We start from the raw sequence: 253,468 nt of genomic DNA on the forward strand, positions 1-253,468 counted from the left end.
GAAATAAGGTAATTAAAGTATATATATATAAATATCTATAAAGCATAAGCCGTTTAAATACTCTATAGAGCATTATTAAACAATGCGTTGATACTTCGGAAATTTCATGGATTTAGGCTTAGTAGTAAAAAAGCCCTCGGCCCTGGAGAGACGCTCGGGGAAGACACTGCCGGCCTCCGCGATAAGCGCGCGTTTTCGCTACCCGGCTCGAAGGGGTTAAAAAATTGCTTATCTTCTTAAATAATTTTCGGAAGCGCTATTCAAATTATTCCAAAGTTTTAATTGATAAAATCCATCAATACAGTTTAAAATTAATAAAAAGAACACAATAAACTTTTTAATTGACAGTACTAAATTTACTTTTGAAAAGCACGTATTTAAACTATGAAATGATTGTTAATAAGAACACCTCGCACGTGTACCCATGGTGTAGTGGTTATCACATCCGCTTTACACGCGGAAGGTCCCAGGTTCGAAACCTGGTGTGTACAACGTCAACTTTTTATTTAAACTACTAAATTTATTTTTGAAAAGCAAGTATTTATACTATCAAATGAAAGTTAATAAGATCATCTTGTATGTGTGCACATGGTGCAGTGGTTATCACATCCGCCTAACACGCGGAAGGTCCCAGGTTCGAAACCTGGTGGGTACAACCCTAAGTTTTTAAATGACAGTGCTAATTTTTCTTTTGAAAAGCAAGTATTTATATTTTGAACTGAATGTGTATAATAGAGCATTAATTTAATTTTTAGAAAGCAAGTGTTTATATTTTTAACTGACTGGGGATACATCTAACACGTGCACTCATGATGTAGTGGTTATCACATCCGCTTAACACACGGAAAGTCTCATGTTCGGAATGTGGTGGGTGCAAATCTAATTTTTTTTAAATAATTTTTAGAGTGTTCCTCAGATTTTCGCGCACAAGCCGTTATCATTTAAACTCACCGTAGATATGAAGTTAATAAACTTATATAAAGAAATGACTTCGAAATTTGAAAATGCACTTACGTTTATATAAAATTTCAGATTTACCTCTTTTAATGCGAGTTTGAACTAATGAAATTAGTTTTATTGTTCTTTCCGTTAACCGTCGATATCCGGTTTCATCGATATTCTAGCTAGAATTTGTTATAAGATAGATCTGAGAAGTATATAATTTTTTAAGCTGCTTGCATATCGCCAGTCAACAGTAACTGAAGAAGCCTAAACGACAAGTGTGCTGTCAGTCATCAGTCACCGAAGCTATCCGAACTGTCAGCCATCGGTGACTGACTTCACACTTGACGTGTTAATATCGTAAATAATAAAGACTGGCCCAATTGCATATAAAAATACCAGATAAGCGTGTAGAAATTAATCGAGGTAATATTTTAAAATCGATAAGTTAGAGGATTTTAAGAAGCATTTAAGCAATTGTTGTGCCAAAACTCGCAAATGAATTTCGGAAAAAAATTCTATTAAACTACCACAACTTTTTTTTTTTTAAAAAAATTATCTCTTATCAAATAAATTTTTGTGAAGTTTTTAAATACTTACTTTAGGGACCAAGTTCTTAAACACTGAAAATAAATTAATTTGTTAAATTTTTCACATCCATGGGAAAATACCGCATTGAATAAAATATTAATAACTGAAAATTATTGTAATATACAGATACATATGATAATAATGTTCGTAATAATTAATGTTACATACAATCTGAAGTACCCGATGTTGCTTGTGGTTTACGCAGAGTGAAAAGGCTTCATTTATGGGGATGGGGAAAGTTTTTCGAGATTTCACGTAAACAGCAATGTTCTGGTTCAAGATGAATTCTATAAAATTTTACCAGGCTTCAACTGTATTGTTGTAGAACTAACTGCACGGCTCCCTGTAATGGTTTTAGTAAGAACTGATACTTGCTTTGTTATCGGTTATGTCGTTTTAGTCCAAAGGGGCAATTTGTTCCCCAGAAGGACTCTTAATTTTGTTTTGGGATTTTCGTTGGTTCATTGAAAATGTCGGTTCACTTTTCAAATTATTGCCACCAAATATTAGAGCCCTTAATTATATTTAAAGAACTTACATGATGAAGAATCTGCATGAATGTATATATGATTGCATTGTGCTAAGGCAACGGTAGTTAGAGCCATTAAATTTTGAATATCGTACGTTTCCACCTGAATATGGCATCTGAAAGCCCAAATTTGGAATCTGTTTTTTATCGATTTCATATTTTGTAACACTTTAACGAATTTTTGATTAACAAACTCAACGATTTCAAAGCGAGCAATGGCAGCACTGTATGGGGGGGGGAAATTTCCTGCGCACGAGACTGTGTAGTGGAAATTCTAAAGATATGCTCATTTTAAAATTATTTTGCGTTATTGTTGTTGAACTGAATTTTATGGTTTTAGTGAGAAGAATATGATATTTAATATATTAAGGTAATACAGAAATCGTTAAAAACGCCCCTTTGGCGTACAGAATTTTCCTTAATTTTGTATTTTTTTTTTTAATTTCTCCCTCCTCCGGAAATGAGCTTTCCGAAAATCTTCGTCCATGTCTACCACTTTCTTCTCCGTTTCTGAAAGATTCGTAAAAAAAGGGATTTTAGAGAAGCCCTTTAATCTTATACAAAAATCTTCTACAGTCTACACTGTTCTCATCAGGAAAAACATAAGAACATGGCGCCCTCTACCAGTGTTAGTAAGAACTAAAAAAGGGAACGCAAGTTTGATGTGACTGTTGAGGTTAGTGATGCGATTTCAAATTTGAAACTATGTAGAAAGCATTAATTTTTATATTCGTTAAAAAATTAAAAATTTTTCACTTAGCATTATGATTTTCACTGATAGCGAAAACTCAACAACGGCGACCTGAACCTACAATGAATGTCAAATTCTTTGAGTATTGACTCCGTAGGGTGATTTTCCGAAATCTTTTAATTTCTTAGAAATTTCTTCGAAATCTTATAAATCTTAATAACTTCCTTTGGTTATGAATGTGAACTTCGCAAAATTTCTTCAAGATCGTGATAAATCGTAATCTTTCTCTAAATTACGCGCACACAAACAAACAAACGGACACTCTTCTTTCTATATATAGAGGAAGATGATTTTAATGAAATCTGTTAGTGTAATTTTTTATATAGAAATTAATAACAATTTAAATGAACTTTTGCTTACTGCTTTTAAATTTCTTAATTTGTTAAATTATAACAGAATAAATTTGAATGAAAAAAATGAAATATCCCCACTTTGTTGAACGACAACTTACTGATGCTTGGAAGATAATATTTTAATTCGGATAGAGGCAACACATATTTCTCTTAAATCCCTGAATGTTTATTAAATTCGTTTAACGTTTTGGCGAGTGGTAACACACTTCTTTTAAATTGCCGAGTATTTTGATTAATTTTGTAACAGAAATATCTTGCACTTTGCAAAGTGGCAACGCAAAGCTTTTATATCCCTGAGTTTTCAACCAAAAGTTCGATAAATTAGCGTAAAATATATGTATGCTAGTAAATCCCGATTCTTCAATGAATCAAATAATACTTTAAATGAAAATCACCAGCAAACGTACCTGTGTCGTGTAAAACGTCCAATCCTTGTTTTCAGTCCCCTAATGATTTGTCTCGAATGCCTTTACTGATAACTGATACTAATGCTAACCCTAACTAATGCTTAACCTTTTCGCGACGGCGCACCTTTGTTTAAGATGCTCGTGCGGGACGAAAGAGAATCGAAGGTAGTCACCGTACAGGACGGAGGTTTTGCATCGCTAACCCTAATTTTAAAACAAAAATGAGAAAAACAAAAGTTTCGCTTCTAGCATCGTAATTTTTGGTATCATTTTAGATTATTACTTGAGCTCTTATATATGTTAAAATTAGCCCTTAAAACATTTTTTCTTTATTTTACACGAAAATAGACTTAACCCCTTCGCGCCGACTGTCACGTATACGTGCCAGCAACGAACGCACTTATCTACCGGCCGACACGCAGGCGTGCCAGAGAAAAGTTGCGTTTTCTACCGAATGTCACGTATTTGTGCCAGTACCTTGGAACGTTTTTCAAACTATAATTTATGCCACAAGATGGCACTGTATGTCCATATGGTTTCAGATACATGTACATTAGACATTCTACTCGAAATGAGAGAAGCATGACTCACGTACACGTGTTTTTTATTATATAAACAAACGGGGAACTAAATGTTTCCGAATGGCGTGATTTATGACGTCTCTTTAAATTGCACTTTATTCGCACGTGGTAGTTGTTTATTGTAAATAGAAGTTTTATATGCGCTAAAGCGTTGAGTATTTCGGTTTACAGTTCAGTTTTTAGAAAATAATTAGATCTTGTTAGACGTGAATTCTTTCTGTTTTTACCGTTTCAATGTCGAAGCGTCGAAAATGTTTAACAGAGCATGAAATAGCAGAAATGATGCAAAATATTTCAGATATTGATTCTGAAATTCTCATATTCTGATATTGATTCTGAAAGATTAACTGAAAGACATTTTCCAAAACTTTGTTCAGAAGAGACTGATAAGAAAATGAGACGACGGTGCTTCGTTTGTTCACATTCCCGGAAAAATCCTCCAAAACGGCAAATGAGTTATTACGAGTTCAAGGAATGTAACGTAGGACTGTGTGTAGATCCCTGTTTTAAAATTTTTCATACGAAAAGAGAATTTTAAGTAATATATTTAGTTTTCAGATATATAATGTTAAAAGTCATAAAATGGTGAGTAATTAAAATAAAATGTGTAAAATATGCATTTAAACAAGAAATAAGGTAATTAAAGTATATATATATAAATATCTATAAAGCATAAGCCGTTTAAATACTCTATAGAGCATTATTAAACAATGCGTTGATACTTCGGAAATTTCATGGATTTAGGCTTAGTAGTAAAAAAGCCCTCGGCCCTGGAGAGACGCTCGGGGAAGACACTGCCGGCCTCCGCGATAAGCGCGCGTTTTCGCTACCCGGCTCGAAGGGGTTAAAAAATTGCTTATCTTCTTAAATAATTTTCGGAAGCGCTATTCAAATTATTCCAAAGTTTTAATTGATAAAATCCATCAATACAGTTTAAAATTAATAAAAAGAACACAATAAACTTTTAATTGACAGTACTAAATTTACTTTTGAAAAGCACGTATTTAAACTATGAAATGATTGTTAATAAGAACATCTCGCACGTGTACCCATGGTGTAGTGGTTATCACATCCGCTTTACACGCGGAAGGTCCCAGGTTCGAAACCTGGTGGGTACAATCTCAACTTTTTATTTGACAATACTAAATTTATTTTTGAAAAGAAATATTTATACTATGAAATGATTGTTAATAAGAACATCTCGCATGTGTACCCATGGTGTAGTGGTTATCACATTCGCCTAACACGCGGAAGGTCCCAGGTTCGAAACCTGGTGGGTACAGCCCTAAGTATTTAAATGACAGTGCTAATTTTTCTTTTGAAAAACAAGTATTTATATTTTGAACTGATTGTGTATAATAGAGCATTAATTTAATTTTTAGAAAGCAAGTGTTTATATTTTTAACTGACTGGGATACATCTAACACGTGCACTCATGATGTAGTGGTTATCACATCCGCTTAACACACGGAAAGTCCCATATTCGGAATGTGGTGGGTGCAAATCTAATTTTTTTTAAATAATTTTTAGAGTGTTCCTCAGATTTTCGCGCACAAGCCGTTATCATTTAAACTCACCGTAGATATGAAGTTAATAAACTTATATAAAGAAATGACTTCGAAATTTGAAAATGCACTTACGTTTATATAAAATTTCAGATTTACCTCTTTTAATGCGAGTTTGAACTAATGAAATTAGTTTTATTGTCATTTCCGTTAACCGTCGATATCCGGTTTCATCGATATTCTAGCTAGAATTTATTATAAGATAGATCTGAGAAGTATATAATTTTTTAAGCTGCTTGCATATCGCCAGTCAACAGTAACTGAAGAAGCCTAAACGACAAGTGTGCTGTCAGTCATCAGTCACCGAAGCTATCCGAACTGTCAGCCATCGGTGACTGACTTCACACTTGACGTGTTAATATCGTAAATAATAAAGACTGGCCCAATTGCATATAAAAATACCAGATAAGCGTGTAGAAATTAATCGAGGTAATATTTTAAAATCGATAAGTTAGAGGATTTTAAGAAGCATTTAAGCAATTGTTGTGCCAAAACTCGCAAATGAATTTCGGAAAAAAATTCTATTAAACTACCACAACTTTTTTTTTTTTAAAAAATTATCTCTTATCAAATAAATTGTGTGAAGTTTTTAAAAACTTACTTTAGGGACCAAGTTCTTAAACACTGAAAATAAATTAATTTGTTAAATTTTTCACATCCATGGGAAAATACCGCATTGAATAAAATATTAATAACTGAAAATTCCTGTAATATACAGATACATATGATAATAATGTTCGTAATAATTAATGTTACATACAATCTGAAGTACCCGATGTTGCTTGTGGTTTACGCAGAGTGAAAAGGCTTCATTTATGGGGATGGGGAAAGTTTTTCGAGATTTCACGTAAACAGCAATGTTCTGGTTCAAGATGAATTCTATAAAATTTTACCAGGCTTCAACTGTATTGTTGTAGAACTAACTGCACGGCTCCCTGTAATGGTTTTAGTAAGAACTGATACTTGCTTTGTTATCGGTTATGTCGTTTTAGTCCAAAGGGGCAATTTGTTCCCCAGAAGGACTCTTAATTTTGTTTTGGGATTTTCGTTGGTTCATTGAAAATGTCGGTTCACTTTTCAAATTATTGCCACCAAATATTAGAGCCCTTAATTATATTTAAAGAACTTACATGATGAAGAATCTGCATGAATGTATATATGATTGCATTGTGCTAAGGCAACGGTAGTTAGAGCCATTAAATTTTGAATATCGTACGTTTCCACCTGAATATGGCATCTGAAAGCCCAAATTTGGAATCTGTTTTTTATCGATTTCATATTTTGTAACACTTTAACGAATTTTTGATTAACAAACTCAACGATTTCAAAGCGAGCAATGGCAGCACTGTATGGGGGGGGGGAAATTTCCTGCGCACGAGACTGTGTAGTGGAAATTCTAAAGATATGCTCATTTTAAAATTATTTTGCGTTATTGTTGTTGAACTGAATTTTATGGTTTTAGTGAGAAGAATATGATATTTAATATATTAAGGTAATACAGAAATCGTTAAAAACGCCCCTTTGGCGTACAGAATTTTCCTTAATTTTGTATTTTTTTTTTTAATTTCTCCCTCCTCCGGAAATGAGCTTTCCGAAAATCTTCGTCCATCTCTACCACTTTCTTCTCCGTTTCTGAAAGATTCGTAAAAAAAGGGATTTTAGAGAAGCCCTTTAATCTTCTACAAAAATCTTCTACAGTCTACACTGTTCTCATCAGGAAAAACATAAGAACATGGCGCCCTCTACCAGTGTTAGTAAGAACTAAAAAAGGGAACGCAAGTTTGATGTGACTGTTGAGGTTAGTGATGCGATTTCAAATTTGAAACTATGTAGAAAGCATTAATTTTTATATTCGTTAAAAAATTAAAAATTTTTCACTTAGCATTATGATTTTCACTGATAGCGAAAACTCAACAACGGCGACCTGAACCTACAATGAATGTCAAATTCTTTGAGTATTGACTCCGTAGGGTGATTTTCCGAAATCTTTTAATTTCTTAGAAATTTCTTCGAAATCTTATAAATCTTAATAACTTCCTTTGGTTATGAATGTGAACTTCGCAAAATTTCTTCAAGATCGTGATAAATCGTAATCTTTCTCTAAATTACGCGCACACAAACAAACAAACGGACACTCTTCTTTCTATATATAGAGGAAGATGATTTTAATGAAATCTGTTAGTGTAATTTTTTATATAGAAATTAATAACAATTTAAATGAACTTTTGCTTACTGCTTTTAAATTTCTTAATTTGTTAAATTATAACAGAATAAATTTGAATGAAAAAAATGAAATATCCCCACTTTGTTGAACGACAACTTACTGATGCTTGGAAGATAATATTTTAATTCGGATAGAGGCAACACATATTTCTCTTAAATCCCTGAATGTTTATTAAATTCGTTTAACGTTTTGGCGAGTGGTAACACACTTCTTTTAAATTGCCGAGTATTTTGATTAATTTTGTAACAGAAATATCTTGCACTTTGCAAAGTGGCAACGCAAAGCTTTTATATCCCTGAGTTTTCAACCAAAAGTTCGATAAATTAGCGTAAAATATATGTATGCTAGTAAATCCCGATTCTTCAATGAATCAAATAATACTTTAAATGAAAATCACCAGCAAACGTACCTGTGTCGTGTAAAACGTCCAATCCTTGTTTTCAGTCCCCTAATGATTTGTCTCGAATGCCTTTACTGATAACTGATACTAATGCTAACCCTAACTAATGCTTAACCTTTTCGCGACGGCGCACCTTTGTTTAAGATGCTCGTGCGGGACGAAAGAGAATCGAAGGTAGTCACCGTACAGGACGGAGGTTTTGCATCGCTAACCCTAATTTTAAAACAAAAATGAGAAAAACAAAAGTTTCGCTTCTAGCATCGTAATTTTTGGTATCATTTTAGATTATTACTTGAGCTCTTATATATGTTAAAATTAGCCCTTAAAACATTTTTTCTTTATTTTACACGAAAATAGACTTAACCCCTTCGCGCCGACTGTCACGTATACGTGCCAGCAACGAACGCACTTATCTACCGGCCGACACGCAGGCGTGCCAGAGAAAAGTTGCGTTTTCTACCGAATGTCACGTATTTGTGCCAGTACCTTGGAACGTTTTTCAAACTATAATTTATGCCACAAGATGGCACTGTATGTCCATATGGTTTCAGATACATGTACATTAGACATTCTACTCGAAATGAGAGAAGCATGACTCACGTACACGTGTTTTTTATTATATAAACAAACGGGGAACTAAATGTTTCCGAATGGCGTGATTTATGACGTCTCTTTAAATTGCACTTTATTCGCACGTGGTAGTTGTTTATTGTAAATAGAAGTTTTATATGCGCTAAAGCGTTGAGTATTTCGGTTTACAGTTCAGTTTTTAGAAAATAATTAGATCTTGTTAGACGTGAATTCTTTCTGTTTTTACCGTTTCAATGTCGAAGCGTCGAAAATGTTTAACAGAGCATGAAATAGCAGAAATGATGCAAAATATTTCAGATATTGATTCTGAAATTCTCATATTCTGATATTGATTCTGAAAGATTAACTGAAAGACATTTTCCAAAACTTTGTTCAGAAGAGACTGATAAGAAAATGAGACGACGGTGCTTCGTTTGTTCACATTCCCGGAAAAATCCTCCAAAACGGCAAATGAGTTATTACGAGTTCAAGGAATGTAACGTAGGACTGTGTGTAAATCCCTGTTTTAAAATTTTTCATACGAAAAGAGAATTTTAAGTAATATATTTAGTTTTCAGATATATAATGTTAAAAGTCATAAAATGGTGAGTAATTAAAATAAAATGTGTAAAATATGCATTTAAACAAGAAATAAGGTAATTAAAGTATATATATATAAATATCTATAAAGCATAAGCCATTTAAATACTCTATAGAGCATTATTAAACAATGCGTTGATACTTCGGAAATTTCATGGATTTAGGCTTAGTAGTAAAAAAGCCCTCGGCCCTGGAGAGACGCTCGGGGAAGACACTGCCGGCCTCCGCGATAAGCGCGCGTTTTCGCTACCCGGCTCGAAGGGGTTAAAAAATTGCTTATCTTCTTAAATAATTTTCGGAAGCGCTATTCAAATTATTCCAAAGTTTTAATTGATAAAATCCATCAATACAGTTTAAAATTAATAAAAAGAACACAATAAACTTTTTAATTGACAGTACTAAATTTACTTTTGAAAAGCACGTATTTAAACTATGAAATGATTGTTAATAAGAACACCTCGCACGTGTACCCATGGTGTAGTGGTTATCACATCCGCTTTACACGCGGAAGGTCCCAGGTTCGAAACCTGGTGGGTACAATCTCAACTTTTTATTTGACAATACTAAATTTATTTTTGAAAAGAAATATTTATACTATGAAATGTTTGTTAATAAGAACATCTCGCATGTGTACCCATGGCGTAGTGGTTATCACATTCGCCTAACACGCGGAAGGTCCCAGGTTCGAAACCTGGTGGGTACAGCCCTAAGTATTTAAATGACAGTGCTAATATTTCTTTTGAAAAACAAGTATTTATATTTTGAACTGATTGTGTATAATAGAGCATTAATTTAATTTTTAGAAAGCAAGTGTTTATATTTTTAACTGACTGGGGATACATCTAACACGTGCACTCATGATGTAGTGGTTATCACATCCGCTTAACACACGGAAAGTCTCATGTTCGGAATGTGGTGGGTGCAAATCTAATTTTTTTTAAATAATTTTTAGAGTGTTCCTCAGATTTTCGCGCACAAGCCGTTATCATTTAAACTCACCGTAGATATGAAGTTAATAAACTTATATAAAGAAATGACTTCGAAATTTGAAAATGCACTTACGTTTATATAAAATTTCAGATTTACCTCTTTTAATGCGAGTTTGAACTAATGAAATTAGTTTTATTGTTCTTTCCGTTAACCGTCGATATCCGGTTTCATCGATATTCTAGCTAGAATTTGTTATAAGATAGATCTGAGAAGTATATAATTTTTTAAGCTGCTTGCATATCGCCAGTCAACAGTAACTGAAGAAGCCTAAACGACAAGTGTGCTGTCAGTCATCAGTCACCGAAGCTATCCGAACTGTCAGCCATCGGTGACTGACTTCACACTTGACGTGTTAATATCGTAAATAATAAAGACTGGCCCAATTGCATATAAAAATACCAGATAAGCGTGTAGAAATTAATCGAGGTAATATTTTAAAATCGATAAGTTAGAGGATTTTAAGAAGCATTTAAGCAATTGTTGTGCCAAAACTCGCAAATGAATTTCGGAAAAAAATTCTATTAAACTACCACAACTTTTTTTTTTTTAAAAAAATTATCTCTTATCAAATAAATTTTTGTGAAGTTTTTAAATACTTACTTTAGGGACCAAGTTCTTAAACACTGAAAATAAATTAATTTGTTAAATTTTTCACATCCATGGGAAAATACCGCATTGAATAAAATATTAATAACTGAAAATTATTGTAATATACAGATACATATGATAATAATGTTCGTAATAATTAATGTTACATACAATCTGAAGTACCCGATGTTGCTTGTGGTTTACGCAGAGTGAAAAGGCTTCATTTATGGGGATGGGGAAAGTTTTTCGAGATTTCACGTAAACAGCAATGTTCTGGTTCAAGATGAATTCTATAAAATTTTACCAGGCTTCAACTGTATTGTTGTAGAACTAACTGCACGGCTCCCTGTAATGGTTTTAGTAAGAACTGATACTTGCTTTGTTATCGGTTATGTCGTTTTAGTCCAAAGGGGCAATTTGTTCCCCAGAAGGACTCTTAATTTTGTTTTGGGATTTTCGTTGGTTCATTGAAAATGTCGGTTCACTTTTCAAATTATTGCCACCAAATATTAGAGCCCTTAATTATATTTAAAGAACTTACATGATGAAGAATCTGCATGAATGTATATATGATTGCATTGTGCTAAGGCAACGGTAGTTAGAGCCATTAAATTTTGAATATCGTACGTTTCCACCTGAATATGGCATCTGAAAGCCCAAATTTGGAATCTGTTTTTTATCGATTTCATATTTTGTAACACTTTAACGAATTTTTGATTAACAAACTCAACGATTTCAAAGCGAGCAATGGCAGCACTGTATGGGGGGGGGGAAATTTCCTGCGCACGAGACTGTGTAGTGGAAATTCTAAAGATATGCTCATTTTAAAATTATTTTGCGTTATTGTTGTTGAACTGAATTTTATGGTTTTAGTGAGAAGAATATGATATTTAATATATTAAGGTAATACAGAAATCGTTAAAAACGCCCCTTTGGCGTACAGAATTTTCCTTAATTTTGTATTTTTTTTTTTAATTTCTCCCTCCTCCGGAAATGAGCTTTCCGAAAATCTTCGTCCATCTCTACCACTTTCTTCTCCGTTTCTGAAAGATTCGTAAAAATAGGGATTTTAGAGAAGCCCTTTAATCTTATACAAAAATCTTCTACAGTCTACACTGTTCTCATCAGGAAAAACATAAGAACATGGCGCCCTCTACCAGTGTTAGTAAGAACTAAAAAAGGGAACGCAAGTTTGATGTGACTGTTGAGGTTAGTGATGCGATTTCAAATTTGAAACTATGTAGAAAGCATTAATTTTTATATTCGTTAAAAAATTAAAAATTTTTCACTTAGCATTATGATTTTCACTGATAGCGAAAACTCAACAACGGCGACCTGAACCTACAATGAATGTCAAATTCTTTGAGTATTGACTCCGTAGGGTGATTTTCCGAAATCTTTTAATTTCTTAGAAATTTCTTCGAAATCTTATAAATCTTAATAACTTCCTTTGGTTATGAATGTGAACTTCGCAAAATTTCTTCAAGATCGTGATAAATCGTAATCTTTCTCTAAATTACGCGCACACAAACAAACAAACGGACACTCTTCTTTCTATATATAGAGGAAGATGATTTTAATGAAATCTGTTAGTGTAATTTTTTATATAGAAATTAATAACAATTTAAATGAACTTTTGCTTACTGCTTTTAAATTTCTTAATTTGTTAAATTATAACAGAATAAATTTGAATGAAAAAAATGAAATATCCCCACTTTGTTGAACGACAACTTACTGATGCTTGGAAGATAATATTTTAATTCGGATAGAGGCAACACATATTTCTCTTAAATCCCTGAATGTTTATTAAATTCGTTTAACGTTTTGGCGAGTGGTAACACACTTCTTTTAAATTGCCGAGTATTTTGATTAATTTTGTAACAGAAATATCTTGCACTTTGCAAAGTGGCAACGCAAAGCTTTTATATCCCTGAGTTTTCAACCAAAAGTTCGATAAATTAGCGTAAAATATATGTATGCTAGTAAATCCCGATTCTTCAATGAATCAAATAATACTTTAAATGAAAATCACCAGCAAACGTACCTGTGTCGTGTAAAACGTCCAATCCTTGTTTTCAGTCCCCTAATGATTTGTCTCGAATGCCTTTACTGATAACTGATACTAATGCTAACCCTAACTAATGCTTAACCTTTTCGCGACGGCGCACCTTTGTTTAAGATGCTCGTGCGGGACGAAAGAGAATCGAAGGTAGTCACCGTACAGGACGGAGGTTTTGCATCGCTAACCCTAATTTTAAAACAAAAATGAGAAAAACAAAAGTTTCGCTTCTAGCATCGTAATTTTTGGTATCATTTTAGATTATTACTTGAGCTCTTATATATGTTAAAATTAGCCCTTAAAACATTTTTTCTTTATTTTACACGAAAATAGACTTAACCCCTTCGCGCCGACTGTCACGTATACGTGCCAGCAACGAACGCACTTATCTACCGGCCGACACGCAGGCGTGCCAGAGAAAAGTTGCGTTTTCTACCGAATGTCACGTATTTGTGCCAGTACCTTGGAACGTTTTTCAAACTATAATTTATGCCACAAGATGGCACTGTATGTCCATATGGTTTCAGATACATGTACATTAGACATTCTACTCGAAATGAGAGAAGCATGACTCACGTACACGTGTTTTTTATTATATAAACAAACGGGGAACTAAATGTTTCCGAATGGCGTGATTTATGACGTCTCTTTAAATTGCACTTTATTCGCACGTGGTAGTTGTTTATTGTAAATAGAAGTTTTATATGCGCTAAAGCGTTGAGTATTTCGGTTTACAGTTCAGTTTTTAGAAAATAATTAGATCTTGTTAGACGTGAATTCTTTCTGTTTTTACCGTTTCAATGTCGAAGCGTCGAAAATGTTTAACAGAGCATGAAATAGCAGAAATGATGCAAAATATTTCAGATATTGATTCTGAAATTCTCATATTCTGATATTGATTCTGAAAGATTAACTGAAAGACATTTTCCAAAACTTTGTTCAGAAGAGACTGATAAGAAAATGAGACGACGGTGCTTCGTTTGTTCACATTCCCGGAAAAATCCTCCAAAACGGCAAATGAGTTATTACGAGTTCAAGGAATGTAACGTAGGACTGTGTGTAAATCCCTGTTTTAAAATTTTTCATACGAAAAGAGAATTTTAAGTAATATATTTAGTTTTCAGATATATAATGTTAAAAGTCATAAAATGGTGAGTAATTAAAATAAAATGTGTAAAATATGCATTTAAACAAGAAATAAGGTAATTAAAGTATATATATATAAATATCTATAAAGCATAAGCCATTTAAATACTCTATAGAGCATTATTAAACAATGCGTTGATACTTCGGAAATTTCATGGATTTAGGCTTAGTAGTAAAAAAGCCCTCGGCCCTGGAGAGACGCTCGGGGAAGACACTGCCGGCCTCCGCGATAAGCGCGCGTTTTCGCTACCCGGCTCGAAGGGGTTAAAAAATTGCTTATCTTCTTAAATAATTTTCGGAAGCGCTATTCAAATTATTCCAAAGTTTTAATTGATAAAATCCATCAATACAGTTTAAAATTAATAAAAAGAACACAATAAACTTTTTAATTGACAGTACTAAATTTACTTTTGAAAAGCACGTATTTAAACTATGAAATGATTGTTAATAAGAACACCTCGCACGTGTACCCATGGTGTAGTGGTTATCACATCCGCTTTACACGCGGAAGGTCCCAGGTTCGAAACCTGGTGGGTACAATCTCAACTTTTTATTTGACAATACTAAATTTATTTTTGAAAAGAAATATTTATACTATGAAATGTTTGTTAATAAGAACATCTCGCATGTGTACCCATGGTGTAGTGGTTATCACATTCGCCTAACACGCGGAAGGTCCCAGGTTCGAAACCTGGTGGGTACAGCCCTAAGTATTTAAATGACAGTGCTAATTTTTCTTTTGAAAAACAAGTATTTATATTTTGAACTGATTGTGTATAATAGAGCATTAATTTAATTTTTAGAAAGCAAGTGTTTATATTTTTAACTGACTGGGGATACATCTAACACGTGCACTCATGATGTAGTGGTTATCACATCCGCTTAACACACGGAAAGTCTCATGTTCGGAATGTGGTGGGTGCAAATCTAATTTTTTTTAAATAATTTTTAGAGTGTTCCTCAGATTTTCGCGCACAAGCCGTTATCATTTAAACTCACCGTAGATATGAAGTTAATAAACTTATATAAAGAAATGACTTCGAAATTTGAAAATGCACTTACGTTTATATAAAATTTCAGATTTACCTCTTTTAATGCGAGTTTGAACTAATGAAATTAGTTTTATTGTTCTTTCCGTTAACCGTCGATATCCGGTTTCATCGATATTCTAGCTAGAATTTGTTATAAGATAGATCTGAGAAGTATATAATTTTTTAAGCTGCTTGCATATCGCCAGTCAACAGTAACTGAAGAAGCCTAAACGACAAGTGTGCTGTCAGTCATCAGTCACCGAAGCTATCCGAACTGTCAGCCATCGGTGACTGACTTCACACTTGACGTGTTAATATCGTAAATAATAAAGACTGGCCCAATTGCATATAAAAATACCAGATAAGCGTGTAGAAATTAATCGAGGTAATATTTTAAAATCGATAAGTTAGAGGATTTTAAGAAGCATTTAAGCAATTTTTGTGCCAAAACTCGCAAATGAATTTCGGAAAAAAATTCTATTAAACTACCACAACTTTTTTTTTTTTTTTTTTAAATTATCTCTTATCAAATAAATTTTTGTGAAGTTTTTAAAAACTTACTTTAGGGACCAAGTTCTTAAACACTGAAAATAAATTAATTTGTTTAATTTTTCACATCCATGGGAAAATACCGCATTGAATAAAATATTAATAACTGAAAATTATTGTAATATACAGATACATATGATAATAATGTTCGTAATAATTAATGTTACATACAATCTGAAGTACCCGATGTTGCTTGTGGTTTACGCAGAGTGAAAAGGCTTCATTTATGGGGATGGGGAAAGTTTTTCGAGATTTCACGTAAACAGCAATGTTCTGGTTCAAGATGAATTCTATAAAATTTTACCAGGCTTCAACTGTATTGTTGTAGAACTAACTGCACGGCTCCCTGTAATGGTTTTAGTAAGAACTGATACTTGCTTTGTTATCGGTTATGTCGTTTTAGTCCAAAGGGGCAATTTGTTCCCCAGAAGGACTCTTAATTTTGTTTTGGGATTTTCGTTGGTTCATTGAAAATGTCGGTTCACTTTTCAAATTATTGCCACCAAATATTAGAGCCCTTAATTATATTTAAAGAACTTACATGATGAAGAATCTGCATGAATGTATATATGATTGCATTGTGCTAAGGCAACGGTAGTTAGAGCCATTAAATTTTGAATATCGTACGTTTCCACCTGAATATGGCATCTGAAAGCCCAAATTTGGAATCTGTTTTTTATCGATTTCATATTTTGTAACACTTTAACGAATTTTTGATTAACAAACTCAACGATTTCAAAGCGAGCAATGGCAGCACTGTATGGGGGGGGGGAAATTTCCTGCGCACGAGACTGTGTAGTGGAAATTCTAAAGATATGCTCATTTTAAAATTATTTTGCGTTATTGTTGTTGAACTGAATTTTATGGTTTTAGTGAGAAGAATATGATATTTAATATATTAAGGTAATACAGAAATCGTTAAAAACGCCCCTTTGGCGTACAGAATTTTCCTTAATTTTGTATTTTTTTTTTTAATTTCTCCCTCCTCCGGAAATGAGCTTTCCGAAAATCTTCGTCCATCTCTACCACTTTCTTCTCCGTTTCTGAAAGATTCGTAAAAAAAGGGATTTTAGAGAAGCCCTTTAATCTTCTACAAAAATCTTCTACAGTCTACACTGTTCTCATCAGGAAAAACATAAGAACATGGCGCCCTCTACCAGTGTTAGTAAGAACTAAAAAAGGGAACGCAAGTTTGATGTGACTGTTGAGGTTAGTGATGCGATTTCAAATTTGAAACTATGTAGAAAGCATTAATTTTTATATTCGTTAAAAAATTAAAAATTTTTCACTTAGCATTATGATTTTCACTGATAGCGAAAACTCAACAACGGCGACCTGAACCTACAATGAATGCCAAATTCTTTGAGTATTGACTCCGTAGGGTGATTTTCCGAAATCTTTGAATTTCTTAGAAATTTCTTCGAAATCTTATAAATCTTAATAACTTCGTTTGGTTATGAATGTGAACTTCGCAAAATTTCTTCAAGATCGTGATAAATCGTAATCTTTCTCTAAATTACGCGCACACAAACAAACAAACGGACACTCTTCTTTCTATATATAGAGGAAGATGATTTTAATGAAATCTGTTAGTGTAATTTTTTATATAGAAATTAATAACAATTTAAATGAACTTTTGCTTACTGCTTTTAAATTTCTTAATTTGTTAAATTATAACAGAATAAATTTGAATGAAAAAAATGAAATATCCCCACTTTGTTGAACGACAACTTACTGATGCATGGAAGATAATATTTTAATTCGGATAGAGGCAACACATATTTCTCTTAAATCCCTGAATGTTTATTAAATTCGTTTAACGTTTTGGCGAGTGGTAACACACTTCTTTTAAATTGCCGAGTATTTTGATTAATTTTGTAACAGAAATATCTTGCACTTTGCAAAGTGGCAACGCAAAGCTTTTATATCCCTGAGTTTTCAACCAAAAGTTCGATAAATTAGCGTAAAATATATGTATGCTAGTAAATCCCGATTCTTCAATGAATCAAATAATACTTTAAATGAAAATCACCAGCAAACGTACCTGTGTCGTGTAAAACGTCCAATCCTTGTTTTCAGTCCCCTAATGATTTGTCTCGAATGCCTTTACTGATAACTGATACTAATGCTAACCCTAACTAATGCTTAACCTTTTCGCGACGGCGCACCTTTGTTTAAGATGCTCGTGCGGGACGAAAGAGAATCGAAGGTAGTCACCGTACAGGACGGAGGTTTTGCATCGCTAACCCTAATTTTAAAACAAAAATGAGAAAAACAAAAGTTTCGCTTCTAGCATCGTAATTTTTGGTATCATTTTAGATTATTACTTGAGCTCTTATATATGTTAAAATTAGCCCTTAAAACATTTTTTCTTTATTTTACACGAAAATAGACTTAACCCCTTCGCGCCGACTGTCACGTATACGTGCCAGCAACGAACGCACTTATCTACCGGCCGACACGCAGGCGTGCCAGAGAAAAGTTGCGTTTTCTACCGAATGTCACGTATTTGTGCCAGTACCTTGGAACGTTTTTCAAACTATAATTTATGCCACAAGATGGCACTGTATGTCCATATGGTTTCAGATACATGTACATTAGACATTCTACTCGAAATGAGAGAAGCATGACTCACGTACACGTGTTTTTTATTATATAAACAAACGGGGAACTAAATGTTTCCGAATGGCGTGATTTATGACGTCTCTTTAAATTGCACTTTATTCGCACGTGGTAGTTGTTTATTGTAAATAGAAGTTTTATATGCGCTAAAGCGTTGAGTATTTCGGTTTACAGTTCAGTTTTTAGAAAATAATTAGATCTTGTTAGACGTGAATTCTTTCTGTTTTTACCGTTTCAATGTCGAAGCGTCGAAAATGTTTAACAGAGCATGAAATAGCAGAAATGATGCAAAATATTTCAGATATTGATTCTGAAATTCTCATATTCTGATATTGATTCTGAAAGATTAACTGAAAGACATTTTCCAAAACTTTGTTCAGAAGAGACTGATAAGAAAATGAGACGACGGTGCTTCGTTTGTTCACATTCCCGGAAAAATCCTCCAAAACGGCAAATGAGTTATTACGAGTTCAAGGAATGTAACGTAGGACTGTGTGTAGATCCCTGTTTTAAAATTTTTCATACGAAAAGAGAATTTTAAGTAATATATTTAGTTTTCAGATATATAATGTTAAAAGTCATAAAATGGTGAGTAATTAAAATAAAATGTGTAAAATATGCATTTAAACAAGAAATAAGGTAATTAAAGTATATATATATAAATATCTATAAAGCATAAGCCGTTTAAATACTCTATAGAGCATTATTAAACAATGCGTTGATACTTCGGAAATTTCATGGATTTAGGCTTAGTAGTAAAAAAGCCCTCGGCCCTGGAGAGACGCTCGGGGAAGACACTGCCGGCCTCCGCGATAAGCGCGCGTTTTCGCTACCCGGCTCGAAGGGGTTAAAAAATTGCTTATCTTCTTAAATAATTTTCGGAAGCGCTATTCAAATTATTCCAAAGTTTTAATTGATAAAATCCATCAATACAGTTTAAAATTAATAAAAAGAACACAATAAACTTTTTAATTGACAGTACTAAATTTACTTTTGAAAAGCACGTATTTAAACTATGAAATGATTGTTAATAAGAACATCTCGCACGTGTACCCATGGTGTAGTGGTTATCACATCCGCTTTACACGCGGAAGGTCCCAGGTTCGAAACCTGGTGGGTACAATATCAACTTTTTATTTGACAATACTAAATTTATTTTTGAAAAGAAATATTTATACTATGAAATGATTGTTAATAAGAACATCTCGCATGTGTACTCATGGTGTAGTGGTTATCACATTCGCCTAACACGCGGAAGGTCCCAGGTTCGAAACCTGGTGGGTACAGCCCTAAGTATTTAAATGACAGTGCTAATTTTTCTTTTGAAAAACAAGTATTTATATTTTGAACTGATTGTGTATAATAGAGAATTAATTTAATTTTTAGAAAGCAAGTGTTTATATTTTTAACTGACTGGGATACATCTAACACGTGCACTCATGATGTAGTGGTTATCACATCCGCTTAACACACGGAAAGTCCCATATTCGGAATGTGGTGGGTGCAAATCTAATTTTTTTTAAATAATTTTTAGAGTGTTCCTCAGATTTTCGCGCACAAGCCGTTATCATTTAAACTCACCGTAGATATGAAGTTAATAAACTTATATAAAGAAATGACTTCGAAATTTGAAAATGCACTTACGTTTATATAAAATTTCAGATTTACCTCTTTTAATGCGAGTTTGAACTAATGAAATTAGTTTTATTGTCATTTCCGTTAACCGTCGATATCCGGTTTCATCGATATTCTAGCTAGAATTTATTATAAGATAGATCTGAGAAGTATATAATTTTTTAAGCTGCTTGCATATCGCCAGTCAACAGTAACTGAAGAAGCCTAAACGACAAGTGTGCTGTCAGTCATCAGTCACCGAAGCTATCCGAACTGTCAGCCATCGGTGACTGACTTCACACTTGACGTGTTAATATCGTAAATAATAAAGACTGGCCCAATTGCATATAAAAATACCAGATAAGCGTGTAGAAATTAATCGAGGTAATATTTTAAAATCGATAAGTTAGAGGATTTTAAGAAGCATTTAAGCAATTGTTGTGCCAAAACTCGCAAATGAATTTCGGAAAAAAATTCTATTAAACTACCACAACTTTTTTTTTTTTAAAAAATTATCTCTTATCAAATAAATTGTGTGAAGTTTTTAAAAACTTACTTTAGGGACCAAGTTCTTAAACACTGAAAATAAATTAATTTGTTAAATTTTTCACATCCATGGGAAAATACCGCATTGAATAAAATATTAATAACTGAAAATTCCTGTAATATACAGATACATATGATAATAATGTTCGTAATAATTAATGTTACATACAATCTGAAGTACCCGATGTTGCTTGTGGTTTACGCAGAGTGAAAAGGCTTCATTTATGGGGATGGGGAAAGTTTTTCGAGATTTCACGTAAACAGCAATGTTCTGGTTCAAGATGAATTCTATAAAATTTTACCAGGCTTCAACTGTATTGTTGTAGAACTAACTGCACGGCTCCCTGTAATGGTTTTAGTAAGAACTGATACTTGCTTTGTTATCGGTTATGTCGTTTTAGTCCAAAGGGGCAATTTGTTCCCCAGAAGGACTCTTAATTTTGTTTTGGGATTTTCGTTGGTTCATTGAAAATGTCGGTTCACTTTTCAAATTATTGCCACCAAATATTAGAGCCCTTAATTATATTTAAAGAACTTACATGATGAAGAATCTGCATGAATGTATATATGATTGCATTGTGCTAAGGCAACGGTAGTTAGAGCCATTAAATTTTGAATATCGTACGTTTCCACCTGAATATGGCATCTGAAAGCCCAAATTTGGAATCTGTTTTTTATCGATTTCATATTTTGTAACACTTTAACGAATTTTTGATTAACAAACTCAACGATTTCAAAGCGAGCAATGGCAGCACTGTATGGGGGGGGGAAATTTCCTGCGCACGAGACTGTGTAGTGGAAATTCTAAAGATATGCTCATTTTAAAATTATTTTGCGTTATTGTTGTTGAACTGAATTTTATGGTTTTAGTGAGAAGAATATGATATTTAATATATTAAGGTAATACAGAAATCGTTAAAAACGCCCCTTTGGCGTACAGAATTTTCCTTAATTTTGTATTTTTTTTTTTAATTTCTCCCTCCTCCGGAAATGAGCTTTCCGAAAATCTTCGTCCATCTCTACCACTTTCTTCTCCGTTTCTGAAAGATTCGTAAAAAAAGGGATTTTAGAGAAGCCCTTTAATCTTCTACAAAAATCTTCTACAGTCTACACTGTTCTCATCAGGAAAAACATAAGAACATGGCGCCCTCTACCAGTGTTAGTAAGAACTAAAAAAGGGAACGCAAGTTTGATGTGACTGTTGAGATTAGTGATGCGATTTCAAATTTGAAACTATGTAGAAAGCATTAATTTTTATATTCGTTAAAAAATTAAAAATTTTTCACTTAGCATTATGATTTTCACTGATAGCGAAAACTCAACAACGGCGACCTGAACCTACAATGAATGTCAAATTCTTTGAGTATTGACTCCGTAGGGTGATTTTCCGAAATCTTTGAATTTCTTAGAAATTTCTTCGAAATCTTATAAATCTTAATAACTTCCTTTGGTTATGAATGTGAACTTCGCAAAATTTCTTCAAGATCGTGATAAATCGTAATCTTTCTATAAATTACGCGCACACAAACAAACAAACGGACACTCTTCTTTGTATATATAGAGGAAGATGATTTTAATGAAATCTGTTAGTGTAATTTTTTATATAGAAATTAATAACAATTTAAATGAACTTTTGCTTACTGCTTTTAAATTTCTTAATTTGTTAAATTATAACAGAATAAATTTGAATGAAAAAAATGAAATATCCCCACTTTGTTGAACGACAACTTACTGATGCTTGGAAGATAATATTTTAATTCGGATAGAGGCAACACATATTTCTCTTAAATCCCTGAATGTTTATTAAATTCGTTTAACGTTTTGGCGAGTGGTAACACACTTCTTTTAAATTGCCGAGTATTTTGATTAATTTTGTAACAGAAATATCTTGCACTTTGCAAAGTGGCAACGCAAAGCTTTTATATCCCTGAGTTTTCAACCAAAAGTTCGATAAATTAGCGTAAAATATATGTATGCTAGTAAATCCCGATTCTTCAATGAATCAAATAATACTTTAAATGAAAATCACCAGCAAACGTACCTGTGTCGTGTAAAACGTCCAATCCTTGTTTTCAGTCCCCTAATGATTTGTCTCGAATGCCTTTACTGATAACTGATACTAATGCTAACCCTAACTAATTGCTTAACCTTTTCGCGACGGCGCACCTTTCTTTAAGATGCTCGTGCGGGACGAAAGAGAATCGAAGGTAGTCACCGTACAGGACGGAGGTTTTGCATCGCTAAGCCTAATTTTAAAACAAAAATGAGAAAAACAAAAGTTTCGCTTCTAGCATCATAATTTTTGGTATCATTTTAGATTATTACTTGAGCTCTTATATATGTTAAAAGTAGCCCTTAAAACATTTTTTCTTTATTTTACACGAAAATAGACTTAACCCCTTCGCGCCGACTGTCACGTATACGTGCCAGCAACGAACGCACTTATCTACCGGCCGACACGCAGGCGTGCCAGAGAAAAGTTGCGTTTTCTACCGAATGTCACGTATTTGTGCCAGTACCTTGGAACGTTTTTCAAACTATAATTTATGCCACAAGATGGCACTGTATGTCCATATGGTTTCAGATACATGTACATTAGACATTCTACTCGAAATGAGAGAAGCATGACTCACGTACACGTGTTTTTTATTATATAAACAAACGGGGAACTAAATGTTTCCGAATGGCGTGATTTATGACGTCTCTTTAAATTGCACTTTATTCGCACGTGGTAGTTGTTTATTGTAAATAGAAGTTTTATATGCGCTAAAGCGTCGAGTATTTCGGTTTACAGTTCAGTTTTTAGAAAATAATTAGATCTTGTTAGACGTGAATTCTTTCTGTTTTTACCGTTTCAATGTCGAAGCGTCGAAAATGTTTAACAGAGCATGAAATAGCAGAAATGATGCAAAATATTTCAGATATTGATTCTGATATTCTGATATTGATTCTGAAAGATTAACTGAAAGACATTTTCCAAAACTTTGTTCAGAAGAGACTGATAAGAAAATGAGACGACGGTGCTTCGTTTGTTCACATTCCCGGAAAAATCCTCCAAAACGGCAAATGAGTTATTACGAGTTCAAGGAATGTAACGTAGGACTGTGTGTAGATCCCTGTTTTAAAATTTTTCATACGAAAAGAGAATTTTAAGTAATATATTTAGTTTTCAGATATATAATGTTAAAAGTCATAAAATGGTGAGTAATTAAAATAAAATGTGTAAAATATGCATTTAAACAAGAAATAAGGTAATTAAAGTATATATATATATAAATATCTATAAAGCATAAGCCGTTTAAATACTCTATAGAGCATTATTAAACAATGCGTTGATACTTCGGAAATTTCATGGATTTAGGCTTAGTAGTAAAAAAGCCCTCGGCCCTGGAGAGACGCTCGGGGAAGACACTGCCGGCCTCCGCGATAAGCGCGCGTTTTCGCTACCCGGCTCGAAGGGGTTAAAAAATTGCTTATCTTCTTAAATAATTTTCGGAAGCGCTATTCAAATTATTCCAAAGTTTTAATTGATAAAATCCATCAATACAGTTTAAAATTAATAAAAAGAACACAATAAACTTTTTAATTGACAGTACTAAATTTACTTTTGAAAAGCACGTATTTAAACTATGAAATGATTGTTAATAAGAACATCTCGCACGTGTACCCATGGTGTAGTGGTTATCACATCCGCTTTACACGCGGAAGGTCCCAGGTTCGAAACCTGGTGGGTACAATCTCAACTTTTTATTTGACAATACTAAATTTATTTTTGAAAAGAAATATTTATACTATGAAATGATTGTTAATAAGAACATCTCGCATGTGTACCCATGGTGTAGTGGTTATCACATTCGCCTAACACGCGGAAGGTCCCAGGTTCGAAACCTGGTGGGTACAGCCCTAAGTATTTAAATGACAGTGCTAATTTTTCTTTTGAAAAACAAGTATTTATATTTTGAACTGATTGTGTATAATAGAGCATTAATTTAATTTTTAGAAAGCAAGTGTTTATATTTTTAACTGACTGGGGATACATCTAACACGTGCACTCATGATGTAGTGGTTATCACATCCGCTTAACACACGGAAAGTCCCATGTTCGGAATGTGGTGGGTGCAAATCTAATTTTTTTTTAAATAATTTTTAGAGTGTTCCTCAGATTTTCGCGCACAAGCCGTTATCATTTAAACTCACCGTAGATATGAAGTTAATAAACTTATATAAAGAAATGACTTCGAAATTTGAAAATGCACTTACGTTTATATAAAATTTCAGATTTACCTCTTTTAATGCGAGTTTGAACTAATGAAATTAGTTTTATTGTTCTTTCCGTTAACCGTCGATATCCGGTTTCATCGATATTCTAGCTAGAATTTGTTATAAGATAGATCTGAGAAGTATATAATTTTTTAAGCTGCTTGCATATCGCCAGTCAACAGTAACTGAAGAAGCCTAAACGACAAGTGTGCTGTCAGTCATCAGTCACCGAAGCTATCCGAACTGTCAGCCATCGGTGACTGACTTCACACTTGACGTGTTAATATCGTAAATAATAAAGACTGGCCCAATTGCATATAAAAATACCAGATAAGCGTGTAGAAATTAATCGAGGTAATATTTTAAAATCGATAAGTTAGAGGATTTTAAGAAGCATTTAAGCAATTGTTGTGCCAAAACTCGCAAATGAATTTCGGAAAAAAATTCTATTAAACTACCACAACTTTTTTTTTAAAAAAAAATTATCTCTTATCAAATAAATTTTTGTGAAGTTTTTAAAAACTTACTTTAGGGACCAAGTTCTTAAACACTGAAAATAAATTAATTTGTTAAATTTTTCACATCCATGGGAAAATACCGCATTGAATAAAATATTAATAACTGAAAATTCCTGTAATATACAGATACATATGATAATAATGTTCGTAATAATTAATGTTACATACAATCTGAAGTACCCGATGTTGCTTGTGGTTTACGCAGAGTGAAAAGGCTTCATTTATGGGGATGGGGAAAGTTTTTCGAGATTTCACGTAAACAGCAATGTTCTGGTTCAAGATGAATTCTATAAAATTTTACCAGGCTTCAACTGTATTGTTGTAGAACTAACTGCACGGCTCCCTGTAATGGTTTTAGTAAGAACTGATACTTGCTTTGTTATCGGTTATGTCGTTTTAGTCCAAAGGGGCAATTTGTTCCCCAGAAGGACTCTTAATTTTGTTTTGGGATTTTCGTTGGTTCATTGAAAATGTCGGTTCACTTTTCAAATTATTGCCACCAAATATTAGAGCCCTTAATTATATTTAAAGAACTTACATGATGAAGAATCTGCATGAATGTATATATGATTGCATTGTGCTAAGGCAACGGTAGTTAGAGCCATTAAATTTTGAATATCGTACGTTTCCACCTGAATATGGCATCTGAAAGCCCAAATTTGGAATCTGTTTTTTATCGATTTCATATTTTGTAACACTTTAACGAATTTTTGATTAACAAACTCAACGATTTCAAAGCGAGCAATGGCAGCACTGTATGGGGGGGGGGAATTTCCTGCGCACGAGACTGTGTAGTGGAAATTCTAAAGATATGCTCATTTTAAAATTATTTTGCGTTATTGTTGTTGAACTGAATTTTATGGTTTTAGTGAGAAGAATATGATATTTAATATATTAAGGTAATACAGAAATCGTTAAAAACGCCCCTTTGGCGTACAGAATTTTCCTTAATTTTGTATTTTTTTTTTAATTTCTCCCTCCTCCGGAAATGAGCTTTCCGAAAATCTTCGTCCATGTCTACCACTTTCTTCTCCGTTTCTGAAAGATTCGTAAAAAAAGGGATTTTAGAGAAGCCCTTTAATCTTCTACAAAAATCTTCTACAGTCTACACTGTTCTCATCAGGAAAAACATAAGAACATGGCGCCCTCTACCAGTGTTAGTAAGAACTAAAAAAGGGAACGCAAGTTTGATGTGACTGTTGAGGTTAGTGATGCGATTTCAAATTTGAAACTATGTAGAAAGCATTAATTTTTATATTCGTTAAAAAATTAAAAATTTTTCACTTAGCATTATGATTTTCACTGATAGCGAAAACTCAACAACGGCGACCTGAACCTACAATGAATGTCAAATTCTTTGAGTATTGACTCCGTAGGGTGATTTTCCGAAATCTTTTAATTTCTTAGAAATTTCTTCGAAATCTTATAAATCTTAATAACTTCCTTTGGTTATGAATGTGAACTTCGCAAAATTTCTTCAAGATCGTGATAAATCGTAATCTTTCTCTAAATTACGCGCACACAAACAAACAAACGGACACTCTTCTTTCTATATATAGAGGAAGATGATTTTAATGAAATCTGTTAGTGTAATTTTTTATATAGAAATTAATAACAATTTAAATGAACTTTTGCTTACTGCTTTTAAATTTCTTAATTTGTTAAATTATAACAGAATAAATTTGAATGAAAAAAATGAAATATCCCCACTTTGTTGAACGACAACTTACTGATGCTTGGAAGATAATATTTTAATTCGGATAGAGGCAACACATATTTCTCTTAAATCCCTGAATGTTTATTAAATTCGTTTAACGTTTTGGCGAGTGGTAACACACTTCTTTTAAATTGCCGAGTATTTTGATTAATTTTGTAACAGAAATATCTTGCACTTTGCAAAGTGGCAACGCAAAGCTTTTATATCCCTGAGTTTTCAACCAAAAGTTCGATAAATTAGCGTAAAATATATGTATGCTAGTAAATCCCGATTCTTCAATGAATCAAATAATACTTTAAATGAAAATCACCAGCAAACGTACCTGTGTCGTGTAAAACGTCCAATCCTTGTTTTCAGTCCCCTAATGATTTGTCTCGAATGCCTTTACTGATAACTGATACTAATGCTAACCCTAACTAATGCTTAACCTTTTCGCGACGGCGCACCTTTGTTTAAGATGCTCGTGCGGGACGAAAGAGAATCGAAGGTAGTCACCGTACAGGACGGAGGTTTTGCATCGCTAACCCTAATTTTAAAACAAAAATGAGAAAAACAAAAGTTTCGCTTCTAGCATCGTAATTTTTGGTATCATTTTAGATTATTACTTGAGCTCTTATATATGTTAAAATTAGCCCTTAAAACATTTTTTCTTTATTTTACACGAAAATAGACTTAACCCCTTCGCGCCGACTGTCACGTATACGTGCCAGCAACGAACGCACTTATCTACCGGCCGACACGCAGGCGTGCCAGAGAAAAGTTGCGTTTTCTACCGAATGTCACGTATTTGTGCCAGTACCTTGGAACGTTTTTCAAACTATAATTTATGCCACAAGATGGCACTGTATGTCCATATGGTTTCAGATACATGTACATTAGACATTCTACTCGAAATGAGAGAAGCATGACTCACGTACACGTGTTTTTTATTATATAAACAAACGGGGAACTAAATGTTTCCGAATGGCGTGATTTATGACGTCTCTTTAAATTGCACTTTATTCGCACGTGGTAGTTGTTTATTGTAAATAGAAGTTTTATATGCGCTAAAGCGTTGAGTATTTCGGTTTACAGTTCAGTTTTTAGAAAATAATTAGATCTTGTTAGACGTGAATTCTTTCTGTTTTTACCGTTTCAATGTCGAAGCGTCGAAAATGTTTAACAGAGCATGAAATAGCAGAAATGATGCAAAATATTTCAGATATTGATTCTGAAATTCTCATATTCTGATATTGATTCTGAAAGATTAACTGAAAGACATTTTCCAAAACTTTGTTCAGAAGAGACTGATAAGAAAATGAGACGACGGTGCTTCGTTTGTTCACATTCCCGGAAAAATCCTCCAAAACGGCAAATGAGTTATTACGAGTTCAAGGAATGTAACGTAGGACTGTGTGTAGATCCCTGTTTTAAAATTTTTCATACGAAAAGAGAATTTTAAGTAATATATTTAGTTTTCAGATATATAATGTTAAAAGTCATAAAATGGTGAGTAATTAAAATAAAATGTGTAAAATATGCATTTAAACAAGAAATAAGGTAATTAAAGTATATATATATAAATATCTATAAAGCATAAGCCGTTTAAATACTCTATAGAGCATTATTAAACAATGCGTTGATACTTCGGAAATTTCATGGATTTAGGCTTAGTAGTAAAAAAGCCCTCGGCCCTGGAGAGACGCTCGGGGAAGACACTGCCGGCCTCCGCGATAAGCGCGCGTTTTCGCTACCCGGCTCGAAGGGGTTAAAAAATTGCTTATCTTCTAAAATAATTTTCGGAAGCGCTATTCAAATTATTCCAAAGTTTTAATTGATAAAATCCATCAATACACTTTAAAATTAATAAAAAGAACACAATAAACTTTTTAATTGACAGTACTAAATTTACTTTTGAAAAGCACGTATTTGTCCTATGAAATGATTGTTAATAAGAACGTCTCGCATGTGTACCCATGGTGTAGTGGTTATCACATCCGCCTAACACGCGGAAGGTCCCAGGTTCGAAACCTGGTGGGTACAATCTCAACTTTTTATTTGACAATACTAAATTTATTTTTGAAAAGAAATATTTATACTATGAAATGATTGTTAATAAGAACATCTCGCATGTGTACCCATGGTGTAGTGGTTATCACATTCGCCTAACACGCGGAAGGTCCCAGGTTCGAAACCTGGTGGGTACAGCCCTAAGTATTTAAATGACAGTGCTAATTTTTCTTTTGAAAAACAAGTATTTATATTTTGAACTGATTGTGTATAATAGAGCATTAATTTAATTTTTAGAAAGCAAGTGTTTATATTTTTAACTGACTGGGATACATCTAACACGTGCACTCATGATGTAGTGGTTATCACATCCGCTTAACACACGGAAAGTCCCATGTTCGGAATGTGGTGGGTGCAAATCTAATTTTTTTTAAATAATTTTTAGAGTGTTCCTCAGATTTTCGCGCACAAGCCGTTATCATTTAAACTCACCGTAGATATGAAGTTAATAAACTTATATAAAGAAATGACTTCGAAATTTGAAAATGCACTTACGTTTATATAAAATTTCAGATTTACCTCTTTTAATGCGAGTTTGAACTAATGAAATTAGTTTTATTGTCATTTCCGTTAACCGTCGATATCCGGTTTCATCGATATTCTAGCTAGAATTTATTATAAGATAGATCTGAGAAGTATATAATTTTTTAAGCTGCTTGCATATCGCCAGTCAACAGTAACTGAAGAAGCCTAAACGACAAGTGTGCTGTCAGTCATCAGTCACCGAAGCTATCCGAACTGTCAGCCATCGGTGACTGACTTCACACTTGACGTGTTAATATCGTAAATAATAAAGACTGGCCCAATTGCATATAAAAATACCAGATAAGCGTGTAGAAATTAATCGAGGTAATATTTTAAAATCGATAAGTTAGAGGATTTTAAGAAGCATTTAAGCAATTGTTGTGCCAAAACTCGCAAATGAATTTCGGAAAAAAATTCTATTAAACTACCACAACTTTTTTTTTTTTAAAAAATTATCTCTTATCAAATAAATTGTGTGAAGTTTTTAAAAACTTACTTTAGGGACCAAGTTCTTAAACACTGAAAATAAATTAATTTGTTAAATTTTTCAAATCCATGGGAAAATACCGCATTGAATAAAATATTAATAACTGAAAATTCCTGTAATATACAGATACATATGATAATAATGTTCGTAATAATTAATGTTACATACAATCTGAAGTACCCGATGTTGCTTGTGGTTTACGCAGAGTGAAAAGGCTTCATTTATGGGGATGGGGAAAGTTTTTCGAGATTTCACGTAAACAGCAATGTTCTGGTTCAAGATGAATTCTATAAAATTTTACCAGGCTTCAACTGTATTGTTGTAGAACTAACTGCACGGCTCCCTGTAATGGTTTTAGTAAGAACTGATACTTGCTTTGTTATCGGTTATGTCGTTTTAGTCCAAAGGGGCAATTTGTTCCCCAGAAGGACTCTTAATTTTGTTTTGGGATTTTCGTTGGTTCATTGAAAATGTCGGTTCACTTTTCAAATTATTGCCACCAAATATTAGAGCCCTTAATTATATTTAAAGAACTTACATGATGAAGAATCTGCATGAATGTATATATGATTGCATTGTGCTAAGGCAACGGTAGTTAGAGCCATTAAATTTTGAATATCGTACGTTTCCACCTGAATATGGCATCTGAAAGCCCAAATTTGGAATCTGTTTTTTATCGATTTCATATTTTGTAACACTTTAACGAATTTTTGATTAACAAACTCAACGATTTCAAAGCGAGCAATGGCAGCACTGTATGGGGGGGGGGAAATTTCCTGCGCACGAGACTGTGTAGTGGAAATTCTAAAGATATGCTCATTTTAAAATTATTTTGCGTTATTGTTGTTGAACTGAATTTTATGGTTTTAGTGAGAAGAATATGATATTTAATATATTAAGGTAATACAGAAATCGTTAAAAACGCCCCTTTGGCGTACAGAATTTTCCTTAATTTTGTATTTTTTTTTTTAATTTCTCCCTCCTCCGGAAATGAGCTTTCCGAAAATCTTCGTCCATCTCTACCACTTTCTTCTCCGTTTCTGAAAGATTCGTAAAAAAAGGGATTTTAAAGAAGCCCTTTAATCTTCTACAAAAATCTTCTACAGTCTACACTGTTCTCATCAGGAAAAACATAAGAACATGGCGCCCTCTACCAGTGTTAGTAAGAACTAAAAAAGGGAACGCAAGTTTGATGTGACTGTTGAGATTAGTGATGCGATTTCAAATTTGAAACTATGTAGAAAGCATTAATTTTTATATTCGTTAAAAAATTAAAAATTTTTCACTTAGCATTATGATTTTCACTGATAGCGAAAACTCAACAACGGCGACCTGAACCTACAATGAATGTCAAATTCTTTGAGTATTGACTCCGTAGGGTGATTTTCCGAAATCTTTGAATTTCTTAGAAATTTCTTCGAAATCTTATAAATCTTAATAACTTCCTTTGGTTATGAATGTGAACTTCGCAAAATTTCTTCAAGATCGTGATAAATCGTAATCTTTCTATAAATTACGCGCACACAAACAAACAAACGGACACTCTTCTTTGTATATATAGAGGAAGATGATTTTAATGAAATCTGTTAGTGTAATTTTTTATATAGAAATTAATAACAATTTAAATGAACTTTTGCTTACTGCTTTTAAATTTCTTAATTTGTTAAATTATAACAGAATAAATTTGAATGAAAAAAATGAAATATCCCCACTTTGTTGAACGACAACTTACTGATGCTTGGAAGATAATATTTTAATTCGGATAGAGGCAACACATATTTCTCTTAAATCCCTGAATGTTTATTAAATTCGTTTAACGTTTTGGCGAGTGGTAACACACTTCTTTTAAATTGCCGAGTATTTTGATTAATTTTGTAACAGAAATATCTTGCACTTTGCAAAGTGGCAACGCAAAGCTTTTATATCCCTGAGTTTTCAACCAAAAGTTCGATAAATTAGCGTAAAATATATGTATGCTAGTAAATCCCGATTCTTCAATGAATCAAATAATACTTTAAATGAAAATCACCAGCAAACGTACCTGTGTCGTGTAAAACGTCCAATCCTTGTTTTCAGTCCCCTAATGATTTGTCTCGAATGCCTTTACTGATAACTGATACTAATGCTAACCCTAACTAATTGCTTAACCTTTTCGCGACGGCGCACCTTTGTTTAAGATGCTCGTGCGGGACGAAAGAGAATCGAAGGTAGTCACCGTACAGGACGGAGGTTTTGCATCGCTAAGCCTAATTTTAAAACAAAAATGAGAAAAACAAAAGTTTCGCTTCTAGCATCATAATTTTTGGTATCATTTTAGATTATTACTTGAGCTCTTATATATGTTAAAAGTAGCCCTTAAAACATTTTTTCTTTATTTTACACGAAAATAGACTTAACCCCTTCGCGCCGACTGTCACGTATACGTGCCAGCAACGAACGCACTTATCTACCGGCCGACACGCAGGCGTGCCAGAGAAAAGTTGCGTTTTCTACCGAATGTCACGTATTTGTGCCAGTACCTTGGAACGTTTTTCAAACTATAATTTATGCCACAAGATGGCACTGTATGTCCATATGGTTTCAGATACATGTACATTAGACATTCTACTCGAAATGAGAGAAGCATGACTCACGTACACGTGTTTTTTATTATATAAACAAACGGGGAACTAAATGTTTCCGAATGGCGTGATTTATGACGTCTCTTTAAATTGCACTTTATTCGCACGTGGTAGTTGTTTATTGTAAATAGAAGTTTTATATGCGCTAAAGCGTCGAGTATTTCGGTTTACAGTTCAGTTTTTAGAAAATAATTAGATCTTGTTAGACGTGAATTCTTTCTGTTTTTACCGTTTCAATGTCGAAGCGTCGAAAATGTTTAACAGAGCATGAAATAGCAGAAATGATGCAAAATATTTCAGATATTGATTCTGATATTCTGATATTGATTCTGAAAGATTAACTGAAAGACATTTTCCAAAACTTTGTTCAGAAGAGACTGATAAGAAAATGAGACGACGGTGCTTCGTTTGTTCACATTCCCGGAAAAATTCTCCAAAACGGCAAATGAGTTATTACGAGTTCAAGGAATGTAACGTAGGACTGTGTGTAGATCCCTGTTTTAAAATTTTTCATACGAAAAGAGAATTTTAAGTAATATATTTAGTTTTCAGATATATAATGTTAAAAGTCATAAAATGGTGAGTAATTAAAATAAAATGTGTAAAATATGCATTTAAACAAGAAATAAGGTAATTAAAGTATATATATATAAATATCTATAAAGCATAAGCCGTTTAAATACTCTATAGAGCATTATTAAACAATGCGTTGATACTTCGGAAATTTCATGGATTTAGGCTTAGTAGTAAAAAAGCCCTCGGCCCTGGAGAGACGCTCGGGGAAGACACTGCCGGCCTCCGCGATAAGCGCGCGTTTTCGCTACCCGGCTCGAAGGGGTTAAAAAATTGCTTATCTTCTTAAATAATTTTCGGAAGCGCTATTCAAATTATTCCAAAGTTTTAATTGATAAAATCCATCAATACAGTTTAAAATTAATAAAAAGAACACAATAAACTTTTTAATTGACAGTACTAAATTTACTTTTGAAAAGCACGTATTTAAACTATGAAATGATTGTTAATAAGAACATCTCGCACGTGTACCCATGGTGTAGTGGTTATCACATCCGCTTTACACGCGGAAGGTCCCAGGTTCGAAACCTGGTGGGTACAATCTCAACTTTTTATTTGACAATACTAAATTTATTTTTGAAAAGAAATATTTATACTATGAAATGATTGTTAATAAGAACATCTCGCATGTGTACCCATGGTGTAGTGGTTATCACATTCGCCTAACACGCGGAAGGTCCCAGGTTCGAAACCTGGTGGGTACAGCCCTAAGTATTTAAATGACAGTGCTAATTTTTCTTTTGAAAAACAAGTATTTATATTTTGAACTGATTGTGTATAATAGAGCATTAATTTAATTTTTAGAAAGCAAGTGTTTATATTTTTAACTGACTGGGGATACATCTAACACGTGCACTCATGATGTAGTGGTTATCACATCCGCTTAACACACGGAAAGTCCCATGTTCGGAATGTGGTGGGTGCAAATCTAATTTTTTTTTAAATAATTTTTAGAGTGTTCCTCAGATTTTCGCGCACAAGCCGTTATCATTTAAACTCACCGTAGATATGAAGTTAATAAACTTATATAAAGAAATGACTTCGAAATTTGAAAATGCACTTACGTTTATATAAAATTTCAGATTTACCTCTTTTAATGCGAGTTTGAACTAATGAAATTAGTTTTATTGTTCTTTCCGTTAACCGTCGATATCCGGTTTCATCGATATTCTAGCTAGAATTTGTTATAAGATAGATCTGAGAAGTATATAATTTTTTAAGCTGCTTGCATATCGCCAGTCAACAGTAACTGAAGAAGCCTAAACGACAAGTGTGCTGTCAGTCATCAGTCACCGAAGCTATCCGAACTGTCAGCCATCGGTGACTGACTTCACACTTGACGTGTTAATATCGTAAATAATAAAGACTGGCCCAATTGCATATAAAAATACCAGATAAGCGTGTAGAAATTAATCGAGGTAATATTTTAAAATCGATAAGTTAGAGGATTTTAAGAAGCATTTAAGCAATTGTTGTGCCAAAACTCGCAAATGAATTTCGGAAAAAAATTCTATTAAACTACCACAACTTTTTTTTTTAAAAAAAATTATCTCTTATCAAATAAATTTTTGTGAAGTTTTTAAAAACTTACTTTAGGGACCAAGTTCTTAAACACTGAAAATAAATTAATTTGTTAAATTTTTCACATCCATGGGAAAATACCGCATTGAATAAAATATTAATAACTGAAAATTCCTGTAATATACAGATACATATGATAATAATGTTCGTAATAATTAATGTTACATACAATCTGAAGTACCCGATGTTGCTTGTGGTTTACGCAGAGTGAAAAGGCTTCATTTATGGGGATGGGGAAAGTTTTTCGAGATTTCACGTAAACAGCAATGTTCTGGTTCAAGATGAATTCTATAAAATTTTACCAGGCTTCAACTGTATTGTTGTAGAACTAACTGCACGGCTCCCTGTAATGGTTTTAGTAAGAACTGATACTTGCTTTGTTATCGGTTATGTCGTTTTAGTCCAAAGGGGCAATTTGTTCCCCAGAAGGACTCTTAATTTTGTTTTGGGATTTTCGTTGGTTCATTAAAAATGTCGGTTCACTTTTCAAATTATTGCCACCAAATATTAGAGCCCTTAATTATATTTAAAGAACTTACATGATGAAGAATCTGCATGAATGTATATATGATTGCATTGTGCTAAGGCAACGGTAGTTAGAGCCATTAAATTTTGAATATCGTACGTTTCCACCTGAATATGGCATCTGAAAGCCCAAATTTGGAATCTGTTTTTTATCGATTTCATATTTTGTAACACTTTAACGAATTTTTGATTAACAAACTCAACGATTTCAAAGCGAGCAATGGCAGCACTGTATGGGGGGGGGGAATATCATGCGCACGAGACTGTGTAGTGGAAATTCTAAAGATATGCTCATTTTAAAATTATTTTGCGTTATTGTTGTTGAACTGAATTTTATGGTTTTAGTGAGAAGAATATGATATTTAATATATTAAGGTAATACAGAAATCGTTAAACACGCCCCTTTGCCGTACAGAATTTTCCTTAATTCTGTATTTTTTTTTTTAATTTCTCCCTCCTCCGGAAATGAGCTTTCCGAAAATCTTCGTCCATCTCTACCACTTTCTTCTCCGTTTCTGAAAGATTCGTAAAAAAAGGGATTTTAGAGAAGCCCTTTAATCTTCTACAAAAATCTTCTACAGTCTACACTGTTCTCATCAGGAAAAACATAAGAACATGGCGCCCTCTACCAGTGTTAGTAAGAACTAAAAAAGGGAACGCAAGTTTGATGTGACTGTTGAGATTAGTGATGCGATTTCAAATTTGAAACTATGTAGAAAGCATTAATTTTTATATTCGTTAAAAAATTAAAAATTTTTCACTTAGCATTATGATTTTCACTGATAGCGAAAACTCAACAACGGCGACCTGAACCTACAATGAATGTCAAATTCTTTGAGTATTGACTCCGTAGGGTGATTTTCCGAAATCTTTGAATTTCTTAGAAATTTCTTCGAAATCTTATAAATCTTAATAACTTCCTTTGGTTATGAATGTGAACTTCGCAAAATTTCTTCAAGATCGTGATAAATCGTAATCTTTCTATAAATTACGCGCACACAAACAAACAAACGGACACTCTTCTTTGTATATATAGAGGAAGATGATTTTAATGAAATCTGTTAGTGTAATTTTTTATATAGAAATTAATAACAATTTAAATGAACTTTTGCTTACTGCTTTTAAATTTCTTAATTTGTTAAATTATAACAGAATAAATTTGAATGAAAAAAATGAAATATCCCCACTTTGTTGAACGACAACTTACTGATGCTTGGAAGATAATATTTTAATTCGGATAGAGGCAACACATATTTCTCTTAAATCCCTGAATGTTTATTAAATTCGTTTAACGTTTTGGCGAGTGGTAACACACTTCTTTTAAATTGCCGAGTATTTTGATTAATTTTGTAACAGAAATATCTTGCACTTTGCAAAGTGGCAACGCAAAGCTTTTATATCCCTGAGTTTTCAACCAAAAGTTCGATAAATTAGCGTAAAATATATGTATGCTAGTAAATCCCGATTCTTCAATGAATCAAATAATACTTTAAATGAAAATCACCAGCAAACGTACCTGTGTCGTGTAAAACGTCCAATCCTTGTTTTCAGTCCCCTAATGATTTGTCTCGAATGCCTTTACTGATAACTGATACTAATGCTAACCCTAACTAATGCTTAACCTTTTCGCGACGGCGCACCTTTGTTTAAGATGCTCGTGCGGGACGAAAGAGAATCGAAGGTAGTCACCGTACAGGACGGAGGTTTTGCATCGCTAAGCCTAATTTTAAAACAAAAATGAGAAAAACAAAAGTTTCGCTTCTAGCATCATAATTTTTGGTATCATTTTAGATTATTACTTGAGCTCTTATATATGTTAAAAGTAGCCCTTAAAACATTTTTTCTTTATTTTACACGAAAATAGACTTAACCCCTTCGCGCCGACTGTCACGTATACGTGCCAGCAACGAACGCACTTATCTACCGGCCGACACGCAGGCGTGCCAGAGAAAAGTTGCGTTTTCTACCGAATGTCACGTATTTGTGCCAGTACCTTGGAACGTTTTTCAAACTATAATTTATGCCACAAGATGGCACTGTATGTCCATATGGTTTCAGATACATGTACATTAGACATTCTACTCGAAATGAGAGAAGCATGACTCACGTACACGTGTTTTTTATTATATAAACAAACGGGGAACTAAATGTTTCCGAATGGCGTGATTTATGACGTCTCTTTAAATTGCACTTTATTCGCACGTGGTAGTTGTTTATTGTAAATAGAAGTTTTATATGCGCTAAAGCGTCGAGTATTTCGGTTTACAGTTCAGTTTTTAGAAAATAATTAGATCTTGTAAGACGTGAATTCTTTCTGTTTTTACCGTTTCAATGTCGAAGCGTCGAAAATGTTTAACAGAGCATGAAATAGCAGAAATGATGCAAAATATTTCAGATATTGATTCTGATATTCTGATATTGATTCTGAAAGATTAACTGAAAGATATTTTCCAAAACTTTGTTCAGAAGAGACTGATAAGAAAATGAGACGACGGTGCTTCGTTTGTTCACATTCCCGGAAAAATCCTCCAAAACGGCAAATGAGTTATTACGAGTTCAAGGAATGTAACGTAGGACTGTGTGTAGATCCCTGTTTTAAAATTTTTCATACGAAAAGAGAATTTTAAGTAATATATTTAGTTTTCAGATATATAATGTTAAAAGTCATAAAATGGTGAGTAATTAAAATAAAATGTGTAAAATATGCATTTAAAAAAGAAATAAGGTAATTAAAGTATATATATATAAATATCTATAAAACATAAGCCGTTTAAATACTCTATAGAGCATTATTAAACAATGCGTTGATACTTCGGAAATTTCATGGATTTAGGCTTAGTAGTAAAAAAGCCCTCGGCCTTGGAAATACGCTCGGGGAAGACACTGCCGGCCTCCGCGATAAGCGCGCGTTTTCGCTACCCGGCTCGAAGGGGTTAAAAAATTGCTTATCCTCTAAAATAATTTTCGGAAGCGCTATTCAAATTATTCCAAAATTTTAATTGATAAAATCCATCAATACAGTTTAAAATTAATAAAAAGAACACAATAAACTTTTTAATTGACAGTACTAAATTTACTTTTGAAAAGCACGTATTTGTACTATGAAATGATTGTTAATAAGAACATTTCGCATGTGTACCCATGGTGTAGTGGTTATCACATCCGCCTAACACGCGGAAGGTCCCAGGTTCGAAACCTGGTGGGTACAACGTCAACTTTTTATTTAAACTACTAAATTTATTTTTGAAAAGCAAGTATTTATACTATCAAATGAAAGTTAATAAGATCATCTTATATGTGTGCACATGGTGTAGTGGTTATCACATCCGCCTAACACGCGGAAGGTCCCAGGTTCGAAACCTGGTGGGTACAGCCCTAAGTATTTAAATGACAGTGCTAATTTTTCTTTTGAAAAACAAGTATTTATATTTTGAACTGATTGTGTATAATAGAGCATTAATTTAATTTTTAGAAAGCAAGTGTTTATATTTTTAACTGACTGGGGATACATCTAACACGTGCACTCATGATGTAGTGGTTATCACATCCGCTTAACACACGGAAAGTCCCATGTTCGGAATGTGGTGGGTGCAACTCTAATTTTTTTTAATAATTTTTAGAGTGTTCCTCAGATTTTCGCGCACAAGCCGTTATCATTTAAACTCACCGTAGATATGAAGTTAATAAACTTATATAAAGAAATGATTTCGAAATTTGAAAATGCACTTACGTTTATATAAAATTTCAGATTTACCTCTTTTAAGCTCGAAATTAGTTTTATTGTCCTTTCCGTTAACCGTCGATATCCGGTTTCATCGATATTCTAGCTAGAATTTGTTATAAGATAGATCTGAGTAGTATATAATTTTTTAAGCTGCTTGCATATCGCCAGTCAACAGTAACTGAAGAAGCCTAAACGACAAGTGTGCTGTCAGTCATCAGTCACCGAAGCTATCCGAACTGTCAGCCATCGGTGACTGACTTCACACTTGACGTGTTAATATCGTAAATAATAAAGACTGGCCCAATTGCATATAAAAATACCAGATAAGCGTGTAGAAATTAATCGAGGTAATATTTTAAAACCGATAAGTTAGAGGATTTTAAGAAGCATTTAAGCAATTGTTGTGCCAAAACTCGCAAATGAATTTCGGAAAAAAATTCTATTAAACTACCACAACTTTTTTTTTTTAAAAAAATTATCTCTTATCAAATAAATTTTTGTGAAGTTTTTAAAAACTTACTTTAGGGACCAAGTTCTTAAACACTGAAAATAAATTAATTTGTTTAATTTTTCACATCCATGGGAAAATACCGCATTGAATAAAATATTAATAACTGAAAATTCCTGTAATATACAGATACATATGATAATAATGTTCGTAATAATTAATGTTACATACAATCTGAAGTACCCGACGTTGCTTTTGGTTTACGCAGAGTGAAAAGGCTTCATTTATGGGAATGGGGAAAGTTTTTCGAGTTTCACGTAAACAGCAATGTTCTGGTTCAAGATAAATTCTATAAAATTTTACCAGGCTTCAACTGTATTGTTGTAGAACTAACTGCACGCCTCCCTGTAATGGTTTTAGTAAGAACTGATACTTGCTTTGTTATCGGTTATGTCGTTTTAGTCCAAAGGGGCAATTTGTTCCCCAGAAGGACTCTTAATTTTGTTTTGGGATTTTCGTTGGTTCATTGAAAATGTCGGTTCACTTTTCAAATTATTGCCACCAAATATTAGAGCCCTTAATTATATTTAAAGAACTTACATGATGAAGAATCTGCATGAATGTATATATGATTGCATTGTGCTAAGGCAACGGTAGTTAGAGCCATTAAATTTTGAATATCGTACGTTTCCACCTGAATATGGCATCTGAAAGCCCAAATTTGGAATCTGTTTTTTATCGATTTCATATTTTGTAACACTTTAACGAATTTTTGATTAACAAACTCAACGATTTCAAAGCGAGCAATGGCAGCACTGTATGGGGGGGGGGAAATTTCCTGCACACGAGGCTGTGTAGTGGAAATTCTAAAGATATGCTCATTTTAAAATTATTTTGCGTTATTGTGGTTGAACTGAATTTTATGGTTTTAGTGAGAAGAATATGATATTTAATATATTAAGGTAATACAGAAATCGTTAAAAACGCCCCTTTGGCGTACAGAATTTTCCTTAATTCTGTATTTTTTTTTTTTAATTTCTCCCTCCTCCGGAAATGAGCTTTCCGAAAATCTTCGTCCATCTCTACCACTTTCTTCTCCGTTTCTGAAAGATTCGTAAAAAAAGGGATTTTAGAGAAGCCCTTTAATCTTCTACAAAAATCTTCTACAGTCTACACTGTTCTCATCAGGAAAAACATAAGAACATGGCGCCCTCTACCAGTGTTAGTAAGAACTAAAAAAGGGAACGCAAGTTTGATGTGATTGTTGAGATTAGTGATGCGATTTCAAATTTGAAACTATGTAGAAAGCATTAATTTTTATCTTCGTTAAAAAATTAAAAATTTTTCACTTAGCATTATGATTTTCACTGATAGCGAAAACTCAACAACGGCGACCTGAACCTACAATGAATGTCAAATTCTTTGAGTATTGACTCCGTAGGGTGATTTTCCGAAATCTTTTAATTTCTTAGAAATTTCTTCGAAATCTTATAAATCTTAATAACTTCCTTTGGTTATGAATGTGAACTTCGCAAAATTTCTTCAAGATCGTGATAAATCGTAATCTTTCTATAAATTACGCGCACACAAACAAACAAACGGACACTCTTCTTTGTATATATAGAGGAAGATGATTTTAATGAAATCTGTTAGTGTAATTTTTTATATAGAAATTAATAACAATTTAAATGAACATTTGCTTAATGCTTTTAAATTTCTTAATTTGTTAAATTATAACAGAATAAATTTGAATGAAAAAAATGAAATATCCCCACTTTGTTGAACGACAACTTACTGATGCTTGGAAGATAATATTTTAATTCGGATAGAGGCAACACATATTTCTCTTAAATCCCTGAATGTTTATTAAATTCGTTTAACGTTTTGGCGAGTGGTAACACACTTCTTTTAAATTGCCGAGTATTTTGATTAATTTTGTAACAGAAATATCTTGCACTTTGCAAAGTGGCAACGCAAAGCTTTTATATCCCTGAGTTTTCAACCAAAAGTTCGATAAATTAGCGTAAAATATATGTATGCTAGTAAATCCCGATTCTTCAATGAATCAAATAATACTTTAAATGAAAATCACCAGCAAACGTACCTGTGTCGTGTAAAACGTCCAATCCTTGTTTTCAGTCCCCTAATGATTTGTCTCGAATGCCTTTACTGATAACTGATACTAATGCTAACCCTAACTAATGCTTAACCTTTTCGCGACGGCGCACCTTTGTTTAAGATGCTCGTGCGGGACGAAAGAGAATCGAAGGTAGTCACCGTACAGGACGGAGGTTTTGCATCGCTAACCCTAATTTTAAAACAAAAATGAGAAAAACAAAAGTTTCGCTTCTAGCATCGTAATTTTTGGTATCATTTTAGATTATTACTTGAGCTCTTATATATGTTAAAATTAGCCCTTAAAACATTTTTTCTTTATTTTACACGAAAATAGACTTAACCCCTTCGCGCCGACTGTCACGTATACGTGCCAGCAACGAACGCACTTATCTACCGGCCGACACGCAGGCGTGCCAGAGAAAAGTTGCGTTTTCTACCGAATGTCACGTATTTGTGCCAGTACCTTGGAACGTTTTTCAAACTATAATTTATGCCACAAGATGGCACTGTATGTCCATATGGTTTCAGATACATGTACATTAGACATTCTACTCGAAATGAGAGAAGCATGACTCACGTACACGTGTTTTTTATTATATAAACAAACGGGGAACTAAATGTTTCCGAATGGCGTGATTTATGACGTCTCTTTAAATTGCACTTTATTCGCACGTGGTAGTTGTTTATTGTAAGTAGAAGTTTTATATGCGCTAAAGCGTCGAGTATTTCGGTTTACAGTTCAGTTTTTAGAAAATAATTAGATCTTGTTAGACGTGAATTCTTTCTGTTTTTACCGTTTCAATGTCGAAGCGTCGAAAATGTTTAACAGAGCATGAAATAGCAGAAATGATGCAAAATATTTCAGATATTGATTCTGAAATTCTGATATTCTGATATTGATTCTGAAAAATTAACTGAAAGACATTTTCCAAAACTTTGTTCAGAAGGGACTGATAAGAAAATGAGACGACGGTGCTTCGTTTGTTCACATTCCCGGAAAAATCCTCCAAAACGGCAAATGAGTTATTACGAGTTCAAGGAATGTAACGTAGGACTGTGTGTAGATCCCTGTTTTAAAATTTTTCATACGAAATGAGAATTTTAAGTAATATATTTAGTTTTCAGATATATAATGTTAAAAGTCATAAAATGGTGAGTAATTAAAATAAAATGTGTAAAATAAGCATTTAAACAAGAAATAAGGTAATTAAAGTATATATATATAAATATCTATAAAGCATAAGCCGTTTAAATACTCTATAGAGCATTATTAAACAATGCGTTGATACTTCGGAAATTTCATGGATTTAGGCTTAGTAGTAAAAAAGCCCTCGGCCTTGGAAATACGCTCGGGGAAGACACTGCCGGCCTCCGCGATAAGCGCGCGTTTTCGCTACCCGGCTCGAAGGGGTTAAAAAATTGCTTATCCTCTAAAATAATTTTCGGAAGCGCTATTCAAATTATTCCAAAATTTTAATTGATAAAATCCATCAATACAGTTTAAAATTAATAAAAAGAACACAATAAACTTTTTAATTGACAGTACTAAATTTACTTTTGAAAAGCACGTATTTGTACTATGAAATGATTGTTAATAAGAACATTTCGCATGTGTACCCATGGTGTAGTGGTTATCACATCCGCCTAACACGCGGAAGGTCCCAGGTTCGAAACCTGGTGGGTACAACGTCAACTTTTTATTTAAACTACTAAATTTATTTTTGAAAAGCAAGTATTTATACTATCAAATGAAAGTTAATAAGATCATCTTATATGTGTGCACATGGTGTAGTGGTTATCACATCCGCCTAACACGCGGAAGGTCCCAGGTTCGAAACCTGGTGGGTACAACCCTAAGTTTTTAAATGACAGTGCTAATTTTTCTTTTGAAAAGCAAGTATTTATATTTTGAACTGAATGTGTATAATAGAGTATTAATTTAATTTTTAGAAAGCAAGTGTTTATATTTTTAACTGACTGGGGATACATCTAACACGTGCACTCATGATGTAGTGGTTATCACATCCGCTTAACACACGGAAAGTCCCATGTTCGGAATGTGGTGGGTGCAACTCTAATTTTTTTTAATAATTTTTAGAGTGTTCCTCAGATTTTCGCGCACAAGCCGTTATCATTTAAACTCACCGTAGATATGAAGTTAATAAACTTATATAAAGAAATGACTTCGAAATTTGAAAATGCACTTACGTTTATATAAAATTTCAGATTTACCTCTTTTAATGCGAGTTTGAACTAATGAAATTAGTTTTATTGTCCTTTCCGTTAACCGTCGATATCCGGTTTCATCGATATTCTAGCTAGAATTTGTTATAAGATAGATCTGAGAAGTATATAATTTTTAAAGCTGCTTGCATATCGCCAGTCAACAGTAACTGAAGAAGCCTAAACGACAAGTGTGCTGTCAGTCATCAGTCACCGAAGCTATCCGAACTGTCAGCCATCGGTGACTGACTTCACACTTGACGTGTTAATATCGTAAATAATAAAGACTGGCCCAATTGCATATAAAAATACCAGATAAGCGTGTAGAAATTAATCGAGGTAATATTTTAAAATCGATAAGTTAGAGGATTTTAAGTAGCAATTTTTGTGCCAAAACTCGCAAATGAATTTCGGAAAAAAATTCTATTAAACTACCACAACTTTTTTTTTTTTTAAAAAAAATTATCTCTTATCAAATAAATTTTTGTGAAGTTTTTAAAAACTTACTTTAGGGACCAAGTTCTTAAACACTGAAAATAAATTAATTTGTTTAATTTTTCACATCCATGGGAAAATACCGCATTGAATAAAATATTAATAACTGAAAATTCCTGTAATATACAGATACATATGATAATAATGTTCGTAATAATTAATGTTACATACAATCTGAAGTACCCGACGTTGCTTGTGGTTTACGCAGAGTGAAAAGGCTTCATTTATGGGGATGGGGAAAGTTTTTCGAGATTTCACGTAAACAGCAATGTTCTGGTTCAAGATGAATTCTATAAAATTTTACCAGGCTTCAACTGTATTGTTATAGAACTAACTGCACGGCTCCCTGTAATGGTTTTAGTAAGAACTGATACTTGCTTTGTTATCGGTTATGTCGTTTTAGTCCAAAGGGGCAATTTGTTCCCCAGAAGGACTCTTAATTTTGTTTTGGGATTTTCGTTGGTTCATTGAAAATGTCGGTTCACTTTTCAAATTATTGCCACCAAATATTAGAGCCCTTAATTATATTTAAAGAACTTACATGATGAAGAATCTGCATGAATGTATATATGATTGCATTGTGCTAAGGCAACGGTAGTTAGAGCCATTAAATTTTGAATATCGTACGTTTCCACCTGAATATGGCATCTGAAAGCCCAAATTTGGAATCTGTTTTTTATCGATTTCCTATTTTGTAACACTTTAACGAATTTTTGATTAACAAACTCAACGATTTCAAAGCGAGCAATGGCAGCACTGTATGGGGGGGGGAATTTCCTGCGCACGAGACTGTGTAGTGGAAATTCTAAAGATATGCTCATTTTAAAATTATTTTGCGTTATTGTGGTTGAACTGAATTTTATGGTTTTAGTGAGAAGAATATGATATTTAATATATTAAGGTAATACAGAAATTGTTAAAAACGCCCCTTTGGCGTACAGAATTTTCCTTAATTCTGTATTTTTTTTTTAAATTTCTCCCTCCTCCGGAAATAAGCTTTCCGAAAATCTTCGTCCATCTCTACCACTTTCTTCTCCGTTTCTGAAAGATTCGTAAGAAAAGGCATTTTAGAGAAGCCCTTTAATTTTCTACAAAAATCTTCTACAGTCTACACTGTTCTTATCAGGAAAATCATAAGAACATGGCGCCCTCTACCAGTGTTAGTAAGAACTAAAAAAGGGAACGCAAGTTTGATGTGACTGTTGAGATTAGTGATGCGATTTCAAATTTGAAACTATGTAGAAAGTATTAATTTTTATATTCGTTAAAAAATTAAAAATTTTTCACTTAGCATTATGATTTTCACTGATAGCGAAAACTCAACAACGGCGACCTGAACCTACAATGAATGTCAAATTCTTTGAGTATTGACTCCGTAGGGTGATTTTCCGAAATCTTTTAATTTCTTAGAAATTTCTTCGAAATCTTATAAATCTTAATAACTTCCTTTGGTTATGAATGTGAACTTCGCAAAATTTCTTCAAGATCGTGATAAATCGTAATCTTTCTATAAATTACGCGCACACAAACAAACAAACGGACACTCTTCTTTGTATATATAGAGAAAGATGATTTTAATGAAATCTGTTAGTGTAATTTTTTATATAGAAATTAATAACAATTTAAATGAACTTTTGCTTACTGCTTTTAAATTTCTTAATTTGTTAAATTATAACAGAATAAATTTGAATGAAAAAAATGAAATATCCCCACTTTGTTGAACGACAACTTACTGATGCATGGAAGATAATATTTTAATTCGGATAGAGGCAACACATATTTCTCTTAAATCCCTGAATGTTTATTAAATTCGTTTAACGTTTTGGCGAGTGGTAACACACTTCTTTTAAATTGCCGAGTATTTTGATTAATTTTGTAACAGAAATATCTTGCACTTTGCAAAGTGGCAACGCAAAGCTTTTATATCCCTGAGTTTTCAACCAAAAGTTCGATAAATTAGCGTAAAATATATGTATGCTAGTAAATCCCGATTCTTCAATGAATCAAATAATACTTTAAATGAAAATCACCAGCAAACGTACCTGTGTCGTGTAAAACGTCCAATCCTTGTTTTCAGTCCCCTAATGATTTGTCTCGAATGCCTTTACTGATAACTGATACTAATGCTAACCCTACCTAATGCTTAACCTTTTCGCGACAGCGCAACTTTGTTTAAGATGCTCGTGCGGGACGAAAGAGAATCGAAGGTAGTCACCGTACAGGACGGAGGTTTTGCATCGCTAAGCCTAATTTTAAAACAAAAATGAGAAAAACAAAAGTTTCGCTTCTAGCATCGTAATTTTTGGTATCATTTTAGATTATTACTTGAGCTCTTATATATGTTAAAATTAGCCCTTAAAACATTTTTTCTTTATTTTACACGAAAATAGACTTAACCCCTTCGCGCCGACTGTCACGTATACGTGCCAGCAACGAACGCACTTATCTACCGGCCGACACGCAGGCGTGCCAGAGAAAAGTTGCGTTTTCTACCGAATGTCACGTATTTGTGCCAGTACCTTGGAACGTTTTTCAAACTATAATTTATGCCACAAGATGGCACTGTATGTCCATATGGTTTCAGATACATGTACATTAGACATTCTACTCGAAATGAGAGAAGCATGACTCACGTACACGTGTTTTTTATTATATAAACAAATGGGGAACTAAATGTTTCCGAATGGCGTGATTTATGACGTCTCTTTAAATTGCACTTTATTCGCACGTGGTAGTTGTTTATTGTAAGTAGAAGTTTTATATGCGGTAAAGCGTCGAGTATTTCGGTTTACAGTTCAGTTTTTAGAAAATAATTAGATCTTGTTAGACGTGAATTCTTTCTGTTTTTACCGTTTCAATGTCGAAGCGTCGAAAATGTTTAACAGAGCATGAAATAGCAGAAATGATGCAAAATATTTCAGATATTGATTCTGAAATTTTGATATTCTGATATTGATTCTGAAAAATTAACTGAAAGACATTTTCCAAAACTTTGTTCAGGAGAGACTGATAAGAAAATGAGACGACGGTGCTTCGTTTGTTCACATTCCCGGAAAAATCCTCCAAAACGGCAAATGAGTTATTACGAGTTCAAGGAATGTAACGTAGGACTGTGTGTAGATCCCTGTTTTAAAATTTTTCATACGAAAAGAGAATTTTAAGTAATATATTTAGTTTTCAGATATATAATGTTAAAAGTCATAAAATGGTGAGTAATTAAAATAAAATGTGTAAAATATGCATTTAAACAAGAAATAAGGTAATTAAAGTATATATATATAAATATCTATAAAGCATAAGCCGTTTAAATACTCTATAGAGCATTATTAAACAATGCGTTGATACTTCGGAAATTTCATGGATTTAGGCTTAGTAATAAAAAAGCCCTCGGCCTTGGAGAGACGCTCGGGGAAGACACTGCCGGCCTCCGCGATAAGCGCGCGTTTTCGCTACCCGGCTCGAAGGGGTTAAAAATTGCTTATCTTCTAAAATAATTTTCGGAAGCGCTATTCAAATTATTCCAAAGTTTTAATTGATAAAATCCATCAATACACTTTAAAATTAATAAAAAGAACACAATAAACTTTTTAATTGACAGTACTAAATTTACTTTTGAAAAGCACGTATTTAAACTATGAAATGATTGTTAATAAGAACATCTCGCATGTGTACCCATGGTGTAGTGGTTATCACATCCGCCTAACACGCGGAAGGTCCCAGGTTCGAAACCTGGTGGGTACAATCTCAACTTTTCATTTGACAATACTAAATTTATTTTTGAAAAGAAATATTTATACTATGACATGATTGTTAATAAGAACATCTCGCATGTGTACCCATGGTGTAGTGGTTATCACATCCGCCTAACACGCGGAAGGTCCCAGGTTCGAAACCTGGTGTGTACAACGTCAACTTTTTATTTAAACTACTAAATTTATTTTTGAAAAGCAAGTATTTATACTATCAAATGAAAGTTAATAAGATCATCTTGTATGTGTGCACATGGTGCAGTGGTTATCACATCCGCCTAACACGCGGAAGGTCCCAGGTTCGAAACCTGGTGGGTACAACCCTGAGTTTTTAAATGACAGTGCTAATTTTTCTTTTGAAAAGCAAGTATTTATATTTTGAACTGATTGTGTATAATAGAGCATTAATTTAATTTTTAGAAAGCAAGTGTTTATATTTTTAACTGACTGGGGATACATCTAACACGTGCACTCATGATGTAGTGGTTATCACATCCGCTTAACACACGGAAAGTCCCATGTTCGGAATGTGGTGGGTGCAACTCTAATTTTTTTTAATAATTTTTAGAGTGTTCCTCAGATTTTCGCGCACAAGCCGTTATCATTTAAACTCACCGTAGATATGAAGTTAATAAACTTATATAAAGAAATGACTTCGAAATTTGAAAATGCACTTACGTTTATATAAAATTTCAGATTTACCTCTTTTAATGCGAGTTTGAACTAATGAAATTAGTTTTATTGTCCTTTCCGTTAACCGTCGATATCCGGTTTCATCGATATTCTAGCTAGAATTTGTTATAAGATAGATCTGAGAAGTATATAATTTTTTAAGCTGCTTGCATATCGCCAGTCAACAGTAACTGAAGAAGCCTAAACGACAAGTGTGCTGTCAGTCATCAGTCACCGAAGCTATCCGAACTGTCAGCCATCGGTGACAGACTTCACACTTGACGTGTTAATATCGTAAATAATAAAGACTGGCCCAATTGCATATAAAAATACCAGATAAGCGTGTAGAAATTAATCGAGGTAATATTTTAAAATCGATAAGTTAGAGGATTTTAAGTAGCAATTTTTGTGCCAAAACTCGCAAATGAATTTCGGAAAAAAATTCTATTAAACTACCACAACTTTTTTTTTTTTTAAAAAAAATTATCTCTTATCAAATAAATTTTTGTGAAGTTTTTAAAAACTTACTTTAGGGACCAAGTTCTTAAACACTGAAAATAAATTAATTTGTTTAATTTTTCACATCCATGGGAAAATACCGCATTGAATAAAATATTAATAACTGAAAATTCCTGTAATATACAGATACATATGATAATAATGTTCGTAATAATTAATGTTACATACAATCTGAAGTACCCGACGTTGCTTGTGGTTTACGCAGAGTGAAAAGGCTTCATTTATGGGGATGGGGAAAGTTTTTCGAGATTTCACGTAAACAGCAATGTTCTGGTTCAAGATGAATTCTATAAAATTTTACCAGGCTTCAACTGTATTGTTATAGAACTAACTGCACGGCTCCCTGTAATGGTTTTAGTAAGAACTGATACTTGCTTTGTTATCGGTTATGTCGTTTTAGTCCAAAGGGGCAATTTGTTCCCCAGAAGGACTCTTAATTTTGTTTTGGGATTTTCGTTGGTTCATTGAAAATGTCGGTTCACTTTTCAAATTATTGCCACCAAATATTAGAGCCCTTAATTATATTTAAAGAACTTACATGATGAAGAATCTGCATGAATGTATATATGATTGCATTGTGCTAAGGCAACGGTAGTTAGAGCCATTAAATTTTGAATATCGTACGTTTCCACCTGAATATGGCATCTGAAAGCCCAAATTTGGAATCTGTTTTTTATCGATTTCCTATTTTGTAACACTTTAACGAATTTTTGATTAACAAACTCAACGATTTCAAAGCGAGCAATGGCAGCACTGTATGGGGGGGGGAATTTCCTGCGCACGAGACTGTGTAGTGGAAATTCTAAAGATATGCTCATTTTAAAATTATTTTGCGTTATTGTGGTTGAACTGAATTTTATGGTTTTAGTGAGAAGAATATGATATTTAATATATTAAGGTAATACAGAAATTGTTAAAAACGCCCCTTTGGCGTACAGAATTTTCCTTAATTCTGTATTTTTTTTTTAAATTTCTCCCTCCTCCGGAAATAAGCTTTCCGAAAATCTTCGTCCATCTCTACCACTTTCTTCTCCGTTTCTGAAAGATTCGTAAGAAAAGGCATTTTAGAGAAGCCCTTTAATTTTCTACAAAAATCTTCTACAGTCTACACTGTTCTTATCAGGAAAATCATAAGAACATGGCGCCCTCTACCAGTGTTAGTAAGAACTAAAAAAGGGAACGCAAGTTTGATGTGACTGTTGAGATTAGTGATGCGATTTCAAATTTGAAACTATGTAGAAAGTATTAATTTTTATATTCGTTAAAAAATTAAAAATTTTTCACTTAGCATTATGATTTTCACTGATAGCGAAAACTCAACAACGGCGACCTGAACCTACAATGAATGTCAAATTCTTTGAGTATTGACTCCGTAGGGTGATTTTCCGAAATCTTTTAATTTCTTAGAAATTTCTTCGAAATCTTATAAATCTTAATAACTTCCTTTGGTTATGAATGTGAACTTCGCAAAATTTCTTCAAGATCGTGATAAATCGTAATCTTTCTATAAATTACGCGCACACAAACAAACAAACGGACACTCTTCTTTGTATATATAGAGAAAGATGATTTTAATGAAATCTGTTAGTGTAATTTTTTATATAGAAATTAATAACAATTTAAATGAACTTTTGCTTACTGCTTTTAAATTTCTTAATTTGTTAAATTATAACAGAATAAATTTGAATGAAAAAAATGAAATATCCCCACTTTGTTGAACGACAACTTACTGATGCATGGAAGATAATATTTTAATTCGGATAGAGGCAACACATATTTCTCTTAAATCCCTGAATGTTTATTAAATTCGTTTAACGTTTTGGCGAGTGGTAACACACTTCTTTTAAATTGCCGAGTATTTTGATTAATTTTGTAACAGAAATATCTTGCACTTTGCAAAGTGGCAACGCAAAGCTTTTATATCCCTGAGTTTTCAACCAAAAGTTCGATAAATTAGCGTAAAATATATGTATGCTAGTAAATCCCGATTCTTCAATGAATCAAATAATACTTTAAATGAAAATCACCAGCAAACGTACCTGTGTCGTGTAAAACGTCCAATCCTTGTTTTCAGTCCCCTAATGATTTGTCTCGAATGCCTTTACTGATAACTGATACTAATGCTAACCCTACCTAATGCTTAACCTTTTCGCGACAGCGCAACTTTGTTTAAGATGCTCGTGCGGGACGAAAGAGAATCGAAGGTAGTCACCGTACAGGACGGAGGTTTTGCATCGCTAAGCCTAATTTTAAAACAAAAATGAGAAAAACAAAAGTTTCGCTTCTAGCATCGTAATTTTTGGTATCATTTTAGATTATTACTTGAGCTCTTATATATGTTAAAATTAGCCCTTAAAACATTTTTTCTTTATTTTACACGAAAATAGACTTAACCCCTTCGCGCCGACTGTCACGTATACGTGCCAGCAACGAACGCACTTATCTACCGGCCGACACGCAGGCGTGCCAGAGAAAAGTTGCGTTTTCTACCGAATGTCACGTATTTGTGCCAGTACCTTGGAACGTTTTTCAAACTATAATTTATGCCACAAGATGGCACTGTATGTCCATATGGTTTCAGATACATGTACATTAGACATTCTACTCGAAATGAGAGAAGCATGACTCACGTACACGTGTTTTTTATTATATAAACAAATGGGGAACTAAATGTTTCCGAATGGCGTGATTTATGACGTCTCTTTAAATTGCACTTTATTCGCACGTGGTAGTTGTTTATTGTAAGTAGAAGTTTTATATGCGGTAAAGCGTCGAGTATTTCGGTTTACAGTTCAGTTTTTAGAAAATAATTAGATCTTGTTAGACGTGAATTCTTTCTGTTTTTACCGTTTCAATGTCGAAGCGTCGAAAATGTTTAACAGAGCATGAAATAGCAGAAATGATGCAAAATATTTCAGATATTGATTCTGAAATTTTGATATTCTGATATTGATTCTGAAAAATTAACTGAAAGACATTTTCCAAAACTTTGTTCAGGAGAGACTGATAAGAAAATGAGACGACGGTGCTTCGTTTGTTCACATTCCCGGAAAAATCCTCCAAAACGGCAAATGAGTTATTACGAGTTCAAGGAATGTAACGTAGGACTGTGTGTAGATCCCTGTTTTAAAATTTTTCATACGAAAAGAGAATTTTAAGTAATATATTTAGTTTTCAGATATATAATGTTAAAAGTCATAAAATGGTGAGTAATTAAAATAAAATGTGTAAAATATGCATTTAAACAAGAAATAAGGTAATTAAAGTATATATATATAAATATCTATAAAGCATAAGCCGTTTAAATACTCTATAGAGCATTATTAAACAATGCGTTGATACTTCGGAAATTTCATGGATTTAGGCTTAGTAATAAAAAAGCCCTCGGCCTTGGAGAGACGCTCGGGGAAGACACTGCCGGCCTCCGCGATAAGCGCGCGTTTTCGCTACCCGGCTCGAAGGGGTTAAAAATTGCTTATCTTCTAAAATAATTTTCGGAAGCGCTATTCAAATTATTCCAAAGTTTTAATTGATAAAATCCATCAATACACTTTAAAATTAATAAAAAGAACACAATAAACTTTTTAATTGACAGTACTAAATTTACTTTTGAAAAGCACGTATTTAAACTATGAAATGATTGTTAATAAGAACATCTCGCATGTGTACCCATGGTGTAGTGGTTATCACATCCGCCTAACACGCGGAAGGTCCCAGGTTCGAAACCTGGTGGGTACAATCTCAACTTTTCATTTGACAATACTAAATTTATTTTTGAAAAGAAATATTTATACTATGACATGATTGTTAATAAGAACATCTCGCATGTGTACCCATGGTGTAGTGGTTATCACATCCGCCTAACACGCGGAAGGTCCCAGGTTCGAAACCTGGTGTGTACAACGTCAACTTTTTATTTAAACTACTAAATTTATTTTTGAAAAGCAAGTATTTATACTATCAAATGAAAGTTAATAAGATCATCTTGTATGTGTGCACATGGTGCAGTGGTTATCACATCCGCCTAACACGCGGAAGGTCCCAGGTTCGAAACCTGGTGGGTACAACCCTGAGTTTTTAAATGACAGTGCTAATTTTTCTTTTGAAAAGCAAGTATTTATATTTTGAACTGATTGTGTATAATAGAGCATTAATTTAATTTTTAGAAAGCAAGTGTTTATATTTTTAACTGACTGGGGATACATCTAACACGTGCACTCATGATGTAGTGGTTATCACATCCGCTTAACACACGGAAAGTCCCATGTTCGGAATGTGGTGGGTGCAACTCTAATTTTTTTTAATAATTTTTAGAGTGTTCCTCAGATTTTCGCGCACAAGCCGTTATCATTTAAACTCACCGTAGATATGAAGTTAATAAACTTATATAAAGAAATGACTTCGAAATTTGAAAATGCACTTACGTTTATATAAAATTTCAGATTTACCTCTTTTAATGCGAGTTTGAACTAATGAAATTAGTTTTATTGTCCTTTCCGTTAACCGTCGATATCCGGTTTCATCGATATTCTAGCTAGAATTTGTTATAAGATAGATCTGAGAAGTATATAATTTTTTAAGCTGCTTGCATATCGCCAGTCAACAGTAACTGAAGAAGCCTAAACGACAAGTGTGCTGTCAGTCATCAGTCACCGAAGCTATCCGAACTGTCAGCCATCGGTGACAGACTTCACACTTGACGTGTTAATATCGTAAATAATAAAGACTGGCCCAATTGCATATAAAAATACCAGATAAGCGTGTAGAAATTAATCGAGGTAATATTTTAAAATCGATAAGTTAGAGGATTTTAAGAAGCATTTAAGCAATTTTTGTGCCAAAACTCGCAAATGAATTTCGGAAAAAAATTCTATTAAACTACCACAACTTTTTTTTTTTTTTTAAATTATCTCTTATCAAATAAATTTTTGTGAAGTTTTTAAAAACTTACTTTAGGGACCAAGTTCTTAAACACTGAAAATAAATTAATTTGTTTAATTTTTCACATCCATGGGAAAATACCGCATTGAATAAAATATTAATAACTGAAAATTCCTGTAATATACAGATACATATGATAATAATGTTCGTAATAATTAATGTTACATACAATCTGAAGTACCCGATGTTGCTTGTGGTTTACGCAGAGTGAAAAGGCTTCATTTATGGGGATGGGGAAAGTTTTTCGAGATTTCACGTAAACAGCAATGTTCTGGTTCAAGATGAATTCTATAAAATTTTACCAGGCTTCAACTGTATTGTTGTAGAACTAACTGCACGGCTCCCTGTAATGGTTTTAGTAAGAATTGATACTTGCTTTGTTATCGGTTATGTCGTTTTAGTCCAAAGGGGCAATTTGTTCCCCAGAAGGACTCTTAATTTTGTTTTGGGATTTTCGTTGGTTCATTGAAAATGTCGGTTCACTTTTCAAATTATTGCCACCAAATATTAGAGCCCTTAATTATATTTAAAGAACCTACATGATGAAGAATCTGCATGAATGTATATATGATTGCATTGTGCTAAGGCAACGGTAGTTAGAGCCATTAAATTTTGAATATCGTACGTTTCCACCTGAATATGGCATCTGAAAGCCCAAATTTGGAATCTGATTTTTATCGATTTCATATTTTGTAACACTTTAACGAATTTTTGATTAACAAACTCAACGATTTCAAAGCGAGCAATGGCAGCACTCTATTTGGGGGTTGCAAATTTCCTGCGCACGAGACTGTGTAGTGGAAATTCTAAAGATATGCTCATTTTAAAATTATTTTGCGTTATTGTTGTTGAACTGAATTTTATGGTTTTAGTGAGAAGAATATGATATTTAATATATTAAGGTAATACAGAAATCGTTAAAAACGCCCCTTTGGCGTACAGAATTTTCCTTAATTCTGTATTTTTTTTTTTTAATTTCTCCCTCCTCCGGAAATGAGCTTTCCGAAAATCTTCGTCCATCTCTACCACTTTCTTCTCCGTTTCTGAAAGATTCGTAAAAAAAGGGATTTTAGAGAAGCCCTTTAATCTTCTACAAAAATCTTCTACAGTCTACACTGTTCTCATCAGGAAAAACATAAGAACATGGCGCCCTCTACCAGTGTTAGTAAGAACTAAAAAAGGGAACGCAAGTTTGATGTGACTGTTGAGATTAGTGATGCGATTTCAAATTTGAAACTATGTAGAAAGCATTAATTTTTATATTCGTTAAAAAATTATAAATTTTTCACTTAGCATTATGATTTTCACTGATAGCGAAAACTCAACAACGGCGACCTGAACCTACAATGAATGTCAAATTCTTTGAGTATTGACTCCGTAGGGTGATTTTCCGAAATCTTTTAATTTCTTACAAATTTCTTCGAAATCTTATAAATCTTAATAACTTGCTTTGGTTATGAATGTGAACTTCGCAAAATTTCTTCAAGATCGTGATAAATCGTAATCTTTCTATAAATTACGCGCACACAAACAAACAAACGGACACTCTTCTTTGTATATATAGAGAAAGATGATTTTAATGAAATCTGTTAGTGTAATTTTTTATATAGAAATTAATAACAATTTAAATGAACTTTTGCTTACTGCTTTTAAATTTCTTAATTTGTTAAATTATAACAGAATAAATTTGAATGAAAAAAATGAAATATCCCCACTTTGTTGAACGACAACTTACTGATGCATGGAAGATAATATTTTAATTCGGATAGAGGCAACACATATTTCTCTTAAATCCCTGAATGTTTATTAAATTCGTTTAACGTTTTGGCGAGTGGTAACACACTTCTTTTAAATTGCCGAGTATTTTGATTAATTTTGTAACAGAAATATCTTGCACTTTGCAAAGTGGCAACGCAAAGCTTTTATATCCCTGAGTTTTCAACCAAAAGTTCGATAAATTAGCGTAAAATATATGTATGCTAGTAAATCCCGATTCTTCAATGAATCAAATAATACTTTAAATGAAAATCACCAGCAAACGTACCTGTGTCGTGTAAAACGTCCAATCCTTGTTTTCAGTCCCCTAATGATTTGTCTCGAATGCCTTTACTGATAACTGATACTAATGCTAACCCTACCTAATGCTTAACCTTTTCGCGACAGCGCACCTTTGTTTAAGATGCTCGTGCGGGACGAAAGAGAATCGAAGGTAGTCACCGTACAGGACGGAGGTTTTGCATCGCTAAGCCTAATTTTAAAACAAAAATGAGAAAAACAAAAGTTTCGCTTCTAGCATCGTAATTTTTGGTATCATTTTAGATTATTACTTGAGCTCTTATATATGTTAAAATTAGCCCTTAAAACATTTTTTCTTTATTTTACACGAAAATAGACTTAACCCCTTCGCGCCGACTGTCACGTATACGTGCCAGCAACGAACGCACTTATCTACCGGCCGACACGCAGGCGTGCCAGAGAAAAGTTGCGTTTTCTACCGAATGTCACGTATTTGTGCCAGTACCTTGGAACGTTTTTCAAACTATAATTTATGCCACAAGATGGCACTGTATGTCCATATGGTTTCAGATACATGTACATTAGACATTCTACTCGAAATGAGAGAAGCATGACTCACGTACACGTGTTTTTTATTATATAAACAAATGGGGAACTAAATGTTTCCGAATGGCGTGATTTATGACGTCTCTTTAAATTGCACTTTATTCGCACGTGGTAGTTGTTTATTGTAAGTAGAAGTTTTATATGCGGTAAAGCGTCGAGTATTTCGGTTTACAGTTCAGTTTTTAGAAAATAATTAGATCTTGTTAGACGTGAATTCTTTCTGTTTTTACCGTTTCAATGTCGAAGCGTCGAAAATGTTTAACAGAGCATGAAATAGCAGAAATGATGCAAAATATTTCAGATATTGATTCTGAAATTTTGATATTCTGATATTGGTTCGGAAAAATTAACTGAAAGACATTTTCCAAAACTTTGTTCAGGAGAGACTGATAAGAAAATGAGACGACGGTGCTTCGTTTGTTCACATTCCCGGAAAAATCCTCCAAAACGGCAAATGAGTTATTACGAGTTCAAGGAATGTAACGTAGGACTGTGTGTAGATCCCTGTTTTAAAATTTTTCATACGAAAAGAGAATTTTAAGTAATATATTTAGTTTTCAGATATATAATGTTAAAAGTCATAAAATGGTGAGTAATTAAAATAAAATGTGTAAAATATGCATTTAAACAAGAAATAAGGTAATTAAATTATATATATATAAATATCTATAAAGCATAAGCCGTTTAAATACTCTATAGAGCATTATTAAACAATGCGTTGATACTTCGGAAATTTCATGGATTTAGGCTTAGTAATAAAAAAGCCCTCGGCCTTGGAGAGACGCTCGGGGAAGACACTGCCGGCCTCCGCGAAAAGCGCGCATTTTCGCTACCCGGCTCGAAGGGGTTAAAAATTGCTTATCTTCTAAAATAATTTTCGGAAGCGCTATTCAAATTATTCCAAAGTTTTAATTGATAAAATCCATCAATACACTTTAAAATTAATAAAAAGAACACAATAAACTTTTTAATTGACAGTACTAAATTTACTTTTGAAAAGCACGTATTTAAACTATGAAATGATTGTTAATAAGAACATCTCGCATGTGTACCCATGGTGTAGTGGTTATCACATCCGCCTAACACGCGGAAGGTCCCAGGTTCGAAACCTGGTGGGTACAATCTCAACTTTTCATTTGACAATACTATATTTATTTTTGAAAAGAAATATTTATACTATGACATGATTGTTAATAAGAACGTCTCGCATGTGTACCCATGGTGTAGTGGTTATCACATCCGCCTAACACGCGGAAGGTCCCAGGTTCGAAACCTGGTGTGTACAACGTCAACTTTTTATTTAAACTACTAAATTTATTTTTGAAAAGCAAGTATTTATACTATCAAATGAAAGTTAATAAGATCATCTTGTATGTGTGCACATGGTGCAGTGGTTATCACAACCGCCTAACACGCGGAAGGTCCCAGGTTCGAAACCTGGTGGGTACAACCCTAAGTTTTTAAATGACAGTGCTAATTTTTCTTTTGAAAAGCAAGTATTTATATTTTGAACTGATTGTGTATAATAGAGCATTAATTTAATTTTTAGAAAGCAAGTGTTTATATTTTTAACTGACTGGGGATACATCTAACACGTGCACTCATGATGTAGTGGTTATCACATCCGCTTAACACACGGAAAGTCCCATGTTCGGAATGTGGTGGGTGCAACTCTAATTTTTTTTAATAATTTTTAGAGTGTTCCTCAGATTTTCGCGCACAAGCCGTTATCATTTAAACTCACCGTAGATATGAAGTTAATAAACTTATATAAAGAAATGACTTCGAAATTTGAAAATGCACTTACGTTTATATAAAATTTCAGATTTACCTCTTTTAATGCGAGTTTGAACTAATGAAATTAGTTTTATTGTCCTTTCCGTTAACCGTCGATATCCGGTTTCATCGATATTCTAGCTAGAATTTGTTATAAGATAGATCTGAGAAGTATATAATTTTTTAAGCTGCTTGCATATCGCCAGTCAACAGTAACTGAAGAAGCCTAAACGACAAGTGTGCTGTCAGTCATCAGTCACCGAAGCTATCCGAACTGTCAGCCATCGGTGACTGACTTCACACTTGACGTGTTAATATCGTAAATAATAAAGACTGGCCCAATTGCATATAAAAATACCAGATAAGCGTGTAGAAATTAATCGAGGTAATATTTTAAAATCGATAAGTTAGAGGATTTTAAGAAGCATTTAAGCAATTTTTGTGCCAAAACTCGCAAATGAATTTCGGAAAAAAATTCTATTAAACTACGACAACTTTTTTTTTTTTTTTTTAAATTATCTCTTATCAAATAAATTTTTGTGAAGTTTTTAAAAACTTACTTTAGGGACCAAGTTCTTAAACACTGAAAATAAATTAATTTGTTTAATTTTTCACATCCATGGGAAAATACCGCATTGAATAAAATATTAATAACTGAAAATTCCTGTAATATACAGATACATATGATAATAATGTTCGTAATAATTAATGTTACATACAATCTGAAGTACCCGACGTTGCTTGTGGTTTACGCAGAGTGAAAAGGCTTCATTTATGGGAATGGGGAAAGTTTTTCGAGATTTCACGTAAACAGCAATGTTCTGGTTCAAGATGAATTCTATAAAATTTTACCAGGCTTCAACTGTATTGTTGTAGAACTAACTGCACGGCTCCCTGTAATGGTTTTAGTAAGAACTGATACTTGCTTTGTTATCGGTTATGTCGTTTTAGTCCAAAGGGGCAATTTGTTCCCCAGAAGGACTCTTAATTTTGTTTTGGGATTTTCGTTGGTTCATTGAAAATGTCGGTTCACTTTTCAAATTATTGCCACCAAATATTAGAGCCCTTAATTATATTTAAAGAACCTACATGATGAAGAATCTGCATGAATGTATATATGATTGCATTGTGCTAAGGCAACGGTAGTTAGAGCCATTAAATTTTGAATATCGTACGTTTCCACCTGAATATGGCATCTGAAAGCCCAAATTTGGAATCTGTTTTTTATCGATTTCATATTTTGTAACACTTTAACGAATTTTTGATTAACAAACTCAACGATTTCAAAGCGAGCAATGGCAGCACTGTATGGGGGGGGGAAATTTCCTGCGCACGAGACTGTGTAGTGGAAATTCTAAAGATATGCTCATTTTAAAATTATTTTGCGTTATTGTTGTTGAACTGAATTTTATGGTTTTAGTGAGAAGAATATGATATTTAATATATTAAGGTAATACAGAAATCGTTAAAAACGCCCCTTTGGCGTACAGAATTTTCCTTAATTCTGTATTTTTTTTTTTTAATTTCTCCCTCCTCCGGAAATGAGCTTTCCGAAAATCTTCGTCCATCTCTACCACTTTCTTCTCCGTTTCTGAAAGATTCGTAAAAAAAGGGATTTTAGAGAAGCCCTTTAATCTTCTACAAAAATCTTCTACAGTCTACACTGTTCTCATCAGGAAAAACATAAGAACATGGCGCCCTCTACCAGTGTTAGTAAGAACTAAAAAAGGGAACGCAAGTTTGATGTGACTGTTGAGATTAGTGATGCGATTTCAAATTTGAAACTATGTAGAAAGCATTAATTTTTATATTCGTTAAAAAATTATAAATTTTTCACTTAGCATTATGATTTTCACTGATAGCGAAAACTCAACAACGGCGACCTGAACCTACAATGAATGTCAAATTCTTTGAGTATTGACTCCGTAGGGTGATTTTCCGAAATCTTTTAATTTCTTACAAATTTCTTCGAAATCTTATAAATCTTAATAACTTCCTTTGGTTATGAATGTGAACTTCGCAAAATTTCTTCAAGATCGTGATAAATCGTAATCTTTCTATAAATTACGCGCACACAAACAAACAAACGGACACTCTTCTTTGTATATATAGAGAAAGATGATTTTAATGAAATCTGTTAGTGTAATTTTTTATATAGAAATTAATAACAATTTAAATGAACTTTTGCTTACTGCTTTTAAATTTCTTAATTTGTTAAATTATAACAGAATAAATTTGAATGAAAAAAATGAAATATCCCCACTTTGTTGAACGACAACTTACTGATGCATGGAAGATAATATTTTAATTCGGATAGAGGCAACACATATTTCTCTTAAATCCCTGAATGTTTATTAAATTCGTTTAACGTTTTGGCGAGTGGTAACACACTTCTTTTAAATTGCCGAGTATTTTGATTAATTTTGTAACAGAAATATCTTGCACTTTGCAAAGTGGCAACGCAAAGCTTTTATATCCCTGAGTTTTCAACCAAAAGTTCGATAAATTAGCGTAAAATATATGTATGCTAGTAAATCCCGATTTTTCAATGAATCAAATAATACTTTAAATGAAAATCACCAGTAAACGTACCTGTGTCGTGTAAAACGTCCAATCCTTGTTTTCAGTCCCCTAATGATTTGTCTCGAATGCCTTTACTGATAACTGATACTAATGCTAACCCTACCTAATGCTTAACCTTTTCGCGACAGCGCACCTTTGTTTAAGATGCTCGTGCGGGACGAAAGAGAATCGAAGGTAGTCACCGTACAGGACGGAGGTTTTGCATCGCTAAGCCTAATTTTAAAACAAAAATGAGAAAAACAAAAGTTTCGCTTCTAGCATCGTATTTTTTGGTATCATTTTAGATTATTACTTGAGCTCTTATATATGTTAAAATTAGCCCTTAAAACATTTTTTCTTTATTTTACACGAAAATAGACTTAACCCCTTCGCGCCGACTGTCACGTATACGTGCCAGCAACGAACGCACTTATCTACCGGCCGACACGCAGGCGTGCCAGAGAAAAGTTGCGTTTTCTACCGAATGTCACGTATTTGTGCCAGTACCTTGGAACGTTTTTCAAACTATAATTTATGCCACAAGATGGCACTGTATGTCCATATGGTTTCAGATACATGTACATTAGACATTCTACTCGAAATGAGAGAAGCATGACTCACGTACACGTGTTTTTTATTATATAAACAAACGGGGAACTAAATGTTTCCGAATGGCGTGATTTATGACGTCTCTTTAAATTGCACTTTATTCGCACGTGGTAGTTGTTTATTGTAAGTAGAAGTTTTATATGCGGTAAAGCGTCGAGTATTTCGGTTTACAGTTCAGTTTTTAGAAAATAATTAGATCTTGTTAGACGTGAATTCTTTCTGTTTTTACCGTTTCAATGTCGAAGCGTCGAAAATGTTTAACAGAGCATGAAATAGCAGAAATGATGCAAAATATTTCAGATATTGATTCTGAAATTCTGATATTCTGATATTGATTCTGAAAGATTAACTGAAAGACATTTTCCAAAACTTTGTTCAGAAGAGACTGATAAGAAAATGAGACGACGGTGCTTCGTTTGTTCACATTCCCGGAAAAATCCTCCAAAACAGCAAATGAGTTATTACGAGTTCAATGAATGTAACGTAGGACTGTGAGTAGATCCCTGTTTTAAAATTTTTCATACGAAATGAGAATTTTAAGTAATATATTTAGTTTTCAGATATATAATGTTAAAAGTCATAAAATGGTGAGTAATTAAAATAAAATGTGTAAAATATGCATTTAAACAAGAAATAAGGTAATTAAAGTATATATATATAAATTTCTATAAAGCATAAGCCGTTTAAATACTCTATAGAGCATTATTAAACAATGCGTTGATACTTCGGAAATTTCATGGATTTAGGCTTAGTAGTAAAAAAGCCCTCGGCCCTGGAGAGACGCTCGGGGAAGACACTGCCGGCCTCCGCGATAAGCGCGCGTTTTCGCTACCCGGCTCGAAGGGGTTAAAAAATTGCTTATCTTCTAAAATAATTTTCGGAAGCGCTATTCAAATTATTCCAAAGTTTTAATTGATAAAATCCATCAATACACTTTAAAATTAATAAAAAGAACACAATAAACCTTTTAATTGACAGTACTAAATTTACTTTTGAAAAGCACGTATTTGTACTATGAAATGATTGTTAATAAGAACATTTCGCATGTGTACCCATGGTGTAGTGGTTATCACATCCGCCTAACACGCGGAAGGTCCCAGGTTCGAAACCTGGTGGGTACAACGTCAACTTTTTATTTAAACTACTAAATTTATTTTTGAAAAGCAAGTATTTATACTATCAAATGAAAGTTAATAAGATCATCTTGTATGTGTGCACATGGTGTAGTGGTTATTACATCCGCCTAACACGCGGAAGGTCCCAGGTTCGAAACCTGGTGGGTACAACCCTAAGTTTTTAAATGACAGTGCTAATTTTTCTTTTGAAAAGCAAGTATTTATATTTTGAACTGAATGTGTATAATAGAGCATTAATTTAATTTTTAGAAAGCAAGTGTTTATATTTTTAACTGACTGGGGATACATCTAACACGTGCACTCATGATGTAGTGGTTATCACATCCGCTTAACACACGGAAAGTCCCATGTTCGGAATGTGGTGGGTGCAACTCTAATTTTTTTTAATAATTTTTAGAGTGTTCCTCAGATTTTCGCGCACAAGCCGTTATCATTTAAACTCACCGTAGATATGAAGTTAATAAACTTATATAAAGAAATGACTTCGAAATTTGAAAATGCACTTACGTTTATATAAAATTTCAGATTTACCTCTTTTAATGCGAGTTTGAACTAATGAAATTAGTATTATTGTCCTTTCCGTTAACCGTCGATATCCGGTTTCATCGATATTCTAGCTAGAATTTGTTATAAGATAGATCTGAGAAGTATATAATTTTTTAAGCTGCTTGCATATCGCCAGTCAACAGTAACTGAAGAAGCCTAAACGACAAGTGTGCTGTCAGTCATCAGTCACCGAAGCTATCCGAACTGTCAGCCATCGGTGACTGACTTCACACTTGACGTGTTAATATCGTAAATAATAAAGACTGGCCCAATTGCATATAAAAATACCAGATAAGCGTGTAGAAATTAATCGAGGTAATATTTTAAAATCGATAAGTTAGAGGATTTTAAGAAGCATTTAAGCAATTTTTGTGCCAAAACTCGCAAATGAATTTCGGAAAAAAATTCTATTAAACTACGACAACTTTTTTTTTTTTTTTTAAATTATCTCTTATCAAATAAATTTTTGTGAAGTTTTTAAAAACTTACTTTAGGGACCAAGTTCTTAAACACTGAAAATAAATTAATTTGTTTAATTTTTCACATCCATGGGAAAATACCGCATTGAATAAAATATTAATAACTGAAAATTCCTGTAATATACAGATACATATGATAATAATGTTCGTAATAATTAATGTTACATACAATCTGAAGTACCCGACGTTGCTTGTGGTTTACGCAGAGTGAAAAGGCTTCATTTATGGGAATGGGGAAAGTTTTTCGAGATTTCACGTAAACAGCAATGTTCTGGTTCAAGATGAATTCTATAAAATTTTACCAGGCTTCAACTGTATTGTTGTAGAACTAACTGCACGGCTCCCTGTAATGGTTTTAGTAAGAACTGATACTTGCTTTGTTATCGGTTATGTCGTTTTAGTCCAAAGGGGCAATTTGTTCCCCAGAAGGACTCTTAATTTTGTTTTGGGATTTTCGTTGGTTCATTGAAAATGTCGGTTCACTTTTCAAATTATTGCCACCAAATATTAGAGCCCTTAATTATATTTAAAGAACCTACATGATGAAGAATCTGCATGAATGTATATATGATTGCATTGTGCTAAGGCAACGGTAGTTAGAGCCATTAAATTTTGAATATCGTACGTTTCCACCTGAATATGGCATCTGAAAGCCCAAATTTGGAATCTGTTTTTTATCGATTTCATATTTTGTAACACTTTAACGAATTTTTGATTAACAAACTCAACGATTTCAAAGCGAGCAATGGCAGCACTGTATGGGGGGGGGAAATTTCCTGCGCACGAGACTGTGTAGTGGAAATTCTAAAGATATGCTCATTTTAAAATTATTTTGCGTTATTGTTGTTGAACTGAATTTTATGGTTTTAGTGAGAAGAATATGATATTTAATATATTAAGGTAATACAGAAATCGTTAAAAACGCCCCTTTGGCGTACAGAATTTTCCTTAATTCTGTATTTTTTTTTTTAATTTCTCCCTCCTCCGGAAATGAGCTTTCCGAAAATCTTCGTCCATCTCTACCACTTTCTTCTCCGTTTCTGAAAGATTCGTAAAAAAAGGGATTTTAGAGAAGCCCTTTAATCTTCTACAAAAATCTTCTACAGTCTACACTGTTCTCATCAGGAAAAACATAAGAACATGGCGCCCTCTACCAGTGTTAGTAAGAACTAAAAAAGGGAACGCAAGTTTGATGTGACTGTTGAGATTAGTGATGCGATTTCAAATTTGAAACTATGTAGAAAGCATTAATTTTTATATTCGTTAAAAAATTATAAATTTTTCACTTAGCATTATGATTTTCACTGATAGCGAAAACTCAACAACGGCGACCTGAACCTACAATGAATGTCAAATTCTTTGAGTATTGACTCCGTAGGGTGATTTTCCGAAATCTTTTAATTTCTTACAAATTTCTTCGAAATCTTATAAATCTTAATAACTTCCTTTGGTTATGAATGTGAACTTCGCAAAATTTCTTCAAGATCGTGATAAATCGTAATCTTTCTATAAATTACGCGCACACAAACAAACAAACGGACACTCTTCTTTGTATATATAGAGAAAGATGATTTTAATGAAATCTGTTAGTGTAATTTTTTATATAGAAATTAATAACAATTTAAATGAACTTTTGCTTACTGCTTTTAAATTTCTTAATTTGTTAAATTATAACAGAATAAATTTGAATGAAAAAAATGAAATATCCCCACTTTGTTGAACGACAACTTACTGATGCATGGAAGATAATATTTTAATTCGGATAGAGGCAACACATATTTCTCTTAAATCCCTGAATGTTTATTAAATTCGTTTAACGTTTTGGCGAGTGGTAACACACTTCTTTTAAATTGCCGAGTATTTTGATTAATTTTGTAACAGAAATATCTTGCACTTTGCAAAGTGGCAACGCAAAGCTTTTATATCCCTGAGTTTTCAACCAAAAGTTCGATAAATTAGCGTAAAATATATGTATGCTAGTAAATCCCGATTTTTCAATGAATCAAATAATACTTTAAATGAAAATCACCAGTAAACGTACCTGTGTCGTGTAAAACGTCCAATCCTTGTTTTCAGTCCCCTAATGATTTGTCTCGAATGCCTTTACTGATAACTGATACTAATGCTAACCCTACCTAATGCTTAACCTTTTCGCGACAGCGCACCTTTGTTTAAGATGCTCGTGCGGGACGAAAGAGAATCGAAGGTAGTCACCGTACAGGACGGAGGTTTTGCATCGCTAAGCCTAATTTTAAAACAAAAATGAGAAAAACAAAAGTTTCGCTTCTAGCATCGTATTTTTTGGTATCATTTTAGATTATTACTTGAGCTCTTATATATGTTAAAATTAGCCCTTAAAACATTTTTTCTTTATTTTACACGAAAATAGACTTAACCCCTTCGCGCCGACTGTCACGTATACGTGCCAGCAACGAACGCACTTATCTACCGGCCGACACGCAGGCGTGCCAGAGAAAAGTTGCGTTTTCTACCGAATGTCACGTATTTGTGCCAGTACCTTGGAACGTTTTTCAAACTATAATTTATGCCACAAGATGGCACTGTATGTCCATATGGTTTCAGATACATGTACATTAGACATTCTACTCGAAATGAGAGAAGCATGACTCACGTACACGTGTTTTTTATTATATAAACAAACGGGGAACTAAATGTTTCCGAATGGCGTGATTTATGACGTCTCTTTAAATTGCACTTTATTCGCACGTGGTAGTTGTTTATTGTAAGTAGAAGTTTTATATGCGGTAAAGCGTCGAGTATTTCGGTTTACAGTTCAGTTTTTAGAAAATAATTAGATCTTGTTAGACGTGAATTCTTTCTGTTTTTACCGTTTCAATGTCGAAGCGTCGAAAATGTTTAACAGAGCATGAAATAGCAGAAATGATGCAAAATATTTCAGATATTGATTCTGAAGTTCTGATATTCTGATATTGATTCTGAAAGATTAACTGAAAGACATTTTCCAAAACTTTGTTCAGAAGAGACTGATAAGAAAATGAGACGACGGTGCTTCGTTTGTTCACATTCCCGGAAAAATCCTCCAAAACAGCAAATGAGTTATTACGAGTTCAATGAATGTAACGTAGGACTGTGAGTAGATCCCTGTTTTAAAATTTTTCATACGAAATGAGAATTTTAAGTAATATATTTAGTTTTCAGATATATAATGTTAAAAGTCATAAAATGGTGAGTAATTAAAATAAAATGTGTAAAATATGCATTTAAACAAGAAATAAGGTAATTAAAGTATATATATATAAATTTCTATAAAGCATAAGCCGTTTAAATACTCTATAGAGCATTATTAAACAATGCGTTGATACTTCGGAAATTTCATGGATTTAGGCTTAGTAGTAAAAAAGCCCTCGGCCCTGGAGAGACGCTCGGGGAAGACACTGCCGGCCTCCGCGATAAGCGCGCGTTTTCGCTACCCGGCTCGAAGGGGTTAAAAAATTGCTTATCTTCTAAAATAATTTTCGGAAGCGCTATTCAAATTATTCCAAAGTTTTAATTGATAAAATCCATCAATACACTTTAAAATTAATAAAAAGAACACAATAAACCTTTTAATTGACAGTACTAAATTTACTTTTGAAAAGCACGTATTTGTACTATGAAATGATTGTTAATAAGAACATTTCGCATGTGTACCCATGGTGTAGTGGTTATCACATCCGCCTAACACGCGGAAGGTCCCAGGTTCGAAACCTGGTGGGTACAACGTCAACTTTTTATTTAAACTACTAAATTTATTTTTGAAAAGCAAGTATTTATACTATCAAATGAAAGTTAATAAGATCATCTTGTATGTGTGCACATGGTGTAGTGGTTATCACATCCGCCTAACACGCGGAAGGTCCCAGGTTCGAAACCTGGTGGGTACAACCCTAAGTTTTTAAATGACAGTGCTAATTTTTCTTTTGAAAAGCAAGTATTTATATTTTGAACTGAATGTGTATAATAGAGCATTAATTTAATTTTTAGAAAGCAAGTGTTTATATTTTTAACTGACTGGGGATACATCTAACACGTGCACTCATGATGTAGTGGTTATCACATCCGCTTAACACACGGAAAGTCCCATGTTCGGAATGTGGTGGGTGCAACTCTAATTTTTTTTAATAATTTTTAGAGTGTTCCTCAGATTTTCGCGCACAAGCCGTTATCATTTAAACTCACCGTAGATATGAAGTTAATAAACTTATATAAAGAAATGACTTCGAAATTTGAAAATGCACTTACGTTTATATAAAATTTCAGATTTACCTCTTTTAAGCTCGAAATTAGTTTTATTGTCCTTTCCGTTAACCGTCGAAATCCGGTTTCATCGATATTCTAGCTATAATTTGTTATAAGATAGATCTGAGAAGTATATAATTTTTTAAGCTGCTTGCATATCGCCAGTCAACAGTAACTGAAGAAGCCTAAACGACAAGTGTGCTGTCAGTCATCAGTCACCGAAGCTATCCGAACTGTCAGCCATCGGTGACTGACTTCACACTTGACGTGTTAATATCGTAAATAATAAAGACTGGCCCAATTGCATATAAAAATACCAGATAAGCGTGTAGAAATTAATCGAGGTAATATTTTAAAATCGATAAGTTAGAGGATTTTAAGAAGCATTTAAGCAATTTTTGTGCCAAAACTCGCAAATGAATTTCGGAAAAAAATTCTATTAAACTACCACAACTTTTTTTTTTAAAAAAATTATCTCTTATCAAATAAATTTTTGTGAAGTTTTTAAAAACTTACTTTAGGGACCAAGTTCTTAAACACTGAAAATAAATTAATTTGTTTAATTTTTCACATCCATGGGAAAATACCGCATTGAATAAAATATTAATAACTGAAAATTCCTGTAATATACAGATACATATGATAATAATGTTCGTAATAATTAATGTTACATACAATCTGAAGTACCCGACGTTGCTTGTGGTTTACGCAGAGTGAAAAGGCTTCATTTATGGGAATGGGGAAAGTTTTTCGAGATTTCACGTAAACAGCAATGTTCTGGTTCAAGATGAATTCTATAAAATTTTACCAGGCTTCAACTGTATTGTTGTAGAACTAACTGCACGGCTCCCTGTAATGGTTTTAGTAAGAACTGATACTTGCTTTGTTATCGGTTATGTCGTTTTAGTCCAAAGGGGCAATTTGTTCCCCAGAAGGACTCTTAATTTTGTTTTGGGATTTTCGTTGGTTCATTGAAAATGTCGGTTCACTTTTCAAATTATTGCCACCAAATATTAGAGCCCTTAATTATATTTAAAGAACCTACATGATGAAGAATCTGCATGAATGTATATATGATTGCATTGTGCTAAGGCAACGGTAGTTAGAGCCATTAAATTTTGAATATCGTACGTTTCCACCTGAATATGGCATCTGAAAGCCCAAATTTGGAATCTGTTTTTTATCGATTTCATATTTTGTAACACTTTAACGAATTTTTGATTAACAAACTCAACGATTTCAAAGCGAGCAATGGCAGCACTGTATGGGGGGGGGGAAATTTCCTGCGCACGAGACTGTGTAGTGGAAATTCTAAAGATATGCTCATTTTAAAATTATTTTGCGTTATTGTTGTTGAACTGAATTTTATGGTTTTAGTGAGAAGAATATGATATTTAATATATTAAGGTAATACAGAAATCGTTAAAAACGCCCCTTTGGCGTACAGAATTTTCCTTAATTCTGTATTTTTTTTTTTAATTTCTCCCTCCTCCGGAAATGAGCTTTCCGAAAATCTTCGTCCATCTCTACCACTTTCTTCTCCGTTTCTGAAAGATTCGTAAAAAAAGGGATTTTAGAGAAGCCCTTTAATCTTCTACAAAAATCTTCTACAGTCTACACTGTTCTCATCAGGAAAAACATAAGAACATGGCGCCCTCTACCAGTGTTAGTAAGAACTAAAAAAGGGAACGCAAGTTTGATGTGACTGTTGAGATTAGTGATGCGATTTCAAATTTGAAACTATGTAGAAAGCATTAATTTTTATATTCGTTAAAAAATTATAAATTTTTCACTTAGCATTATGATTTTCACTGATAGCGAAAACTCAACAACGGCGACCTGAACCTACAATGAATGTCAAATTCTTTGAGTATTGACTCCGTAGGGTGATTTTCCGAAATCTTTTAATTTCTTACAAATTTCTTCGAAATCTTATAAATCTTAATAACTTGCTTTGGTTATGAATGTGAACTTCGCAAAATTTCTTCAAGATCGTGATAAATCGTAATCTTTCTATAAATTACGCGCACACAAACAAACAAACGGACACTCTTCTTTGTATATATAGAGAAAGATGATTTTAATGAAATCTGTTAGTGTAATTTTTTATATAGAAATTAATAACAATTTAAATGAACTTTTGCTTACTGCTTTTAAATTTCTTAATTTGTTAAATTATAACAGAATAAATTTGAATGAAAAAAATGAAATATCCCCACTTTGTTGAACGACAACTTACTGATGCATGGAAGATAATATTTTAATTCGGATAGAGGCAACACATATTTCTCTTAAATCCCTGAATGTTTATTAAATTCGTTTAACGTTTTGGCGAGTGGTAACACACTTCTTTTAAATTGCCGAGTATTTTGATTAATTTTGTAACAGAAATATCTTGCACTTTGCAAAGTGGCAACGCAAAGCTTTTATATCCCTGAGTTTTCAACCAAAAGTTCGATAAATTAGCGTAAAATATATGTATGCTAGTAAATCCCGATTTTTCAATGAATCAAATAATACTTTAAATGAAAATCACCAGTAAACGTACCTGTGTCGTGTAAAACGTCCAATCCTTGTTTTCAGTCCCCTAATGATTTGTCTCGAATGCCTTTACTGATAACTGATACTAATGCTAACCCTACCTAATGCTTAACCTTTTCGCGACAGCGCACCTTTGTTTAAGATGCTCGTGCGGGACGAAAGAGAATCGAAGGTAGTCACCGTACAGGACGGAGGTTTTGCATCGCTAAGCCTAATTTTAAAACAAAAATGAGAAAAACAAAAGTTTCGCTTCTAGCATCGTATTTTTTGGTATCATTTTAGATTATTACTTGAGCTCTTATATATGTTAAAATTAGCCCTTAAAACATTTTTTCTTTATTTTACACGAAAATAGACTTAACCCCTTCGCGCCGACTGTCACGTATACGTGCCAGCAACGAACGCACTTATCTACCGGCCGACACGCAGGCGTGCCAGAGAAAAGTTGCGTTTTCTACCGAATGTCACGTATTTGTGCCAGTACCTTGGAACGTTTTTCAAACTATAATTTATGCCACAAGATGGCACTGTATGTCCATATGGTTTCAGATACATGTACATTAGACATTCTACTCGAAATGAGAGAAGCATGACTCACGTACACGTGTTTTTTATTATATAAACAAACGGGGAACTAAATGTTTCCGAATGGCGTGATTTATGACGTCTCTTTAAATTGCACTTTATTCGCACGTGGTAGTTGTTTATTGTAAGTAGAAGTTTTATATGCGGTAAAGCGTCGAGTATTTCGGTTTACAGTTCAGTTTTTAGAAAATAATTAGATCTTGTTAGACGTGAATTCTTTCTGTTTTTACCGTTTCAATGTCGAAGCGTCGAAAATGTTTAACAGAGCATGAAATAGCAGAAATGATGCAAAATATTTCAGATATTGATTCTGAAATTCTGATATTCTGATATTGATTCTGAAAGATTAACTGAAAGACATTTTCCAAAACTTTGTTCAGAAGAGACTGATAAGAAAATGAGACGACGGTGCTTCGTTTGTTCACATTCCCGGAAAAATCCTCCAAAACAGCAAATGAGTTATTACGAGTTCAATGAATGTAACGTAGGACTGTGAGTAGATCCCTGTTTTAAAATTTTTCATACGAAATGAGAATTTTAAGTAATATATTTAGTTTTCAGATATATAATGTTAAAAGTCATAAAATGGTGAGTAATTAAAATAAAATGTGTAAAATATGCATTTAAACAAGAAATAAGGTAATTAAAGTATATATATATAAATTTCTATAAAGCATAAGCCGTTTAAATACTCTATAGAGCATTATTAAACAATGCGTTGATACTTCGGAAATTTCATGGATTTAGGCTTAGTAGTAAAAAAGCCCTCGGCCCTGGAGAGACGCTCGGGGAAGACACTGCCGGCCTCCGCGATAAGCGCGCGTTTTCGCTACCCGGCTCGAAGGGGTTAAAAAATTGCTTATCTTCTAAAATAATTTTCGGAAGCGCTATTCAAATTATTCCAAAGTTTTAATTGATAAAATCCATCAATACACTTTAAAATTAATAAAAAGAACACAATAAACCTTTTAATTGACAGTACTAAATTTACTTTTGAAAAGCACGTATTTGTACTATGAAATGATTGTTAATAAGAACATTTCGCATGTGTACCCATGGTGTAGTGGTTATCACATCCGCCTAACACGCGGAAGGTCCCAGGTTCGAAACCTGGTGGGTACAACGTCAACTTTTTATTTAAACTACTAAATTTATTTTTGAAAAGCAAGTATTTATACTATCAAATGAAAGTTAATAAGATCATCTTGTATGTGTGCACATGGTGTAGTGGTTATCACATCCGCCTAACACGCGGAAGGTCCCAGGTTCGAAACCTGGTGGGTACAACCCTAAGTTTTTAAATGACAGTGCTAATTTTTCTTTTGAAAAGCAAGTATTTATATTTTGAACTGAATGTGTATAATAGAGCATTAATTTAATTTTTAGAAAGCAAGTGTTTATATTTTTAACTGACTGGGGATACATCTAACACGTGCACTCATGATGTAGTGGTTATCACATCCGCTTAACACACGGAAAGTCCCATGTTCGGAATGTGGTGGGTGCAACTCTAATTTTTTTTAATAATTTTTAGAGTGTTCCTCAGATTTTCGCGCACAAGCCGTTATCATTTAAACTCACCGTAGATATGAAGTTAATAAACTTATATAAAGAAATGACTTCGAAATTTGAAAATGCACTTACGTTTATATAAAATTTCAGATTTACCTCTTTTAAGCTCGAAATTAGTTTTATTGTCCTTTCCGTTAACCGTCGAAATCCGGTTTCATCGATATTCTAGCTATAATTTGTTATAAGATAGATCTGAGAAGTATATAATTTTTTAAGCTGCTTGCATATCGCCAGTCAACAGTAACTGAAGAAGCCTAAACGACAAGTGTGCTGTCAGTCATCAGTCACCGAAGCTATCCGAACTGTCAGCCATCGGTGACTGACTTCACACTTGACGTGTTAATATCGTAAATAATAAAGACTGGCCCAATTGCATATAAAAATACCAGATAAGCGTGTAGAAATTAATCGAGGTAATATTTTAAAATCGATAAGTTAGAGGATTTTAAGAAGCATTTAAGCAATTTTTGTGCCAAAACTCGCAAATGAATTTCGGAAAAAAATTCTATTAAACTACCACAACTTTTTTTTTTAAAAAAATTATCTCTTATCAAATAAATTTTTGTGAAGTTTTTAAAAACTTACTTTAGGGACCAAGTTCTTAAACACTGAAAATAAATTAATTTGTTTAATTTTTCACATCCATGGGAAAATACCGCATTGAATAAAATATTAATAACTGAAAATTCCTGTAATATACAGATACATATGATAATAATGTTCGTAATAATTAATGTTACATACAATCTGAAGTACCCGACGTTGCTTGTGGTTTACGCAGAGTGAAAAGGCTTCATTTATGGGAATGGGGAAAGTTTTTCGAGATTTCACGTAAACAGCAATGTTCTGGTTCAAGATGAATTCTATAAAATTTTACCAGGCTTCAACTGTATTGTTGTAGAACTAACTGCACGGCTCCCTGTAATGGTTTTAGTAAGAACTGATACTTGCTTTGTTATCGGTTATGTCGTTTTAGTCCAAAGGGGCAATTTGTTCCCCAGAAGGACTCTTAATTTTGTTTTGGGATTTTCGTTGGTTCATTGAAAATGTCGGTTCACTTTTCAAATTATTGCCACCAAATATTAGAGCCCTTAATTATATTTAAAGAACCTACATGATGAAGAATCTGCATGAATGTATATATGATTGCATTGTGCTAAGGCAACGGTAGTTAGAGCCATTAAATTTTGAATATCGTACGTTTCCACCTGAATATGGCATCTGAAAGCCCAAATTTGGAATCTGTTTTTTATCGATTTCATATTTTGTAACACTTTAACGAATTTTTGATTAACAAACTCAACGATTTCAAAGCGAGCAATGGCAGCACTGTATGGGGGGGGGGGGAAATTTCCTGCGCACGAGACTGTGTAGTGGAAATTCTAAAGATATGCTCATTTTAAAATTATTTTGCGTTATTGTTGTTGAACTGAATTTTATGGTTTTAGTGAGAAGAATATGATATTTAATATATTAAGGTAATACAGAAATCGTTAAAAACGCCCCTTTGGCGTACAGAATTTTCCTTAATTCTGTATTTTTTTTTTTAATTTCTCCCTCCTCCGGAAATGAGCTTTCCGAAAATCTTCGTCCATCTCTACCACTTTCTTCTCCGTTTCTGAAAGATTCGTAAAAAAAGGGATTTTAGAGAAGCCCTTTAATCTTCTACAAAAATCTTCTACAGTCTACACTGTTCTCATCAGGAAAAACATAAGAACATGGCGCCCTCTACCAGTGTTAGTAAGAACTAAAAAAGGGAACGCAAGTTTGATGTGACTGTTGAGATTAGTGATGCGATTTCAAATTTGAAACTATGTAGAAAGCATTAATTTTTATATTCGTTAAAAAATTATAAATTTTTCACTTAGCATTATGATTTTCACTGATAGCGAAAACTCAACAACGGCGACCTGAACCTACAATGAATGTCAAATTCTTTGAGTATTGACTCCGTAGGGTGATTTTCCGAAATCTTTTAATTTCTTACAAATTTCTTCGAAATCTTATAAATCTTAATAACTTGCTTTGGTTATGAATGTGAACTTCGCAAAATTTCTTCAAGATCGTGATAAATCGTAATCTTTCTATAAATTACGCGCACACAAACAAACAAACGGACACTCTTCTTTGTATATATAGAGAAAGATGATTTTAATGAAATCTGTTAGTGTAATTTTTTATATAGAAATTAATAACAATTTAAATGAACTTTTGCTTACTGCTTTTAAATTTCTTAATTTGTTAAATTATAACAGAATAAATTTGAATGAAAAAAATGAAATATCCCCACTTTGTTGAACGACAACTTACTGATGCATGGAAGATAATATTTTAATTCGGATAGAGGCAACACATATTTCTCTTAAATCCCTGAATGTTTATTAAATTCGTTTAACGTTTTGGCGAGTGGTAACACACTTCTTTTAAATTGCCGAGTATTTTGATTAATTTTGTAACAGAAATATCTTGCACTTTGCAAAGTGGCAACGCAAAGCTTTTATATCCCTGAGTTTTCAACCAAAAGTTCGATAAATTAGCGTAAAATATATGTATGCTAGTAAATCCCGATTTTTCAATGAATCAAATAATACTTTAAATGAAAATCACCAGTAAACGTACCTGTGTCGTGTAAAACGTCCAATCCTTGTTTTCAGTCCCCTAATGATTTGTCTCGAATGCCTTTACTGATAACTGATACTAATGCTAACCCTACCTAATGCTTAACCTTTTCGCGACAGCGCACCTTTGTTTAAGATGCTCGTGCGGGACGAAAGAGAATCGAAGGTAGTCACCGTACAGGACGGAGGTTTTGCATCGCTAAGCCTAATTTTAAAACAAAAATGAGAAAAACAAAAGTTTCGCTTCTAGCATCGTATTTTTTGGTATCATTTTAGATTATTACTTGAGCTCTTATATATGTTAAAATTAGCCCTTAAAACATTTTTTCTTTATTTTACACGAAAATAGACTTAACCCCTTCGCGCCGACTGTCACGTATACGTGCCAGCAACGAACGCACTTATCTACCGGCCGACACGCAGGCGTGCCAGAGAAAAGTTGCGTTTTCTACCGAATGTCACGTATTTGTGCCAGTACCTTGGAACGTTTTTCAAACTATAATTTATGCCACAAGATGGCACTGTATGTCCATATGGTTTCAGATACATGTACATTAGACATTCTACTCGAAATGAGAGAAGCATGACTCACGTACACGTGTTTTTTATTATATAAACAAACGGGGAACTAAATGTTTCCGAATGGCGTGATTTATGACGTCTCTTTAAATTGCACTTTATTCGCACGTGGTAGTTGTTTATTGTAAGTAGAAGTTTTATATGCGGTAAAGCGTCGAGTATTTCGGTTTACAGTTCAGTTTTTAGAAAATAATTAGATCTTGTTAGACGTGAATTCTTTCTGTTTTTACCGTTTCAATGTCGAAGCGTCGAAAATGTTTAACAGAGCATGAAATAGCAGAAATGATGCAAAATATTTCAGATATTGATTCTGAAATTCTGATATTCTGATATTGATTCTGAAAGATTAACTGAAAGACATTTTCCAAAACTTTGTTCAGAAGAGACTGATAAGAAAATGAGACGACGGTGCTTCGTTTGTTCACATTCCCGGAAAAATCCTCCAAAACAGCAAATGAGTTATTACGAGTTCAATGAATGTAACGTAGGACTGTGTGTAGATCCCTGTTTTAAAATTTTTCATACGAAATGAGAATTTTAAGTAATATATTTAGTTTTCAGATATATAATGTTAAAAGTCATAAAATGGTGAGTAATTAAAATAAAATGTGTAAAATATGCATTTAAACAAGAAATAAGGTAATTAAAGTATATATATATAAATTTCTATAAAGCATAAGCCGTTTAAATACTCTATAGAGCATTATTAAACAATGCGTTGATACTTCGGAAATTTCATGGATTTAGGCTTAGTAGTAAAAAAGCCCTCGGCCCTGGAGAGACGCTCGGGGAAGACACTGCCGGCCTCCGCGATAAGCGCGCGTTTTCGCTACCCGGCTCGAAGGGGTTAAAAAATTGCTTATCTTCTAAAATAATTTTCGGAAGCGCTATTCAAATTATTCCAAAGTTTTAATTGATAAAATCCATCAATACAGTTTAAAATTAATAAAAAGAACACAATAAACTTTTTAATTGACAGTACTAAATTTACTTTTGAAAAGCACGTATTTAAACTATGAAATGATTGTTAATAAGAACATCTCGCACGTGTACCCATGGTGTAGTGGTTATCACATCCGCTTTACACGCGGAAGGTCCCAGGTTCGAAACCTGGTGGGTACAATCTCAACTTTTTATTTGACAATACTAAATTTATTTTTGAAAAGAAATATTTATACTATGAAATGATTGTTAATAAGAACATCTCGCATGTGTACACATGGTGTAGTGGTTATCACATTCGCCTAACACGCGGAAGGTCCCAGGTTCGAAACCTGGTGGGTACAGCCCTAAGTATTTAAATGACAGTGCTAATTTTTCTTTTGAAAAACAAGTATTTATATTTTGAACTGATTGTGTATAATAGAGCATTAATTTAATTTTTAGAAAGCAAGTGTTTATATTTTTAACTGACTGGGGATACATCTAACACGTGCACTCATGATGTAGTGGTTATCACATCCGCTTAACACACGGAAAGTCCCATGTTCGGAATGTGGTGGGTGCAACTCTAATTTTTTTTAATAATTTTTAGAGTGTTCCTCAGATTTTCGCGCACAAGCCGTTATCATTTAAACTCACCGTAGATATGAAGTTAATAAACTTATATAAAGAAATGACTTCGAAATTTGAAAATGCACTTACGTTTATATAAAATTTCAGATTTACCTCTTTTAAGCTCGAAATTAGTTTTATTGTCCTTTCCGTTAACCGTCGAAATCCGGTTTCATCGATATTCTAGCTATAATTTGTTATAAGATAGATCTGAGAAGTATATAATTTTTTAAGCTGCTTGCATATCGCCAGTCAACAGTAACTGAAGAAGCCTAAACGACAAGTGTGCTGTCAGTCATCAGTCACCGAAGCTATCCGAACTGTCAGCCATCGGTGACTGACTTCACACTTGACGTGTTAATATCGTAAATAATAAAGACTGGCCCAATTGCATATAAAAATACCAGATAAGCGTGTAGAAATTAATCGAGGTAATATTTTAAAATCGATAAGTTAGAGGATTTTAAGAAGCATTTAAGCAATTTTTGTGCCAAAACTCGCAAATGAATTTCGGAAAAAAATTCTATTAAACTACCACAACTTTTTTTTTTAAAAAAATTATCTCTTATCAAATAAATTTTTGTGAAGTTTTTAAAAACTTACTTTAGGGACCAAGTTCTTAAACACTGAAAATAAATTAATTTGTTTAATTTTTCACATCCATGGGAAAATACCGCATTGAATAAAATATTAATAACTGAAAATTCCTGTAATATACAGATACATATGATAATAATGTTCGTAATAATTAATGTTACATACAATCTGAAGTACCCGACGTTGCTTGTGGTTTACGCAGAGTGAAAAGGCTTCATTTATGGGAATGGGGAAAGTTTTTCGAGATTTCACGTAAACAGCAATGTTCTGGTTCAAGATGAATTCTATAAAATTTTACCAGGCTTCAACTGTATTGTTGTAGAACTAACTGCACGGCTCCCTGTAATGGTTTTACTAAGAACTGATACTTGCTTTGTTATCGGTTATGTCGTTTTAGTCCAAAGGGGCAATTTGTTCCCCAGAAGGACTCTTAATTTTGTTTTGGGATTTTCGTTGGTTCATTGAAAATGTCGGTTCACTTTTCAAATTATTGCCACCAAATATTAGAGCCCTTAATTATATTTAAAGAACCTACATGATGAAGAATCTGCATGAATGTATATATGATTGCATTGTGCTAAGGCAACGGTAGTTAGAGCCATTAAATTTTGAATATCGTACGTTTCCACCTGAATATGGCATCTGAAAGCCCAAATTTGGAATCTGTTTTTTATCGATTTCATATTTTGTAACACTTTAACGAATTTTTGATTAACAAACTCAACGATTTCAAAGCGAGCAATGGCAGCACTGTATGGGAGGGGGAAATTTCCTGCGCACGAGACTGTGTAGTGGAAATTCTAAAGATATGCTCATTTTAAAATTATTTTGCGTTATTGTTGTTGAACTGAATTTTATGGTTTTAGTGAGAAGAATATGATATTTAATATATTAAGGTAATACAGAAATCGTTAAAAACGCCCCTTTGGCGTACAGAATTTTCCTTAATTCTGTATTTTTTTTTTTAATTTCTCCCTCCTCCGGAAATGAGCTTTCCGAAAATCTTCGTCCATCTCTACCACTTTCTTCTCCGTTTCTGAAAGATTCGTAAAAAAAGGGATTTTAGAGAAGCCCTTTAATCTTCTACAAAAATCTTCTACAGTCTACACTGTTCTCATCAGGAAAAACATAAGAACATGGCGCCCTCTACCAGTGTTAGTAAGAACTAAAAAAGGGAACGCAAGTTTGATGTGACTGTTGAGATTAGTGATGCGATTTCAAATTTGAAACTATGTAGAAAGCATTAATTTTTATATTCGTTAAAAAATTATAAATTTTTCACTTAGCATTATGATTTTCACTGATAGCGAAAACTCAACAACGGCGACCTGAACCTACAATGAATGTCAAATTCTTTGAGTATTGACTCCGTAGGGTGATTTTCCGAAATCTTTTAATTTCTTACAAATTTCTTCGAAATCTTATAAATCTTAATAACTTGCTTTGGTTATGAATGTGAACTTCGCAAAATTTCTTCAAGATCGTGATAAATCGTAATCTTTCTATAAATTACGCGCACACAAACAAACAAACGGACACTCTTCTTTGTATATATAGAGAAAGATGATTTTAATGAAATCTGTTAGTGTAATTTTTTATATAGAAATTAATAACAATTTAAATGAACTTTTGCTTACTGCTTTTAAATTTCTTAATTTGTTAAATTATAACAGAATAAATTTGAATGAAAAAAATGAAATATCCCCACTTTGTTGAACGACAACTTACTGATGCATGGAAGATAATATTTTAATTCGGATAGAGGCAACACATATTTCTCTTAAATCCCTGAATGTTTATTAAATTCGTTTAACGTTTTGGCGAGTGGTAACACACTTCTTTTAAATTGCCGAGTATTTTGATTAATTTTGTAACAGAAATATCTTGCACTTTGCAAAGTGGCAACGCAAAGCTTTTATATCCCTGAGTTTTCAACCAAAAGTTCGATAAATTAGCGTAAAATATATGTATGCTAGTAAATCCCGATTTTTCAATGAATCAAATAATACTTTAAATGAAAATCACCAGTAAACGTACCTGTGTCGTGTAAAACGTCCAATCCTTGTTTTCAGTCCCCTAATGATTTGTCTCGAATGCCTTTACTGATAACTGATACTAATGCTAACCCTACCTAATGCTTAACCTTTTCGCGACAGCGCACCTTTGTTTAAGATGCTCGTGCGGGACGAAAGAGAATCGAAGGTAGTCACCGTACAGGACGGAGGTTTTGCATCGCTAAGCCTAATTTTAAAACAAAAATGAGAAAAACAAAAGTTTCGCTTCTAGCATCGTATTTTTTGGTATCATTTTAGATTATTACTTGAGCTCTTATATATGTTAAAATTAGCCCTTAAAACATTTTTTCTTTATTTTACACGAAAATAGACTTAACCCCTTCGCGCCGACTGTCACGTATACGTGCCAGCAACGAACGCACTTATCTACCGGCCGACACGCAGGCGTGCCAGAGAAAAGTTGCGTTTTCTACCGAATGTCACGTATTTGTGCCAGTACCTTGGAACGTTTTTCAAACTATAATTTATGCCACAAGATGGCACTGTATGTCCATATGGTTTCAGATACATGTACATTAGACATTCTACTCGAAATGAGAGAAGCATGACTCACGTACACGTGTTTTTTATTATATAAACAAACGGGGAACTAAATGTTTCCGAATGGCGTGATTTATGACGTCTCTTTAAATTGCACTTTATTCGCACGTGGTAGTTGTTTATTGTAAGTAGAAGTTTTATATGCGTTAAAGCGTCGAGTATTTCGGTTTACAGTTCAGTTTTTAGAAAATAATTAGATCTTGTTAGACGTGAATTTTTTCTGTTTTTACCGTTTCAATGTCGAAGCGTCGAAAATGTTTAACAGAGCATGAAATAGCAGAAATGATGCAAAATATTTCAGATATTGATTCTGAAATTCTGATATTCTGATATTGATTCTGAAAGATTAACTGAAAGACATTTTCCAAAACTTTGTTCAGAAGAGACTGATAAGAAAATGAGACGACGGTGCTTCGTTTGTTCACATTCCCGGAAAAATCCTCCAAAACAGCAAATGAGTTATTACGAGTTCAATGAATGTAACGTAGGACTGTGTGTAGATCCCTGTTTTAAAATTTTTCATACGAAATGAGAATTTTAAGTAATATATTTAGTTTTCAGATATATAATGTTAAAAGTCATAAAATGGTGAGTAATTAAAATAAAATGTGTAAAATATGCATTTAAACAAGAAATAAGGTAATTAAAGTATATATATATAAATTTCTATAAAGCATAAGCCGTTTAAATACTCTATAGAGCATTATTAAACAATGCGTTGATACTTCGGAAATTTCATGGATTTAGGCTTAGTAGTAAAAAAGCCCTCGGCCCTGGAGAGACGCTCGGGGAAGACACTGCCGGCCTCCGCGATAAGCGCGCGTTTTCGCTACCCGGCTCGAAGGGGTTAAAAAATTGCTTATCTTCTAAAATAATTTTCGGAAGCGCTATTCAAATTATTCCAAAGTTTTAATTGATAAAATCCATCAATACACTTTAAAATTAATAAAAAGAACACAATAAACTTTTTAATTGACAGTACTAAATTTACTTTTGAAAAGCACGTATTTGTACTATGAAATGATTGTTAATAAGAACATTTCGCATGTGTACCCATGGTGTAGTGGTTATCACATCCGCCTAACACGCGGAAGGTCCCAGGTTCGAAACCTGGTGGGTACAACGTCAACTTTTTATTTAAACTACTAAATTTATTTTTGAAAAGCAAGTATTTATACTATCAAATGAAAGTTAATAAGATCATCTTGTATGTGTGCATATGGTGTAGTGGTTATCACATCCGCCTAACACGCGGAAGGTCCCAGGTTCGAAACCTGGTGGGTACAACCCTAAGTTTTTAAATGACAGTGCTAATTTTTCTTTTGAAAAGCAAGTATTTATATTTTGAACTGAATGTGTATAATAGAGCATTAATTTAATTTTTAGAAAGCAACTGTTTATATTTTTAACTGACTGGGGATACATCTAACACGTGCACTCATGATGTAGTGGTTATCACATCCGCTTAACACACGGAAAGTCCCATGTTCGGAATGTGGTGGGTGCAACTCTAATTTTTTTTAATAATTTTTAGAGTGTTCCTCAGATTTTCGCGCACAAGCCGTTATCATTTAAACTCACCGTAGATATGAAGTTAATAAACTTATATAAAGAAATGACTTCGAAATTTGAAAATGCACTTACGTTTATATAAAATTTCAGATTTACCTCTTTTAAGCTCGAAATTAGTTTTATTGTCCTTTCCGTTAACCGTCGAAATCCGGTTTCATCGATATTCTAGCTATAATTTGTTATAAGATAGATCTGAGAAGTATATAATTTTTTAAGCTGCTTGCATATCGCCAGTCAACAGTAACTGAAGAAGCCTAAACGACAAGTGTGCTGTCAGTCATCAGTCACCGAAGCTATCCGAACTGTCAGCCATCGGTGACTGACTTCACACTTGACGTGTTAATATCGTAAATAATAAAGACTGGCCCAATTGCATATAAAAATACCAGATAAGCGTGTAGAAATTAATCGAGGTAATATTTTAAAATCGATAAGTTAGAGGATTTTAAGAAGCATTTAAGCAATTTTTGTGCCAAAACTCGCAAATGAATTTCGGAAAAAAATTCTATTAAACTACCACAACTTTTTTTTTTAAAAAAATTATCTCTTATCAAATAAATTTTTGTGAAGTTTTTAAAAACTTACTTTAGGGACCAAGTTCTTAAACACTGAAAATAAATTAATTTGTTTAATTTTTCACATCCATGGGAAAATACCGCATTGAATAAAATATTAATAACTGAAAATTCCTGTAATATACAGATACATATGATAATAATGTTCGTAATAATTAATGTTACATACAATCTGAAGTACCCGACGTTGCTTGTGGTTTACGCAGAGTGAAAAGGCTTCATTTATGGGAATGGGGAAAGTTTTTCGAGATTTCACGTAAACAGCAATGTTCTGGTTCAAGATGAATTCTATAAAATTTTACCAGGCTTCAACTGTATTGTTGTAGAACTAACTGCACGGCTCCCTGTAATGGTTTTAGTAAGAACTGATACTTGCTTTGTTATCGGTTATGTCGTTTTAGTCCAAAGGGGCAATTTGTTCCCCAGAAGGACTCTTAATTTTGTTTTGGGATTTTCGTTGGTTCATTGAAAATGTCGGTTCACTTTTCAAATTATTGCCACCAAATATTAGAGCCCTTAATTATATTTAAAGAACCTACATGATGAAGAATCTGCATGAATGTATATATGATTGCATTGTGCTAAGGCAACGGTAGTTAGAGCCATTAAATTTTGAATATCGTACGTTTCCACCTGAATATGGCATCTGAAAGCCCAAATTTGGAATCTGTTTTTTATCGATTTCATATTTTGTAACACTTTAACGAATTTTTGATTAACAAACTCAACGATTTCAAAGCGAGCAATGGCAGCACTGTATGGGGGGGGGGAAATTTCCTGCGCACGAGACTGTGTAGTGGAAATTCTAAAGATATGCTCATTTTAAAATTATTTTGCGTTATTGTTGTTGAACTGAATTTTATGGTTTTAGTGAGAAGAATATGATATTTAATATATTAAGGTAATACAGAAATCGTTAAAAACGCCCCTTTGGCGTACAGAATTTTCCTTAATTCTGTATTTTTTTTTTTAATTTCTCCCTCCTCCGGAAATGAGCTTTCCGAAAATCTTCGTCCATCTCTACCACTTTCTTCTCCGTTTCTGAAAGATTCGTAAAAAAAGGGATTTTAGAGAAGCCCTTTAATCTTCTACAAAAATCTTCTACAGTCTACACTGTTCTCATCAGGAAAAACATAAGAACATGGCGCCCTCTACCAGTGTTAGTAAGAACTAAAAAAGGGAACGCAAGTTTGATGTGACTGTTGAGATTAGTGATGCGATTTCAAATTTGAAACTATGTAGAAAGCATTAATTTTTATATTCGTTAAAAAATTATAAATTTTTCACTTAGCATTATGATTTTCACTGATAGCGAAAACTCAACAACGGCGACCTGAACCTACAATGAATGTCAAATTCTTTGAGTATTGACTCCGTAGGGTGATTTTCCGAAATCTTTTAATTTCTTACAAATTTCTTCGAAATCTTATAAATCTTAATAACTTGCTTTGGTTATGAATGTGAACTTCGCAAAATTTCTTCAAGATCGTGATAAATCGTAATCTTTCTATAAATTACGCACACACAAACAAACAAACGGACACTCTTCTTTGTATATATAGAGAAAGATGATTTTAATGAAATCTGTTAGTGTAATTTTTTATATAGAAATTAATAACAATTTAAATGAACTTTTGCTTACTGCTTTTAAATTTCTTAATTTGTTAAATTATAACAGAATAAATTTGAATGAAAAAAATGAAATATCCCCACTTTGTTGAACGACAACTTACTGATGCATGGAAGATAATATTTTAATTCGGATAGAGGCAACACATATTTCTCTTAAATCCCTGAATGTTTATTAAATTCGTTTAACGTTTTGGCGAGTGGTAACACACTTCTTTTAAATTGCCGAGTATTTTGATTAATTTTGTAACAGAAATATCTTGCACTTTGCAAAGTGGCAACGCAAAGCTTTTATATCCCTGAGTTTTCAACCAAAAGTTCGATAAATTAGCGTAAAATATATGTATGCTAGTAAATCCCGATTTTTCAATGAATCAAATAATACTTTAAATGAAAATCACCAGTAAACGTACCTGTGTCGTGTAAAACGTCCAATCCTTGTTTTCAGTCCCCTAATGATTTGTCTCGAATGCCTTTACTGATAACTGATACTAATGCTAACCCTACCTAATGCTTAACCTTTTCGCGACAGCGCACCTTTGTTTAAGATGCTCGTGCGGGACGAAAGAGAATCGAAGGTAGTCACCGTACAGGACGGAGGTTTTGCATCGCTAAGCCTAATTTTAAAACAAAAATGAGAAAAACAAAAGTTTCGCTTCTAGCATCGTATTTTTTGGTATCATTTTAGATTATTACTTGAGCTCTTATATATGTTAAAATTAGCCCTTAAAACATTTTTTCTTTATTTTACACGAAAATAGACTTAACCCCTTCGCGCCGACTGTCACGTATACGTGCCAGCAACGAACGCACTTATCTACCGGCCGACACGCAGGCGTGCCAGAGAAAAGTTGCGTTTTCTACCGAATGTCACGTATTTGTGCCAGTACCTTGGAACGTTTTTCAAACTATAATTTATGCCACAAGATGGCACTGTATGTCCATATGGTTTCAGATACATGTACATTAGACATTCTACTCGAAATGAGAGAAGCATGACTCACGTACACGTGTTTTTTATTATATAAACAAACGGGGAACTAAATGTTTCCGAATGGCGTGATTTATGACGTCTCTTTAAATTGCACTTTATTCGCACGTGGTAGTTGTTTATTGTAAGTAGAAGTTTTATATGCGGTAAAGCGTCGAGTATTTCGGTTTACAGTTCAGTTTTTAGAAAATAATTAGATCTTGTTAGACGTGAATTCTTTCTGTTTTTACCGTTTCAATGTCGAAGCGTCGAAAATGTTTAACAGAGCATGAAATAGCAGAAATGATGCAAAATATTTCAGATATTGATTCTGAAATTCTGATATTCTGATATTGATTCTGAAAGATTAACTGAAAGACATTTTCCAAAACTTTGTTCAGAAGAGACTGATAAGAAAATGAGACGACGGTGCTTCGTTTGTTCACATTCCCGGAAAAATCCTCCAAAACAGCAAATGAGTTATTACGAGTTCAATGAATGTAACGTAGGACTGTGTGTAGATCCCTGTTTTAAAATTTTTCATACGAAATGAGAATTTTAAGTAATATATTTAGTTTTCAGATATATAATGTTAAAAGTCATAAAATGGTGAGTAATTAAAATAAAATGTGTAAAATATGCATTTAAACAAGAAATAAGGTAATTAAAGTATATATATATAAATTTCTATAAAGCATAAGCCGTTTAAATACTCTATAGAGCATTATTAAACAATGCGTTGATACTTCGGAAATTTCATGGATTTAGGCTTAGTAGTAAAAAAGCCCTCGGCCCTGGAGAGACGCTCGGGGAAGACACTGCCGGCCTCCGCGATAAGCGCGCGTTTTCGCTACCCGGCTCGAAGGGGTTAAAAAATTGCTTATCTTCTAAAATAATTTTCGGAAGCGCTATTCAAATTATTCCAAAGTTTTAATTGATAAAATCCATCAATACACTTTAAAATTAATAAAAAGAACACAATAAACCTTTTAATTGACAGTACTAAATTTACTTTTGAAAAGCACGTATTTGTACTATGAAATGATTGTTAATAAGAACATTTCGCATGTGTACCCATGGTGTAGTGGTTATCACATCCGCCTAACACGCGGAAGGTCCCAGGTTCGAAACCTGGTGGGTACAACGTCAACTTTTTATTTAAACTACTAAATTTATTTTTGAAAAGCAAGTATTTATACTATCAAATGAAAGTTAATAAGATCATCTTGTATGTGTGCACATGGTGTAGTGGTTATCACATCCGCCTAACACGCGGAAGGTCCCAGGTTCGAAACCTGGTGGGTACAACCCTAAGTTTTTAAATGACAGTGCTAATTTTTCTTTTGAAAAGCAAGTATTTATATTTTGAACTGAATGTGTATAATAGAGCATTAATTTAATTTTTAGAAAGCAAGTGTTTATATTTTTAACTGACTGGGGATACATCTAACACGTGCACTCATGATGTAGTGGTTATCACATCCGCTTAACACACGGAAAGTCCCATGTTCGGAATGTGGTGGGTGCAACTCTAATTTTTTTTAATAATTTTTAGAGTGTTCCTCAGATTTTCGCGCACAAGCCGTTATCATTTAAACTCACCGTAGATATGAAGTTAATAAACTTATATAAAGAAATGACTTCGAAATTTGAAAATGCACTTACGTTTATATAAAATTTCAGATTTACCTCTTTTAAGCTCGAAATTAGTTTTATTGTCCTTTCCGTTAACCGTCGAAATCCGGTTTCATCGATATTCTAGCTATAATTTGTTATAAGATAGATCTGAGAAGTATATAATTTTTTAAGCTGCTTGCATATCGCCAGTCAACAGTAACTGAAGAAGCCTAAACGACAAGTGTGCTGTCAGTCATCAGTCACCGAAGCTATCCGAACTGTCAGCCATCGGTGACTGACTTCACACTTGACGTGTTAATATCGTAAATAATAAAGACTGGCCCAATTGCATATAAAAATACCAGATAAGCGTGTAGAAATTAATCGAGGTAATATTTTAAAATCGATAAGTTAGAGGATTTTAAGAAGCATTTAAGCAATTTTTGTGCCAAAACTCGCAAATGAATTTCGGAAAAAAATTCTATTAAACTACCACAACTTTTTTTTTTAAAAAAATTATCTCTTATCAAATAAATTTTTGTGAAGTTTTTAAAAACTTACTTTAGGGACCAAGTTCTTAAACACTGAAAATAAATTAATTTGTTTAATTTTTCACATCCATGGGAAAATACCGCATTGAATAAAATATTAATAACTGAAAATTCCTGTAATATACAGATACATATGATAATAATGTTCGTAATAATTAATGTTACATACAATCTGAAGTACCCGACGTTGCTTGTGGTTTACGCAGAGTGAAAAGGCTTCATTTATGGGAATGGGGAAAGTTTTTCGAGATTTCACGTAAACAGCAATGTTCTGGTTCAAGATGAATTCTATAAAATTTTACCAGGCTTCAACTGTATTGTTGTAGAACTAACTGCACGGCTCCCTGTAATGGTTTTAGTAAGAACTGATACTTGCTTTGTTATCGGTTATGTCGTTTTAGTCCAAAGGGGCAATTTGTTCCCCAGAAGGACTCTTAATTTTGTTTTGGGATTTTCGTTGGTTCATTGAAAATGTCGGTTCACTTTTCAAATTATTGCCACCAAATATTAGAGCCCTTAATTATATTTAAAGAACCTACATGATGAAGAATCTGCATGAATGTATATATGATTGCATTGTGCTAAGGCAACGGTAGTTAGAGCCATTAAATTTTGAATATCGTACGTTTCCACCTGAATATGGCATCTGAAAGCCCAAATTTGGAATCTGTTTTTTATCGATTTCATATTTTGTAACACTTTAACGAATTTTTGATTAACAAACTCAACGATTTCAAAGCGAGCAATGGCAGCACTGTATGGGGGGGGGGGAAATTTCCTGCGCACGAGACTGTGTAGTGGAAATTCTAAAGATATGCTCATTTTAAAATTATTTTGCGTTATTGTTGTTGAACTGAATTTTATGGTTTTAGTGAGAAGAATATGATATTTAATATATTAAGGTAATACAGAAATCGTTAAAAACGCCCCTTTGGCGTACAGAATTTTCCTTAATTCTGTATTTTTTTTTTTAATTTCTCCCTCCTCCGGAAATGAGCTTTCCGAAAATCTTCGTCCATCTCTACCACTTTCTTCTCCGTTTCTGAAAGATTCGTAAAAAAAGGGATTTTAGAGAAGCCCTTTAATCTTCTACAAAAATCTTCTACAGTCTACACTGTTCTCATCAGGAAAAACATAAGAACATGGCGCCCTCTACCAGTGTTAGTAAGAACTAAAAAAGGGAACGCAAGTTTGATGTGACTGTTGAGATTAGTGATGCGATTTCAAATTTGAAACTATGTAGAAAGCATTAATTTTTATATTCGTTAAAAAATTATAAATTTTTCACTTAGCATTATGATTTTCACTGATAGCGAAAACTCAACAACGGCGACCTGAACCTACAATGAATGTCAAATTCTTTGAGTATTGACTCCGTAGGGTGATTTTCCGAAATCTTTTAATTTCTTACAAATTTCTTCGAAATCTTATAAATCTTAATAACTTGCTTTGGTTATGAATGTGAACTTCGCAAAATTTCTTCAAGATCGTGATAAATCGTAATCTTTCTATAAATTACGCGCACACAAACAAACAAACGGACACTCTTCTTTGTATATATAGAGAAAGATGATTTTAATGAAATCTGTTAGTGTAATTTTTTATATAGAAATTAATAACAATTTAAATGAACTTTTGCTTACTGCTTTTAAATTTCTTAATTTGTTAAATTATAACAGAATAAATTTGAATGAAAAAAATGAAATATCCCCACTTTGTTGAACGACAACTTACTGATGCATGGAAGATAATATTTTAATTCGGATAGAGGCAACACATATTTCTCTTAAATCCCTGAATGTTTATTAAATTCGTTTAACGTTTTGGCGAGTGGTAACACACTTCTTTTAAATTGCCGAGTATTTTGATTAATTTTGTAACAGAAATATCTTGCACTTTGCAAAGTGGCAACGCAAAGCTTTTATATCCCTGAGTTTTCAACCAAAAGTTCGATAAATTAGCGTAAAATATATGTATGCTAGTAAATCCCGATTTTTCAATGAATCAAATAATACTTTAAATGAAAATCACCAGTAAACGTACCTGTGTCGTGTAAAACGTCCAATCCTTGTTTTCAGTCCCCTAATGATTTGTCTCGAATGCCTTTACTGATAACTGATACTAATGCTAACCCTACCTAATGCTTAACCTTTTCGCGACAGCGCACCTTTGTTTAAGATGCTCGTGCGGGACGAAAGAGAATCGAAGGTAGTCACCGTACAGGACGGAGGTTTTGCATCGCTAAGCCTAATTTTAAAACAAAAATGAGAAAAACAAAAGTTTCGCTTCTAGCATCGTATTTTTTGGTATCATTTTAGATTATTACTTGAGCTCTTATATATGTTAAAATTAGCCCTTAAAACATTTTTTCTTTATTTTACACGAAAATAGACTTAACCCCTTCGCGCCGACTGTCACGTATACGTGCCAGCAACGAACGCACTTATCTACCGGCCGACACGCAGGCGTGCCAGAGAAAAGTTGCGTTTTCTACCGAATGTCACGTATTTGTGCCAGTACCTTGGAACGTTTTTCAAACTATAATTTATGCCACAAGATGGCACTGTATGTCCATATGGTTTCAGATACATGTACATAAGACATTCTACTCGAAATGAGAGAAGCATGACTCACGTACACGTGTTTTTTATTATATAAACAAACGGGGAACTAAATGTTTCCGAATGGCGTGATTTATGACGTCTCTTTAAATTGCACTTTATTCGCACGTGGTAGTTGTTTATTGTAAGTAGAAGTTTTATATGCGGTAAAGCGTCGAGTATTTCGGTTTACAGTTCAGTTTTTAGAAAATAATTAGATCTTGTTAGACGTGAATTCTTTCTGTTTTTACCGTTTCAATGTCGAAGCGTCGAAAATGTTTAACAGAGCATGAAATAGCAGAAATGATGCAAAATATTTCAGATATTGATTCTGAAATTCTGATATTCTGATATTGATTCTGAAAGATTAACTGAAAGACATTTTCCAAAACTTTGTTCAGAAGAGACTGATAAGAAAATGAGACGACGGTGCTTCGTTTGTTCACATTCCCGGAAAAATCCTCCAAAACAGCAAATGAGTTATTACGAGTTCAATGAATGTAACGTAGGACTGTGTGTAGATCCCTGTTTTAAAATTTTTCATACGAAATGAGAATTTTAAGTAATATATTTAGTTTTCAGATATATAATGTTAAAAGTCATAAAATGGTGAGTAATTAAAATAAAATGTGTAAAATATGCATTTAAACAAGAAATAAGGTAATTAAAGTATATATATATAAATTTCTATAAAGCATAAGCCGTTTAAATACTCTATAGAGCATTATTAAACAATGCGTTGATACTTCGGAAATTTCATGGATTTAGGCTTAGTAGTAAAAAAGCCCTCGGCCCTGGAGAGACGCTCGGGGAAGACACTGCCGGCCTCCGCGATAAGCGCGCGTTTTCGCTACCCGGCTCGAAGGGGTTAAAAAATTGCTTATCTTCTAAAATAATTTTCGGAAGCGCTATTCAAATTATTCCAAAGTTTTAATTGATAAAATCCATCAATACACTTTAAAATTAATAAAAAGAACACAATAAACTTTTTAATTGACAGTACTAAATTTACTTTTGAAAAGCACGTATTTGTACTATGAAATGATTGTTAATAAGAACATTTCGCATGTGTACCCATGGTGTAGTGGTTATCACATCCGCCTAACACGCGGAAGGTCCCAGGTTCGAAACCTGGTGGGTACAACGTCAACTTTTTATTTAAACTACTAAATTTATTTTTGAAAAGCAAGTATTTATACTATCAAATGAAAGTTAATAAGATCATCTTGTATGTGTGCACATGGTGTAGTGGTTATCACATCCGCCTAACACGCGGAAGGTCCCAGGTTCGAAACCTGGTGGGTACAACCCTAAGTTTTTAAATGACAGTGCTAATTTTTCTTTTGAAAAGCAAGTATTTATATTTTGAACTGAATGTGTATAATAGAGCATTAATTTAATTTTTAGAAAGCAAGTGTTTATATTTTTAACTGACTGGGGATACATCTAACACGTGCACTCATGATGTAGTGGTTATCACATCCGCTTAACACACGGAAAGTCCCATGTTCGGAATGTGGTGGGTGCAACTCTAATTTTTTTTAATAATTTTTAGAGTGTTCCTCAGATTTTCGCGCACAAGCCGTTATCATTTAAACTCACCGTAGATATGAAGTTAATAAACTTATATAAAGAAATGACTTCGAAATTTGAAAATGCACTTACGTTTATATAAAATTTCAGATTTACCTCTTTTAAGCTCGAAATTAGTTTTATTGTCCTTTCCGTTAACCGTCGAAATCCGGTTTCATCGATATTCTAGCTATAATTTGTTATAAGATAGATCTGAGAAGTATATAATTTTTTAAGCTGCTTGCATATCGCCAGTCAACAGTAACTGAAGAAGCCTAAACGACAAGTGTGCTGTCAGTCATCAGTCACCGAAGCTATCCGAACTGTCAGCGATCGGTGACTGACTTCACACTTGACGTGTTAATATCGTAAATAATAAAGACTGGCCCAATTGCATATAAAAATACCAGATAAGCGTATAGAAATTAATCGAGGTAATATTTTAAAATCGATAAATTAGAGGATTTTAAGAAGCATTTAAGCAATTTTTGTGCCAAAACTCGCAAATGAATTTCGGAAAAAAATTCTATTAAACTACCACAACTTTTTTTTTTTTTTTTTAAAAAATTATCTCTTATCAAATAAATTTTTGTGAAGTTTTTAAAAACTTACTTTAGGGACCAAGTTCTTAAACACTGAAAATAAATTAATTTGTTTAATTTTTCACATCCATGGGAAAATACCGCATTGAATAAAATATTAATAACTGAAAATTCCTGTAATATACAGATACATATGATAATAATGTTCGTAATAATTAATGTTACATACAATCTGAAGTACCCGACGTTGCTTGTGGTTTACGCAGAGTGAAAAGGCTTCATTTATGGGGATGGGGAAAGTTTTTCGAGATTTCACGTAAACAGCAATGTTCTGGTTCAAGATGAATTCTATAAAATTTTACCAGGCTTCAACTGTATTGTTGTAGAACTAACTGCACGGCTCCCTGTAATGGTTTTAGTAAGAACTGATACTTGCTTTGTTATCGGTTATGTCGTTTTAGTCCAAAGGGGCAATTTGTTCCCCAGAAGGACTCTTAATTTTGTTTTGGGATTTTCGTTGGTTCATTGAAAATGTCGGTTCACTTTTCAAATTATTGCCACCAAATATTAGAGCCCTTAATTATATTTAAAGAACTTACATGATGAAGAATCTGCATGAATGTATATATGATTGCATTGTGCTAAGGCAACGGTAGTTAGAGCCATTAAATTTTGAATATCGTACGTTTCCACCTGAATATGGCATCTGAAAGCCCAAATTTGGAATCTGTTTTTTATCGATTTCATATTTTGTAACACTTTAACGAGTTTTTGATTAACAAACTCAACGATTTCAAAGCGAGCAATGGCAGCACTGTATGGGGGGGGGGGAATATCATGCGCACGAGACTGTGTAGTGGAAATTCTAAAGATATGCTCATTTTAAAATTATTTTGCGTTATTGTTGTTGAACTGAATTTTATGGTTTTAGTGAGAAGAATATGATATTTAATATATTAAGGTAATACAGAAATCGTTAAAAACGCCCCTTTGGCGTACAGAATTTTCCTTAATTTTGTATTTTTTTTTTTTTTAATTTCTCCCCCCTCCGCAAATGAGCTTTCCGAAAATCTTCGTCCATCTCTACCACTTTCTTCTCCGTTTCTGAAAGATTCGTAAAAAAAGAGATTTTAGAGAAGCCCTTTAATCTTCTACAAAAATCTTCTACAGTCTACACTGTTCTCATCAGGAAAAACATAAGAACATGGCGCCCTCTACCAGTGTTAGTAAGAACTAAAAAAGGGAACGCAAGTTTGATGTGACTGTTGAGATTAGTGATGCGATTTCAAATTTGAAACTATGTAGAAAGCATTAATTTTTATATTCGTTAAAAAATTAAAAATTTTTCACTTAGCATTATGATTTTCACTGATAGCGAAAACTCAACAACGGCGACCTGAACCTACAATGAATGTCAAATTCTTTGAGTATTGACTCCGTAGGGTGATTTTCCGAAATCTTTTAATTTCTTACAAATTTCTTCGAAATCTTATAAATCTTAATAACTTCCTTTGGTTATGAATGTGAACTTCGCAAAATTTCTTCAAGATCGTGATAAATCGTAATCTTTCTATAAATTACGCGCACACAAACAAACAAACGGACACTCTTCTTTGTATATATAGAGAAAAATGATTTTAATGAAATCTGTTAGTGTAATTTTTTATATAGAAATTAATAACAATTTAAATGAACTTTTGCTTACTGCTTTTAAATTTCTTAATTTGTTAAATTATAACAGAATAAATTTGAATGAAAAAAATGAAATATCCCCACTTTGTTGAACGACAACTTACTGATGCATGGAAGATAATATTTTAATTCGGATAGAGGCAACACATATTTCTCTTAAATCCCTGAATGTTTATTAAATTCGTTTAACGTTTTGGCGAGTGGTAACACACTTCTTTTAAATTGCCGAGTATTTTGATTAATTTTGTAACAGAAATATCTTGCACTTTGCAAAGTGGCAACGCAAAGCTTTTATATCCCTGAGTTTTCAACCAAAAGTTCGATAAATTAGCGTAAAATATATGTATGCTAGTAAATCCCGATTTTTCAATGAATCAAATAATACTTTAAATGAAAATCACCAGTAAACGTACCTGTGTCGTGTAAAACGTCCAATCCTTGTTTTCAGTCCCCTAATGATTTGTCTCGAATGCCTTTACTGATAACTGATACTAATGCTAACCCTACCTAATGCTTAACCTTTTCGCGACAGCGCACCTTTGTTTAAGATGCTCGTGCGGGACGAAAGAGAATCGAAGGTAGTCACCGTACAGGACGGATTTTTTGCATCGCTAAGCCTAATTTTAAAACAAAAATGAGAAAAACAAAAGTTTCGCTTCTAGCATCGTATTTTTTGGTATCATTTTAGATTATTACTTGAGCTCTTATATATGTTAAAATTAGCCCTTAAAACATTTTTTCTTTATTTTACACGAAAATAGACTTAACCCCTTCGCGCCGACTGTCACGTATACGTGCCAGCAACGAACGCACTTATCTACCGGCCGACACGCAGGCGTGCCAGAGAAAAGTTGCGTTTTCTACCGAATGTCACGTATTTGTGCCAGTACCTTGGAACGTTTTTCAAACTATAATTTATGCCACAAGATGGCACTGTATGTCCATATGGTTTCAGATACATGTACATTAGACATTCTACTCGAAATGAGAGAAGCATGACTCACGTACACGTGTTTTTTATTATATAAACAAATGGGGAACTAAATGTTTCCGAATGGCGTGATTTATGACGTCTCTTTAAATTGCACTTTATTCGCACGTGGTAGTTGTTTATTGTAAGTAGAAGTTTTATATGCGGTAAAGTGTCGAGTATTTCGGTTTACAGTTCAGTTTTTAGAAAATAATTAGATCTTGTTAGACGTGAATTCTTTCTGTTTTTACCGTTTCAATGTCGAAGCGTCGAAAATGTTTAACAGAGCATGAAATAGCAGAAATGATGCAAAATATTTCAGATATTGATTCTGAAATTTTGATATTCTGATATTGATTCTGAAAAATTAACTGAAAGACATTTTCCAAAACTTTGTTCAGGAGAGACTGATAAGAAAATGAGACGACGGTGCTTCGTTTGTTCACATTCCCGGAAAAATCCTCCAAAACGGCAAATGAATTATTACGAGTTCAAGGAATGTAACGTAGGACTGTGTGTAGATCCCTGTTTTAAAATTTTTCATACGAAAAGAGAATTTTAAGTAATATATTTAGTTTTCAGATATATAATGTTAAAAGTCATAAAATGGTGAGTAATTAAAATAAAATGTGTAAAATATGCATTTAAACAAGAAATAAGGTAATTAAAGTATATATATATAAATATCTATAAAGCATAAGCCGTTTAAATACTCTATAGAGCATTATTAAACAATGCGTTGATACTTCGGAAATTTCATGGATTTAGGCTTAGTAATAAAAAAGCCCTCGGCCTTGGAGAGACGCTCGGGGAAGACACTGCCGGCCTCCGCGATAAGCGCGCGTTTTCGCTACCCGGCTCGAAGGGGTTAAAAATTGCTTATCTTCTAAAATAATTTTCGGAAGCGCTATTCAAATTATTCCAAAGTTTTAATTGATAAAATCCATCAATACACTTTAAAATTAATAAAAAGAACACAATAAACTTTTTAATTGACAGTACTAAATTTACTTTTGAAAAGCATGTATTTGTACTATGAAATGATTGTTAATAAGAACATTTCGCATGTGTACCCATGGTGTAGTGGTTATCACATCCGCCTAACACGCGGAAGGTCCCAAGGTCCCAGGTTCGAAACCTGGTGGGTACAATCTCAACTTTTTATTTGACAATACTAAATTTATTTTTGAAAAGAAATATTTATACTTTGAAATGATTGTTAATAAGAACATCTCGCATGTGTACCCATGGTGTAGTGGTTATCACATCCGCCTAACACGCGGAAGGTCCCAGGTTCGAAACCTGGTGTGTACAACGTCAACTTTTTATTTAAACTACTAAATTTATTTTTGAAAAGCAAGTATTTATACTATCAAATGAAAGTTAATAAGATCATCTTGTATGTGTGCACATGATGCAGTGGTTATCACATCCGCCTAACACGCGGAGGGTCCCAGGTTCGAAACCTGGTGGGTACAACCCTAAGTTTTTAAATGACAGTGCTAATTTTTCTTTTGAAAAGCAAGTATTTATATTTTGAACTGATTGTGTATAATAGAGCATTAATTTAATTTTTAGAAAGCAAGTGTTTATATTTTTAACTGACTGGGGATACATCTAACACGTGCACTCATGATGTAGTGGTTATCACATCCGCTTAACACACGGAAAGTCTCATGTTCGGAATGTGGTGGGTGCAACTCTAATTTTTTTTAATAATTTTTAGAGTGTTCCTCAGATTTTCGCGCACAAGCCGTTATCATTTAAACTCACCGTAGATATGAAGTTAATAAACTTATATAAAGAAATGACTTCGAAATTTGAAAATGCACTTACGTTTATATAAAATTTCAGATTTACCTCTTTTAAGCTCGAAATTAGTTTTATTGTCCTTTCCGTTAACCGTCGAAATCCGGTTTCATCGATATTCTAGCTATAATTTGTTATAAGATAGATCTGAGAAGTATATAATTTTTTAAGCTGCTTGCATATCGCCAGTCAACAGTAACTGAAGAAGCCTAAACGACAAGTGTGCTGTCAGTCATCAGTCACCGAAGCTATCCGAACTGTCAGCGATCGGTGACTGACTTCACACTTGACGTGTTAATATCGTAAATAATAAAGACTGGCCCAATTGCATATAAAAATACCAGATAAGCGTATAGAAATTAATCGAGGTAATATTTTAAAATCGATAAATTAGAGGATTTTAAGAAGCATTTAAGCAATTTTTGTGCCAAAACTCGCAAATGAATTTCGGAAAAAAATTCTATTAAACTACCACAACTTTTTTTTTTTTTTTTAAAAAATTATCTCTTATCAAATAAATTTTTGTGAAGTTTTTAAAAACTTACTTTAGGGACCAAGTTCTTAAACACTGAAAATAAATTAATTTGTTTAATTTTTCACATCCATGGGAAAATACCGCATTGAATAAAATATTAATAACTGAAAATTCCTGTAATATACAGATACATATGATAATAATGTTCGTAATAATTAATGTTACATACAATCTGAAGTACCCGACGTTGCTTGTGGTTTACGCAGAGTGAAAAGGCTTCATTTATGGGGATGGGGAAAGTTTTTCGAGATTTCACGTAAACAGCAATGTTCTGGTTCAAGATGAATTCTATAAAATTTTACCAGGCTTCAACTGTATTGTTGTAGAACTAACTGCACGGCTCCCTGTAATGGTTTTAGTAAGAACTGATACTTGCTTTGTTATCGGTTATGTCGTTTTAGTCCAAAGGGGCAATTTGTTCCCCAGAAGGACTCTTAATTTTGTTTTGGGATTTTCGTTGGTTCATTGAAAATGTCGGTTCACTTTTCAAATTATTGCCACCAAATATTAGAGCCCTTAATTATATTTAAAGAACTTACATGATGAAGAATCTGCATGAATGTATATATGATTGCATTGTGCTAAGGCAACGGTAGTTAGAGCCATTAAATTTTGAATATCGTACGTTTCCACCTGAATATGGCATCTGAAAGCCCAAATTTGGAATCTGTTTTTTATCGATTTCATATTTTGTAACACTTTAACGAGTTTTTGATTAACAAACTCAACGATTTCAAAGCGAGCAATGGCAGCACTGTATGGGGGGGGGAATATCATGCGCACGAGACTGTGTAGTGGAAATTCTAAAGATATGCTCATTTTAAAATTATTTTGCGTTATTGTTGTTGAACTGAATTTTATGGTTTTAGTGAGAAGAATATGATATTTAATATATTAAGGTAATACAGAAATCGTTAAAAACGCCCCTTTGGCGTACAGAATTTTCCTTAATTTTGTATTTTTTTTTTTTTTAATTTCTCCCCCCTCCGCAAATGAGCTTTCCGAAAATCTTCGTCCATCTCTACCACTTTCTTCTCCGTTTCTGAAAGATTCGTAAAAAAAGAGATTTTAGAGAAGCCCTTTAATCTTCTACAAAAATCTTCTACAGTCTACACTGTTCTCATCAGGAAAAACATAAGAACATGGCGCCCTCTACCAGTGTTAGTAAGAACTAAAAAAGGGAACGCAAGTTTGATGTGACTGTTGAGATTAGTGATGCGATTTCAAATTTGAAACTATGTAGAAAGCATTAATTTTTATATTCGTTAAAAAATTAAAAATTTTTCACTTAGCATTATGATTTTCACTGATAGCGAAAACTCAACAACGGCGACCTGAACCTACAATGAATGTCAAATTCTTTGAGTATTGACTCCGTAGGGTGATTTTCCGAAATCTTTTAATTTCTTACAAATTTCTTCGAAATCTTATAAATCTTAATAACTTCCTTTGGTTATGAATGTGAACTTCGCAAAATTTCTTCAAGATCGTGATAAATCGTAATCTTTCTATAAATTACGCGCACACAAACAAACAAACGGACACTCTTCTTTGTATATATAGAGAAAAATGATTTTAATGAAATCTGTTAGTGTAATTTTTTATATAGAAATTAATAACAATTTAAATGAACTTTTGCTTACTGCTTTTAAATTTCTTAATTTGTTAAATTATAACAGAATAAATTTGAATGAAAAAAATGAAATATCCCCACTTTGTTGAACGACAACTTACTGATGCATGGAAGATAATATTTTAATTCGGATAGAGGCAACACATATTTCTCTTAAATCCCTGAATGTTTATTAAATTCGTTTAACGTTTTGGCGAGTGGTAACACACTTCTTTTAAATTGCCGAGTATTTTGATTAATTTTGTAACAGAAATATCTTGCACTTTGCAAAGTGGCAACGCAAAGCTTTTATATCCCTGAGTTTTCAACCAAAAGTTCGATAAATTAGCGTAAAATATATGTATGCTAGTAAATCCCGATTTTTCAATGAATCAAATAATACTTTAAATGAAAATCACCAGTAAACGTACCTGTGTCGTGTAAAACGTCCAATCCTTGTTTTCAGTCCCCTAATGATTTGTCTCGAATGCCTTTACTGATAACTGATACTAATGCTAACCCTACCTAATGCTTAACCTTTTCGCGACAGCGCACCTTTGTTTAAGATGCTCGTGCGGGACGAAAGAGAATCGAAGGTAGTCACCGTACAGGACGGATTTTTTGCATCGCTAAGCCTAATTTTAAAACAAAAATGAGAAAAACAAAAGTTTCGCTTCTAGCATCGTAATTTTTGGTATCATTTTAGATTATTACTTGAGCTCTTATATATGTTAAAATTAGCCCTTAAAACATTTTTTCTTTATTTTACACGAAAATAGACTTAACCCCTTCGCGCCGACTGTCACGTATACGTGCCAGCAACGAACGCACTTATCTACCGGCCGACACGCAGGCGTGCCAGAGAAAAGTTGCGTTTTCTACCGAATGTCACGTATTTGTGCCAGTACCTTGGAACGTTTTTCAAACTATAATTTATGCCACAAGATGGCACTGTATGTCCATATGGTTTCAGATACATGTACATTAGACATTCTACTCGAAATGAGAGAAGCATGACTCACGTACACGTGTTTTTTATTATATAAACAAATGGGGAACTAAATGTTTCCGAATGGCGTGATTTATGACGTCTCTTTAAATTGCACTTTATTCGCACGTGGTAGTTGTTTATTGTAAGTAGAAGTTTTATATGCGGTAAAGCGTCGAGTATTTCGGTTTACAGTTCAGTTTTTAGAAAATAATTAGATCTTGTTAGACGTGAATTCTTTCTGTTTTTACCGTTTCAATGTCGAAGCGTCGAAAATGTTTAACAGAGCATGAAATAGCAGAAATGATGCAAAATATTTCAGATATTGATTCTGAAATTTTGATATTCTGATATTGATTCTGAAAAATTAACTGAAAGACATTTTCCAAAACTTTGTTCAGGAGAGACTGATAAGAAAATGAGACGACGGTGCTTCGTTTGTTCACATTCCCGGAAAAATCCTCCAAAACGGCAAATGAATTATTACGAGTTCAAGGAATGTAACGTAGGACTGTGTGTAGATCCCTGTTTTAAAATTTTTCATACGAAAAGAGAATTTTAAGTAATATATTTAGTTTTCAGATATATAATGTTAAAAGTCATAAAATGGTGAGTAATTAAAATAAAATGTGTAAAATATGCATTTAAACAAGAAATAAGGTAATTAAAGTATATATATATAAATATCTATAAAGCATAAGCCGTTTAAATACTCTATAGAGCATTATTAAACAATGCGTTGATACTTCGGAAATTTCATGGATTTAGGCTTAGTAATAAAAAAGCCCTCGGCCTTGGAGAGACGCTCGGGGAAGACACTGCCGGCCTCCGCGATAAGCGCGCGTTTTCGCTACCCGGCTCGAAGGGGTTAAAAATTGCTTATCTTCTAAAATAATTTTCGGAAGCGCTATTCAAATTATTCCAAAGTTTTAATTGATAAAATCCATCAATACACTTTAAAATTAATAAAAAGAACACAATAAACTTTTTAATTGACAGTACTAAATTTACTTTTGAAAAGCATGTATTTGTACTATGAAATGATTGTTAATAAGAACATTTCGCATGTGTACCCATGGTGTAGTGGTTATCACATCCGCCTAACACGCGGAAGGTCCCAAGGTCCCAGGTTCGAAACCTGGTGGGTACAATCTCAACTTTTTATTTGACAATACTAAATTTATTTTTGAAAAGAAATATTTATACTTTGAAATGATTGTTAATAAGAACATCTCGCATGTGTACCCATGGTGTAGTGGTTATCACATCCGCCTAACACGCGGAAGGTCCCAGGTTCGAAACCTGGTGTGTACAACGTCAACTTTTTATTTAAACTACTAAATTTATTTTTGAAAAGCAAGTATTTATACTATCAAATGAAAGTTAATAAGATCATCTTGTATGTGTGCACATGATGCAGTGGTTATCACATCCGCCTAACACGCGGAGGGTCCCAGGTTCGAAACCTGGTGGGTACAACCCTAAGTTTTTAAATGACAGTGCTAATTTTTCTTTTGAAAAGCAAGTATTTATATTTTGAACTGATTGTGTATAATAGAGCATTAATTTAATTTTTAGAAAGCAAGTGTTTATATTTTTAACTGACTGGGGATACATCTAACACGTGCACTCATGATGTAGTGGTTATCACATCCGCTTAACACACGGAAAGTCTCATGTTCGGAATGTGGTGGGTGCAACTCTAATTTTTTTTAATAATTTTTAGAGTGTTCCTCAGATTTTCGCGCACAAGCCGTTATCATTTAAACTCACCGTAGATATGAAGTTAATAAAGTTATATAAAGAAATGACTTCGAAATTTGAAAATGCACTTACGTTTATATAAAATTTCAGATTTACCTCTTTTAATGCGAGTTTGAACTAATGAAATTAGTTTTATTGTCCTTTCCGTTAACCGTCGATATCCGGTTTCATCGATATTCTAGCTAGAATTTGTTATAAGATAGATCTGAGAAGTATATAATTTTTTAAGCTGCTTGCATATCGCCAGTCAACAGTAACTGAAGAAGCCTAAACGACAAGTGTGCTGTCAGTCATCAGTCACCGAAGCTATCCGAACTGTCAGTCATCGGTGACTGACTTCACACTTGACGTGTTAATATCGTAAATAATAAAGACTGGCCCAATTGCATATAAAAATACCAGATAAGCGTGTAGAAATTAATCGAGGTAATATTTTAAAATCGATAAGTTAGAGGATTTTAAGAAGCATTTAAGCAATTTTTGTGCCAAAACTCGCAAATGAATTTCGGAAAAAAATTCTATTAAACTACCACAACTTTTTTTTTTTTTTAAAAATTATCTCTTATCAAATAAATTTTTGTGAAGTTTTTAAAAACTTACTTTAGGGACCAAGTTCTTAAACACTGAAAATAAATTAATTTGTTTAATTTTTCACATCCATGGGAAAATACCGCATTGAATAAAATATTAATAACTGAAAATTCCTGTAATTTACAGATACATATGATAATAATGTTCGTAATAATTAATGTTACATACAATCTGAAGTACCCGACGTTGCTTGTGGTTTACGCAGAGTGAAAAGGCTTCATTTATGGGAATGGGGAAAGTTTTTCGAGATTTCACGTAAACAGCAATGTTCTGGTTCAAGATGAATTCTATAAAATTTTACCAGGCTTCAACTGTATTGTTGTAGAACTAACTGCACGGCTCCCTGTAATGGTTTTAGTAAGAACTGATACTTGCTTTGTTATCGGTTATGTCGTTTTAGTCCAAAGGGGCAATTTGTTCCCCAGAAGGACTCTTAATTTTGTTTTGGGATTTTCGTTGGTTCATTGAAAATGTCGGTTCACTTTTCAAATTATTGCCACCAAATATTAGAGCCCTTAATTATATTTAAAGAACCTACATGATGAAGAATCTGCATGAATGTATATATGATTGCATTGTGCTAAGGCAACGGTAGTTAGAGCCATTAAATTTTGAATATCGTACGTTTCCACCTGAATATGGCATCTGAAAGCCCAAATTTGGAATCTGTTTTTTATCGATTTCATATTTTGTAACACTTTAACGAATTTTTGATTAACAAACTCAACGATTTCAAAGCGAGCAATGGCAGCACTGTATGGGGGGGGGGAATTTCCTGCGCACGAGACTGTGTAGTGGAAATTCTAAAGATATGCTCATTTTAAATTTATTTTGCGTTATTGTTGTTCAACTGAATTTTATGGTTTTAGTGAGAAGAATATGATATTTAATATATTAAGGTAATACAGAAATCGTTAAAAACGCCCCTTTGGCGTACAGAATTTTCCTTAATTTTATATATTTTTTTTTAATTTCTCCCCCCTCCGGAAATGAGCTTTCCGAAAATCTTCGTCCATCTCTACCACTTTCTTCTCCGTTTCTGAAAGATTCGTAAAAAAAGGGATTTTAGAGAAGCCCTTTAATCTTCTACAAAAATCTTCTACAGTCTACACAGTTCTCATCAGGAAAAACATAAGCACATGGCGCCATCTACCAGTGTTAGTAAGAACTAAAAAAGGGAACGCAAGTTTGATGTGACTGTTGAGATTAGTGATGCGATTTCAAATTTGAAACTATGTAGAAAGCATTAATTTTTATATTCGTTAAAAAATTATAATTTTTTCACTTAGCATTATGATTTTCACTGATAGCGAAAACTCAACAACGGTGATCTGAACCTACAATGAATGTCAAATTCTTTGAGTATTGACTCCGTAGGGTGATTTTCCGAAATCTTTTAATTTCTTAGAAATTTCTTCGAAATCTTATAAATCTTAATAACTTCCTTTGGTGATGAATGTGAACTTCGCAAAATTTCTTCAAGATCGTGATAAATCGTAATCTTTCTATAAATTACGCGCACACAAACAAACAAACGGACACTCTTCTTTGTATATATAGAGAAAGATGATTTTAATGAAATCTGTTAGTGTAATTTTTTATATAGAAATTAATAACAATTTAAATGAACTTTTGCTTACTGCTTTTAAATTTCTTAATTTGTTAAATTATAACAGAATAAATTTGAATGAAAAAAATGAAATATCCCCACTTTGTTGAACGACAACTTACTGATGCTGGAAGATAATATTTTAATTCGGATAGAGGCAACACATATTTCTCTTAAATCCCTGAATTTTTATTAAATTCGTTTAACGTTTTGGCGAGTGGTAACACACTTCTTTTAAATTGCCGAGTATTTTGATTAATTTTGTAACAGAAATATCTTGCACTTTGCAAAGTGGCAACGCAAAGCTTTTATATCCCTGAGTTTTCAACCAAAAGTTCGATAAATTAGCGTAAAATATATGTATGCTAGTAAATCCCGATTCTTCAATGTATCAAATAATACTTTAAATGAAAATCACTAGCAAACGTACCTGTGTCGTGTAAAACGTCCAATCCTTGTTTTCAGTCCCCTAATGATTTGTCTCGAATGCCTTTACTGATAACTGATACTAATGCTAACCCTAACTAATGCTTAACCTTTTCGCGACGGCGCACCTTTGTTTAAGATGCTCGTGCGGGACGAAAGAGAATCGAAGGTAGTCACCGTACAGGACGGAGGTTTTGCATCGCTAACCCTAATTTTAAAACAAAAATGAGAAAAACAAAAGTTTCGCTTCTAGCATCGTAATTTTTGGTATCATTTTAGATTATTACTTGAGCTCTTATATATGTTAAAATTAGCCCTTAAAACATTTTTTCTTTATTTTACACGAAAATAGACTTAACCCCTTCGCGCCGACTGTCACGTATACGTGCCAGCAACGAACGCACTTATCTACCGGCCGACACGCAGGCGTGCCAGAGAAAAGTTGCGTTTTCTACCGAATGTCACGTATTTGTGCCAGTACCTTGGAACGTTTTTCAAACTATAATTTATGCCACAAGATGGCACTGTATGTCCATATGGTTTCAGATACATGTACATTAGACATTCTACTCGAAATGAGAGAAGCATGACTCACGTACACGTGTTTTTTATTATATAAACAAACGGGGAACTAAATGTTTCCGAATGGCGTGATTTATGACGTCTCTTTAAATTGCACTTTATTCGCACGTGGTAGTTGTTTATTGTAAGTAGAAGTTTTATATGCGCTAAAGCGTCGAGTATTTCGGTTTACAGTTCAGTTTTTAGAAAATAATTAGATCTTGTTAGACGTGAATTCTTTCTGTTTTTACCGTTTCAATGTCGAAGCGTCGAAAATGTTTAACAGAGCATGAAATAGCAGAAATGATGCAAAATATTTCAGATATTGATTCTGAAATTCTGATATTCTGATATTGATTCTGAAAAACTAACTGAAAGGCATTTTCCAAAACTTTGTTCAGAAGAGACTGATAAGAAAATGAGACGACGGTGCTTCGTTTGTTCACATTCCCGGAAAAATCCTCCAAAACGGAAATGAGTTATTACGAGTTCAAGGAATGTAACGTAGGACTGTGTGTAGATCCCTGTTTTAAAATTTTTCATACGAAAAGAGAATTTTAAGTAATATATTTAGTTTTCAGATATATAATGTTAAAAGTCATAAAATGGTGAGTAATTAAAATAAAATGTGTAAAATATGCATTTAAACAAGAAATAAGGTAATTAAAGTATATATATATAAATTTCTATAAAGCATAAGCCGTTTAAGTACTCTATAGAGCATTATTAAACAATGCGTTGATACTTCGGAAATTTCATGGATTTAGGCTTAGTAGTAAAAAAGCCCTCGGCCTTGGAGAGACGCTCGGGGAAGACACTGCCGGCCTCCGCGATAAGCGCGCGTTTTCGCTACCCGGCTCGAAGGGGTTAAAAAATTGCTTATCTTCTAAAATAATTTTCGGAAGCGCTATTCAAATTATTCCAAAGTTTTAATAGATAAAATCCATCAATACACTTTAAAATTAATAAAAAGAACACAATAAACTTTTTAATTGACAGTACTAAATTTACTTTTGAAAAGCATGTATTTCTACTATGAAATAATTGTTAATAAGAACATTTCGCATGTGTACCCATGGTGTAGTGGTTATCACATCCGCCTAACACGCGGAAGGTCCCAGGTTCGAAACCTGGTGGGTACAATCTCAACTTTTTATTTGACAATACTAAATTTATTTTTGAAAAGAAATATTTATACTATGAAATGATTGTTAATAAGAACATCTCGCATGTGTACCCATGGTGTAGTGGTTATCACATCCGCCTAACACACGGAAGGTCCCAGGTTCGAAACCTGGTGTGTACAACGTCAACTTTTTATTTAAACTACTAAATTTATTTTTGAAAAGCAAGTATTTATACTATCAAATGAAAGTTAATAAGATCATCTTGTATGTGTGCACATGATGCAGTGGTTATCACATCCGCCTAACACGCGGAGGGTCCCAGGTTCGAAACCTGGTGGGTACAACCCTAAGTTTTTAAATGACAGTGCTAATTTTTCTTTTGAAAAGCAAGTATTTATATTTTGAACTGATTGTGTATAATAGAGCATTAATTTAATTTTTAGAAAGCAAGTGTTTATATTTTTAACTGACTGGGGATACATCTAACACGTGCACTCATGATGTAGTGGTTATCACATCCGCTTAACACACGGAAAGTCCCATGTTCGGAATGTGGTGGGTGCAACTCTAATTTTTTTTAATAATTTTTAGAGTGTTCCTCAGATTTTCGCGCACAAGCCGTTATCATTTAAACTCACCGTAGATATGAAGTTAATAAACTTATATAAAGAAATGACTTCGAAATTTGAAAATGCACTTACGTTTATATAAAATTTCAGATTTACCTCTTTTAATGCGAGTTTGAACTAATGAAATTAGTTTTATTGTCCTTTCCGTTAACCGTCGATATCCGGTTTCATCGATATTCTAGCTAGAATTTGTTATAAGATAGATCTGAGAAGTATATAATTTTTTAAGCTGCTTGCATATCGCCAGTCAACAGTAACTGAAGAAGCCTAAACGACAAGTGTGCTGTCAGTCATCAGTCACCGAAGCTATCCGAACTGTCAGCCATCGGTGACTGACTTCACACTTGACGTGTTAATATCGTAAATAATAAAGACTGGCCCAATTGCATATAAAAATACCAGATAAGCGTGTAGAAATTAATCGAGGTAATATTTTAAAATCGATAAGTTAGAGGATTTTAAGAAGCATTTAAGCAATTTTTGTGCCAAAACTCGCAAATGAATTTCGGAAAAAAATTCTATTAAACTACCACAACTTTTTTTTTTAAAAAAATTATCTCTTATCAAATAAATTTTTGTGAAGTTTTTAAAAACTTACTTTAGGGACCAAGTTCTTAAACACTGAAAATAAATTAATTTGTTTAATTTTTCACATCCATGGGAAAATACCGCATTGAATAAAATATTAATAACTGAAAATTCCTGTAATATACAGATACATATGATAATAATGTTCGTAATAATTAATGTTACATACAATCTGAAGTACCCGACGTTGCTTGTGGTTTACGCAGAGTGAAAAGGCTTCATTTATGGGAATGGGGAAAGTTTTTCGAGATTTCACGTAAACAGCAATGTTCTGGTTCAAGATGAATTCTATAAAATTTTACCAGGCTTCAACTGTATTGTTGTAGAACTAACTGCACGGCTCCCTGTAATGGTTTTAGTAAGAACTGATACTTGCTTTGTTATCGGTTATGTCGTTTTAGTCCAAAGGGGCAATTTGTTCCCCAGAAGGACTCTTAATTTTGTTTTGGGATTTTCGTTGGTTCATTGAAAATGTCGGTTCACTTTTCAAATTATTGCCACCAAATATTAGAGCCCTTAATTATATTTAAAGAAATTACATGATGAAGAATCTGCATGAATGTATATATGATTGCATTGTGCTAAGGCAACGGTAGTTAGAGCCATTAAATTTTGAATAACGTACGTTTCCACCTGAATATGGCATCTGAAAGCCCAAATTTGGAATCTGTTTTTTATCGATTTCATATTTTGTAACACTTTAACAATTTTTTGATTAACAAACTCAACGATTTCAGAGCGAGCAATGGCAGCACTGTATGGGGGGGGGAATTTCCTGCGCACGAGACTGTGTAGTGGAAATTCTAAAGATGTGCTCATTTTAAAATTATTTTGCGTTATTGTTGTTGAACTGAATTTTATGGTTTTAGTGAGAAGAATATGATATTTAATATATTAAGGTAATACAGAAATCGTTAAAAACGCCCCTTTGGAGTACAGAATTTTCCTTAATTTTGTATTTTTTTTTTTTTAATTTCTCCCCCCTCCGGAAATGAGCTTTCCGAAAATCTTCGTCCATCTCTACCACTTTCTCCTCCGTTTCTGAAAGATTCGTAAAAAAAGGGATTTTAGAGAAGCCCTTTAATCTTCTACAAAAATCTTCTACAGTCTACACAGTTCTCATCAGGAAAAACATAAGAACATGGCGCCCTCTACCGGTGTTAGTAAGAACTAAAAAAGGGAACGCAAGTTTGATGTGACTGTTGAGATTAGTGATGCGATTTCAAATTTGAAACTATGTAGAAAGCATTAATTTTTATATTCGTTAAAAAATTATAAATTTTTCACTTAGCATTATGATTTTCACTGATAGCGAAAACTCAACAACGGCGACCTGAACCTACAATGAATGTCAAATTCTTTGAGTATTGACTCCGTAGGGTGATTTTCCGAAATCTTTTAATTTCTTAGAAATTTCTTCGAAATCTTATAAATCTTAATAACTTCCTTTGGTTATGAATGTGAACTTCGCAAAATTTCTTCAAGATCGTGATAAATCGTAATCTTTCTATAAATTACGCGCACACAAACAAACAAACGGACACTCTTCTTTGTATATATAGAGAAAGATGATTTTAATGGAATCTGTTAGTGTAATTTTTTATATAGAAATTAATAACAATTTAAATGAACTTTTGCTTACTGCTTTTAAATTTCTTAATTTGTTAAATTATAACAGAATAAATTTGAATGAAAAAAATGAAATATCCCCACTTTGTTGAACGACAACTTACTGATGCTTGGAAGATAATATTTTAATTCGGATAGAGGCAACACATATTTCTCTTAAATCCCTGAATGTTTATTAAATTCGTTTAACGTTTTGGCGAGTGGTAACACACTTCTTTTAAATTGCCGAGTATTTTGATTAATTTTGTAACAGAAATATCTTGCACTTTGCAAAGTGGCAACGCAAAGCTTTTATATCCCTGAGTTTTCAACCAAAAGTTCGATAAATTAGCGTAAAATATATGTATGCTAGTAAATCCCGATTCTTCAATGAATCAAATAATACTTTAAATGAAAATCACCAGCAAACGTACCTGTGTCGTGTAAAACGTCCAATCCTTGTTTTCAGTCCCCTAATGATTTGTCTCGAATGCCTTTACTGATAACTGATACTAATGCTAACCCTAACTAAAGCTTAACCTTTTCGCGACGGCGCACCTTTGTTTAAGATGCTCGTGCGGGACGAAGGAGAATCGAAGGTAGTCACCGTACAGGACGGAGGTTTTGCATCGCTAAGGCTAATTTTAAAACAAAAATGAGAAAAACAAAAGTTTTGCTTCTAGCATCGTAATTTTTGGTATCATTTTAGATTATTACTTGAGCTCTTATATATGTTAAAATTAGCCCTTAAAATATTTTTTCTTTATTTTACACGAAAATAGACTTAACCCCTTCGCGCCGACTGTCACGTATACGTGCCAGCAACGAACGCACTTATCTACCGGCCGACACGCAGGCGTGCCAGAGAAAAGTTGCGTTTTCTACCGAATGTCACGTATTTGTGCCAGTACCTTGGAACGTTTTTCAAACTATAATTTATGCCACAAGATGGCACTGTATGTCCATATGGTTTCAGATACATGTACATTAGACATTCTACTCGAAATGAGAGAAGCATGACTCACGTACACGTGTTTTTTATTATATAAACAAACGGGGAACTAAATGTTTCCGAATGGCGTGATTTATGACGTCTCTTTAAATTGCACTTTATTCGCACGTGGTAGTTGTTTATTGTAAATAGAAGTTTTATATGCGCTAAAGCGTTGAGTATTTCGGTTTACAGTTCAGTTTTTAGAAAATAATTAGATCTTGTTAGACGTGAATTCTTTCTGTTTTTACCGTTTCAATGTCGAAGCGTCGAAAATGTTTAACAGAGCATGAAATAGCAGAAATGATGCAAAATATTTCAGATATTGATTCTGAAATTCTCATATTCTGATATTGATTCTGAAAGATTAACTGAAAGACATTTTCCAAAACTTTGTTCAGAAGAGACTGATAAGAAAATGAGACGACGGTGCTTCGTTTGTTCACATTCCCGGAAAAATCGTCCAAAACGGCAAATGAGTTATTACGAGTTCAAGGAATGTAACGTAGGACTGTGTGTAGATCCCTGTTTTAAAATTTTTCATACGAAATGAGAATTTTAAGTAATATATTTAGTTTTCAGATATATAATGTTAAAAGTCATAAAATGGTGAGTAATTAAAATAAAATGTGTAAAATATGCATTTAAACAAGAAATAAGGTAATTAAAGTATATATATATATAAATATCTATAAAGCATAAGCCGTTTAAATACTCTATAGAGCATTGTTAAACAATGCGTTGATACTTCGGAAATTTCATGGATTTAGGCTTAGTAGTAAAAAAGCCCTCGGCCTTGGAGAGATGCTCGGGGAAGACACTGCCGGCCTCCGCGATAAGCGCGCGTTTTCGCTACCCGGCTCGAAGGGGTTAAAAAATTGCTTATCTTCTAAAATAATTTTCGGAAGCGGTATTCAAATTATTCCAAAGTTTTAATTGATAAAATCCATCAATACAGTTTAAATTTAATAAAAAGAACACAATAAACTTTTTAATTGACAGTATTAAATTTACTTTTGAAAAGCACGTATTTGTACTATGAAATGATTGTTAATAAGAACATTTTGTTTGTGTACCCATGGTGTAGTGGTTATCACATCCGCCTAACACGCGGAAAGTCCCAGGTTCGAAACCTGGTGGGTACAATCTCAACTTTTTATTTGACAATACTAAATTTATTTTTGAAAAGAAATATTTATACTATGAAATGATTGTTAATAAGAACATCTCGCATGTGTACCCATGGTGTAGTGGTTATCACATCCGCCTAACACGCGGAAGGTCCCAGGTTCGAAACCTGGTGGGTACAACGTCAACTTTTTATTTAAACTACTAAAGTTATTTTTGAAAAGCAAGTATTTACACTATCAAATGAAAGTTAATAAGATCATCTTGTATGTGTGCACATGGTGTAGTGGTTATCATATCCGCATAACACGCGGAAGGTCCCAGGTTCGAAACCTGGTGGGTACAACTTTAAGTTTTTAAATGACAGTGCTAATTTTTCTTTTGAAAAGCAAGTATTTATATTTTGAACTGATTGTGTATAATAGAGCATTAATTTAATTTTTAGAAAGCAAGTGTTTATATTTTTAACTGACTGGGGATACATCTAACACGTGCACTCATGATGTAGTGGTTATCACATCCGCTTAACACACGGAAAGTCCCATGTTCGGAATGTGGTGGGTGCAAATCTAATTTTTTTTAATAATTTTTAGAGTGTTCCTCAGATTTTCGCGCACAAGCCGTTATCATTTAAACTCACCGTAGATATGAAGTTAATAAACTTATATAAAGAAATGATTTCGAAATTTGAAAATGCACTTACGTTTATATAAAATTTCAGATTTACCTCTTTTAAGCTCGAAATTAGTTTTATTGTCCTTTCCGTTAACCGTCGATATCCGGTTTCATCGATATTCTAGCTAGAATTTGTTATAAGATAGATCTGAGAAGTATATAATTTTTTAAGCTGCTTGCATATCGCCAGTCAACAGTAACTGAAGAAGCCTAAACGACAAGTGTGCTGTCAGTCATCAGTCACCGAAGCTATCCGATCTGTCAGCCATCGGTGACTGACTTCACACTTGACGTGTTAATATCGTAAATAATAAAGACTGGCCCAATTGCATATAAAAATACCAGATAAGCGTGTAGAAATTAATCGAGGTAATATTTTAAAATCGATAAGTTAGAGGATTTTAAGAAGCATTTAAGCAATTTTTGTGCCAAAACTCGCAAATGAATTTCGGAAAAAAATTCTATTAAACTACGACAACTTTTTTTTTTTTTTTTTTTTTAAATTATCTCTTATCAAATAAATTTTTGTGAAGTTTTTAAAAACTTACTTTAGGGACCAAGTTCTTAAACACTGAAAATAAATTAATTTGTTTAATTTTTCACATCCATGGGAAAATACCGCATTGAATAAAATATTAATAACTGAAAATTCCTGTAATATACAGATACATATGATAATAATGTTCGTAATAATTAATGTTACATACAATCTGAAGTACCCGACGTTGCTTGTGGTTTACGCAGAGTGAAAAGGCTTCATTTATGGGAATGGGGAAAGTTTTTCGAGATTTCACGTAAACAGCAATGTTCTGGTTCAAGATGAATTCTATAAAATTTTACCAGGCTTCAACTGTATTGTTGTAGAACTAACTGCACGGCTCCCTGTAATGGTTTTAGTAAGAACTGATACTTGCTTTGTTATCGGTTATGTCGTTTTAGTCCAAAGGGGCAATTTGTTCCCCAGAAGGACTCTTAATTTTGTTTTGGGATTTTCGTTGGTTCATTGAAAATGTCGGTTCACTTTTCAAATTATTGCCACCAAATATTAGAGCCCTTAATTATATTTAAAGAAATTACATGATGAAGAATCTGCATGAATGTATATATGATTGCATTGTGCTAAGGCAACGGTAGTTAGAGCCATTAAATTTTGAATAACGTACGTTTCCACCTGAATATGGCATCTGAAAGCCCAAATTTGGAATCTGTTTTTTATCGATTTCATATTTTGTAACACTTTAACAAATTTTTGATTAACAAACTCAACGATTTCAGAGCGAGCAATGGCAGCACTGTATGGGGGGGGGGGAATTTCCTGCGCACGAGACTGTGTAGTGGAAATTCTAAAGATATGCTCATTTTAAAATTATTTTGCGTTATTGTTGTTGAACTGAATTTTATGGTTTTAGTGAGAAGAATATGATATTTAATATATTAAGGTAATACAGAAATCGTTAAAAACGCCAGTTTGGAGTACAGAATTTTCCTTAATTTTGTATTTTTTTTTTTTTAATTTCTCCCCCCTCCGGAAATGAGCTTTCCGAAAATCTTCGTCCATCTCTACCACTTTCTCCTCCGTTTCTGAAAGATTCGTAAAAAAAGGTATTTTAGAGAAGCCCTTTAATCTTCTACAAAAATCTTCTACAGTCTACACAGTTCTCATCAGGAAAAACATAAGAACATGGCGCCCTCTACCGGTGTTAGTAAGAACTAAAAAAGGGAACGCAAGTTTGATGTGACTGTTGAGATTAGTGATGCGATTTCAAATTTGAAACTATGTAGAAAGCATTAATTTTTATATTCGTTAAAAAATTATAAATTTTTCACTTAGCATTATGATTTTCACTGATAGCGAAAACTCAACAACGGCGACCTGAACCTACAATGAATGTCAAATTCTTTGAGTATTGACTCCGTAGGGTGATTTTCCGAAATCTTTGAATTTCTTAGAAATTTCTTCGAAATCTTATAAATCTTAATAACTTCCTTTGGTTATGAATGTGAACTTCGCAAAATTTCTTCAAGATCGTGATAAATCGTAATCTTTCTATAAATTACGCGCACACAAACAAACAAACGGACACTCTTCTTTGTATATATAGAGAAAGATGATTTTAATGGAATCTGTTAGTGTAATTTTTTATATAGAAATTAATAACAATTTAAATGAACTTTTGCTTACTGCTTTTAAATTTCTTAATTTGTTAAATTATAACAGAATAAATTTGAATGAAAAAAATGAAATATCCCCACTTTGTTGAACGACAACTTACTGATGCTTGGAAGATAATATTTTAATTCGGATAGAGGCAACACATATTTCTCTTAAATCCCTGAATGTTTATTAAATTCGTTTAACGTTTTGGCGAGTGGTAACACACTTCTTTTAAATTGCCGAGTATTTTGATTAATTTTGTAACAGAAATATCTTGCACTTTGCAAAGTGGCAACGCAAAGCTTTTATATCCCTGAGTTTTCAACCAAAAGTTCGATAAATTAGCGTAAAATATATGTATGCTAGTAAATCCCGATTCTTCAATGAATCAAATAATACTTTAAATGAAAATCACCAGCAAACGTACCTGTGTCGTGTAAAACGTCCAATCCTTGTTTTCAGTCCCCTAATGATTTGTCTCGAATGCCTTTACTGATAACTGATACTAATGCTAACCCTAACTAAAGCTTAACCTTTTCGCGACGGCGCACCTTTGTTTAAGATGCTCGTGCGGGACGAAAGAGAATCGAAGGTAGTCACCGTACAGGACGGAGGTTTTGCATCGCTAAGGCTAATTTTAAAACAAAAATGAGAAAAACAAAAGTTTTGCTTCTAGCATCGTAATTTTTGGTATCATTTTAGATTATTACTTGAGCTCTTATATATGTTAAAATTAGCCCTTAAAACATTTTTTCTTTATTTTACACGAAAATAGACTTAACCCCTTCGCGCCGACTGTCACGTATACGTGCCAGCAACGAACGCACTTATCTACCGGCCGACACGCAGGCGTGCCAGAGAAAAGTTGCGTTTTCTACCGAATGTCACGTATTTGTGCCAGTACCTTGGAACGTTTTTCAAACTATAATTTATGCCACAAGATGGCACTGTATGTCCATATGGTTTCAGATACATGTACATTAGACATTCTACTCGAAATGAGAGAAGCATGACTCACGTACACGTGTTTTTTATTATATAAACAAACGGGGAACTAAATGTTTCCGAATGGCGTGATTTATGACGTCTCTTTAAATTGCACTTTATTCGCACGTGGTAGTTGTTTAATGTAAGTAGAAGTTTTATATGCGCTAAAGCGTCGAGTATTTCGGTTTACAGTTCAGTTTTTAGAAAATAATTAGATCTTGTTAGACGTGAATTCTTTCTGTTTTTACCGTTTCAATGTCGAAGCGTCGAAAATGTTTAACAGAGCATGAAATAGCAGAAATGATGCAAAATATTTCAGATATTGATTCTGAAATTCTGATATTCTGATATTGATTCTGAAAGATTAACTGAAAGACATTTTCCAAAACTTTGTTCAGAAGAGACTGATAAGAAAATGAGACGACGGTGCTTCGTTTGTTCACATTCCCGGAAAAATCGTCCAAAACGGCAAATGAGTTATTACGAGTTCAAGGAATGTAACGTAGGACTGTGTGTAGATCCCTGTTTTAAAATTTTTCATACGAAATGAGAATTTTAAGTAATATATTTAGTTTTCAGATATATAATGTTAAAAGTCATAAAATGGTGAGTAATTAAAATAAAATGTGTAAAATATGCATTTAAACAAGAAATAAGGTAATTAAAGTATATATATATATAAACATCTATAAAGCATAAGCCGTTTAAATACTCTATAGAGCATTGTTAAACAATGCGTTGATACTTCGGAAATTTCATGGATTTAGGCTTAGTAGTAAAAAAGCCCTCGGCCTTGGAGAGATGCTCGGGGAAGACACTGCCGGCCTCCGCGATAAGCGCGCGTTTTCGCTACCCGGCTCGAAGGGGTTAAAAAATTGCTTATCTTCTAAAATAATTTTCGGAAGCGGTATTCAAATTATTCCAAAGTTTTAATTGATAAAATCCATCAATACAGTTTAAATTTAATAAAAAGAACACAATAAACTTTTTAATTGACAGTATTAAATTTACTTTTGAAAAGCACGTATTTGTACTATGAAATGATTGTTAATAAGAACATTTTGTTTGTGTACCCATGGTGTAGTGGTTATCACATCCGCCTAACACGCGGAAAGTCCCAGGTTCGAAACCTGGTGGGTACAATCTCAACTTTTTATTTGACAATACTAAATTTATTTTTGAAAAGAAATATTTATACTATGAAATGATTGTTAATAAGAACATCTCGCATGTGTACCCATGGTGTAGTGGTTATCACATCCGCCTAACACGCGGAAGGTCCCAGGTTCGAAACCTGGTGGGTACAACGTCAACTTTTTATTTAAACTACTAAAGTTATTTTTGAAAAGCAAGTATTTATACTATCAAATGAAAGTTAATAAGATCATCTTGTATGTGTGCACATGGTGTAGTGGTTATCATATCCGCATAACACGCGGAAGGTCCCAGGTTCGAAACCTGGTGGGTACAACTTTAAGTTTTTAAATGACAGTGCTAATTTTTCTTTTGAAAAGCAAGTATTTATATTTTGAACTGATTGTGTATAATAGAGCATTAATTTAATTTTTAGAAAGCAAGTGTTTATATTTTTAACTGACTGGGGATACATCTAACACGTGCACTCATGATGTAGTGGTTATCACATCCGCTTAACACACGGAAAGTCCCATGTTCGGAATGTGGTGGGTGCAAATCTAATTTTTTTTAATAATTTTTAGAGTGTTCCTCAGATTTTCGCGCACAAGCCGTTATCATTTAAACTCACCGTAGATATGAAGTTAATAAACTTATATAAAGAAATGATTTCGAAATTTGAAAATGCACTTACGTTTATATAAAATTTCAGATTTACCTCTTTTAAGCTCGAAATTAGTTTTATTGTCCTTTCCGTTAACCGTCGATATCCGGTTTCATCGATATTCTAGCTAGAATTTGTTATAAGATAGATCTGAGAAGTATATAATTTTTTAAGCTGCTTGCATATCGCCAGTCAACAGTAACTGAAGAAGCCTAAACGACAAGTGTGCTGTCAGTCATCAGTCACCGAAGCTATCCGATCTGTCAGCCATCGGTGACTGACTTCACACTTGACGTGTTAATATCGTAAATAATAAAGACTGGCCCAATTGCATATAAAAATACCAGATAAGCGTGTAGAAATTAATCGACGTAATATTTTAAAATCGATAAGTTAGAGGATTTTAAGAAGCATTTAAGCAATTTTTGTGCCAAAACTCGCAAATGAATTTCGGAAAAAAATTGTATTAAACTACCACAAGTTTTTTTTTTTTTTTTTTTAAAAAATTATCTCTTATCAAATAAATTTTTGTAAAGTTTTTAAAAACTTACTTTAGGGACCAAGTTCTTAAACACTGAAAATAAATTAATTTGTTTAATTTTTCACATCCATGGGAAAATACCGCATTGAATAAAATATTAATAACTGAAAATTCCTGTAATATACAGATACACATGATAATAATGTACGTAATAATTAATGTTACATACAATCTGAAGTACCCGACGTTGCTTGTGGTTTACGCAGAGTGAAAAGGCTTCATTTATGGGAATGGGGAAAGTTTTTCGAGATTTCACGTAAACAGCAATGTTCTGGTTCAAGATGAATTCTATAAAATTTTACCAGGCTTCAACTGTATTGTTGTAGAACTAACTGCACGGCTCCCTGTAATGGTTTTAGTAAGAACTGATACTTGCTTTGTTATCGGTTATGTCGTTTTAGTCCAAAGGGGCAATTTGTTCCCCAGAAGGACTCTTAATTTTGTTTTGGGATTTTCGTTGGTTCATTGAAAATGTCGGTTCACTTTTCAAATTATTGCCACCAAATATTAGAGCCCTTAATTATATTTAAAGAAATTACATGATGAAGAATCTGCATGAATGTATATATGATTGCATTGTGCTAAGGCAACGGTAGTTAGAGCCATTAAATTTTCAATAACGTACGTTTCCACCTGAATATGGCATCTGAAAGCCCAAATTTGGAATCTGTTTTTTATCGATTTCATATTTTGTAACACTTTAACAAATTTTTGATTAACAAACTCAACGATTTCAGAGCGAGCAATGGCAGCACTGTATGGGGGGGGGGAATTTCCTGCGCACGAGACTGTGTAGTGGAAATTCTAAAGATATGCTCATTTTAAAATTATTTTGCGTTATTGTTGTTGAACTGAATTTTATGGTTTTAGTGAGAAGAATATGATATTTAATATATTAAGGTAATACAGAAATCGTTAAAAACGCCCCTTTGGCGTACAGAATTTTCCTTAATTTTGTATTTTTTTTTTTTTAATTTCTCCCCCCTCCGGAAATGAGCTTTCCGAAAATCTTCGTCCATCTCTACCACTTTCTCCTCCGTTTCTGAAAGATTCGTAAAAAAAGGGATTTTAGAGAAGCCCTTTAATCTTCTACAAAAATCTTCTACAGTCTACACAGTTCTCATCAGGAAAAACATAAGAACATGGCGCCCTCTACCGGTGTTAGTAAGAACTAAAAAAGGGAACGCAAGTTTGATGTGACTGTTGAGATTAGTGATGCGATTTCAAATTTGAAACTATGTAGAAAGCATTAATTTTTATATTCGTTAAAAAATTATAAATTTTTCACTTAGCATTATGATTTTCACTGATAGCGAAAACTCAACAACGGCGACCTGAACCTACAATGAATGTCAAATTCTTTGAGTAGTGACTCCGTAGGGTGATTTTCCGAAATCTTTTAATTTCTTAGAAATTTCTTCGAAACCTTATAAATCTTAATAACTTCCTTTGGTTATGAATGTGAACTTCGCAAAATTTCTTCAAGATCGTGATAAATCGTAATCTTTCTATAAATTACGCGCACACAAACAAACAAACGGACACTCTTCTTTGTATATATAGAGAAAGATGATTTTAATGGAATCTGTTAGTGTAATTTTTTATATAGAAATTAATAACAATTTAAATGAACTTTTGCTTACTGCTTTTAAATTTCTTAATTTGTTAAATTATAACAGAATAAATTTGAATGAAAAAAATGAAATATCCCCACTTTGTTGAACGACAACTTACTGATGCTTGGAAGATAATATTTTAATTCGGATAGAGGCAACACATATTTCTCTTAAATCCCTGAATGTTTATTAAATTCGTTTAACGTTTTGGCGAGTGGTAACACACTTCTTTTAAATTGCCGAGTATTTTGATTAATTTTGTAACAGAAATATCTTGCACTTTGCAAAGTGGCAACGCAAAGCTTTTATATCCCTGAGTTTTCAACCAAAAGTTCGATAAATTAGCGTAAAATATATGTATGCTAGTAAATCCCGATTCTTCAATGAATCAAATAATACTTTAAATGAAAATCACCAGCAAACGTACCTGTGTCGTGTAAAACGTCCAATCCTTGTTTTCAGTCCCCTAATGATTTGTCTCGAATGCCTTTACTGATAACTGATACTAATGCTAACCCTAACTAAAGCTTAACCTTTTCGCGACGGCGCACCTTTGTTTAAGATGCTCGTGCGGGACGAAAGAGAATCGAAGGTAGTCACCGTACAGGACGGAGGTTTTGCATCGCTAAGGCTAATTTTAAAACAAAAATGAGAAAAACAAAAGTTTTGCTTCTAGCATCGTAATTTTTGGTATCATTTTAGATTATTACTTGAGCTCTTATATATGTTAAAATTAGCCCTTAAAACATTTTTTCTTTATTTTACACGAAAATAGACTTAACCCCTTCGCGCCGACTGTCACGTATACGTGCCAGCAACGAACGCACTTATCTACCGGCCGACACGCAGGCGTGCCAGAGAAAAGTTGCGTTTTCTACCGAATGTCACGTATTTGTGCCAGTACCTTGGAACGTTTTTCAAACTATAATTTATGCCACAAGATGGCACTGTATGTCCATATGGTTTCAGATACATGTACATTAGACATTCTACTCGAAATGAGAGAAGCATGACTCACGTACACGTGTTTTTTATTATATAAACAAACGGGGAACTAAATGTTTCCGAATGGCGTGATTTATGACGTCTCTTTAAATTGCACTTTATTCGCACGTGGTAGTTGTTTAATGTAAGTAGAAGTTTTATATGCGCTAAAGCGTCGAGTATTTCGGTTTACAGTTCAGTTTTTAGAAAATAATTAGATCTTGTTAGACGTGAATTCTTTCTGTTTTTACCGTTTCAATGTCGAAGCGTCGAAAATGTTTAACAGAGCATGAAATAGCAGAAATGATGCAAAATATTTCAGATATTGATTCTGAAATTCTGATATTCTGATATTGATTCTGAAAGATTAACTGAAAGACATTTTCCAAAACTTTGTTCAGAAGAGACTGATAAGAAAATGAGACGACGGTGCTTCGTTTGTTCACATTCCCGGAAAAATCGTCCAAAACGGCAAATGAGTTATTACGAGTTCAAGGAATGTAACGTAGGACTGTGTGTAGATCCCTGTTTTAAAATTTTTCATACGAAATGAGAATTTTAAGTAATATATTTAGTTTTCAGATATATAATGTTAAAAGTCATAAAATGGTGAGTAATTAAAATAAAATGTGTAAAATATGCATTTAAACAAGAAATAAGGTAATTAAAGTATATATATATATAAACATCTATAAAGCATAAGCCGTTTAAATACTCTATAGAGCATTGTTAAACAATGCGTTGATACTTCGGAAATTTCATGGATTTAGGCTTAGTAGTAAAAAAGCCCTCGGCCTTGGAGAGATGCTCGGGGAAGACACTGCCGGCCTCCGCGATAAGCGCGCGTTTTCGCTACCCGGCTCGAAGGGGTTAAAAAATTGCTTATCTTCTAAAATAATTTTCGGAAGCGGTATTCAAATTATTCCAAAGTTTTAATTGATAAAATCCATCAATACAGTTTAAATTTAATAAAAAGAACACAATAAACTTTTTAATTGACAGTATTAAATTTACTTTTGAAAAGCACGTATTTGTACTATGAAATGATTGTTAATAAGAACATTTTGTTTGTGTACCCATGGTGTAGTGGTTATCACATCCGCCTAACACGCGGAAAGTCCCAGGTTCGAAACCTGGTGGGTACAATCTCAACTTTTTATTTGACAATACTAAATTTATTTTTGGAAAGAAATATTTATACTATGAAATGATTGTTAATAAGAACATCTCGCATGTGTACCCATGGTGTAGTGGTTATCACATCCGCCTAACACGCGGAAGGTCCCAGGTTCGAAACCTGGTGGGTACAACGTCAACTTTTTATTTAAACTACTAAAGTTATTTTTGAAAAGCAAGTATTTATACTATCAAATGAAAGTTAATAAGATCATCTTGTATGTGTGCACATGGTGTAGTGGTTATCATATCCGCATAACACGCGGAAGGTCCCAGGTTCGAAACCTGGTGGGTACAACTTTAAGTTTTTAAATGACAGTGCTAATTTTTCTTTTGAAAAGCAAGTATTTATATTTTGAACTGATTGTGTATAATAGAGCATTAATTTAATTTTTAGAAAGCAAGTGTTTATATTTTTAACTGACTGGGGATACATCTAACACGTGCACTCATGATGTAGTGGTTATCACATCCGCTTAACACACGGAAAGTCCCATGTTCGGAATGTGGTGGGTGCAAATCTAATTTTTTTTAATAATTTTTAGAGTGTTCCTCAGATTTTCGCGCACAAGCCGTTATCATTTAAACTCACCGTAGATATGAAGTTAATAAACTTATATAAAGAAATGATTTCGAAATTTGAAAATGCACTTACGTTTATATAAAATTTCAGATTTACCTCTTTTAAGCTCGAAATTAGTTTTATTGTCCTTTCCGTTAACCGTCGATATCCGGTTTCATCGATATTCTAGCTAGAATTTGTTATAAGATAGATCTGAGAAGTATATAATTTTTTAAGCTGCTTGCATATCGCCAGTCAACAGTAACTGAAGAAGCCTAAACGACAAGTGTGCTGTCAGTCATCAGTCACCGAAGCTATCCGATCTGTCAGCCATCGGTGACTGACTTCACACTTGACGTGTTAATATCGTAAATAATAAAGACTGGCCCAATTGCATATAAAAATACCAGATAAGCGTGTAGAAATTAATCGACGTAATATTTTAAAATCGATAAGTTAGAGGATTTTAAGAAGCATTTAAGCAATTTTTGTGCCAAAACTCGCAAATGAATTTCGGAAAAAAATTGTATTAAACTACCACAAGTTTTTTTTTTTTTTTTTTTTAAAAAATTATCTCTTATCAAATAAATTTTTGTAAAGTTTTTAAAAACTTACTTTAGGGACCAAGTTCTTAAACACTGAAAATAAATTAATTTGTTTAATTTTTCACATCCATGGGAAAATACCGCATTGAATAAAATATTAATAACTGAAAATTCCTGTAATATACAGATACACATGATAATAATGTACGTAATAATTAATGTTACATACAATCTGAAGTACCCGACGTTGCTTGTGGTTTACGCAGAGTGAAAAGGCTTCATTTATGGGAATGGGGAAAGTTTTTCGAGATTTCACGTAAACAGCAATGTTCTGGTTCAAGATGAATTCTATAAAATTTTACCAGGCTTCAACTGTATTGTTGTAGAACTAACTGCACGGCTCCCTGTAATGGTTTTAGTAAGAACTGATACTTGCTTTGTTATCGGTTATGTCGTTTTAGTCCAAAGGGGCAATTTGTTCCCCAGAAGGACTCTTAATTTTGTTTTGGGATTTTCGTTGGTTCATTGAAAATGTCGGTTCACTTTTCAAATTATTGCCACCAAATATTAGAGCCCTTAATTATATTTAAAGAAATTACATGATGAAGAATCTGCATGAATGTATATATGATTGCATTGTGCTAAGGCAACGGTAGTTAGAGCCATTAAATTTTCAATAACGTACGTTTCCACCTGAATATGGCATCTGAAAGCCCAAATTTGGAATCTGTTTTTTATCGATTTCATATTTTGTAACACTTTAACAAATTTTTGATTAACAAACTCAACGATTTCAGAGCGAGCAATGGCAGCACTGTATGGGGGGGGGGGGAATTTCCTGCGCACGAGACTGTGTAGTGGAAATTCTAAAGATATGCTCATTTTAAAATTATTTTGCGTTATTGTTGTTGAACTGAATTTTATGGTTTTAGTGAGAAGAATATGATATTTAATATATTAAGGTAATACAGAAATCGTTAAAAACGCCCCTTTGGCGTACAGAATTTTCCTTAATTTTGTATTTTTTTTTTTTTAATTTCTCCCCCCTCCGGAAATGAGCTTTCCGAAAATCTTCGTCCATCTCTACCACTTTCTCCTCCGTTTCTGAAAGATTCGTAAAAAAAGGGATTTTAGAGAAGCCCTTTAATCTTCTACAAAAATCTTCTACAGTCTACACAGTTCTCATCAGGAAAAACATAAGAACATGGCGCCCTCTACCGGTGTTAGTAAGAACTAAAAAAGGGAACGCAAGTTTGATGTGACTGTTGAGATTAGTGATGCGATTTCAAATTTGAAACTATGTAGAAAGCATTAATTTTTATATTCGTTAAAAAATTATAAATTTTTCACTTAGCATTATGATTTTCACTGATAGCGAAAACTCAACAACGGCGACCTGAACCTACAATGAATGTCAAATTCTTTGAGTAGTGACTCCGTAGGGTGATTTTCCGAAATCTTTTAATTTCTTAGAAATTTCTTCGAAACCTTATAAATCTTAATAACTTCCTTTGGTTATGAATGTGAACTTCGCAAAATTTCTTCAAGATCGTGATAAATCGTAATCTTTCTATAAATTACGCGCACACAAACAAACAAACGGACACTCTTCTTTGTATATATAGAGAAAGATGATTTTAATGGAATCTGTTAGTGTAATTTTTTATATAGAAATTAATAACAATTTAAATGAACTTTTGCTTACTGCTTTTAAATTTCTTAATTTGTTAAATTATAACAGAATAAATTTGAATGAAAAAAATGAAATATCCCCACTTTGTTGAACGACAACTTACTGATGCTTGGAAGATAATATTTTAATTCGGATAGAGGCAACACATATTTCTCTTAAATCCCTGAATGTTTATTAAATTCGTTTAACGTTTTGGCGAGTGGTAACACACTTCTTTTAAATTGCCGAGTATTTTGATTAATTTTGTAACAGAAATATCTTGCACTTTGCAAAGTGGCAACGCAAAGCTTTTATATCCCTGAGTTTTCAACCAAAAGTTCGATAAATTAGCGTAAAATATATGTATGCTAGTAAATCCCGATTCTTCAATGAATCAAATAATACTTTAAATGAAAATCACCAGCAAACGTACCTGTGTCGTGTAAAACGTCCAATCCTTGTTTTCAGTCCCCTAATGATTTGTCTCGAATGCCTTTACTGATAACTGATACTAATGCTAACCCTAACTAAAGCTTAACCTTTTCGCGACGGCGCACCTTTGTTTAAGATGCTCGTGCGGGACGAAAGAGAATCGAAGGTAGTCACCGTACAGGACGGAGGTTTTGCATCGCTAAGGCTAATTTTAAAACAAAAATGAGAAAAACAAAAGTTTTGCTTCTAGCATCGTAATTTTTGGTATCATTTTAGATTATTACTTGAGCTCTTATATATGTTAAAATTAGCCCTTAAAACATTTTTTCTTTATTTTACACGAAAATAGACTTAACCCCTTCGCGCCGACTGTCACGTATACGTGCCAGCAACGAACGCACTTATCTACCGGCCGACACGCAGGCGTGCCAGAGAAAAGTTGCGTTTTCTACCGAATGTCACGTATTTGTGCCAGTACCTTGGAACGTTTTTCAAACTATAATTTATGCCACAAGATGGCACTGTATGTCCATATGGTTTCAGATACATGTACATTAGACATTCTACTCGAAATGAGAGAAGCATGACTCACGTACACGTGTTTTTTATTATATAAACAAACGGGGAACTAAATGTTTCCGAATGGCGTGATTTATGACGTCTCTTTAAATTGCACTTTATTCGCACGTGGTAGTTGTTTATTGTAAGTAGAAGTTTTATATGCGCTAAAGCGTCGAGTATTTCGGTTTACAGTTCAGTTTTTAGAAAATAATTAGATCTTGTTAGACGTGAATTATTTCTGTTTTTACCGTTTCAATGTCGAAGCCTCGAAAATGTTTAACAGAGCATGAAATAGCAGAAATGATGCAAAATATTTCAGATATTGATTCTGAAATTCTGATATTCTGATATTCATTCTGAAAGATTAACTGAAAGACATTTTCCAAAACTTTGTTCAGAAGAGACTGATAAGAAAATGAGACGACGGTGCTTCGTTTGTTCACATTCCCGGAAAAATCCTCCAAAACGGCAAATGAGTTATTACGAGTTCAAGGAATGTAACGTAGGACTGTGTGTAGATCCCTGTTTTAAAATTTTTCATACGAAATGAGAATTTTAAGTAATATATTTAGTTTTCAGATATATAATGTTAAAAGTCATAAAATGGTGAGTAATTAAAATAAAATGTGTAAAATATGCATTTAAACAAGAAATAAGGTAATTAAAGTATATATATATAAATTTCTATAAAGCATAAGCCGTTTAAATACTCTATAGAGCATTATTAAACAATGCGTTGATACTTCGGAAATTTCATGGATTTAGGCTTAGTAGTAAAAAAGCCCTCGGCCTTGGAGAGATGCTCGGGGAAGACACTGCCGGCCTCCGCGATAAGCGCGCGTTTTCGCTACCCGGCTCGAAGGGGTTAAAAAATTGCTTATCTTCTAAAATAATTTTCGGAAGCGCTATTCAAATTATTCTAAAGTTTTAATTGATAAAATCCATCAATACACTTTAAATTTAATAAAAAGAACACAATAAACTTTTTAATTGACAGTATTAAATTTACTTTTGAAAAGCACGTATTTGTACTATGAAATGATTGTTAATAAGAACATTTTGTTTGTGTACCCATGGTGTAGTGGTTATCACATCCGCCTAACACGCGGAAAGTCCCAGGTTCGAAACCTGGTGGGTACAATCTCAACTTTTTATTTGACAATACTAAATTTATTTTTGAAAAGAAATATTTATACTATGAAATGATTGTTAATAAGAACATCTCGCATGTGTACCCATGGTGTAGTGGTTATCACATCCGCCTAACACGCGGAAGGTCCCAGGTTCGAAACCTGGTGGGTACAACGTCAACTTTTTATTTAAACTACTAAATTTATTTTTGAAAAGCAAGTATTTATACTATCAAATGAAAGTTAATAAGATCATCTTGTATGTGTGCACATGGTGTAGTGGTTATCATATCCGCCTAACACGCGGAAGGTCCCAGGTTCGAAACCTGGTGGGTACAGCCCTAAGTTTCTAAATGACAGTGCTAATTTTTCTTTTGAAAAACAAGTATTTATATTTTGAACTGATTGTGTATAATAGAGCATTAATTTAATTTTTAGAAAGCAAGTGTTTATATTTTTAACTGACTGGGGATACATCTAACACGTGCACTCATGATGTAGTGGTTATCACATCCGCTTAACACACGGAAAGTCCCATGTTCGGAATGTGGTGGATGCAAATCTAATTTTTTTTAATAATTTTTAGAGTGTTCCTCAGATTTTCGCGCACAAGCCGTTATCATTTAAACTCACCGTAGATATGAAGTTAATAAACTTATATAAAGAAATGACTTCGAAATTTGAAAATGCACTTACGTTTATATAAAATTTCAGATTTACCTCTTTTAATGCGAGTTTGAACTAATGAAATTAGTTTTATTGTCCTTTCCGTTAACCGTCGATATCCGGTTTCATCGATATTCTAGCTAGAATTTGTTATAAGATAGATCTGAGAAGTATATAATTTTTTAAGCTGCTTGCATATCGCCAGTCAACAGTAACTGAAGAAGCCTAAACGACAAGTGTGCTGTCAGTCATCAGTCACCGAAGCTATCCGATCTGTCAGCCATCGGTGACTGACTTCACACTTGACGTGTTAATATCGTAAATAATAAAGACTGGCCCAATTGCATATAAAAATACCAGATAAGCGTGTAGAAATTAATCGAGGTAATATTTTAAAATCGATAAGTTAGAAGATTTTAAGAAGCATTTAAGCAATTTTTGTGCCAAAACTCGCAAATGAATTCCGGAAAAAAATTGTATTAAACTACCACAAGTTTTTTTTTTTTTTTTAAAAAAAAATTATCTCTTATCAAATAAATTTTTGTAAAGTTTTTAAAAACTTACTTTAGGGACCAAGTTCTTAAACACTGAAAATAAATTAATTTGTTTAATTTTTCACATCCATGGGAAAATACCGCATTGAATAAAATATTAATAACTGAAAATTCCTGTAATATACAGATACACATGATAATAATGTTCGTAATAATTAATGTTACATACAATCTGAAGTACCCGACGTTGCTTGTGGTTTACGCAGAGTGAAAAGGCTTCATTTATGGGAATGGGGAAAGTTTTTCGAGATTTCACGTAAACAGCAATGTTCTGGTTCAAGATGAATTCTATAAAATTTTACCAGGCTTCAACTGTATTGTTGTAGAACTAACTGCACGGCTCCCTGTAATGGTTTTAGTAAGAACTGATACTTGCTTTGTTATCGGTTATGTCGTTTTAGTCCAAAGGGGCAATTTGTTCCCCAGAAGGACTCTTAATTTTGTTTTGGGATTTTCGTTGGTTCATTGAAAATGTCGGTTCACTTTTCAAATTATTGCCACCAAATATTAGAGCCCTTAATTATATTTAAAGAAATTACATGATGAAGAATCTGCATGAATGTATATATGATTGCATTGTGCTAAGGCAACGGTAGTTAGAGCCATTAAATTTTGAATAACGTACGTTTCCACCTGAATATGGCATCTGAAAGCCCAAATTTGGAATCTGTTTTTTATCGATTTCATATTTTGTAACACTTTAACAAATTTTTGATTAACAAACTCAACGATTTCAGAGCGAGCAATGGCAGCACTGTATGGGGGGGGGGAAATTTCCTGCGCACGAGACTGTGTAGTGGAAATTCTAAAGATATGCTCATTTTAAAATTATTTTGCGTTATTGTTGTTGAACTGAATTTTATGGTTTTAGTGAGAAGAATATGATATTTAATATATTAAGGTAATACAGAAATCGTTAAAAACGCCCCTTTGGCGTACAGAATTTTCCTTAATTCTGTATTTTTTTTTTTTAATTTCTCCCTCCTCCGGAAATGAGCTTTCCGAAAATCTTCGTCCTTCTCTACCACTTTCTTCTCCGTTTCTGAAAGATTCGTAAAAAAAGGGATTTTAGAGAAGCCCTTTAATCTTCTACAAAAATCTTCTACAGTCTACACTGTTCTCATCAGGAAAAACATAAGAACATGGCGCCATCTACCAGTGTTAGTAAGAACTAAAAAAGGGAACGCAAGTTTGATGTGACTGTTGAGATTAGTGATGCGATTTCAAATTTGAAACTATGTAGAAAGCATTAATTTTTATATTCGTTAAAAAATTATAAATTTTTCACTTAGCATTATGATTTTCACTGATAGCGAAAACTCAACAACGGCGACCTGAACCTACAATGAATGTCAAATTCTTTGAGTAGTGACTCCGTAGGGTGATTTTCCGAAATCTTTTAATTTCTTAGAAATTTCTTCGAAATCTTATAAATCTTAATAACTTCCTTTGGTTATGAATGTGAACTTCGCAAAATTTCTTCAAGATCGTGATAAATCGTAATCTTTCTATAAATTACGCGCACACAAACAAACAAACGGACACTCTTCTTTGTATATATAGAGAAAGATGATTTTAATGAAATCTGTTAGTGTAATTTTTTATATAGAAATTAATAACAATTTAAATGAACTTTTGCTTACTGCTTTTAAATTTCTTAATTTGTTAAATTATAACAGAATAAATTTGAATGAAAAAAATGAAATATCCCCACTTCGTTGAACGACAACTTACTGATGCTTGGAAGATAATATTTTAATTCGGATAGAGGCAACACATATTTCTCTTAAATCCCTGAATGTTTATTAAATTCGTTTAACGTTTTGGCGAGTGGTAACACACTTCTTTTAAATTGCCGAGTATTTTGATTAATTTTGTAACAGAAATATCTTGCACTTTGCAAAGTGGCAACGCAAAGCTTTTATATCCCTGAGTTTTCAACCAAAAGTTCGATAAATTAGCGTAAAATATATGTATGCTAGTAAATCCCGATTCTTCAATGAATCAAATAATACTTTAAATGAAAATCACCAGCAAACGTACCTGTGTCGTGTAAAACGTCCAATCCTTGTTTTCAGTCCCCTAATGATTTGTCTCGAGTGCCTTTACTGATAACTGATACTAATGCTAACCCTAACTAATGCTTAACCTTTTCGCGACGGTGCACCTTTGTTTAAGATGCTCGTGCGGGACGAAAGAGAATCGAAGGTAGTCATCGTACAGGACGGAGGTTTTGCATCGCTAAGCCTAATTTTAAAACAAAAATGAGAAAAACAAAAGTTTCGCTTCTAGCATCGTAATTTTTGGTATCATTTTAGATTATTACTTGAGCTCTTATATATGTTAAAATTAGCCCTTAAAACATTTTTTCTTTATTTTACACGAAAATAGACTTAACCCCTTCGCGCCGACTGTCACGTATACGTGCCAGCAACGAACGCACTTATCTACCGGCCGACACGCAGGCGTGCCAGAGAAAAGTTGCGTTTTCTACCGAATGTCACGTATTTGTGCCAGTACCTTGGAACGTTTTTCAAACTATAATTTATGCCACAAGATGGCACTGTATGTCCATATGGTTTCAGATACATGTACATTAGACATTCTACTCGAAATGAGAGAAGCATGACTCACGTACACGTGTTTTTTATTATATAAACAAACGGGGAACTAAATGTTTCCGAATGGCGTGATTTATGACGTCTCTTTAAATTGCACTTTATTCGCACGTGGTAGTTGTTTATTGTAAGTAGAAGTTTTATATGCGCTAAAGCGTCGAGTATTTCGGTTTACAGTTCAGTTTTTAGAAAATAATTAGATCTTGTTAGACGTGAATTCTTTCTGTTTTTACCGTTTCAATGTCGAAGCGTCGAAAATGTTTAACAGAGCATGAAATAGCAGAAATGATGCAAAATATTTCAGATATTGATTCTGAAATTCTGATATTCTGATATTGATTCTGAAAAACTAACTGAAAGACATTTTCCAAAACTTTGTTCAGAAGAGACTGATAAGAAAATGAGACGACGGTGCTTCGTTTGTTCACATTCCCGGAAAAATCCTCCAAAACGGCAAATGAGTTATTACGAGTTCAAGGAATGTAACGTAGGACTGTGTGTAGATCCCTGTTTTAAAATTTTTCATACGAAATGAGAATTTTAAGTAATATATTTAGTTTTCAGATATATAATGTTAAAAGTCATAAAATGGTGAGTAATTAAAATAAAATGTGTAAAATATGCATTTAAACAAGAAATAAGGTAATTAAAGTATATATATATAAATTTCTATAAAGCATAAGCCGTTTAAATACTCTATAGAGCATTATTAAACAATGCGTTGATACTTCGGAAATTTCATGGATTTAGGCTTAGTAGTAAAAAAGCCCTCGGCCTTGGAGAGACGCTCGGGGAAGACACTGCCGGCCTCCGCGAGAAGCGCGCGTTTTCGCTACCCGGCTCGAAGGGGTTAAAAAATTGCTTATCTTCTAAAATAATTTTCGGAAGCGCTATTCAAATTATTCCAAAGTTTTAATTGATAAAATCCATCAATACACTTTAAAATTAATAAAAAGAACACAATAAACTTTTTAATTGACAGTACTAAATTTACTTTTGAAAAGCACGTATTTGTACTATGAAATGATTGTTAATAAGAACATTTCGCATGTGTACCCATGGTGTAGTGGTTATCACATCCGCCTAACACGCGGAAGGTCCCAAGGTCCCAGGTTCGAAACCTGGTGTGTACAACGTCAACTTTTTATTTAAACTACTAAATTTATTTTTGAAAAGCAAGTATTTATACTATCAAATGAAAGTTAATAAGATCATCTTGTATGTGTGCACATGGTGCAGTGGTTATCACATCCGCCTAACACGCGGAAGGTCCCAGGTTCGAAACCTGGTGGGTACAACCCTAAGTTTTTAAATGACAGTGCTAATTTTTCTTTTGAAAAGCAAGTATTTATATTTTGAACTGAATGTGTATAATAGAGCATTAATTTAATTTTTAGAAAGCAAGTGTTTATATTTTTAACTGACTGGGGATATATCTAACACGTGCACTCATGATGTAGTGGTTATCACATCCGCTTAACACACGGAAAGTCCCATGTTCGGAATGTGGTGGGTGCAACTCTAATTTTTTTTAATAATTTTTAGAGTGTTCCTCAGATTTTCGCGCACAAGCCGTTATCATTTAAACTTACCGTAGATATGAAGTTAATAAACTTATATAAAGAAATGACTTCGAAATTTGAAAATGCACTTACGTTTATATAAAATTTCAGATTTACCTCTTTTAATGCGAGTTTGAACTAATGAAATTAGTTTTATTGTCCTTTCCGTTAACCGTCGATATCCGGTTTCATCCATATTCTAGCTAGAATTTGTTATAAGATAGATCTGAGAAGTATATAATTTTTTAAGCTGCTTGCATATCGCCAGTCAACAGTAACTGAAGAAGACTAAACGACAAGTGTGCTGTCAGTCATCAGTCACCGAAGCTATCCGAACTGTCAGCCATCGGTGACTGACTTCACACTTGACGTGTTAATATCGTAAATAATAAAGAGTGGCCCAATTGCATATAAAAATACCAGATAAGCGTGTAGAAATTAATCGAGGTAATATTTTAAAATCGATAAGTTAGAGGATTTTAAGAAGCATTTAAGCAATTTTTGTGCCAAAACTCGCAAATGAATTTCGGAAAAAAATTGTATTAAACTACAAGAAGTTTTTTTTTTTTTTTTTTTTTTAAAAATTATCTCTTATCAAATAAATTTTTGTGAAGTTTTTAAAAACTTACTTTAGGGACCAAGTTCTTAAACACTGAAAATAAATTAATTTGTTTAATTTTTCACATCCATGGGAAAATACCGCATTGAATAAAATATTAATAACTGAAAATTCCTGTAATATACAGATACACATGATAATAATGTTCGTAATAATTAATGTTACATACAATCTGAAGTACCCGACGTTGCTTGTGGTTTACGCAGAGTGAAAAGGCTTCATTTATGGGAATGGGGAAAGTTTTTCGAGATTTCACGTAAACAGCAATGTTCTGGTTCAAGATGAATTCTATAAAATTTTACCAGGCTTCAACTGTATTGTTGTAGAACTAACTGCACGGCTCCCTGTAATGGTTTTAGTAAGAACTGATACTTGCTTTGTTATCGGTTATGTCGTTTTAGTCCAAAGGGGCAATTTGTTCCCCAGAAGGACTCTTAATTTTGTTTTGGGATTTTCGTTGGTTCATTGAAAATGTCGGTTCACTTTTCAAATTATTGCCACCAAATATTAGAGCCCTTAATTATATTTAAAGAAATTACATGATGAAGAATCTGCATGAATGTATATATGATTGCATTGTGCTAAGGCAACGGTAGTTAGAGCCATTAAATTTTGAATAACGTACGTTTCCACCTGAATATGGCATCTGAAAGCCCAAATTTGGAATCTGTTTTTTATCGATTTCATATTTTGTAACACTTTAACAAATTTTTGATTAACAAAATCAACGATTTCAGAGCGAGCAATGGCAGCACTGTATGGGGGGGGGGAATTTCCTGCGCACGAGACTGTGTAGTGGAAATTCTAAAGATATGCTCATTTTAAAATTATTTTGCGTTATTGTTGTTGAACTGAATTTTATGGTTTTAGTGAGAAGAATATGATATTTAATATATTAAGATAATACAGAAATCGTTAAAAACGCCCCTTTGGCGTACAGAATTTTCCTTAATTTTGTATTTTTTTTTTTTTTTAATTTCTCCCCCCTCCGGAAATGAGCTTTCCGAAAATCTTCGTCCATCTCTACCACTTTCTCCTCCGTTTCTGAAAGATTCGTAAAAAAAGGGATTTTAGAGAAGCCCTTTAATCTTCTACAAAAATCTTCTACAGTCTACACAGTTCTCATCAGGAAAAACATAAGAACATGGCGCCCTCTACCGGTGTTAGTAAGAACTAAAAAAGGGAACGCAAGTTTGATGTGACTGTTGAGATTAGTGATGCGATTTCAAATTTGAAACTATGTAGAAAGCATTAATTTTTATATTCGTTAAAAAATTATAAATTTTTCACTTAGCATTATGATTTTCACTGATAGCGAAAACTCAACAACGGCGACCTGAACCTACAATGAATGTCAAATTCTTTGAGTATTGACTCCGTAGGGTGATTTTCCGAAATCTTTTAATTTCTTACAAATTTCTTCGAAACCTTATAAATCTTAATAACTTCCTTTGGTTATGAATGTGAACTTCGCAAAATTTCTTCAAGATCGTGATAAATCGTAATCTTTCTATAAATTACGCGCACACAAACAAACAAACGGACACTCTTCTTTGTATATATAGAGAAAGATGATTTTAATGGAATCTGTTAGTGTAATTTTTTATATAGAAATTAATAACAATTTAAATGAACTTTTGCTTACTGCTTTTAAATTTCTTAATTTGTTAAATTATAACAGAATAAATTTGAATGAAAAAAATGAAATATCCCCACTTTGTTGAACGACAACTTACTGATGCTTGGAAGATAATATTTTAATTCGGATAGAGGCAACACATATTTCTCTTAAATCCCTGAATGTTTATTAAATTCGTTTAACGTTTTGGCGAGTGGTAACACACTTCTTTTAAATTGCCGAGTATTTTGATTAATTTTGTAACAGAAATATCTTGCACTTTGCAAAGTGGCAACGCAAAGCTTTTATATCCCTGAGTTTTCAACCAAAAGTTCGATAAATTAGCGTAAAATATATGTATGCTAGTAAATCCCGATTCTTCAATGAATCAAATAATACTTTAAATGAAAATCACCAGCAAACGTACCTGTGTCGTGTAAAACGTCCAATCCTTGTTTTCAGTCCCCTAATGATTTGTCTCGAATGCCTTTACTGATAACTGATACTAATGCTAACCCTAACTAAAGCTTAACCTTTTCGCGACGGCGCACCTTTGTTTAAGATGCTCGTGCGGGACGAAAGAGAATCGAAGGTAGTCACCGTACAGGACGGAGGTTTTGCATCGCTAAGGCTAATTTTAAAACAAAAATGAGAAAAACAAAAGTTTTGCTTCTAGCATCGTAATTTTTGGTATCATTTTAGATTATTACTTGAGCTCTTATATATGTTAAAATTAGCCCTTAAAATATTTTTTCTTTATTTTACACGAAAATAGACTTAACCCCTTCGCGCCGACTGTCACGTATACGTGCCAGCAACGAACGCACTTATCTACCGGCCGACACGCAGGCGTGCCAGAGAAAAGTTGCGTTTTCTACCGAATGTCACGTATTTGTGCCAGTACCTTGGAACGTTTTTCAAACTATAATTTATGCCACAAGATGGCACTGTATGTCCATATGGTTTCAGATACATGTACATTAGACATTCTACTCGAAATGAGAGAAGCATGACTCACGTACACGTGTTTTTTATTATATAAACAAACGGGGAACTAAATGTTTCCGAATGGCGTGATTTATGACGTCTCTTTAAATTGCACTTTATTCGCACGTGGTAGTTGTTTATTGTAAGTAGAAGTTTTATATGCGCTAAAGCGTCGAGTATTTCGGTTTACAGTTCAGTTTTTAGAAAATAATTAGATCTTGTTAGACGTGAATTCTTTCTGTTTTTACCGTTTCAATGTCGAAGCGTCGAAAATGTTTAACAGAGCATGAAATAGCAGAAATGATGCAAAATATTTCAGATATTGATTCTGAAATTCTGATATTCTGATATTGATTCTGAAAAACTAACTGAAAGACATTTTCCAAAACTTTGTTCAGAAGAGACTGATAAGAAAATGAGACGACGGTGCTTCGTTTGTTCACATTCCCGGAAAAATCCTCCAAAACGGCAAATGAGTTATTACGAGTTCAAGGAATGTAACGTAGGACTGTGTGTAGATCCCTGTTTTAAAATTTTTCATACGAAATGAGAATTTTAAGTAATATATTTAGTTTTCAGATATATAATGTTAAAAGTCATAAAATGGTGAGTAATTAAAATAAAATGTGTAAAATATGCATTTAAACAAGAAATAAGGTAATTAAAGTATATATATATAAATTTCTATAAAGCATAAGCCGTTTAAATACTCTATAGAGCATTATTAAACAATGCGTTGATACTTCGGAAATTTCATGGATTTAGGCTTAGTAGTAAAAAAGCCCTCGGCCTTGGAGAGACGCTCGGGGAAGACACTGCCGGCCTCCGCGATAAGCGCGCGTTTTCGCTACCCGGCTCGAAGGGGTTAAAAAATTGCTTATCTTCTAAAATAATTTTCGGAAGCGCTATTCAAATTATTCCAAAGTTTTAATTGATAAAATCCATCAATACACTTTAAAATTAATAAAAAGAACACAATAAACTTTTTAATTGACAATACTAAATTTACTTTTGAAAAGCACGTATTTGTACTATGAAATGATTGTTAATAAGAACATTTCGCATGTGTACCCATGGTGTAGTGGTTATCACATCCGCCTAACACGCGGAAAGTCCCAGGTTCGAAACCTGGTGGGTACAATCTCAACTTTTTATTTGACAATACTAAATTTATTTTTGAAAAGAAATATTTATACTATGAAATGATTGTTAATAAGAACATCTCGCATGTGTACCCATGGTGTAGTGGTTATCACATCCGCCTAACACGCGGAAGGTCCCAGGTTCGAAACCTGGTGTGTACAACGTCAACTTTTTATTTAAACTACTAAATTTATTTTTGAAAAGCAAGTATTTATACTATCAAATGAAAGTTAATAAGACCATCTTGTATGTGTGCACATGGTGCAGTGGTTATCACATCCGCCTAACACGCGGAAGGTCCCAGGTTCGAAACCTGGTGGGTACAACCCTAAGTTTTTAAATGACAGTGCTAATTTTTCTTTTGAAAAGCAAGTATTTATATTTTGAACTGAATGTGTATAATAGAGCATTAATTTAATTTTTAGAAAGCAAGTGTTTATATTTTTAACTGACTGGGGATACATCTAACACGTGCACTCATGATGTAGTGGTTATCACATCCGCTTAACACACGGAAAGTCCCATGTTCGGAATGTGGTGGGTGCAAATCTAATTTTTTTTAATAATTTTTAGAGTGTTCCTCAGATTTTCGCGCAAAAGCCGTTATCATTTAAACTCACCGTAGATATGAAGTTAATAAACTTATATAAAGAAATGACTTCGAAATTTGAAAATGCACTTACGTTTATATAAAATTTCAGATTTACCTCTTTTAATGCGAGTTTGAACTAATGAAATTAGTTTTATTGTCCTTTCCGTTAACCGTCGATATCCGGTTTCATCGATATTCTAGCTAGAATTTGTTATAAGATAGATCTGAGAAGTATATAATTTTTTAAGCTGCTTGCATATCGCCAGTCAACAGTAACTGAAGAAGCCTAAACGACAAGTGTGCTGTCAGTCATCAGTCACCGAAGCTATCCGATCTGTCAGCCATCGGTGACTGACTTCACACTTGACGTGTTAATATCGTAAATAATAAAGACTGGCCCAATTGCATATAAAAATACCAGATAAGCGTGTAGAAATTAATCGACGTAATATTTTAAAATCGATAAGTTAGAGGATTTTAAGAAGCATTTAAGCAATTTTTGTGCCAAAACTCGCAAATGAATTTCGGAAAAAAATTGTATTAAACTACCACAAGTTTTTTTTTTTTTTTTAAAAATTATCTCTTATCAAATAAATTTTTGTAAAGTTTTTAAAAACTTACTTTAGGGACCAAGTTCTTAAACACTGAAAATAAATTAATTTGTTTAATTTTTCACATCCATGGGAAAATACCGCATTGAATAAAATATTAATAACTGAAAATTCCTGTAATATACAGATACACATGATAATAATGTTCGTAATAATTAATGTTACATACAATCTGAAGTACCCGACGTTGCTTGTGGTTTACGCAGAGTGAAAAGGCTTCATTTATGGGAATGGGGAAAGTTTTTCGAGATTTCACGTAAACAGCAATGTTCTGGTTCAAGATGAATTCTATAAAATTTTACCAGGCTTCAACTGTATTGTTGTAGAACTAACTGCACGGCTCCCTGTAATGGTTTTAGTAAGAACTGATACTTGCTTTGTTATCGGTTATGTCGTTTTAGTCCAAAGGGGCAATTTGTTCCCCAGAAGGACTCTTAATTTTGTTTTGGGATTTTCGTTGGTTCATTGAAAATGTCGGTTCACTTTTCAAATTATTGCCACCAAATATTAGAGCCCTTAATTATATTTAAAGAAATTACATGATGAAGAATCTGCATGAATGTATATATGATTGCATTGTGCTAAGGCAACGGTAGTTAGAGCCATTAAATTTTGAATAACGTACGTTTCCACCTGAATATGGCATCTGAAAGCCCAAATTTGGAATCTGTTTTTTATCGATTTCATATTTTGTAACACTTTAACAAATTTTTGATTAACAAACTCAACGATTTCAGAGCGAGCAATGGCAGCACTGTATGGGGGGGGGGAATTTCCTGCGCACGAGACTGTGTAGTGGAAATTCTAAAGATATGCTCATTTTAAAATTATTTTGCGTTATTGTTGTTGAACTGAATTTTATGGTTTTAGTGAGAAGAATATGATATTTAATATATTAAGGTAATACAGAAATCGTTAAAAACGCCCCTTTGGCGTACAGAATTTTCCTTAATTTTGTATTTTTTTTTTTTTAATTTCTCCCCCCTCCGGAAATGAGCTTTCCGAAAATCTTCGTCCATCTCTACCACTTTCTCCTCCGTTTCTGAAAGATTCGTAAAAAAAGGGATTTTAGAGAAGCCCTTTAATCTTCTACAAAAATCTTCTACAGTCTACACAGTTCTCATCAGGAAAAACATAAGAACATGGCGCCCTCTACCGGTGTTAGTAAGAACTAAAAAAGGGAACGCAAGTTTGATGTGACTGTTGAGATTAGTGATGCGATTTCAAATTTGAAACTATGTAGAAAGCATTAATTTTTATATTCGTTAAAAAATTATAAATTTTTCACTTAGCATTATGATTTTCACTGATAGCGAAAACTCAACAACGGCGACCTGAACCTACAATGAATGTCAAATTCTTTGAGTATTGACTCCGTAGGGTGATTTTCCGAAATCTTTTAATTTCTTAGAAATTTCTTCGAAACCTTATAAATCTTAATAACTTCCTTTGATTATGAATGTGAACTTCGCAAAATTTCTTCAAGATCGTGATAAATCGTAATCTTTCTATAAATTACGCGCACACAAACAAACAAACGGACACTCTTCTTTGTATATATAGAGAAACATGATTTTAATGGAATCTGTTAGTGTAATTTTTTATATAGAAATTAATAACAATTTAAATGAACTTTTGCTTACTGCTTTTAAATTTCTTAATTTGTTAAATTATAACAGAATAAATTTGAATGAAAAAAATGAAATATCCCCACTTTGTTGAACGACAACTTACTGATGCTTGGAAGATAATATTTTAATTCGGATAGAGGCAACACATATTTCTCTTAAATCCCTGAATGTTTATTAAATTCGTTTAACGTTTTGGCGAGTGGTAACACACTTCTTTTAAATTGCCGAGTATTTTGATTAATTTTGTAACAGAAATATCTTGCACTTTGCAAAGTGGCAACGCAAAGCTTTTATATCCCTGAGTTTTCAACCAAAAGTTCGATAAATTAGCGTAAAATATATGTATGCTAGTAAATCCCGATTCTTCAATGAATCAAATAATACTTTAAATGAAAATCACCAGCAAACGTACCTGTGTCGTGTAAAACGTCCAATCCTTGTTTTCAGTCCCCTAATGATTTGTCTCGAATGCCTTTACTGATAACTGATACTAATGCTAACCCTAACTAAAGCTTAACCTTTTCGCGACGGCGCACCTTTGTTTAAGATGCTCGTGCGGGACGAAAGAGAATCGAAGGTAGTCACCGTACAGGACGGAGGTTTTGCATCGCTAAGGCTAATTTTAAAACAAAAATGAGAAAAACAAAAGTTTTGCTTCTAGCATCGTAATTTTTGGTATCATTTTAGATTATTACTTGAGCTCTTATATATGTTAAAATTAGCCCTTAAAACATTTTTTCTTTATTTTACACGAAAATAGACTTAACCCCTTCGCGCCGACTGTCACGTATACGTGCCAGCAACGAACGCACTTATCTACCGGCCGACACGCAGGCGTGCCAGAGAAAAGTTGCGTTTTCTACCGAATGTCACGTATTTGTGCCAGTACCTTGGAACGTTTTTCAAACTATAATTTATGCCACAAGATGGCACTGTATGTCCATATGGTTTCAGATACATGTACATTAGACATTCTACTCGAAATGAGAGAAGCATGACTCACGTACACGTGTTTTTTATTATATAAACAAACGGGGAACTAAATGTTTCCGAATGGCGTGATTTATGACGTCTCTTTAAATTGCACTTTATTCGCACGTGGTAGTTGTTTATTGTAAGTAGAAGTTTTATATGCGCTAAAGCGTCGAGTATTTCGGTTTACAGTTCAGTTTTTAGAAAATAATTAGATCTTGTTAGACGTGAATTCTTTCTGTTTTTACCGTTTCAATGTCGAAGCGTCGAAAATGTTTAACAGAGCATGAAATAGCAGAAATGATGCAAAATATTTCAGATATTGATTCTGAAATTCTGATATTCTGATATTGATTCTGAAAAACTAACTGAAAGACATTTTCCAAAACTTTGTTCAGAAGAGACTGATAAGAAAATGAGACGACGGTGCTTCGTTTGTTCACATTCCCGGAAAAATCCTCCAAAACGGCAAATGAGTTATTACGAGTTCAAGGAATGTAACGTAGGACTGTGTGTAGATCCCTGTTTTAAAATTTTTCATACGAAATGAGAATTTTAAGTAATATATTTAGTTTTCAGATATATAATGTTAAAAGTCATAAAATGGTGAGTAATTAAAATAAAATGTGTAAAATATGTATTTAAACAAGAAATAAGGTAATTAAAGTATATATATATAAATTTCTATAAAGCATAAGCCGTTTAAATACTCTATAGAGCATTATTAAACAATGCGTTGATACTTCGGAAATTTCATGGATTTAGGCTTAGTAGTAAAAAAGCCCTCGGCCTTGGAGAGACGCTCGGGGAAGACACTGCCGGCCTCCGCGATAAGCGCGCGTTTTCGCTACCCGGCTCGAAGGGTTTAAAAAATTGCTTATCTTCTAAAATAATTTTCGGAAGCGCTATTCAAATTATTCCAAAGTTTTAATTGATAAAATCCATCAATACACTTTAAAATTAATAAAAAGAACACAATAAACTTTTTAATTGACAGTACTAAATTTACTTTTGAAAAGCACGTATTTGTACTATGAAATGATTGTTAATAAGAACATTTCGCATGTGTACCCATGGTGTAGTGGTTATCACATCCGCCTAACACGCGGAAGGTCCCAAGGTCCCAGGTTCGAAACCTGGTGGGTACAATCTCAACTTTTTATTTGACAATACTAAATTTATTTTGAAAAGAAATATTTATACTATGAAATGATTGTTAATAAGAACATCTCGCATGTGTACCCATGGTGTAGTGGTTATCACATCCGCCTAACACGCGGAAGGTCCCAGGTTCGAAACCTGGTGGGTACAACGTCAACTTTTTATTTAAACTACTAAATTTATTTTTGAAAAGCAAGTATTTATACTATCAAATGAAAGTTAATAAGATCATCTTGTATATATGCACATGGTGTAGTGGTTATCATATCCGCCTAACACGCGGAAGGTCCCAGGTTCGAAACCTGGTGGGTACAGCCCTAAGTTTCTAAATGACAGTGCTAATTTTTCTTTTGAAAAACAAGTATTTATATTTTGAACTGATTGTGTATAATAGAGCATTAATTTAGTTTTTAGAAAGCAAGTGTTTATATTTTTAACTGACTGGGGATACATCTAACACGTGCACTCATGATGTAGTGGTTATCACATCCGCTTAACACACGGAAAGTCCCATGTTCGGAATGTGGTGGGTGCAAATCTAATTTTTTTTAATAATTTTTAGAGTGTTCCTCAGATTTTCGCGCACAAGCCGTTATCATTTAAACTCACCGTAGATATGAAGTTAATAAACTTATATAAAGAAATGACTTCGAAATTTGAAAATGCACTTACGTTTATATAAAATTTCAGATTTACCTCTTTTAATGCGAGTTTGAACTAATGAAATTAGTTTTATTGTCCTTTCCGTTAACCGTCGATATCCGGTTTCATCGATATTCTAGCTAGAATTTGTTATAAGATAGATCTGAGAAGTATATAATTTTTTAAGCTGCTTGCATATCGCCAGTCAACAGTAACTGAAGAAGCCTAAACGACAAGTGTGCTGTCAGTCATCAGTCACCGAAGCTATCCGATCTGTCAGCCATCGGTGACTGACTTCACACTTGACGTGTTAATATCGTAAATAATAAAGACTGGCCCAATTGCATATAAAAATACCAGATAAGCGTGTAGAAATTAATCGAGGTAATATTTTAAAATCGATAAGTTACAAGATTTTAAGAAGCATTTAAGCAATTTTTGTGCCAAAACTCGCAAATGAATTCCGGAAAAAAATTGTATTAAACTACCACAAGTTTTTTTTTTTTTTTTTAAAAAAAATTATCTCTTATCAAATAAATTTTTGTAAAGTTTTTAAAAACTTACTTTAGGGACCAAGTTCTTAAACACTGAAAATAAATTAATTTGTTTAATTTTTCACATCCATGGGAAAATACCGCATTGAATAAAATATTAATAACTGAAAATTCCTGTAATATACAGATACACATGATAATAATGTTCGTAATAATTAATGTTACATACAATCTGAAGTACCCGACGTTGCTTGTGGTTTACGCAGAGTGAAAAGGCTTCATTTATGGGAATGGGGAAAGTTTTTCGAGATTTCACGTAAACAGCAATGTTCTGGTTCAAGATGAATTCTATAAAATTTTACCAGGCTTCAACTGTATTGTTGTAGAACTAACTGCACGGCTCCCTGTAATGGTTTTAGTAAGAACTGATACTTGCTTTGTTATCGGTTATGTCGTTTTAGTCCAAAGGGGCAATTTGTTCCCCAGAAGGACTCTTAATTTTGTTTTGGGATTTTCGTTGGTTCATTGAAAATGTCGGTTCACTTTTCAAATTATTGCCACCAAATATTAGAGCCCTTAATTATATTTAAAGAAATTACATGATGAAGAATCTGCATGAATGTATATATGATTGCATTGTGCTAAGGCAACGGTAGTTAGAGCCATTAAATTTTGAATAACGTACGTTTCCACCTGAATATGGCATCTGAAAGCCCAAATTTGGAATCTGTTTTTTATCGATTTCATATTTTGTAACACTTTAACAAATTTTTGATTAACAAACTCAACGATTTCAGAGCGAGCAATGGCAGCACTGTATGGGGGGGGGAAATTTCCTGCGCACGAGACTGTGTAGTGGAAATTCTAAAGATATGCTCATTTTAAAATTATTTTGCGTTATTGTTGTTGAACTGAATTTTATGGTTTTAGTGAGAAGAATATGATATTTAATATATTAAGGTAATACAGAAATCGTTAAAAACGCCCCTTTGGAGTACAGAATTTTCCTTAATTTTGTATTTTTTTTTTTTTAATTTCTCCCCCCTCCGGAAATGAGCTTTCCGAAAATCTTCGTCCATCTCTACCACTTTCTCCTCCGTTTCTGAAAGATTCGTAAAAAAAGGGATTTTAGAGAAGCCCTTTAATCTTCTACAAAAATCTTCTACAGTCTACACAGTTCTCATCAGGAAAAACATAAGAACATGGCGCCCTCTACCGGTGTTAGTAAGAACTAAAAAAGGGAACGCAAGTTTGATGTGACTGTTGAGATTAGTGATGCGATTTCAAATTTGAAACTATGTAGAAAGCATTAATTTTTATATTCGTTAAAAAATTATAAATTTTTCACTTAGCATTATGATTTTCACTGATAGCGAAAACTCAACAACGGCGACCTGAACCTACAATGAATGTCAAATTCTTTGAGTAGTGACTCCGTAGGGTGATTTTCCGAAATCTTTTAATTTCTTAGAAATTTCTTCGAAATCTTATAAATCTTAATAACTTCCTTTGGTTATGAATGTGAACTTCGCAAAATTTCTTCAAGATCGTGATAAATCGTAATCTTTCTATAAATTACGCGCACACAAACAAACAAACGGACACTCTTCTTTGTATATATAGAGAAAGATGATTTTAATGAAATCTGTTAGTGTAATTTTTTATATAGAAATTAATAACAATTTAAATGAACTTTTGCTTACTGCTTTTAAATTTCTTAATTTGTTAAATTATAACAGAATAAATTTGAATGAAAAAAATGAAATATCCCCACTTCGTTGAACGACAACTTACTGATGCTTGGAAGATAATATTTTAATTCGGATAGAGGCAACACATATTTCTCTTAAATCCCTGAATGTTTATTAAATTCGTTTAACGTTTTGGCGAGTGGTAACACACTTCTTTTAAATTGCCGAGTATTTTGATTAATTTTGTAACAGAAATATCTTGCACTTTGCAAAGTGGCAACGCAAAGCTTTTATATCCCTGAGTTTTCAACCAAAAGTTCGATAAATTAGCGTAAAATATATGTATGCTAGTAAATCCCGATTCTTCAATGAATCAAATAATACTTTAAATGAAAATCACCAGCAAACGTACCTGTGTCGTGTAAAACGTCCAATCCTTGTTTTCAGTCCCCTAATGATTTGTCTCGAGTGCCTTTACTGATAACTGATACTAATGCTAACCCTAACTAATGCTTAACCTTTTCGCGACGGTGCACCTTTGTTTAAGATGCTCGTGCGGGACGAAAGAGAATCGAAGGTAGTCATCGTACAGGACGGAGGTTTTGCATCGCTAAGCCTAATTTTAAAACAAAAATGAGAAAAACAAAAGTTTCGCTTCTAGCATCGTAATTTTTGGTATCATTTTAGATTATTACTTGAGCTCTTATATATGTTAAAATTAGCCCTTAAAACATTTTTTCTTTATTTTACACGAAAATAGACTTAACCCCTTCGCGCCGACTGTCACGTATACGTGCCAGCAACGAACGCACTTATCTACCGGCCGACACGCAGGCGTGCCAGAGAAAAGTTGCGTTTTCTACCGAATGTCACGTATTTGTGCCAGTACCTTGGAACGTTTTTCAAACTATAATTTATGCCACAAGATGGCACTGTATGTCCATATGGTTTCAGATACATGTACATTAGACATTCTACTCGAAATGAGAGAAGCATGACTCACGTACACGTGTTTTTTATTATATAAACAAACGGGGAACTAAATGTTTCCGAATGGCGTGATTTATGACGTCTCTTTAAATTGCACTTTATTCGCACGTGGTAGTTGTTTATTGTAAGTAGAAGTTTTATATGCGCTAAAGCGTCGAGTATTTCGGTTTACAGTTCAGTTTTTAGAAAATAATTAGATCTTGTTAGACGTGAATTCTTTCTGTTTTTACCGTTTCAATGTCGAAGCGTCGAAAATGTTTAACAGAGCATGAAATAGCAGAAATGATGCAAAATATTTCAGATATTGATTCTGAAATTCTGATATTCTGATATTGATTCTGAAAAACTAACTGAAAGACATTTTCCAAAACTTTGTTCAGAAGAGACTGATAAGAAAATGAGACGACGGTGCTTCGTTTGTTCACATTCCCGGAAAAATCCTCCAAAACGGCAAATGAGTTATTACGAGTTCAAGGAATGTAACGTAGGACTGTGTGTAGATCCCTGTTTTAAAATTTTTCATACGAAATGAGAATTTTAAGTAATATATTTAGTTTTCAGATATATAATGTTAAAAGTCATAAAATGGTGAGTAATTAAAATAAAATGTGTAAAATATGCATTTAAACAAGAAATAAGGTAATTAAAGTATATATATATAAATTTCTATAAAGCATAAGCCGTTTAAATACTCTATAGAGCATTATTAAACAATGCGTTGATACTTCGGAAATTTCATGGATTTAGGCTTAGTAGTAAAAAAGCCCTCGGCCTTGGAGAGACGCTCGGGGAAGACACTGCCGGCCTCCGCGATAAGCGCGCGTTTTCGCTACCCGGCTCGAAGGGTTTAAAAAATTGCTTATCTTCTAAAATAATTTTCGGAAGCGCTATTCAAATTATTCCAAAGTTTTAATTGATAAAATCCATCAATACACTTTAAAATTAATAAAAAGAACACAATAAACTTTTTAATTGACAGTACTAAATTTACTTTTGAAAAGCACGTATTTGTACTATGAAATGATTGTTAATAAGAACATTTCGCATGTGTACCCATGGTGTAGTGGTTATCACATCCGCCTAACACGCGGAAGGTCCCAAGGTCCCAGGTTCGAAACCTGGTGGGTACAATCTCAACTTTTTATTTGACAATACTAAATTTATTTTTGAAAAGAAATATTTATACTATGAAATGATTGTTAATAAGAACATCTCGCATGTGTACCCATGGTGTAGTGGTTATCACATCCGCCTAACACGCGGAAGGTCCCAGGTTCGAAACCTGGTGTGTACAACGTCAACTTTTTATTTAAACTACTAAATTTATTTTTGAAAAGCAAGTATTTATACTATCAAATGAAAGTTAATAAGATCATCTTGTATGTGTGCACATGGTGCAGTGGTTATCACATCCGCCTAACACGCGGAAGGTCCCAGGTTCGAAACCTGGTGGGTACAACCCTAAGTTTTTAAATGACAGTGCTAATTTTTCTTTTGAAAAGCAAGTATTTATATTTTGAACTGAATGTGTATAATAGAGCATTAATTTAATTTTTAGAAAGCAAGTGTTTATATTTTTAACTGACTGGGGATATATCTAACACGTGCACTCATGATGTAGTGGTTATCACATCCGCTTAACACACGGAAAGTCCCATGTTCGGAATGTGGTGGGTGCAACTCTAATTTTTTTTAATAATTTTTAGAGTGTTCCTCAGATTTTCGCGCACAAGCCGTTATCATTTAAACTTACCGTAGATATGAAGTTAATAAACTTATATAAAGAAATGACTTCGAAATTTGAAAATGCACTTACGTTTATATAAAATTTCAGATTTACCTCTTTTAATGCGAGTTTGAACTAATGAAATTAGTTTTATTGTCCTTTCCGTTAACCGTCGATATCCGGTTTCATCCATATTCTAGCTAGAATTTGTTATAAGATAGATCTGAGAAGTATATAATTTTTTAAGCTGCTTGCATATCGCCAGTCAACAGTAACTGAAGAAGACTAAACGACAAGTGTGCTGTCAGTCATCAGTCACCGAAGCTATCCGAACTGTCAGCCATCGGTGACTGACTTCACACTTGACGTGTTAATATCGTAAATAATAAAGAGTGGCCCAATTGCATATAAAAATACCAGATAAGCGTGTAGAAATTAATCGAGGTAATATTTTAAAATCGATAAGTTAGAGGATTTTAAGAAGCATTTAAGCAATTTTTGTGCCAAAACTCGCAAATGAATTTCGGAAAAAAATTGTATTAAACTACAAGAAGTTTTTTTTTTTTTTTTTTTTAAAAAATTATCTCTTATCAAATAAATTTTTGTGAAGTTTTTAAAAACTTACTTTAGGGACCAAGTTCTTAAACACTGAAAATAAATTAATTTGTTTAATTTTTCACATCCATGGGAAAATACCGCATTGAATAAAATATTAATAACTGAAAATTCCTGTAATATACAGATACACATGATAATAATGTTCGTAATAATTAATGTTACATACAATCTGAAGTACCCGACGTTGCTTGTGGTTTACGCAGAGTGAAAAGGCTTCATTTATGGGAATGGGGAAAGTTTTTCGAGATTTCACGTAAACAGCAATGTTCTGGTTCAAGATGAATTCTATAAAATTTTACCAGGCTTCAACTGTATTGTTGTAGAACTAACTGCACGGCTCCCTGTAATGGTTTTAGTAAGAACTGATACTTGCTTTGTTATCGGTTATGTCGTTTTAGTCCAAAGGGGCAATTTGTTCCCCAGAAGGACTCTTAATTTTGTTTTGGGATTTTCGTTGGTTCATTGAAAATGTCGGTTCACTTTTCAAATTATTGCCACCAAATATTAGAGCCCTTAATTATATTTAAAGAAATTACATGATGAAGAATCTGCATGAATGTATATATGATTGCATTGTGCTAAGGCAACGGTAGTTAGAGCCATTAAATTTTGAATAACGTACGTTTCCACCTGAATATGGCATCTGAAAGCCCAAATTTGGAATCTGTTTTTTATCGATTTCATATTTTGTAACACTTTAACAAATTTTTGATTAACAAAATCAACGATTTCAGAGCGAGCAATGGCAGCACTGTATGGGGGGGGGGAATTTCCTGCGCACGAGACTGTGTAGTGGAAATTCTAAAGATATGCTCATTTTAAAATTATTTTGCGTTATTGTTGTTGAACTGAATTTTATGGTTTTAGTGAGAAGAATATGATATTTAATATATTAAGATAATACAGAAATCGTTAAAAACGCCCCTTTGGCGTACAGAATTTTCCTTAATTTTGTATTTTTTTTTTTTTTTTTAATTTCTCCCCCCTCCGGAAATGAGCTTTCCGAAAATCTTCGTCCATCTCTACCACTTTCTCCTCCGTTTCTGAAAGATTCGTAAAAAAAGGGATTTTAGAGAAGCCCTTTAATCTTCTACAAAAATCTTCTACAGTCTACACAGTTCTCATCAGGAAAAACATAAGAACATGGCGCCCTCTACCGGTGTTAGTAAGAACTAAAAAAGGGAACGCAAGTTTGATGTGACTGTTGAGATTAGTGATGCGATTTCAAATTTGAAACTATGTAGAAAGCATTAATTTTTATATTCGTTAAAAAATTATAAATTTTTCACTTAGCATTATGATTTTCACTGATAGCGAAAACTCAACAACGGCGACCTGAACCTACAATGAATGTCAAATTCTTTGAGTATTGACTCCGTAGGGTGATTTTCCGAAATCTTTTAATTTCTTAGAAATTTTTTCGAAACCTTATAAATCTTAATAACTTCCTTTGGTTATGAATGTGAACTTCGCAAAATTTCTTCAAGATCGTGATAAATCGTAATCTTTCTATAAATTACGCGCACACAAACAAACAAACGGACACTCTTCTTTGTATATATAGAGAAAGATGATTTTAATGGAATCTGTTAGTGTAATTTTTTATATAGAAATTAATAACAATTTAAATGAACTTTTGCTTACTGCTTTTAAATTTCTTAATTTGTTAAATTATAACAGAATAAATTTGAATGAAAAAAATGAAATATCCCCACTTTGTTGAACGACAACTTACTGATGCTTGGAAGATAATATTTTAATTCGGATAGAGGCAACACATATTTCTCTTAAATCCCTGAATGTTTATTAAATTCGTTTAACGTTTTGGCGAGTGGTAACACACTTCTTTTAAATTGCCGAGTATTTTGATTAATTTTGTAACAGAAATATCTTGCACTTTGCAAAGTGGCAACGCAAAGCTTTTATATCCCTGAGTTTTCAACCAAAAGTTCGATAAATTAGCGTAAAATATATGTATGCTAGTAAATCCCGATTCTTCAATGAATCAAATAATACTTTAAATGAAAATCACCAGCAAACGTACCTGTGTCGTGTAAAACGTCCAATCCTTGTTTTCAGTCCCCTAATGATTTGTCTCGAATGCCTTTACTGATAACTGATACTAATGCTAACCCTAACTAAAGCTTAACCTTTTCGCGACGGCGCACCTTTGTTTAAGATGCTCGTGCGGGACGAAAGAGAATCGAAGGTAGTCACCGTACAGGACGGAGGTTTTGCATCGCTAAGGCTAATTTTAAAACAAAAATGAGAAAAACAAAAGTTTTGCTTCTAGCATCGTAATTTTTGGTATCATTTTAGATTATTACTTGAGCTCTTATATATGTTAAAATTAGCCCTTAAAATATTTTTTCTTTATTTTACACGAAAATAGACTTAACCCCTTCGCGCCGACTGTCACGTATACGTGCCAGCAACGAACGCACTTATCTACCGGCCGACACGCAGGCGTGCCAGAGAAAAGTTGCGTTTTCTACCGAATGTCACGTATTTGTGCCAGTACCTTGGAACGTTTTTCAAACTATAATTTATGCCACAAGATGGCACTGTATGTCCATATGGTTTCAGATACATGTACATTAGACATTCTACTCGAAATGAGAGAAGCATGACTCACGTACACGTGTTTTTTATTATATAAACAAACGGGGAACTAAATGTTTCCGAATGGCGTGATTTATGACGTCTCTTTAAATTGCACTTTATTCGCACGTGGTAGTTGTTTATTGTAAGTAGAAGTTTTATATGCGCTAAAGCGTCGAGTATTTCGGTTTACAGTTCAGTTTTTAGAAAATAATTAGATCTTGTTAGACGTGAATTCTTTCTGTTTTTACCGTTTCAATGTCGAAGCGTCGAAAATGTTTAACAGAGCATGAAATAGCAGAAATGATGCAAAATATTTCAGATATTGATTCTGAAATTCTGATATTCTGATATTGATTCTGAAAAACTAACTGAAAGACATTTTCCAAAACTTTGTTCAGAAGAGACTGATAAGAAAATGAGACGACGGTGCTTCGTTTGTTCACATTCCCGGAAAAATCCTCCAAAACGGCAAATGAGTTATTACGAGTTCAAGGAATGTAACGTAGGACTGTGTGTAGATCCCTGTTTTAAAATTTTTCATACGAAATGAGAATTTTAAGTAATATATTTAGTTTTCAGATATATAATGTTAAAAGTCATAAAATGGTGAGTAATTAAAATAAAATGTGTAAAATATGCATTTAAACAAGAAATAAGGTAATTAAAGTATATATATATAAATTTCTATAAAGCATAAGCCGTTTAAATACTCTATAGAGCATTATTAAACAATGCGTTGATACTTCGGAAATTTCATGGATTTAGGCTTAGTAGTAAAAAAGCCCTCGGCCTTGGAGAGACGCTCGGGGAAGACACTGCCGGCCTCCGCGATAAGCGCGCGTTTTCGCTACCCGGCTCGAAGGGGTTAAAAAATTGCTTATCTTCTAAAATAATTTTCGGAAGCGCTATTCAAATTATTCCAAAGTTTTAATTGATAAAATCCATCAATACACTTTAAAATTAATAAAAAGAACACAATAAACTTTTTAATTGACAATACTAAATTTACTTTTGAAAAGCACGTATTTGTACTATGAAATGATTGTTAATAAGAACATTTCGCATGTGTACACATGGTGTAGTGGTTATCACATCCGCCTAACACGCGGAAGGTCCCAAGGTCCCAGGTTCGAAACCTGGTGGGTACAATCTCAACTTTTTATTTGACAATACTAAATTTATTTTTGAAAAGAAATATTTATACTATGAAATGATTGTTAATAAGAACATCTCGCATGTGTACCCATGGTGTAGTGGTTATCACATCCGCCTAACACGCGGAAGGTCCCAGGTTCGAAACCTGGTGTGTACAACGTCAACTTTTTATTTAAACTACTAAATTTATTTTTGAAAAGCAAGTATTTATACTATCAAATGAAAGTTAATAAGATCATCTTGTATGTGTGCACATGGTGCAGTGGTTATCACATCCGCCTAACACGCGGAAGGTCCCAGGTTCGAAACCTGGTGGGTACAACCCTAAGTTTTTAAATGACAGTGCTAATTTTTCTTTTGAAAAGCAAGTATTTATATTTTGAACTGAATGTGTATAATAGAGCATTAATTTAATTTTTAGAAAGCAAGTGTTTATATTTTTAACTGACTGGGGATACATCTAACACGTGCACTCATGATGTAGTGGTTATCACATCCGCTTAACACACGGAAAGTCCCATGTTCGGAATGTGGTGGGTGCAAATCTAATTTTTTTTAATAATTTTTAGAGTGTTCCTCAGATTTTCGCGCAAAAGCCGTTATCATTTAAACTCACCGTAGATATGAAGTTAATAAACTTATATAAAGAAATGACTTCGAAATTTGAAAATGCACTTACGTTTATATAAAATTTCAGATTTACCTCTTTTAATGCGAGTTTGAACTAATGAAATTAGTTTTATTGTCCTTTCCGTTAACCGTCGATATCCGGTTTCATCGATATTCTAGCTAGAATTTGTTATAAGATAGATCTGAGAAGTATATAATTTTTTAAGCTGCTTGCATATCGCCAGTCAACAGTAACTGAAGAAGCCTAAACGACAAGTGTGCTGTCAGTCATCAGTCACCGAAGCTATCCGATCTGTCAGCCATCGGTGACTGACTTCACACTTGACGTGTTAATATCGTAAATAATAAAGACTGGCCCAATTGCATATAAAAATACCAGATAAGCGTGTAGAAATTAATCGACGTAATATTTTAAAATCGATAAGTTAGAGGATTTTAAGAAGCATTTAAGCAATTTTTGTGCCAAAACTCGCAAATGAATTTCGGAAAAAAATTGTATTAAACTACCACAAGTTTTTTTTTTTTTTTTAAAATTATCTCTTATCAAATAAATTTTTGTAAAGTTTTTAAAAACTTACTTTAGGGACCAAGTTCTTAAACACTGAAAATAAATTAATTTGTTTAATTTTTCACATCCATGGGAAAATACCGCATTGAATAAAATATTAATAACTGAAAATTCCTGTAATATACAGATACACATGATAATAATGTTCGTAATAATTAATGTTACATACAATCTGAAGTACCCGACGTTGCTTGTGGTTTACGCAGAGTGAAAAGGCTTCATTTATGGGAATGGGGAAAGTTTTTCGAGATTTCACGTAAACAGCAATGTTCTGGTTCAAGATGAATTCTATAAAATTTTACCAGGCTTCAACTGTATTGTTGTAGAACTAACTGCACGGCTCCCTGTAATGGTTTTAGTAAGAACTGATACTTGCTTTGTTATCGGTTATGTCGTTTTAGTCCAAAGGGGCAATTTGTTCCCCAGAAGGACTCTTAATTTTGTTTTGGGATTTTCGTTGGTTCATTGAAAATGTCGGTTCACTTTTCAAATTATTGCCACCAAATATTAGAGCCCTTAATTATATTTAAAGAAATTACATGATGAAGAATCTGCATGAATGTATATATGATTGCATTGTGCTAAGGCAACGGTAGTTAGAGCCATTAAATTTTGAATAACGTACGTTTCCACCTGAATATGGCATCTGAAAGCCCAAATTTGGAATCTGTTTTTTATCGATTTCATATTTTGTAACACTTTAACAAATTTTTGATTAACAAACTCAACGATTTCAGAGCGAGCAATGGCAGCACTGTATGGGGGGGGGGGAATTTCCTGCGCACGAGACTGTGTAGTGGAAATTCTAAAGATATGCTCATTTTAAAATTATTTTGCGTTATTGTTGTTGAACTGAATTTTATGGTTTTAGTGAGAAGAATATGATATTTAATATATTAAGGTAATACAGAAATCGTTAAAAACGCCCCTTTGGCGTACAGAATTTTCCTTAATTTTGTATTTTTTTTTTTTTAATTTCTCCCCCCTCCGGAAATGAGCTTTCCGAAAATCTTCGTCCATCTCTACCACTTTCTCCTCCGTTTCTGAAAGATTCGTAAAAAAAGGGATTTTAGAGAAGCCCTTTAATCTTCTACAAAAATCTTCTACAGTCTACACAGTTCTCATCAGGAAAAACATAAGAACATGGCGCCCTCTACCGGTGTTAGTAAGAACTAAAAAAGGGAACGCAAGTTTGATGTGACTGTTGAGATTAGTGATGCGATTTCAAATTTGAAACTATGTAGAAAGCATTAATTTTTATATTCGTTAAAAAATTATAAATTTTTCACTTAGCATTATGATTTTCACTGATAGCGAAAACTCAACAACGGCGACCTGAACCTACAATGAATGTCAAATTCTTTGAGTATTGACTCCGTAGGGTGATTTTCCGAAATCTTTTAATTTCTTAGAAATTTCTTCGAAACCTTATAAATCTTAATAACTTCCTTTGATTATGAATGTGAACTTCGCAAAATTTCTTCAAGATCGTGATAAATCGTAATCTTTCTATAAATTACGCGCACACAAACAAACAAACGGACACTCTTCTTTGTATATATAGAGAAACATGATTTTAATGGAATCTGTTAGTGTAATTTTTTATATAGAAATTAATAACAATTTAAATGAACTTTTGCTTACTGCTTTTAAATTTCTTAATTTGTTAAATTATAACAGAATAAATTTGAATGAAAAAAATGAAATATCCCCACTTTGTTGAACGACAACTTACTGATGCTTGGAAGATAATATTTTAATTCGGATAGAGGCAACACATATTTCTCTTAAATCCCTGAATGTTTATTAAATTCGTTTAACGTTTTGGCGAGTGGTAACACACTTCTTTTAAATTGCCGAGTATTTTGATTAATTTTGTAACAGAAATATCTTGCACTTTGCAAAGTGGCAACGCAAAGCTTTTATATCCCTGAGTTTTCAACCAAAAGTTCGATAAATTAGCGTAAAATATATGTATGCTAGTAAATCCCGATTCTTCAATGAATCAAATAATACTTTAAATGAAAATCACCAGCAAACGTACCTGTGTCGTGTAAAACGTCCAATCCTTGTTTTCAGTCCCCTAATGATTTGTCTCGAATGCCTTTACTGATAACTGATACTAATGCTAACCCTAACTAAAGCTTAACCTTTTCGCGACGGCGCACCTTTGTTTAAGATGCTCGTGCGGGACGAAAGAGAATCGAAGGTAGTCACCGTACAGGACGGAGGTTTTGCATCGCTAAGGCTAATTTTAAAACAAAAATGAGAAAAACAAAAGTTTTGCTTCTAGCATCGTAATTTTTGGTATCATTTTAGATTATTACTTGAGCTCTTATATATGTTAAAATTAGCCCTTAAAACATTTTTTCTTTATTTTACACGAAAATAGACTTAACCCCTTCGCGCCGACTGTCACGTATACGTGCCAGCAACGAACGCACTTATCTACCGGCCGACACGCAGGCGTGCCAGAGAAAAGTTGCGTTTTCTACCGAATGTCACGTATTTGTGCCAGTACCTTGGAACGTTTTTCAAACTATAATTTATGCCACAAGATGGCACTGTATGTCCATATGGTTTCAGATACATGTACATTAGACATTCTACTCGAAATGAGAGAAGCATGACTCACGTACACGTGTTTTTTATTATATAAACAAACGGGGAACTAAATGTTTCCGAATGGCGTGATTTATGACGTCTCTTTAAATTGCACTTTATTCGCACGTGGTAGTTGTTTATTGTAAGTAGAAGTTTTATATGCGCTAAAGCGTCGAGTATTTCGGTTTACAGTTCAGTTTTTAGAAAATAATTAGATCTTGTTAGACGTGAATTCTTTCTGTTTTTACCGTTTCAATGTCGAAGCGTCGAAAATGTTTAACAGAGCATGAAATAGCAGAAATGATGCAAAATATTTCAGATATTGATTCTGAAATTCTGATATTCTGATATTGATTCTGAAAAACTAACTGAAAGACATTTTCCAAAACTTTGTTCAGAAGAGACTGATAAGAAAATGAGACGACGGTGCTTCGTTTGTTCACATTCCCGGAAAAATCCTCCAAAACGGCAAATGAGTTATTACGAGTTCAAGGAATGTAACGTAGGACTGTGTGTAGATCCCTGTTTTAAAATTTTTCATACGAAATGAGAATTTTAAGTAATATATTTAGTTTTCAGATATATAATGTTAAAAGTCATAAAATGGTGAGTAATTAAAATAAAATGTGTAAAATATGCATTTAAACAAGAAATAAGGTAATTAAAGTATATATATATAAATTTCTATAAAGCATAAGCCGTTTAAATACTCTATAGAGCATTATTAAACAATGCGTTGATACTTCGGAAATTTCATGGATTTAGGCTTAGTAGTAAAAAAGCCCTCGGCCTTGGAGAGACGCTCGGGGAAGACACTGCCGGCCTCCGCGATAAGCGCGCGTTTTCGCTACCCGGCTCGAAGGGTTTAAAAAATTGCTTATCTTCTAAAATAATTTTCGGAAGCGCTATTCAAATTATTCCAAAGTTTTAATTGATAAAATCCATCAATACACTTTAAAATTAATAAAAAGAACACAATAAACTTTTTAATTGACAGTACTAAATTTACTTTTGAAAAGCACGTATTTGTACTATGAAATGATTGTTAATAAGAACATTTCGCATGTGTACCCATGGTGTAGTGGTTATCACATCCGCCTAACACGCGGAAGGTCCCAAGGTCCCAGGTTCGAAACCTGGTGGGTACAATCTCAACTTTTTATTTGACAATACTAAATTTATTTTTGAAAAGAAATATTTATACTGTGAAATGATTGTTAATAACAACATCTCGCATGTGTACCCATGGTGTAGTGGTTATCACATCCGCCTAACACGCGGAAGGTCCCAGGTTCGAAACCTGGTGGGTACAACGTCAACTTTTTATTTAAACTACTAAATTTATTTTTGAAAAGCAAGTATTTATACTATCAAATGAAAGTTAATAAGATCATCTTGTATGTGTGCACATGGTGTAGTGGTTATCATATCCGCCTAACACGCGGAAGGTCCCAGGTTCGAAACCTGGTGGGTACAGCCCTAAGTTTCTAAATGACAGTGCTAATTTTTCTTTTGAAAAACAAGTATTTATATTTTGAACTGATTGTGTATAATAGAGCATTAATTTAATTTTTAGAAAGCAAGTGTTTATATTTTTAACTGACTGGGGATACATCTAACACGTGCACTCATGATGTAGTGGTTATCACATCCGCTTAACACACGGAAAGTCCCATGTTCGGAATGTGGTGGGTGCAAATCTAATTTTTTTTAATAATTTTTAGAGTGTTCCTCAGATTTTCGCGCACAAGCCGTTATCATTTAAACTCACCGTAGATATGAAGTTAATAAACTTATATAAAGAAATGACTTCGAAATTTGAAAATGCACTTACGTTTATATAAAATTTCAGATTTACCTCTTTTAATGCGAGTTTGAACTAATGAAATTAGTTTTATTGTCCTTTCCGTTAACCGTCGATATCCGGTTTCATCGATATTCTAGCTAGAATTTGTTATAAGATAGATCTGAGAAGTATATAATTTTTTAAGCTGCTTGCATATCGCCAGTCAACAGTAACTGAAGAAGCCTAAACGACAAGTGTGCTGTCAGTCATCAGTCACCGAAGCTATCCGATCTGTCAGCCATCGGTGACTGACTTCACACTTGACGTGTTAATATCGTAAATAATAAAGACTGGCCCAATTGCATATAAAAATACCAGATAAGCGTGTAGAAATTAATCGACGTAATATTTTAAAATCGATAAGTTAGAAGATTTTAAGAAGCATTTAAGCAATTTTTGTGCCAAAACTCGCAAATGAATTTCGGAAAAAAATTGTATTAAACTACCACAAGTTTTTTTTTTTTTTTTTTTTTTAAATTATCTCTTATCAAATAAATTTTTGTAAAGTTTTTAAAAACTTACTTTAGGGACCAAGTTCTTAAACACTGAAAATAAATTAATTTGTTTAATTTTTCACATCCATGGGAAAATACCGCATTGAATAAAATATTAATAACTGAAAATTCCTGTAATATACAGATACACATGATAATAATGTTCGTAATAATTAATGTTACATACAATCTGAAGTACCCGACGTTGCTTGTGGTTTACGCAGAGTGAAAAGGCTTCATTTATGGGAATGGGGAAAGTTTTTCGAGATTTCACGTAAACAGCAATGTTCTGGTTCAAGATGAATTCTATAAAATTTTACCAGGCTTCAACTGTATTGTTGTAGAACTAACTGCACGGCTCCCTGTAATGGTTTTAGTAAGAACTGATACTTGCTTTGTTATCGGTTATGTCGTTTTAGTCCAAAGGGGCAATTTGTTCCCCAGAAGGACTCTTAATTTTGTTTTGGGATTTTCGTTGGTTCATTGAAAATGTCGGTTCACTTTTCAAATTATTGCCACCAAATATTAGAGCCCTTAATTATATTTAAAGAAATTACATGATGAAGAATCTGCATGAATGTATATATGATTGCATTGTGCTAAGGCAACGGTAGTTAGAGCCATTAAATTTTGAATAACGTACGTTTCCACCTGAATATGGCATCTGAAAGCCCAAATTTGGAATCTGTTTTTTATCGATTTCATATTTTGTAACACTTTAACAAATTTTTGATTAACAAACTCAACGATTTCAGAGCGAGCAATGGCAGCACTGTATGGGGGGGGGATTTCCTGCGCACGAGACTGTGTAGTGGAAATTCTAAAGATATGCTCATTTTAAAATTATTTTGCGTTATTGTTGTTGAACTGAATTTTATGGTTTTAGTGAGAAGAATATGATATTTAATATATTAAGGTAATACAGAAATCGTTAAAAACGCCCCTTTGGCGTACAGAATTTTCCTTAATTTTGTATTTTTTTTTTTTTAATTTCTCCCCCCTCCGGAAATGAGCTTTCCGAAAATCTTCGTCCATCTCTACCACTTTCTCCTCCGTTTCTGAAAGATTCGTAAAAAAAGGGATTTTAGAGAAGCCCTTTAATCTTCTACAAAAATCTTCTACAGTCTACACAGTTCTCATCAGGAAAAACATAAGAACATGGCGCCCTCTACCGGTGTTAGTAAGAACTAAAAAAGGGAACGCAAGTTTGATGTGACTGTTGAGATTAGTGATGCGATTTCAAATTTGAAACTATGTAGAAAGCATTAATTTTTATATTCGTTAAAAAATTATAAATTTTTCACTTAGCATTATGATTTTCACTGATAGCGAAAACTCAACAACGGCGACCTGAACCTACAATGAATGTCAAATTCTTTGAGTATTGACTCCGTAGGGTGATTTTCCGAAATCTTTTAATTTCTTAGAAATTTCTTCGAAACCTTATAAATCTTAATAACTTCCTTTGATTATGAATGTGAACTTCGCAAAATTTCTTCAAGATCGTGATAAATCGTAATCTTTCTATAAATTACGCGCACACAAACAAACAAACGGACACTCTTCTTTGTATATATAGAGAAACATGATTTTAATGGAATCTGTTAATGTAATTTTTTATATAGAAATTAATAACAATTTAAATGAACTTTTGCTTACTGCTTTTAAATTTCTTAATTTGTTAAATTATAACAGAATAAATTTGAATGAAAAAAATGAAATATCCCCACTTTGTTGAACGACAACTTACTGATGCTTGGAAGATAATATTTTAATTCGGATAGAGGCAACACATATTTCTCTTAAATCCCTGAATGTTTATTAAATTCGTTTAACGTTTTGGCGAGTGGTAACACACTTCTTTTAAATTGCCGAGTATTTTGATTAATTTTGTAACAGAAATATCTTGCACTTTGCAAAGTGGCAACGCAAAGCTTTTATATCCCTGAGTTTTCAACCAAAAGTTCGATAAATTAGCGTAAAATATATGTATGCTAGTAAATCCCGATTCTTCAATGAATCAAATAATACTTTAAATGAAAATCACCAGCAAACGTACCTGTGTCGTGTAAAACGTCCAATCCTTGTTTTCAGTCCCCTAATGATTTGTCTCGAATGCCTTTACTGATAACTGATACTAATGCTAACCCTAACTAAAGCTTAACCTTTTCGCGACGGCGCACCTTTGTTTAAGATGCTCGTGCGGGACGAAAGAGAATCGAAGGTAGTCACCGTACAGGACGGAGGTTTTGCATCGCTAAGGCTAATTTTAAAACAAAAATGAGAAAAACAAAAGTTTTGCTTCTAGCATCGTAATTTTTGGTATCATTTTAGATTATTACTTGAGCTCTTATATATGTTAAAATTAGCCCTTAAAACATTTTTTCTTTATTTTACACGAAAATAGACTTAACCCCTTCGCGCCGACTGTCACGTATACGTGCCAGCAACGAACGCATTTATCTACCGGCCGACACGCAGGCGTGCCAGAGAAAAGTTGCGTTTTCTACCGAATGTCACGTATTTGTGCCAGTACCTTGGAACGTTTTTCAAACTATAATTTATGCCACAAGATGGCACTGTATGTCCATATGGTTTCAGATACATGTACATTAGACATTCTACTCGAAATGAGAGAAGCATGACTCACGTACACGTGTTTTTTATTATATAAACAAACGGGGAACTAAATGTTTCCGAATGGCGTGATTTATGACGTCTCTTTAAATTGCACTTTATTCGCACGTGGTAGTTGTTTATTGTAAGTAGAAGTTTTATATGCGCTAAAGCGTCGAGTATTTCGGTTTACAGTTCAGTTTTTAGAAAATAATTAGATCTTGTTAGACGTGAATTCTTTCTGTTTTTACCGTTTCAATGTCGAAGCGTCGAAAATGTTTAACAGAGCATGAAATAGCAGAAATGATGCAAAATATTTCAGATATTGATTCTGAAATTCTGATATTCTGATATTGATTCTGAAAAACTAACTGAAAGACATTTTCCAAAACTTTGTTCAGAAGAGACTGATAAGAAAATGAGACGACGGTGCTTCGTTTGTTCACATTCCCGGAAAAATCCTCCAAAACGGCAAATGAGTTATTACGAGTTCAAGGAATGTAACGTAGGACTGTGTGTAGATCCCTGTTTTAAAATTTTTCATACGAAATGAGAATTTTAAGTAATATATTTAGTTTTCAGATATATAATGTTAAAAGTCATAAAATGGTGAGTAATTAAAATAAAATGTGTAAAATATGCATTTAAACAAGAAATAAGGTAATTAAAGTATATATATATAAATTTCTATAAAGCATAAGCCGTTTAAATACTCTATAGAGCATTATTAAACAATGCGTTGATACTTCGGAAATTTCATGGATTTAGGCTTAGTAGTAAAAAAGCCCTCGGCCTTGGAGAGACGCTCGGGGAAGACACTGCCGGCCTCCGCGATAAGCGCGCGTTTTCGCTACCCGGCTCGAAGGGTTTAAAAAATTGCTTATCTTCTAAAATAATTTTCGGAAGCGCTATTCAAATTATTCCAAAGTTTTAATTGATAAAATCCATCAATACACTTTAAAATTAATAAAAAGAACACAATAAACTTTTTAATTGACAGTACTAAATTTACTTTTGAAAAGCACGTATTTGTACTATGAAATGATTGTTAATAAGAACATTTCGCATGTGTACCCATGGTGTAGTGGTTATCACATCCGCCTAACACGCGGAAGGTCCCAAGGTCCCAGGTTCGAAACCTGGTGGGTACAATCTCAACTTTTTATTTGACAATACTAAATTTATTTTTGAAAAGAAATATTTATACTATGAAATGATTGTTAATAACAACATCTCGCATGTGTACCCATGGTGTAGTGGTTATCACATCCGCCTAACACGCGGAAGGTCCCAGGTTCGAAACCTGGTGTGTACAACGTCAACTTTTTATTTAAACTACTAAATTTATTTTTGAAAAGCAAGTATTTATACTATCAAATGAAAGTTAATAAGATCATCTTGTATGTGTGCACATGGTGTAGTGGTTATCATATCCGCCTAACACGCGGAAGGTCCCAGGTTCGAAACCTGGTGGGTACAGCCCTAAGTTTCTAAATGACAGTGCTAGTTTTTCTTTTGAAAAACAAGTATTTATATTTTGAACTGATTGTGTATAATAGAGCATTAATTTAATTTTTAGAAAGCAAGTGTTTATATTTTTAACTGACTGGGGATACATCTAACACGTGCACTCATGATGTAGTGGTTATCACATCCGCTTAACACACGGAAAGTCCCATGTTCGGAATGTGGTGGGTGCAAATCTAATTTTTTTTAATAATTTTTAGAGTGTTCCTCAGATTTTCGCGCACAAGCCGTTATCATTTAAACTCACCGTAGATATGAAGTTAATAAACTTATATAAAGAAATGACTTCGAAATTTGAAAATGCACTTACGTTTATATAAAATTTCAGATTTACCTCTTTTAATGCGAGTTTGAACTAATGAAATTAGTTTTATTGTCCTTTCCGTTAACCGTCGATATCCGGTTTCATCGATATTCTAGCTAGAATTTGTTATAAGATAGATCTGAGAAGTATATAATTTTTTAAGCTGCTTGCATATCGCCAGTCAACAGTAACTGAAGAAGCCTAAACGACAAGTGTGCTGTCAGTCATCAGTCACCGAAGCTATCCGATCTGTCAGCCATCGGTGACTGACTTCACACTTGACGTGTTAATATCGTAAATAATAAAGACTGGCCCAATTGCATATAAAAATACCAGATAAGCGTGTAGAAATTAATCGACGTAATATTTTAAAATCGATAAGTTAGAAGATTTTAAGAAGCATTTAAGCAATTTTTGTGCCAAAACTCGCAAATGAATTTCGGAAAAAAATTGTATTAAACTACCACAAGTTTTTTTTTTTTTTTTTTTTTTTTTAAATTATCTCTTATCAAATAAATTTTTGTAAAGTTTTTAAAAACTTACTTTAGGGACCAAGTTCTTAAACACTGAAAATAAATTAATTTGTTTAATTTTTCACATCCATGGGAAAATACCGCATTGAATAAAATATTAATAACTGAAAATTCCTGTAATATACAGATACACATGATAATAATGTTCGTAATAATTAATGTTACATACAATCTGAAGTACCCGACGTTGCTTGTGGTTTACGCAGAGTGAAAAGGCTTCATTTATGGGAATGGGGAAAGTTTTTCGAGATTTCACGTAAACAGCAATGTTCTGGTTCAAGATGAATTCTATAAAATTTTACCAGGCTTCAACTGTATTGTTGTAGAACTAACTGCACGGCTCCCTGTAATGGTTTTAGTAAGAACTGATACTTGCTTTGTTATCGGTTATGTCGTTTTAGTCCAAAGGGGCAATTTGTTCCCCAGAAGGACTCTTAATTTTGTTTTGGGATTTTCGTTGGTTCATTGAAAATGTCGGTTCACTTTTCAAATTATTGCCACCAAATATTAGAGCCCTTAATTATATTTAAAGAAATTACATGATGAAGAATCTGCATGAATGTATATATGATTGCATTGTGCTAAGGCAACGGTAGTTAGAGCCATTAAATTTTGAATAACGTACGTTTCCACCTGAATATGGCATCTGAAAGCCCAAATTTGGAATCTGTTTTTTATCGATTTCATATTTTGTAACACTTTAACAAATTTTTGATTAACAAACTCAACGATTTCAGAGCGAGCAATGGCAGCACTGTATGGGGGGGGAATTTCCTGCGCACGAGACTGTGTAGTGGAAATTCTAAAGATATGCTCATTTTAAAATTATTTTGCGTTATTGTTGTTGAACTGAATTTTATGGTTTTAGTGAGAAGAATATGATATTTAATATATTAAGGTAATACAGAAATCGTTAAAAACGCCCCTTTGGCGTACAGAATTTTCCTTAATTCTGTATTTTTTTTTTTTAATTTCTCCCTCCTCCGGAAATGAGCTTTCCGAAAATCTTCGTCCTTCTCTACCACTTTCTTCTCCGTTTCTGAAAGATTCGTAAAAAAAGGGATTTTAGAGAAGCCCTTTAATCTTCTACAAAAATCTTCTACAGTCTACACTGTTCTCATCAGGAAAAACATAAGAACATGGCGCCATCTACCAGTGTTAGTAAGAACTAAAAAAGGGAACGCAAGTTTGATGTGACTGTTGAGATTAGTGATGCGATTTCAAATTTGAAACTATGTAGAAAGCATTAATTTTTATATTCGTTAAAAAATTATAAATTTTTCACTTAGCATTATGATTTTCACTGATAGCGAAAACTCAACAACGGCGACCTGAACCTACAATGAATGTCAAATTCTTTGAGTAGTGACTCCGTAGGGTGATTTTCCGAAATCTTTTAATTTCTTAGAAATTTCTTCGAAATCTTATAAATCTTAATAACTTCCTTTGGTTATGAATGTGAACTTCGCAAAATTTCTTCAAGATCGTGATAAATCGTAATCTTTCTATAAATTACGCGCACACAAACAAACAAACGGACACTCTTCTTTGTATATATAGAGAAAGATGATTTTAATGAAATCTGTTAGTGTAATTTTTTATATAGAAATTAATAACAATTTAAATGAACTTTTGCTTACTGCTTTTAAATTTCTTAATTTGTTAAATTATAACAGAATAAATTTGAATGAAAAAAATGAAATATCCCCACTTCGTTGAACGACAACTTACTGATGCTTGGAAGATAATATTTTAATTCGGATAGAGGCAACACATATTTCTCTTAAATCCCTGAATGTTTATTAAATTCGTTTAACGTTTTGGCGAGTGGTAACACACTTCTTTTAAATTGCCGAGTATTTTGATTAATTTTGTAACAGAAATATCTTGCACTTTGCAAAGTGGCAACGCAAAGCTTTTATATCCCTGAGTTTTCAACCAAAAGTTCGATAAATTAGCGTAAAATATATGTATGCTAGTAAATCCCGATTCTTCAATGAATCAAATAATACTTTAAATGAAAATCACCAGCAAACGTACCTGTGTCGTGTAAAACGTCCAATCCTTGTTTTCAGTCCCCTAATGATTTGTCTCGAGTGCCTTTACTGATAACTGATACTAATGCTAACCCTAACTAATGCTTAACCTTTTCGCGACGGTGCACCTTTGTTTAAGATGCTCGTGCGGGACGAAAGAAAATATCGAAGGTAGTCATCGTACAGGACGGAGGTTTTGCATCGCTAAGCCTAATTTTAAAACAAAAATGAGAAAAACAAAAGTTTCGCTTCTAGCATCGTAATTTTTGGTATCATTTTAGATTATTACTTGAGCTCTTATATATGTTAAAATTAGCCCTTAAAACATTTTTTCTTTATTTTACACGAAAATAGACTTAACCCCTTCGCGCCGACTGTCACGTATACGTGCCAGCAACGAACGCACTTATCTACCGGCCGACACGCAGGCGTGCCAGAGAAAAGTTGCGTTTTCTACCGAATGTCACGTATTTGTGCCAGTACCTTGGAACGTTTTTCAAACTATAATTTATGCCACAAGATGGCACTGTATGTCCATATGGTTTCAGATACATGTACATTAGACATTCTACTCGAAATGAGAGAAGCATGACTCACGTACACGTGTTTTTTATTATATAAACAAACGGGGAACTAAATGTTTCCGAATGGCGTGATTTATGACGTCTCTTTAAATTGCACTTTATTCGCACGTGGTAGTTGTTTATTGTAAGTAGAAGTTTTATATGCGCTAAAGCGTCGAGTATTTCGGTTTACAGTTCAGTTTTTAGAAAATAATTAGATCTTGTTAGACGTGAATTCTTTCTGTTTTTATCGTTTCAATGTCGAAGCGTCGAAAATGTTTAACAGAGCATGAAATAGCAGAAATGATGCAAAATATTTCAGATATTGATTCTGAAATTCTGATATTCTGATATTGATTCTGAAAAACTAACTGAAAGACATTTTCCAAAACTTTGTTCAGAAGAGACTGATAAGAAAATGAGACGACGGTGCTTCGTTTGTTCACATTCCCGGAAAAATCCTCCAAAACGGCAAATGAGTTATTACGAGTTCAAGGAATGTAACGTAGGACTGTGTGTAGATCCCTGTTTTAAAATTTTTCATACGAAATGAGAATTTTAAGTAATATATTTAGTTTTCAGATATATAATGTTAAAAGTCATAAAATGGTGAGTAATTAAAATAAAATGTGTAAAATATGCATTTAAACAAGAAATAAGGTAATTAAAGTATATATATATAAATTTCTATAAAGCATAAGCCGTTTAAATACTCTATAGAGCATTATTAAACAATGCGTTGATACTTCGGAAATTTCATGGATTTAGGCTTAGTAGTAAAAAAGCCCTCGGCCTTGGAGAGACGCTCGGGGAAGACACTGCCGGCCTCCGCCATAAGCGCGCGTTTTCGCTACCCGGCTCGAAGGGGTTAAAAAATGGCTTATCTTCTAAAATAATTTTCGGAAGCGCTATTCAAATTATTCCAAAGTTTTAATTGATAAAATCCATCAATACACTTTAAAATTAATAAAAAGAACACAATAAACTTTTTAATTGACAGTACTAAATTTACTTTTGAAAAGCACGTATTTGTACTATGAAATGATTGTTAATAAGAACATCTCGCACGTGTACCCATGGTGTAGTGGTTATCACATCCGCCTAACACGCGGAAGGTCCCAGGTTCGAAACCTGGTGTGTACAACGTCAACTTTTTATTTAAACTACTAAATTTATTTTTGAAAAGCAAGTATTTATACTATCAAATGAAAGTTAATAAGATCATCTTGTATGTGTGCACGTAGTGCAGTGGTTATCACATCCGCCTAACACGCGGAAGGTCCCAGGTTCAAAACCTGGTGGGTACAACCCTAAGTTTTTAAATGACAGTGCTAATTTTTCTTTTGAAAAGCAAGTATTTATATTTTGAACTGAATGTGTATAATAGAGCATTAATTGAATTTTTAGAAAGCAAGTGTTTATATTTTTAACTGACTGGGGATACATCTAACACGTGCACTCATGATGTAGTGGTTATCACATCCGCTTAACACACGGAAAGTCCCATGTTCGGAATGTGGTGGGTGCAAATCTAATTTTTTTTAATAATTTTTAGAGTGTTCCTCAGATTTTCGCGCAAAAGCCGTTATCATTTAAACTCACCGTAGATATGAAGTTAATAAACTTATATAAAGAAATGACTTCGAAATTTGAAAATGCACTTACGTTTATATAAAATTTCAGATTTACCTCTTTTAATGCGAGTTTGAACTAATGAAATTAGTTTTATTGTCCTTTCCGTTAACCGTCGATATCCGGTTTCATCGATATTCTAGCTAGAATTTGTTATAAGATAGATCTGAGAAGTATATAATTTTTTAAGCTGCTTGCATATCGCCAGTCAACAGTAACTGAAGAAGCCTAAACGACAAGTGTGCTGTCAGTCATCAGTCACCGAAGCTATCCGATCTGTCAGCCATCGGTGACTGACTTCACACTTGACGTGTTAATATCGTAAATAATAAAGACTGGCCCAATTGCATATAAAAATACCAGATAAGCGTGTAGAAATTAATCGACGTAATATTTTAAAATCGATAAGTTAGAAGATTTTAAGAAGCATTTAAGCAATTTTTGTGCCAAAACTCGCAAATGAATTTCGGAAAAAAATTGTATTAAACTACCACAAGTTTTTTTTTTTTTTTTTTTTTTTTAAATTATCTCTTATCAAATAAATTTTTGTAAAGTTTTTAAAAACTTACTTTAGGGACCAAGTTCTTAAACACTGAAAATAAATTAATTTGTTTAATTTTTCACATCCATGGGAAAATACCGCATTGAATAAAATATTAATAACTGAAAATTCCTGTAATATACAGATACACATGATAATAATGTTCGTAATAATTAATGTTACATACAATCTGAAGTACCCGACGTTGCTTGTGGTTTACGCAGAGTGAAAAGGCTTCATTTATGGGAATGGGGAAAGTTTTTCGAGATTTCACGTAAACAGCAATGTTCTGGTTCAAGATGAATTCTATAAAATTTTACCAGGCTTCAACTGTATTGTTGTAGAACTAACTGCACGGCTCCCTGTAATGGTTTTAGTAAGAACTGATACTTGCTTTGTTATCGGTTATGTCGTTTTAGTCCAAAGGGGCAATTTTTTCCCCAGAAGGACTCTTAATTTTGTTTTGGGATTTTCGTTGGTTCATTGAAAATGTCGGTTCACTTTTCAAATTATTGCCACCAAATATTAGAGCCATTAATTATATTTAAAGAAATTACATGATGAAGAATCTGCATGAATGTATATATGATTGCATTGTGCTAAGGCAACGGTAGTTAGAGCCATTAAATTTTGAATAACGTACGTTTCCACCTGAATATGGCATCTGAAAGCCCAAATTTGGAATCTGTTTTTTATCGATTTCATATTTTGTAACACTTTAACAAATTTTTGATTAACAAACTCAACGATTTCAGAGCGAGCAATGGCAGCACTGTATGGGGGGGGAATTTCCTGCGCACGAGACTGTGTAGTGGAAATTCTAAAGATATGCTCATTTTAAAATTATTTTGCGTTATTGTTGTTGAACTGAATTTTATGGTTTTAGTGAGAAGAATATGATATTTAATATATTAAGGTAATACAGAAATCGTTAAAAACGCCCCTTTGGCGTACAGAATTTTCCTTAATTCTGTATTTTTTTTTTTTTAATTTCTCCCTCCTCCGGAAATGAGCTTTCCGAAAATCTTCGTCCTTCTCTACCACTTTCTTCTCCGTTTCTGAAAGATTCGTAAAAAAAGGGATTTTAGAGAAGCCCTTTAATCTTCTACAAAAATCTTCTACAGTCTACACTGTTCTCATCAGGAAAAACATAAGAACATGGCGCCATCTACCAGTGTTAGTAAGAACTAAAAAAGGGAACGCAAGTTTGATGTGACTGTTGAGATTAGTGATGCGATTTCAAATTTGAAACTATGTAGAAAGCATTAATTTTTATATTCGTTAAAAAATTATAAATTTTTCACTTAGCATTATGATTTTCACTGATAGCGAAAACTCAACAACGGCGACCTGAACCTACAATGAATGTCAAATTCTTTGAGTAGTGACTCCGTAGGGTGATTTTCCGAAATCTTTTAATTTCTTAGAAATTTCTTCGAAATCTTATAAATCTTAATAACTTCCTTTGGTTATGAATGTGAACTTCGCAAAATTTCTTCAAGATCGTGATAAATCGTAATCTTTCTATAAATTACGCGCACACAAACAAACAAACGGACACTCTTCTTTGTATATATAGAGAAAGATGATTTTAATGAAATCTGTTAGTGTAATTTTTTATATAGAAATTAATAACAATTTAAATGAACTTTTGCTTACTGCTTTTAAATTTCTTAATTTGTTAAATTATAACAGAATAAATTTGAATGAAAAAAATGAAATATCCCCACTTCGTTGAACGACAACTTACTGATGCTTGGAAGATAATATTTTAATTCGGATAGAGGCAACACATATTTCTCTTAAATCCCTGAATGTTTATTAAATTCGTTTAACGTTTTGGCGAGTGGTAACACACTTCTTTTAAATTGCCGAGTATTTTGATTAATTTTGTAACAGAAATATCTTGCACTTTGCAAAGTGGCAACGCAAAGCTTTTATATCCCTGAGTTTTCAACCAAAAGTTCGATAAATTAGCGTAAAATATATGTATGCTAGTAAATCCCGATTCTTCAATGAATCAAATAATACTTTAAATGAAAATCACCAGCAAACGTACCTGTGTCGTGTAAAACGTCCAATCCTTGTTTTCAGTCCCCTAATGATTTGTCTCGAGTGCCTTTACTGATAACTGATACTAATGCTAACCCTAACTAATGCTTAACCTTTTCGCGACGGTGCACCTTTGTTTAAGATGCTCGTGCGGGACGAAAGAGAATCGAAGGTAGTCATCGTACAGGACGGAGGTTTTGCATCGCTAAGCCTAATTTTAAAACAAAAATGAGAAAAACAAAAGTTTCGCTTCTAGCATCGTAATTTTTGGTATCATTTTAGATTATTACTTGAGCTCTTATATATGTTAAAATTAGCCCTTAAAACATTTTTTCTTTATTTTACACGAAAATAGACTTAACCCCTTCGCGCCGACTGTCACGTATACGTGCCAGCAACGAACGCACTTATCTACCGGCCGACACGCAGGCGTGCCAGAGAAAAGTTGCGTTTTCTACCGAATGTCACGTATTTGTGCCAGTACCTTGGAACGTTTTTCAAACTATAATTTATGCCACAAGATGGCACTGTATGTCCATATGGTTTCAGATACATGTACATTAGACATTCTACTCGAAATGAGAGAAGCATGACTCACGTACACGTGTTTTTTATTATATAAACAAACGGGGAACTAAATGTTTCCGAATGGCGTGATTTATGACGTCTCTTTAAATTGCACTTTATTCGCACGTGGTAGTTGTTTATTGTAAGTAGAAGTTTTATATGCGCTAAAGCGTCGAGTATTTCGGTTTACAGTTCAGTTTTTAGAAAATAATTAGATCTTGTTAGACGTGAATTCTTTCTGTTTTTATCGTTTCAATGTCGAAGCGTCGAAAATGTTTAACAGAGCATGAAATAGCAGAAATGATGCAAAATATTTCAGATATTGATTCTGAAATTCTGATATTCTGATATTGATTCTGAAAAACTAACTGAAAGACATTTTCCAAAACTTTGTTCAGAAGAGACTGATAAGAAAATGAGACGACGGTGCTTCGTTTGTTCACATTCCCGGAAAAATCCTCCAAAACGGCAAATGAGTTATTACGAGTTCAAGGAATGTAACGTAGGACTGTGTGTAGATTCCTGTTTTAAAATTTTTCATACGAAATGAGAATTTTAAGTAATATATTTAGTTTTCAGATATATAATGTTAAAAGTCATAAAATGGTGAGTAATTAAAATAAAATGTGTAAAATATGCATTTAAACAAGAAATAAGGTAATTAAAGTATATATATATAAATTTCTATAAAGCATAAGCCGTTTAAATACTCTATAGAGCATTATTAAACAATGCGTTGATACTTCGGAAATTTCATGGATTTAGGCTTAGTAGTAAAAAAGCCCTCGGCCTTGGAGAGACGCTCGGGGAAGACACTGCCGGCCTCCGCGATAAGCGCGCGTTTTCGCTACCCGGCTCGAAGGGGTTAAAAAATTGCTTATCTTCTAAAATAATTTTCGGAAGCGCTATTCAAATTATTCCAAAGTTTTAATTGATAAAATCCATCAATACACTTTAAAATTAATAAAAAGAACACAATAAACTTTTTAATTGACAGTACTAAATTTACTTTTGAAAAGCACGTATTTGTACTATGAAATGATTGTTAATAAGAACATCTCGCACGTGTACCCATGGTGTAGTGGTTATCACATCCGCCTAACACGCGGAAGGTCCCAGGTTCGAAACCTGGTGTGTACAACGTCAACTTTTTATTTAAACTACTATATTTATTTTTGAAAAGCAAGTATTTATACTATCAAATGAAAGTTAATAAGATCATCTTGTATGTGTGCACGTGGTGCAGTGGTTATCACATCCGCCTAACACGCGGAAGGTCCCAGGTTCAAAACCTGGTGGGTACAACCCTAAGTTTTTAAATGACAGTGCTAATTTTTCTTTTGAAAAGCAAGTATTTATATTTTGAACTGAATGTGTATAATAGAGCATTAATTGAATTTTTAGAAAGCAAGTGTTTATATTTTTAACTGACTGGGGATACATCTAACACGTGCACTCATGATGTAGTGGTTATCACATCCGCTTAACACACGGAAAGTCCCATGTTCGGAATGTGGTGGGTGCAAATCTAATTTTTTTTAATAATTTTTAGAGTGTTCCTCAGATTTTCGCGCAAAAGCCGTTATCATTTAAACTCACCGTAGATATGAAGTTAATAAACTTATATAAAGAAATGACTTCGAAATTTGAAAATGCACTTACGTTTATATAAAATTTCAGATTTACCTCTTTTAATGCGAGTTTGAACTAATGAAATTAGTTTTATTGTCCTTTCCGTTAACCGTCGATATCCGGTTTCATCGATATTCTAGCTAGAATTTGTTATAAGATAGATCTGAGAAGTATATAATTTTTTAAGCTGCTTGCATATCGCCAGTCAACAGTAACTGAAGAAGCCTAAACGACAAGTGTGCTGTCAGTCATCAGTCACCGAAGCTATCCGATCTGTCAGCCATCGGTGACTGACTTCACACTTGACCTGTTAATATCGTAAATAATAAAGACTGGCCCAATTGCATATAAAAATACCAGATAAGCGTGTAGAAATTAATCGACGTAATATTTTAAAATCGATAAGTTAGAAGATTTTAAGAAGCATTTAAGCAATTTTTGTGCCAAAACTCGCAAATGAATTTCGGAAAAAAATTCTATTAAACTACCACAAGTTTTTTTTTTTTTTTTTTTAAATTATCTCTTATCAAATAAATTTTTGTAAAGTTTTTAAAAACTTACTTTAGGGACCAAGTTCTTAAACACTGAAAATAAATTAATTTGTTTAATTTTTCACATCCATGGGAAAATACCGCATTGAATAAAATATTAATAACTGAAAATTCCTGTAATATACAGATACACATGATAATAATGTTCGTAATAATTAATGTTACATACAATCTGAAGTACCCGACGTTGCTTGTGGTTTACGCAGAGTGAAAAGGCTTCATTTATGGGAATGGGGAAAGTTTTTCGAGATTTCACGTAAACAGCAATGTTCTGGTTCAAGATGAATTCTATAAAATTTTACCAGGCTTCAACTGTATTGTTGTAGAACTAACTGCACGGCTCCCTGTAATGGTTTTAGTAAGAACTGATACTTGCTTTGTTATCGGTTATGTCGTTTTAGTCCAAAGGGGCAATTTGTTCCCCAGAAGGACTCTTAATTTTGTTTTGGGATTTTCGTTGGTTCATTGAAAATGTCGGTTCACTTTTCAAATTATTGCCACCAAATATTAGAGCCCTTAATTATATTTAAAGAAATTACATGATGAAGAATCTGCATGAATGTATATATGATTGCATTGTGCTAAGGCAACGGTAGTTAGAGCCATTAAATTTTGAATAACGTACGTTTCCACCTGAATATGGCATCTGAAAGCCCAAATTTGGAATCTGTTTTTTATCGATTTCATATTTTGTAACACTTTAACAAATTTTTGATTAACAAACTCAACGATTTCAGAGCGAGCAATGGCAGCACTGTATGGGGGGGGGAATTTCCTGCGCACGAGACTGTGTAGTGGAAATTCTAAAGATATGCTCATTTTAAAATTATTTTGCGTTATTGTTGTTGAACTGAATTTTATGGTCTTAGTGAGAAGAATATGATATTTAATATATTAAGGTAATACAGAAATCGTTAAAAACGCCCCTTTGGCGTACAGAATTTTCCTTAATTCTGTATTTTTTTTTTTTAATTTCTCCCTCCTCCGGAAATGAGCTTTCCGAAAATCTTCGTCCTTCTCTACCACTTTCTTCTCCGTTTCTGAAAGATTCGTAAAAAAAGGGATTTTAGAGAAGCCCTTTAATCTTCTACAAAAATCTTCTACAGTCTACACTGTTCTCATCAGGAAAAACATAAGAACATGGCGCCATCTACCAGTGTTAGTAAGAACTAAAAAAGGGAACGCAAGTTTGATGTGACTGTTGAGATTAGTGATGCGATTTCAAATTTGAAACTATGTAGAAAGCATTAATTTTTATATTCGTTAAAAAATTATAAATTTTTCACTTAGCATTATGATTTTCACTGATAGCGAAAACTCAACAACGGCGACCTGAACCTACAATGAATGTCAAATTCTTTGAGTAGTGACTCCGTAGGGTGATTTTCCGAAATCTTTTAATTTCTTAGAAATTTCTTCGAAATCTTATAAATCTTAATAACTTCCTTTGGTTATGAATGTGAACTTCGCAAAATTTCTTCAAGATCGTGATAAATCGTAATCTTTCTATAAATTACGCGCACACAAACAAACAAACGGACACTCTTCTTTGTATATATAGAGAAAGATGATTTTAATGAAATCTGTTAGTGTAATTTTTTATATAGAAATTAATAACAATTTAAATGAACTTTTGCTTACTGCTTTTAAATTTCTTAATTTGTTAAATTATAACAGAATAAATTTGAATGAAAAAAATGAAATATCCCCACTTCGTTGAACGACAACTTACTGATGCTTGGAAGATAATATTTTAATTCGGATAGAGGCAACACATATTTCTCTTAAATCCCTGAATGTTTATTAAATTCGTTTAACGTTTTGGCGAGTGGTAACACACTTCTTTTAAATTGCCGAGTATTTTGATTAATTTTGTAACAGAAATATCTTGCACTTTGCAAAGTGGCAACGCAAAGCTTTTATATCCCTGAGTTTTCAACCAAAAGTTCGATAAATTAGCGTAAAATATATGTATGCTAGTAAATCCCGATTCTTCAATGAATCAAATAATACTTTAAATGAAAATCACCAGCAAACGTACCTGTGTCGTGTAAAACGTCCAATCCTTGTTTTCAGTCCCCTAATGATTTGTCTCGAATGCCTTTACTGATAACTGATACTAATGCTAACCCTAACTAATGCTTAACCTTTTCGCGACGGTGCACCTTTGTTTAAGATGCTCGTGCGGGACGAAAGAGAATCGAAGGTAGTCACCGTACAGGACGGAGGTTTTGCATCGCTAAGCCTAATTTTAAAACAAAAATGAGAAAAACAAAAGTTTCGCTTCTAGCATCGTAATTTTTGGTATCATTTTAGATTATTACTTGAGCTCTTATATATGTTAAAATTAGCCCTTAAAACATTTTTCTTTATTTTACACGAAAATAGACTTAACCCCTTCGCGCCGACTGTCACGTATACGTGCCAGCAACGAACGCACTTATCTACCGGCCGACACGCAGGCGTGCCAGAGAAAAGTTGCGTTTTCTACCGAATGTCACGTATTTGTGCCAGTACCTTGGAACGTTTTTCAAACTATAATTTATGCCACAAGATGGCACTGTATGTCCATATGGTTTCAGATACATGTACATTAGACATTCTACTCGAAATGAGAGAAGCATGACTCACGTACACGTGTTTTTTATTATATAAACAAACGGGGAACTAAATGTTTCCGAATGGCGTGATTTATGACGTCTCTTTAAATTGCACTTTATTCGCACGTGGTAGTTGTTTATTGTAAGTAGAAGTTTTATATGCGCTAAAGCGTCGAGTATTTCGGTTTACAGTTCAGTTTTTAGAAAATAATTAGATCTTGTTAGACGTGAATTCTTTCTGTTTTTACCGTTTCAATGTCGAAGCGTCGAAAATGTTTAACAGAGCATGAAATAGCAGAAATGATGCAAAATATTTCAGATATTGATTCTGAAATTCTGATATTCTGATATTGATTCTGAAAAACTAACTGAAAGACATTTTCCAAAACTTTGTTCAGAAGAGACTGATAAGAAAATGAGACGACGGTGCTTCGTTTGTTCACATTCCCGGAAAAATCCTCCAAAACGGCAAATGAGTTATTACGAGTTCAAGGAATGTAACGTAGGACTGTGTGTAGATCCCTGTTTTAAAATTTTTCATACGAAATGAGAATTTTAAGTAATATATTTAGTTTTCAGATATATAATGTTAAAAGTCATAAAATGGTGAGTAATTAAAATAAAATGTGTAAAATATGCATTTAAACAAGAAATAAGGTAATTAAAGTATATATATATAAATTTCTATAAAGCATAAGCCGTTTAAATACTCTATAGAGCATTATTAAACAATGCGTTGATACTTCGGAAATTTCATGGATTTAGCCTTAGTAGTAAAAAAGCCCTCGGCCTTGGAGAGACGCTCGGGGAAGACACTGCCGGCCTCCGCGATAAGCGCGCGTTTTCGCTACCCGGCTCGAAGGGGTTAAAAAATTGCTTATCTTCTAAAATAATTTTCGGAAGCGCTATTCAAATTATTCCAAAGTTTTAATTGATAAAATCCATCAATACACTTTAAAATTAATAAAAAGAACACAATAAACTTTTTAATTGACAGTACTAAATTTACTTTTGAAAAGCACGTATTTGTACTATGAAATGATTGTTAATAAGAACATCTCGCACGTGTACCCATGGTGTAGTGGTTATCACATCCGCCTAACACGCGGAAGGTCCCAGGTTCGAAACCTGGTGTGTACAACGTCAACTTTTTATTTAAACTACTAAATTTATTTTTGAAAAGCAAGTATTTATACTATCAAATGAAAGTTAATAAGATCATCTTGTATGTGTGCACGTGGTGCAGTGGTTATCACATCCGCCTAACACGCGGAAGGTCCCAGGTTCGAAACCTGGTGGGTACAACCCTAAGTTTTTAAATGACAGTGCTAATTTTTCTTTTGAAAAGCAAGTATTTATATTTTGAACTGAATGTGTATAATAGAGCATTAATTGAATTTTTAGAAAGCAAGTGTTTATATTTTTAACTGACTGGGGATACATCTAACACGTGCACTCATGATGTAGTGGTTATCACATCCGCTTAACACACGGAAAGTCCCATGTTCGGAATGTGGTGGGTGCAACTCTAATTTTTTTTAATAATTTTTAGAGTGTTCCTCAGATTTTCGCGCACAAGCCGTTATCATTTAAACTCACCGTAGATATGAAGTTAATAAACTTATATAAAGAAATGACTTCGAAATTTGAAAATGCACTTACGTTTATATAAAATTTCAGATTTACCTCTTTTAATGCGAGTTTGAACTAATGAAATTAGTTTTATTGTCCTTTCCGTTAACCGTCGATATCCGGTTTCATCGATATTCTAGCTAGAATTTGTTATAAGATAGATCTGAGAAGTATATAATTTTTTAAGCTGCTTGCATATCGCCAGTCAACAGTAACTGAAGAAGACTAAACGACAAGTGTGCTGTCAGTCATCAGTCACCGAAGCTATCCGAACTGTCAGCCATCGGTGACTGACTTCACACTTGACGTGTTAATATCGTAAATAATAAAGAGTGGCCCAATTGCATATAAAAATACCAGATAAGCGTGTAGAAATTAATCGAGGTAATATTTTAAAATCGATAAGTTAGAGGATTTTAAGAAGCATTTAAGCAATTTTTGTGCCAAAACTCGCAAATGAATTTCGGAAAAAAATTCTATTAAACTACCACAACTTTTTTTTTTTAAAAAAAAATTATCTCTTATCAAATAAATTTTTGTGAAGTTTTTAAAAACTTACTTTAGGGACCAAGTTCTTAAACACTGAAAATAAATTAATTTGTTTAATTTTTCACATCCATGGGAAAATACCGCATTGAATAAAATATTAATAACTGAAAATTCCTGTAATATACAGATACACATGATAATAATGTTCGTAATAATTAATGTTACATACAATCTGAAGTACCCGACGTTGCTTGTGGTTTACGCAGAGTGAAAAGGCTTCATTTATGGGAATGGGGAAAGTTTTTCGAGATTTCACGTAAACAGCAATGTTCTGTTTCAAGATGAATTCTATAAAATTTTACCAGGCTTCAACTGTATTGTTGTAGAACTAACTGCACGGCTCCCTGTAATGGTTTTAGTAAGAACTGATACTTGCTTTGTTATCGGTTATGTCGTTTTAGTCCAAAGGGGCAATTTGTTCCCCAGAAGGACTCTTAATTTTGTTTTGGGATTTTCGTTGGTTCATTGAAAATGTCGGTTCACTTTTCAAATTATTGCCACCAAATATTAGAGCCCTTAATTATATTTAAAGAAATTACATGATGAAGAATCTGCATGAATGTATATATGATTGCATTGTGCTAAGGCAACGGTAGTTAGAGCCATTAAATTTTGAATAACGTACGTTTCCACCTGAATATGGCATCTGAAAGCCCAAATTTGGAATCTGTTTTTTATCGATTTCATATTTTGTAACACTTTAACAAATTTTTGATTAACAAACTCAACGATTTCAGAGCGAGCAATGGCAGCACTGTATGGGGGGGGGTGAATTTCCTGCGCACGAGACTGTGTAGTGGAAATTCTAAAGATATGCTCATTTTAAAATTATTTTGCGTTATTGTTGTTGAACTGAATTTTATGGTTTTAGTGAGAAGAATATGATATTTAATATATTAAGGTAATACAGAAATCGTTAAAAACGCCCCTTTGGCGTACAGAATTTTCCTTAATTCTGTATTTTTTTTTTTTTTAATTTCTCCCTCCTCCGGAAATGAGCTTTCCGAAAATCTTCGTCCTTCTCTACCACTTTCTTCTCCGTTTCTGAAAGATTCGTAAAAAAAGGGATTTTAGAGAAGCCCTTTAATCTTCTACAAAAATCTTCTACAGTCTACACTGTTCTCATCAGGAAAAACATAAGAACATGGCGCCATCTACCAGTGTTAGTAAGAACTAAAAAAGGGAACGCAAGTTTGATGTGACTGTTGAGATTAGTGATGCGATTTCAAATTTGAAACTATGTAGAAAGCATTAATTTTTATATTCGTTAAAAAATTATAAATTTTTCACTTAGCATTATGATTTTCACTGATAGCGAAAACTCAACAACGGCGACCTGAACCTACAATGAATGTCAAATTCTATGAGTAGTGACTCCGTAGGGTGATTTTCCGAAATCTTTTAATTTCTTAGAAATTTCTTCGAAATCTTATAAATCTTAATAACTTCCTTTGGTTATGAATGTGAACTTCGCAAAATTTCTTCAAGATCGTGATAAATCGTAATCTTTCTATAAATTACGCGCACACAAACAAACAAACGGACACTCTTCTTTGTATATATAGAGAAAGATGATTTTAATGAAATCTGTTAGTGTAATTTTTTATATAGAAATTAATAACAATTTAAATGAACTTTTGCTTACTGCTTTTAAATTTCTTAATTTGTTAAATTATAACAGAATAAATTTGAATGAAAAAAATGAAATATCCCCACTTTGTTGAACGACAACTTACTGATGCTTGGAAGATAATATTTTAATTCGGATAGAGGCAACACATATTTCTCTTAAATCCCTGAATGTTTATTAAATTCGTTTAACGTTTTGGCGAGTGGTAACACACTTCTTTTAAATTGCCGAGTATTTTGATTAATTTTGTAACAGAAATATCTTGCACTTTGCAAAGTGGCAACGCAAAGCTTTTATATCCCTGAGTTTTCAACCAAAAGTTCGATAAATTAGCGTAAAATATATGTATGCTAGTAAATCCCGATTCTTCAATGAATCAAATAATACTTTAAATGAAAATCACCAGCAAACGTACCTGTGTCGTGTAAAACGTCCAATCCTTGTTTTCAGTCCCCTAATGATTTGTCTCGAATGCCTTTACTGATAACTGATACTAATGCTAACCCTAACTAATGCTTAACCTTTTCGCGACGGTGCACCTTTGTTTAAGATGCTCGTGCGGGACGAAAGAGAATCGAAGGTAGTCACCGTACAGGACGGAGGTTTTGCATCGCTAAGCCTAATTTTAAAACAAAAATGAGAAAAACAAAAGTTTCGCTTCTAGCATCGTAATTTTTGGTATCATTTTAGATTATTACTTGAGCTCTTATATATGTTAAAATTAGCCCTTAAAACATTTTTTCTTTATTTTACACGAAAATAGACTTAACCCCTTCGCGCCGACTGTCACGTATACGTGCCAGCAACGAACGCACTTATCTACCGGCCGACACGCAGGCGTGCCAGAGAAAAGTTGCGTTTTCTACCGAATGTCACGTATTTGTGCCAGTACCTTGGAACGTTTTTCAAACTATAATTTATGCCACAAGATGGCACTGTATGTCCATATGGTTTCAGATACATGTACATTAGACATTCTACTCGAAATGAGAGAAGCATGACTCACGTACACGTGTTTTTTATTATATAAACAAACGGGGAACTAAATGTTTCCGAATGGCGTGATTTATGACGTCTCTTTAAATTGCACTTTATTCGCACGTGGTAGTTGTTTATTGTAAGTAGAAGTTTTATATGCGCTAAAGCGTCGAGTATTTCGGTTTACAGTTCAGTTTTTAGAAAATAATTAGATCTTGTTAGACGTGAATTCTTTCTGTTTTTACCGTTTCAATGTCGAAGCGTCGAAAATGTTTAACAGAGCATGAAATAGCAGAAATGATGCAAAATATTTCAGATATTGATTCTGAAATTCTGATATTCTGATATTGATTCTGAAAAACTAACTGAAAGACATTTTCCAAAACTTTGTTCAGAAGAGACTGATAAGAAAATGAGACGACGGTGCTTCGTTTGTTCACATTCCCGGAAAAATCCTCCAAAACGGCAAATGAGTTATTACGAGTTCAAGGAATGTAACGTAGGACTGTGTGTAGATCCCTGTTTTAAAATTTTTCATACGAAATGAGAATTTTAAGTAATATATTTAGTTTTCAGATATATAATGTTAAAAGTCATAAAATGGTGAGTAATTAAAATAAAATGTGTAAAATATGCATTTAAACAAGAAATAAGGTAATTAAAGTATATATATATAAATTTCTATAAAGCATAAGCCGTTTAAATACTCTATAGAGCATTATTAAACAATGCGTTGATACTTCGGAAATTTCATGGATTTAGGCTTAGTAGTAAAAAAGCCCTCGGCCTTGGAGAGACGCTCGGGGAAGACACTGCCGGCCTCCGCGATAAGCGCGCGTTTTCGCTACCCGGCTCGAAGGGGTTAAAAAATTGCTTATCTTCTAAAATAATTTTCGGAAGCGCTATTCAAATTATTCCAAAGTTTTAATTGATAAAATCCATCAATACACTTTAAAATTAATAAAAAGAACACAATAAACTTTTTAATTGACAGTACTAAATTTACTTTTGAAAAGCACGTATTTGTACTATGAAATGATTGTTAATAAGAACATCTCGCACGTGTACCCATGGTGTAGTGGTTATCACATCCGCCTAACACGCGGAAGGTCCCAGGTTCGAAACCTGGTGTGTACAACGTCAACTTTTTATTTAAACTACTAAATTTATTTTTGAAAAGCAAGTATTTATACTATCAAATGAAAGTTAATAAGATCATCTTGTATGTGTGCACGTGGTGCAGTGGTTATCACATCCGCCTAACACGCGGAAGGTCCCAGGTTCGAAACCTGGTGGGTACAACCCTAAGTTTTTAAATGACAGTGCTAATTTTTCTTTTGAAAAGCAAGTATTTATATTTTGAACTGAATGTGTATAATAGAGCATTAATTGAATTTTTAGAAAGCAAGTGTTTATATTTTTAACTGACTGGGGATACATCTAACACGTGCACTCATGATGTAGTGGTTATCACATCCGCTTAACACACGGAAAGTCCCATGTTCGGAATGTGGTGGGTGCAACTCTAATTTTTTTTAATAATTTTTAGAGTGTTCCTCAGATTTTCGCGCACAAGCCGTTATCATTTAAACTCACCGTAGATATGAAGTTAATAAACTTATATAAAGAAATGACTTCGAAATTTGAAAATGCACTTACGTTTATATAAAATTTCAGATTTACCTCTTTTAATGCGAGTTTGAACTAATGAAATTAGTTTTATTGTCCTTTCCGTTAACCGTCGATATCCGGTTTCATCGATATTCTAGCTAGAATTTGTTATAAGATAGATCTGAGAAGTATATAATTTTTTAAGCTGCTTGCATATCGCCAGTCAACAGTAACTGAAGAAGACTAAACGACAAGTGTGCTGTCAGTCATCAGTCACCGAAGCTATCCGAACTGTCAGCCATCGGTGACTGACTTCACACTTGACGTGTTAATATCGTAAATAATAAAGACTGGCCCAATTGCATATAAAAATACCAGATAAGCGTGTAGAAATTAATCGAGGTAATATTTTAAAATCGATAAGTTAGAGGATTTTAAGAAGCATTTAAGCAATTTTTGTGCCAAAACTCGCAAATGAATTTCGGAAAAAAATTCTATTAAACTACCACAACTTTTTTTTTTTTAAAAAAATTATCTCTTATCAAATAAATTTTTGTGAAGTTTTTAAAAACTTACTTTAGGGACCAAGTTCTTAAACACTGAAAATAAATTAATTTGTTTAATTTTTCACATCCATGGGCAAATACCGCATTGAATAAAATATTAATAACTGAAAATTCCTGTAATATACAGATACACATGATAATAATGTTCGTAATAATTAATGTTACATACAATCTGAAGTACCCGACGTTGCTTGTGGTTTACGCAGAGTGAAAAGGCTTCATTTATGGGAATGGGGAAAGTTTTTCGAGATTTCACGTAAACAGCAATGTTCTGGTTCAAGATGAATTCTATAAAATTTTACCAGGCTTCAACTGTATTGTTGTAGAACTAACTGCACGGCTCCCTGTAATGGTTTTAGTAAGAACTGATACTTGCTTTGTTATCGGTTATGTCGTTTTAGTCCAAAGGGGCAATTTGTTCCCCAGAAGGACTCTTAATTTTGTTTTGGGATTTTCGTTGGTTCATTGAAAATGTCGGTTCACTTTTCAAATTATTGCCACCAAATATTAGAGTCCTTAATTATATTTAAAGAAATTACATGATGAAGAATCTGCATGAATGTATATATGATTGCATTGTGCTAAGGCAACGGTAGTTAGAGCCATTAAATTTTGAATATCGTACGTTTCCACCTGAATATGGCATCTGAAAGCCCAAATTTGGAATCTGTTTTTTATCGATTTCATATTTTGTAACACTTTAACGAATTTTTGATTAACAAACTCAACGATTTCAAAGCGAGCAATGGCAGCACTGTATGGGGGGGGGAAATTTCCTGCGCACGAGACTGTGTAGTGGAAATTCTAAAGATATGCTCATTTTAAAATTATTTTGCGTTATTGTTGTTGAACTGAATTTTATGGTTTTAGTGAGAAGAATATGATATTTAATATATTAAGGTAATACAGAAATCGTTAAAAACGCCCCTTTGGCGTACAGAATTTTCCTTAATTCTGTATTTTTTTTTTTAATTTCTCCCTCCTCCGGAAATGAGCTTTCCGAAAATCTTCGTCCATCTCTACCACTTTCTTCTCCGTTTCTGAAAGATTCGTAAAAAAAGGGATTTTAGAGAAGCCCTTTAATCTTCTACAAAAATCTTCTACAGTCTACACTGTTCTCATCAGGAAAAACATAAGAACATGGCGCCATCTACCAGTGTTAGTAAGAACTAAAAAAGGGAACGCAAGTTTGATGTGACTGTTGAGGTTAGTAATGCGATTTCAAATTTGAAACTATGTAGAAAGCATTAATTTTTATATTCGTTAAAAAATTAAAAATTTTTCACTTAGCATTATGATTTTCACTGATAGCGAAAACTCAACAACGGCGACCTGAACCTACAATGAATGTCAAATTCTTTGAGTATTGACTCCGTAGGGTGATTTTCCGAAATCTTTTAATTTCTTAGAAATTTCTTCGAAATCTTATAAATCTTAATAACTTCCTTTGGTTATGAATGTGAACTTCGCAAAATTTCTTCAAGATCGTGATAAATCGTAATCTTTCTCTAAATTACGCGCACACAAACAAACAAACGGACACTCTTCTTTCTATATATAGAGGAAGATGATTTTAATGAAATCTGTTAGTGTAATTTTTTATATAGAAATTAATAACAATTTAAATGAACTTTTGCTTACTGCTTTTAAATTTCTTAATTTGTTAAATTATAACAGAATAAATTTGAATGAAAAAAATGAAATATCCCCACTTTGTTGAACGACAACTTACTGATGCTTGGAAGATAATATTTTAATTCGGATAGAGGCAACACATATTTCTCTTAAATCCCTGAATGTTTATTAAATTCGTTTAACGTTTTGGCGAGTGGTAACACACTTCTTTTAAATTGCCGAGTATTTTGATTAATTTTGTAACAGAAATATCTTGCACTTTGCAAAGTGGCAACGCAAAGCTTTTATATCCCTGAGTTTTCAACCAAAAGTTCGATAAATTAGCGTAAAATATATGTATGCTAGTAAATCCCGATTCTTCAATGAATCAAATAATACTTTAAATGAAAATCACCAGCAAACGTACCTGTGTCGTGTAAAACGTCCAATCCTTGTTTTCAGTCCCCTAATGATTTGTCTCGAATGCCTTTACTGATAACTGATACTAATGCTAACCCTAACTAATGCTTAACCTTTTCGCGACGGCGCACCTTTGTTTAAGATGCTCGTGCGGGACGAAAGAGAATCGAAGGTAGTCACCGTACAGGACGGAGGTTTTGCATCGCTAAGCCTAATTTTAAAACAAAAATGAGAAAAACAAAAGTTTCGCTTCTAGCATCGTAATTTTTGGTATCATTTTAGATTATTACTTGAGCTCTTATATATGTTAAAATTAGCCCTTAAAACATTTTTTCTTTATTTTACACGAAAATAGACTTAACCCCTTCGCGCCGACTGTCACGTATACGTGCCAGCAACGAACGCACTTATCTACCGGCCGACACGCAGGCGTGCCAGAGAAAAGTTGCGTTTTCTACCGAATGTCACGTATTTGTGCCAGTACCTTGGAACGTTTTTCAAACTATAATTTATGCCACAAGATGGCACTGTATGTCCATATGGTTTCAGATACATGTACATTAGACATTCTACTCGAAATGAGAGAAGCATGACTCACGTACACGTGTTTTTTATTATATAAACAAACGGGGAACTAAATGTTTCCGAATGGCGTGATTTATGACGTCTCCTTAAATTGCACTTTATTCGTACGTGGTAGTTGTTTATTGTAAGTAGAAGTTTTATATGCGCTAAAGCGTCGAGTATTTCGGTTTACAGTTCAGTTTTTAGAAAATAATTAGATCTTGTTAGACGTGAATTCTTTCTGTTTTTACCGTTTCAATGTCGAAGCGTCGAAAATGTTTAACAGAGCATGAAATAGCAGAAATGATGCAAAATATTTCAGATATTGATTCTGAAATTCTGATATTCTGATATTGATTCTGAAAGATTAACTGAAAGACATTTTCCAAAACTTTGTTCAGAAGAGACTGATAAGAAAATGAGACGACGGTGCTTCCTTTGTTCACATTCCCGGAAAAATCCTCCAAAACGGCAAATGAGTTATTACGAGTTCAAGGAATGTAACGTAGGACTGTGTGTAGATCCCTGTTTTAAAATTTTTCATACGAAATGAGAATTTTAAGTAATATATTTAGTTTTCAGATATATAATGTTAAAAGTAATAAAATGGTGAGTAATTAAAATAAAATGTGTAAAATATGCATTTAAACAAGAAATAAGGTAATAATATATATATATAAATTTCTATAAAGCATAAGCCGTTTAAATACTCTATAGAGCATTATTAAACAATGCGTTGATACTTCGGAAATTTCATGGATTTAGGCGTATTAGTAAAAAAGCCCTCGGCCCTGGAGAGACGCTCGGGGAAGACACTGCCGGCCTCCGCGATAAGCGCGCGTTTTCGCTACCCGGCTCGAAGGGGTTAAAAAATTGCTTATCTTCTAAAATAATTTTCGGAAGCGCTATTCAAATTATTCCAAAGTTTTAATTGATAAAATCCATCAATACACTTTAAAATTAATAAAAAGAACACAATAAACTTTTTAATTGACAGTACTAAATTTACTTTTGAAAAGCACGTATTTGTCCTATGAAATGATTGTTAATAAGAACGTCTCGCATGTGTACCCATGGTGTAGTGGTTATCACATCCGCCTAACACGCGAAAGGTCCCAGGTTCGAAACCTGGTGGGTACAATCTCAACTTTTTATTTGACAATACTAAATTTATTTTTGAAAAGAAATATTTATACTATGAAATGATTGTTAATAAGAACATCTCGCATGTGTACCCATGGTGTAGTGGTTATCACATCCGCCTAACACGCGGAAGGTCCCAGGTTCGAAACCTGGTGGGTACAGCCCTAAGTTTCTAAATGACAGTGCTAATTTTTCTTTTGAAAAACAAGTATTTATATTTTGAACTGATTGTGTACAATAGAGCATTAATTTAATTTATAGAAAGCAAGTGTTTATATTTTTAACTGACTGGGGATACATCTAACACGTGCACTCATGATGTAGTGGTTATCACATCCGCTTAACACACGGAAAGTCCCATGTTCGGAATGTGGTGGGTGCAACTCTAATTTTTTTTTAATAATTTTTAGAGATTTTCGCGCACAAGCCGTTATCATTTAAACTCACCGTAGATATGAAGTTAATAAACTTATATAAAGAAATGACTTCGAAATTTGAAAATGCACTTACGTTTATATAAAATTTCAGATTTACCTCTTTTAATGCGAGTTTGAACTAATGAAATTAGTTTTATTGTCCTTTCCGTTAACCGCCGATATCCGGTTTCATCGATATTCTAGCTAGAATTTGTTATAAGATAGATCTGAGAAGTATATAATTTTTTAAGCTGCTTGCATATCGCCAGTCAACAGTAACTGAAGAAGCCTAAACGACAAGTGTGCTGTCAGTCATCAGTCACCGAAGCTATCCGAACTGTCAGCCGTCGGTGACTGACTTCACACTTGACGTGTTAATATCGTAAATAATAAAGACTGGCCCAATTGCATATAAAAATACCAGATAAGCGTGTAGAAATTAATCGAGGTAATATTTTAAAATCGATAAGTTAGAGGATTTTAAGAAGCATTTAAGCAATTTTTGTGCCAAAACTCGCAAATGAATTTCGGAAAAAAATTCTATTAAACTACCACAACTTTTTTTTTTTTTCAAAAAATTATCTCTTATCAAATAAATTTTTGTGAAGTTTTTAAAAACTTACTTTAGGGACCAAGTTCTTAAACACTGAAAATAAATTAATTTGTTTAATTTTTCACATCCATGGGCAAATACCGCATTGAATAAAATATTAATAACTGAAAATTCCTGTAATATACAGATACACATGATAATAATGTTCGTAATAATTAATGTTACATACAATCTGAAGTACCCGACGTTGCTTGTGGTTTACGCAGAGTGAAAAGGCTTCATTTATGGGAATGGGGATAGTTTTTCGAGATTTCACGTAAACAGCAATGTTCTGGTTCAAGATGAATTCTATAAAATTTTACCAGGCTTCAACTGTATTGTTGTAGAACTAACTGCACGGCTCCCTGTAATGGTTTTAGTAAGAACTGATACTTGCTTTGTTATCGGTTATGTCGTTTTAGTCCAAAGGGGCAATTTGTTCCCCAGAAGGACAAAGGGTTTTGTTTAGTCCAAAGGGGCAATTTGTTCCCAGAGAATTTTGTTTTGGGATTTTCGTTGGTTCATTGAAAATGTCGGTTCACTTTTCAAATTATTGCCACCAAATATTAGAGTCCTTAATTATATTTAAAGAAATTACATGATGAAGAATCTGCATGAATGTATATATGATTGCATTGTGCTAAGGCAACGGTAGTTAGAGCCATTAAATTTTGAATATCGTACGTTTCCACCTGAATATGGCATCTGAAAGCCCAAATTTGGAATCTGTTTTTTATCGATTTCATATTTTGTAACACTTTAACGAATTTTTGATTAACAAACTCAACGATTTCAAAGCGAGCAATGGCAGCACTGTATGGGGGGGGGGAATTTCCTGCGCACGAGACTGTGTAGTGGAAATTCTAAAGATATGCTCATTTTAAAATTATTTTGCGTTATTGTTGTTGAACTGAATTTTATGGTTTTAGTGAGAAGAATATGATATTTAATATATTAAGGTAATACAGAAATCGTTAAAAACGCCCCTTTGGCGTACAGAATTTTCCTTAATTCTGTATTTTTTTTTTTTAATTTCTCCCTCCTCCGGAAATGAGCTTTCCGAAAATCTTCGTCCATCTCTACCACTTTCTTCTCCGTTTCTGAAAGATTCGTAAAAAAAGGGATTTTAGAGAAGCCCTTTAATCTTCTACAAAAATCTTCTACAGTCTACACTGTTCTCATCAGGAAAAACATAAGAACATGGCGCCATCTACCAGTGTTAGTAAGAACTAAAAAAGGGAACGCAAGTTTGATGTGACTGTTGAGGTTAGTAATGCGATTTCAAATTTGAAACTATGTAGAAAGCATTAATTTTTATATTCGTTAAAAAATTAAAAATTTTTCACTTAGCATTATGATTTTCACTGATAGCGAAAACTCAACAACGGCGACCTGAACCTACAATGAATGTCAAATTCTTTGAGTATTGACTCCGTAGGGTGATTTTCCGAAATCTTTTAATTTCTTAGAAATTTCTTCGAAATCTTATAAATCTTAATAACTTCCTTTGGTTATGAATGTGAACTTCGCAAAATTTCTTCAAGATCGTGATAAATCGTAATCTTTCTCTAAATTACGCGCACACAAACAAACAAACGGACACTCTTCTTTCTATATATAGAGGAAGATGATTTTAATGAAATCTGTTAGTGTAATTTTTTATATAGAAATTAATAACAATTTAAATGAACTTTTGCTTACTGCTTTTAAATTTCTTAATTTGTTAAATTATAACAGAATAAATTTGAATGAAAAAAATGAAATATCCCCACTTTGTTGAACGACAACTTACTGATGCTTGGAAGATAATATTTTAATTCGGATAGAGGCAACACATATTTCTCTTAAATCCCTGAATGTTTATTAAATTCGTTTAACGTTTTGGCGAGTGGTAACACACTTCTTTTAAATTGCCGAGTATTTTGATTAATTTTGTAACAGAAATATCTTGCACTTTGCAAAGTGGCAACGCAAAGCTTTTATATCCCTGAGTTTTCAACCAAAAGTTCGATAAATTAGCGTAAAATATATGTATGCTAGTAAATCCCGATTCTTCAATGAATCAAATAATACTTTAAATGAAAATCACCAGCAAACGTACCTGTGTCGTGTAAAACGTCCAATCCTTGTTTTCAGTCCCCTAATGATTTGTCTCGAATGCCTTTACTGATAACTGATACTAATGCTAACCCTAACTAATGCTTAACCTTTTCGCGACGGCGCACCTTTGTTTAAGATGCTCGTGCGGGACGAAAGAGAATCGAAGGTAGTCACCGTACAGGACGGAGGTTTTGCATCGCTAAGCCTAATTTTAAAACAAAAATGAGAAAAACAAAAGTTTCGCTTCTAGCATCGTAATTTTTGGTATCATTTTAGATTATTACTTGAGCTCTTATATATGTTAAAATTAGCCCTTAAAACATTTTTTCTTTATTTTACACGAAAATAGACTTAACCCCTTCGCGCCGACTGTCACGTATACGTGCCAGCAACGAACGCACTTATCTACCGGCCGACACGCAGGCGTGCCAGAGAAAAGTTGCGTTTTCTACCGAATGTCACGTATTTGTGCCAGTACCTTGGAACGTTTTTCAAACTATAATTTATGCCACAAGATGGCACTGTATGTCCATATGGTTTCAGATACATGTACATTAGACATTCTACTCGAAATGAGAGAAGCATGACTCACGTACACGTGTTTTTTATTATATAAACAAACGGGGAACTAAATGTTTCCGAATGGCGTGATTTATGACGTCTCCTTAAATTGCACTTTATTCGTACGTGGTAGTTGTTTATTGTAAGTAGAAGTTTTATATGCGCTAAAGCGTCGAGTATTTCGGTTTACAGTTCAGTTTTTAGAAAATAATTAGATCTTGTTAGACGTGAATTCTTTCTGTTTTTACCGTTTCAATGTCGAAGCGTCGAAAATGTTTAACAGAGCATGAAATAGCAGAAATGATGCAAAATATTTCAGATATTGATTCTGAAATTCTGATATTCTGATATTGATTCTGAAAGATTAACTGAAAGACATTTTCCAAAACTTTGTTCAGAAGAGACTGATAAGAAAATGAGACGACGGTGCTTCCTTTGTTCACATTCCCGGAAAAATCCTCCAAAACGGCAAATGAGTTATTACGAGTTCAAGGAATGTAACGTAGGACTGTGTGTAGATCCCTGTTTTAAAATTTTTCATACGAAATGAGAATTTTAAGTAATATATTTAGTTTTCAGATATATAATGTTAAAAGTAATAAAATGGTGAGTAATTAAAATAAAATGTGTAAAATATGCATTTAAACAAGAAATAAGGTAATAATATATATATATAAATTTCTATAAAGCATAAGCCGTTTAAATACTCTATAGAGCATTATTAAACAATGCGTTGATACTTCGGAAATTTCATGGATTTAGGCTTATTAGTAAAAAAGCCCTCGGCCCTGGAGAGACGCTCGGGGAAGACACTGCCGGCCTCCGCCATAAGCGCGCGTTTTCGCTACCCGGCTCGAAGGGGTTAAAAAATTGCTTATCTTCTAAAATAATTTTCGGAAGCGCTATTCAAATTATTCCAAAGTTTTAATTGATAAAATCCATCAATACACTTTAAAATTAATAAAAAGAACACAATAAACTTTTTAATTGACAGTACTAAATTTACTTTTGAAAAGCACGTATTTGTCCTATGAAATGATTGTTAATAAGAACGTCTCGCATGTGTACCCATGGTGTAGTGGTTATCACATCCGCCTAACACGCGGAAGGTCCCAGGTTCGAAACCTGGTGGGTACAATCTCAACTTTTTATTTGACAATACTAAATTTATTTTTGAAAAGAAATATTTATACTATGAAATGATTGTTAATAAGAACATCTCGCATGTGTACCCATGGTGTAGTGGTTATCACATCCGCCTAACACGCGGAAGGTCCCAGGTTCGAAACCTGGTGGGTACAGCCCTAAGTTTCTAAATGACAGTGCTAATTTTTCTTTTGAAAAACAAGTATTTATATTTTGAACTGATTGTGTACAATAGAGCATTAATTTAATTTATAGAAAGCAAGTGTTTATATTTTTAACTGACTGGGGATACATCTAACACGTGCACTCATGATGTAGTGGTTATCACATCCGCTTAACACACGGAAAGTCCCATGTTCGGAATGTGGTGGGTGCAACTCTAATTTTTTTTTAATAATTTTTAGAGATTTTCGCGCACAAGCCGTTATCATTTAAACTCACCGTAGATATGAAGTTAATAAACTTATATAAAGAAATGACTTCGAAATTTGAAAATGCACTTACGTTTATATAAAATTTCAGATTTACCTCTTTTAATGCGAGTTTGAACTAATGAAATTAGTTTTATTGTCCTTTCCGTTAACCGCCGATATCCGGTTTCATCGATATTCTAGCTAGAATTTGTTATAAGATAGATCTGAGAAGTATATAATTTTTTAAGCTGCTTGCATATCGCCAGTCAACAGTAACTGAAGAAGCCTAAACGACAAGTGTGCTGTCAGTCATCAGTCACCGAAGCTATCCGAACTGTCAGCCGTCGGTGACTGACTTCACACTTGACGTGTTAATATCGTAAATAATAAAGACTGGCCCAATTGCATATAAAAATACCAGATAAGCGTGTAGAAATTAATCGAGGTAATATTTTAAAATCGATAAGTTAGAGGATTTTAAGAAGCATTTAAGCAATTTTTGTGCCAAAACTCGCAAATGAATTTCGGAAAAAAATTCTATTAAACTACCACAACTTTTTTTTTTTTCAAAAAATTATCTCTTATCAAATAAATTTTTGTGAAGTTTTTAAAAACTTACTTTAGGGACCAAGTTCTTAAACACTGAAAATAAATTAATTTGTTTAATTTTTCACATCCATGGGCAAATACCGCATTGAATAAAATATTAATAACTGAAAATTCCTGTAATATACAGATACACATGATAATAATGTTCGTAATAATTAATGTTACATACAATCTGAAGTACCCGACGTTGCTTGTGGTTTACGCAGAGTGAAAAGGCTTCATTTATGGGAATGGGGATAGTTTTTCGAGATTTCACGTAAACAGCAATGTTCTGGTTCAAGATGAATTCTATAAAATTTTACCAGGCTTCAACTGTATTGTTGTAGAACTAACTGCACGGCTCCCTGTAATGGTTTTAGTAAGAACTGATACTTGCTTTGTTATCGGTTATGTCGTTTTAGTCCAAAGGGGCAATTTGTTCCCCAGAAGGACAAAGGGTTTTGTTTAGTCCAAAGGGGCAATTTGTTCCCAGAGAATTTTGTTTTGGGATTTTCGTTGGTTCATTGAAAATGTCGGTTCACTTTTCAAATTATTGCCACCAAATATTAGAGTCCTTAATATTATTTAAAGAAATTACATGATGAAGAATCTGCATGAATGTATATATGATTGCATTGTGCTAAGGCAACGGTAGTTAGAGCCATTAAATTTTGAATATCGTACGTTTCCACCTGAATATGGCATCTGAAAGCCCAAATTTGGAATCTGTTTTTTATCGATTTCATATTTTGTAACACTTTAACGAATTTTTGATTAACAAACTCAACGATTTCAAAGCGAGCAATGGCAGCACTGTATGGGGGGGGGGGAAATTTCCTGCGCACGAGACTGTGTAGTGGAAATTCTAAAGATATGCTCATTTTAAAATTATTTTGCGTTATTGTTGTTGAACTGAATTTTATGGTTTTAGTGAGAAGAATATGATATTTAATATATTAAGGTAATACAGAAATCGTTAAAAACGCCCCTTTGGCGTACAGAATTTTCCTTAATTCTGTATTTTTTTTTTTTAATTTCTCCCTCCTCCGGAAATGAGCTTTCCGAAAATCTTCGTCCATCTCTACCACTTTCTTCTCCGTTTCTGAAAGATTCGTAAAAAAAGGGATTTTAGAGAAGCCCTTTAATCTTCTACAAAAATCTTCTACAGTCTACACTGTTCTCATCAGGAAAAACATAAGAACATGGCGCCATCTACCAGTGTTAGTAAGAACTAAAAAAGGGAACGCAAGTTTGATGTGACTGTTGAGGTTAGTGATGCGATTTCAAATTTGAAATTATGTAGAAAGCATTAATTTTTATATTCGTTAAAAAATTAAAAATTTTTCACTTAGCATTATGATTTTCACTGATAGCGAAAACTCAACAACGGCGACCTGAACCTACAATGAATGTCAAATTCTTTGAGTATTGACTCCGTAGGGTGATTTTCCGAAATCTTTTAATTTCTTAGAAATTTCATCGAAATCTTATAAATCTTAATAACTTCCTTTGGTTATGAATGTGAACTTCGCAAAATTTCTTCAAGATCGTGATAAATCGTAATCTTTCTCTAAATTACGCGCACACAAACAAACAAACCGACACTCTTCTTTCTATATATAGAGGAAGATGATTTTAATGAAATCTGTTAGTGTAATTTTTTATATAGAAATTAATAACAATTTAAATGAACTTTTGCTTACTGCTTTTAAATTTCTTAATTTGTTAAATTATAACAGAATAAATTTGAATGAAAAAAATGAAATATCCCCACTTTGTTGAACGACAACTTACTGATGCTTGGAAGATAATATTTTAATTCGGATAGAGGCAACACATATTTCTCTTAAATCCCTGAATGTTTATTAAATTCGTTTAACGTTTTGGCGAGTGGTAACACACTTCTTTTAAATTGCCGAGTATTTTGATTAATTTTGTAACAGAAATATCTTGCACTTTGCAAAGTGGCAACGCAAAGCTTTTATATCCCTGAGTTTTGAACCAAAAGTTCGATAAATTAGCGTAAAATATATGTATGCTAGTAAATCCCGATTCTTCAATGAATCAAATAATACTTTAAATGAAAATCACCAGCAAACGTACCTGTGTCGTGTAAAACGTCCAATCCTTGTTTTCAGTCCCCTAATGATTTGTCTCGAATGCCTTTACTGATAACTGATACTAATGCTAACCCTAACTAATGCTTAACCTTTTCGCGACGGTGCACCTTTGTTTAAGATGCTCGTGCGGGACGAAAGAGAATCGAAGGTAGTCACCGTACAGGACGGAGGTTTTGCATCGCTAAGCCTAATTTTAAAACAAAAATGAGAAAAACAAAAGTTTCGCTTCTAGCATCGTAATTTTTGGTATCATTTTAGATTATTACTTGAGCTCTTATATATGTTAAAATTAGCCCTTAAAACATTTTTTCTTTATTTTACACGAAAATAGACTTAACCCCTTCGCGCCGACTGTCACGTATACGTGCCAGCAACGAACGCACTTATCTACCGGCCGACACGCAGGCGTGCCAGAGAAAAGTTGCGTTTTCTACCGAATGTCACGTATTTGTGCCAGTACCTTGGAACGTTTTTCAAACTATAATTTATGCCACAAGATGGCACTGTATGTCCATATGGTTTCAGATACATGTACATTAGACATTCTACTCGAAATGAGAGAAGCATGACTCACGTACACGTGTTTTTTATTATATAAACAAACGGGGAACTAAATGTTTCCGAATGGCGTGATTTATGACGTCTCTTTAAATTGCACTTTATTCGCACGTGGTAGTTGTTTATTGTAAGTAGAAGTTTTATATGCGCTAAAGCGTCGAGTATTTCGGTTTACAGTTCAGTTTTTAGAAAATAATTAGATCTTGTTAGACGTGAATTCTTTCTGTTTTTACCGTTTCAATGTCGAAGCGTCGAAAATGTTTAACAGAGCATGAAATAGCAGAAATGATGCAAAATATTTCAGATATTGATTCTGAAATTCTGATATTCTGATATTGATTCTGGAAGATTAACTGAAAGACATTTTCCAAAACTTTGTTCAGAAGAGACTGATAAGAAAATGAGACGACGGTGCTTCGTTTGTTCACATTCCCGGAAAAATCCTCCAAAATGGCAAATGAGTTATTACGAGTTCAAGGAATGTAACGTAGGACTGTGTGTAGATCCCTGTTTTAAAATTTTTCATACGAAATGAGAATTTTAAGTAATATATTTAGTTTTCAGATATATAATGTTAAAAGTCATAAAATGGTGAGTAATTAAAATAAAATGTGTAAAATATGCATTTAAACAAGAAATAAGGTAATTAAAGTATATATATATATAAATATCTATAAAGCATAAGCCGTTTAAATACTCTATAGAGCATTGTTAAACAATGCGTTGATACTTCGGAAATTTCATGGATTTAGGCTTAGTAGTAAAAAAGCCCTCGGCCTTGGAGAGATGCTCGGGGAAGACACTGCCGGCCTCCGCGATAAGCGCGCGTTTTCGCTACCCGGCTCGAAGGGGTTAAAAAATTGCTTATCTTCTAAAATAATTTTCGGAAGCGCTATTCAAATTATTCCAAAGTTTTAATTGATAAAATCCATCAATACACTTTAAAATTAATAAAAAGAACACAATAAACTTTTTAATTGACAGTACTAAATTTACTTTTGAAAAGCACGTATTTGTCTTATGAAATGATTGTTAATAAGAACGTCTCGCATGTGTACCCATGGTGTAGTGGTTATCACATCCGCTTAACACGCGGAAGGTCTCAGGTTCGAAACCTGGTGGGTACAATCTCAACTTTTTATTTGACAATAATAAATTTATTTTTGAAAAGAAATATTTATACTATGAAATGATTGTTAATAAGAACATCTCGCATGTGTGCCCATGGTGTAGTGGTTATCACATCCGCCTAACACGCGGAATGTCCCAGGTTCGAAACCTGGTGGGTACAGCCCTAAGTTTCTAAATGACAGTGCTAATTTTTCTTTTGAAAAACAAGTATTTATATTTTGAACTGATTGTGTATAATAGAGCATTAATTTAATTTTTAGAAAGCAAGTGTTTATATTTTTAACTGGCTGGGGTTACATCTAACACGTGCACTCATGATGTAGTTGTTATCACATCCGCTTAACACACGGAAAGTCCCATGTTCGGAATGTGGTGGGTGCAACACTAATTTTTTTTAAATAATTTTTAGAGTGTTCCTCAGATTTTCGCGCACAAGCCGTTATCATTTAAACTCACCGTAGATATGAAGTTAATAAACTTATATAAAGAAATGACTTCGAAATTTGAAAATGCACTTACGTTTATATAAAATTTCAGATTTACCTCTTTTAATGCGAGTTTGAACTAATGAAATTAGTTTTATTGTCCTTTCCGTTAACCGCCGATATCCGGTTTCATCGATATTCTAGCTAGAATTTGTTATAAGATAGATCTGAGAAGTATATAATTTTTTAAGCTGCTTGCATATCGCCAGTCAACAGTAACTGAAGAAGCCTAAACGACAAGTGTGCTGTCAGTCATCAGTCACCGAAGCTATCCGAACTGTCAGCCATCGGTGACTGACTTCACACTTGACGTGTTAATATCGTAAATAATAAAGACTGGCCCAATTGCATATAAAAATACCAGATAAGCGTGTAGAAATTAATCGAGGTAATATTTTAAAATCGATAAGTTAGAGGATTTTAAGAAGCATTTAAGCAATTTTTGTGCCAAAACTCCCAAATGAATTTCGGAAAAAAATTCTATTAAACTACCACAACTTTTTTTTTTTTAAAAAAAATTATCTCTTATCAAATAAATTTTTGTGAAGTTTTTAAAAACTTACTTTAGGGACCAAGTTCTTAAACACTGAAAATAAATTAATTTGTTTAATTTTTCACATCCATGGGCAAATACCGCATTGAATAAAATATTAATAACTGAAAATTCCTGTAATATACAGATACACATGATAATAATGTTCGTAATAATTAATGTTACATACAATCTGAAGTACCCGACGTTGCTTGTGGTTTACGCAGAGTGAAAAGGCTTCATTTATGGGAATGGGGAAAGTTTTTCGAGATTTCACGTAAACAGCAATGTTCTGGTTCAAGATGAATTCTATAAAATTTTACCAGGCTTCAACTGTATTGTTGTAGAACTAACTGCACGGCTCCCTGTAATGGTTTTAGTAAGAACTGATACTTGCTTTGTTATCGGTTATGTCGTTTTAGTCCAAAGGGGCAATTTGTTCCCCAGAAGGACTCTTAATTTTGTTTTGGGATTTTCGTTGGTTCATTGAAAATGTCGGTTCACTTTTCAAATTATTGCCACCAAATATTAGAGTCCTTAATTATATTTAAAGAAATTACATGATGAAGAATCTGCATGAATGTATATATGATTGCATTGTGCTAAGGCAACGGTAGTTAGAGCCATTAAATTTTGAATATCGTACGTTTCCACCTGAATATGGCATCTGAAAGCCCAAATTTGGAATCTGTTTTTTATCGATTTCATATTTTGTAACACTTTAACGAATTTTTGATTAAGAAACTCAACGATTTCAAAGCGAGCAATGGCAGCACTGTATGGGGGGGGGGAATTTCCTGCGCACGAGACTGTGTAGTGGAAATTCTAAAGATATGCTCATTTTAAAATTATTTTGCGTTATTGTTGTTGAACTGAATTTTATGGTTTTAGTGAGAAGAATATGATATTTAATATATTAAGGTAATACAGAAATCGTTAAAAACGCCCCTTTGGCGTACAGAATTTTCCTTAATTCTGTATTTTTTTTTTTTAATTTCTCCCTCCTCCGGAAATGAGCTTTCCGAAAATCTTCGTCCATCTCTACCACTTTCTTCTCCGTTTCTGAAAGATTCGTAAAAAAAGGGATTTTAGAGAAGCCCTTTAATCTTCTACAAAAATCTTCTACAGTCTACACTGTTCTCATCAGGAAAAACATAAGAACATGGCGCCATCTACCAGTGTTAGTAAGAACTAAAAAAGGGAACGCAAGTTTGATGTGACTGTTGAGGTTAGTAATGCGATTTCAAATTTGAAACTATGTAGAAAGCATTAATTTTTATATTCGTTAAAAAATTAAAAATTTTTCACTTAGCATTATGATTTTCACTGATAGCGAAAACTCAACAACGGCGACCTGAACCTACAATGAATGTCAAATTCTTTGAGTATTGACTCCGTAGGGTGATTTTCCGAAATCTTTTAATTTCTTAGAAATTTCTTCGAAATCTTATAAATCTTAATAACTTCCTTTGGTTATGAATGTGAACTTCGCAAAATTTCTTCAAGATCGTGATAAATCGTAATCTTTCTCTAAATTACGCGCACACAAACAAACAAACGGACACTCTTCTTTCTATATATAGAGGAAGATGATTTTAATGAAATCTGTTAGTGTAATTTTTTATATAGAAATTAATAACAATTTAAATGAACTTTTGCTTACTGCTTTTAAATTTCTTAATTTGTTAAATTATAACAGAATAAATTTGAATGAAAAAAATGAAATATCCCCACTTTGTTGAACGACAACTTACTGATGCTTGGAAGATAATATTTTAATTCGGATAGAGGCAACACATATTTCTCTTAAATCCCTGAATGTTTATTAAATTCGTTTAACGTTTTGGCGAGTGGTAACACACTTCTTTTAAATTGCCGAGTATTTTGATTAATTTTGTAACAGAAATATCTTGCACTTTGCAAAGTGGCAACGCAAAGCTTTTATATCCCTGAGTTTTCAACCAAAAGTTCGATAAATTAGCGTAAAATATATGTATGCTAGTAAATCCCGATTCTTCAATGAATCAAATAATACTTTAAATGAAAATCACCAGCAAACGTACCTGTGTCGTGTAAAACGTCCAATCCTTGTTTTCAGTCCCCTAATGATTTGTCTCGAATGCCTTTACTGATAACTGATACTAATGCTAACCCTAACTAATGCTTAACCTTTTTGCGACGGCGCACCTTTGTTTAAGATGCTCGTGCGGGACGAAAGAGAATCGAAGGTAGTCACCGTACAGGACGGAGGTTTTGCATCGCTAAGCCTAATTTTAAAACAAAAATGAGAAAAACAAAAGTTTCGCTTCTAGCATCGTAATTTTTGGTATCATTTTAGATTATTACTTGAGCTCTTATATATGTTAAAATTAGCCCTTAAAACATTTTTTCTTTATTTTACACGAAAATAGACTTAACCCCTTCGCGCCGACTGTCACGTATACGTGCCAGCAACGAACGCACTTATCTACCGGCCGACACGCAGGCGTGCCAGAGAAAAGTTGCGTTTTCTACCGAATGTCACGTATTTGTGCCAGTACCTTGGAACGTTTTTCAAACTATAATTTATGCCACAAGATGGCACTGTATGTCCATATGGTTTCAGATACATGTACATTAGACATTCTACTCGAAATGAGAGAAGCATGACTCACGTACACGTGTTTTTTATTATATAAACAAACGGGGAACTAAATGTTTCCGAATGGCGTGATTTATGACGTCTCTTTAAATTGCACTTTATTCGCACGTGGTAGTTGTTTATTGTAAGTAGAAGTTTTATATGCGCTAAAGCGTCGAGTATTTCGGTTTACAGTTCAGTTTTTAGAAAATAATTAGATCTTGTTAGACGTGAATTCTTTCTGTTTTTACCGTTTCAATGTCGAAGCGTCGAAAATGTTTAACAGAGCATGAAATAGCAGAAATGATGCAAAATATTTCAGATATTGATTCTGAAATTCTGATATTCTGATATTGATTCTGGAAGATTAACTGAAAGACATTTTCCAAAACTTTGTTCAGAAGAGACTGATAAGAAAATGAGACGACGGTGCTTCGTTTGTTCACATTCCCGGAAAAATCCTCCAAAATGGCAAATGAGTTATTACGAGTTCAAGGAATGTAACGTAGGACTGTGTGTAGATCCCTGTTTTAAAATTTTTCATACGAAATGAGAATTTTAAGTAATATATTTAGTTTTCAGATATATAATGTTAAAAGTCATAAAATGGTGAGTAATTAAAATAAAATGTGTAAAATATGCATTTAAACAAGAAATAAGGTAATTAAAGTATATATATATATAAATATCTATAAAGCATAAGCCGTTTAAATACTCTATAGAGCATTGTTAAACAATGCGTTGATACTTCGGAAATTTCATGGATTTAGGCTTAGTAGTAAAAAAGCCCTCGGCCTTGGAGAGATGCTCGGGGAAGACACTGCCGGCCTCCGCGATAAGCGCGCGTTTTCGCTACCCGGCTCGAAGGGGTTAAAAAATTGCTTATCTTCTAAAATAATTTTCGGAAGCGCTATTCAAATTATTCCAAAGTTTTAATTGATAAAATCCATCAATACACTTTAAAATTAATAAAAAGAACACAATAAACTTTTTAATTGACAGTACTAAATTTACTTTTGAAAAGCACGTATTTGTCTTATGAAATGATTGTTAATAAGAACGTCTCGCATGTGTACCCATGGTGTAGTGGTTATCACATCCGCTTAACACGCGGAAGGTCTCAGGTTCGAAACCTGGTGGGTACAATCTCAACTTTTTATTTGACAATAATAAATTTATTTTTGAAAAGAAATATTTATACTATGAAATGATTGTTAATAAGAACATCTCGCATGTGTGCCCATGGTGTAGTGGTTATCACATCCGCCTAACACGCGGAAGGTCCCAGGTTCGAAACCTGGTGGGTACAGCCCTAAGTTTCTAAATGACAGTGCTAATTTTTCTTTTGAAAAACAAGTATTTATATTTTGAACTGATTGTGTATAATAGAGCATTAATTTAATTTTTAGAAAGCAAGTGTTTATATTTTTAACTGGCTGGGGTTACATCTAACACGTGCACTCATGATGTAGTTGTTATCACATCCGCTTAACACACGGAAAGTCCCATGTTCGGAATGTGGTGGGTGCAACACTAATTTTTTTTAAATAATTTTTAGAGTGTTCCTCAGATTTTCGCGCACAAGCCGTTATCATTTAAACTCACCGTAGATATGAAGTTAATAAACTTATATAAAGAAATGACTTCGAAATTTGAAAATGCACTTACGTTTATATAAAATTTCAGATTTACCTCTTTTAAGCTCGAAATTAGTTTTATTGTCCTTTCCGTTAACCGCCGATATCCGGTTTCATCGATATTCTAGCTAGAATTTGTTATAAGATAGATCTGAGAAGTATATAATTTTTTAAGCTGCTTGCATATCGCCAGTCAACAGTAACTGAAGAAGCCTAAACGACAAGTGTGCTGTCAGTCATCAGTCACCGAAGCTATCCGAACTGTCAGCCATCGGTGACTGACTTCACACTTGACGTGTTAATATCGTAAATAATAAAGACTGGCCCAATTGCATATAAAAATACCAGATAAGCGTGTAGAAATTAATCGAGGTAATATTTTAAAATCGATAAGTTAGAGGATTTTAAGAAGCATTTAAGCAATTTTTGTGCCAAAACTCGCAAATGAATTTCGGAAAAAAATTCTATTAAACTACCACAACTTTTTTTTTTTTAAAAAAAATTATCTCTTATCAAATAAATTTTTGTGAAGTTTTTAAAAACTTACTTTAGGGACCAAGTTCTTAAACACTGAAAATAAATTAATTTGTTTAATTTTTCACATCCATGGGCAAATACCGCATTGAATAAAATATTAATAACTGAAAATTCCTGTAATATACAGATACACATGATAATAATGTTCGTAATAATTAATGTTACATACAATCTGAAGTACCCGACGTTGCTTGTGGTTTACGCAGAGTGAAAAGGCTTCATTTATGGGAATGGGGAAAGTTTTTCGAGATTTCACGTAAACAGCAATGTTCTGGTTCAAGATGAATTCTATAAAATTTTACCAGGCTTCAACTGTATTGTTGTAGAACTAACTGCACGGCTCCCTGTAATGGTTTTAGTAAGAACTGATACTTGCTTTGTTATCGGTTATGTCGTTTTAGTCCAAAGGGGCAATTTGTTCCCCAGAAGGACTCTTAATTTTGTTTTGGGATTTTCGTTGGTTCATTGAAAATGTCGGTTCACTTTTCAAATTATTGCCACCAAATATTAGAGTCCTTAATTATATTTAAAGAAATTACATGATGAAGAATCTGCATGAATGTATATATGATTGCATTGTGCTAAGGCAACGGTAGTTAGAGCCATTAAATTTTCAATATCGTACGTTTCCACCTGAATATGGCATCTGAAAGCCCAAATTTGGAATCTGTTTTTTATCGATTTCATATTTTGTAACACTTTAACGAATTTTTGATTAACAAACTCAACGATTTCAAAGCGAGCAATGGCAGCACTGTATGGGGGGGGGGAATTTCCTGCGCACGAGACTGTGTAGTGGAAATTCTAAAGATATGCTCATTTTAAAATTATTTTGCGTTATTGTTGTTGAACTGAATTTTATGGTTTTAGTGAGAAGAATATGATATTTAATATATTAAGGTAATACAGAAATCGTTAAAAACGCCCCTTTGGCGTACAGAATTTTCCTTAATTCTGTATTTTTTTTTTTTAATTTCTCCCTCCTCCGGAAATGAGCTTTCCGAAAATCTTCGTCCATCTCTACCACTTTCTTCTCCGTTTCTGAAAGATTCGTAAAAAAAGGGATTTTAGAGAAGCCCTTTAATCTTCTACAAAAATCTTCTACAGTCTACACTGTTCTCATCAGGAAAAACATAAGAACATGGCGCCATCTACCAGTGTTAGTAAGAACTAAAAAAGGGAACGCAAGTTTGATGTGACTGTTGAGGTTAGTAATGCGATTTCAAATTTGAAACTATGTAGAAAGCATTAATTTTTATATTCGTTAAAAAATTAAAAATTTTTCACTTAGCATTATGATTTTCACTGATAGCGAAAACTCAACAACGGCGACCTGAACCTACAATGAATGTCAAATTCTTTGAGTATTGACTCCGTAGGGTGATTTTCCGAAATCTTTTAATTTCTTAGAAATTTCTTCGAAATCTTATAAATATTAATAACTTCCTTTGGTTATGAATGTGAACTTCGCAAAATTTCTTCAAGATCGTGATAAATCGTAATCTTTCTCTAAATTACGCGCACACAAACAAACAAACGGACACTCTTCTTTCTATATATAGAGGAAGATGATTTTAATGAAATCTGTTAGTGTAATTTTTTATATAGAAATTAATAACAATTTAAATGAACTTTTGCTTACTGCTTTTAAATTTCTTAATTTGTTAAATTATAACAGAATAAATTTGAATGAAAAAAATGAAATATCCCCACTTTGTTGAACGACAACTTACTGATGCTTGGAAGATAATATTTTAATTCGGATAGAGGCAACACATATTTCTCTTAAATCCCTGAATGTTTATTAAATTCGTTTAACGTTTTGGCGAGTGGTAACACACTTCTTTTAAATTGCCGAGTATTTTGATTAATTTTGTAACAGAAATATCTTGCACTTTGCAAAGTGGCAACGCAAAGCTTTTATATCCCTGAGTTTTCAACCAAAAGTTCGATAAATTAGCGTAAAATATATGTATGCTAGTAAATCCCGATTCTTCAATGAATCAAATAATACTTTAAATGAAAATCACCAGCAAACGTACCTGTGTCGTGTAAAACGTCCAATCCTTGTTTTCAGTCCCCTAATGATTTGTCTCGAATGCCTTTACTGATAACTGATACTAATGCTAACCCTAACTAATGCTTAACCTTTTCGCGACGGCGCACCTTTGTTTAAGATGCTCGTGCGGGACGAAAGAGAATCGAAGGTAGTCACCGTACAGGACGGAGGTTTTGCATCGCTAAGCCTAATTTTAAAACAAAAATGAGAAAAACAAAAGTTTCGCTTCTAGCATCGTAATTTTTGGTATCATTTTAGATTATTACTTGAGCTCTTATATATGTTAAAATTAGCCCTTAAAACATTTTTTCTTTATTTTACACGAAAATAGACTTAACCCCTTCGCGCCGACTGTCACGTATACGTGCCAGCAACGAACGCACTTATCTACCGGCCGACACGCAGGCGTGCCAGAGAAAAGTTGCGTTTTCTACCGAATGTCACGTATTTGTGCCAGTACCTTGGAACGTTTTTCAAACTATAATTTATGCCACAAGATGGCACTGTATGTCCATATGGTTTCAGATACATGTACATTAGACATTCTACTCGAAATGAGAGAAGCATGACTCACGTACACGTGTTTTTTATTATATAAACAAACGGGGAACTAAATGTTTCCGAATGGCGTGATTTATGACGTCTCTTTAAATTGCACTTTATTCGTACGTGGTAGTTGTTTATTGTAAGTAGAAGTTTTATATGCGCTAAAGCGTCGAGTATTTCGGTTTACAGTTCAGTTTTTAGAAAATAATTAGATCTTGTTAGACGTGAATTCTTTCTGTTTTTACCGTTTCAATGTCGAAGCGTCGAAAATGTTTAACAGAGCATGAAATAGCAGAAATGATGCAAAATATTTCAGATATTGATTCTGAAATTCTGATATTCTGATATTGATTCTGAAAGATTAACTGAAAGACATTTTCCAAAACTTTGTTCAGAAGAGACTGATAAGAAAATGAGACGACGGTGCTTCCTTTGTTCACATTCCCGGAAAAATCCTCCAAAACGGCAAATGAGTTATTACGAGTTCAAGGAATGTAACGTAGGACTGTGTGTAGATCCCTGTTTTAAAATTTTTCATACGAAATGAGAATTTTAAGTAATATATTTAGTTTTCAGATATATAATGTTAAAAGTAATAAAATGGTGAGTAATTAAAATAAAATGTGTAAAATATGCATTTAAACAAGAAATAAGGTAATTAAAGTATATATATATAAATTTCTATAAAGCATAAGCCGTTTAAATACTCTATAGAGCATTATTAAACAATGCGTTGATACTTCGGAAATTTCATGGATTTAGGCTTATTAGTAAAAAAGCCCTCGGCCCTGGAGAGACGCTCGGGGAAGACACTGCCGGCCTCCGCGATAAGCGCGCGTTTTCGCTACCCGGCTCGAAGGGGTTAAAAAATTGCTTATCTTCTAAAATAATTTTCGGAAGCGCTATTCAAATTATTCCAAAGTTTTAATTGATAAAATCCATCAATACACTTTAAAATTAATAAAAAGAACACAATAAACTTTTTAATTGACAGTACTAAATTTACTTTTGAAAAGCACGTATTTGTCCTATGAAATGATTGTTAATAAGAACGTCTCGCATGTGTACCCATGGTGTAGTGGTTATCACATCCGCCTAACACGCGGAAGGTCCCAGGTTCGAAACCTGGTGGGTACAATCTCAACTTTTTATTTGACAATACTAAATTTATTTTTGAAAAGAAATATTTATACTATGAAATGATTGTTAATAAGAACATCTCGCATGTGTACCCATGGTGTAGTGGTTATCACATCCGCCTAACACGCGGAAGGTCCCAGGTTCGAAACCTGGTGGGTACAGCCCTAAGTTTCTAAATGACAGTGCTAATTTTTCTTTTGAAAAACAAGTATTTATATTTTGAACTGATTGTGTACAATAGAGCATTAATTTAATTTATAGAAAGCAAGTGTTTATATTTTTAACTGACTGGGGATACATCTAACACGTGCACTCATGATGTAGTGGTTATCACATCCGCTTAACACACGGAAAGTCCCATGTTCGGAATGTGGTGGGTGCAACTCTAATTTTTTTTTAATAATTTTTAGAGTGTTCCTCAGATTTTCGCGCACAAGCCGTTATCATTTAAACTCACCGTAGATATGAAGTTAATAAACTTATATAAAGAAATGACTTCGAAATTTGAAAATGCACTTACGTTTATATAAAATTTCAGATTTACCTCTTTTAATGCGAGTTTGAACTAATGAAATTAGTTTTATTGTCCTTTCCGTTAACCGTCGATATCCGGTTTCATCGATATTCTAGCTAGAATTTGTTATAAGATAGATCTGAGAAGTATATAATTTTTTAAGCTGCTTGCATATCGCCAGTCAACAGTAACTGAAGAAGCCTAAACGACAAGTGTGCTGTCAGTCATCAGTCACCGAAGCTATCCGAACTGTCAGCCATCGGTGACTGACTTCACACTTGACGTGTTAATATCGTAAATAATAAAGACTGGCCCAATTGCATATAAAAATACCAGATAAGCGTGTAGAAATTAATCGAGGTAATATTTTAAAATCGATAAGTTAGAGGATTTTAAGAAGCATTTAAGCAATTTTTGTGCCAAAACTCGCAAATGAATTTCGGAAAAAAATTGTATTAAACTACCACAACTTTTTTTTTTTAAAAAAAATTATCTCTTATCAAATAAATTTTTGTGAAGTTTTTAAAAACTTACTTTAGGGACCAAGTTCTTAAACACTGAAAATAAATTAATTTGTTTAATTTTTCACATCCATGGGCAAATACCGCATTGAATAAAATATTAATAACTGAAAATTCCTGTAATATACAGATACACATGATAATAATGTTCGTAATAATTAATGTTACATACAATCTGAAGTACCCGACGTTGCTTGTGGTTTACGCAGAGTGAAAAGGCTTCATTTATGGGAATGGGGAAAGTTTTTCGAGATTTCACGTAAACAGCAATGTTCTGGTTCAAGATGAATTCTATAAAATTTTACCAGGCTTCAACTGTATTGTTGTAGAACTAACTGCACGGCTCCCTGTAATGGTTTTAGTAAGAACTGATACTTGCTTTGTTATCGGTTATGTCGTTTTAGTCCAAAGGGGCAATTTGTTCCCCAGAAGGACTCTTAATTTTGTTTTGGGATTTTCGTTGGTTCATTGAAAATGTCGGTTCACTTTTCAAATTATTGCCACCAAATATTAGAGTCCTTAATTATATTTAAAGAAATTACATGATGAAGAATCTGCATGAATGTATATATGATTGCATTGTGCTAAGGCAACGGTAGTTAGAGCCATTAAATTTTGAATATCGTACGTTTCCACCTGAATATGGCATCTGAAAGCCCAAATTTGGAATCTGTTTTTTATCGATTTCATATTTTGTAACACTTTAACGAATTTTTGATTAACAAACTCAACGATTTCAAAGCGAGCAATGGCAGCACTGTATGGGGGGGGGAAATTTCCTGCGCACGAGACTGTGTAGTGGAAATTCTAAAGATATGCTCATTTTAAAATTATTTTGCGTTATTGTTGTTGAACTGAATTTTATGGTTTTAGTGAGAAGAATATGATATTTAATATATTAAGGTAATACAGAAATCGTTAAAAACGCCCCTTTGGCGTACAGAATTTTCCTTAATTCTGTATTTTTTTTTTTTAATTTCTCCCTCCTCCGGAAATGAGCTTTCCGAAAATCTTCGTCCATCTCTACCACTTTCTTCTCCGTTTCTGAAAGATTCGTAAAAAAAGGGATTTTAGAGAAGCCCTTTAATCTTCTACAAAAATCTTCTACAGTCTACACTGTTCTCATCAGGAAAAACATAAGAACATGGCGCCATCTACCAGTGTTAGTAAGAACTAAAAAAGGGAACGCAAGTTTGATGTGACTGTTGAGGTTAGTAATCCGATTTCAAATTTGAAACTATGTAGAAAGCATTAATTTTTATATTCGTTAAAAAATTAAAAATTTTTCACTTAGCATTATGATTTTCACTGATAGCGAAAACTCAACAACGGCGACCTGAACCTACAATGAATGTCAAATTCTTTGAGTATTGACTCCGTAGGGTGATTTTCCGAAATCTTTTAATTTCTTAGAAATTTCTTCGAAATCTTATAAATCTTAATAACTTCCTTTGGTTATGAATGTGAACTTCGCAAAATTTCTTCAAGATCGTGATAAATCGTAATCTTTCTCTAAATTACGCGCACACAAACAAACAAACGGACACTCTTCTTTCTATATATAGAGGAAGATGATTTTAATGAAATCTGTTAGTGTAATTTTTTATATAGAAATTAATAACAATTTAAATGAACTTTTGCTTACTGCTTTTAAATTTCTTAATTTGTTAAATTATAACAGAATAAATTTGAATGAAAAAAATGAAATATCCCCACTTTGTTGAACGACAACTTACTGATGCTTGGAAGATAATATTTTAATTCGGATAGAGGCAACACATATTTCTCTTAAATCCCTGAATGTTTATTAAATTCGTTTAACGTTTTGGCGAGTGGTAACACACTTCTTTTAAATTGCCGAGTATTTTGATTAATTTTGTAACAGAAATATCTTGCACTTTGCAAAGTGGCAACGCAAAGCTTTTATATCCCTGAGTTTTCAACCAAAAGTTCGATAAATTAGCGTAAAATATATGTATGCTAGTAAATCCCGATTCTTCAATGAATCAAATAATACTTTAAATGAAAATCACCAGCAAACGTACCTGTGTCGTGTAAAACGTCCAATCCTTGTTTTCAGTCCCCTAATGATTTGTCTCGAATGCCTTTACTGATAACTGATACTAATGCTAACCCTAACTAATGCTTAACCTTTTCGCGACGGCGCACCTTTGTTTAAGATGCTCGTGCGGGACGAAAGAGAATCGAAGGTAGTCACCGTACAGGACGGAGGTTTTGCATCGCTAAGCCTAATTTTAAAACAAAAATGAGAAAAACAAAAGTTTCGCTTCTAGCATCGTAATTTTTGGTATCATTTTAGATTATTACTTGAGCTCTTATATATGTTAAAATTAGCCCTTAAAACATTTTTTCTTTATTTTACACGAAAATAGACTTAACCCCTTCGCGCCGACTGTCACGTATACGTGCCAGCAACGAACGCACTTATCTACCGGCCGACACGCAGGCGTGCCAGAGAAAAGTTGCGTTTTCTACCGAATGTCACGTATTTGTGCCAGTACCTTGGAACGTTTTTCAAACTATAATTTATGCCACAAGATGGCACTGTATGTCCATATGGTTTCAGATACATGTACATTAGACATTCTACTCGAAATGAGAGAAGCATGACTCACGTACACGTGTTTTTTATTATATAAACAAACGGGGAACTAAATGTTTCCGAATGGCGTGATTTATGACGTCTCTTTAAATTGCACTTTATTCGTACGTGGTAGTTGTTTATTGTAAGTAGAAGTTTTATATGCGCTAAAGCGTCGAGTATTTCGGTTTACAGTTCAGTTTTTAGAAAATAATTAGATCTTGTTAGACGTGAATTCTTTCTGTTTTTACCGTTTCAATGTCGAAGCGTCGAAAATGTTTAACAGAGCATGAAATAGCAGAAATGATGCAAAATATTTCAGATATTGATTCTGAAATTCTGATATTCTGATATTGATTCTGAAAGATTAACTGAAAGACATTTTCCAAAACTTTGTTCAGAAGAGACTGATAAGAAAATGAGACGACGGTGCTTCCTTTGTTCACATTCCCGGAAAAATCCTCCAAAACGGCAAATGAGTTATTACGAGTTCAAGGAATGTAACGTAGGACTGTGTGTAGATCCCTGTTTTAAAATTTTTCATACGAAATGTGAATTTTAAGTAATATATTTAGTTTTCAGATATATAATGTTAAAAGTAATAAAATGGTGAGTAATTAAAATAAAATGTGTAAAATATGCATTTAAACAAGAAATAAGGTAATTAAAGTATATATATATAAATTTCTATAAAGCATAAGCCGTTTAAATACTCTATAGAGCATTATTAAACAATGCGTTGATACTTCGGAAATTTCATGGATTTAGGCTTATTAGTAAAAAAGCCCTCGGCCCTGGAGAGACGCTCGGGGAAGACACTGCCGGCCTCCGCGATAAGCGCGCGTTTTCGCTACCCGGCTCGAAGGGGTTAAAAAATTGCTTATCTTCTAAAATAATTTTCGGAAGCGCTATTCAAATTATTCCAAAGTTTTAATTGATAAAATCCATCAATACACTTTAAAATTAATAAAAAGAACACAATAAACTTTTTAATTGACAGTACTAAATTTACTTTTGAAAAGCACGTATTTGTCCTATGAAATGATTGTTAATAAGAACGTCTCGCATGTGTACCCATGGTGTAGTGGTTATCACATCCGCCTAACACGCGGAAGGTCCCAGGTTCGAAACCTGGTGGGTACAATCTCAACTTTTTATTTGACAATACTAAATTTATTTTTGAAAAGAAATATTTATACTATGAAATGATTGTTAATAAGAACATCTCGCATGTGTACCCATGGTGTAGTGGTTATCACATCCGCCTAACACGCGGAAGGTCCCAGGTTCGAAACCTGGTGGGTACAGCCCTAAGTTTCTAAATGACAGTGCTAATTTTTCTTTTGAAAAACAAGTATTTATATTTTGAACTGATTGTGTACAATAGAGCATTAATTTAATTTATAGAAAGCAAGTGTTTATATTTTTAACTGACTGGGGATACATCTAACACGTGCACTCATGATGTAGTGGTTATCACATCCGCTTAACACACGGAAAGTCCCATGTTCGGAATGTGGTGGGTGCAACTCTAATTTTTTTTTAATAATTTTTAGAGTGTTCCTCAGATTTTCGCGCACAAGCCGTTATCATTTAAACTCACCGTAGATATGAAGTTAATAAACTTATATAAAGAAATGACTTCGAAATTTGAAAATGCACTTACGTTTATATAAAATTTCAGATTTACCTCTTTTAATGCGAGTTTGAACTAATGAAATTAGTTTTATTGTCCTTTCCGTTAACCGTCGATATCCGGTTTCATCGATATTCTAGCTAGAATTTGTTATAAGATAGATCTGAGAAGTATATAATTTTTTAAGCTGCTTGCATATCGCCAGTCAACAGTAACTGAAGAAGCCTAAACGACAAGTGTGCTGTCAGTCATCAGTCACCGAAGCTATCCGAACTGTCAGCCATCGGTGACTGACTTCACACTTGACGTGTTAATATCGTAAATAATAAAGACTGGCCCAATTGCATATAAAAATACCAGATAAGCGTGTAGAAATTAATCGAGGTAATATTTTAAAATCGATAAGTTAGAGGATTTTAAGAAGCATTTAAGCAATTTTTGTGCCAAAACTCGCAAATGAATTTCGGAAAAAAATTGTATTAAACTACCACAACTTTTTTTTTTTAAAAAAAATTATCTCTTATCAAATAAATTTTTGTGAAGTTTTTAAAAACTTACTTTAGGGACCAAGTTCTTAAACACTGAAAATAAATTAATTTGTTTAATTTTTCACATCCATGGGCAAATACCGCATTGAATAAAATATTAATAACTGAAAATTCCTGTAATATACAGATACACATGATAATAATGTTCGTAATAATTAATGTTACATACAATCTGAAGTACCCGACGTTGCTTGTGGTTTACGCAGAGTGAAAAGGCTTCATTTATGGGAATGGGGAAAGTTTTTCGAGATTTCACGTAAACAGCAATGTTCTGGTTCAAGATGAATTCTATAAAATTTTACCAGGCTTCAACTGTATTGTTGTAGAACTAACTGCACGGCTCCCTGTAATGGTTTTAGTAAGAACTGATACTTGCTTTGTTATCGGTTATGTCGTTTTAGTCCAAAGGGGCAATTTGTTCCCCAGAAGGACTCTTAATTTTGTTTTGGGATTTTCGTTGGTTCATTGAAAATGTCGGTTCACTTTTCAAATTATTGCCACCAAATATTAGAGTCCTTAATTATATTTAAAGAAATTACATGATGAAGAATCTGCATGAATGTATATATGATTGCATTGTGCTAAGGCAACGGTAGTTAGAGCCATTAAATTTTGAATATCGTACGTTTCCACCTGAATATGGCATCTGAAAGCCCAAATTTGGAATCTGTTTTTTATCGATTTCATATTTTGTAACACTTTAACGAATTTTTGATTAACAAACTCAACGATTTCAAAGCGAGCAATGGCAGCACTGTATGGGGGGGGGAAATTTCCTGCGCACGAGACTGTGTAGTGGAAATTCTAAAGATATGCTCATTTTAAAATTATTTTGCGTTATTGTTGTTGAACTGAATTTTATGGTTTTAGTGAGAAGAATATGATATTTAATATATTAAGGTAATACAGAAATCGTTAAAAACGCCCCTTTGGCGTACAGAATTTTCCTTAATTCTGTATTTTTTTTTTTTAATTTCTCCCTCCTCCGGAAATGAGCTTTCCGAAAATCTTCGTCCATCTCTACCACTTTCTTCTCCGTTTCTGAAAGATTCGTAAAAAAAGGGATTTTAGAGAAGCCCTTTAATCTTCTACAAAAATCTTCTACAGTCTACACTGTTCTCATCAGGAAAAACATAAGAACATGGCGCCATCTACCAGTGTTAGTAAGAACTAAAAAAGGGAACGCAAGTTTGATGTGACTGTTGAGGTTAGTAATCCGATTTCAAATTTGAAACTATGTAGAAAGCATTAATTTTTATATTCGTTAAAAAATTAAAAATTTTTCACTTAGCATTATGATTTTCACTGATAGCGAAAACTCAACAACGGCGACCTGAACCTACAATGAATGTCAAATTCTTTGAGTATTGACTCCGTAGGGTGATTTTCCGAAATCTTTTAATTTCTTAGAAATTTCTTCGAAATCTTATAAATCTTAATAACTTCCTTTGGTTATGAATGTGAACTTCGCAAAATTTCTTCAAGATCGTGATAAATCGTAATCTTTCTCTAAATTACGCGCACACAAACAAACAAACGGACACTCTTCTTTCTATATATAGAGGAAGATGATTTTAATGAAATCTGTTAGTGTAATTTTTTATATAGAAATTAATAACAATTTAAATGAACTTTTGCTTACTGCTTTTAAATTTCTTAATTTGTTAAATTATAACAGAATAAATTTGAATGAAAAAAATGAAATATCCCCACTTTGTTGAACGACAACTTACTGATGCTTGGAAGATAATATTTTAATTCGGATAGAGGCAACACATATTTCTCTTAAATCCCTGAATGTTTATTAAATTCGTTTAACGTTTTGGCGAGTGGTAACACACTTCTTTTAAATTGCCGAGTATTTTGATTAATTTTGTAACAGAAATATCTTGCACTTTGCAAAGTGGCAACGCAAAGCTTTTATATCCCTGAGTTTTCAACCAAAAGTTCGATAAATTAGCGTAAAATATATGTATGCTAGTAAATCCCGATTCTTCAATGAATCAAATAATACTTTAAATGAAAATCACCAGCAAACGTACCTGTGTCGTGTAAAACGTCCAATCCTTGTTTTCAGTCCCCTAATGATTTGTCTCGAATGCCTTTACTGATAACTGATACTAATGCTAACCCTAACTAATGCTTAACCTTTTCGCGACGGCGCACCTTTGTTTAAGATGCTCGTGCGGGACGAAAGAGAATCGAAGGTAGTCACCGTACAGGACGGAGGTTTTGCATCGCTAAGCCTAATTTTAAAACAAAAATGAGAAAAACAAAAGTTTCGCTTCTAGCATCGTAATTTTTGGTATCATTTTAGATTATTACTTGAGCTCTTATATATGTTAAAATTAGCCCTTAAAACATTTTTTCTTTATTTTACACGAAAATAGACTTAACCCCTTCGCGCCGACTGTCACGTATACGTGCCAGCAACGAACGCACTTATCTACCGGCCGACACGCAGGCGTGCCAGAGAAAAGTTGCGTTTTCTACCGAATGTCACGTATTTGTGCCAGTACCTTGGAACGTTTTTCAAACTATAATTTATGCCACAAGATGGCACTGTATGTCCATATGGTTTCAGATACATGTACATTAGACATTCTACTCGAAATGAGAGAAGCATGACTCACGTACACGTGTTTTTTATTATATAAACAAACGGGGAACTAAATGTTTCCGAATGGCGTGATTTATGACGTCTCTTTAAATTGCACTTTATTCGTACGTGGTAGTTGTTTATTGTAAGTAGAAGTTTTATATGCGCTAAAGCGTCGAGTATTTCGGTTTACAGTTCAGTTTTTAGAAAATAATTAGATCTTGTTAGACGTGAATTCTTTCTGTTTTTACCGTTTCAATGTCGAAGCGTCGAAAATGTTTAACAGAGCATGAAATAGCAGAAATGATGCAAAATATTTCAGATATTGATTCTGAAATTCTGATATTCTGATATTGATTCTGAAAGATTAACTGAAAGACATTTTCCAAAACTTTGTTCAGAAGAGACTGATAAGAAAATGAGACGACGGTGCTTCCTTTGTTCACATTCCCGGAAAAATCCTCCAAAACGGCAAATGAGTTATTACGAGTTCAAGGAATGTAACGTAGGACTGTGTGTAGATCCCTGTTTTAAAATTTTTCATACGAAATGAGAATTTTAAGTAATATATTTAGTTTTCAGATATATAATGTTAAAAGTAATAAAATGGTGAGTAATTAAAATAAAATGTGTAAAATATGCATTTAAACAAGAAATAAGGTAATTAAAGTATATATATATAAATTTCTATAAAGCATAAGCCGTTTAAATACTCTATAGAGCATTATTAAACAATGCGTTGATACTTCGGAAATTTCATGGATTTAGGCTTATTAGTAAAAAAGCCCTCGGCCCTGGAGAGACGCTCGGGGAAGACACTGCCGGCCTCCGCGATAAGCGCGCGTTTTCGCTACCCGGCTCGAAGGGGTTAAAAAATTGCTTATCTTCTAAAATAATTTTCGGAAGCGCTATTCAAATTATTCCAAAGTTTTAATTGATAAAATCCATCAATACACTTTAAAATTAATAAAAAGAACACAATAAACTTTTTAATTGACAGTACTAAATTTACTTTTGAAAAGCACGTATTTGTCCTATGAAATGATTGTTAATAAGAACGTCTCTCATGTGTACCCATGGTGTAGTGGTTATCACATCCGCCTAACACGCGGAAGGTCCCAGGTTCGAAACCTGGTGGGTACAATCTCAACTTTTTATTTGACAATACTAAATTTATTTTTGAAAAGAAATATTTATACTATGAAATGATTGTTAATAAGAACATCTCGCATGTGTACCCATGGTGTAGTGGTTATCACATCCGCCTAACACGCGGAAGGTCCCAGGTTCGAAACCTGGTGGGTACAGCCCTAAGTTTCTAAATGACAGTGCTAATTTTTCTTTTGAAAAACAAGTATTTATATTTTGAACTGATTGTGTACAATAGAGCATTAATTTAATTTATAGAAAGCAAGTGTTTATATTTTTAACTGACTGGGGATACATCTAACACGTGCACTCATGATGTAGTGGTTATCACATCCGCTTAACACACGGAAAGTCCCATGTTCGGAATGTGGTGGGTGCAACTCTAATTTTTTTTTAATAATTTTTAGAGTGTTCCTCAGATTTTCGCGCACAAGCCGTTATCATTTAAACTCACCGTAGATATGAAGTTAATAAACTTATATAAAGAAATGACTTCGAAATTTGAAAATGCACTTACGTTTATATAAAATTTCAGATTTACCTCTTTTAATGCGAGTTTGAACTAATGAAATTAGTTTTATTGTCCTTTCCGTTAACCGTCGATATCCGGTTTCATCGATATTCTAGCTAGAATTTGTTATAAGATAGATCTGAGAAGTATATAATTTTTTAAGCTGCTTGCATATCGCCAGTCACAGTAACTGAAGAAGCCTAAACGACAAGTGTGCTGTCAGTCATCAGTCACCGAAGCTATCCGAACTGTCAGCCATCGGTGACTGACTTCACACTTGACGTGTTAATATCGTAAATAATAAAGACTGGCCCAATTGCATATAAAAATACCAGATAAGCGTGTAGAAATTAATCGAGGTAATATTTTAAAATCGATAAGTTAGAGGATTTTAAGAAGCATTTAAGCAATTTTTGTGCCAAAACTCGCAAATGAATTTCGGAAAAAAATTCTATTAAACTACCACAACTTTTTTTTTTTTTTAAAAAAATTATCTCTTATCAAATAAATTTTTGTGAAGTTTTTAAAAACTTACTTTAGGGACCAAGTTCTTAAACACTGAAAATAAATTAATTTGTTTAATTTTTCACATCCATGGGCAAATACCGCATTGAATAAAATATTAATAACTGAAAATTCCTGTAATATACAGATACACATGATAATAATGTTCGTAATAATTAATGTTACATACAATCTGAAGTACCCGACGTTGCTTGTGGTTTACGCAGAGTGAAAAGGCTTCATTTATGGGAATGGGGAAAGTTTTTCGAGATTTCACGTAAACAGCAATGTTCTGGTTCAAGATGAATTCTATAAAATTTTACCAGGCTTCAACTGTATTGTTGTAGAACTAACTGCACGGCTCCCTGTAATGGTTTTAGTAAGAACTGATACTTGCTTTGTTATCGGTTATGTCGTTTTAGTCTAAAGGCGCAATTTGTTCCCCAGAAGGACAAAGGGTTTTGTTTAGTCCAAAGGGGCAATTTGTTCCCAGAGAATTTTGTTTTGGGATTTTCGTTGGTTCATTGAAAATGTCGGTTCACTTTTCAAATTATTGCCACCAAATATTAGAGTCCTTAATATTATTTAAAGAAATTACATGATGAAGAATCTGCATGAATGTATATATGATTGCATTGTGCTAAGGCAACGGTAGTTAGAGCCATTAAATTTTGAATATCGTACGTTTCCACCTGAATATGGCATCTGAAAGCCCAAATTTGGAATCTGTTTTTTATCGATTTCATATTTTGTAACACTTTAACGAATTTTTGATTAACAAACTCAACGATTTCAAAGCGAGCAATGGCAGCACTGTATGGGGGGGGGGAAATTTCCTGCGCACGAGACTGTGTAGTGGAAATTCTAAAGATATGCTCATTTTAAAATTATTTTGCGTTATTGTTGTTGAACTGAATTTTATGGTTTTAGTGAGAAGAATATGATATTTAATATATTAAGGTAATACAGAAATCGTTAAAAACGCCCCTTTGGCGTACAGAATTTTCCTTAATTCTGTATTTTTTTTTTTTAATTTCTCCCTCCTCCGGAAATGAGCTTTCCGAAAATCTTCGTCCATCTCTACCACTTTCTTCTCCGTTTCTGAAAGATTCGTAAAAAAAGGGATTTTAGAGAAGCCCTTTAATCTTCTACAAAAATCTTCTACAGTCTACACTGTTCTCATCAGGAAAAACATAAGAACATGGCGCCATCTACCAGTGTTAGTAAGAACTAAAAAAGGGAACGCAAGTTTGATGTGACTGTTGAGGTTAGTGATGCGATTTCAAATTTGAAACTATGTAGAAAGCATTAATTTTTATATTCGTTAAAAAATTAAAAATTTTTCACTTAGCATTATGATTTTCACTGATAGCGAAATCTCAACAACGGCGACCTGAACCTACAATGAATGTCAAATTCTTTGAGTATTGACTCCGTAGGGTGATTTTCCGAAATCTTTTAATTTCTTAGAAATTTCATCGAAATCTTATAAATCTTAATAACTTCCTTTGGTTATGAATGTGAACTTCGCAAAATTTCTTCAAGATCGTGATAAATCGTAATCTTTCTCTAAATTACGCGCACACAAACAAGCAAACGGACACTCTTCTTTCTATATATAGAGGAAGATGATTTTAATGAAATCTGTTAGTGTAATTTTTTATATAGAAATTAATAACAATTTAAATGAACTTTTGCTTACTGCTTTTAAATTTCTTAATTTGTTAAATTATAACAGAATAAATTTGAATGAAAAAAATGAAATATCCCCACTTTGTTGAACGACAACTTACTGATGCTTGGAAGATAATATTTTAATTCGGATAGAGGCAACACATATTTCTCTTAAATCCCTGAATGTTTATTAAATTCGTTTAACGTTTTGGCGAGTGGTAACACACTTCTTTTAAATTGCCGAGTATTTTGATTAATTTTGTAACAGAAATATCTTGCACTTTGCAAAGTGGCAACGCAAAGCTTTTATATCCCTGAGTTTTCAACCAAAAGTTCGATAAATTAGCGTAAAATATATGTATGCTAGTAAATCCCGATTCTTCAATGAATCAAATAATACTTTAAATGAAAATCACCAGCAAACGTACCTGTGTCGTGTAAAACGTCCAATCCTTGTTTTCAGTCCCCTAATGATTTGTCTCGAATGCCTTTACTGATAACTGATACTAATGCTAACCCTAACTAATGCTTAACCTTTTCGCGACGGCGCACCTTTGTTTAAGATGCTCGTGCGGGACGAAAGAGAATCGAAGGTAGTCACCGTACAGGACGGAGGTTTTGCATCGCTAAGCCTAATTTTAAAACAAAAATGAGAAAAACAAAAGTTTCGCTTCTAGCATCGTAATTTTTGGTATCATTTTAGATTATTACTTGAGCTCTTATATATGTTAAAATTAGCCCTTAAAACATTTTTTCTTTATTTTACACGAAAATAGACGTAACCCCTTCGCGCCGACTGTCACGTATACGTGCCAGCAACGAACGCACTTATCTACCGGCCGACACGCAGGCGTGCCAGAGAAAAGTTGCGTTTTCTACCGAATGTCACGTATTTGTGCCAGTACCTTGGAACGTTTTTCAAACTATAATTTATGCCACAAGATGGCACTGTATGTCCATATGGTTTCAGATACATGTACATTAGACATTCTACTCGAAATGAGAGAAGCATGACTCACGTACACGTGTTTTTTATTATATAAACAAACGGGGAACTAAATGTTTCCGAATGGCGTGATTTATGACGTCTCTTTAAATTGCACTTTATTCGTACGTGGTAGTTGTTTATTGTAAGTAGAAGTTTTATATGCGCTAAAGCGTCGAGTATTTCGGTTTACAGTTCAGTTTTTAGAAAATAATTAGATCTTGTTAGACGTGAATTCTTTCTGTTTTTACCGTTTCAATGTCGAAGCGTCGAAAATGTTTAACAGAGCATGAAATAGCAGAAATGATGCAAAATATTTCAGATATTGATTCTGAAATTCTGATATTCTGATATTGATTCTGAAAGATTAACTGAAAGACATTTTCCAAAACTTTGTTCAGAAGAGACTGATAAGAAAATGAGACGACGGTGCTTCCTTTGTTCACATTCCCGGAAAAATCCTCCAAAACGGCAAATGAGTTATTACGAGTTCAAGGAATGTAACGTAGGACTGTGTGTAGATCCCTGTTTTAAAATTTTTCATACGAAATGAGAATTTTAAGTAATATATTTAGTTTTCAGATATATAATGTTAAAAGTAATAAAATGGTGAGTAATTAAAATAAAATGTGTAAAATATGCATTTAAACAAGAAATAAGGTAATTAAAGTATATATATATAAATTTCTATAAAGCATAAGCCGTTTAAATACTCTATAGAGCATTATTAAACAATGCGTTGATACTTCGGAAATTTCATGGATTTAGGCTTAGTAGTAAAAAAGCCCTCGGCCCTGGAGAGACGCTCGGGGAAGACACTGCCGGCCTCCGCGATAAGCGCGCGTTTTCGCTACCCGGCTCGAAGGGGTTAAAAAATGGCTTATCTTCTAAAATAATTTTCGGAAGCGCTATTCAAATTATTCCAAAGTTTTAATTGATAAAATCCATCAATACAGTTTAAAATTAATAAAAAGAACACAATAAACCTTTTAATTGACAGTACTAAATTTACTTTTGAAAAGCACGTATTTGTCCTATGAAATGATTGTTAATAAGAACGCCTCGCATGTGTACCCATGGTGTAGTGGTTATCACATCCGCCTAACACGCGGAAGGTCCCAGGTTCGAAACCTGGTGGGTACAGCCCTAAGTTTCTAAATGACAGTGCTAATTTTTCTTTTGAAAAACAAGTATTTATATTTTGAACTGATTGTGTACAATAGAGCATTAATTTAATTTATAAAAAGCAAGTGTTTATATTTTTAACTGACTGGGGATACATCTAACACGTGCACTCATGATGTAGTGGTTATCACATCCGCTTAACACACGGAAAGTCCCATGTTCGGAATGTGGTGGGTGCAACTCTAATTTTTTTTTAATAATTTTTAGAGTGTTCCTCAGATTTTCGCGCACAAGCCGTTATCATTTAAACTCACCGTAGATATGAAGTTAATAAACTTATATAAAGAAATGACTTCGAAATTTGAAAATGCACTTACGTTTATATAAAATTTCAGATTTACCTCTTTTAATGCGAGTTTGAACTAATGAAATTAGTTTTATTGTCCTTTCCGTTAACCGTCGATATCCGGTTTCATCGATATTCTAGCTAGAATTTGTTATAAGATAGATCTGAGAAGTATATAATTTTTTAAGCTGCTTGCATATCGCCAGTCAACAGTAACTGAAGAAGCCTAAACGACAAGTGTGCTGTCAGTCATCAGTCACCGAAGCTATCCGAACTGTCAGCCATCGGTGACTGACTTCACACTTGACGTGTTAATATCGTAAATAATAAAGACTGGCCCAATTGCATATAAAAATACCAGATAAGCGTGTAGAAATTAATCGAGGTAATATTTTAAAATCGATAAGTTAGAGGATTTTAAGAAGCATTTAAGCAATTGTTGTGCCAAAACTCGCAAATGAATTTCGGAAAAAAATTCTATTAAACTACCACAACTTTTTTTTTAAAAAAAAATTATCTCTTATCAAATAAATTTTTGTGAAGTTTTTAAAAACTTACTTTAGGGACCAAGTTCTTAAACACTGAAAATAAATTAATTTGTTTAATTTTTCACATCCATGGGAAAATACCGCATTGAATAAAATATTAATAACTGAAAATTCCTGTAATATACAGATACACATGATAATAATGTTCGTAATAATTAATGTTACATACAATCTGAAGTACCCGACGTTGCTTGTGGTTTACGCAGAGTGAAAAGGCTTCATTTATGGGAATGGGGAAAGTTTTTCGAGATTTCACGTAAACAGCAATGTTCTGGTTCAAGATGAATTCTATAAAATTTTACCAGGCTTCAACTGTATTGTTGTAGAACTAACTGCACGGCTCCCTGTAATGGTTTTAGTAAGAACTGATACTTGCTTTGTTATCGGTTATGTCGTTTTAGTCCAAAGGGGCAATTTGTTCCCCAGAAGGACTCTTAATTTTGTTTTGGGATTTTCGTTGGTTCATTGAAAATGTCGGTTCACTTTTCAAATTATTGCCACCAAATATTAGAGCCCTTAATTATATTTAAAGAAATTACATGATGAAGAATCTGCATGAATGTATATATGATTGCATTGTGCTAAGGCAACGGTAGTTAGAGCCATTAAATTTTGAATATCGTACGTTTCCACCTGAATATGGCATCTGAAAGCCCAAATTTGGAATCTGTTTTTTATCGATTTCATATTTTGTAACACTTTAACGAATTTTTGATTAACAAACTCAACGATTTCAAAGCGAGCAATGGCAGCACTGTATGGGGGGGGGGAAATTTCCTGCGCACGAGACTGTGTAGTGGAAATTCTAAAGATATGCTCATTTTAAAATTATTTTGCGTTATTGTTGTTGAACTGAATTTTATGGTTTTAGTGAGAAGAATATGATATTTAATATATTAAGGTAATACAGAAATCGTTAAAAACGCCCCTTTGGCGTACAGAATTTTCCTTAATTCTGTATTTTTTTTTTTTAATTTCTCCCTCCTCCGGAAATGAGCTTTCCGAAAATCTTCGTCCATCTCTACCACTTTCTTCTCCGTTTCTGAAAGATTCGTAAAAAAAGGGATTTTAGAGAAGCCCTTTAATCTTCTACAAAAATCTTCTACAGTCTACACTGTTCTCATCAGGAAAAACATAAGAACATGGCGCCATCTACCAGTGTTAGTAAGAACTAAAAAAGGGAACGCAAGTTTGATGTGACTGTTGAGGTTAGTAATGCGATTTCAAATTTGAAACTATGTAGAAAGCATTAATTTTTATATTCGTTAAAAAATTAAAAATTTTTCACTTAGCATTATGATTTTCACTGATAGCGAAAACTCAACAACGGCGACCTGAACCTACAATGAATGTCAAATTCTTTGAGTATTGACTCCGTAGGGTGATTTTCCGAAATCTTTTAATTTCTTAGAAATTTCTTCGAAATCTTATAAATCTTAATAACTTCCTTTGGTTATGAATGTGAACTTCGCAAAATTTCTTCAAGATCGTGATAAATCGTAATCTTTCTCTAAATTACGCGCACACAAACAAACAAACGGACACTCTTCTTTCTATATATAGAGGAAGATGATTTTAATGAAATCTGTTAGTGTAATTTTTTATATAGAAATTAATAACAATTTAAATGAACTTTTGCTTACTGCTTTTAAATTTCTTAATTTGTTAAATTATAACAGAATAAATTTGAATGAAAAAAATGAAATATCCCCACTTTGTTGAACGACAACTTACTGATGCTTGGAAGATAATATTTTAATTCGGATAGAGGCAACACATATTTCTCTTAAATCCCTGAATGTTTATTAAATTCGTTTAACGTTTTGGCGAGTGGTAACACACTTCTTTTAAATTGCCGAGTATTTTGATTAATTTTGTAACAGAAATATCTTGCACTTTGCAAAGTGGCAACGCAAAGCTTTTATATCCCTGAGTTTTCAACCAAAAGTTCGATAAATTAGCGTAAAATATATGTATGCTAGTAAATCCCGATTCTTCAATGAATCAAATAATACTTTAAATGAAAATCACCAGCAAACGTACCTGTGTCGTGTAAAACGTCCAATCCTTGTTTTCAGTCCCCTAATGATTTGTCTCGAATGCCTTTACTGATAACTGATACTAATGCTAACCCTAACTAATGCTTAACCTTTTCGCGACGGCGCACCTTTGTTTAAGATGCTCGTGCGGGACGAAAGAGAATCGAAGGTAGTCACCGTACAGGACGGAGGTTTTGCATCGCTAAGCCTAATTTTAAAACAAAAATGAGAAAAACAAAAGTTTCGCTTCTAGCATCGTAATTTTTGGTATCATTTTAGATTATTACTTGAGCTCTTATATATGTTAAAATTAGCCCTTAAAACATTTTTTCTTTATTTTACACGAAAATAGACTTAACCCCTTCGCGCCGACTGTCACGTATACGTGCCAGCAACGAACGCACTTATCTACCGGCCGACACGCAGGCGTGCCAGAGAAAAGTTGCGTTTTCTACCGAATGTCACGTATTTGTGCCAGTACCTTGGAACGTTTTTCAAACTATAATTTATGCCACAAGATGGCACTGTATGTCCATATGGTTTCAGATACATGTACATTAGACATTCTACTCGAAATGAGAGAAGCATGACTCACGTACACGTGTTTTTTATTATATAAACAAACGGGGAACTAAATGTTTCCGAATGGCGTGATTTATGACGTCTCTTTAAATTGCACTTTATTCGTACGTGGTAGTTGTTTATTGTAAGTAGAAGTTTTATATGCGCTAATGCGTCGAGTATTTCGGTTTACAGTTCAGTTTTTAGAAAATAATTAGATCTTGTTAGACGTGAATTCTTTCTGTTTTTACCGTTTCAATGTCGAAGCGTCGAAAATGTTTAACAGAGCATGAAATAGCAGAAATGATGCAAAATATTTCAGATATTGATTCTGAAATTCTGATATTCTGATATTGATTCTGAAAGATTAACTGAAAGACATTTTCCAAAACTTTGTTCAGAAGAGACTGATAAGAAAATGAGACGACGGTGCTTCCTTTGTTCACATTCCCGGAAAAATCCTCCAAAACGGCAAATGAGTTATTACGAGTTCAAGGAATGTAACGTAGGACTGTGTGTAGATCCCTGTTTTAAAATTTTTCATACGAAATGAGAATTTTAAGTAATAAATTTAGTTTTCAGATATATAATGTTAAAAGTAATAAAATGGTGAGTAATTAAAATAAAATGTGTAAAATATGCATTTAAACAAGAAATAAGGTAATTAAAGTATATATATATAAATTTCTATAAAGCATAAGCCGTTTAAATACTCTATAGAGCATTATTAAACAATGCGTTGATACTTCGGAAATTTCATGGATTTAGGCTTAGTAGTAAAAAAGCCCTCGGCCCTGGAGAGACGCTCGGGGAAGACACTGCCGGCCTCCGCGATAAGCGCGCGTTTTCGCTACCCGGCTCGAAGGGGTTAAAAAATGGCTTATCTTCTAAAATAATTTTCGGAAGCGCTATTCAAATTATTCCAAAGTTTTAATTGATAAAATCCATCAATACAGTTTAAAATTAATAAAAAGAACACAATAAACCTTTTAATTGACAGTACTAAATTTACTTTTGAAAAGCACGTATTTGTCCTATGAAATGATTGTTAATAAGAACGTCTCGCATGTGTACCCATGGTGTAGTGGTTATCACATCCGCCTAACACGCGGAAGGTCCCAGGTTCGAAACCTGGTGGGTACAGCCCTAAGTTTCTAAATGACAGTGCTAATTTTTCTTTTGAAAAACAAGTATTTATATTTTGAACTGATTGTGTACAATAGAGCATTAATTTAATTTATAAAAAGCAAGTGTTTATATTTTTAACTGACTGGGGATACATCTAACACGTGCACTCATGATGTAGTGGTTATCACATCCGCTTAACACACGGAAAGTCCCATGTTCGGAATGTGGTGGGTGCAACTCTAATTTTTTTTTAATAATTTTTAGAGTGTTCCTCAGATTTTCGCGCACAAGCCGTTATCATTTAAACTCACCGTAGATATGAAGTTAATAAACTTATATAAAGAAATGACTTCGAAATTTGAAAATGCACTTACGTTTATATAAAATTTCAGATTTACCTCTTTTAATGCGAGTTTGAACTAATGAAATTAGTTTTATTGTCCTTTCCGTTAACCGTCGATATCCGGTTTCATCGATATTCTAGCTAGAATTTGTTATAAGATAGATCTGAGAAGTATATAATTTTTTAAGCTGCTTGCATATCGCCAGTCAACAGTAACTGAAGAAGCCTAAACGACAAGTGTGCTGTCAGTCATCAGTCACCGAAGCTATCCGAACTGTCAGCCATCGGTGACTGACTTCACACTTGACGTGTTAATATCGTAAATAATAAAGACTGGCCCAATTGCATATAAAAATACCAGATAAGCGTGTAGAAATTAATCGAGGTAATATTTTAAAATCGATAAGTTAGAGGATTTTAAGAAGCATTTAAGCAATTGTTGTGCCAAAACTCGCAAATGAATTTCGGAAAAAAATTCTATTAAACTACCACAACTTTTTTTTTTAAAAAAAATTATCTCTTATCAAATAAATTTTTGTGAAGTTTTTAAAAACTTACTTTAGGGACCAAGTTCTTAAACACTGAAAATAAATTAATTTGTTTAATTTTTCACATCCATGGGAAAATACCGCATTGAATAAAATATTAATAACTGAAAATTCCTGTAATATACAGATACACATGATAATAATGTTCGTAATAATTAATGTTACATACAATCTGAAGTACCCGACGTTGCTTGTGGTTTACGCAGAGTGAAAAGGCTTCATTTATGGGAATGGGGAAAGTTTTTCGAGATTTCACGTAAACAGCAATGTTCTGGTTCAAGATGAATTCTATAAAATTTTACCAGGCTTCAACTGTATTGTTGTAGAACTAACTGCACGGCTCCCTGTAATGGTTTTAGTAAGAACTGATACTTGCTTTGTTATCGGTTATGTCGTTTTAGTCCAAAGGGGCAATTTGTTCCCCAGAAGGACTCTTAATTTTGTTTTGGGATTTTCGTTGGTTCATTGAAAATGTCGGTTCACTTTTCAAATTATTGCCACCAAATATTAGAGCCCTTAATTATATTTAAAGAAATTACATGATGAAGAATCTGCATGAATGTATATATGATTGCATTGTGCTAAGGCAACGGTAGTTAGAGCCATTAAATTTTGAATATCGTACGTTTCCACCTGAATATGGCATCTGAAAGCCCAAATTTGGAATCTGTTTTTTATCGATTTCATATTTTGTAACACTTTAACGAATTTTTGATTAACAAACTCAACGATTTCAAAGCGAGCAATGGCAGCACTGTATGGGGGGGGGGAAATTTCCTGCGCACGAGACTGTGTAGTGGAAATTCTAAAGATATGCTCATTTTAAAATTATTTTGCGTTATTGTTGTTGAACTGAATTTTATGGTTTTAGTGAGAAGAATATGATATTTAATATATTAAGGTAATACAGAAATCGTTAAAAAACGCCCCTTTGGCGTACAGAATTTTCCTTAATTCTGTATTTTTTTTTTTTAATTTCTCCCTCCTCCGGAAATGAGCTTTCCGAAAATCTTCGTCCATCTCTACCACTTTCTCCTCCGTTTCTGAAAGATTCGTAAAAAAAGGGATTTTAGAGAAGCCCTTTAATCTTCTACAAAAATCTTCTACAGTCTACACTGTTCTCATCAGGAAAAACATAAGAACATGGCGCCATCTACCAGTGTTAGTAAGAACTAAAAAAGGGAACGCAAGTTTGATGTGACTGTTGAGGTTAGTAATCCGATTTCAAATTTGAAACTATGTAGAAAGCATTAATTTTTATATTCGTTAAAAAATTAAAAATTTTTCACTTAGCATTATGATTTTCACTGATAGCGAAAACTCAACAACGGCGACCTGAACCTACAATGAATGTCAAATTCTTTGAGTATTGACTCCGTAGGGTGATTTTCCGAAATCTTTTAATTTCTTAGAAATTTCTTCGAAATCTTATAAATCTTAATAACTTCCTTTGGTTATGAATGTGAACTTCGCAAAATTTCTTCAAGATCGTGATAAATCATAATCTTTCTCTAAATTACGCGCACACAAACAAACAAACGGACACTCTTCTTTCTATATATAGAGGAAGATGATTTTAATGAAATCTGTTAGTGTAATTTTTTATATAGAAATTAATAACAATTTAAATGAACTTTTGCTTACTGCTTTTAAATTTCTTAATTTGTTAAATTATAACAGAATAAATTTGAATGAAAAAAATGAAATATCCCCACTTTGTTGAACGACAACTTACTGATGCTTGGAAGATAATATTTTAATTCGGATAGAGGCAACACATATTTCTCTTAAATCCCTGAATGTTTATTAAATTCGTTTAACGTTTTGGCGAGTGGTAACACACTTCTTTTAAATTGCCGAGTATTTTGATTAATTTTGTAACAGAAATATCTTGCACTTTGCAAAGTGGCAACGCAAAGCTTTTATATCCCTGAGTTTTCAACCAAAAGTTCGATAAATTAGCGTAAAATATATGTATGCTAGTAAATCCCGATTCTTCAATGAATCAAATAATACTTTAAATGAAAATCACCAGCAAACGTACCTGTGTCGTGTAAAACGTCCAATCCTTGTTTTCAGTCCCCTAATGATTTGTCTCGAATGCCTTTACTGATAACTGATACTAATGCTAACCCTAACTAATGCTTAACCTTTTCGCGACGGCGCACCTTTGTTTAAGATGCTCGTGCGGGACGAAAGAGAATCGAAGGTAGTCACCGTACAGGACGGAGGTTTTGCATCGCTAAGCCTAATTTTAAAACAAAAATGAGAAAAACAAAAGTTTCGCTTCTAGCATCGTAATTTTTGGTATCATTTTAGATTATTACTTGAGCTCTTATATATGTTAAAATTAGCCCTTAAAACATTTTTTCTTTATTTTACACGAAAATAGACTTAACCCCTTCGCGCCGACTGTCACGTATACGTGCCAGCAACGAACGCACTTATCTACCGGCCGACACGCAGGCGTGCCAGAGAAAAGTTGCGTTTTCTACCGAATGTCACGTATTTGTGCCAGTACCTTGGAACGTTTTTCAAACTATAATTTATGCCACAAGATGGCACTGTATGTCCATATGGTTTCAGATACATGTACATTAGACATTCTACTCGAAATGAGAGAAGCATGACTCACGTACACGTGTTTTTTATTATATAAACAAACGGGGAACTAAATGTTTCCGAATGGCGTGATTTATGACGTCTCTTTAAATTGCACTTTATTCGTACGTGGTAGTTGTTTATTGTAAGTAGAAGTTTTATATGCGCTAATGCGTCGAGTATTTCGGTTTACAGTTCAGTTTTTAGAAAATAATTAGATCTTGTTAGACGTGAATTCTTTCTGTTTTTACCGTTTCAATGTCGAAGCGTCGAAAATGTTTAACAGAGCATGAAATAGCAGAAATGATGCAAAATATTTCAGATATTGATTCTGAAATTCTGATATTCTGATATTGATTCTGAAAGATTAACTGAAAGACATTTTCCAAAACTTTGTTCAGAAGAGACTGATAAGAAAATGAGACGACGGTGCTTCCTTTGTTCACATTCCCGGAAAAATCCTCCAAAACGGCAAATGAGTTATTACGAGTTCAAGGAATGTAACGTAGGACTGTGTGTAGATCCCTGTTTTAAAATTTTTCATACGAAATGAGAATTTTAAGTAATAAATTTAGTTTTCAGATATATAATGTTAAAAGTAATAAAATGGTGAGTAATTAAAATAAAATGTGTAAAATATGCATTTAAACAAGAAATAAGGTAATTAAAGTATATATATATAAATTTCTATAAAGCATAAGCCGTTTAAATACTCTATAGAGCATTATTAAACAATGCGTTGATACTTCGGAAATTTCATGGATTTAGGCTTAGTAGTAAAAAAGCCCTCGGCCCTGGAGAGACGCTCGGGGAAGACACTGCCGGCCTCCGCGATAAGCGCGCGTTTTCGCTACCCGGCTCGAAGGGGTTAAAAAATGGCTTATCTTCTAAAATAATTTTCGGAAGCGCTATTCAAATTATTCCAAAGTTTTAATTGATAAAATCCATCAATACAGTTTAAAATTAATAAAAAGAACACAATAAACCTTTTAATTGACAGTACTAAATTTACTTTTGAAAAGCACGTATTTGTCCTATGAAATGATTGTTAATAAGAACGTCTCGCATGTGTACCCATGGTGTAGTGGTTATCACATCCGCCTAACACGCGGAAGGTCCCAGGTTCGAAACCTGGTGGGTACAGCCCTAAGTTTCTAAATGACAGTGCTAATTTTTCTTTTGAAAAACAAGTATTTATATTTTGAACTGATTGTGTACAATAGAGCATTAATTTAATTTATAAAAAGCAAGTGTTTATATTTTTAACTGACTGGGGATACATCTAACACGTGCACTCATGATGTAGTGGTTATCACATCCGCTTAACACACGGAAAGTCCCATGTTCGGAATGTGGTGGGTGCAACTCTAATTTTTTTTTAATAATTTTTAGAGTGTTCCTCAGATTTTCGCGCACAAGCCGTTATCATTTAAACTCACCGTAGATATGAAGTTAATAAACTTATATAAAGAAATGACTTCGAAATTTGAAAATGCACTTACGTTTATATAAAATTTCAGATTTACCTCTTTTAATGCGAGTTTGAACTAATGAAATTAGTTTTATTGTCCTTTCCGTTAACCGTCGATATCCGGTTTCATCGATATTCTAGCTAGAATTTGTTATAAGATAGATCTGAGAAGTATATAATTTTTTAAGCTGCTTGCATATCGCCAGTCAACAGTAACTGAAGAAGCCTAAACGACAAGTGTGCTGTCAGTCATCAGTCACCGAAGCTATCCGAACTGTCAGCCATCGGTGACTGACTTCACACTTGACGTGTTAATATCGTAAATAATAAAGACTGGCCCAATTGCATATAAAAATACCAGATAAGCGTGTAGAAATTAATCGAGGTAATATTTTAAAATCGATAAGTTAGAGGATTTTAAGAAGCATTTAAGCAATTGTTGTGCCAAAACTCGCAAATGAATTTCGGAAAAAAATTCTATTAAACTACCACAACTTTTTTTTTTAAAAAAAATTATCTCTTATCAAATAAATTTTTGTGAAGTTTTTAAAAACTTACTTTAGGGACCAAGTTCTTAAACACTGAAAATAAATTAATTTGTTTAATTTTTCACATCCATGGGAAAATACCGCATTGAATAAAATATTAATAACTGAAAATTCCTGTAATATACAGATACACATGATAATAATGTTCGTAATAATTAATGTTACATACAATCTGAAGTACCCGACGTTGCTTGTGGTTTACGCAGAGTGAAAAGGCTTCATTTATGGGAATGGGGAAAGTTTTTCGAGATTTCACGTAAACAGCAATGTTCTGGTTCAAGATGAATTCTATAAAATTTTACCAGGCTTCAACTGTATTGTTGTAGAACTAACTGCACGGCTCCCTGTAATGGTTTTAGTAAGAACTGATACTTGCTTTGTTATCGGTTATGTCGTTTTAGTCCAAAGGGGCAATTTGTTCCCCAGAAGGACTCTTAATTTTGTTTTGGGATTTTCGTTGGTTCATTGAAAATGTCGGTTCACTTTTCAAATTATTGCCACCAAATATTAGAGCCCTTAATTATATTTAAAGAAATTACATGATGAAGAATCTGCATGAATGTATATATGATTGCATTGTGCTAAGGCAACGGTAGTTAGAGCCATTAAATTTTGAATATCGTACGTTTCCACCTGAATATGGCATCTGAAAGCCCAAATTTGGAATCTGTTTTTTATCGATTTCATATTTTGTAACACTTTAACGAATTTTTGATTAACAAACTCAACGATTTCAAAGCGAGCAATGGCAGCACTGTATGGGGGGGGGGAAATTTCCTGCGCACGAGACTGTGTAGTGGAAATTCTAAAGATATGCTCATTTTAAAATTATTTTGCGTTATTGTTGTTGAACTGAATTTTATGGTTTTAGTGAGAAGAATATGATATTTAATATATTAAGGTAATACAGAAATCGTTAAAAACGCCCCTTTGGCGTACAGAATTTTCCTTAATTCTGTATTTTTTTTTTTTAATTTCTCCCTCCTCCGGAAATGAGCTTTCCGAAAATCTTCGTCCATCTCTACCACTTTCTCCTCCGTTTCTGAAAGATTCGTAAAAAAAGGGATTTTAGAGAAGCCCTTTAATCTTCTACAAAAATCTTCTACAGTCTACACTGTTCTCATCAGGAAAAACATAAGAACATGGCGCCATCTACCAGTGTTAGTAAGAACTAAAAAAGGGAACGCAAGTTTGATGTGACTGTTGAGGTTAGTAATCCGATTTCAAATTTGAAACTATGTAGAAAGCATTAATTTTTATATTCGTTAAAAAATTAAAAATTTTTCACTTAGCATTATGATTTTCACTGATAGCGAAAACTCAACAACGGCGACCTGAACCTACAATGAATGTCAAATTCTTTGAGTATTGACTCCGTAGGGTGATTTTCCGAAATCTTTTAATTTCTTAGAAATTTCTTCGAAATCTTATAAATCTTAATAACTTCCTTTGGTTATGAATGTGAACTTCGCAAAATTTCTTCAAGATCGTGATAAATCATAATCTTTCTCTAAATTACGCGCACACAAACAAACAAACGGACACTCTTCTTTCTATATATAGAGGAAGATGATTTTAATGAAATCTGTTAGTGTAATTTTTTATATAGAAATTAATAACAATTTAAATGAACTTTTGCTTACTGCTTTTAAATTTCTTAATTTGTTAAATTATAACAGAATAAATTTGAATGAAAAAAATGAAATATCCCCACTTTGTTGAACGACAACTTACTGATGCTTGGAAGATAATATTTTAATTCGGATAGAGGCAACACATATTTCTCTTAAATCCCTGAATGTTTATTAAATTCGTTTAACGTTTTGGCGAGTGGTAACACACTTCTTTTAAATTGCCGAGTATTTTGATTAATTTTGTAACAGAAATATCTTGCACTTTGCAAAGTGGCAACGCAAAGCTTTTATATCCCTGAGTTTTCAACCAAAAGTTCGATAAATTAGCGTAAAATATATGTATGCTAGTAAATCCCGATTCTTCAATGAATCAAATAATACTTTAAATGAAAATCACCAGCAAACGTACCTGTGTCGTGTAAAACGTCCAATCCTTGTTTTCAGTCCCCTAATGATTTGTCTCGAATGCCTTTACTGATAACTGATACTAATGCTAACCCTAACTAATGCTTAACCTTTTCGCGACGGCGCACCTTTGTTTAAGATGCTCGTGCGGGACGAAAGAGAATCGAAGGTAGTCACCGTACAGGACGGAGGTTTTGCATCGCTAAGCCTAATTTTAAAACAAAAATGAGAAAAACAAAAGTTTCGCTTCTAGCATCGTAATTTTTGGTATCATTTTAGATTATTACTTGAGCTCTTATATATGTTAAAATTAGCCCTTAAAACATTTTTTCTTTATTTTACACGAAAATAGACTTAACCCCTTCGCGCCGACTGTCACGTATACGTGCCAGCAACGAACGCACTTATCTACCGGCCGACACGCAGGCGTGCCAGAGAAAAGTTGCGTTTTCTACCGAATGTCACGTATTTGTGCCAGTACCTTGGAACGTTTTTCAAACTATAATTTATGCCACAAGATGGCACTGTATGTCCATATGGTTTCAGATACATGTACATTAGACATTCTACTCGAAATGAGAGAAGCATGACTCACGTACACGTGTTTTTTATTATATAAACAAACGGGGAACTAAATGTTTCCGAATGGCGTGATTTATGACGTCTCTTTAAATTGCACTTTATTCGTACGTGGTAGTTGTTTATTGTAAGTAGAAGTTTTATATGCGCTAAAGCGTCGAGTATTTCGGTTTACAGTTCAGTTTTTAGAAAATAATTAGATCTTGTTAGACGTGAATTCTTTCTGTTTTTACCGTTTCAATGTCGAAGCGTCGAAAATGTTTAACAGAGCATGAAATAGCAGAAATGATGCAAAATATTTCAGATATTGATTCTGAAATTCTGATATTCTGATATTGATTCTGAAAGATTAACTGAAAGACATTTTCCAAAACTTTGTTCAGAAGAGACTGATAAGAAAATGAGACGACGGTGCTTCCTTTGTTCACATTCCCGGAAAAATCCTCCAAAACGGCAAATGAGTTATTACGAGTTCAAGGAATGTAACGTAGGACTGTGTGTAGATCCCTGTTTTAAAATTTTTCATACGAAATGAGAATTTTAAGTAATATATTTAGTTTTCAGATATATAAAGTTAAAAGTAATAAAATGGTGAGTAATTAAAATAAAATGTGTAAAATATGCATTTAAACAAGAAATAAGGTAATTAAAGTATATATATATAAATTTCTATAAAGCATAAGCCGTTTAAATACTCTATAGAGCATTATTAAACAATGCGTTGATACTTCGGAAATTTCATGGATTTAGGCTTATTAGTAAAAAAGCCCTCGGCCCTGGAGAGACGCTCGGGGAAGACACTGCCGGCCTCCGCGATAAGCGCGCGTTTTCGCTACCCGGCTCGAAGGGGTTAAAAAATGGCTTATCTTCTAAAATAATTTTCGGAAGCGCTATTCAAATTATTCCAAAGTTTTAATTGATAAAATCCATCAATACACTTTAAAATTAATAAAAAGAACACAATAAACTTTTTAATTGACAGTACTAAATTTACTTTTGAAAAGCACGTATTTGTCCTATGAAATGATTGTTAATAAGAACGTCTCGCATGTGTACCCATGGTGTAGTGGTTATCACATCCGCCTAACACGCGGAAGGTCCCAGGTTCGAAACCTGGTGGGTACAATATCAACTTTTTATTTGACAATACTAAATTTATTTTTGAAAAGAAATATTTATACTATGAAATGATTGTTAATAAGAACATCTCGCATGTGTACCCATGGTGCAGTGGTTATCACATCCGCCTAACACGCGGAAGGTCCCAGGTTCGAAACCTGGTGGGTACAGCCCTAAGTTTCTAAATGACAGTGCTAATTTTTCTTTTGAAAAACAAGTATTTATATTTTGAACTGATTGTGTACAATAGAGCATTAATTTAATTTATAGAAAGCAAGTGTTTATATTTTTAACTGACTGGGGATACATCTAACACGTGCACTCATGATGTAGTGGTTATCACATCCGCTTAACACACGGAAAGTCCCATGTTCGGAATGTGGTGGGTGCAACTCTAATTTTTTTTTAATAATTTTTAGAGTGTTCCTCAGATTTTCGCGCACAAGCCGTTATCATTTAAACTCACCGTAGATATGAAGTTAATAAACTTATATAAAGAAATGACTTCGAAATTTGAAAATGCACTTACGTTTATATAAAATTTCAGATTTACCTCTTTTAATGCGAGTTTGAACTAATGAAATTAGTTTTATTGTCCTTTCCGTTAACCGTCGATATCCGGTTTCATCGATATTCTAGCTAGAATTTGTTATAAGATAGATCTGAGAAGTATATAATTTTTTAAGCTGCTTGCATATCGCCAGTCAACAGTAACTGAAGAAGCCTAAACGACAAGTGTGCTGTCAGTCATCAGTCACCGAAGCTATCCGAACTGTCAGCCATCGGTGACTGACTTCACACTTGACGTGTTAATATCGTAAATAATAAAGACTGGCCCAATTGCATATAAAAATACCAGATAAGCGTGTAGAAATTAATCGAGGTAATATTTTAAAATCGATAAGTTAGAGGATTTTAAGAAGCATTTAAGCAATTTTTGTGCCAAAACTCGCAAATGAATTTCGGAAAAAAATTCTATTAAACTACCACAACTTTTTTTTTTTTTAAAAAAATTATCTCTTATCAAATAAATTTTTGTGAAGTTTTTAAAAACTTACTTTAGGGACCAAGTTCTTAAACACTGAAAATAAATTAATTTGTTTAATTTTTCACATCCATGGGAAAATACCGCATTGAATAAAATATTAATAACTGAAAATTCCTGTAATATACAGATACACATGATAATAATGTTCGTAATAATTAATGTTACATACAATCTGAAGTACCCGACGTTGCTTGTGGTTTACGCAGAGTGAAAAGGCTTCATTTATGGGAATGGGGAAAGTTTTTCGAGATTTCACGTAAACAGCAATGTTCTGGTTCAAGATGAATTCTATAAAATTTTACCAGGCTTCAACTGTATTGTTGTAGAACTAACTGCACGGCTCCCTGTAATGGTTTTAGTAAGAACTGATACTTGCTTTGTTATCGGTTATGTCGTTTTAGTCCAAAGGGGCAATTTGTTCCCCAGAAGGACTCTTAATTTTGTTTTGGGATTTTCGTTGGTTCATTGAAAATGTCGGTTCACTTTTCAAATTATTGCCACCAAATATTAGAGTCTTTAATATTATTTAAAGAAATTACATGATGAAGAATCTGCATGAATGTATATATGATTGCATTGTGCTAAGGCAACGGTAGTTAGAGCCATTAAATTTTGAATATCGTACGTTTCCACCTGAATATGGCATCTGAAAGCCCAAATTTGGAATCTGTTTTTTATCGATTTCATATTTTGTAACACTTTAACGAATTTTTGATTAACAAACTCAACGATTTCAAAGCGAGCAATGGCAGCACTGTATGGGGGGGGGAAGTTTCCTGCGCACGAGACTGTGTAGTGGAAATTCTAAAGATATGCTCATTTTAAAATTATTTTGCGTTATTGTTGTTGAACTGAATTTTATGGTTTTAGTGAGAAGAATATGATATTTAATATATTAAGGTAATACAGAAATCGTTAAAAACGCCCCTTTGGCGTACAGAATTTTCCTTAATTCTGTATTTTTTTTTTTTTAATTTCTCCCTCCTCCGGAAATGAGCTTTCCGAAAATCTTCGTCCATCTCTACCACTTTCTTCTCCGTTTCTGAAAGATTCGTAAAAAAAGGGATTTTAGAGAAGCCCTTTAATCTTCTACAAAAATCTTCTACAGTCTACACTGTTCTCATCAGGAAAAACATAAGAACATGGCGCCATCTACCAGTGTTAGTAAGAACTAAAAAAGGGAACGCAAGTTTGATGTGACTGTTGAGGTTAGTGATGCGATTTCAAATTTGAAACTATGTAGAAAGCATTAATTTTTATATTCGTTAAAAAATTAAAAATTTTTCACTTAGCATTATGATTTTCACTGATAGCGAAAACTCAACAACGGCGACCTGAACCTACAATGAATGTCAAATTCTTTGAGTATTGACTCCGTAGGGTGATTTTCCGAAATCTTTTAATTTCTTAGAAATTTCTTCGAAATCTTATAAATCTTAATAACTTCCTTTGGTTATGAATGTGAACTTCGCAAAATTTCTTCAAGATCGTGATAAATCGTAATCTTTCTCTAAATTACGCGCACACAAACAAACAAACGGACACTCTTCTTTCTATATATAGAGGAAGATGATTTTAATGAAATCTGTTAGTGTAATTTTTTATATAGAAATTAATAACAATTTAAATGAACTTTTGCTTACTGCTTTTAAATTTCTTAATTTGTTAAATTATAACAGAATAAATTTGAATGAAAAAAATGAAATATCCCCACTTTGTTGAACGACAACTTACTGATGCTTGGAAGATAATATTTTAATTCGGATAGAGGCAACACATATTTCTCTTAAATCCCTGAATGTTTATTAAATTCGTTTAACGTTTTGGCGAGTGGTAACACACTTCTTTTAAATTGCCGAGTATTTTGATTAATTTTGTAACAGAAATATCTTGCACTTTGCAAAGTGGCAACGCAAAGCTTTTATATCCCTGAGTTTTCAACCAAAAGTTCGATAAATTAGCGTAAAATATATGTATGCTAGTAAATCCCGATTCTTCAATGAATCAAATAATACTTTAAATGAAAATCACCAGCAAACGTACCTGTGTCGTGTAAAACGTCCAATCCTTGTTTTCAGTCCCCTAATGATTTGTCTCGAATGCCTTTACTGATAACTGATACTAATGCTAACCCTAACTAATGCTTAACCTTTTCGCGACGGCGCACCTTTGTTTAAGATGCTCGTGCGGGACGAAAGAGAATCGAAGGTAGTCACCGTACAGGACGGAGGTTTTGCATCGCTAAGCCTAATTTTAAAACAAAAATGAGAAAAACAAAAGTTTCGCTTCTAGCATCGTAATTTTTGGTATCATTTTAGATTATTACTTGAGCTCTTATATATGTTAAAATTAGCCCTTAAAACATTTTTTCTTTATTTTACACGAAAATAGACTTAACCCCTTCGCGCCGACTGTCACGTATACGTGCCAGCAACGAACGCACTTATCTACCGGCCGACACGCAGGCGTGCCAGAGAAAAGTTGCGTTTTCTACCGAATGTCACGTATTTGTGCCAGTACCTTGGAACGTTTTTCAAACTATAATTTATGCCACAAGATGGCACTGTATGTCCATATGGTTTCAGATACATGTACATTAGACATTCTACTCGAAATGAGAGAAGCATGACTCACGTACACGTGTTTTTTATTATATAAACAAACGGGGAACTAAATGTTTCCGAATGGCGTGATTTATGACGTCTCTTTAAATTGCACTTTATTCGTACGTGGTAGTTGTTTATTGTAAGTAGAAGTTTTATATGCGCTAAAGCGTCGAGTATTTCGGTTTACAGTTCAGTTTTTAGAAAATAATTAGATCTTGTTAGACGTGAATTCTTTCTGTTTTTACCGTTTCAATGTCGAAGCGTCGAAAATGTTTAACAGAGCATGAAATAGCAGAAATGATGCAAAATATTTCAGATATTGATTCTGAAATTCTGATATTCTGATATTGATTCTGAAAGATTAACTGAAAGACATTTTCCAAAACTTTGTTCAGAAGAGACTGATAAGAAAATGAGACGACGGTGCTTCCTTTGTTCACATTCCCGGAAAAATCCTCCAAAACGGCAAATGAGTTATTACGAGTTCAAGGAATGTAACGTAGGACTGTGTGTAGATCCCTGTTTTAAAATTTTTCATACGAAATGAGAATTTTAAGTAATATATTTAGTTTTCAGATATATAATGTTAAAAGTAATAAAATGGTGAGTAATTAAAATAAAATGTGTAAAATATGCATTTAAACAAGAAATAAGGTAATAATATATATATATAAATTTCTATAAAGCATAAGCCGTTTAAATACTCTATAGAGCATTATTAAACAATGCGTTGATACTTCGGAAATTTCATGGATTTAGGCTTAGTAGTAAAAAAGCCCTCGGCCCTGGAGAGACGCTCGGGGAAGACACAGCCGGCCTCCGCGATAAGCGCGCGTTTTCGCTACCCGGCTCGAAGGGGTTAAAAAATGGCTTATCTTCTAAAATAATTTTCGGAAGCGCTATTCAAATTATTCCAAAGTTTTAATTGATAAAATCCATCAATACAGTTTAAAATTAATAAAAAGAACACAATAAACCTTTTAATTGACAGTACTAAATTTACTTTTGAAAAGCACGTATTTGTCCTATGAAATGATTGTTAATAAGAACGTCTCGCATGTGTACCCATGGTGTAGTGGTTATCACATCCGCCTAACACGCGGAAGGTCCCAGGTTCGAAACCTGGTGGGTACAGCCCTAAGTTTCTAAATGACAGTGCTAATTTTTCTTTTGAAAAACAAGTATTTATATTTTGAACTGATTGTGTACAATAGAGCATTAATTTAATTTATAGAAAGCAAGTGTTTATTATTTTAACTGACTGGGGATACATCTAACACGTGCACTCATGATGTAGTGGTTATCACATCCGCTTAACACACGGAAAGTCCCATGTTCGGAATGTGGTGGGTGCAACTCTAATTTTTTTTTAATAATTTTTAGAGTGTTCCTCAGATTTTCGCGCACAAGCCGTTATCATTTAAACTCACCGTAGATATGAAGTTAATAAACTTATATAAAGAAATGACTTCGAAATTTGAAAATGCACTTACGTTTATATAAAATTTCAGATTTACCTCTTTTAATGCGAGTTTGAACTAATGAAATTAGTTTTATTGTCCTTTCCGTTAACCGTCGATATCCGGTTTCATCGATATTCTAGCTAGAATTTGTTATAAGATAGATCTGAGAAGTATATAATTTTTTAAGCTGCTTGCATATCGCCAGTCAACAGTAACTGAAGAAGCCTAAACGACAAGTGTGCTGTCAGTCATCAGTCACCGAAGCTATCCGAACTGTCAGCCATCGGTGACTGACTTCACACTTGACGTGTTAATATCGTAAATAATAAAGACTGGCCCAATTGCATATAAAAATACCAGATAAGCGTGTAGAAATTAATCGAGGTAATATTTTAAAATCGATAAGTTAGAGGATTTTAAGAAGCATTTAAGCAATTGTTGTGCCAAAACTCGCAAATGAATTTCGGAAAAAAATTCTATTAAACTACCACAACTTTTTTTTTTTAAAAAAATTATCTCTTATCAAATAAATTTTTGTGAAGTTTTTAAAAACTTACTTTAGGGACAAGGTTCTTAAACACTGAAAATAAATTAATTTGTTTAATTTTTCACATCCATGGGAAAATACCGCATTGAATAAAATATTAATAACTGAAAATTCCTGTAATATACAGATACATATGATAATAATGTTCGTAATAATTAATGTTACATACAATCTGAAGTACCCGACGTTGCTTGTGGTTTACGCAGTGAAAAGGCTTCATTTATGGGGATGGGGAAAGTTTTTCGAGATTTCACGTAAACAGCAATGTTCTGGTTCAAGATGAATTCTATAAAATTTTACCAGGCTTCAACTGTATTGTTGTAGAACTAACTGCACGGCTCCCTGTAATGGTTTTAGTAAGAACTGATACTTGCTTTGTTATCGGTTATGTCGTTTTAGTCCAAAGGGGCAATTTGTTCCCCAGAAGGACTCTTAATTTTGTTTTGGGATTTTCGTTGGTTCATTGAAAATGTCGGTTCACTTTTCAAATTATTGCCACCAAATATTAGAGCCCTTAATTATATTTAAAGAAATTACATGATGAAGAATCTGCATGAATGTATATATGATTGCATTGTGCTAAGGCAACGGTAGTTAGAGCCATTAAATTTTGAATATCGTACGTTTCCACCTGAATATGGCATCTGAAAGCCCAAATTTGGAATCTGTTTTTTATCGATTTCATATTTTGTAACACTTTAACGAATTTTTGATTAACAAACTCAACGATTTCAAAGCGAGCAATGGCAGCACTGTATGGGGGGGGGAAATTTCCTGCTGTGACTGTGTAGTGGAAATTCTAAAGATATGCTCATTTTAAAATTATTTTGCGTTATTGTTGTTGAACTGAATTTTATGGTTTTAGTGAGAAGAATATGATATTTAATATATTAAGGTAATACAGAAATCGTTAAAAACGCCCCTTTGGCGTACAGAATTTTCCTTAATTCTGTATTTTTTTTTTTTTTAATTTCTCCCTCCTCCGGAAATGAGCTTTCCGAAAATCTTCGTCCATCTCTACCACTTTCTTCTCCGTTTCTGAAAGATTCGTAAAAAAAGGGATTTTAGAGAAGCCCTTTAATCTTCTACAAAAATCTTCTACAGTCTACACTGTTCTCATCAGGAAAAACATAAGAACATGGCGCCATCTACCAGTGTTAGTAAGAACTAAAAAAGGGAACGCAAGTTTGATGTGACTGTTGAGGTTAGTGATGCGATTTCAAATTTGAAACTATGTAGAAAGCATTAATTTTTATATTCGTTAAAAAATTAAAAATTTTTCACTTAGCATTATGATTTTCACTGATAGCGAAAACTCAACAACGGCGACCTGAACCTACAATGAATGTCAAATTCTTTGAGTATTGACTCCGTAGGGTGATTTTCCGAAATCTTTTAATTTCTTAGAAATTTCTTCGAAATCTTATAAATCTTAATAACTTCCTTTGGTTATGAATGTGAACTTCGCAAAATTTCTTCAAGATCGTGATAAATCGTAATCTTTCTCTAAATTACGCGCACACAAACAAACAAACGGACACTCTTCTTTCTATATATAGAGGAAGATGATTTTAATGAAATCTGTTAGTGTAATTTTTTATATAGAAATTAATAACAATTTAAATGAACTTTTGCTTACTGCTTTTAAATTTCTTAATTTGTTAAATTATAACAGAATAAATTTGAATGAAAAAAATGAAATATCCCCACTTTGTTGAACGACAACTTACTGATGCTTGGAAGATAATATTTTAATTCGGATAGAGGCAACACATATTTCTCTTAAATCCCTGAATGTTTATTAAATTCGTTTAACGTTTTGGCGAGTGGTAACACACTTCTTTTAAATTGCCGAGTATTTTGATTAATTTTGTAACAGAAATATCTTGCACTTTGCAAAGTGGCAACGCAAAGCTTTTATATCCCTGAGTTTTCAACCAAAAGTTCGATAAATTAGCGTAAAATATATGTATGCTAGTAAATCCCGATTCTTCAATGAATCAAATAATACTTTAAATGAAAATCACCAGCAAACGTACCTGTGTCGTGTAAAACGTCCAATCCTTGTTTTCAGTCCCCTAATGATTTGTCTCGAATGCCTTTACTGATAACTGATACTAATGCTAACCCTAACTAATGCTTAACCTTTTCGCGACGGCGCACCTTTGTTTAAGATGCTCGTGCGGGACGAAAGAGAATCGAAGGTAGTCACCGTACAGGACGGAGGTTTTGCATCGCTAAGCCTAATTTTAAAACAAAAATGAGAAAAACAAAAGTTTCGCTTCTAGCATCGTAATTTTTGGTATCATTTTAGATTATTACTTGAGCTCTTATATATGTTAAAATTAGCCCTTAAAACATTTTTTCTTTATTTTACACGAAAATAGACTTAACCCCTTCGCGCCGACTGTCACGTATACGTGCCAGCAACGAACGCACTTATCTACCGGCCGACACGCAGGCGTGCCAGAGAAAAGTTGCGTTTTCTACCGAATGTCACGTATTTGTGCCAGTACCTTGGAACGTTTTTCAAACTATAATTTATGCCACAAGATGGCACTGTATGTCCATATGGTTTCAGATACATGTACATTAGACATTCTACTCGAAATGAGAGAAGCATGACTCACGTACACGTGTTTTTTATTATATAAACAAACGGGGAACTAAATGTTTCCGAATGGCGTGATTTATGACGTCTCTTTAAATTGCACTTTATTCGTACGTGGTAGTTGTTTATTGTAAGTAGAAGTTTTATATGCGCTATAGCGTCGAGTATTTCGGTTTACAGTTCAGTTTTTAGAAAATAATTAGATCTTGTTAGACGTGAATTCTTTCTGTTTTTACCGTTTCAATGTCGAAGCGTCGAAAATGTTTAACAGAGCATGAAATAGCAGAAATGATGCAAAATATTTCAGATATTGATTCTGAAATTCTGATATTCTGATATTGATTCTGAAAGATTAACTGAAAGACATTTTCCAAAACTTTGTTCAGAAGAGACTGATAAGAAAATGAGACGACGGTGCTTCCTTTGTTCACATTCCCGGAAAAATCCTCCAAAACGGCAAATGAGTTATTACGAGTTCAAGGAATGTAACGTAGGACTGTGTGTAGATCCCTGTTTTAAAATTTTTCATACGAAATGAGAATTTTAAGTAATATATTTAGTTTTCAGATATATAATGTTAAAAGTAATAAAATGGTGAGTAATTAAAATAAAATGTGTAAAATATGCATTTAAACAAGAAATAAGGTAATTAAAGTATATATATATAAATTTCTATAAAGCATAAGCCGTTTAAATACTCTATAGAGCATTATTAAACAATGCGTTGATACTTCGGAAATTTCATGGATTTAGGCTTATTAGTAAAAAAGCCCTCGGCCCTGGAGAGACGCTCGGGGAAGACACTGCCGGCCTCCGCGATAAGCGCGCGTTTTCGCTACCCGGCTCGAAGGGGTTAAAAAATTGCTTATCTTCTAAAATAATTTTCGGAAGCGCTATTCAAATTATTCCAAAGTTTTAATTGATAAAATCCATCAATACACTTTAAAATTAATAAAAAGAACACAATAAACTTTTTAATTGACAGTACTAAATTTACTTTTGAAAAGCACGTATTTGTCCTATGAAATGATTGTTAATAAGAACGTCTCGCATGTGTACCCATGGTGTAGTGGTTATCACATCCGCCTAACACGCGGAAGGTCCCAGGTTCGAAACCTGGTGGGTACAATCTCAACTTTTTATTTGACAATACTAAATTTATTTTTGAAAAGAAATATTTATACTATGAAATGATTGTTAATAAGAACATCTCGCATGTGTACCCATGGTGTAGTGGTTATCACATCCGCCTAACACGCGGAAGGTCCCAGGTTCGAAACCTGGTGGGTACAGCCCTAAGTTTCTAAATGACAGTGCTAATTTTTCTTTTGAAAAACAAGTATTTATATTTTGAACTGATTGTGTACAATAGAGCATTAATTTAATTTATAGAAAGCAAGTGTTTATATTTTTAACTGACTGGGGATACATCTAACACGTGCACTCATGATGTAGTGGTTATCACATCCGCTTAACACACGGAAAGTCCCATGTTCGGAATGTGGTGGGTGCAACTCTAATTTTTTTTTAATAATTTTTAGAGTGTTCCTCAGATTTTCGCGCACAAGCCGTTATCATTTAAACTCACCGTAGATATGAAGTTAATAAACTTATATAAAGAAATGACTTCGAAATTTGAAAATGCACTTACGTTTATATAAAATTTCAGATTTACCTCTTTTAATGCGAGTTTGAACTAATGAAATTAGTTTTATTGTCCTTTCCGTTAACCGTCGATATCCGGTTTCATCGATATTCTAGCTAGAATTTGTTATAAGATAGATCTGAGAAGTATATAATTTTTTAAGCTGCTTGCATATCGCCAGTCAACAGTAACTGAAGAAGCCTAAACGACAAGTGTGCTGTCAGTCATCAGTCACCGAAGCTATCCGAACTGTCAGCCATCGGTGACTGACTTCACACTTGACGTGTTAATATCGTAAATAATAAAGACTGGCCCAATTGCATATAAAAATACCAGATAAGCGTGTAGAAATTAATCGAGGTAATATTTTAAAATCGATAAGTTAGAGGATTTTAAGAAGCATTTAAGCAATTTTTGTGCCAAAACTCGCAAATGAATTTCGGAAAAAAATTCTATTAAACTACCACAACTTTTTTTTTTTTTAAAAAAATTATCTCTTATCAAATAAATTTTTGTGAAGTTTTTAAAAACTTACTTTAGGGTCCAAGTTCTTAAACACTGAAAATAAATTAATTTGTTTAATTTTTCACATCCATGGGAAAATACCGCATTGAATAAAATATTAATAACTGAAAATTCCTGTAATATACAGATACACATGATAATAATGTTCGTAATAATTAATGTTACATACAATCTGAAGTACCCGACGTTGCTTGTGGTTTACGCAGAGTGAAAAGGCTTCATTTATGGGAATGGGGAAAGTTTTTCGAGATTTCACGTAAACAGCAATGTTCTGGTTCAAGATGAATTCTATAAAATTTTACCAGGCTTCAACTGTATTGTTGTAGAACTAACTGCACGGCTCCCTGTAATGGTTTTAGTAAGAACTGATACTTGCTTTGTTATCGGTTATGTCGTTTTAGTCCAAAGGGGCAATTTGTTCCCCAGAAGGACTCTTAATTTTGTTTTGGGATTTTCGTTGGTTCATTGAAAATGTCGGTTCACTTTTCAAATTATTGCCACCAAATATTAGAGTCCTTAATATTATTTAAAGAAATTACATGATGAAGAATCTGCATGAATGTATATATGATTGCATTGTGCTAAGGCAACGGTAGTTAGAGCCATTAAATTTTGAATATCGTACGTTTCCACCTGAATATGGCATCTGAAAGCCCAAATTTGGAATCTGTTTTTTATCGATTTCATATTTTGTAACACTTTAACGAATTTTTGATTAACAAACTCAACGATTTCAAAGCGAGCAATGGCAGCACTGTATGGGGGGGGAAATTTCCTGCGCACGAGACTGTGTAGTGGAAATTCTAAAGATATGCTCATTTTAAAATTATTTTGCGTTATTGTTGTTGAACTGAATTTTATGGTTTTAGTGAGAAGAATATGATATTTAATATATTAAGGTAATACAGAAATCGTTAAAAACGCCCCTTTGGCGTACAGAATTTTCCTTAATTCTGTATTTTTTTTTTTTTTAATTTCTCCCTCCTCCGGAAATGAGCTTTCCGAAAATCTTCGTCCATCTCTACCACTTTCTTCTCCGTTTCTGAAAGATTCGTAAAAAAAGGGATTTTAGAGAAGCCCTTTAATCTTCTACAAAAATCTTCTACAGTCTACACTGTTCTCATCAGGAAAAACATAAGAACATGGCGCCATCTACCAGTGTTAGTAAGAACTAAAAAAGGGAACGCAAGTTTGATGTGACTGTTGAGGTTAGTGATGCGATTTCAAATTTGAAACTATGTAGAAAGCATTAATTTTTATATTCGTTAAAAAATTAAAAATTTTTCACTTAGCATTATGATTTTCACTGATAGCGAAAACTCAACAACGGCGACCTGAACCTACAATGAATGTCAAATTCTTTGAGTATTGACTCCGTAGGGTGATTTTCCGAAATCTTTTAATTTCTTAGAAATTTCTTCGAAATCTTATAAATCTTAATAACTTCCTTTGGTTATGAATGTGAACTTCGCAAAATTTCTTCAAGATCGTGATAAATCGTAATCTTTCTCTAAATTACGCGCACACAAACAAACAAACGGACACTCTTCTTTCTATATATAGAGGAAGATGATTTTAATGAAATCTGTTAGTGTAATTTTTTATATAGAAATTAATAACAATTTAAATGAACTTTTGCTTACTGCTTTTAAATTTCTTAATTTGTTAAATTATAACAGAATAAATTTGAATGAAAAAAATGAAATATCCCCACTTTGTTGAACGACAACTTACTGATGCTTGGAAGATAATATTTTAATTCGGATAGAGGCAACACATATTTCTCTTAAATCCCTGAATGTTTATTAAATTCGTTTAACGTTTTGGCGAGTGGTAACACACTTCTTTTAAATTGCCGAGTATTTTGATTAATTTTGTAACAGAAATATCTTGCACTTTGCAAAGTGGCAACGCAAAGCTTTTATATCCCTGAGTTTTCAACCAAAAGTTCGATAAATTAGCGTAAAATATATGTATGCTAGTAAATCCCGATTCTTCAATGAATCAAATAATACTTTAAATGAAAATCACCAGCAAACGTACCTGTGTCGTGTAAAACGTCCAATCCTTGTTTTCAGTCCCCTAATGATTTGTCTCGAATGCCTTTACTGATAACTGATACTAATGCTAACCCTAACTAATGCTTAACCTTTTCGCGACGGCGCACCTTTGTTTAAGATGCTCGTGCGGGACGAAAGAGAATCGAAGGTAGTCACCGTACAGGACGGAGGTTTTGCATCGCTAAGCCTAATTTTAAAACAAAAATGAGAAAAACAAAAGTTTCGCTTCTAGCATCGTAATTTTTGGTATCATTTTAGATTATTACTTGAGCTCTTATATATGTTAAAATTAGCCCTTAAAACATTTTTTCTTTATTTTACACGAAAATAGACTTAACCCCTTCGCGCCGACTGTCACGTATACGTGCCAGCAACGAACGCACTTATCTACCGGCCGACACGCAGGCGTGCCAGAGAAAAGTTGCGTTTTCTACCGAATGTCACGTATTTGTGCCAGTACCTTGGAACGTTTTTCAAACTATAATTTATGCCACAAGATGGCACTGTATGTCCATATGGTTTCAGATACATGTACATTAGACATTCTACTCGAAATGAGAGAAGCATGACTCACGTACACGTGTTTTTTATTATATAAACAAACGGGGAACTAAATGTTTCCGAATGGCGTGATTTATGACGTCTCTTTAAATTGCACTTTATTCGTACGTGGTAGTTGTTTATTGTAAGTAGAAGTTTTATATGCGCTAAAGCGTCGAGTATTTCGGTTTACAGTTCAGTTTTTAGAAAATAATTAGATCTTGTTAGACGTGAATTCTTTCTGTTTTTACCGTTTCAATGTCGAAGCGTCGAAAATGTTTAACAGAGCATGAAATAGCAGAAATGATGCAAAATATTTCAGATATTGATTCTGAAATTCTGATATTCTGATATTGATTCTGAAAGATTAACTGAAAGACATTTTCCAAAACTTTGTTCAGAAGAGACTGATAAGAAAATGAGACGACGGTGCTTCCTTTGTTCACATTCCCGGAAAAATCCTCCAAAACGGCAAATGAGTTATTACGAGTTCAAGGAATGTAACGTAGGACTGTGTGTAGATCCCTGTTTTAAAATTTTTCATACGAAATGAGAATTTTAAGTAATATATTTAGTTTTCAGATATATAATGTTAAAAGTAATAAAATGGTCAGTAATTAAAATAAAATGTGTAAAATATGCATTTAAACAAGAAATAAGGTAATTAAAGTATATATATATAAATTTCTATAAAGCATAAGCCGTTTAAATACTCTATAGAGCATTATTAAACAATGCGTTGATACTTCGGAAATTTCATGGATTTAGGCTTATTAGTAAAAAAGCCCTCGGCCCTGGAGAGACGCTCGGGGAAGACACTGCCGGCCTCCGCGATAAGCGCGCGTTTTCGCTACCCGGCTCGAAGGGGTTAAAAAATTGCTTATCTTCTAAAATAATTTTCGGAAGCGCTATTCAAATTATTCCAAAGTTTTAATTGATAAAATCCATCAATACACTTTAAAATTAATAAAAAGAACACAATAAACTTTTTAATTGACAGTACTAAATTTACTTTTGAAAAGCACGTATTTGTCCTATGAAATGATTGTTAATAAGAACGTCTCGCATGTGTACCCATGGTGTAGTGGTTATCACATCCGCCTAACACGCGGAAGGTCCCAGGTTCGAAACCTGGTGGGTACAATCTCAACTTTTTATTTGACAATACTAAATTTATTTTTGAAAAGAAATATTTATACTATGAAATGATTGTTAATAAGAACATCTCGCATGTGTACCCATGGTGTAGTGGTTATCACATCCGCCTAACACGCGGAAGGTCCCAGGTTCGAAACCTGGTGGGTACAGCCCTAAGTTTCTAAATGACAGTGCTAATTTTTCTTTTGAAAAACAAGTATTTATATTTTGAACTGATTGTGTACAATAGAGCATTAATTTAATTTATAGAAAGCAAGTGTTTATATTTTTAACTGACTGGGGATACATCTAACACGTGCACTCATGATGTAGTGGTTATCACATCCGCTTAACACACGGAAAGTCCCATGTTCGGAATGTGGTGGGTGCAACTCTAATTTTTTTTTAATAATTTTTAGAGTGTTCCTCAGATTTTCGCGCACAAGCCGTTATCATTTAAACTCACCGTAGATATGAAGTTAATAAACTTATATAAAGAAATGACTTCGAAATTTGAAAATGCACTTACGTTTATATAAAATTTCAGATTTACCTCTTTTAATGCGAGTTTGAACTAATGAAATTAGTTTTATTGTCCTTTCCGTTAACCGTCGATATCCGGTTTCATCGATATTCTAGCTAGAATTTGTTATAAGATAGATCTGAGAAGTATATAATTTTTTAAGCTGCTTGCATATCGCCAGTCAACAGTAACTGAAGAAGCCTAAACGACAAGTGTGCTGTCAGTCATCAGTCACCGAAGCTATCCGAACTGTCAGCCATCGGTGACTGACTTCACACTTGACGTGTTAATATCGTAAATAATAAAGACTGGCCCAATTGCATATAAAAATACCAGATAAGCGTGTAGAAATTAATCGAGGTAATAATTTAAAATCGATAAGTTAGAGGATTTTAAGAAGCATTTAAGCAATTTTTGTGCCAAAACTCGCAAATGAATTTCGGAAAAAAATTCTATTAAACTACCACAACTTTTTTTTTTTTTAAAAAAATTATCTCTTATCAAATAAATTTTTGTGAAGTTTTTAAAAACTTACTTTAGGGTCCAAGTTCTTAAACACTGAAAATAAATTAATTTGTTTAATTTTTCACATCCATGGGAAAATACCGCATTGAATAAAATATTAATAACTGAAAATTCCTGTAATATACAGATACACATGATAATAATGTTCGTAATAATTAATGTTACATACAATCTGAAGTACCCGACGTTGCTTGTGGTTTACGCAGAGTGAAAAGGCTTCATTTATGGGAATGGGGAAAGTTTTTCGAGATTTCACGTAAACAGCAATGTTCTGGTTCAAGATGAATTCTATAAAATTTTACCAGGCTTCAACTGTATTGTTGTAGAACTAACTGCACGGCTCCCTGTAATGGTTTTAGTAAGAACTGATACTTGCTTTGTTATCGGTTATGTCGTTTTAGTCCAAAGGGGCAATTTGTTCCCCAGAAGGACTCTTAATTTTGTTTTGGGATTTTCATTGGTTCATTGAAAATGTCGGTTCACTTTTCAAATTATTGCCACCAAATATTAGAGTCCTTAATATTATTTAAAGAAATTACATGATGAAGAATCTGCATGAATGTATATATGATTGCATTGTGCTAAGGCAACGGTAGTTAGAGCCATTAAATTTTGAATATCGTACGTTTCCACCTGAATATGGCATCTGAAAGCCCAAATTTGGAATCTGTTTTTTATCGATTTCATATTTTGTAACACTTTAACGAATTTTTGATTAACAAACTCAACGATTTCAAAGCGAGCAATGGCAGCACTGTATGGGGGGGGGGAAATTTCCTGCGCACGAGACTGTGTAGTGGAAATTCTAAAGATATGCTCATTTTAAAATTATTTTGCGTTATTGTTGTTGAACTGAATTTTATGGTTTTAGTGAGAAGAATATGATATTTAATATATTAAGGTAATACAGAAATCGTTAAAAACGCCCCTTTGGCGTACAGAATTTTCCTTAATTCTGTATTTTTTTTTTTTTTAATTTCTCCCTCCTCCGGAAATGAGCTTTCCGAAAATCTTCGTCCATCTCTACCACTTTCTTCTCCGTTTCTGAAAGATTCGTAAAAAAAGGGATTTTAGAGAAGCCCTTTAATCTTCTACAAAAATCTTCTACAGTCTACACTGTTCTCATCAGGAAAAACATAAGAACATGGCGCCATCTACCAGTGTTAGTAAGAACTAAAAAAGGGAACGCAAGTTTGATGTGACTGTTGAGGTTAGTGATGCGATTTCAAATTTGAAACTATGTAGAAAGCATTAATTTTTATATTCGTTAAAAAATTAAAAATTTTTCACTTAGCATTATGATTTTCACTGATAGCGAAAACTCAACAACGGCGACCTGAACCTACAATGAATGTCAAATTCTTTGAGTATTGACTCCGTAGGGTGATTTTCCGAAATCTTTTAATTTCTTAGAAATTTCTTCGAAATCTTATAAATCTTAATAACTTCCTTTGGTTATGAATGTGAACTTCGCAAAATTTCTTCAAGATCGTGATAAATCGTAATCTTTCTCTAAATTACGCGCACACAAACAAACAAACGGACACTCTTCTTTCTATATATAGAGGAAGATGATTTTAATGAAATCTGTTAGTGTAATTTTTTATATAGAAATTAATAACAATTTAAATGAACTTTTGCTTACTGCTTTTAAATTTCTTAATTTGTTAAATTATAACAGAATAATTTTGAATGAAAAAAATGAAATATCCCCACTTTGTTGAACGACAACTTACTGATGCTTGGAAGATAATATTTTAATTCGGATAGAGGCAACACATATTTCTCTTAAATCCCTGAATGTTTATTAAATTCGTTTAACGTTTTGGCGAGTGGTAACACACTTCTTTTAAATTGCCGAGTATTTTGATTAATTTTGTAACAGAAATATCTTGCACTTTGCAAAGTGGCAACGCAAAGCTTTTATATCCCTGAGTTTTCAACCAAAAGTTCGATAAATTAGCGTAAAATATATGTATGCTAGTAAATCCCGATTCTTCAATGAATCAAATAATACTTTAAATGAAAATCACCAGCAAACGTACCTGTGTCGTGTAAAACGTCCAATCCTTGTTTTCAGTCCCCTAATGATTTGTCTCGAATGCCTTTACTGATAACTGATACTAATGCTAACCCTAACTAATGCTTAACCTTTTCGCGACGGCGCACCTTTGTTTAAGATGCTCGTGCGGGACGAAAGAGAATCGAAGGTAGTCACCGTACAGGACGGAGGTTTTGCATCGCTAAGCCTAATTTTAAAACAAAAATGAGAAAAACAAAAGTTTCGCTTCTAGCATCGTAATTTTTGGTATCATTTTAGATTATTACTTGAGCTCTTATATATGTTAAAATTAGCCCTTAAAACATTTTTTCTTTATTTTACACGAAAATAGACTTAACCCCTTCGCGCCGACTGTCACGTATACGTACCAGCAACGAACGCACTTATCTACCGGCCGACACGCAGGCGTGCCAGAGAAAAGTTGCGTTTTCTACCGAATGTCACGTATTTGTGCCAGTACCTTGGAACGTTTTTCAAACTATAATTTATGCCACAAGATGGCACTGTATGTCCATATGGTTTCAGATACATGTACATTAGACATTCTACTCGAAATGAGAGAAGCATGACTCACGTACACGTGTTTTTTATTATATAAACAAACGGGGAACTAAATGTTTCCGAATGGCGTGATTTATGACGTCTCTTTAAATTGCACTTTATTCGTACGTGGTAGTTGTTTATTGTAAGTAGAAGTTTTATATGCGCTAAAGCGTCGAGTATTTCGGTTTACAGTTCAGTTTTTAGAAAATAATTAGATCTTGTTAGACGTGAATTCTTTCTGTTTTTACCGTTTCAATGTCGAAGCGTCGAAAATGTTTAACAGAGCATGAAATAGCAGAAATGATGCAAAATATTTCAGATATTGATTCTGAAATTCTGATATTCTGATATTGATTCTGAAAGATTAACTGAAAGACATTTTCCAAAACTTTGTTCAGAAGAGACTGATAAGAAAATGAGACGACGGTGCTTCCTTTGTTCACATTCCCGGAAAAATCCTCCAAAACGGCAAATGAGTTATTACGAGTTCAAGGAATGTAACGTAGGACTGTGTGTAGATCCCTGTTTTAAAATTTTTCATACGAAATGAGAATTTTAAGTAATATATTTAGTTTTCAGATATATAATGTTAAAAGTAATAAAATGGTGAGTAATTAAAATAAAATGTGTAAAATATGCATTTAAACAAGAAATAAGGTAATTAAAGTATATATATATAAATTTCTATAAAGCATAAGCCGTTTAAATACTCTATAGAGCATTATTAAACAATGCGTTGATACTTCGGAAATTTCATGGATTTAGGCTTAGTAGTAAAAAAGCCCTCGGCCCTGGAGAGACGCTCGGGGAAGACACTGCCGGCCTCCGCGATAAGCGCGCGTTTTCGCTACCCGGCTCGAAGGGGTTAAAAAATGGCTTATCTTCTAAAATAATTTTCGGAAGCGCTATTCAAATTATTCCAAAGTTTTAATTGATAAAATCCATCAATACAGTTTAAAATTAATAAAAAGAACACAATAAACCTTTTAATTGACAGTACTAAATTTACTTTTGAAAAGCACGTATTTGTCCTATGAAATGATTGTTAATAAGAACGTCTCGCATGTGTACCCATGGTGTAGTGGTTATCACATCCGCCTAACACGCGGAAGGTCCCAGGTTCGAAACCTGGTGGGTACAGCCCTAAGTTTCTAAATGACAGTGCTAATTTTTCTTTTGAAAAACAAGTATTTATATTTTGAACTGATTGTGTACAATAGAGCATTAATTTAATTTATAGAAAGCAAGTGTTTATTATTTTAACTGACTGGGGATACATCTAACACGTGCACTCATGATGTAGTGGTTATCACATCCGCTTAACACACGGAAAGTCCCATGTTCGGAATGTGGTGGGTGCAACTCTAATTTTTTTTTAATAATTTTTAGAGTGTTCCTCAGATTTTCGCGCACAAGCCGTTATCATTTAAACTCACCGTAGATATGAAGTTAATAAACTTATATAAAGAAATGACTTCGAAATTTGAAAATGCACTTACGTTTATATAAAATTTCAGATTTACCTCTTTTAATGCGAGTTTGAACTAATGAAATTAGTTTTATTGTCCTTTCCGTTAACCGTCGATATCCGGTTTCATCCATATTCTAGCTAGAATTTGTTATAAGATAGATCTGAGAAGTATATAATTTTTTAAGCTGCTTGCATATCGCCAGTCAACAGTAACTGAAGAAGACTAAACGACAAGTGTGCTGTCAGTCATCAGTCACCGAAGCTATCCGAACTGTCAGCCATCGGTGACTGACTTCACACTTGACGTGTTAATATCGTAAATAATAAAGAGTGGCCCAATTGCATATAAAAATACCAGATAAGCGTGTAGAAATTAATCGAGGTAATATTTTAAAATCGATAAGTTAGAGGATTTTAAGAAGCATTTAAGCAATTGTTGTGCCAAAACTCGCAAATGAATTTCGGAAAAAAATTCTATTAAACTACCACAACTTTTTTTTTTAAAAAAAATTATCTCTTATCAAATAAATTTTTGTGAAGTTTTTAAAAACTTACTTTAGGGACCAAGTTCTTAAACACTGAAAATAAATTAATTTGTTTAATTTTCACATCCATGGGAAAATACCGCATTGAATAAAATATTAATAACTGAAAATTCCTGTAATATACAGATACATATGATAATAATGTTCGTAATAATTAATGTTACATACAATCTGAAGTACCCGACGTTGCTTGTGGTTTACGCAGAGTGAAAAGGCTTCATTTATGGGGATGGGGAAAGTTTTTCGAGATTTCACGTAAACAGCAATGTTCTGGTTCAAGATGAATTCTATAAAATTTTACCAGGCTTCAACTGTATTGTTGTAGAACTAACTGCACGGCTCCCTGTAATGGTTTTAGTAAGAACTGATACTTGCTTTGTTATCGGTTATGTCGTTTTAGTCCAAAGGGGCAATTTGTTCCCCAGAAGGACAAAGGGTTTTGTTTAGTCCAAAGGGGCAATTTGTTCCCAGAGAATTTTGTTTTGGGATTTTCGTTGGTTCATTGAAAATGTCGGTTCACTTTTCAAATTATTGCCACCAAATATTAGAGTCCTTAATATTATTTAAAGAAATTACATGATGAAGAATCTGCATGAATGTATATATGATTGCATTGTGCTAAGGCAACGGTAGTTAGAGCCATTAAATTTTGAATATCGTACGTTTCCACCTGAATATGGCATCTGAAAGCCCAAATTTGGAATCTGTTTTTTATCGATTTCATATTTTGTAACACTTTAACGAATTTTTGATTAACAAACTCAACGATTTCAAAGCGAGCAATGGCAGCACTGTATGGGGGGGGGAAATTTCCTGCGCACGAGACTGTGTAGTGGAAATTCTAAAGATATGCTCATTTTAAAATTATTTTGCGTTATTGTTGTTGAACTGAATTTTATGGTTTTAGTGAGAAGAATATGATATTTAATATATTAAGGTAATACAGAAATCGTTAAAAACGCCCCTTTGGCGTACAGAATTTTCCTTAATTCTGTATTTTTTTTTTTTTAATTTCTCCCTCCTCCGGAAATGAGCTTTCCGAAAATCTTCGTCCATCTCTACCACTTTCTTCTCCGTTTCTGAAAGATTCGTAAAAAAAGGGATTTTAGAGAAGCCCTTTAATCTTCTACAAAAATCTTCTACAGTCTACACTGTTCTCATCAGGAAAAACATAAGAACATGGCGCCATCTACCAGTGTTAGTAAGAACTAAAAAAGGGAACGCAAGTTTGATGTGACTGTTGAGGTTAGTGATGCGATTTCAAATTTGAAACTATGTAGAAAGCATTAATTTTTATATTCGTTAAAAAATTAAAAATTTTTCACTTAGCATTATGATTTTCACTGATAGCGAAAACTCAACAACGGCGACCTGAACCTACAATGAATGTCAAATTC

At 33.3% G+C, this 253,468-nt stretch overlaps 82 non-coding genes across 82 annotated transcripts; all 82 read left to right on the forward strand.

The window, feature by feature from the left end:
* The first annotated feature begins 418 nt into the window (after positions 1 to 418).
* TRNAV-UAC (transfer RNA valine (anticodon UAC)) lies at positions 419 to 491 on the forward strand. Its single transcript has one exon. It is a non-coding gene; the product is annotated as a tRNA-Val (tRNA).
* A 4,708-nt stretch (positions 492 to 5,199) lies between these two features.
* TRNAV-UAC (transfer RNA valine (anticodon UAC)) lies at positions 5,200 to 5,272 on the forward strand. Its single transcript has one exon. It is a non-coding gene; the product is annotated as a tRNA-Val (tRNA).
* A 91-nt stretch (positions 5,273 to 5,363) lies between these two features.
* On the forward strand, positions 5,364 to 5,436 carry TRNAV-AAC (transfer RNA valine (anticodon AAC)). The gene has a single exon. It is a non-coding gene; the product is annotated as a tRNA-Val (tRNA).
* Positions 5,437 to 9,979: 4,543 nt separating this feature from the next.
* TRNAV-UAC (transfer RNA valine (anticodon UAC)) lies at positions 9,980 to 10,052 on the forward strand. The gene has a single exon. It is a non-coding gene; the product is annotated as a tRNA-Val (tRNA).
* A 91-nt stretch (positions 10,053 to 10,143) lies between these two features.
* TRNAV-AAC (transfer RNA valine (anticodon AAC)) lies at positions 10,144 to 10,216 on the forward strand. The gene has a single exon. It is a non-coding gene; the product is annotated as a tRNA-Val (tRNA).
* A 4,546-nt stretch (positions 10,217 to 14,762) lies between these two features.
* On the forward strand, positions 14,763 to 14,835 carry TRNAV-UAC (transfer RNA valine (anticodon UAC)). Its single transcript has one exon. It is a non-coding gene; the product is annotated as a tRNA-Val (tRNA).
* A 91-nt stretch (positions 14,836 to 14,926) lies between these two features.
* Positions 14,927 to 14,999, forward strand: TRNAV-AAC (transfer RNA valine (anticodon AAC)). Its single transcript has one exon. It is a non-coding gene; the product is annotated as a tRNA-Val (tRNA).
* A 4,548-nt stretch (positions 15,000 to 19,547) lies between these two features.
* On the forward strand, positions 19,548 to 19,620 carry TRNAV-UAC (transfer RNA valine (anticodon UAC)). The gene has a single exon. It is a non-coding gene; the product is annotated as a tRNA-Val (tRNA).
* Positions 19,621 to 19,711: 91 nt separating this feature from the next.
* On the forward strand, positions 19,712 to 19,784 carry TRNAV-AAC (transfer RNA valine (anticodon AAC)). The gene has a single exon. It is a non-coding gene; the product is annotated as a tRNA-Val (tRNA).
* A 4,537-nt stretch (positions 19,785 to 24,321) lies between these two features.
* TRNAV-UAC (transfer RNA valine (anticodon UAC)) lies at positions 24,322 to 24,394 on the forward strand. The gene has a single exon. It is a non-coding gene; the product is annotated as a tRNA-Val (tRNA).
* A 91-nt stretch (positions 24,395 to 24,485) lies between these two features.
* On the forward strand, positions 24,486 to 24,558 carry TRNAV-AAC (transfer RNA valine (anticodon AAC)). Its single transcript has one exon. It is a non-coding gene; the product is annotated as a tRNA-Val (tRNA).
* Positions 24,559 to 29,102: 4,544 nt separating this feature from the next.
* TRNAV-AAC (transfer RNA valine (anticodon AAC)) lies at positions 29,103 to 29,175 on the forward strand. Its single transcript has one exon. It is a non-coding gene; the product is annotated as a tRNA-Val (tRNA).
* Positions 29,176 to 29,266: 91 nt separating this feature from the next.
* On the forward strand, positions 29,267 to 29,339 carry TRNAV-AAC (transfer RNA valine (anticodon AAC)). Its single transcript has one exon. It is a non-coding gene; the product is annotated as a tRNA-Val (tRNA).
* Positions 29,340 to 33,875: 4,536 nt separating this feature from the next.
* TRNAV-UAC (transfer RNA valine (anticodon UAC)) lies at positions 33,876 to 33,948 on the forward strand. Its single transcript has one exon. It is a non-coding gene; the product is annotated as a tRNA-Val (tRNA).
* A 91-nt stretch (positions 33,949 to 34,039) lies between these two features.
* TRNAV-AAC (transfer RNA valine (anticodon AAC)) lies at positions 34,040 to 34,112 on the forward strand. The gene has a single exon. It is a non-coding gene; the product is annotated as a tRNA-Val (tRNA).
* A 4,537-nt stretch (positions 34,113 to 38,649) lies between these two features.
* On the forward strand, positions 38,650 to 38,722 carry TRNAV-AAC (transfer RNA valine (anticodon AAC)). Its single transcript has one exon. It is a non-coding gene; the product is annotated as a tRNA-Val (tRNA).
* Positions 38,723 to 43,417: 4,695 nt separating this feature from the next.
* TRNAV-AAC (transfer RNA valine (anticodon AAC)) lies at positions 43,418 to 43,490 on the forward strand. The gene has a single exon. It is a non-coding gene; the product is annotated as a tRNA-Val (tRNA).
* A 4,700-nt stretch (positions 43,491 to 48,190) lies between these two features.
* TRNAV-AAC (transfer RNA valine (anticodon AAC)) lies at positions 48,191 to 48,263 on the forward strand. Its single transcript has one exon. It is a non-coding gene; the product is annotated as a tRNA-Val (tRNA).
* A 91-nt stretch (positions 48,264 to 48,354) lies between these two features.
* TRNAV-AAC (transfer RNA valine (anticodon AAC)) lies at positions 48,355 to 48,427 on the forward strand. The gene has a single exon. It is a non-coding gene; the product is annotated as a tRNA-Val (tRNA).
* Positions 48,428 to 53,127: 4,700 nt separating this feature from the next.
* TRNAV-AAC (transfer RNA valine (anticodon AAC)) lies at positions 53,128 to 53,200 on the forward strand. Its single transcript has one exon. It is a non-coding gene; the product is annotated as a tRNA-Val (tRNA).
* A 91-nt stretch (positions 53,201 to 53,291) lies between these two features.
* TRNAV-AAC (transfer RNA valine (anticodon AAC)) lies at positions 53,292 to 53,364 on the forward strand. Its single transcript has one exon. It is a non-coding gene; the product is annotated as a tRNA-Val (tRNA).
* Positions 53,365 to 58,073: 4,709 nt separating this feature from the next.
* Positions 58,074 to 58,146, forward strand: TRNAV-AAC (transfer RNA valine (anticodon AAC)). The gene has a single exon. It is a non-coding gene; the product is annotated as a tRNA-Val (tRNA).
* A 91-nt stretch (positions 58,147 to 58,237) lies between these two features.
* Positions 58,238 to 58,310, forward strand: TRNAV-AAC (transfer RNA valine (anticodon AAC)). Its single transcript has one exon. It is a non-coding gene; the product is annotated as a tRNA-Val (tRNA).
* A 4,710-nt stretch (positions 58,311 to 63,020) lies between these two features.
* On the forward strand, positions 63,021 to 63,093 carry TRNAV-AAC (transfer RNA valine (anticodon AAC)). The gene has a single exon. It is a non-coding gene; the product is annotated as a tRNA-Val (tRNA).
* A 4,708-nt stretch (positions 63,094 to 67,801) lies between these two features.
* On the forward strand, positions 67,802 to 67,874 carry TRNAV-AAC (transfer RNA valine (anticodon AAC)). Its single transcript has one exon. It is a non-coding gene; the product is annotated as a tRNA-Val (tRNA).
* A 4,694-nt stretch (positions 67,875 to 72,568) lies between these two features.
* On the forward strand, positions 72,569 to 72,641 carry TRNAV-AAC (transfer RNA valine (anticodon AAC)). The gene has a single exon. It is a non-coding gene; the product is annotated as a tRNA-Val (tRNA).
* Positions 72,642 to 77,337: 4,696 nt separating this feature from the next.
* TRNAV-UAC (transfer RNA valine (anticodon UAC)) lies at positions 77,338 to 77,410 on the forward strand. Its single transcript has one exon. It is a non-coding gene; the product is annotated as a tRNA-Val (tRNA).
* Positions 77,411 to 82,103: 4,693 nt separating this feature from the next.
* TRNAV-AAC (transfer RNA valine (anticodon AAC)) lies at positions 82,104 to 82,176 on the forward strand. Its single transcript has one exon. It is a non-coding gene; the product is annotated as a tRNA-Val (tRNA).
* A 4,694-nt stretch (positions 82,177 to 86,870) lies between these two features.
* Positions 86,871 to 86,943, forward strand: TRNAV-AAC (transfer RNA valine (anticodon AAC)). The gene has a single exon. It is a non-coding gene; the product is annotated as a tRNA-Val (tRNA).
* Positions 86,944 to 91,638: 4,695 nt separating this feature from the next.
* On the forward strand, positions 91,639 to 91,711 carry TRNAV-AAC (transfer RNA valine (anticodon AAC)). The gene has a single exon. It is a non-coding gene; the product is annotated as a tRNA-Val (tRNA).
* Positions 91,712 to 96,585: 4,874 nt separating this feature from the next.
* TRNAV-AAC (transfer RNA valine (anticodon AAC)) lies at positions 96,586 to 96,658 on the forward strand. Its single transcript has one exon. It is a non-coding gene; the product is annotated as a tRNA-Val (tRNA).
* A 4,699-nt stretch (positions 96,659 to 101,357) lies between these two features.
* On the forward strand, positions 101,358 to 101,438 carry TRNAV-AAC (transfer RNA valine (anticodon AAC)). The gene has a single exon. It is a non-coding gene; the product is annotated as a tRNA-Val (tRNA).
* A 91-nt stretch (positions 101,439 to 101,529) lies between these two features.
* TRNAV-AAC (transfer RNA valine (anticodon AAC)) lies at positions 101,530 to 101,602 on the forward strand. Its single transcript has one exon. It is a non-coding gene; the product is annotated as a tRNA-Val (tRNA).
* Positions 101,603 to 106,308: 4,706 nt separating this feature from the next.
* On the forward strand, positions 106,309 to 106,381 carry TRNAV-AAC (transfer RNA valine (anticodon AAC)). The gene has a single exon. It is a non-coding gene; the product is annotated as a tRNA-Val (tRNA).
* Positions 106,382 to 111,254: 4,873 nt separating this feature from the next.
* TRNAV-AAC (transfer RNA valine (anticodon AAC)) lies at positions 111,255 to 111,327 on the forward strand. Its single transcript has one exon. It is a non-coding gene; the product is annotated as a tRNA-Val (tRNA).
* Positions 111,328 to 111,418: 91 nt separating this feature from the next.
* Positions 111,419 to 111,491, forward strand: TRNAV-AAC (transfer RNA valine (anticodon AAC)). The gene has a single exon. It is a non-coding gene; the product is annotated as a tRNA-Val (tRNA).
* Positions 111,492 to 116,196: 4,705 nt separating this feature from the next.
* Positions 116,197 to 116,269, forward strand: TRNAV-AAC (transfer RNA valine (anticodon AAC)). The gene has a single exon. It is a non-coding gene; the product is annotated as a tRNA-Val (tRNA).
* A 91-nt stretch (positions 116,270 to 116,360) lies between these two features.
* Positions 116,361 to 116,433, forward strand: TRNAV-AAC (transfer RNA valine (anticodon AAC)). Its single transcript has one exon. It is a non-coding gene; the product is annotated as a tRNA-Val (tRNA).
* Positions 116,434 to 121,138: 4,705 nt separating this feature from the next.
* TRNAV-AAC (transfer RNA valine (anticodon AAC)) lies at positions 121,139 to 121,211 on the forward strand. Its single transcript has one exon. It is a non-coding gene; the product is annotated as a tRNA-Val (tRNA).
* A 91-nt stretch (positions 121,212 to 121,302) lies between these two features.
* Positions 121,303 to 121,375, forward strand: TRNAV-AAC (transfer RNA valine (anticodon AAC)). The gene has a single exon. It is a non-coding gene; the product is annotated as a tRNA-Val (tRNA).
* Positions 121,376 to 126,081: 4,706 nt separating this feature from the next.
* TRNAV-AAC (transfer RNA valine (anticodon AAC)) lies at positions 126,082 to 126,154 on the forward strand. The gene has a single exon. It is a non-coding gene; the product is annotated as a tRNA-Val (tRNA).
* Positions 126,155 to 126,245: 91 nt separating this feature from the next.
* Positions 126,246 to 126,318, forward strand: TRNAV-AAC (transfer RNA valine (anticodon AAC)). The gene has a single exon. It is a non-coding gene; the product is annotated as a tRNA-Val (tRNA).
* A 9,517-nt stretch (positions 126,319 to 135,835) lies between these two features.
* On the forward strand, positions 135,836 to 135,908 carry TRNAV-AAC (transfer RNA valine (anticodon AAC)). The gene has a single exon. It is a non-coding gene; the product is annotated as a tRNA-Val (tRNA).
* A 91-nt stretch (positions 135,909 to 135,999) lies between these two features.
* Positions 136,000 to 136,072, forward strand: TRNAV-AAC (transfer RNA valine (anticodon AAC)). The gene has a single exon. It is a non-coding gene; the product is annotated as a tRNA-Val (tRNA).
* A 4,712-nt stretch (positions 136,073 to 140,784) lies between these two features.
* Positions 140,785 to 140,865, forward strand: TRNAV-AAC (transfer RNA valine (anticodon AAC)). Its single transcript has one exon. It is a non-coding gene; the product is annotated as a tRNA-Val (tRNA).
* Positions 140,866 to 140,955: 90 nt separating this feature from the next.
* On the forward strand, positions 140,956 to 141,028 carry TRNAV-AAC (transfer RNA valine (anticodon AAC)). The gene has a single exon. It is a non-coding gene; the product is annotated as a tRNA-Val (tRNA).
* A 4,716-nt stretch (positions 141,029 to 145,744) lies between these two features.
* On the forward strand, positions 145,745 to 145,825 carry TRNAV-AAC (transfer RNA valine (anticodon AAC)). The gene has a single exon. It is a non-coding gene; the product is annotated as a tRNA-Val (tRNA).
* A 91-nt stretch (positions 145,826 to 145,916) lies between these two features.
* On the forward strand, positions 145,917 to 145,989 carry TRNAV-AAC (transfer RNA valine (anticodon AAC)). Its single transcript has one exon. It is a non-coding gene; the product is annotated as a tRNA-Val (tRNA).
* Positions 145,990 to 150,882: 4,893 nt separating this feature from the next.
* Positions 150,883 to 150,955, forward strand: TRNAV-AAC (transfer RNA valine (anticodon AAC)). Its single transcript has one exon. It is a non-coding gene; the product is annotated as a tRNA-Val (tRNA).
* Positions 150,956 to 155,667: 4,712 nt separating this feature from the next.
* Positions 155,668 to 155,748, forward strand: TRNAV-AAC (transfer RNA valine (anticodon AAC)). The gene has a single exon. It is a non-coding gene; the product is annotated as a tRNA-Val (tRNA).
* Positions 155,749 to 155,839: 91 nt separating this feature from the next.
* Positions 155,840 to 155,912, forward strand: TRNAV-AAC (transfer RNA valine (anticodon AAC)). The gene has a single exon. It is a non-coding gene; the product is annotated as a tRNA-Val (tRNA).
* A 4,714-nt stretch (positions 155,913 to 160,626) lies between these two features.
* Positions 160,627 to 160,707, forward strand: TRNAV-AAC (transfer RNA valine (anticodon AAC)). The gene has a single exon. It is a non-coding gene; the product is annotated as a tRNA-Val (tRNA).
* Positions 160,708 to 160,798: 91 nt separating this feature from the next.
* TRNAV-AAC (transfer RNA valine (anticodon AAC)) lies at positions 160,799 to 160,871 on the forward strand. Its single transcript has one exon. It is a non-coding gene; the product is annotated as a tRNA-Val (tRNA).
* A 4,718-nt stretch (positions 160,872 to 165,589) lies between these two features.
* On the forward strand, positions 165,590 to 165,662 carry TRNAV-AAC (transfer RNA valine (anticodon AAC)). The gene has a single exon. It is a non-coding gene; the product is annotated as a tRNA-Val (tRNA).
* Positions 165,663 to 170,378: 4,716 nt separating this feature from the next.
* On the forward strand, positions 170,379 to 170,451 carry TRNAV-AAC (transfer RNA valine (anticodon AAC)). Its single transcript has one exon. It is a non-coding gene; the product is annotated as a tRNA-Val (tRNA).
* Positions 170,452 to 175,161: 4,710 nt separating this feature from the next.
* On the forward strand, positions 175,162 to 175,234 carry TRNAV-AAC (transfer RNA valine (anticodon AAC)). The gene has a single exon. It is a non-coding gene; the product is annotated as a tRNA-Val (tRNA).
* Positions 175,235 to 179,947: 4,713 nt separating this feature from the next.
* Positions 179,948 to 180,020, forward strand: TRNAV-AAC (transfer RNA valine (anticodon AAC)). The gene has a single exon. It is a non-coding gene; the product is annotated as a tRNA-Val (tRNA).
* Positions 180,021 to 184,725: 4,705 nt separating this feature from the next.
* TRNAV-AAC (transfer RNA valine (anticodon AAC)) lies at positions 184,726 to 184,798 on the forward strand. Its single transcript has one exon. It is a non-coding gene; the product is annotated as a tRNA-Val (tRNA).
* Positions 184,799 to 184,889: 91 nt separating this feature from the next.
* On the forward strand, positions 184,890 to 184,962 carry TRNAV-AAC (transfer RNA valine (anticodon AAC)). The gene has a single exon. It is a non-coding gene; the product is annotated as a tRNA-Val (tRNA).
* A 4,572-nt stretch (positions 184,963 to 189,534) lies between these two features.
* On the forward strand, positions 189,535 to 189,607 carry TRNAV-AAC (transfer RNA valine (anticodon AAC)). The gene has a single exon. It is a non-coding gene; the product is annotated as a tRNA-Val (tRNA).
* Positions 189,608 to 189,698: 91 nt separating this feature from the next.
* Positions 189,699 to 189,771, forward strand: TRNAV-AAC (transfer RNA valine (anticodon AAC)). The gene has a single exon. It is a non-coding gene; the product is annotated as a tRNA-Val (tRNA).
* Positions 189,772 to 194,349: 4,578 nt separating this feature from the next.
* Positions 194,350 to 194,422, forward strand: TRNAV-AAC (transfer RNA valine (anticodon AAC)). The gene has a single exon. It is a non-coding gene; the product is annotated as a tRNA-Val (tRNA).
* Positions 194,423 to 194,513: 91 nt separating this feature from the next.
* On the forward strand, positions 194,514 to 194,586 carry TRNAV-AAC (transfer RNA valine (anticodon AAC)). The gene has a single exon. It is a non-coding gene; the product is annotated as a tRNA-Val (tRNA).
* A 4,549-nt stretch (positions 194,587 to 199,135) lies between these two features.
* TRNAV-AAC (transfer RNA valine (anticodon AAC)) lies at positions 199,136 to 199,208 on the forward strand. Its single transcript has one exon. It is a non-coding gene; the product is annotated as a tRNA-Val (tRNA).
* A 91-nt stretch (positions 199,209 to 199,299) lies between these two features.
* TRNAV-AAC (transfer RNA valine (anticodon AAC)) lies at positions 199,300 to 199,372 on the forward strand. The gene has a single exon. It is a non-coding gene; the product is annotated as a tRNA-Val (tRNA).
* A 4,534-nt stretch (positions 199,373 to 203,906) lies between these two features.
* Positions 203,907 to 203,979, forward strand: TRNAV-AAC (transfer RNA valine (anticodon AAC)). The gene has a single exon. It is a non-coding gene; the product is annotated as a tRNA-Val (tRNA).
* Positions 203,980 to 204,070: 91 nt separating this feature from the next.
* Positions 204,071 to 204,143, forward strand: TRNAV-AAC (transfer RNA valine (anticodon AAC)). The gene has a single exon. It is a non-coding gene; the product is annotated as a tRNA-Val (tRNA).
* A 4,546-nt stretch (positions 204,144 to 208,689) lies between these two features.
* TRNAV-AAC (transfer RNA valine (anticodon AAC)) lies at positions 208,690 to 208,762 on the forward strand. The gene has a single exon. It is a non-coding gene; the product is annotated as a tRNA-Val (tRNA).
* Positions 208,763 to 208,853: 91 nt separating this feature from the next.
* Positions 208,854 to 208,926, forward strand: TRNAV-AAC (transfer RNA valine (anticodon AAC)). Its single transcript has one exon. It is a non-coding gene; the product is annotated as a tRNA-Val (tRNA).
* Positions 208,927 to 213,472: 4,546 nt separating this feature from the next.
* Positions 213,473 to 213,545, forward strand: TRNAV-AAC (transfer RNA valine (anticodon AAC)). The gene has a single exon. It is a non-coding gene; the product is annotated as a tRNA-Val (tRNA).
* Positions 213,546 to 213,636: 91 nt separating this feature from the next.
* TRNAV-AAC (transfer RNA valine (anticodon AAC)) lies at positions 213,637 to 213,709 on the forward strand. Its single transcript has one exon. It is a non-coding gene; the product is annotated as a tRNA-Val (tRNA).
* A 4,586-nt stretch (positions 213,710 to 218,295) lies between these two features.
* TRNAV-AAC (transfer RNA valine (anticodon AAC)) lies at positions 218,296 to 218,368 on the forward strand. The gene has a single exon. It is a non-coding gene; the product is annotated as a tRNA-Val (tRNA).
* A 4,546-nt stretch (positions 218,369 to 222,914) lies between these two features.
* Positions 222,915 to 222,987, forward strand: TRNAV-AAC (transfer RNA valine (anticodon AAC)). Its single transcript has one exon. It is a non-coding gene; the product is annotated as a tRNA-Val (tRNA).
* A 4,547-nt stretch (positions 222,988 to 227,534) lies between these two features.
* On the forward strand, positions 227,535 to 227,607 carry TRNAV-AAC (transfer RNA valine (anticodon AAC)). Its single transcript has one exon. It is a non-coding gene; the product is annotated as a tRNA-Val (tRNA).
* Positions 227,608 to 232,153: 4,546 nt separating this feature from the next.
* TRNAV-AAC (transfer RNA valine (anticodon AAC)) lies at positions 232,154 to 232,226 on the forward strand. Its single transcript has one exon. It is a non-coding gene; the product is annotated as a tRNA-Val (tRNA).
* A 91-nt stretch (positions 232,227 to 232,317) lies between these two features.
* Positions 232,318 to 232,390, forward strand: TRNAV-AAC (transfer RNA valine (anticodon AAC)). Its single transcript has one exon. It is a non-coding gene; the product is annotated as a tRNA-Val (tRNA).
* A 4,545-nt stretch (positions 232,391 to 236,935) lies between these two features.
* Positions 236,936 to 237,008, forward strand: TRNAV-AAC (transfer RNA valine (anticodon AAC)). The gene has a single exon. It is a non-coding gene; the product is annotated as a tRNA-Val (tRNA).
* Positions 237,009 to 241,550: 4,542 nt separating this feature from the next.
* Positions 241,551 to 241,623, forward strand: TRNAV-AAC (transfer RNA valine (anticodon AAC)). The gene has a single exon. It is a non-coding gene; the product is annotated as a tRNA-Val (tRNA).
* A 91-nt stretch (positions 241,624 to 241,714) lies between these two features.
* On the forward strand, positions 241,715 to 241,787 carry TRNAV-AAC (transfer RNA valine (anticodon AAC)). The gene has a single exon. It is a non-coding gene; the product is annotated as a tRNA-Val (tRNA).
* Positions 241,788 to 246,335: 4,548 nt separating this feature from the next.
* TRNAV-AAC (transfer RNA valine (anticodon AAC)) lies at positions 246,336 to 246,408 on the forward strand. The gene has a single exon. It is a non-coding gene; the product is annotated as a tRNA-Val (tRNA).
* A 91-nt stretch (positions 246,409 to 246,499) lies between these two features.
* On the forward strand, positions 246,500 to 246,572 carry TRNAV-AAC (transfer RNA valine (anticodon AAC)). Its single transcript has one exon. It is a non-coding gene; the product is annotated as a tRNA-Val (tRNA).
* Positions 246,573 to 251,122: 4,550 nt separating this feature from the next.
* Positions 251,123 to 251,195, forward strand: TRNAV-AAC (transfer RNA valine (anticodon AAC)). The gene has a single exon. It is a non-coding gene; the product is annotated as a tRNA-Val (tRNA).
* The last annotated feature ends 2,273 nt before the right edge of the window (positions 251,196 to 253,468 follow it).

This window comes from Stegodyphus dumicola, chromosome 7 (assembly GCF_044657685.1).
Source record: "Stegodyphus dumicola isolate Sdum_Otavi_A_Nest chromosome 7, ASM4465768v1".
In the NCBI taxonomy this organism is placed as follows: domain Eukaryota; kingdom Metazoa; phylum Arthropoda; class Arachnida; order Araneae; family Eresidae; genus Stegodyphus; species Stegodyphus dumicola.